A 281640-nucleotide genomic window follows, 5' to 3' on the forward strand; every position below is an offset into this window, starting at 1 on the left:
AAAAAATTGATTATTTATTACGTTATTATTTAGTTACTAAAATTAGCTTAACTTAGTTCACTATATATGTTATATATTTATCTATCTAATATATAAAAAAACATGAATAAACCAGACAAAAGTGTAATATTTTGTATACGAGATGAAAATCATGGTGAGTTAACTTCATAAGTATATTATTATTATTAATTTACAATAATTAATAACTTTAACATAGTTACAAAATATGTTATAGTTATTTGAATAAGAATCAAGAAACTTACTGACTACTGTAATATAACATAAGTATGTGCACTTTATAATGTTAAATAATCGCTAAAGCCATATAGAATGTATAAAAGTCGAAGTTGAAAGAAGAAACCTTAATACTCCAACCAATTTATTTGAATCAATTGGCCTCAAAAGTTTAATAGATGATCTAAAATCTTTCTTTAAATCTTTAGTGCCTAGACAATCAAATTAAGTGCAATTTTTATACTTCTTTTATTATATTATACATTCAACTAAATGTAAACATTTTGAATTAAGTATAAAGTGATGGCCAATATTGCTCAATCATAGTTCCAATTAATCAAATAGATACCAAATAATACTTTGAATATTGTAAATAATTCCATTTATACACTGTCATATTTAAACGTATTTATCTTGTAACTTTATAATCATTGGTCTAGTACCTAAATCATTTAAAATTGATAATTTGTTGTTAGTATTTGACAAATACACAGTCATGTTCAAAAAAATAAAAGTTCTTTTTAGAAAATATTATCTATATTCTCGTATTTTAATCTAATTTAAATTTACACAAAGTAATATACTAGATTAACAGTAAATAGTATTTAGTAATTAATTAATTATTTTTATGATAATGTTATAATAATATTATATCATTTCGATTAAAAGTTAAAACTTTTTTATTTGAAAATAATAGTTATGCATAAAATATATTTCTAAATAACAATAAAATTATAAAACAAATAATTCTTACTTATAAATTTATATTCGTACATCATTTGATTATTTTATTATGCTTGTAGAGAAAAATCTTCTTTTTTTATTTAATTTAATTAGAATATAAAAGTGAATTTACAGTTAAATAATTTCAACAAATTTAGAAAAAAGATGCCAATTACTACACTCGTGTGTTGTACCATACTATGCTTCGAGTGTCAATACTATATTTTTAGCATAGAAAATTATATTGCCAAATTACTACATTATATCTTGTGATATTATTGTGATTTTATGAAAAAGTGTAAATAAATAAACTAAAAATTATATGTATATAAGTTGGTATCGTATAAAGTCATCATTATTTTCAAATAAGATACAAAATTACAAATAGTGACTTTAAAAAAACAAATAAGCATTTGTTTATAATCTAAACTCAAACTCTATCTACTTGAAATAAATGACAATTTTAAAACTCTCAATAATTGTTAAGTACATAATTAACGTAGATAAGCTATAATTTAAACGTTTACATAAACGTATCTCTTTTTTAAATTATTTACCTACTGTAATACCCTATATAAGTAAATTATATATTCCATCTTCCAAACATCAAGAATACAAAGATATTTTTAAAATAAATTCTACCGCCATTTCCTGGATTAAATTAAAACATACCTGATTTAATGTTATCTTACTCCAAACCACCAGAGTGCACTAAACACTTCATACAACACGAGAGGAGGGTATGCTTTTGTCAAACCCCTTACACGTGCTCAACCACCAATGCTAGTATTCATCATTGGTCCCAACACAGTAGTCTGGCAGTGCTTTCGATTGCCATGAAACTTATAGCATGGTTGTTTCCGTTTTTTTTTCCATGTAAGTATATATAATTCTTAATATATTTTACATAATATTAACTAATATGTGGTAATAATAAATGCCATTTATTAGCAAAAACTCATTATATAAAAATGTAACTAGTAAATTAAATTATTAGAAATTAAGCAAATTACATACAACTTAAGCACCATAGATGTCCTTTGTAAATTTTAATTCAAATTTTAAGTTAACGTTAGTATTGGGATTGCAAAAAATAGTAACATAATTTATAATGTAAAACACAAATTAGATATTATGTATAGGTAAAAATTAAAATTGTTGAACTTCGTGTATTTTATATTTTACTAAAAATATAATAATAACAACTTTTTAATATTTAAAATTAAAATTATTGATATAATATTAATTATACCACAAAACTTGATTTTAAAATATGTATAAAATGTAACAATATAACTTTCAATTAAACATATATTATATGAAAAGTATATCAATTTTGACCAACACTTGTTAATATTTTTTTTATAAACAAGGTTGGTCTATCGTCATAAATATAATAAACATTATATATACTTGTTGATGTCAATAACATTTGTTATTGAAAATATAATCAAACGAATATTAATCTACAAAAATGTATTTCATAAAATTATATAAATAAGTACTTAATATCACTATTTTTTAAATGATTGATTTGACCTAATATAAATTAATGCACAAAAATAATAGCAGTTAAGAATAAAAAGAATACATAATAAGCAACACGAAGAATGTATTATTATTCACAAAGCAAATAGATACTTAAAATATAATTTCATCGTGTTCTCTATTTGAATACTACAATAATACTCGTATATATATATATGATTTTTATACTAAAAACCAATCGAAACCTTATATATAATGAATACAAGAAACATACAAAAACAATAATAATTCATACTACATAGAATTCTATTAGCATATTTTAATAAACAATGATAGGTACTACGCAGCATTAAATTATTGATATTATTATTCTAAAAACCTTTGTTAAATAATTGTTTTTTATTATATAATAATTTCAATAATAAAATATTTTAAAAAGCAATAAAAATATTAATAATAAAATTAAAATAATTTATATTACTTGATAATCTAAATTGCCGATTTCAGTAAATTACATACCTAATAATAATATGAATATTAATTGATTCTTATTTTATGGCTTTATAACTTGAAGAAAATACTAAACAATAAATATTTTAATTATAATATATTCTCAAATTAATTATTCATTTTTATAAATCAAAACAATTTAATTGGAAAAAAATATATTACATACAATTTTGAATTGAAAAATATTATGCAATTGTTTTTTTATTTAAATGTTCAATATTTAAACGGTATTACCTGTGTAGTTATATATTTTTAATAATTTAAAATGCTAATTTTATATAATTTATATATATATATATATCAAATATCATACAACTTCATTAATAATCTGCTCTGATACAATTCAATAATTGTACTTTAAAAAAAAATGGTTCACATATTTATTACAATACTTTAATATAATCAAAGTGGTTATAGTTCTATTTATTAATAAAGGGGTATTAATTTATTTTTAACAAAATAATATGCTATCGTTTGCTAAATTGCATTCTTTACTTTTAAAAATGTACCTAAATTGCCTATTCATCGCGCCGGGTTAGGATTTTACTAAAATAATAAAGGGTATATTATATAGATTCTAGAAACCAGGTCTTAAAAAAAGATGATAATTAAAACGGTCGGCTTCAACGGGGTTGATGTAATTATTTGCGGGTATTTGAAAGTTGAAACGTACAGACTTAATATTAAATTATAAAAAAATATTGATTTTCAATTTATAAAACATTTAGATCCTTTATCATTATGCTAAGAGTAATAAATCCTCTCGATAAAATGAATACACCACAACAAACGTGTAAACAATAAAAATAATAAAAAATAGAAAACAATTTCTTAGTATGATAGTTTATTTAAGATTTATTATAAACATATTATATTAGTATTGAAATAAATATAGTATGATAACACTACATAGTTCAATAAAATTATAATTGATATATTTATACAGTAAAAATCAAATATTTTTTCTTATTTAACATCATTTTATTGCATTATTTTGTAAAATTTGTTATTCGATATTTAATACTTCATATTGTGTTTAAAAAAAAGATGCTTCAATACTATATTACTATATTATATGGATTTTTAATAAGTCTTTAATAATTATTTACTTTTTTTAAATGTTATACTCTACATTTCCATTTCATTTATTAAATCACATTTCATATTTTGAACTAGTTAACATTTAAAAATTAATGTTTGAAAAATCTCATATAATTTTGTATATTTTTAAAGAAAACATTTTTATTAAAAGGTTAATTTAACTAGACAACATTAAAATACGCATTCTATAAACTTCCGCTACAATTTAAATATTATTTTTTGATACATTACATAATATGCATTTTTACACTAAATATATGTGTACTAACAAGTATATACAAACTCAATTTGGTGTTATTTTTAAGTACAATTTTCAAACAATTTCAACATTATCAGACATCTATACTTTGGTAAACATATAAAACATAAAAAAAAAAACACTATATTTTTTAACCTTTTTATGTATAACTAAAGTAAATCTAGACTCGGTAAAAACAAAACATTAATATTAATTACATCCAAAATATTTAATTAATAATGAAATCAATATTACAATTGAATCTTCTATAGTTTTTTTATACTGATAATATTCCAGTATACGTTCAGATTCATAATATTATTAAAAATGTGTATATAACAACATTTATGTATGTATATATTATAATAATAATACACACATAAATTATTTTCGTGTATGGTTTAGACATTTAAACGCTATATGTAACGTAATGATAATTTAAATGTTATACATATAATAATAACATTATAGGTACTATTCTAAGATTAATAGTTTCATTTAATTCTTTATTATTTGCTCACAACAGCTATACCTAAATGCTACTATGCTACTGTGCTAGTATTGTTATAATATTTTAAGTTTGTAGTCGTAGTCGGTTTCGATGTAAAATATTCTTGTGTATCAAAAGTTTCCTTCAACGTCCATTGAAATAATTGGTGTGGCACATGTGGGTGCTTTCAGTTTAGACTTTCAAGTATGTTTATTTTTTCATTTATAGATGGCCATGATGTACAATAGTACAATTGACAGAAAAGATATATTAATTTACCAAAATATATTATTATAGTATTTTAAACATATCAATGACAATGTGTCATACTCGTCACAATCTCATAAGCATTAATATAACAAATACCTACAAAATTCCATGATAAATTGATCATTTAATACAAAATATCCAACACAAAAAAGACATTTATATAGGAAAAAATTCAAAAAGAAGTTAATTCATTTAAACAAAATTTCAATTTATTCAAAATATGTATTTTATTATATATTTATATATAAAAAAAATATTTTCTTTGAAATCCAACCTCTAGAATAATGTTAAACTAAAAACTAAAAATACGAGATAACTAATAATGAACATAGAAAATATACCTAATATTATACAAAGATATTTACATAATATTGTATTTATGTACATAAATTATTGCTATACATTATACAATATGCTGTTAACTTGGCATCGCATTAAATATAGACAATAGTAAACAGGTATCTAAGCACTTATCTTATGATTAAATTTAAGCAAAAACTAAACGTAAAAAACATAAATCATTTTTGATCACTCATTACTTCAATATTCGGCTAATGGGATATTTTTTCTTGCTTTTAACACATAATAGTGTGACAAGCCGTTTAATAATGAAAAGGAAACGAGAAAAAGTACGTGTTTAATGTAAAAAATCTTTAGTACTCCATAAAGATGACTTTATTAAGCTCAGAGCTATTAACCTTTATATAAACACTACTTTATTTTCTGAATCATTTATATCCCGTATAAAGTTTGGTCAGAATGGGATTTTTTTGTAAGAAGTTGTTGTAATATTAAGCCAAGTCTTAAGTATTATTATTTATTTGCATATTCCCATGTGTATTATGAACTGAATAATAAATAAAGGTAATTTGACATGTATCTATTTCATTGTGTTTATTAGACTTATAAAAAACAAAATAATATAAATTATTTTTAAATATGCTATTTGCTAAAAGTGTACAGTATTTTTATAAGTGATCGTTATTTTGGAATAATATTATTCTAATACACTATTTTGACATAAGCATAAATTATAATATTAGACTATAATCTAGTGAAAATGATTATGTAGATACAGGTTATAATATTAGAATTTCCTGTTAAGAGATTTTTGTGAATTTTTTGTCTCCGATAATTAATACAATGGTTAACTAACAAGTTTAGCAGATGTAGTTATACAAATGTACAATTTCAATAAAAATTAGATGGGCTTACACTTATTCTTAAACGTTAATTTTTATAAATTAAATTTTTGGTAAAAACATGAATTGTGATTTTTAACAAATACAAACCATGTTATTTGGCTGTATTCATATTTATCTATTATATATATTTATGTCCTTTATTTAATTGTCTTAGGCTAATTTTTTTTTTTTTTTTTTTTTTTAATATATATTATGAATATACCATTTTATTAAGATATTTTAATATATCTATAGTTATACATTTATTGTTCATGTCACACGGCTGCACTAAAAATAAATCTTACACGAATTTCAATTGTATGATTTTTAATTTCTATCTACTGAACGTAATTTGGATGCACAAGATAGTATAAATATATAGCTTGGGTTAATGATTATAATTATCAAACTATCAAAGTACAGATTAAGTAATATAATTAAAATTCTATGAGTATATAATTAATATAAAATTGTATTTCAAACTTCTAAAATAATATGTACATTTCATATTCTACAAAAGTAATTTTTGTCAATACGATATAATAAAATACAACTCTTGACGATACTGTCTTATTAAGTTTTGTTCGTTGATATTTTATTGTCATACCAATTTAAAAATTTAAACTAACAAGTCTTAAAAGTTCTTACAAATTTTGGTTAGATTAATTTTCCATACATTAAAATATTATATAATTTTATGCATCGATTTAACTTAAACATAACTATTATAGCGATACCTGTGAATGTTTTAAGAAAATCCTTATTTAGTGTACACTTAAAATTATATATTGATACGATTTATAATTTATGAATATCATTTATAGCACAAATAATATTATATACTAGATATCTACATAGATAATATATTTTGATGTTAACATTTATATGTATACATAGATTAGATTCTAGCAGCTAGGACATCTGACATCTGGCAGACAATTACATTTAGTTAATTTTTTTCGATGTGTGAGGGGGTCTATAGTAAGTAATTTATAGTATTTTTCAAAATTATTAAAAGGTAAAATAAGAAATACGCATAAATGGTTTATTTTTTATTTTTATTTTTTTTTAATTTAAAAATGAATAATAGTAAAGAGATGAATTTTTACTAAATATTTATGTAATCAATTTATTTATACCTACGATCAAGGTGAATATATATCCACTTTTCCTACGACATATGTGTTATCAGTTTTATTTTATACCATATAAAGACATTTGAAATATTATCAACTAATTTCATTTTTTTTTCTATAAAAATAAAGAAATCAATTACAAGATTCTTGGTAAGTTGCTCATACCAGAATAAAAACAAATTTAAAACACAGTAATCATTTTTTTTTTTTTTTATGAGCGTACAAATGTCCAAAATACATACATTTTGTAGCTAAAAATTTATAGAAAATTTAATTTTGACACTTTAAAGTTAAGTAAAAGATTTTTCATGATTTTATTTTTATTTTACTATAAATTAAAATAAAAATTAAGTATAAAACCATATATATATATATTATGAACGATGAAATTTAAATTTTTATAAAATCAGATATTTTATTTGACAATAAGTATTGATATTAACAGCGCTAGTAGTACCTATATTATATTAAATAATAATTATTGTAGTGACATATAATAATGTACAAGCTGATCCAGGAAACGTTATTTTTAAAGTGTTTCAGAGTATTGTTGTCAGGAATATTCTACGTATATGTCAAATTTTAGCAAATATACCTTACTATGTTTGTGAGTTCATTCAAAAATTCCATTGAAAAAAGCTCTTTCAATTTTCACGAATTTTTAAATTTTCTAGACAATATTTTCAATTTTTCATTCCGTAAAACCCTTATTTAGACTATTAAAAACATTTAAAAATAAATGAGATGTGTTGATCTGTTTTAAAAATTTCAAATTATGTGCTGTGCAAACAGCATTTCATTTTTTTGTATGATATGATTTATTTTGTCAAATATTAGTTTAACTTACTGTATTACTAATAAAAAAAATAATACAAACAATAAGTAAATAATAACACATCTTTAAAAATATAAGCTAAGAAATCAGAAATCATCAGCTCAGAAATATTTTTACGTATATAATGATTACCATCTTATCAGCCTTAACAAATCCAGTAGAGCTATCTAATAATCAATAACGATGTACACAAAACATTAATAACAATATTAATATTTTTTTTTTTTTATTGTATTATTAATTAGTATCGGAAAAATTTTAGTTTATAAAATAATTAAATAGGTAATATTAATTTTCAGTGAATTAAAATTAAAATAAAATATAGTCACTTAATACAACTCCCTTTAGAGAGTTATTTATTATATGTGCATAGCGTTTCAATGAATATTTAGTATTTACAGAGCGTGGGTATAAAATGTATTTAGATTTGCAAAATTAAAAGTATCCGCATTTATTTCTAAAAATGTTCATTATATACACTTTGAACTACAGTTGCACGAATATACGTATTATCAACACGAATCTAGTGGCTATATTATTAAAATAAGATGTACTTGCAATCTTATAATATCAGAAATTTAAAGTTTAAGATGTAAAGCATGTTAATACAAGATCGTAAGTCATAAGACACTGAAATAATATCAGAATATATTATAAATACGTTTTACATATATTTTGTAAATATTTAATAAACATTAAAGTTTAAACAACTATGAAATTCATGATCCTATTATTTATATTTAATATGTTAAATTTGTAAAATTATGTTATTAAATTAAATTAATGTTTATGATTTTAATGATTGGATTTTTAATCTATTTACATCTTTACTATGATAATAACATAAAATGCATAATAAAATGATTTATGAGTAGACCATACACACATGTAATATACTGATATAAGTACAATAAAAAACCAATCAAAAAATATTTGTTTTAATTGCCTTTATATGTTAGAAAATAGATTTTTACTCAAAATGTTTTTCAAAATTAAAAAATTATAAATTATCAAGAAATTTAATTTTATAATATGGCAGTTTGTTTTGTTATTCTTAAAAAATAGATAATTTTGTAAGGTCACATTACTATTGTTAATTCATAAATACACATTTAATAATTATAATTTTTAACTAATCAATATAACATAACGTTTAACATACCTACTCGTACAATTAGTTCGATTACAAATATTCTCGTAAAAATGCCAAGAAAAGCGAAGTTCATTTTTATACATTTTTTTATATCTGATTATATACCTCACTACCAGTAAATTAGTATAATGTATGCTATATACTAATACCCAATATTAATGTTATTCTAATATTAAATTATAGGATGACAACTATCAGTATTTTTTAATGAAAATATCGTTTTCATTAAAATACCAATTATTATACAACTGATATAAAACATGAACATTTTACATTTCAATAACTTTCTTAATTATCATAATTATAGTTTTAATAAAATACCCTGTTTAATATTGTAAAATATTGATAAGATGATTATTATAAAATCACAGTTTTTGCAACATTTGATTTTTTTTATAAATTAATAGTTAGGGTTTTAATCATTTAAATAATGCAAAGACTTTTTTTATAGTTTATGAACAATGTATATTGTGTATATAAGTATATAACGATGGAGCTAATAATTCCCTTCTAATGATAATTTCTAGATTATATGTATTTACAAGGACTTGACCTTATTCAAAATGTGTGATTTGTCTTGTTGAAATTAAAGGACGGCAATGGGTATATTATGTTATTTATTTCTTTAACTTTTTCCATTCAGCTAAATCTAATGAGTAATCATTATAATATAATTAGTGAATCATTCGCATGTGTTAAAGTTTTTTTTTCTTTATTTTATATTTTTATTATTCAAATACTCTATAAATTATTCATCGAAATTAGTAATATCACTTCGATTTATATATTTATTTATGTGCTTAAAAACATAAAAATGAATAAAAAAGTTAATTAGAAAAATCCACGATGTAAATACACCCGGACGTCGAACAATTCTTTTTTTCTCCCAAGATGGTGAAATATTGTGATACATTTATTGCTTTTAAATGATAAACCAGGGTTTGCGATTTTGAACAGAATTCTGTTGAAACTACGCCTGCAGGTATTCCATCGAAATGGTTGCATGATGGTTGTTAGTAGATTTGCCTTATGCCTGAAGAAACCTCTGAGAAAATTGCAAAATTGCTTCTCAAAAATAAATATTAAATTCATTTGTCTTATTTAAAAATATGATATACATACTACTATTAGGAGAACTATAATAGTAACGTCTACCTAAAACAGTGTTAGAAGGAAAACATAATATACATTTAATAAAATGTTATTGTAAAACTTTAAAACAATAAATTCACAAATAATTTTTTAAAGAACCACATTAAGTGTATATATCAGTAAGTAATATACTCGTCTATTAAATTGCACATATGTATATTTGTATGGATAAAAAAAATATTAGCAGAACTCGAACAAAAAAAAAAAAAAAAAAATACATTTAATCAGAGAATATATTTAAATAACTCTATTTAGTAGTATTCTTCATAATATTCTATGCATAGATAGTTATAGAAGCTTAAAACTCTTAGAAAAAATGTTAACACATAAATAGCATATATAATATGTAACGGACCTATCTGTGTATCAGTAATTATCCATAATAATATTATATTAATTAAATTGATATTTTAATATATTGAGTCATCTTAAATTGATTATAATTGATAAATATTTGTTATGTATCCTAAAACACAATTGTCGACATTTTTATTAAATAAAATATGTACCCTTTAGCAAGTTTTGATTATAAAAAATTAACTACATGATATACATTCAATTTTGTTTAAATATAAAAGAAAAATTCTCATATAAAATATATTTTAATTTGACTTTTTAAATAAATAAGCATCCAGATACAAATTATTTTTGAATATTTTTTAAAGACACGTAATAAGGTGTACACGTCAAAAATATTTTAAAGGGCAAATATGATTATTAATCTAATCTTATACTTGAAATGATTTTTAAAAGCTATCCACTTAACAATGTGTGGATTATTATATATTGTAGTAGAAAATGTTCTTTAATATATTAATTAACTTACCTTAATAGTACTTCATAAATCATAAAGCTTGTAAACGCGATGTTAACCATACCTTGGGAATTACCGATCTACAAAAAGGGAAAACTTTGTGAAGTAAACATAAATAATTCATCATAAGTAAATTTATTAAATTTAAAAAGTCTCTAAAATGTACTGAAAATCATCACTCAATTTATTTTATACATACAACATATATTAACATTAAAAAATATGGTATTATAATTATAAAACAGCTATAATCATTATTTAACTTTAAATTTAATAATATGATATCGCTTAAAAATTATAAATTATTTAAATAAATCTATATGATTTAAAGAGTGGGCTTTACGTTGGTTCTATGAGATTAAGAAATTTGTTCAGATTCTCGAGTGATCGTACTATTAACGCTTAACTGAGAAAGCTTATTATTTCTCTAAATGTTAATCCAAATGCTTCCATCTGTTTCGGAAAATAAGGAATAATGACTTATTTAAAGAACTATTCAAAATCAATATACTATACTTTTAAAAATTACTTATACTAAAAAAATAAATAATAGTAAACTTTGTAAAAATCATTGTAAAAGTAATTGGTACGTTTTTGGTTTCACTCATTAAATGATTTCTTTTTATACATAAAGTCATAAATGTTAAAATAACTAAGAAAAAAGTAATAATATTTTTTATGTTTTTTTTTTTTAATAAATAAGAAAAAATTACAAAAATTTTTGATTTACAAGATATAACTTACTTACTTATACTTAATAAATTAACTTTTTATATAGGAAATAATTTTAAGTACAAAAACTATACTTCAAACTGTTGAAAATTGCATTAGTATAAATTAAAAATTAATTAAATCTTTTAACGTGCTGAAGCTTCTGGACGACATTCTAAAAGTTACTGTATACGTTTTTTCAAGCAATAAAAATTTAATGTGTAAGCTAGGACACAAAAATTTAAACTATAAATATGTAATTCATATAAATAGTTTCCAAAATTTCAATATTTATAAGAATAATTTAATATTATTCAGAATATTATGCTTTACATTAGATTCCTTATATGGTTTGCTTTAGTACTTTAATTAAATAATTTATTAAAATTCTTATTCCAGTTAGAATAGCGAGATATCTAACTATAAAATGTATTTATTTATTTATTTTTGTTACATACTAGTTATACTAGTTATGTACTCAATACTCGTAATTATTAATTAGTAATAGCAATGTCGATTCTACGAGGGTATTCATACTTTTTTTACAACTGTATTTCAGTATTTGAATTGAGTTTTTTTCTGAAACTTTCGCATATTAAATTTGGTCATTAAATATTTATTATTCGTAATTTTGTTGGAAAAAATGATCACAGCAGGCTGTAAAATCGAATCGACCTTTTTATTACCTGATACCAGTGAGACAATTTTGAAGAGGAAACGATGGTAGCCGTTCCAAGACTTTGTTAATTCTTTTACGTGGGTATGTAAATATTAAAAAAAATTATTTATGATAATATTATAAAAGTTTTAAAATGTAACAAGAATAAAATAAAAGTACGCTTGAACAGTCTTCGGTAAGTAGATGAAGCATATTTTTTTTTGTGCCATGCTCATAAATTTACCTACTTTTCCCTTTAAGCTTTGTAAAAACTGCTGATGCTTGTTATAATTTCCGGTCTAAGTTAACATTAGCTCATCCTAATATTTACTGAATTCATATAAAGTATTAAAACACTATAAAAAAATATTACAGACCACAATTAAAATAATAAATATTTCAAATATAGGAGCTTGAAAACTATATATGTTTTATGTTATAAACAACTATTTATACAAAACCCGTATGTTACAAATTATAACAACGACATAAATCTTCTGAAAAATCTAATAAACCACAGTTTTCAATCTTAATGTTTTTATACTAATTTAATCTCACTAAAACAAATAGACATACATTTAGTTATTGATCCAGTCTTTTTAAAAAAGAAAATATTATTAAAAGTAATACCATTGTAAATACACTTTTAAGTTTTAACGACTATCTATCGCTAAATTTTAGCAAACAAAACATTTATAATTGTATTTTTATAAAAATATGTATTTGTGTGTATAACAATGTATTTAAATCATTAATTTAAGTAATTACTTAGGTATTATATTATTTTAATACAAACGATGGATATACTACTAAACTTAAATTAACTTTTCAAAACTTATGTAGTTGGTATAAATGTATAATATTACAAATAGCTATAGTTAACATAGCCGTGTATTTATAGCTCTTCAGCTTCTTAAAGAGAACACCTCTTTTTTTGCTCTTCTTCTAGTTTTGAAAAAAAATATATATAGAATTTTTGATTATTTTTCTAATAGTTATATACTGGCTTTCCGCAGAGTTAATTATAGACATGCGTCATTTTCGTTATTAAAAAATGTCTACAAAATCAAGTCAATTACCGTTTCCTTAACCTGATACGATTAACTAAATTTGAATCATAATAATTTATCTTACGGCTTTTTCAAAAATTAGCTATAATACATCTTCGATGATAACACCCCACCTTCCCAGAATCACCACCACAAAAGTATCGTTTATATAAGTCATGTCACTATATACATATTACCGAATGCTGCACGTTTGTCAATAATTTTCGTGTGATTACAGACAAATGTGGTCCCCGAGTTACGTTGATTGTCGAGTCGTAGCAATTCTGCGACGTATATTATGTGCCTCTGTACCGCATTTTTGTTTAAAATAAAATTATGTCATTACCACGCACGCGCGAGCAAGCGGTGACAATATAGTAATTATTTGTCAGGCGATAAACTGCTTCGGTTTATCATATCAATGGATAATCAAAAGCAGGTATTCTATCTATCCATATATATATACACATACATGCTGTAATAGTATAATGCAATATACTAAACATACTAATCACCATATATTATGATATGCACTATCTACAGTATGTAAACCTTGTGTGTGTAGCATTATAATATTATAATTAATAACTCTACAGTCACCTATGTTTTTAACATTACCTATATAATACATCGGACCACCATTAATCATATAGTTGGTTTCGACATAATATTATTATAACATTATATGTGACCAAAAATAATTAAACGTATCAAATGCCCATGCTGCAATGATCTACGTGTTATATTGTTTTCACACCACAGCGCTATATATAACTACACAATATTAATACATTATTATATATATTTATATAATGAAGTAATAAATCTTGTACGTGTATTTAGCATGTATTTAATGGTGAAGTATATTATTTTTGGTATAATTATTACAGGTAAAAAGCTAAAATGTATTTTATATCGTGTCACCCACATCGCCATAACCATTAAATAACGAAATAGCGTTTTTCATTTGCTTAAACCTTTTGATAGTAGCCCGCGCTTTATCTGTCACGGCCATGCTAAATACTTTTATTATTAATTATAGAACGAAATAATATCATCTGTTTATTGTACAATATAAACAAAGTATAGTGTCAATCAATATTGGAAACATAGTAGTAGAATGGAACATTTCGATTTTCAGAAATATAATTTATCACTAATTTTTTTTTACGATATACGTCAAAAATAACTGAATTAAATGTAAAACTATTAATTTTACCATATTATACAAATGAAAATGAAGTTACGATTATAAACACGACAATGATGTACATATATACATATTTTATGATTGCGTATCATTATAAACTTGTAAACATAAATATACCTATAACAATTTCAATAATAATGAATTTATAATCGGTCTATAATCGCATTTAAAATATAATGCTCATTGGCTCTCCGTTCAGTACAAATTATAAGGTTATAAGCTTTTATTGCTCACATAGTTAAACTTCATCTTAAAAGTAAGATTTTTAATAGATAAATAATAGATGAATGGAAATTAAATTTTAACATGTTATATGTAATATTAATTTTCAATCTGAAACAGATTGAATAAATGCAACTGAAAACTAGTAAAACACAAATACTTTTAAATCATCTTAATGGTTCTCTAAAATCAATACATTAAGGTAATTTCTAAGATTATTTTGATTTTGATTCATTAATAATAGATATTAAGCATTTAAAAAAAATATAATCATGCCATATATTGTAGCCTGAAAACATGCTGTTTTAGGTTTCTAATTAAAACTGTAGCTGTATATTTTAATATGATTGCTTAACTAATATTCATTGATTTTAAAAAAAAGCTATTTTGAAACATAAATATTTATTAAATATATTATTCCAAATAGTTAATTTTATAAATTCTATAGTTTAAATTATTTCAGTAAAATCATTAAAGTAGGTATAATTAAAAATGTTTCAATGCAGCGCATTACTGAAAGCTAAATTTTTTGGTATTAACAATAAAAATACATGACACAGATTATAATCATTAATACCGTTTTTGAATATACTCATAATTTACCATAATTTAAAGGTATATGAAAAAAATCGATTATCACAGTACTCGGAATATTTAATAGTCAAAATTAATTAAACACACCGTACTTAATATTATGGAATGTTAATATGTTTTCCATAATCACTTTGTATTTTTAAAAACAACTTGTATTAAATAATAATATCTGAACTTAATTATTGTATTAAATAGATAGATCTAACTTTTGGAGCACCCATTTATTTGAAAAAAGTATTTAGACTATTGTTAAAATAAAAGTGCTCAGAATATAAGAAAATATTCATAATCATTTTCCGCGATTTCGATCAACTTATACCGTTATAGATTTTTGATTCGAAATGCAATACTACACAAATACTGAAATATTGTGATAGTAAAAAGAGGCCATAAGCTCTTTAAAAAAACCTTACAGGAAAGAGGAAGCATATTACAATATTTTTCATACGGTTTATGCACTTTCAATTTATTTAAGAGCCTGAAGCAACTATACTTGTAATAATATATTCTATATATTTATAAATTTCTACCAACATGTTAATGAAAATCGAAAATAGTGTATTATTTTACACGCAAAAATATTATTTTAGGCAAGCATTTTTTACTAAATTTAAAATCAATAACATGGTAACGCCCTGATATCCTGACGTACATACTAAATTTGATACAAATAATTATAAAGTTCAAAATTATATTACATAATTTAAATATTATTTTACAATCTCGCAGTTACAAAATTTAATAAAATATAACTATATAAGAAATGTAGATTATTTTAATTCATTGTAAAATATTATTAGTTTTATCATTTATATAATAATAATGTACTAATAATAACGATATGATCCTTGACATTTTGTAATTAAATTATTTATAGATACTTTTAGTAAGATGAAAGTAATAATGGATTTTATAAGATGATTTTTTTTTTATATATATATAAAACAATTCTACGTGTTAGTTTTTAACAAAAATAACGCAACAGATTCTTATTGATTGCAAATTAGTTCAAACCTACAGATAATACATTATTGTATTGATTGTTCGTTTTAAATAATCCTCAGTAGATATTATTGAACACGTGTTTATACATAATAGTGATGTAAAGCATTGCATTTCTTATAATTATATATATTTTTAGTAACTTAGCTGTTAAATACAATCTATTTAATATATTTGTTTAATATTTTTTAATAAAATTTAGATTTTTTAGATTTAACATCGAATAATTAGTTCAAAAATCGTACGTATGTATATAAATATTTTCCATCGAAAGATTAACATTTTGAATTTTATATATTAATAGATCATTTTTTTTATATACATAATTTATACTTTTAGATCAAAAGAATTAAACATAGTATTCGAGGTGATTATATTTTTATACTCGTACTTTTTATAAGTCTAAATTTTTGACACCTTCATAATTTTGTTTCATGATAAATTTTTTTTTTAAATTAACCCTATAGAAATGAAACTTTTTTTTGAATTGAGTTAGGTATTTATCATTGCTCCAAAATATGTAGTAATAAATAGTAATACTACACCAATATCCATCTACCCATTGGTAACAATATGATTGAAGTGTTCATCGCCTGTGTCTGTTTGTATATCCTATCTCGTTTATTTTTCATTAGTGAAACTTATTAGTGTTTATGTATGCTACACCTGCGTTAAACTATTTATTTGGAATTTATTTATCAAGTCAAAACTTTTTATAACTGTAATTAATATGCTATTGAAACATTTGTACAATATTTTTAATTTAGTTTAATTTTAAAAAAAAACTAAAAGAAAAATATTAGCTATTATACACATTACACATACAACTTTTATATTTTATTTATATATGAAATATTACAATAACTTATTGTTATAATACTTATAATTCAATTTTACTTTAATTTAAATTTAAAAAACTTAAGATATAATAATATACTTATATGATCTGGATATCTTCATAAATGCATTTTTTTTTTTTTTTTAAATAATAAATGGCTATAAAATGTAGTGTTTAATATTTTTAGATATCAGACAGTAATAAACTCGGCGTCGAGATAAATAAATAATTCGTATTCAGCAATATATTTCAGGGTATAATTATTATTAAGTGTTTGCAAATCGTAAAAGTTGTAAATAATGTAAATAAAGTACTCGATTTTGAAAAGACAAAATGAGTGGAGAGGAGAAGAGTTTTACAACTTGAATTTTATTTATATTATTTAATATTTATTTATTTATACACACAATAAAGGTAATATTATACTACCGTAATATCAAAATAATTTTTTTTTAAGTTTAATTTGACATATCAACTGTATATTATTCTATAAAGTAAAAAATGATTTATTAAGTGAAACTGTAAAATTAGTTGAATTTTAAATAAATAAAAATGTTTATGATAAACCTACGTATATATACAGTAATATTTTGTAATATCTGTTATACACTGCAATATGTACACCATCATTACAAAACTTACTTAAGTTCCTATAAGTATTTTAAATATACATATATACATATATATGTATATATAAGGTGAAATATTTAGTAGTTGGGTTGGCCGCTGGGGCGGTTGTATTTAAATTTGAAAGCCAAGATAAATCATCACATTTGGAAAATGATTCTGAACGGTACTCGGTTCACTATATATGTGTAGGACATATTTCAAACTTAAAACACTTATAAGAAAAAAAATGTTGGATATCGATTTTTATAAATTTTAAATTTAGAGTTTAAATTAAATAATAAAAATCTGATTAAAACTTCAAGTCTCTGTGTAAGTAATAATATACCAAACAATTAGTTATCCAATACTATATGGAAAACAAACTTCAAAAATATTTAATTTAAATTATATACGTACAGCGCTTGTGGATATGTTTAAACAAGAGAGTTCATTTTACTCGTTCATTTATCATAATATAATATATTATACTCCATTTATTGCAAAATGAAAAGAGGTCAATGTAGCTACGTCACAATCGATTTTGTATTTTTCACAATTGAGTACTTAAAATAATACGATATACTATAATAAGATACATATAAGATACAGACACTAAGCACTATTCTCGCTTCGTTTACTTCAGTGTAAGCTAGTATTGTACTAAATATTTTAAATTTGAAAGCGGTGATAAATTATTATATTCCAAAATTGATTCTAAGAGGATTTCAGCATATGCCATTTATTGTTATGTGAATTTTCGACTTTTAGATTCTGAGCCGAGCGGTTTATTCTAAAAAGTATTTTTTTTTTTTTTGTGTCTGTCAACAACTTTTCAAGCAATAAAAATGTTTTTATTTCGACTTAAAAAATTGTTTTATGTAGAAAACTTAATTTAGTAATTTATTTTTTTTTTTTTTGGGGGGGGGGAGATCAAAAGTAAGAAATTTTAAGTACTTTTAAAAATAATCAAATTTTTCGCAAAATCAGTTTTTCTTTTTATTGTAATTCAATAATAAATAACTGTAGAACCTTGAATGTTCATCGAATATTATTATATTATTATATAGTTTATTAGTATTTGCTGGATACGATATTATGTTCAAAATATTTTAGCTTTTGTTGTGTCATTTTTAAGTATTTGAAATGTTTAGTATTTATTTGATTACCTATACTCACTATAGGATTATCTATTACCTGAAAATTTTATTTTTTAATTTGCAAATATTCAAGGTTTTGATTAATTTTCTTAAAATTTAAATGCATATAAATAAATATGTACAAAAATAAATTTTAAAATTTAATACACAGCTCTTTATAAATTTTTGTAAAAATTAAAAAATATAAAATTAACACATTCGCATCATGTATTTAAATTTAAAAAAAAAGTAATCTTGAATATTTGCAAATTATAATTTATATATAAAAATAAATAAAATCATCAATTTTGACAATATATTAAAAATATAATACTAGATACAAGATTCACGAGATTATTATTTCTTTAAACGTATACTCATAAACCTATATACTAACTATTTATCCCCTTACTGCTTTTGTTATTTGGTGATTTTTCAAAAAATATCAATCGTAGAAACTTGAAATAATCCACTGTAACTTAAATTAAAATTGTATTTTTTTCTTAAAGTCCTATTCATTTATAACTCTGCTAACCGTTTTATACATTTGTTTGCTTGTAAAAACAAACATCTTTATGAAAAGATATATATATTTTTATAAATAGATTTTAACAAAGTCGATTTGTCGTTTGAATTTATTTTTATAGGTTTATTTGCATTAATAATTTGTAGTTCCTTGTTCAGCACTAAAAAACAACATCACTATTAATTGAAATATTACATCATACTGTATTATATGAAACAATATAAGTAGTCATAAAAAATTGAAATTACGTTATAACCATTTAAAATTTGACGTTTTCGGCATTTTGAATTAAACCTAAAAAAGCGTGGTATATAAAATTGAAATATGGAACCATTTCATACTTATCAATTCAATTAATTTTAATAGGTGGTGTCAAACTGTCAACTATCGAGCCGAGGACACTATTCCTGTTTTGGTAAAAATAATCATCACGTTACTGAATATATGAAATAAATGTATAATATTTCTAAATAATTATCTTGTTTTTAAATAATTATTGATGTTGACGAAAAATCCAATATTGAAACGAAACCACTTCAAACCTACACTAAAAACAAGATAAATATCTATAAACTAGCAAACAAGTTAAAATTAAACAAATATGGGAAAATATACAAAATTAAATTCATTATTTAAATACTTCAGAGTGTAGAGAGCATGAAACAATTTTCATCTTACTCCGCATTAATTTACTCATAAAAAAAATATTAAATATGCATAAATATCCGCTTCTTGTTTATAAACATTATTATAGCCATCTATGAAAATGCACCCAGTAATGTACATAATTTGCCTATATGAATCCTTTTTTTAATACAAAATGTGAAATTTAATAGTATTATTAAACAAAATACTAATTTTAAAAATAATTAAAACACAAAGTTTTAATAATAAAATATCTCATGTGTTTTTGGAAAATTAAAACAAAGGAATAATAATATTACAAGTAACAGTCATTATTTATAAAAATATATATTAAGTATTTTTAAATAATCCAAATAATGCTCGGTATTGGTATCTAATTTATCAATAATCTGCTGTTTCTTCTTCGCTTAATAATTATATATGTTTATAAGTTACGTCACCTTAAAACCTATAAGACTTTACTAGTAGATTCATAGTATTTTTTTAAAAATTTTAAATATAATAACAAATTATTAAGATTTTTTTTTATTTAAAACAAAAAAATATGTAAAATAATGTAATACAATATGCAATTACTAATTATGATGATACATAGTCGTAAAAAGTATAAGTGGCGTAAGAAGAAACAATTTATTATAATTTCATTTAGTTATTAATTTATAAGTTTAATAAATCGTGATTCCAGTTTCGTTTTAGTCGACGAAAAGACGTCAGGAATGGAAAGAGAAGCCATATTTTGTATTTGCTTATTAATGTTGAAGATTAATTTGGAATGAAAACGTTTATAATGAAGTTCGGAAAAGTCGTAATTTGTAGATCTTTATTTATTATTATATTATAGGTTACCACTCAGCACCAGTAATACTGAGTGATATATTCTCAGAAGCTTAAATAGGACCTACGTGTATTTGTGAATACTTTTAATAATCTAATTATTTAATTAACTTTATAATGGATTATTTTATTCAAAAAAAAGTTAAAATTAAATTTAAAACAACATACCTATATATACGCCTATATTTTCCTATATTTCTTAATATTAATATGTTTTACAATTTTTTAATTTTTAAACTGAAATATTGGTTTTTATATTTTGAATAAACTAAATTTTACATACAAAAATTATATACGTATCGTTTGTCGGTCAAAACTTTTGTACAGATACAATTTATGATCAAAAAGTTGTTGTCAAACCCTTTTTGTTTACAACAAACATCTGAAAATATGAATTTTAAATTCAGTTGATGTCGCAATTCTTGGTGCTAGTTCAAAACTTTCTAAATATCACAAGGTATTTCTCGATATATTTTTTTAAACTTATTAAATATTTATGATATAAATATATTTGTATATATGTATATATTTTTAAAACATAAGACACCTAAAATAAATTCAAACATCATCTATAATAATTCTAAAATATGGATAGATATTGACATAAAAAAAACATTTTTTATTTGAATAACAGAACTAATTAATTAAAATGTCTTTGAAATTAAAAATACAATTAGCTATGCGAAGATAAGTATTTTATTGATTTAGAAATTATTTTTATGTTATTTAATATTCTCTGGCTGTTTTTACTCGCTACATTACGAAATAAATTCTATGAACTAAAAAACACATTGAATGGATTAAACTTTAAAAATTGTATTTTTAAAAGTCATTAAAATGTTTTATATAATGACTAAACTATACAATATACATATTGAATATCTTTCCACAATCCTTTAAGTAATATAGACATTTAATTTAAAATCAAACATTCTTCGCACTTTGGATAAAATATCAAGGCAGTTGTTAATGACACATAAAGACAAGTATTTTAAGTGTAGACAGCATATAAAAAGCTTGACGTTAGCTACTTCTATCGTAGACCATTGATTCGTTTTAAATAAGACCATAATGATGGTACTTCAAAATATCGTCGTTAAAACATCCAGGAAAAAATATTTAGGTTGGAATAACTGCAATAAATACTGTTGAAAAAATATTCCAATCAAAATTTAATATATATAAGCAAAAACATTTATAAGTCATATACGTATAATGTGTATTCTCATACTTATATGACAGCTTCAAAGATAATACATATTATAATAGAAAAATCTAGTGACTTATGATAAAATTGTTGATCACCAAATTTAATACCTCTAATCAAATATATTATATTTTTATCTATCCGTAAGCTTACCAATATGTACTCGTTTATCCAAAAAATAGGAAATGATTCAAGATTGATTTAATTTCTAAAAACTTCGTAACTTTTCTTAGAATCCAAAAATAAACACTGTTTACAGATACAATAAAAGTTTATTTGACTTTTTTACTGTTTTTTCTATTGATAATTTAATGTAATAATAAAAAATGTATAATATTATTTTTAATTTCACTATTATCTAAGAAGAAATTTTTATGGGATATTTAAGGAATAGTTTTCTTTAAAGGTATGTATGTTAATAATTATTGAATAAACAAAAAAGTTACAATTTTGAAATCACACTTGATTTAACATATTGTCTTGTTGGTTTAAAAACAATGCCATAATAGTTAAATTGTTAAGATCGCCTATATTTTTACACAAACTTTTGTGAAATTTAAAAGTAAGAATAAATATAAAAACCATGTGTATTTATTTAAAAATGTTATTTTTTTTTTTTATATTAGGTATTATAAATTTAAATACTCTAATAAAAGAATATAATGTATGTTTATAGATACCAATCCATAATATAAAATTAAAACATATTTAATATCTTTCTTATGTATATCTGTAAATTTGAAGTGATAATAATTTATCAATTTATTTATATACATATATATATATATATATTATAAACTAGAAACTCGATTGTTATTTTAATCACTCCTAAATGACAATTTTTTTTTTTTTTAGCTAGTGTATAAATATAATATATGTGATATAAATCCTATATATTTATTTCCATTAATATTAACAGTGAAACTATCAAAACTATGTAAAATGAACAATACATTTTTCAAAAAGATATATTCTAATAACTGTATAAAGAAACACTTCAAAAAAATATAATTTATAAGAATTTAATATTCAACCAAAAAAATATGAATATAATATATTATGTATGCATACAAATTCTATTAAGTATAAATAAATAACAATAATTAATTGTTCGTACAATTGTAAATTGTATTCGTAAATGAAAAAGATCAATTAAGGATATTACTGAAAATGGATTAATAAATAATTTAAAAACAGGTACTCTTCAAATAATATAAAATAAACATCAAAGAAATATTAATACTATAAATAAAATATTTTCATAGTTGTGAAGTAAATAAGATCACTGAAATAATTAAACACTATTTAAAGGTTTTAAAATTTCTTACGGTAAGTTTAACTTGTCCAGCCATATCAGATAAATTTAACCCTGATTTAGACATCGCTTCTAATTAAGTATTGTAGCTTGAATTCTATTTAAACCAGGTTAAATAGATCAATAAATAAGATTAACTTAAGTCCTTATCCTTATGGTAACTTCTGTCTTGACAATTAAATTTATAGTTTTCGATTTGAATAAGACTTTTGAAAGTCCAATGTAAATTAAATAAATATTGTAATTTTTAATTAATAGGTATAATTATATACCTATTAATTAAAAAAAAATATAATTTCATTAATATTATTTATGTATGTGTAAAAAACAAGGTATTTTTTTTTAAATAAATCATATGTATTTTTAATCCATTCATCCGACTAATCTATTATATAGAATATAGATGACATGCAAATACATTTTTCTAAATAATATTTAATTTTATACGTAAGCACGTTAAGAGTTACTGTACTATTTAATTTTATATCGTTATTGTTTCTAAAACTTATGCTATACGAAGAAGTTTTACGCCGTATATTTAATAAGAAAATAAAATTATTAATTATTCAAAAATATAATATTATGTTGATGCATTTTTAAACTAAGCTAAGCTATATAATATAATATATTGTACAATACTGTAAGAACAACTGTCTTCATGTAAAAAAATATGAATTATTCAATGAATAACATAATATAATTTATACTTATAGATAGTTAACGTATTTATTTACTAAAATGTAAATATATTTATATTTTAAAATAAAATTAATAGGTTGTAATATAAAAGTATAATTTCTTTAGCTAATAATAAAAAACTGTCTATTTATTTTTATAAATAATTTTTAAAATATTAATGGCTTTATTTCACAAAGCTCGACTTTACAAAAATGCCATAAAGTAAATACTATACTATAAAACGCATTAGCCTTTATTTATTTTATTTATAATAAGAAAACTATTTTTGAAAAACACTCATATAATATTTCTAATTAGTTAAAAATAAAGTTTTGATATAATTGTGTCATACTAATGACGACATAGCTTTTAAAAAAAAAAAACTTTTCACAAATATACAAATAACGCCATGAATCTTAATTATTAGTTGATCAGTTATATATCATTAATTATAATTTATTCTACTTAAGCATATATAATATAAAGCGCATTAAAAACTGTATACGTAACCATGGGAACAGATGTGGCCGATGAACTATCAAATGAATTTTAGATAATACTGATTTTTAATTTCCTAAAAAATAAGTAAAATCCATTTTCGGATTCATTAATGGCAATTGGAATAAGGAACGTTGATTAAATTATTTTTGTCCAGTTTCATCATTTAAATTAAAATAAGCTTACAACAGAATAAGTAGTTTCAAAAATGTAGTATGAAATCATTATGTTCAACTTTAATTTTTATACGTTAGATATATTTAATACATAATCATAATAATATTTGCTATTAAAATGTCAACTATTCAAATGTTTAAGTATAATTATTATACTTATTTAATATGTGTGTAATGAGTTAATTTAAATTTAAATTATAAAACTGGATAAAAATAATAAATTGGTTCTTATATAAAATCATAAATTATAATAATATATTAATATTAGTATATTATTTCGAGGATATTGCATTATATATTTCATTATCGACATATTCAGATGAATATCTATTAAATCATAATAGAGTATAATGACTAGTTTTATACTTAAATAATGCACGAGTCTTGCCAGTAACTGGTCTTAGATATCATTAAATAAATAGGGGATGATCACAATTTGTTAATACATGTCGTTTAATATTAATAAATATTTTATCTTAAGTGTTCTTGTTTTACTTTATAAAAAAACAATTATACAGTAATCTAACACTTAAATTAGTTCATAACCAGTAAAACAAAAAACGAAAATGTTAAAGTTAATACTATTAATAGAGAAGTACATAGTGTAGACGGAAGAAAACTGGTTAAGACGATTCATAGAATATTTCATATACCCTTAGCTAAGTAGAATAAATCAGTATAGTGGACATAGCGTGAAAGTGTGAAGTATAACAGATATTCTATTAAAAATATATAATATGATATTTCTATGAATTTTGAAATTTAAACGGGAAATCTTATTCATTTTCACAATACACCTGTATGAATGATCTGATTTAGCAAAACAATTAATACTTCTATATTTCTTTGCTGATAGTAGAATAAAGCAGTTGATTTATATATTCATTCATACCTACATATATGATATATATATATATATGCATACATAATATACATTACACATTTATAAATATATGAAATATTGTTTAACCCAAACCCAACCATTATTTTTCAGGAAAATTAAGAGAGTTACTAAAACATTTTAATGGTATCTACTCCATCTTGCATCGGCCTCCTCCCAATTTAACCACTGAATTTGATCTATGGTCATTATAAAAGTATCTAAATAAGATCCTAATATAAACATTATACACATCACACATGTTATGAATACTTAGTTTACAAGAGATTTATAATTGTGTAAAAATTTTATGGTTATAACTACGGGTTACCTCTTAAATTCGTTTCACAAAAAGCAAAAAAGATTGGAAAGATTTATTTATTTCAGTAAGGCTTAGGATGATTTGTTGGAGAGATTTAATCTTGTCCCAACTCAATTTAATACAATATGTGTACTTAGCCGGTGCTTAAAATTCGTTTTCTTAGAACTCAGTACTATAGTTTTTTCTCCTGTTGCAGAGTATGATATTAAAGCCATTAAACTATTGTTTATTTATTCATATAATAACAATGGTATATTTTATAATTTTTTTAATATGTTAATTAACTCATTCGTGTACTTGATTTATTATAAGTATGCATATTTAATTTAATTTTTTTTTTTTGTACATTGAAATCAATACTTTATGTTCGACGCTATGCTTATTTTACCTTAGAAATGTCATTGTACATTCCATAGCATCAAATTAATGCACGATTAAAATTTTTACAACGTTATATTTTTAACAAATGTGTGTACCTATGTATAATGTGTATCGATAATGAATAATAAAAAAAAAAATGTTTGTATTTGTTTACATTATTTTTAATGACCAATAATGAAAAATTGACTATAACCTGGCTGTTTTTATGATTATTTTTTGGAGTATTTATTTCTAACCAATCCTGTATAATACCACTGACGTATATACACGATGACTACCATTTATAACTCAATACATCTGACCATTTTTTTCCTTCGGCATTGTCTTTAGTGAATAAAAAAATTATATATTTTCCATCTTTCTTATTACTTATTGTTCCGAAGTTAATGTTAGGGGACATTCATCAAAGTCACACTCAGGGCGCATTTCTTCAGAACTGCCCTCAAGCTAATCCACAAGTTACAACTGATCTTGAACAATAAATTATTTTTCTACGCTTTACTTAGAAATTTTTTTTTCTGATTTCTGTAGTTTATTTTAATTAAAACGTATTTATTATGTTATAATGGAATATTTGAATTACAAATAGGTATAAACGTAAAACTAATATATTTTTGATAACTTAGTTTTTACGTAAAAATTCACCATTTGTTTACTAGGTATTATACATACGTGACAAAAAATTTACCTATATAATATAAAAACAACCACTAACATAATGTCTTAATTTATATAAAAAATATGTAATTAGTTTATTTTTAACTACAAATAAGTACTAAAACCCAATATTATGTCAACGGTTATCAAAGTCAGGTAGTGGAATACTTTAGGGTTCTGCGAGAATCATCTGAAGGCTTTGGAGAACATCAAAATTCAATATTTTTATTTAAAATTTATATTCCTATATTTTTTGAGGGGTTTTTTTTAACAGCTCCGTGAACAAAAAAGTTTGAGAATCACTGCTATAATATATTCCTACATTAAAAAAAGATTGTATGGAATATACAATAAATTTACAATTTATTAAATATAGCCAAATATATTATCCGTAATCAATCAATAATCATCTATTATGTATTATTTTATATTTATACATAATATCATCACACAGAATTATATTTTTATAAAGGCTATACCTACATAAATCCATAATACAAATACAAAGTAATTATTTTGCAACCCCTATCAATATTTTATTGATAACTTACTAGACAGTGCTTTTTATTTTAAAATATTGCTATTGTAAATTGAATTTTAAATTTTATCAAGATAAACTTCTATTTTAGTTTATATTATACTAAACATAGTTATAGGGTATTTTAGGATAAAACAATCAGATCATTGAATTTTTAATTATATGAACTATAATAAACTTACAAAATAATTTAAAATAACTGTTAATAAATTGATGTTATTTGATTTTTATATATTATATAATATATTATTATTATTTAAAATCAGTTATATGTCAAAGGGAAAACAAGTATAACTATAGTTTATCTTTAAAGGTTATTCTACTTAACATAATGAAAGGATAATCATAAAAACAGTAATGTGTTTTATATTTATACTTGGATAACTTTTAAAAAAATGCTATATACTTATATTAATTTAATTATTAATATATTTGTAATTACTAATTTATTATTATTTAAAAATGTTTTCTATTATAATAGTTACCTTCTATAACTTTTTTAAAATATAAACATATAATGGTCAATAAGAAAAGATAAAACAGTAAGTTATTATGTCTTGTACATAATCTAGCAAAATTAAATTCTTAACAAGTCTTTAATTTATTCATTACAAAATATAATTTCTTATAATTTTAAGCTTAAGTTTATTGCGATGGTTAAGTATGTTTATTCGGTTATAAGCGGTCACTTGCGCAAGCGCGTATTTTTACGTGTGTATGCGAATATGTGTGAATGTATATGTGTAAAGTTTTACACAATGGCATGTCTCTATTCTATAGCAAACATAATTTGATATTCAGAATAGCTTTCCTTCCAGATCAGGGTTACTGGTAAGGACCTCATATGGATAGACCTCTCGATATATCATTCGGTTCTACAAAACCCACTATTATTCGGTATTCATTCTTAAACCCAATCACTATATATCATCCAAACTGTTCAATATAATAGCTATCCAGAAAAATGTCCAGGACCATATGTCTGATACGTATAAATAATTTGAAAATACTTGTATTACATTTTAATTAGAAAGTTATTAAATCATTTACCAACATGGCGTTTTTTTTTTATGCGGTTTCCTTAAATTAGTAACATTAAACATTTTAAAAATCATACATAATGTGAATATATTAATTAAATTAATTCATTACAAGTAAACAATAAAATAGTATTAAAAATATTAGGTATATTTGTATAATAAATGTTTCTATTTAAATGAAAATTATTTATTTATATAATATAATTAATGAATATTATATTAATTCTTAGTGACATTAGCGTTGAAAATAATCGACGTACTCGTGCCAAGGTACGCGGACTTAAAGCAGTCAGTTATACTCGGATGCAATTTCGACGTAGGCCATGACATACTATACTCCGTTAAGTGGTACAAAGATGATCATGAATTTTACAGGTTTGTCCCAGAGAATCGACCAACTATCCAAGTTTTTCATCTTCCGGGTATTATATTGGATGTAAGTATTTTTTTTTTTTTAATTTAAAATCACTTACCTAGATAATAATACAAATATAGTACTATGCGTGTATATTTTAATATTTATTACGACATAAAATTCTAATAAAAAATTAATAATTGAAAAGAAACGTAATATTAAATTAAACCTACTTCAACAACTTTATTACTTACTTGATAAATGAAAATCAGATACTGTAGTGCTATGAAAAATTCAATAAAAATATATTCAAAAAGAAGAGAAAAATTAAAAATGTTTATTTTTTTCTATAAAAATAAATAAATCATTTATATGATTTAAAAATAAATTACTCCATTCAACTTTTACACGTATTTATTGATAAATATATTCATTGAAAATTAAGTAAACATATCATAATTTAATTCACTAAAAATCGATTTAATTTGGCTGTAAAATTAACTATACATTTTAACAATTATTTAAAAAAAAAAACGAAAATAATTTATTTTCAGAGACTAAAAAACGAAAAATTAAATTAATTCAATTTTAGATAAATATTAGTTAAGACACGCTGTTAGGCAAATAAAAAAGGGCTACAACATCTAAATTTAATTAACATGGATAATTTATTTAAATAAAAACTAGCATGAAGGAATTAATATGTAAAATTAATCCAATTCTACATATAACAAATGCAATGTAAATTATTTTAAAAACTGTGAAGATAATAATAATATATCATATTATTTTGATACAATACTATTATTGTTTAAATACATATAATTTTTGTTGTAATTAAAATTATTAATAAATATAAAAGTCATATCTCATAATTAATCACTGAAATTTAAAACATTTAAATTATTTCTATTTAAAGTAATATAATATGTTTAAATTTAAAAATCTATCACAAATTTAATAATATAAATATATATGGATATACATTAATCTAATAACAAAAAATGGTAAAACTGAAAAATACAATATCATCATCAATATTTATTCATCTGTTTATCGTGACATAAGTATCGGCTTAGATATTCTACAGTGAAAACTCTTAATAACGAATCTAAAGGGACCAAGAGATTTCTTTTGTTACAGAGAGTTTAAGGGTTTTAGAAACAACAAAATTTAAATTATTTATGTATGAAGGTATGTATTATTATTTATCAAACACATTATTATTTTTACATAACATGAGTATTTAATTGCATATTTATTATTTTATTAAATTATATTATAATTATTATATTAAATTATTGTATGTTTTATATTTTATACAATTATTTAAAATACTCTGTCATCTTTGTTTGAACTTGTTTACTCTGCCAATATTTTTTTTGTATTTTTCTTTGAATTTGTCCCTTGTTTTAGGATAACTTTAGATCATCTTCATAAAACAATGGATTAATTTTTCAAAAATTGTATTACGAAACATGAAATATTGTTTTATTATTGAGAGTGACTAATACGCGTTATAGATAATGAATTGATTAATAAGTTATAAATCAAACCAACCATTATAATGTAATATTTACGTTCAATAGAGTTTTTCGTTATAGCAAGTTTTGTTGTAAAAAGTTTAATTTTATTAATGAAATAAAGAAATATTTCAACAATTTACTTTACTTATTTCTTTTAAATTGCACCTTTTTATATTGAAGTAACCCTTATTTTATATTATTTGTAACGATGATATAAATTTTAGTAAACTAACAATATAGGTTTCAAACGTTTATCTTTTAACCAAGAAATTCGTAAATTCCTTTATTACCTTTTTTTCTATAAAGAGGATAAGGGGTTATTTTACGTTCGTTCATAAGCTGTAAATCCCGTACTTCCTTCTCAAAAACAAATGTTTTAGAACCTAACTACAAATGTAATACCATTTTATTTAGACACCTAACTTATTTATTATTAAATGTTGTTACCTAGTTATTAATTGATAATATATTGATATATAAATATATAATTTTAATGTATTAATACAAATGTGGAATTTTATTTAGAAACACTTACCAATGCTAGGTAGGTAAATGCAATAGGTATCTAATTAAGTGGACCTACGCACGCATATGTTGTTTCCATCTATACATACAACTTAGCAAATTTGCATTCATTAGTACCGATTTTGTGTTGTTAACTTTAATATTAGATTAAATTGTCCTATTATCAAAGTTAAAGTACGAATATACTTAAGTGTTGACTTTTTTCGGTATTTTATTTTTTGAGCAAAATACTAGTATTGCAGATATTACAATTTTAAAATGCACATATCTATTATTGAAGAAATATAACACTAAAGTACCTATTTTTAATAATAAAACAATTCATTCTAATATTAGAGCTAATAACACAAAATTGGTTCTACTGAAAGCAAATTTGCTATATTATATATTTTATTAGACAGAGAAAACGCATTAAATTATACCATCCTCTTTGCTCTTATTTCATTAATATGTGACTTACACAGTTATAATAATTACTACTATTCCTTTATAAATAACTAGTGGTTAATCAAAGTTTACTAAGATTCTGATAACACCTTGTAGTTAATAAATCAATTTTAATGATAATTTTTACAATTTTCCAACATTTAATAACAATGAACTTAGTTTTATTTTTTGTCTTCTAGAAATAGACATGAAACACAGAAAAAATAAACACACTGACAAAAATTGAGAACTACAAAATACTAAAAACTCTTTAACTTTGAATAAATATGAATTATAACATGAGTTATGATAAATCATCGTAAAGATGATTTTCAAAATATTTAGTATACACTAAGCGTTAAAAAAAGGTATGACTTAATGAGTTAAATTTAGAAATAAAATAATATTAAACACCTACTTGCAGATTAAAAAAAAATAATTTTAAAAATATATTTAAAGTACGTCCATTCAAAAAGTATATAAAATAAATTTCAATTACTTTAAATAGAAAACACTTGGAAACAAATACAAATATTTGTCATGTTTTGAAATACTTTTTTAATTTTATTTATATAATTCAATAAATATAAGAAAAAACTTAAAATAAATCAAATGTGTTATACTTTAATTATTTTAATAGCGTATTAAAAATAATATTAGTTGCTAATTTATCTGAGTCATGTATGATTCTATAAAATATCACGAGATTTGTATAGTGTATCAATTTTTAATATATCCAGACAATGAAATATACTACGTTCCATACAATGTACATAAATATGATTGATTTTTTTTTTTAATTTTTCAAACAGTATATAAAAAGTAAGTTTATATTTAAATAATATAATATTTTTTATTTTATAGTTTTTGTCTAATAAAATAATAATAGCTTCAGCCATAATAATATGAGATATTGAAAAATAAAATTATAAAGAAATAAAGAAATCTAGAAATTTAAACAATGACTTGGCAGCGTAAACTAAAATGAAATAAAATAATTATATTAAATACATATTATTAAATTAATTATCAAGCTCGACGTTTGCGACCAAAAATTTAAACTTCAATTACCCTGTGATAATTGTTTATGTTAGATAATCAAGTAATAAGTTATTTTATAAATACATTATTTAACTCAGGATCACAAATTAAGAGAGAAAAAATACGGTATTTTTGATAATCAAAATTATTGAATTATAAAATAAAATTTCCCAGAATAAAAATCCTCAGAAAAAAAACACAAATGAAAAACCAGAATAAAATTCTTGAAATAAACTATTACTCCCAACCATATGAAAATAACTGAATAAAAATGTTTTAAATGCTTACATTCTTTAAAATATTATTTATATATAATTAAAAAAATACATATGTAACTTAACTAAAATAATTTTAATAATTTTAAAGTATAATTATTCAATTCATTTTTTTAACATAATAATTATTCGAATATTTATTGGTTATTTTATTTTTCCAAAGATTAAACATATTATAAGTAGTTTTAAACAAGCAAATATTAAAAACAATAGTTAATTTTGTATTTTAAGGCACATGATTATAACTTTTTTTTTATTCTGTATAAATGCAAAAATATTATAAACAAAGTATCAAATATATAACTATAGAAGAAAGTATATAATAAACTATAATATTGTTATAATAATTTCGTAATAAATAATTACGACAGTAATAAATAATAGTAAATATTAAATAATGAAAACAAAAATTAAAATAAATAATTATAACAAACATAAATATACATATTACAGAACTTTTTAAATTAGATTTCAAAATAACTCTTTCTTCAAAAATGTCATCTGATAATTTGTTACATTTCATTATAATTAATATAAACTATGCTATTATTCATTAGAATTAGAGTAATGCTTGGAAATTAATCAAATAATTAAAATTTAAAATTATTGAAATTGTTTTAATATACATTATCAAAGGTACACCGTACACTCAATAACATTTTAAGCTCTTAAATTATAATTAAAATATTAGCGAGCGTAATATTTTATTTCAGAGAGGGTTTTTTTTGAGGTTCTTCATTGTGGTTTTTTCAAAGTTCTTCGTCGGGTTTTTTCCCCTAGCGATTTTTATTCCGTTTACCAAATTATTCAAGGTGTTTTTTATTATTTTTACGAAATAAGCTATTTTACTGTTGAAATGTTTGTATTCGACCATTTTTTCGTGGAAATGTTTAGTATATAGCCATATTACAGAGTTTTTTATACCTTATATTTATTTATACAGTTAATAATTATAATAAACAAATATAATTTTAACAGCAAAATAACTGTTTATTTTTATTATAATAACAGTATTAAATAATTACTAAATTATATACTATACAGTTTATACTACGAAAATGAATATAAAGGTTAAATTGTTTTATTATTTGAATTCATATAAAAATAATAAAATGTTGATGAAGTTATATTTTAAAATAAAAACAATATTATTATTAAAAAAATACATTTTTTTTAATTCGTAAGTATAAAATAAGTTTAATTTTAATTAGATTCCAAAAGAAACATAATAAAAACATACGCTTGTTTAGTAATAAAAATATATTACATTTTTAAGAGATTTTTTTATACCTAGTACCTACTATTTTTAATTGTACTTATATTTTGCACTTTTACTTTATTGAGAAACTCGAAAATAAAATCTAAAAACGTTTTCTTTAAGTTACTTATGTAGACTATCATTGGAAAAAAGACATCACTTGGAATTTATATGTCTTTAATCAGTAAAAAACCATTTAATAGTTAATACCAATAGTTTTTTCACTTTATTTTGAATCTAAAATATATTAATGGTACAACATTTCATTAATATAGTTGACTTAAACCATAAGTCAAATTAAACATTTTCATTTTCTTTTTTTTTTCTTTTTGCTAATTAAAATATAGTACCTATACATTTTTATTTGTATGTATTTCTTTAAAGCATAATAATATAACCGCACACCATTAGGTTTTCATCTTATGTATAATAAATAATAATAATTATTAATCATAGTATAATTAATATGTTTGTGTAGTTATCTCATTGTAACATGCGAAAAATCACACTAAGTAATCTCACATTACAAACTAGTGGTATGTACCGATGTGAAGTCTCAACAGATGGACCAAAATTTGAAATGGTTTTTAAGTCCGCAAACATGAATGTTTTAGGTAAATATTAAAATATTTCGATAAAATTGCGTTTATGTAAATATAAATATTTTTATCGCTATATATATATATATATATACTATTAAATACTTAATTAATAAAAAGTGAAAAAATTTTAATTCAACTATATAAATTATTGCATACGAAAAACGATTCTGAGTGGAGAAAGACCGTCAGCCTATATTACCAAGTATTAAATTAATATTATAGTAATTTAATTTACCATTAGTAATGCAATCGGCGTTCTACAGTATAAATAGGTAAAGACCTAAAAATAAATTAAATATTTAAAAAAAATTATTCTGTATAATAAAATATAATAGTTCATATTCTAAAGTCACTCCCCACAAATATTTTAAACTAGAAAAAAACAATTATAATTTGTTATTATTTGATTAAATATAAACTCCCACCAATATGTAAAAAAAATATGTTTAAATAAATCATTAATATAAAAAAAAAACAATTTTTTAATTCTTTGCGTTTCAATAAATACCTACTTTAAAACCTTTAAATTCAATTATCAATTATCAAAATTGGACATTTTATAAATTCTTAACTATGAAATTGCCATATGTAGGATCTTGTATCATATTTTTTTCATTTTTCACTGAGACTAAAAATATTTATCAATACTTTAAAAGAAAAAATCAAATAATGCTCCAAAAGGTTATGGCGGACACAAATATAAAAAACACACATTATTGTAAAACGAAAACATTAATCCATTTGCTCAGAATCAAAAATTGTATGCATTTTTAACTACAAAATAGCTTGCAAATTTTTATGATTTTTTCAAACTTCCAATTTCAATTTATTCACAAATAGTTATCATTGTTTTTTGTGCAATTATTATATTCTTAATTTTATTAATTAAGCAATTCTTTTATATATGCTATAATATAATAATTTTATTCTATTTATTTCATCACTTTTGGATTATTCTACGATTTATAAATTTTTATCGACGTTCGTGTAACTTAATTTTTTAGGAATTTTAAATTTGAATTTTGGGACGCAACAATTGGGGTTAATTAATATTTGAGTAAAAATAATAAAAAAACCATTAAATATGCGTGCACCAGTTTTACAGTAAAAAATAAGGAAATTTGCTGTTAAAAATGTTCATAAAAAATCCAAGTATATGCAGAATTATGTAAAATAAATTCACAGTATAATGTTTAATTGCTAAAATATTCAAAAATCTATGAGTTAAAATTTCGTATTTAAAATAGTTATATATAAAATAAAAATTCAAATTTAAAATTTAAAAAAATTTTTTTTGAAAATCTTAAATATTTTTTTCAAGTATAATTATCTAATGAATTTTAAATAATAATAAATCAATCGTTAATAGTGTGTGGTTTACCCAAAAGCACATTACTCGTAAGTAATAACTATAATATTATGTACATTATACGTAAAAAATAAAAAACTTTTACGGTAATTTTCATTTAGAAATTTATAATTTAAAAAAAACATGGTATGTATCATGACATTAAGTTTTTAACATTAAACATTTTGAAGTGAGTGTAAGATTTTATTTTATTTATTTTTCTTTTTAGTTAAACCGTATCTAAAATATAATTATTTACACGAGACTATAATATACACCAAGAAATCGATATATAAAAATGATTAATGTAATAATATTATGTTATTGACAGCATATCCAGAAGAGAACCCTTTGATAGAGGGTGTGCTTAATCGTTATGCGGTTGGCGATCTCTTGTCGGGAAATTGCACTTCCTCCAAATCTTATCCGCAACCATTGATGACATGGTATGTCAATGGTGTTCAGGTGAGTTCATGAATATTAGTAGAAAATTAATATCTTAAACTTATATTAAATTAATTTTAATCAACACGTCATATGACCGCCAAACTACAGTTCTTGAATAATTCAAAGTGTATTGTTAATTTATAAAACAAATAGTCGTAGTTAAACCATTATAGGTCCAAAAAGTATATAGAAATGTATTCTAAAAGATGTGAAAGTCTATAATACATGAAAGTTTATACATTTTTTTATTTATCACAGCTTTTATTGCAAACTTTGTATATCTTAACACTGGTTAATATATTACTTTGTATAAAAATAGTTTATTAATTTTTTTATTAAAAATACATGAATGAGTATTCACAATCTAATTTTTGTACAATAAGTAAATTTAATAAACTTTAATAAATAACAATATGAAATAGCATGAGAAAGGAGGTCCACTAATATGAAAAACCTCAGACTTTCGGGGAAGTTTCTAATTTATTTAATAAAAATAAGGATTTGAGAGATCCGCAACAATGTCTTTTTAATCAACGGGGGTGATTTTCGGGAATGAATTCACTGACTAAGGTAAATACTAGTGGTTTTTGTGTTTGTTTAATTTGCTATAACATTTTTTGTAATAGTTTTTACTGTTTTTAGCTATGGCAGAAACTGTTACGAATAATCACAATGTGTCAATTATTGTACCAAACAAATTTAGATGGGAGAGCAATTTTATTAGGGTGTAAAAATATTTTTATACTTATTGAGTTATAGCTATCATAAATAACGATTCATTATTGTACAACTTATATGATGATATTAATTCAAGTGATAAATTTGTATTATATAAATATAATAAATATATTTTATCGATTTACTATAATATAGAAGTCAGCACATAGGTAACAAAACGCATGTTGTATCTTATATGTAATACAAAGAGTAGTAAAATAATACCATTATTTATTTAACAAATAAAGCTTAAATTGTTTGTGGGTAGCTTCAATATTGAACCTTATGGATAAAATGCCACTAAATGAGTGGTTTAGAAGAAAATATTGGGTTAAATAGTTAGAGTGGAGATAAGAGGAATATTTTTAATTTAAAGAATGGGAAATTTTATCAAAGCTGGTCAAATGCTTGAGAAACGTATAAGATTACTCGTACTCTAAGGCAATAGTTCTTATTTTCAAATGCGAAAATTATTTTATTGACAATTCGGTGGTCCAGTGGACAAGAAGTGGTTTGCTCTAAAACTAGATTTTTTTGGTATTTTTGATAATGTTTTAAGACTTAAAAATGGGTCTGATTTTTTTAAGAATAAAAATAATTATTAATTAATTATTTAAAAAAAAATGACAACAATTAAGTTGGTGTACTGATAAATAAAGTACCTGTAGCTATAGGCTTAGGCTTAAAACTATACTTTTATCAATTATACATATTGTTAGCAATAAAAATGTATCATACAATTGAAATATAAGCACTCTCTGCTTATGGCTTATAATATTATAAACAGAGAATACTAGTAAAATGCATTATAATTGATTGTAAATATGTAAAAATCAGTTAAATATTTTAATTTATTTTATACAGTTTTATAAAATAAAATACATTAAATTAACTGTACATATTCGATGTATTTCAAATTAATTATCACAATATTATTTATGTTAATTATATGCAATACATAAGAAAATGAATACATATGTTTTATATACACAAATATATTAAAAATTGGATTAATACATTTAATAAAATTTGAAAATAATGATATTTGAACGTGAAATACTTATTATTTCTTATAATTGTTATGTTTTAGTAAAAAAAGCTTTTTTATGATAGTTATATAATGTAGCTTTTGGATCCCTGAATAAATAAATTAATTATATGAATATATAAATATTAAATATAGATGGTATATTATTTTACCAATAATATATAAGATATATGAAGATAATAATATACCTATTATATTATACTAACAAATAAAATATCTGATATTAAATATTATGCTAAAAGAAAAAAATTTAAAATACTATTAACCAATAAAAACCTAATTTATTTAAGTTTTAATTAGGATAAAAATTAAAAATATGATTTTTATAGATTTAGTAAATATAGTACATGATATTAATATAAACTAATATTTAGTATTTACTACATCTTAAAATAAAGTAAATAGTTTAAAGATTATGTACATTTTAAATTTTTCTAAAATTTCAATGGAGAACTCAGAACTGAAGTAATTTTAAAAACATTCCTTCTTATACAAACAAATCCAAAACCTTACGTTTACGGAAATGCCAAAAAAATATATTATATCTGATATTATGTATCATGTTTAACTTTAAATCAAAATAAATGACAAATTATTTCAACCCGTTTAAAATTGCCGTACTTTGTTAAAAATACCTAAATCATATAACCTACCATAATCATAAATATACGTTAGTAATATTTAAAAAAAAAATGTAGTTGAAGATAAGGAAAATAAATATTAAATAATTAATTAGGTATTATAAGATGTTATTATGTTCTATTTCATCCAAGGATTTATTAGATTTTACATATTATTTATTTAACATAATATCATACAAATAATACTTTTACGGTAATTCTGTAACTCTATCCAATGACTTCTCTTGTAATACCAACAATCTCTACTCTAAATCGTGTTACATATAATTTACATTAAACCTTAATCATATTTATCCACCATAATACTAAATATTTAGGTATATCAAAAAATTTTAAAAATTTAAGAAAACTGAATACAGAGACATAAAATTGATAGCAAACAACTTATTTCATTAAAATAATAATTTAATAATTCTAAAATTTAAACTTTTATAAACAATAAAAATAAGAACTGTATATTATACATAATATCGAACACTGCTATAACATATACCTAAAAAAATCATTAACGTGTACTCAAATAATTGTAGTCAATTATTACAACATTATGTACAAGTATATAAGTTATTTTTTTCATGCAAAATATTTCAAGACGAGTAGTAAATATCTATAACATTTTATTTTTAAATAGATACCTTATATTTAAATATATTATAATTTATATTTATGAAAACAACAGTAGCAAGTGAATATTTATTTAATATTATGCTACACATACCATGTAAAATAAAATGTATGAGTTTTAACAGGAAATAAGTGGATGAAACTTAAACTTAATAACTATATTATGATAGACATTTATTGAGTTGAAAACTATTTTATGAATATAGAAATACGTTTGGCCACATATGTAAGTCAACTGAGAATATTATGATAGATTAACCACAAACTACATCAATCGTATTAAAGTGAAGAGTCTATAATGTAATAAAGAAAAAAAATGAAAATCGGATTAAAATATTATCCGTATTGTTATATTATTAGTGTTCGCTGAATTAATCACGATTCACGAGTCAAGTCTAAAAATTAATTACTTTATTATGTACTTAGGAAATTAAATAATTTATTGATTATTACACACGTATAACATGTTTACGTTTATTTTTTTCATTCGATACGCTTATTTTTAATGATTTTTAAATCACTTATTGATATTAATATTCTCAAATATTTTTCATTCACAATAAGTTCATTTATGGAATTTAAAACAATAAAAATAAAAAAGCGTTTAATATAGTTAATAATTTTAATAAATTTGCTAGAGTAAGTGTGCATGCGTGCATGTGTATAAATATGTTCGAAAAACATATTGAAAAATCTATTACCTTATGCCTTATGCGTAATTTAAAGAGAGGCCAAAGGGAGGTGTTAGCGATATATTTAAAAAAAAGTAATAACAGTTATATCAAAAATGATATTAATGAATAATGATTCAATTAAGTTTATGAGTGTTGCGAGTACCTATACATATTATCATATGGTATAAAATATATAATTAATACGAGTTCAAGAGGTAAGCACATACCAAACGTGTGCTGTAGGTTTCTTAGGAGAAGCATTGCATTTTTTAATAGTAAAGGGAGATCCAAAACCTCCATAAACAACTTACTTACATTTAGTAATGTGCTACAAGGTATATTCCCCAAGGAATACTCTCCGAATATTCCCTTAACTCTCGGGAAAATTACTTCAATATAAAAGTTAATGATACGAGTATAAGAACAGTGCTAAGGTATTGAGTTTATTAAAAGTTAAAAAATAAATATAATTTTACATATTATATACTATATAGGTAGTTTGAATAATTATTTAAAATAGAATCTTTACATTGATAACTGAATTTTAAATACAACTTGAATTAGATTTATTTATATATCATATCATACCATATCATATATGATACAAATTAAATACGTTTCTGGAATTACCAAAAGTTTCTTCAACAATATTGGGTAAAAATTGTTATCATTTGAATAATTTACAATTATAATTTTAATTAAATATTGAAAGATAAGATCAATATTTAAAAAATTATCGTATTCCCGATATATTTTCCGTAACTAAATTCCCGGATATTTGTACATCACTTCTCGCATTACATACCTATACATTTAAGAAAATAATGTTATTTGCTATTTATCAAAAACCAATCTCTCAATCACTTAAAGACTTTTATTATAATTTTCAATCCACCTCCTTCCACGAAATTGATTTCTATATACGCCATTGACTAAACGACGAAATAATAATCATAATTTTCTTATTCTAACTATCGAATTACAATTACGTATGATTAGTATAAATAATTTGTATGGTTATCTATTTAGTTAAATTTATATTTTAAATATGAGTATAAATAAATTTAATTCCATTAATAATAATATATAAATTTCGAGTTTGAGACTTATACATAAATACTAATAAACGTATAATACTAAAATTATAAAATTGTTGTAATTTTTACTTAATTATTAACAATATATGCATAAAAAATGTATAACTCAATTAAGATTTTTTATTAAATTATCTTATGACATGTAAAAGCGCCAAAATAATATTGTGAAAACCAACAAATTTGAATAAAAATATTTTTATTTTATATAGGCAAGCAACAATCAAATGGAAAATTACCCTGTGATGGTCAACCCTGAAGGCCCTTTATATTCAAAAGCCGTAGGAATTCGATTTAAGGTATGTACTTCAATATATTTACGAGTATACTGTTTTCAATTTATTATATTTTAGTGATTAATATTAAAAATATTATTAGTGTAAAGATATAAGTTTACAAATACGAAATAGCAACTGTAATTTAAGAGCATAAAATATATTATTATTTTATATTATATGATAATTATATTATGTATTAATTATATTCCATTATTATTCAAAAGTTTGTGTAACAAATATAAATTTGATTAAACTATGAAACACGTCTCATCAGTTAGATAAATTGTATTTTTTTTTTTTTTTATCATAATAGCTTTAAAATATACTTTTTAATGTATCAATTTAGTAATAAGAATTTCTATACCAAAAATTTTCACTACTAAAAATAATTTTTTTATTTTACACTCAAAACCTGTCCATCATGTATTCATGTGACTCAATGACTGGTTTGCAATCATTGTTTAAAACTAAAGATAATATGGAGAAACATTTCATATGAGAAAATGTTAAGTAATGATTTTTCAATCAAACTACAAACATAAGTAATAGCTATAATTTTGCTATTAAATATTTCAAATATCTTTTTAATATAACAGTAAAATTTGAAATTTGTTTTATGTAATTATATACATTTTTTTACCTATGCAGTAAAATGTTAACGATACAACAAATTTAATGGTTTTATTTTTATCCATATGCATCATCAATTTATCATATCTTATGAACTCCAAGTAGATATAGCAAATATACTTCAAATAAATATCATGAATTTACAAAATTAGTTACAATAAATAATTAAATAGGTTTATCAAAATTGTTAGCAATCAGCTCTTTGGAGCTTATTAAAACTTAAAATGTTTAACTTTTGACTTTCAGACATTCAAAAATTCTATATATACCATCAATATTATGAAGTATTAATCAAACATTTTTAATTCACTTTGAAAAGATGTACTGAATTTTAATTTTGATTATGTAAGATAAGAGTTGTATATTTTAGGTTCTGAGCGGAAATTCTAATTTTAATTCTAATATGATGGCGGGTTTTAAATTTCCTATTTGCCTTTCACCACTTTTTTGAGCTGTAAAATAAACAATAATTCATATATTGATTAAAAATATCAAAAATACATATGTACTTCCTATACTTACTTAAAAGCGTTTTAAATTTAATTTCTTACAACATATTTCAAAACTAGAATTATTTTGTTGTCAAAAATGCATTCATTTTTATTTTAAACTCCTAAAAAAAGTTGATGACACTGGTAATATTATACATATTTATTTTTACAATTAAAAAATGAATTCTCTTCATTACTTAAATTGTCATGTTCTATACATAATGACATTTTCATATTATTTAGACTAATTTTAAGCTATTATAGTCATTTGAAAAACTATAAATTAGTACTATAGCTGAAATTGTGTAACATTGATATACAATTTGTGACAGACGTTGATATAGTTTATGTGTTAATATGCAGTTGTAACATACTACAGTTATTTCTATACCTGTAATTTGATAAATCAGGAACTAGTTATATATCAGTATTTATTTTACTAAATCAAAACAACTCTCTGATGTGTCTAATGATTACATAATTTTAAACACCTCCTTAGATTAGCAAAAAAAAAGGGAGAAAAGATTAAAATAGGTATTCCTGGTTTTCTTAAAGTTGAGGTGGTCCGCAGCTTATAAAGTTATAAAATATTATCAAAGTTTACCGTGGCGGTAAAAAGGTTAGAAAACACTTGCATATAATAACTTTAAAAATATTATTATTAATACAAACGAATTTATATGATTTTATTATTCTTATAAATAAATTAGACACACCATCTTCGTGGCTTTTCATTCATTCCTGATAGTTCCTGCATCATAGTATGCATTTATATGTAAATATTAAGGTAACACTATACAGTATACACATAATTTTCAAAATGTATCATGATGTATTAATTAAATAGTTAGTTATTATGTATTACGCTGCGTCCCTACATATCTAAAACGTTGCTTATTAGAATTAGTCAAGTGGCCCGATGAACAACAAGAGGATCATTGATTTTCTATGAGGTATCCTAATATCCAACTCTCATTATTATGTGTTTAATATTTTAAATGACACTATTATGCCAACAGCATTGTATTAATGTATTAAATGTTATAATTTATAAATTTACCTATCAATAAGACTAGTAAAATTTAACAATATTTAACAATTGTGAATAATACTTTACTATAATATAATTTTATTAAATAATAATATTAAATTAGGTAGAAAAAGATCATTTTCAAGGACCCAATGAAGAGTTGGATTTAATTTGCGAAGCAAGTCTCATACAAGAACAGCTGAAATGGCGAAAAATGATCGTTATCCAATCACTCACGCAGTCATTTACAGAAAATATGTTCCTAGAGAAATACAGAAATAACATAAATACAATATATCCTGGTAGGTACATTATAGTTAAATCATTATTTATTATTAAATACTATTTATAATGAAAAGTGATTGGATTTTGTTAACAGGAAAACATATATCGACTCTGGTAGCTCTATTTGTCGCATCATTCACACATATGATTGTACACGAGACGTGACAGAACCCTGTTAATTGTATATTATGTACAGATGTGTAAATTTGAGTTTTTTCACAATATACTTATAAAATTGAATATTGAAGCACTTCATATTTTATTTTTTTCCTTGCATCAAAATAATTTTAAACATTTAGGTAGGTATATAATAATTGCTCGTATTAAAAGCAAATATACAAAAAAAAATCAATCAAACATCTATTGCATAAATAAATAGGTTGTAAGTACATGCAGTTATTATCGAATTTTAATTAAAAATTTATATTTTTCACTTCGTAATTCACCGAATGGCAATTTATATTTTTATTTTATTTTTTTATTGTTCTCACCAACTCAATTTAGTATGTAAAAATGGTTTCAATAAAATCACTAACATAAAAATACTTTTATGATATTTAATATATTTAAAAACTTTGATTACATTTTATAGGCCTTAGCATATAAATTTGAAATAGTTAAAATACAAAGTAAAATATCAATTTAAAATTATAAAGATTAAGGATATATAACAATTATTTGTTTATAATTAATAATCCAAGAATACATTTCAATTTTAAAACTCTGGTGGGCGATCGTATTAGAGAACATTTTCCCATTTTTGACACAATCGTAAACACACTTAACAAATTTTAGTTTTTTGTTATTTGCAAGAGAATAAACCCCTTTTTAATTTGTTTGTTTTTTTTTTGTATTCTGACTCAAGCTGTAACTTCCTCTCACCATCCTGTCATTAACATTTTCTCATTTATAACCATCGTTGGCCACCGAATGCTAAAATTCGGTCGAGAAGACAAAAACAACAGGACAAATCGCATTAAAAACATTTCTAACGAGCTACCGAGAATATCCCGTGATAAAGGACAAGGAGGAGAGGAAGATTCCTGTAGATCGGCTCAAACTCGATAGCGACCGCAATAACTTTATTTAATTATATTATATAGACGAGTTTTATACGCTCGGTTCGTCATATATTTTATATATCTTTGTAAACACTGAATACTATGTAAATTGTTTGAAAAATACAAATTTCGTTTAGAGCAACATTGTAATAGTAAATACCGAAACATCCCAGGTTATAATTTATCAAGAAAAGTGTTTAACAATGGTGGATAAAAATAATCTTTGTTATAATTAATTGTAATAATTAAAAATATAGTTTTCATTTTTATTCTTTAATACAACAAACTTTGTACAAATTATTTGAATTATGTACATATTTTAATCTCCAATAGTATCTAAGTATTATAAGTTTTCTTATTAAACTTATACAAAATAAATTAGGTATAATAATTTCGTAATTTTTCCAAGTGATGTGGTTGAAAATGTTTTTAAAAAAAAAATTGTTTAATTTATTTCTTATATTTTTCTTTATAATATGTTAATATGTACTACTCATAATTTAATATTTAACTTAAATTTCTCACTCATTATAGTCACCAAGCACAAAATTAAATAAATTATCGGTATAATTGGTAAGATGATATATACATATAATATGATATCATATTTTAGATAATTATTGTAATTCGTGTAGGACATAAATATATATGTTATACAGTTAAAACCATAAATCAGTCAAAACTAGTTTCCTTTAGTCAATTCTAGTTTTGACTAGTTCAAACTAGAAATAACTGATACCATCACCATTAAAATTAGTTTTAACTTACTTTTGTTTAATTAGAACTAGTTGTCTATAAAATATATTGGTTTAAGACTTTAAACTAAAATTGTTTAGTAAAAATCTGTAATTTTTAAATGGATACCTTAAACTATATAGTTTAAACTGGAGCAAAATAGAAATAAGTACATAATATTAGAATAATATTCTTATAGGCATTTATTATATCATTTATTTTGACAGGACAAACTAGTTAACGTAACATTTATAATTGTTAAATTGGATAGCATTATATTTTATATTCTTTCTACATAAAAAGTGATTTGTTCTACGGGATTTTTTGCACGTGTATGATATTGCCTATACCTAATGATTGTATTTTTTTCTCTCTACCACTTTCATAAGCTTCTTAAAAAACAGTTGTCGGTTACTTATTTCTCTCTCAGTGTCCAAAATGAAATCAAAGTATTCAACGACACAGTGACATTGATGACCAGTATTAAACGGCGAACGCAAACAAGAGCAAAAAAAATTAACTTAGAACCAATAGAAAACGAGAAAAACACATAGATTCAATGACTACATGCAACGGAGACCACGGCTATAACGTGGATACCAAAAAAGGCTATGACGGCTGAATTATTATTTTTATTAGGTAGTACGAGTTCGAATACATGTATTTCAGTTAAAACTAGATTCTACCGACTCATTTAAACCTGCAGTTAATTCTAGTTTTAACTAGTCAAAACCAGAATTGACTAAAGGGATTTGTGGAAACTAGTTTTGACGGATATCGGGTTTTAATTGTAACATAAGGTATAAACATGATAATATGATATATTAATGATTTTTTTTTTTTATATAAATAATAGTATTAAATCTTACCAATATGAAACTATAAGTTTCACTGTAACGACAACATACATTTTATTTGGAGTACCGTTATTATGACTATTAATATTGTTTCAATAATTATTAAAACTTATACCTGTTCTAAAATATTTAATGGCATGTATTATGTAGGATTATATTATAGGTATATCGGTACTTTATAAAATTGTTATTGTTATTTTAAACAATGATAGTGCTTTATGTTCTAAAAGTGTTTAAGATATGTATAACTAATTAGAATTAATTAATTGTATATTTCAAATATTTGTTTCAAAGGGCAATTAAGTATACATCGTCGATTTTGCATAAATGTGATATTTAGTTTGTAAATGTTTAGTTGGAAGAGAAACTAAACAAACATTCGATGTGACAAACATTAAATTTATGATAAAAGTTTCCTCATTGACTTAAGCAAATAAACTTCATTATAAAAAATGAAATAATAACTTTATGTATATACAATATTTGAGTAATGTGATTTTTTAAACCATAAACATGATATACAAATATCTTTTTTAATAGATTATTAAAATTGTTTTACCTACTTGTAACAGGCGATTTTTATTCCTGCATATGTTTACCCCCGATAAAAATGACCTAGGTTATTGAAATCCCTCCCCCAATAAAATTATTCTTTAGAGGGCAAAATTATTTACCAGGAGGGTAAAAATAAACTAAGATATAATAATAATTACCGATCAGTTTAAACTATATTAGGATATATTTATCTCCCAAGTAAATATATATTATATGATATTTTTACCTCCATAACGAATAACTTTACAGAGGGGTATAAATTACCTAGAATATTTTTACCGGGAAGTAAAAATATACTAAGTTAATTTTACCCTCGAGGGTAAAAACATTTGAGGGTATTAGAAACCTGTGGGTTGCGACATTTGATCTAAGTTTCAGAAGACCGGGATGCAACTACTAATATTGGAGACTTCTTATAAATAAAATTTATATGTATAAATATACATATTATGATGCATGATGCATTAATCATATTATATATTAAGGTGTCTATCAATAGATAATATAAATTAAAAATAATTTTAAAAAGCACTTTATTGTAAAATATCCTCAAACATGCAGACAGCATCAGCTCCACTCATCGTTTTTCGTATGCAATGTGCAATGATTTATCATATAACTAAAAATGAAACACTTATATTAGCAATGTATTCAACAACGTGAACAACGGTATCTACTATTTAGCAGAACGTCTTAACCAAGTTTTCGAATTGGAAGTTACATATCATCAAAAATATTGTCTAATTATTTTTTTTAATATTAATTTGTCTGTTTTTCATGCTGAATATATGATTAAACAAATTATGACCGTCATAAATGCGTAATAACTAATTACATTTTAAGTTTAATTTACACCTTATAACGCAATTTCGTTATTCATGCCATCAGAGGATTTTTTTAAACTGTATTAAATTGTCAAGCTATTTTACTTACAGACAAATATTTTATCATATAGTAATCGATAAAAAACTATAAGACTCGAAAATATTATTAACTCAAATCGCACAAAAAAATTTACGCTTTTTAAAAAATTATCTTAATTAGAAAATGCTTATATAAAAAAATTGATGAAAAAATCGATATCTACTAAAAAACCACCATCAAAGGTGATGAATATTAAAAAATATAAATAGATCTTTTTAATAACTTTTCTAACTTTTTAAAGTGCTCTTTAGTCTCTACTCTTTAATATTGTAACAAGTTATTTAACTTGAATACTTGATTCATAAGAAAAAGTGGTGTAAGATTTGTATTTAAGTATAATAATTAGTACATAAAAATTAATTTTCATATTTACAAATATGCATTACTTATTAAATATTAATTATTATTACAGTTACAAACTAAGTTAAAATGATATATAAAATATTGATTTACAATATTGATTGTGTTTTAGTCAAGTATAGTTATTTCCAGTGTTGGCTAATAATGAAACGAAGTAACACTTTACGTAATTTCATTAAAATTGTTTCCTAGTAACAAAAATGTAATGGAAATTACTTTTTATAAGTAATCATAATATAACGCGTTACTATTTGGATTTGTTTAAACTGTGTGGTTACAATTATTTTAAATAAAAAAAAATATTAATAATAAGATGAAAATCTTACTATATACAACGAAAAAAAGGTGGGTATTGACCTGCTGTATAGTAGACATGGAGAGTAAGTCACTATAATGGATATGTTAAATTTGAATGCAATAACAGGTATCATTGTATTCGAATAACGATTCTGAACGGAGATGATTTGTCAGTCGTCTAGGATAATTATTAGTAGGATATATTATGTTATCGGGGACGTACGCAGAAAAACGTTTTGGGGGTGTTTTTGAAAATCAGTTATAGAAAAGTAGAACTTTTTTTAATAAACATACGAAATTTTTTCATGAAAACTAGTTATACCTACTATATTTATACTTAAGTACAATACCTACTTTTTAAGTATAAACATTGATATAAAGAAAAAATTACAATACTAAATTTAATTTTCGCCAAGTTTTAGCCATTATGTTAAGAATATCTTCACTAAGAATGTTAAGTCTTTTGAAAGATCGTTTAAAAGTTTTATTATATATATTGAAAAAATAAATGATGTACATATGATTAAAAATTAAATAGTGTAGATCGAGTGACGAGTGTTTGATACACTCAAAACCATATATCGTTTTGGTACGTAAAATGTACGACCGCCCGACGACACCATTCGTCTAACGTCTTGGTGTGTAATTTGCATTGCCATCACATATATATATATATATATGAGTCAACCTCGTGTGTTATTGGTGACGCATCAGTTTCGTTATGAATACCAACGATCCGTCAAATTCACTATTACCGGACGACGCATCACGTCGAAATCGCGCGTCTTCGCCGGTGATGCAAACGCCGGCCGGTCACCTTGTATTTGTTATATTATTATTGTTATCAATGACGTATTGACGTAAATATCACATATAGTCCGTGACCCGATGTCAGTGATGTCACCACAGTATTTTGATTATACTTAATAAATGTATATATATTTATATTATCGTCACCATCACGGCTACAGTCGGGATGTATGTGTGTACATGGATCTCGTTCAGTACCACCCGTGTCGCTGCAATCAGACACTGTCACTGCATTCAAAGACATGTTGACCATTGGTCGTACCTATGTTCCCGTGGAAACGTACCAAGTCTCAACAGATATGAGATTGTTGGCCACGCAATATAAATTATACCGGTGCGGTGAACCTTATGGCGAGCAACAGTATATGTGTATAATAAAAAGACGAATGTCGGCGTGGGTGATAATAATAAATGATATTTTAAATAGCAACGGTTTGATGTAACAGGATAGTGATACTTAGAACACTAGTGTTAGTGCTCCCTCGTCATATAACAAATGACGACGATAATAATAACAAGGAATAAATAATATGGAATTTATAAAAACTAACGGTTATGATTTGGCATAAAGCCGACTCGCGTAACCAATGTATGCAGTATGCCTGGGTGGAGACGAAGATGGCGATGGGTTTGATGAGCAATGCGGCAGGTGGTAACACAACGGGAACAAACGGTATAGGTATATATAATATATAATATAATTTCGACGGATTAAGTGCTCATACGCGTATGGTGGCGCGAGCGTAAAAGTATGAACTATATTCGTTGATATGGATAGTATGTAATGTCACTAAATTGCGTGAAGTAACGCGAGCAACCTTTTTGCTTTCCGTGCCGTGTGCGTAACGTCGACTGCGGCCGCGACAACGCAAAGATAGCTCGGTAGGTCCGTTGTTACCGCGACCTTTGCGACAACCGCGTTAGCTTATATAACACGTATATATATATACGCGAAAAGAATACGCAACATCCCGCAATGCATGTCACACGAGATTTGTTTGTTTTTTTTTTTTTTTTAACTTTTACAATACGTTGTTGAGAAGTCATCGTATTTTTGTACGATCGCAAAACACCATTTGCGATTATGATCGGTTGCTTTATCGGTCGCCGTATTATTCTTATGCGTCTCCGATTGCGTTCGGCGGTTTGTCAGCCTCCGCCGGCCGTGTCGCGACAGGTAAACGTCGTACACCGGGACGTTTTTATTTTGGCACGCGTCCTAGTGCTCCACCGCTTCGTGGCAACTTACTCGACGTTAAACGCTTTAGTACGTTTTTAATGTTTTGATCGTTGTTGTCCGGCTGTTCCGTCGCCGCCCGCCAACTTTCATACCGTTTGTCGTTATACCTTTGTGCGCACGAATGCACAATGCAGTACATTCTCGCTCTAACTATACCGCTATCCGTGACGTTTCGTGTCCATCAAGCAGTCGGTTAGGCCTTGTTACGTAACGATTAATTGTCGATCTCTCGTAAATCAGTAACGATCGCTAAACTGCTATTGGCGCCGTTAATAAGGCAGCACCGTTGTCCACTCCCGTACCGCTTATAATACAGCCACCGTGTCGCCGTCGGGCCGCGCGATTGTAAAAGGCGGTTGCCGTTCGGCTGGCCGCCATGCACAGGGGGATCTAACGCGTCCATAACCGAGCTTGCGATACCCGTGAACTCGTCACACCACGGGATGCCGGAAAACGCGCGTTGGTGACTTATCGCCAAGCCCCGTGCCTCCTCTTTCTTGGGGGTACCTACTCTCTGTCGTCTTATCCGACGGCTTCGGCCTAAGAACTGCAATTTTACGTACGTCGTCGGTTCGTCGACTGCTGTACCTTCAATGCACGAAATCATTGTATAGCGATAATGAAAATATACGATTACCGGTGATTTCATTAATAACAACAGTGAGTCGGTGTATTCGATTTCGTTGATGTTGGCTGATTCGTAGACTGCAGCCATTGACTCTTGTGTGGTGTTTGACGTTTGAACTCTGAATTGCAAATGAACTAAATTATGGTTTCGTCCGATGCCTTCCAGACGACGAGTGCAACGTTTTTTTTATTACTAGCCAGCTATAGTGTGATACTGTGATGTTCATTATTCTTAACGGCCAGCAAATATTAGGAATTAACGCCTTTTTTATTTTCTATAGACGATTATTTTTATGTATAACATGTAGTACCTACGGTAAATGGAATATTATATTTAAATATCTTGACGAAGATTTACATAATTTTGTACTCGTTTTATACTTTTAAGAGGGGGTCTTTTTATATTTAATTTTTTTCTTTCAATTTAAGTCTACAGACATATTTTTCCAATGAAACTAGGTAATTTGAAAAAAATCAGTGCTCGATTAAATGACTGGAAATCGTCATCGTTTACAATGAGATATTATTACTTTTACTTAAATTGTAATATATCATCAATTTACTTGACTTCGTAAAAAAATAAATTTCATACGCTTATAAATTTTTTTCTATATTGACGCTGAAGTTTTTTTTACAGTTATTTGAAGAAAAAGTTATGGAGGACCTTGTGTTGGGTTTTTTAACCTACGATATAAATTACAAAAATTTTATGAATTTTCAACTTCAAAATTCCTTGCAAATTTTTGCGATTTTGACATATTTTATAAACATTTGAATTTTTATGCTTGTAAACAAAAAATTGTGTCTAAGGATTTTTTTTTTTTTTACTACAATAAGAACAATTTATAATAAACATTGTATTAAATTTTAAAAAATTTTTGGAAAAGCCAAATTTTTTTGTCAGCATTTCAAGAAAAAAAATTTAGAAAAATCGAAAATTGCAATGGTCTATAAATAGTTTTAAAAAATTCTAAATATTTTGAAAATTTAATCGTAAACAGATAACGCTAATATAAACATTTTGTGAACATTTCAAGGATTTACAATGATTTGTTTTTGAGTAACAGCAAAATCGAAACAATTTTTACTTTTGACCCCACAAAGTACCAACTAGAGTCAATTTCCTTTTCAAAGAGGGGATAAAGTCAAAAATCAAAGCACTATTACTACTCCAAAACGTGATAACACACAAAAATAAAAAAACACACATCATTGTAAAATCAATACATTCATCACTCCGTTCAGAATCTAAAATGTTGTAAAAATATAAAATAATAATATGTTTATAATGCGGATATTGGGTATACCGCAAGTATACGTCATATATTTAATTTTAACTCTTCGCAACAATTCAGTTTTCAATAGTTTTGACATGTAAACTTGTGCTGTAAATAACGATGAAAGTTAATCACATTTATTATTTAATTAACTTATCTTTAAATACACAGAATGTTTTCAAATAGCTCACGTAGAAATGTATAATAGTATTATTAAATTTTTATGTGTAACTATAAACTATTAGGTATAATTATTAATTATATAAACATTAAGCACTATAAACTGAAGTCAAAACATAAATTCAATATATTATGCAATTTGTTTTCCTATTTAAATAATAAATATAACTGTTTTAAAACCCCCTGTATAGCCACCATCAGTGGTGTTTATAGAAATTAATTTCAGGAAGGGGTTAAAAAAAATTTTATTCTTAAATTCCAATTATTATACAATCAAAATCATTGCCCGTACCAACCATACATTTCAGGGGAGGTTTTAAACCCCTAAGACCTCCTTATATACGCCACTGATAGCCATTCCGACTTGACAACGAAAGTTAAAAATTAAAAATTATTTTATTTTATTAAACAGATACCTAACACATATAATAGAGTTGCCTACTGATTTAATCAATATTGTTATGCGTCTATTAATAGATTTTTTATAATGAAAAGTAACCAAATCACTTCTAAGATTGAAAAGTAAAGTAATTTCAATACTTTCTAAAATTAACTTACCCAACTGATTATTTTACATCATTTTTTATAAGTAAATTAATTTTTTGATGATTTATAGTGTTGTTTTAACTGTTAAAATATTGTTTTTATTATGCATTTCACTGTTTCATGTTTTATTGAAAAAGCAGAATTTTAGAATTTTTAATTTTTTTTTTTGATTTGCTGCATTTTAACTTAAAAGGCTATATTATAATCCTTAATATAAAAGCTTTCAACCATATTTTAAATACTCATTACCTTCAAAAAAAATGTTAACATTTTTCTCATTCACTTCAATAATAATGGTAACAAATCATTTCATATTTCATTTCACGAATACGTCTTTATTAAATTTAAAAAATATGTTGTATAATCACAATATTAATAATATGTCAAAATATTTATTTTACTTTAATACTTTGACAATTAATTAAAAACATAAGTTAACAGTTTTATGATGAAAAAAAATGTTGGCTAGCATACAAAAATGTATAGGTACTGCCTCAGTTATCATTATTGTTAAAATAATAAATGATTTCCAATATTTACAAATTTGCAGTACAAGTTGTTAAATATTTTAATATTTTTAAATATAAAATAATGCTAGACAAGACATGATAAATAAAATAAAAAAGTAGACTTAATAATAAAAAATTACAATAAGACCTATTGATGGTTTATGTTGATAATATTACTTTTTTTTTAATCAACTATAAAAAGAAACAATTTCGATATACATTAAGATAAAGTATAAATTAAGATAAAACAACATTTAAATTAAACTAATTACTGTATTACTAAAATATGAGCAATACTGTAATTATTGAAAAAACATTATACAAGCTCAAGGATTAATCAATTGTCATTATATCTATTATTATCTAAAATCTTAAGCTTGGTTTACACTTCAATATATGTCTGAAAAAAAAACATAAACAATTACACATACTTTGATCTAAAAACAATGAATAAATAGTAAAAATTTTAAAATCATATATAATAGTTTTAAATTAATATTACTAGAGTAGGGGCCAAACATATGTACTATTGGTGACTCCACCTACCTCGAGGCGATATTACACACAATAATCTTCAAACATAAACAGTTGTTGGCGGAATATTTGAAAAGAAATATTTTTATTTATAGTTTTACCATCTTTTTTATTATACAAGGTAGTACTCACTCATATGAAGTCAGAAAAAAATTAATTAATTTAATCATATACATTTGAAATGTGTGTGGCATTTGGATGCCATTTTGATTACATTTTGAATGTTACTTAAAATATCAAGTTTCAAATTTCTGGCTATGATAAGAGGCAGTCACAAAGTGCACATAAGTTTGGCCCCTACTATAGGCATTATACTAAATGGAATTTCATCATTCTGATACATTTTACAAGATAACTAAACCAACATTTAATTGTTGTATTTTTTTATAATGTAACTTGATTATATGAGATTAATGTATAATTTGTCTTATCTCAATAAATTATAGAAAATTAAATGTAATACATTAATACAGAAGATATTTTTATAATAATGTGCAATAATAAAAACTTGATTTTTAAAAAAATATCACTTTGTATTTTATAAATGATTGATCTACATTTTATTGATTAAAATATTTTAAATCTATTAATATTGTAATATAATGATTTAGTTTGAGTTACTACAAAATTGAAAAAAATAATAATAACTATTATTTTATTTATTTTATTTTAAGTAAAACTGAAAATTAGGTTTTCATACTACTATATATCTATTATATGATTTATTATTATTATTTGTTAAAATAATATAATATAAGGTGGAAATTATTCAAAGCATCAATTATGTGGATTAGCAGTTGATTAAATTATTTGCATTAATTTACAATTATCTATTAATAATTAAATTTTTTATATTTATATGCCAGTTTATATGTTAAATTATATTCATACAACATACTTGTCTAATTTTTCCCAGAATACCATAAGGGTTGCTCTGTCCAAATGACGTCTGGTCCTTGATATTTGCAAAACATTAACAGCCCATTTGGCCACATTAGTATCCAATTTCATTTCATCGAATTTTAAATGAAATGCACATACTGAAAATTATACAACAATTTTGATTTGTAAATTATTATTATTATTATTATTATTTTTATGTATATATTATATTATATTATATTATGAATAAATATATTTTTTTCTAAATTCAAAATAAAAGTAAAATAAAACATTGGCATTAAAAAAAAAAAAAAATATTAAATAGTATTTACTTTTAGAAAAAATTTCTACAGGATTGCCATCCCATGGCCATCCTTTAAATTGCCACGCAGGTCCCATAACAAACACAGCAACCACTCTATCCCATTCCCCTTGTGTCAGTCTTTGAGGATTGTCAACCACACGGTAAGGCACTGTCATGCCCCCATCTTTACGACGTTGCAAAAGTAATTCATTATCACGTTTTGATCCACTTTGTTTTTTTTCTTCAGTTGAAACAAATCTTTAAAAAATTAATTAATTGTTTAATCAGAATTTGTTACTAAATACATTTTTAATATAATATATTAATCTTGAAAATGAAAATGAAAATGAAAATTTGTATGTACAAATAAAAATAAACAATAACAATTACCTTTACCTTTATAAAATATCATAAATTTAAAAATATTTTTAAGTGTTAAAAAAAATAAATATTTACTTCAGATCTTGTAAAATTTCTCGAGCGTTATGCATGGATATCAATGAAGATTGTCCAGCAGGGATGACAATAATTGGGGTCCTTGATATTCTTTGTTTAGCTTGTTGAGAAGCAGTTAATTTGGCCTGTATATTATTACAATAAAATTATTACATTGAATAATACAGACAAATTGTCCATCAATAATTTCCCTTCCTCCCTTTATAAAAAAATATACCTATTAAACAATGCATCAATACTATTATTATTATTTTTTTTTTAATTAACAAACATTATACATAGTTGCATAGTTGTTTGGCCTACATATAGTCATAACATCAACCTAATAGTAAAATATAAGAAAATATAAGAAAAATTGAGAAAAAGTAACAATTTTTATTTTCATTATTCAATGTAACCTTCAGTACAAGCAGACTATACCCTGTGCGCCAAGAGAGCTCAAGTCGTTGTGACTCGTGTAAATAGTAGCCCTGCCTTGCGATAACACTCAGTGGTTTACGACAACGTATGACAAATTCACTTGGTGGGATAAAATTAGACCTCAAAACCACAGAACGACTTCATTTAGATGCACAGCTGAGTTGTGCCCTCTCGGCGCACTCGGTAAAGAGAAGCAAAAAATAACAATATTATAAGCAATGCATTGAAAAACTTTTTCAACTATAGATAATTAGTAATTACATACTACAAAAACACAACTAATTTTAAATAACTAATTATTATAAAGCTTTTTATTTGATTTTTCATATTTTTTTATAAGCAATATTTTGGTAAGTAGAAATGATTAAGTTTCGTCATCATAATTATCAATTTAAAATTGAATCTAATTGATATTTTAAAAACTTTTAAAATTTTTTAATAGTTTCTAGTATTTCTACTTTAACTAGCAAATCAAGCACCTTTCAGAATCATTTTTTGATTATAATGATTTATTATATTTACCCCACTTTGTGTTTAACGCTACTACTTTTACCTAAAGTATTTATTTTAAACATTTAAATTCTATTTTGTTTTACATGCTATACAAAAAAATAGAAATTTTATATTTTTTATATAATAATAAACACAATAAATATAATATATCAGGATATAAAACCAATTAATTGTACCAAATTCTAATAGTTATTATATTAATTGAAATTTTTTTTAAACTCACCAAAATTTCGTTTTCCGTAAACTTTTAAAAACAATTAAAAATTTAATATTATTTAAAATAAATAAATAAAATTAAAGTTCAACTGCCAATGGTACCTAATTTATTATTATTATTACAAGTAGCTGACTTACATGTGGCCCAGGCCGAGAAGATTGTTGTACAGGAGTGACAGTAGCTACTGGTTTTTTTGGAACTGTTCCTTCAGTAACAGATTTCAATGTCATACCGTGATATGTACCCATAGTATCAATTTTAAAGCCTTCCGTATCTAAACATCAAAATGTTTAAGTTAAATACAATTTAAAATTGGTATCAAAATTAATGAAACAAATATTTAAGAAATTGACCAACCTTCTCTTGATTTAATAAATCTTTCTTGATCATAACGATTATAAACAGTTGGCTGTGGTATAGTTGGTTTAGGAGGAGCTACACGTGGTGTGGCTGACATACTATGTGATGGACGTGATCTCCCATCTTCGCGGTTTTTTATTGATTGAAGTATTGCAAAAATATTTTTTCCAAAAACCTTGTACACAAATTAATACATAAATGTATCTATAGTTTCTTTTAAAATAATTTTCAAATTAACTATGTTTGTTATTTACTTTTCCATTGCTTTGTAGAATAGTAGTACGAGTTCTCCATTGTCTTTCTCGCTTAATGATGTCCTTTGTTATATCTACATCAAAATCCAACATAACTCTAAGATCTGGACCAAGACCAATATCATCATGTCCTTTAATGGTAGTCCGTTTTTTTGCCAAACGTTTGGCTTTAATTGCAGCAATTTTTTCAACAGACATAGCTTCCGAAAGTGATCTATTAAAAATAGTTAAAATCTGTATTATTATGTATTATAAGTATATACATTTTTTTCAGTTTATTCAAGACCATTTCAGACTCGGGATTAAAAGTCTAAATAATTGCTCAGTACCACGACTGAAAACATATATTGACTAAAATTATTTAATTTAATAAATTTAACTTAAATAAGGACTTTTAAGAATAATTATACAAAATCAATTTTATTTTTCTAAGCCTAACATGTTGTATTAATTTTATATAATGTGAATAAATTCAGACTAGTAGATTATACTTGACAACATTTTTTTAAATATTGTATTTATTCAGTATGTACTTGATATTATCAACATTAACAGCAGACTCTTTAGGAGCATCCAAACGTGCAGCCAACTGCTGCTTAACCCTTTGAACTTGTAAAGTATCTTCCATACGAGGTTTTTTTGCAACTGATTCTTGTACATCTTCGACAGCACTTCGTTTAACCTATTCAAAATATTAAACATACAAATCTAATTGTAAAAAACATAAAATGTAAAAATAAAAAGTATAAATTTAAATTTAACCTGAGTTGGAATTTCAAGAGGTGCACTGCGATCAATACTGGCAGATGTAGATAATTCTCCATTTAAATAAGCAAGAAGTTCCCTTCGATCTGGTCTTCTTACAACTGGTATATTTTCAGCCTAATAATCCAAAACATTGTTATAAAATCAAATCAAACCAAATAATTGGTACTTAAACAATGTTAAATTACTTACAGCTGCTTGTCGCACATATACTGGATGCGTGAGAGTAACATTCTTTAATAGAAATAATAGACATTCTAATGTGTAATACTCTTTTGGTGCGCCATCTTTACCAGAACTATAACACCATACAAGAAATAGGTAAGTACATTCATAAGATAAATATATTAATGTAAGGTGCTCTTATATTGGTGATAATGATCAAACTAAATATTATATAATACTTGCTTTAAGCATAAACTGTTGTTTATATACACAATGGTACATGAATTGTATTCCCGTTTACTTACCCATACATCAAGAAGTTTGTATTAACAGTTTTTGACCAAGATAAGTCACCAAATAATATGTGATTGTCTTTAATTATGATTTCTTTTTTGTTAATATTGTATGTTCGTAAGAAAGTTAGCGGGTCTGCCATTTTGGTATAAATTTACAAAAAAATAGAAACAATGTTTAAAATATTAAATAATAAAAACTTCACAAAAATATTTTTAATTTTGTGTACGTACTACAGTGTACTACACGACAGACTGAACTACGTACATTGATTTGATTTAACTAAGTCTAAAGTGACTGATCTTGTATTTTTATCAAAATTATTATCAATTAAAACCTAAACAAAAAATACTAATGCGTTATCATTAATTCACTTATCACTAAAGACATACAGTGTAGCATCAAGCATTAATATTTTTATCCAAATGAGTACTAACTACTAAGTATTCATTAAGAAATGACGTAAAAAAATAACAGAAAAATCCACAACAAAAAATTCACCCCTAAGACAAAAAACCGCACAGTTATTGATTTAATGATTGACCTTAATTGGCATTTCATATTTTACAAATTTCTAATGAAGTTACGGTAATAAAAATTTAAAAAATCTCGTTACTGTCCTTGAACTTGATATGTATATTTTTTAAGACATATTATAGTTATTACTACTAGTAGGTACAATTTCTTAGATTAAATTAAATTTACATCAAGTCACTACTTAAGAGGACGCCATACCTGCAGGCTGCATGTGTTGTCTCTGTCTTACTAACGTACATCATAACAAATTTTTGTTCAGTAGAATACATTTTGTGATGTTAGCTTTAATATTAGAGTAAATTTACCTATTAACAAATTTAAAGTTAAGAATATTATCTAGACAATGACATATGATTTTATTGCCTATTGGTATTATCATTTTAAAATGGACATTTTAAAGTTGTAATATTTTGCATAGCTGTAACTCACTTTAAAATAATAATATCATTAAAAGCATATATCATTGCCTAGATAATATTCTTACCTTTAAATTTGATAATAGGTAAATTTACTCTAATATTAAAGTTGACGTCACAAAATGTATTTTGCTGAACGAAAATTTGTTATGATATACGTTAGTAAGACAGAGACAACACATGCGGGTATGGCGTATGTCATTTAATGAACTTTTAAGATGCGTACTTAAAATGATTTTGATTAATCAACTATTAAGTAGCGGAATAGTCATAGGTGCAATTTGACAAGGCTGGGCAGTGGACATTAACGAATTAAAAAGTTAAAGTTAAGTTACTTAACGAGTTTCTTTTTTTAGTAACTTCCAAGCCCCCTCAAATTGCGCTTATGGGAACAGTATATAAATATATATATATATATCATATTATCAATTTGATATTTTAATCGGCAGGTGAATAAATAAAATATTGTTAGGAACCCTTGCACACACACTTAGATTAGTAAGCATATTATACAATAATATAGTAGTGTAAGCAATATGATTATTTTTTTTTGCAAGCGACTGCGTCGCCAAGACAAAAACGTAGAATAAGTAAGAGTAGTCGTGAATAAGTAGCCGATTCGTATAATACTGTGTTGTTAAAATATTCCTATAATAAAATAATTAATAAAATATTTTCTTAAAGTTAAACAGATTTTGTGTAGTGTTTTGAATACAACCCGTAAGTGAACGGACTCTTTTACAACATATAAATATATACCTTTGGGCCTTAGCCGAAAGAGTATATAACAATATATAATATTTATTATTTTATTGTCAGTTAGAAGTTTTATATAGGGCCCATAAAAAATATTTAGTACAGAGGCTTCGTTGAGGAAACGTTTGAAGCCTTGGACTTTGGAGGTATATAGAGGTCTTAACACCACTCACTGCTTAAAATTTTGACTTTTTGTAATTATTGAATGTAGCTATTGAATTGAATAAATATAATATACTAGCTGAACACCCGGTTTCGCCCGTGTGTAGTTTTTGCTTTCTCAAAATTAAATTCAACACATAATACACATTTTTGTGTTTTACTTTAAAGACGAAAAAAATTTATTTTATAATTTACATATAATGTACCGAAAATACTTAGTTTTAAGGAAAAGAAATTACAATCATATTCTACAGAATTTAAATATAATGATGATAATGACATTTTATACTATTTAAAAAAAATAATTCAGTTGACCTAAAAATAATTATATAATTTATCTTAATACTAAAGTATTTAATTTTAATTTATTCATTTTTAAGACATTTTGTGTTGACTTAATATAATTGTGATTTATTTGTCATAAACATAAAATTTTTCATTTAAAATTAATGTATTTAGATTATCAAAGTATGCAGGGGACGAAACGTCCGTTTACCAATAAATTGAGCAAGTCAGTGACTGGTGTTGTACGCATTGACCATAGCTCTATTACGCCTCAGAACAATTCATATCTATACGCCGAAAAAATACACACACAAAAAAAAGGTCAGGTTACAGGTAGCTGGAAACCCTCGGGCCGCCGTGCTGTACCGTATTCGGGTATTCCCATTATCGGCCGATTGCTATTGTTATTATTATATGAATATAGATATACAAATTACACGTAAAAATGTATTTTCACCGATTTCAACTTTTTAGAATCAACATTTTGAAAATCGAGTGACGTGGCGACACTCAGTCAAGTATTTGGAACAACTCAGTGAAAAAAAATTGGAAAAAAGTTAAATAGCGTCGTCACAAAATGGGTACATAAAAATGGCCTGTTCTTTTATATAAATTATAAGGATAACAATATGGATTACATTATTCTGGATGAACAAAAAAATTTTCATATTGGCCAAAGTAGCAAAATACTATATCCTACGAAGTTATTTCATATAATATAATACATTTACTATAATGATTATTATTTATTAATTAATATACTATAGATCTAAATATATTGTTACTTTTAAATACATATTAATTATGTATCCTCCATACACACGTAGTGTTGGATCATAGCAATATACAATATACCTATAGTGCTAGACTTCACGTAGTATAATTAATAATTATTATAAATTAATTATATTATATTTTAATTTTTGTATAATTTTTAGTACAATAGCTAGTGGGTTGTAGATGGGTGCAGGTAGCTGTTATTAAGTTATTTTTAACTTAGTGTATAAGACGTATCGCAGATCGATGTGAATAGGTTTTTCGGTTAGTGGTATAAATAGCTTAAAATGAATCTGCAGTTTTTAAAAATGGCATCGTGTTTATACCTAACTGTAGTTAATAAAATATAAAATTATGAAAAGTTTCAAGTAGATAGGTACTAGGTACCTACGAATTTGGATCCTACGGTATTAAGGGTTGCCATAATTTCATCGAGCAAATCCGGGACAGACAGCAAAAATAGTAGACCATTGGTATTAGAAAATATCACGAATCAAGATATACTTGAAAGTGGAAATTTATATCTTAAATCATGCCAATCATGGAGATATTTTAACAGACAGTGCCCACAATTATCGTGTATCAGCATTATTATAGTAACGTGTTGCGGCATTGCTTACAACACGATGTAGAGAAAATAATAACTACATTATGTATTCTCTACAAAGCGGTTTACAACTTACTGCCGTGTTGTGTCGTTGTGTTGTATACCGTGATAATCTTACTTATCAATTATTATCAGTAATCACTGGTCGGTTATTATCGTCAAATATCGCAAAACATCGCCGGCGACCGGACAATTTTTGAATTTCGTCCACTTTCCAGTTTATACATACCTATTATTATTATACTACTTAGGTGTGGAATTCATTGTGTGTTGTAAAATAACACGAACATATTTTCTTAATAGATAATATAGTCAATTATTAAATACTATAGTTTATAAGCGATATTACTGGACAGTCAGTATAGTATAGATCTATAAAAAGATTTAAAAAAAAGGTGACATACGATTTGTCATGATTTCTTTACAAGATCTCCAAGACTAATTTACTATATATTCTGGTCGTTGGTTAAAAGTATTTCATATTATTTCAATTACTAATCTTTTCTGACTACTGTTAATTTATGCTGAAGTTATAAATTGTTTATATTTTAGATGTCTGGCCAAATCAAGCCAATAAATAAATTGGACGTTCATAAAATATGTTCTGGTCAGGTAAATTATACACAAAGAATATGTGTATTTAAATATTATGTTATTATTATGATGTACCTACTACAATATGCAATGTCTATACATTTTTTTAAAGGTGGTATTGAACTTGGCTACAGCAGTAAAGGAGTTAATAGAAAACAGTTTAGATGCTGGAGCCACTTCAGTTGGAATAAAACTAAAAGAATTTGGTAAAGATTTGGTAGAAGTAACAGATAATGGAGCTGGAGTTCATCCAGACAATTTTGAAGGACTTGGTATGATGATAATGATATTTAATGATACGGATATTTAAACTAAGTACAATTTTTATGCATGGATAGCTTTAAAACACCATACATCCAAAATTCAAGAATTTGCTGACTTGACTTCAGTAGAAACATTTGGTTTTCGAGGAGAAGCATTGAGCTCATTATGTGCTTTAAGTGATGTAACAGTGAACACTAGACATTCATCACAAGAATGTGGAATTAAGTTAGTGTTTGATCATTCAGGAAACATTAAACTGAAAGTCCCTATTGCTAAACAAGTATGTTTCTATGTAAATATATTAGTGATGTCAAATATTCAGATTATTGGATATCCAAATCTAAAGTTTAAAACCTGAATTATCTGAATAATCAGAATAATTCAAATTTTCACATATAAATAAGATTAAACAAATTGCAAAAACAAATTTAAGTCAAATTTTTTGAAATAATATAATATTATTATCGATAAATAATTGCATATTGTGATAAAATGGTATAATTTTACTATCATTTTTGAGCTAAACAATTATTTTTAAATCTTAAGTCTTACCGTCTTAAATAAAACAGAGCCTAAAATCTATAAATTAAATAATAAGTAATAAGTTTCAAATATCTGATTTATTTGGATTTTATCCATATTATGATTTGGATTTGGATAACCAGTTTATCCGAATAGTATTGGATTCCAGATATTAATGATACCACATATAAATATATATATAATAATAATAATGTATAAGACAATAAAATAAATTCTTCTTGATACGTGTGTAATGAAATTATATGTTAATTAGATTGGAACAACTGTTACCTTATCAAATTTATTTTCTTCATTACCTGTAAGACATAAAGAGTTTCATCGAAATTTAAAAAAAGAATTTGGAAAAATGATCCAAGTTGTGACTGGTTACTGTTTAGTTGCTACTCAAGTGAAGTAAAATAATTTTTTAATACATTTAGTTAAATCTATATGAATAATCTTTTTTTTTCATAGATTATCGTGTGTTAATCAAACAAAATCTTCGAACAATGTTCTTCTATCAACACATGGTAGCAACACAGTATTAGAAAACATATCATGCATTTATGGTTCTAAACAAGTAAATTACTTACAATCTGTTTCGTATGATTTTGTTTTTTATTGATTTAAATATTTCAGGCCAATAGCTTATTAGTTTTTAAAAAAGTCATTCCTGCAGATGAAGAAGATGATATATCAAATATTTTTGAACTAGATGGTTATATATCTAGTTGTGATCATAGTGGAGGGAGAAGTTCTAAGGATAGACAATTTTATTTCATTAATTCAAGACCATGTGAACCTTTAAAAGTACTTACATATTTTATTTGTTAAATATTTTTAGAATATTTTCATATGGAATTTGGATATTACTTTTAATATTGACGATTAATTTGAATCAAAAATCAATATCTACAAGTTGGCTGATATTAATTATAATTTTACAATTTTAATAAAAATAAATAACACTAAATTTAGAACTGTTTAAAATTAAAATAATTAATACATAATGTGATATTTTTTATAAGGTTATAAAAACAGTTAATGAAGTTTACCATCAATACAATCAAAATCAATATCCATTTGTCTACTTAAATATAACAATTGCAAGAACTGAAGTAGATATTAATGTGACACCTGATAAAAGACAAATATTTTTGTCAAATGAAAATTGCTTAGTCTCAATAATTAAAGTGAGTATTCATATTTATTATTCAGCCATTATAATTTATAATATCTTACTTTAAATACATAACTGTCATTATAATCTGTATTTAAATATTAATTTTATTAAAGGCCAGTTTAAATAGATTGTTTGAAAATATTCCATCTACTTACAAGATTAATACATTGTTGTATGAATCAATCTCAACTAAAAGACCTTATGAATCAACTACAGAAAGTAAAAATTGTAAATGTAAGAAAAAAACCATTTATATTTAATAGAGAAATCATATTTTATTTATTTGATAGTGTACTTAAAATAAGTAAAAGAACAATACAAATAGATTATTATCAAATTTTGAAAAAACAACTATGAATTTTATATTATATTTTTAATTTTAAATATATTCAAACGTATATCCATATTTTATATTTTTCATGTCATTAACACTAGTTTTATTATTTATTACAAAATTGTATAATGCAAAAACTGTATTGTGTATAATAATGGAATTCAATAAATATTTATATTAGAAAAAACATAAAACCTCCAAATGCTTACAAATTAATTTTATTATACTATAAAATAAATAAATACCTTAGAACATTAAATAGTTCACATCTATTAATGTTATAACTTTGATAATTGATTGCTTATACTACATTATCTTAATTATTGAAAAATTATTTCAGTACTGAAGTTGGATGCAAGTAATGATTATGAATGTAAAGAAGCACCTAGTCATTCAGAACAAATTAAAGCTAAACTTAATAGATGGAAATCTGATAAATCTAAAATAACAGCAGTTCCTGAAACTATAGATATATATTTTAAATCAAAAGTTGAACATATTGATGATGTTCAAAAAAATAGTACTGAGGAACTAATAGAAAACAAAGTATCCAATAGTCCATTAAAGTGTACTGACACTATTGAAATCAATGACAAAAATGAAAATACTGATAAACAGAAACAAGAAAAGATTAAAAATGATGAAAAAAATTTCACATGTATAAATAATTCAATTAGTGAAAATATAAATGATAATAAATTTTGTTTAAATAATGTTGCTGAAAAATCAAATACTGAAATAGACATTAAGTACAATTCAATAAAGATGAGTGAAATAAAAAATGTATCTGTTGAAGATATTAATACTTATGAATTGTCAAAAATAAAAACTAATTCTAGCATAGAAATAGACACTTCTATAGCACCCGAGAAAAGAAAATTTGCAGTAGTTGAAACTAACCTTGAACAAATTAAACAAAGGCTGAGAAATTTAAGATTTCAAACATCTGAAAAACAGAAAACAAAAACAAGATTTTATGCAACTATTGATCCAAGTAAAAATCAGCAAGCTGAAGGTGAATTAAGTAGAGAAATTTCTAAAGATATGTTTTCTAAAGTAAGTAGTTGTATTATTATTTTTTTTTAATAAATGCAGTACATTCATTATTTCTTTACAGATGAATATAATTGGTCAATTTAATTTGGGTTTCATCATTACCAAACTTGATGCTGATTTATTTATAGTTGATCAGCATGCCACTGATGAAAAATATAACTTTGAAACATTACAAAATAAAACTAAAATCACAAGCCAAAAATTAGTGGTGTTAGTAATTATTTTGAGTAAAAACTAACGCTTACCAAATCAGAATTTTTTTAAATTGTACTTAAAATACTCTTTATGAAAAATTAGAATACATTTAGATCAGTGGTTCTTAACCTTTTTTGGTTCAGCGCCCCTTTACTGATATAACTGAAAACTTACGCCCTCCCTCCTTTCAATCAATCAAAAAATGTGCATAAGATGGACTAATATTCTAAATTACAATAAAAACTATTAATTTAATGTTTAGTAAATAAATGTTTTACTCCAATTTAAACTTTTCTATAACTATTCTGGTTTTTCGTGTGATAATACGTGATACTGGAGTTTTTTTTTTGCATTATTCCACATTTGAGAGCTTACCGCCCCCAGAAGGACCAAAAGGCCCCCTTGGTTAAGAACTACTAATTTAGATATTTAAATAACAATTAAAAATCTTTTTTATAAAACTAAGTGTATTTATTGTATTTTTTTTTTTTTTTTTGTAGACCTCAGCAGTTAGAATTAACTGCTGTTAATGAAATGATATTAATGGAAAATATACATATTTTTCAAATTAATGGATTTGAATTTCAGTTTCAGCATGATGGTAAGTTTTATTTATTCTTATTTTGAATCATGTTCAGTTATAAAATGTGTTATTTATTATGTTTAAGCTGAACCAACAAAAAAAGTTAAGTTAACTAAGATCCCAATGAGTAATAATTGGAGTTTTGGTAAAGAGGATGTTGATGAACTTTTGTTCATGTTACAAGTAAGTAATAATTTTAATATGTCATAACGCAAACTTTGTATAAAATAATTTTTCTTCTTTTTAATAACTAATAACACATTATTTAGGATGCACCAAATACTCTCTGTAGACCTTCAAGAGTTCGTTCAATGTTTGCTTCTCGTGCTTGTCGTAAGTCAGTTATGATTGGTACAGTATTAAACTTGAGTGATATGAGAAAACTTATTGACCACATGGGAGATATTGAACAACCTTGGGTAAGATAAACACAAATAAAAATAAACTATAGACTTTTTGTTTATATGTCCAATGTTTAATTATAATATAATTTGAATTTATTTATGACTTAATTGTTTTTGTTTTAGAATTGCCCTCATGGAAGACCAACAATGAGACACTTAGTTAACCTTTCATTACTAAATGTTAATTGAGAATGAATACATACTTTGAGAATAATATTTATTTACTAGTACATAAAAAATATGATAACACAATAGATCATAAAAATTTATAAAATCAAATTGACAATAATATATTTTTATTCAAAGATTTTAAAATAAAATGGTTGTTAAATTAATTTTATTAAAAAAAATATAAACGCCATACAAAAATTAATAATTATACACCAATAAATGATAATTAATTAATTTAAATACAATTTGTAGTTTATGATTTTACTTTAACCTTATACTGGCTTAAACCATTTAGGTGTCTTCCCACTACTTACTGTGGTTTTATTTGGTTTAATAAAAACAGCTGTTTTAGTATTTTGATTTTCCGATTGTTTACTTGTTCCCGGCTCTTCATTATATAAAATATCATTATTTGAAGTATTTGGAATTCTTTCTTTTCTGTAATTATTTATTTTTAATTAGTTTATTAATGCAAACATATTTGAGTCCATAAGGGAAATATAAAATATTTGATATTTCAAACAATTTAATATTTTTTATAAAATATTACAATACCATTTTTGAGTTTTGATCACTATGGTATTTTATTTCTTATAACAATTAATTTCAGTGGTCTTTAAAAAAAAATGTACAATATACAGGGAGTGAAGATACTAATGAATATTTTAAATTAAGAACTATCTTTTGGTATTTCATGAACACATGTAACTGATCAATTGTGTAATAGTTTTTAACTCTAGAACCTATTTTATATTAAATGTAACACCATGCGTACAATGTTATGATGATTTTCAAGTGTACAAACTACAAGTTGTAGTAAGTGTGACATGAATTTCTATAAATTATAATTATATTGTATGTTGAGGTATACAATGTTAAATTATTAAGTTATAAATGCTAATATATTAAATAACTTATATGAGGGTATTATTTTATACCTTTCCTTGAAATATTAGTTTTTTTATTAACCTCATATACATACACAATATACATAGTATGAACTACGAACCTCACAAGATAAGCAGCTATTGAAGCTTGACACCCAGATACAATTTTTTGTTTGAGCTCTGGTTTTAATTGATCAGTTTCCATATTACAAGAAAAATGAATCATTGCCGATGGTACACATCCGCATTCCAATAAAGTTTCTTCAGGTTTCAAAATAGTCTTAGGAGGTGTTGTAACTGAAATCATTGGTAGATAAATTATTTTTAAATTAAATATTGTATAATTATTGTTAATTTAATAAATGTTAAAATTAAATTGACTCTTACATAAACAAAATTCTAAAGACTCATCAATGAGATATTTTCGAATAAAATTTATTATATCTAAAACAGTTTCAGTTGATTTGAATATGGTTTGCAACACTAATCTGTTAGGAAAATGTATTCTAATAATGCACTTTTTGTATTTATGCAATAAATTTAATTGAATTTGAGTTTTTTCTAACTCCCGCATTGCACTTGTACACAGTTGACCATCTTCTAATTGAGCCCTAAAATAAAAATCAATATAGTTATAGATTCTTAAGTACAACTTGTCTATCTTTAAATTGTGGTATGTAATTTTTAAAACTTATTTTTCATTAATTTTGTAATGTCAATTGATTTTGATCGGGACATTTGATAATACACACTATTCATATTATTTAATTATTGAATAGTTATAATAAATATAATGAACTATCAAATATTTGTATACAAACCAAATAGTATGAACATTTTTAAATTAACAGAATATTATTAGAATAGCTTTTTACTAGCTTTATTTTACTATTTTACTATCTATTAAACAGATAAGTGTAACTATTGAATAAACTAAATACTATATGTATTCAAACAGTTAATTATTTTAATATTTAATACTATAAACTATTGATTAATGTGTCTATAGATAGTATCTCAACAATTGAACAGTTCTGTTGACAAAACTATCAAACATTTGAATAATCATTAAAAAAGGACTTAACTGTATTTAAAAGTTAAGTATAATAAGTGGTATACATACCAAATAACAGATTAAAATCTATATTATATAGGACATTTAAGAATAAGGTCTAGTTTATAATATAGTTTTATTATTTATACATTTATGTGTATCATAAGTGATATAATTAAATTTGCACATTCTACTTGATTAAAACATAATTAAAAAGAAAAAATAATGTATTTTATTCAAATATACAATTTAAAAATGTGAATTAAATGTCTCCCACATATAATATTCTATTACGTGAAAAATGCCTTAGTCTGATCAAATTCCTAATTTAAAAATAAACATTTTATTAGGACTAAAGATTCTAAAATAAATATCTTTTAGTATTTAGTCTTATTAAAAGGACATTATATCCACATGTGTTATCTTCATCTTATTAATGCATAACATGGAAATGTTAACGTTAACAAGAATCCGTTTCACTCGTTAAGCATAATAAGATTGAGAAAACACGGTGGTATAATCGCCTTTTATTATTATTAATATAAAATTTACCGTGAATTTTTCAAATCTCTTAGTACAAGAGTAACATCTTTTATAGTTGGTTGAAAGAAATCATCACCTTCATCTTGATATAACACTGAAGTACCATCCATAATATCAAATAACAATGTGTCACGTTCATCTAACTAAAATACATTTTAAATATTATTAACTTTTATTTATAATTTATAACTATTACATACAATTGTATTGTATTTTACTATAAAAATGAAAATTAATTTTTTTTATTTTTGTATTTTGTTACTCTTGTAATACAGTTAATGATTCAAATACTAAGAGATGGCAAAAAAGAAATGGATAATGTTTGTTTTGAGCAGTGTAACTTGGATATAACTTATAAACTTTAAGGGACAAGAAAAGATTTAAGTTATTGAATCTTGACTGTGATATAAAAATAATATTTAATACACTTAATGTTACACTAATAAAACTTTTATAGTATATACAAATAAATATTTGCTAAAATAGGTATATAGACGGTTTAAAATAATGATAGTAAAAATACAAAAAAATATAAATAAAAGAGAGAAAAATGACTGGAATCTTACTAACATAAGATATAGACTTCTTGAAATTATTGAGATCTTCATCACTAAGAGTAGGCTTTTTATTGCTGTCTTTTGCTTTAGGGTCATTATCAAGATTTTTTTGATTTGATGACATATTTATAAGCTCAGATTTTTCAACTGTCTCATCAGTAGTTGGTTCAATATCCATGGTCTCTTGTGGACTTGTAGTCGTAACATTTGCAGATTTGACACTTGGTGATGCATTTGTTTTTGTCTCTTTATGACTTAAAACTCTGGGAGCTTCTTCAAGTTTTGGTTTTCTTGCTGCAGGTACGTATACATGAGCTTGGTCTTCAGATTCTTTTTTGTTAAGTAATCTAGTTAATTAAAAATTGACATTAAAAAAAATATATACAATCATATTAATTTGAATAATCAATAAATAATATAGGTCAATATAAATAAATTTAAAAAATACAGTTGCAACAATCACCTAAGAGTTGATATTATGTAATTAACTATAGAAATAATTATTACTTAACATATTCACTGTATTTTAATATTTCTAATAATTAACAATAATAAATGGTCAGCTAGCAAGTGATGAATGTTTAAATAATATTAGACAATTATTATAAAAATTAGAATACAGTGAATATATAAAATAATTGATTCTTAACTAACCTTAACAAGGCTTTGCCACCAACAAGACCAATGTCTTTTAATGTTTTTTGCTGTAATTGTTCTTTACCAATTATTTCCATTCTTGTATAAATTATAGCTGGACTTTTGTAACTAGAAAATTTGTCCTTCAATAATGTCTGTATGATTTCCCATAGATTTTCTAATCAAAAATAATATAATTATTGAGTACATATTTAAATTGTAATAAATAAGATAATTATATTATAACATTTTTAATATAGCTTACGGCTAGATGGAAATTCGCCAGACAATCTAGTTCCATCTTCTATTTGTAACCATACACCAACTGAGCTATTTTCCCTAGATCTTTTAGCAGGTACTAATTCTAATAAGGCATTATTGGCAATATTTGTAAACCTGATTAGACTTGTTGTATCTAATATTTTGTTGTGATATCTATTGAATTAAAAGACAATGAAACGTTTTACAAAGTGTTATGGTTTATTAAAAACAAAGAAAATTGCTTACTTTAAATCAAAATCATTGCTGTTTGCTTTCATTTTTGTGCAGGCTAATTCTATTACCTAAAACAATAAAATATATTTATAAAGAGGAGTGCTTAAAGACCGTGTAATGTGAGATACTTGCTTTAAGTACAGTCATATTCGGATTGACTTTTACGTTAATTCTAGCAGCATTTTCACCTAATACAACTAAATTTGTGGCCATATTTATATTAGGAGTAGTAATGTAGTTAAATTGTATTGAGAGCTATTGAATAATAAAAAAAAAACACAGTATAAATATGTAGAAAATGTATATATTAATATTTCTGATTTTAAAACAATATATTATTGATTATTATAATGAATTATTAAATAGTAATTTCATTTTTTTTTTACCGTTCAAAAATAATCTATATTTTCTATGTAGTAAGTACTAGGTCGAAGATACTAAAGTCTAATAGTTGGCTTTTAGTAGTTCTAAACGTCTTGTATCTTGTAACATAAAAGTACGCGTAGAAAATTAGGAATAATAGTTATAAATTTTTTAATTTTATTAAACTACAAACCACTAACGACTCGACCACTGTGATAACTGATAAGATAATATCCTTCGTCATTCAAATTTCAATTCAAAATATATAAAAAGAAAACAAAAATGACAACTGTTATCACTTATAAGTTATAAATTCAAGGTACATATATATATATAATATAAATTTAAAATTATGTATAAATTATTCACATCAAGTCATCAATGTGTATAGATTATAGAAGATCTTTTATACATCATGATTCGTAATTCACATTTATTTACATAGTATAGTCGTCCGAGCATATTATAATTTATTATTTTGGACTTTGGTAGTGGTGCTGTTGTGACGGTGTAGACATCTGTCGGCCAAGTCTTATAGCACTTATAGATATTATTATATGCCACAGATATGTATAATAAACTAGATTGCTAACTGATGATAATATGCGAAGTTATTATCCGCCATTTTAATCGAGGCCGATGTAGATTTTGCCTTATCAATTGTTGTTGTTGTCTGTTGACTTGTGTACTGTACTACTGTGAAAACTCAAAACTGAGTAGTTGACACTGTTGACAGTATTGTTGTGTTCTGTTTTTTGCAATAGGTATATTGTTTTGAGACTTAATATTTTTATGCTATTTTTCCAATTATGCCATATAAGTGCTGTGCTGATGGATGCAGTAGCAAGGACGGGGTTGTTGGTTCAACTACAAAATTATTTAGGTAACTAAATACTTTACAAAAAAGTTATCAAAAATAATTAGCTCTACTGAAATACACTTTTAATAATGTGTTTGATATTTTGTTTTTAATTATAGATTTCCAATCGATGAGTTAAGGAGACAAAAATGGGTGCACTCTATCCAAAGAGATAACTTCATTCCAACAAAATTTTCACGCTTATGCAGTCTCCATTTTAATAAAAGTGAATTTGTTGAAGCCCCCGAAAAACTTATATTAAAAAATACAGCTATACCATCCAATTTCGATTGTTCCAAAAAAGCAATAAAATGTTTAAGCAGCAACAAATTTGATCACAATTATAGTTCTTCAGGTAAAATTAAATTCTTCTTTACATTCAATGTTGTATTTGTACTACTTACCTATTACTACTACTTACCTATATTAAGTAAATTACATTTTTATCTACAGTTTCTTCTTCATCAAATATAATTAATATAATAACTACTTCTCCTAATTTACCTATTGATTCTGGTGTTGAAAATGCTGGGTGTAATTATGAAGTTGTCGATCTGACTTTTATTGGACCTAGTAAGTTAAATATGTTAACAATTTTAATTTATATACAATAATGCTTTGTCATGTATTAAATTTGTTGCAGATTCCAGCCAGTCACCTCATACCCCTACATATACACCAACACTTAAAAGAAAATTTAAAAAAAAATTGTTTGATACACCAAAAAAAGCCAACCTCAAAAAGCGAATTAAACTTTTACAACAAACGGTTAGAAGGCAGAACACAAAAATAAATTCACTTGAGGTATTTACGTAAATGCTAACTGAGAAAGATTGGCTTAGTCTTAGTACACACTTAATAAGTTATTATAATATGTGAAATGCCTCTAGTGATTAGTGATGACTGATTACCGGATGAGTGAAACTTAACTGTATATTTATATATTAATAAACTATATTGTAATTTTTATTAATAAAAATTATTCTTATCAGCAATTGATGTCTACTATTGGATCCTGTACTGATAGAGAAACTACTAATATAATTGAAAAAAATTTTACTGAGGTTTTTTTAAAAGATATTATAAATAATGGTAATGTGGCTCCTACTGCAAGGCGATACAGCGAAGAAGTAAAAAAGTTTGCAACTACACTTTATTTTTATTCTCCAAAAGCATATAACTATGTTAGGTAGGTATATATCCTCAATAACTGAAACAATTATATATTTGAGTTACAGAAATTGTAATTTTGAAAAATAAATTGTAATTTAAAGGACTTCAATTTCTTTGCCTAATCCAAGTGCTATACGAAATTGGGTATCAAATATAAATGCTGAAACTGGTATTTTACAAGATGTCCTATTAGAAATAGGTAAATTTCCCAAAGAAGACAAATTTTGTTGTTTGATATTAGACTCCATGAGTATTAAAAAATCAGTTCAGTGGGATAAAGTTAGTCATATGTATGTATTATTAGAAAATATTATTCATAGTTGAATATATTATAACTAGATATAAATTTATAAATTAAAATTTTTTAAGGTTTGTTGGTTATTGTGACTATGGTAATAGTTTGACAGTTGAAGACTGTGAAAAAGAGTCAACGGAGGTTTTAGTTTTTATGTTGTCTAGCTTAAAACAAAAATGGAAATGGCCAATTGGGTATTGGTTTGTAGATAAAATTAAATCAAATGTACAAGCTCAATTAATTAGGATTGCTATTACCCAATGTGATAAATTTGGGATTAATGTTGTGGCAGTCACCTGTGATGGAGCATATGCTAATTCTTCAACTTTTAAAACTCTAGGATGTGATCTAGACCAACCTTTTGATTTTATCAAGTCTGATTTTTCGATAACTTCAACTAAAGCTAATGTTTATTTCACACCTGATGCATGCCATAATGTTAAATTAGCTAGGAATGCTTTGGGAACACTAGGAGTATTTAAAGATTCAAACAACAGTCTTATTGAATGGAGATATATTCATAAATTATTTGAACTGCAAAACGACATGGGCTTTAAATTGGCAAACAAGATAAACTCTTCACATATAAATTGGAAAAGCAATAGTATGAAGGTAAAGTTAGCAGTTCAAACACTTAGCAGTTCCGTCGCAGACTCTCTACAATTTCTATCCAAGACCTCAAAAGATTTTGAAAATTGTGATGCAACAATAAGATTCATCAGGGTTGTAGATGAGATTTTTGATTTCTTGAATTCCAGAAACCCATATGCAAAAGGCTTTAAACAACCAATTAATAAACAAAATATTCAATACTTAGAAACAAAAATGAAAAATAATATTGACTATTTGTATTCACTGAAGACAGCTACTGGGCAAGATCTGTGGAAAAGTAAAAGAAAAACATTCATATTAGGTTTTGCTGCATCCATAAAATCTACTATAGCTATAGCAAAGGATTTGTTAATAAATCAACATTTTAAATTTATTCTGACATACAAATTAAGCCAAGATGCAATAGAAATTTTTTTTGGATTTATGAGAGGTCGATTGGGTCATAATAATAATCCTACCTGTTTGCAATTCAAACATGCTCTAAAAAGTACTTTATTGCACACTTCAATAAGACTTAGCTCAGGAAACTGTACACTGATGTCACCTCATGAAGATTCTCTTTTTTCAATCAAATGGAAATATAAAGCACCAGAACAAAATTTAGAAAATGAATTTGATATTTCATTGTTAGCAGAACAGTACAATAAATTAGATTTTAATAGCATCACTATTGAAAATATATTATATTACATAAGTGGATATATTGTTAAAAAACTAATCCCAACTTTGAAATGTGATGGTTGTATTGAAGCTATTACAGATCCATACATTGAAAATGATCACGTTTATCAAAATAATACCACACCAAAATATTTTACAATTATGAAAAACAGAGGCGGTTTGAAGTATGCTTCTTATGGGGTATACAAAATTGTTAAATTGACAGAAACATTATTTAAAACCATTATGGTGGATAAAAAACAAATGTTTATTAAAAATATGGATTTAAAAATTATGATAAATGTCCAAAACTCACTGGCGACAGACACCACGCTATTTCCAAAATGTGATGCTTGCTGGAATTCAACAGATTTATTGGCAAGACCTCACAAAATCGATATTATAAACAAAGTAACCAGAACCTATCTTAACGTGAGATTATATTCTTACAGTAAAATAATAACATCCTCGATTATGAAAACTGCTAGTAAACGACAGAAACTCAGTAAAACCATTTTATTTTATAACATGTAAAAATTGTTAACCTATCTGAATAAACTATGTTAAAAATTGTTATTGATATTTAGATACAAAATTTGTTTAAATAAGAAAAATAACGTGCAATAAAAATTTGTTTTATAATTTAATTATTTATTTTTTTTATCGGCTTCCTTATCAAACAAATCTAAGGCCGTGATAAAGCCCATAGGCCTCGAATTAAATGGCTGCTGTCTGCTTCAACTAAACACATTGATAGGATGCAGCAGTTAGCAATCTAGTTTATTATACATATCTGTGTTATATGCATTGGTCATAATTCTGGTGCTTTGGTGCTTATCAAATCAGTTAAACAACTGATATGAGTAACCACCTTGCCCCATCCCAAAACATTAAATAATGAGTAGTATTTTTAGTCAACACCAAATTAGTAAAACACACCATTGCTAATTTACCATTACAGAATAAAAATGTGAACATTAGTACCGGTTTTAAAAAGTGATACAGCCTTAAAACGATTTATTGTTATGTTATTGTTTATTGTTTAGTTAACAGTTATTAATTGATATATTTATTAAAATAAATTATTTAATGACATATTTATTCATACTTTAAAAACTAGTATCTAAATTTAAGTTAAATTTGTCAAAAGTTTTTTTTATTGCTAATTTTTTCTTGTTCACGCCTTTAAGTTTATATTCACATTGGAATTTGCTGCATACTGAGTAATATATTATTTGAAGACAATTTATTATTAATTATTGAAAAATTAATACTTATATAATATTTAGACTAAAATTTAATGGTATTTTAGTATGTTGATCATCCTGTCGTTAATAATATATAATATGACCATTGATCATGTTATTCGTTTGAGCATTTGGATCAACATATTTTTACATTAGTTTTAACTTTAGATCTATGACGTCATTGATTATGTTCTGAATGCATTATGTTGCAATCAGTTTTGTGCAACCACTTAATTTAAATGTAAATCATGGTATATCAACAGAAAATTTTAAACAATGCCTAACTTAGGTAAATCATTTAATATCTTGCTGAATTAAATTTTACAAAGCTATTTTGTACCAGGATTTTAATACCACCTTATGTATCAATAAATTTATAAGATTCATATTGAAACAATAGAAATCTAAATAGCATAAAAAAATAAATAATTTTATTATCTAAAAGTTAAGGTTATTTAAATGTTAAATCAGTGACATATTTTTTTCTTTTTTTTCTTTTGGAAAGGACCAGTGAACCCCAGTAATATTTAATTTAAAAAAATTGAATGAGAATATTATTTATTTTGAAAAATATATTTCTTAGGTAATATGTACTTTGCATAGGAAATATGTAATTTAATATTTGAACTAAAAATGTTTGAAAATAATTCATAATTATTATCTATAGGTATTTATTAAAATTAATTTACACTAATCAAATAAATAATTTTAAAATTTTTATACTTAAAGTAATTATTCTTATTAATATTAATTAACGAGTTAATTAAGTAACTACCTAATACTATTTATTGCTGCATTAAATTATTGACCTATATGTTTTCTTGATATGTACCCAATCAATTTAGTTTTGAAATATTTATTACCTAAATAAACTCGTAAATAAATTAATATAAATATTACAATTATTATCATTTACCATTAAATTTGAGTAAAAGTGATAAATGTTCCAATGACTTTCCAAAGCCGATTTTAGGCTTATTAGATACAAGTTTATTTTATAATTAAACACCTTATTAGATATTGGGTTATATTATACAATATTTTTACATATAAGTAATGAGATTAGAAGTTAAGTTAGGTTGTGAATGTACCATTCAGTGAAGTAGTTGATTGTTTCAATAAAAAATTAGATGGGTTGGAATGGATAATTAAGAATCGTTTATTGTGGAATTAGAGGAATACGGAAAGATATTAATAAATCTTTGGCATCAAGGGTGCCATTAATTATAGAGGAGATGAATGCCTGATTCACAGCATCATGGCAAAAAGTTAGTTTGGAAATATCAAGAATTGAGCAGATATGGGTATGTGGTGAATGTCTGATTTTAAATTTAAAAGTAAGATAGCCTTTTTTGAACTAAATTGATGCACAGTTGATCACCATAACAAACAGAAATAGAGAAGGTAGTGACAGTTGTAAATATTCTATCACATACCTAAACAAATCATGTTCATGGGTGAAAATAGTTTTGATTTAGAAATAAAATTATAATTCGTATTGAATAAAATATAATATATATACAAATTTAGTATTTATAACAATAAAATATAATTTTTTTTATATATAAATAAACATGAATCAATTTAAAATGTCTTATATTTTTGATTAAAGTATTTGTTTTTCCTTACTATTTTCGATGCTTTTCAGAGCTATTTCAAGTTCAAATAAATGTTTATCATCTTCCTCAGGAGCTATCCGCCTCATTTCTGCTGCTAATTTATGTACATATTCCGGATTTGATCCACTGGTTCCACTACATATTGCTATTCTGGAAGCTATTTGTTGAATAGATGCTTCACCAGCAAACCACTCATTGTTTTCGTCTGCTATATACACTGTGACTTCAGATGGTATTTGATTTTCATTTGTTCTTGTATGAAATTGGACAACCTTCTTAGTATAACCGGCACGTTCACGTAGATCCAACCCCGCACATACATTATCTATATCTCGATTTTCAATCGCATACGCTATACCCCATACTCGACTCTAAAATTATATTAAATCGCAAATTTTAGATTTTCTATGAAGTATCTCTAAGTGAGATACCATTTTTTTAATCAATAATATAATAACATTATACTTAGGTATACAATATATGTAGTATTTGTTTGTTATGCAACCTAGTTATATAAAATATATAACCTTGTTACTAAGTGACCTTACGTCAGTAGTTATTAAGAAGAAATTACACTCCCATGCATGTCTCCGTCTTACAAATGCATATAACTCCAATTATGTTAAATGTTAGAGCAAATTGATCTATTATAAAATTTAAAATTTAAAATATTATTTAGCAAATTTCTTAAGTTTTATTCTATATTTTAATTTTAAAACAAATTATGAGCTTTTTTAAATTGTACAAATGTGCACTTAGGAGTATAATCCTCTTAATCTAAAAATTTATTATTATATTATATTAATCTGTATCTTGATATTATATATTGTGTCTTTAGATCTTGGTAACTTTACAACAAACAATTGTCTTGTGATCATTTTTATATAGCGTGGTAGCAATAACATATTACTTACATATACCATATTATATTGAAATATATATTATATATAATATTAAATATACTATAAATATTATACATACATAAATTAATTAGTAAAATAATCCAAGAGCATTATTCAACTTACTTCATTAGTTGATGGTAAAAGAGTCACTACTCGTCCAGGCTGAAATTTATCAAAAAAATTTTAGAAGTGTTGGTATTAATATGATATTATAAAGTGATGATACAAACTGATTGATTTTCTATCGAATCAGTGAAATAAAAATTTTAATTCAGTTTGTTGAAAAACTATAAAAACTACTTTTAATAGATATCAATAATAATATCATAGTATTGTTTTATAGAGAACTGAATTCATTAATTTATTTTAAATAATGAAAAAAAATTCCCCATAAAAAAAGTGAGCTTAATTGGATTTAACAAAAATTAATACTGTAATTTGGGTTTTGATCGACCTCAAAATGTATGGTTTGTAACATCACTAGGTTAACACAGGGCAAGTGCATATTGTAAAATCACCATATAAATAATTAAAAAATGACATATTATTTTAATCTTACCAAGTCATTGGTTCCTCTGTGGTCTGGGCTAAACTGATAAAATCGCCTGGTGTATCCTTTTATGTATCCAGGGTATTTTTTTATGAATGGAAAATTAGTTTTCCATATTAATGATCCGTAACCAAATATCCAAAACATATGGTTTTTTAACTCATTGCTCAATTCATTGTCGTTAATGTGGCTGTTTTCAGATTTATCTGGTTTCATTATTAAAATACTTTAATTTTTTTTTTTTAAAGAATAAAATTTACTATGTCTACATCTATTGTTTATAAATGAATAATTTAATATGATAACATTTTGATAGGGTTTCTAAGGATTGGTTGGAAAATAGAATGAAAATAATCAATACCTATTATTTTGCCATTACACTTTTCGACAAATAGATGGCGTTGTTGAACTTTAAGTAACAACTTACTAGACATTTTATTTAAAAAGCTCCAACATTTAAACCATTTTGAAATAAATTAGTTTAATATGTGTAATCTTAAAGCATAAGTGACTAGTAATTACTATACTATGCTAAACTAAAGTATTTATTTTATATAATATGTATACATTATGTGATTTAGAATTAATATGATGTCAATTTAATTTAGATAAATAAAACTAATAATTACATAGTTAATAATTTGTCATTAATAGTTAATTATTATTAACATATAAAATATAAAATCAGAAAATCATTGATATAGTTTTTATTTTTATAACTTAATAATTAAAATGTATAATTATTTAATAACTCATTGTAAAACAATGTTATAATATAATCCTTATAAATTTTTTGAAAAAATTTTTATACCTAACTATTACCTAGTTAATTTTTTTCGATTGTCAACATTAAAATTATTCATGTTGGGTATTTTTTGTAAAAAAATAGTGAACAAGTGATTGTTCGGAGTAAAGTTTAATACATTTTTTCCTGTGCATTCTATTTTCATTGTATTAATTTTTATTAGCAATTACTTTATACACTTTTAAAAATGATAATGTTCCTAAAATATTATTTTTTTACCAAATAAATAAACTAATATTTTTCATTTTAAAAATTATTATTTTTAATTATAATAAAGACTATACAATTATGAATTAAGTCAATATGAGTTGTAAGTATTTTCATATTTGTTTGCTTTTCAGAAATATTTATTGTATAATATTGAGCTTTCTGATATTAAAACATAATATAGTATCAACATTAAAGAATGTTCAGAATGTAAAATATTTTTTTTCAACAAACCTGTAGTTCTGTCTTCTGTGTGGAGTATTTTTATTTAAACCAAATTGGTAATAATTACTGCTCTTATGTTTTAATTAAGTATATTATAATATATTTAATTAATGGAATTTGCTTATGAGTCTTGTCATCGTTAATGAACTAAATAAAAGTTCTAATATTACTCTGCAATCTACATAAATAACATAATATTATACAGATAAGTTAATACCATAGGCGTGTTTACGGGTCTTGCCTGTCCTGCACAGGCATGACCTGCAAAATTTTATCTTACTTACATTATAAATTGTAGTGCATAATATAAAATTAATTATTTTCAGTTTCTGATTTCATATAAATTTTTTTTAATTTTCGTCATGTGGACTTGTAACGTTTATAAGACTATAAAAATTGATAATTCTAGTGCAGTAATCCCATATTCCCATCCTCCTGGATATATCACAGTTGTTCACGACCTGCGAACGAGGCTTAGACACACCTATGGTTAATACTATACTATTACATTTAGGACACAATGTTTTAATTTTGACTTATTTTCTATAAAGAAATCAAAATTATTTAAGTTGTTAGAGTTTAAGATTCTATACATTTAGTACAAAAATGTTTGCCTATCGTTTATTAAAAAACAACTAAACTACAAGTATTGATTTGTGGTATATTAAAAATTACTCTTTGCAATAAATTTGGATTATCCATATAGTCATTTTATAGCTTATACACAAAAAACATCAATAAAATAAAATTGCTTCTAGATTTATATTGCCTTAATTTCATGATTAATACATTATAGTATGATTATTATTTATTTTAAATAAGTTGATTTATAAATAATTAATTTTTTTGTTTGGATATCAAAATGTAGTGTTATACGGTAACATTTTTACAGGTACAGTTATTTTTAAATTTATATTAGAACGGTGACATGGAACGATTTGAAGTATTTCCATTACACCGATATAAACATCTCACCAAACAATGTTGTGCTGTAATTAATTCTGAATGGCCACGCAGTGAAATGGCTAGGTATTTATTGAATTCACTAATAACTAACCAAGTTTCTCATACATCTTTTATTGTTTTGAAATTAGGGCATGGCGATATTTTATATTTATTGCAATTTCAAGTTGGTATAACACTTAAAAAAATTGAAAATAAAAATAAGTTATAAGCAATTTCACAAAATGTATTAGGTTTGTCTATCAATAAATATTATTTAATAATAATAATTAAAAGTTATTAAAAATATTTATGTCATAATATAATTTAATTAGGAGTTATTAATAAAAAAATGTCAAATTGATCATAAATTTGTGAAAAGCAGATAAATGTAATGTAATGAATATTATTAATGCTTAAATTATCAATTACTGTTTGTCTGTTTAATTAGATCATAATAATATTCAAAGTCTCAACTACTGCAAAATGTTTATTATCTTACATTCAACTAATTAAACTACAATTTTATTTTTATTATTATATTTGAAAATAATTTATTAATCATGTTATACACTAATAATAATTGATTTATGTATTTCTTATATAAGGTAACAAGATTTATATAATAATTTGTCCTATTTATTTATATTTGATATTTTGCTCTCAATTTTATTGCTATTTTGTATTCATAATTGACAAATAACATCAATATTTAAGTTATAAGTTAATTTTAGAGAAATTATCATAATATAATAATAACAATAGTAATATTATTTCAATATATAGATGTTTATGATGTGTATGTGTTATTTAGGTTACATAGTTTAGAGGCGTCTTGTGATACCTTGCCAACGTCTTTGGTTCTGGCTAAAGAAGAAGAAAAAGATAATTTCAAAACAGTTTTAGGACATGCAAAAATTACACCAATACCTTCTATTCCTGATAGTGGTTTTATCGAAACAGGTAATTAATATTCTGTTTATTTCTCAACTAGTATTAACGATAGTAATTAATAAATCACATTATGATATATTTAAAAAATAAAATACTCTCATAAAGAAGATGTGTAGATAATCTATTATAACTATAATAATTTTTTTTTAAAGCTTTTGATTACTTAGATTTTTTAGGTTTTTATGTAATACTAGAGCTAATATATATTATAATGCCTTAAATATTGTGCTTGTTGTTTTGATTATATATAATGTACCATCAAGTTAGTATTTTCCCAATTGTATTGGTCTGAAGTATAACTTTCAACAAATTTCCGATATATGATATTAAGCTGTAGTTTGTATTCACTTTTTCCACACTAAAATAAAAAAAAATAATTCGTTTAATTGATAATAAAAATTTGTATTATTTTTAGTGGTAATAGTTAATAATCACAGAGGACAAGGACTAGGAAAATATCTTATGCACAAGACTGAAGAATACATGAAAACGTAATAATTATATAAACATAATTTAAATTATATTTAAATGTTTTTAATTGTTGAATTATTTTCATAGGTTGGGTTTAAACGTTGCATATTTGTCCACGATTGACAAACAAGAGTTTTACTCAAAACTCGGTTATATTCAATGTCAGCCAATTTCAATTTATGGTGGCCGTTTGAGTATTAATAATTCAAAAATGGTTTCTGTGATTGTACCATCAAGAAAAACATTCATGAAAAAACAACTGACATGAACTATATTTTTAAAATTATTTTTGTTTATATTTTAAATTACAAACAAGGAATAAATATCACTGATATAAACGTGTGTCTATTGCACATTTCAGTTAACACCTACTAACAGCATTAACTTCATAGTAGTAATAATAATAATAGTAATAATAATAATAATAATAATAATAATAATAATAATAGGTAATATTAATATATATATATATATATATATATTATACATATATGTGTAAAAAATTACATTATGTACAAATTAATTGAGCCAACGTAAAATAATAATAATAATAAAAATAATAAAATAATTAACTACCTAACATGTTTTTAAGGGAAAGAAACAAATTTGAATTGTAAAAAATAATAATATATAGTATTTACTGAATCATAACGATAGTGTAATAAAAAAACACCTCGTAACTTATTACTAACAATACAGATGAGTGCAAGACTGAAATATTGTGGTGTCTTCAGCACTTAGTTTTAAAATAAATTTGATATGATGTTTTATACGTATAACTTATAGACCTATTAAATAATAATAATAATAATAAAAGTCTACAATATTTTTATCTCGTATGTATAAAATAATATTATGTACAAACATGTAGCGCCATTTTGATGGGATATAAATTTAAGATAAGTATTTTTAATACATAAAGTTGTGCAATGTCATTGAGTTTATAATTGGAAATATTTTATTAAAGTTAACTATTCTTGATAAGTTTTCATAATTACATTTCCAACCAAAAATAAACACCAGACGTCGAAATTGTCAATTTTTTAAAATGTAAAAACATTAAAACTAGGTATATTTACACACCTGCAGTGGTACATCATTAATTGATAAAAAAAATTGGTAGGCACGCAGTTTAAAAATTCGACACTAAAATACAATCTTTGGTTAAAATATGTATGTATAAAAAAAAAGGATATAGTCTTAACAAAATATATAGTTTGTTCATAGTATTTATGTGCATAATATATATATGTAGGTAGGTATTACGTATTTTATACAACCTTTGGTAGGTTTTTACAAAGTTGGTATAATACATATATTTAATAAGTCTAAATAAGTATAACGACAATATTACAGTCTCAAACGAATACAGCAGCAGTAAATAAAATAATTAAAAAACTAAGTATACCAATCGCACATATTAGCGTTGCTATTCTACATGCGAAACCCGTATTTTCTTGGACATCTACTGAGTTCTATAAAATAAAAATAAAACGCACACACTGGAGTAGGTGGAGCAGGTAATACACGGGTTATTAAAGTGTAAGGTATACTTTGGTACTTAAAACTTACATTACCTTTTGACTATTTTTTGATAATGGTAAGTTTAAGATTTAATGATATTTCTCAATAGTTATTTATAACTATTCGTGGTTTGTTATTTATAAACGTTCTAGTTTAGAAGAGCGAGTTGGGGCAGTAAATGTCACGCGTGGCGAGTGGGGCAGAATATATCATCCGAATAAGTACCTATTTCATCGAACTACGCATTCTATGGATTTGTTTACATTTTATATAGATACCTATTTAATGTATTATAATATTACACTACAACATCGTTGACCTCAGTTTATATCCAACAACTCAATAGGTACTTTCTGTATATATAGTACTCATGATGTATTTTCTAGTAGATATATATATTACATCTCTTCCGACCTTCATCGATGCGATATATTAAATCATTTATAATTGTAATCTAGGATCAAATTATGTTTAAACTATTCCATTATTTTAGTCTTTTCTTTATCAGTCCAATAATAACAAACGTGGACATGATCTACGTTTAAAAAAAAAAAAAGGAATAATATCAAAAATATCAAGAGAAAATAGTGCAAATTTTTAGGTACCCGCCAACTAACAAATCGCTGTGCCGCATAATAAAAAAAAAAATATTATACCAGCAGCTTTGTTTGGTTACTTTGAAAAATAAGATATGTCCGAGGAAATACGAGCGAGCGTCGCGCTTAAAAATTAACTCCTCCACAATATTTACGTATTATAATATTATGCTTTCGCGGGGATGATGGCGTAAGGGGTGAAATGTACACACGATATTGTTGTCATCGTTATTGTAAATCTAATTCGACTGAGCACCCCATTAAGTGGGTGTGGAGTACCAGTTGTGGTGGTTCTTAAGCGGGTCGGCGGCGTACACGGACGACGGCGGCGGAGGCGGCAGCGGCGGACCAGTAGCCATCGTCGACTTGGATGGGTGGTAAAGATGGAAGCCGGCGGCCGAGTGATAAAACGCTGCGGCCGCAGCTGCAGCGGCCGCGGACGTCTGGTCGTAATGATCGAGTGGCACGGCGGGCGGCGGCGGCGGCGGTGCGGGGTTGTACGGCTGCGGTTTCAGCGGCAGCGCGGGCGCAGCGGACGACGTCACCTCCGCGTGATGTCCGTACTGCTGGTGCAAGTGCTGTTGCCGTAACTGCAGCAACGCGTCCGCGGACGTCGGCGGCGGCGGTGGTCCGTACAAATCGTACTGGTGTTGTTGCTGGTGCTGGTGCTGGTGCTGCTGTTGCTGGTGCTGCTGCTGGTGCTGGTGCTGGTGTTTGTCACGCGGCGACACCGACGACGGCGGAGTCATTGCCGTATGGTAATCCGCATAGCTGTACGGTGGTGGTACGGCCAACGCGCCGCTGCCGTTTCCAAATTCATTTTTCTGCGGTCCGAACTGTTGCTGTTCCGAATAACCACCCTCGCTGCCCGGCGGCGTCGGCAACGTGCTCATTTCGCCCGCGTAATACGAGACAGAATTGGCACCGGGTGAACGGGGAGCGTGCACGTTGGCGCGGATTACCGACTCGCGGTTGGCGTATATCTGCCGGAGCAACGCTGAAGCGGGCAGCGTGGTACCCGGTGCACCGCCGGACGGCTGTTGGCCGTGCTGCGACGCGCCCTGGTGGTGGTGGTGGTGGTGCTGCTGTTGCTGTTGGTGGTGATGTAGGTGATGGTGGTGAGGTGGCCCGGCAGGGTGATGGTGATGCTGTTGCTGTAGGTGTAAGCCGCCGTTCTGCTGCTGCTGTTGTTGCTGCTGCTGGTGATGAAGGTGGTGGTGATGTCCCAAGTGGTGCGCTCCGATCCACTGGATCGTACTCTTCTGTTGTTGTTGCTTGAGCAGCGCATCCGTGCTAAAGTCGGTCGGTTGGTGCGCTGCCGTCGCTGCCGATGACGCGGACGTCTTTTCTGTGGCCGGCGGCAGGTGCTTGGACATGGCGTGCTCGAGCTCTTTCACGGCGTTCGGATCGCTTGTGGCCGGCCTCTTGTCACCGCCGCCGTTCGTCTTCGGTGGACTGGGTGGCAACGTGGATTGACACGACGACGAGGCGGGGCTCAGGCTGGCGAAGTGCTGTTTCCTGTTCACCAACACGTCCTCTTCTGAACTGCTACAGCAGCTGTCCGCTGCCGCCGCCGCAGCCGCCTCGTCCCGGTCGGCGATTTTCCTTTTGTGCGCTTTCCGTTTTTCGTTGCCCGACTTCTTAGGTTGTATTCCTATACTATTGTTGTTATTGTTGTTGTTGTTGTTGTTGTTGTTGTTGTTGTTCAACTGAAACGATAACGAATAAAATATATTAATATAAATATATACCTAACCGATAGAAGTATATTATATTATCATTGATGTGTACCTAACACATAAGTACCGAATAAAAAATAACAATTTTCGTGCAAGTAAAATACTAGAAAAGAGTTTGATTAATTTTATATAGCTTTTCAGGATAATTTTGCTTATTGCTATCCAAAAAATTATATTATTTCATAACTCATAACAGAATAGGTAATTTCATAATTACAATGATTACGCAAAAATCAAACAGGTCAATTGGCATATTATTTATACCAGTAGTAAAATAGGTAATACAAGTCGGACTGTAAAAATATCTTGTAAAAACTTAAATTATTGCCTTAAAGATAAGATATAAAATGAAAACTGAGTAAATGGTCTAATCTATATGGAAATGTATAAATCCAAATTTAGTTTACTTAGCCGGGAACAATAAATTATTTATTTAAACATGGTGGTCTTAGAATTTTATATTATCTACTTAATATTTATTTTTGTATCAATTGCATTGTGTCATCATAATAAAATATGTTGATCTCATTATTCCTTGTAATACCTAAGTAGTTTAAATTACGACATTGTTCAATTTAACTCACTTGTAATCGTTCGGATGGTGCGTTATTCAATTGGGTTATGTCCACATGATTTCTGCCTCTCGTCGGATCGCCCTGTCCGTCCGCCGAATGACCATCGTCTAAGTCGGCCGGTGTCAGGTGATCTCTTCTAGGATTTCCTCCTCGTCCATCTAAAAATAGCCGATATACAGTTTATATTTCATACCATTGCTATATTAGACTCATATAAGTCATAGAATCTGTATGATGACCACACTTACCACCACCACCGCCATCGGGTGAACCATTCTCAGGGTCGTTGCCTCCGGTTTCTTCTCTTTTCACCACCCTTTGTCTAATGTGCTCTTCCATTTGGCAACAATCCATTATCAAATTGTCGAATTCTCTGGCACTAAAATCATCATATATAGGTATACATTAATACATCATACATAATATTATACACCACGATCAATATTCCGCAGAGGTTCGGATAATGTAACGCACATTTATTTTTTATTTTTATTATAGCTGGCGAATGTTCTGAATACAAAACGAGGGGACACACCTAATTGGCGCGGGGTTAAAATTTAAAATAATATACAACTTACCTAACTACGTAGTTGACGCAAATGATGTTCTGTTCTTCGGCGTTTTTCGAGTTACAGACGACCGTACCGCACGTCTGCATCCAAGTGTAACCACCATTTTTATTCATCACTCTATAGTAGTGCGTCATCATTTGTCCTTTGTTAATCACTAAAATAAAAAATATAAATGTTAATTAAATTATAGTGATAAATAGAAATTTTTAAACAGGTATTAGGTATACATTATATTTTTAAGATCCAACTACAATACTACATTAAATTATTATAAGATTAATATTGTTAGTTAGTTTTAAAATTTGTAAATAAACATAAAATAGATTTATTATTAATATTTAAATAATAAAATTAAACATTTATATTTAATAGCTGTTTAAAAAAAAATAGCTAATTTCAATAAAATATTACTAGATAAGTTGTTACATTTATAGTTATATGTATAATACATAATATATTTGGAACCTACATAACATATCCAGCTATTGTTATAGTGGAGTGCATAAGTAGGTAGAAAATTCACAGTTTAAAATGTACAAATGGAAATAGTTTTATATAAAATATAATGTATACAGACACACGACGAATAATTCATATCATAACAATATAACATCCGATTTTTATTATTGTCCTAAAGCCTCTTGCACGCGACTCGAGTGGAATATTTACGAATTAATTTTGGGAAGACGGATCTATGGCGGCGCTACAATAATGTTTAAGCATTCAACTCATTCGATCTGACTATGACGAAATGGACATTGTTTTTCCGTCTATTGCTGTAGTATTACCGACCTACCTATACGGTATTTTATAGCAGTAGAGACTGCAAGGGGTCGGCGAACATATTGTACATATTGTTTTTTTTTTAGTTAAATTTCTTTTTCGTATCCTGCAAGGCTGCAATGATACTTATTTAATTATATCCAATGACAAATTTTTAACATTTTTCTTAGTGGCGGGATTCACAAAAATAATATGTATTTCAAAAGAATTATCTATATCTTAAAAAGATAGAAAATAGTTATCGACTGTAATTGTATTCATACGTTTGTAATACTACATTAATTAAAATTTCTTTTATGTATTTTACAAAATAAAATAATTAAAAATTTTATGCGACATATTATTTTGACGTTTGGGGTCCACCCACATAAATCCGCTACTTCCATAAAATAAATTCCAGGCGCTCATTGCACGAAGACGAGTAAAACGTACTTATAGGTCGTACTTACAGTCCTACGCACCAACTACGTATATAATATTATACATATACAATAAAACGTACACAAAAATGGTCGGTTTCTCCTTTACAGATTTGTCATTACATAGTACTATACCCATACGGCCATGCGTTAGTACCTTTCTATGTCTATATGTACTGAAGATGACAACGACAGTGACGATGATGATAATGATGATAATACACACGCGCGGCTACAGAGGCACTTGCGCCTGTTGAAATATGCCGGGCAGGTATCGCACCGGAAGCTCCGCCCTCCCCCTATTCCGAACCATATAGCCATTACCTCGATGGCCACACGTTAGATGTTATCGTCGTCCACCAACAAGAGTCATCGTCTCGTGTATGATGTATTCGGTGAAGACAAAATAGGTAAGTACATATTATAATATTATACTCGGTGCGTATTACTGTTCTGAATACTGATGACGCTCTTCCGGTCGTTATTCAATTACGATCGCGTATAAATATAAATGGCCACCATTTATATGCCCGTTAACGCGGGATATTATAATATATATCATAGGTAGGAGGTATATCTAGTTGAAGTTTACCTACCTACTTAGTCACCACATAATATACGATACTCTAACCAGTCTAACCATTGCCCAGAGACCCGTATTATATTATTTTACATTTTTATCTGTATCTGCAGCGCGTGTACTATTACAATGCGCACCATCGTACCATTCAAAACTATAGTAACGACCGTATTGTGTTATAATATAATATTATAAAGTTGATGGCCGTAACATTATAAAGTGCGTGCATGTCGTAGTATATATACTTACGGTCAAGGTGACATTTTCGGAGTTTCCCCACGTCCTCGCCGTGACACAGGGTATACATGTTCATACCAGTCAGTTCGTCGGCCGTATAATCTAGTATTTCCGCCACCCTGTGATTATAATAATAATAAATCATCGTTATATATTTGCGTATCTATGCGTATTACGTATATGTAAGAACTCAAAGTAAAGTTATCTTTAACAACAAAAGGTCTCACGGTTTTTGTATGTTTTAAAATTATATAGTTCATAATATCTTATATATGAATACATAATATAATGAATATAATGTTCCAATACATAAACTATATTATAAAATAGTGTTGTAGGTAATAAATATATTTTTTTCATATTATTATAGTTATTAGTCGGTGTTGTATTTTGAACATTTTTTGTATTATTTTGTAAATTGAAACTAAAATGTTTTTTATAAATATCTAGATCCTAGAGAAATATGAACATCTCAATCAGTGGCGTATCCAGGGGAGGGGCCACAGTGACCATGCTCCCCTCGTTGGTCGTATTTACTATTTTTGTTTTAAAAATTTATATTTATTTGTATACATGAACGCATACTACAATATGTCTTATAAAATTTTAGACAGTGTGTGCCCCCCCTAAAAAAAAATTCTGGATACGCCACTAATCTCAATCGATATAATTACCTTGGTTCGCAATGAGCTATTCGGAAGTCGAAGTATAGTCTAGTAACGAACATGTCGGTTTCCAGTCGGATTTCATGTACGCTGGGTGGGGGTAGAGCGATAGCCAAAGACACTGCGCCCAAAAGCGGTGGTGCACATTTCCGATTGTGCGAAAACGTGTACTGTGGCCTCAGTCTGCAAATCAACAGCACCACCTGAGACATAAAGCAAGATCGTGAGTTTTCGATAACAAAAAATTAATTTCCTAAGAAATAAAAATTTAATGGTTTGTGTAATTGTGTGATGGCTGGTGTGTATAATGTGTATATATTACTATATGGTGTATATTATTATATAGTATAAGGTTGTCGACGAGTTTTATCGCCTTAATAATATCATATGATAAACATCATACATAATGTACGGCTGTTGTGGCGTGTGAAAAAAAAACAGTGGTTAACGCGACATCAACAGTTCTGACACGTAAATGACATAAAAAAGAGGTAAAAAAAAAACAACCTCTCGGAACCAGAGGCGTTCTTCTCTTGTATACTCATCACGATCACTGGATATGATTTGTACATCCTAACAACGGTCTTAAGTCGGCCGCCTATTTCGGTCATTCAATTTTCGTTTTACTATACTCTAAACGTTTACACGTTATGAAATACACTTTTATTATTATATTATTGTTTTGTTTTTTTTTTTTTTTTAGACGCTTCCGACTATATAGTCATTGTTTTTTCGTGTTTATGTGAATCGAATTTTGTATATTATTGTTGAATACTAAAGTGTCATCTGCCTTTTGTCTCTAATTCTATCGGGCTATAATGAAATCGGAATAAAATGATCAAACGCATGACACGCACAATTATTGTTATTAAATTGTTTTCTATTGTTCTTTTCATGCAAACTTGTTAAGGGAGTTGTTTTTAAAACAAAACGTTCACGGATCTATGGCGACTTAATTAATTAGGCTCATTCAGAGTAGACGTTAACAAAATTATCAGAGTTGTTCGTCCATAAAACCCAAATCATTCAAACACACACATACGTGTATATTATATACATATAGTATACAATATATATATATATAAATATATGAGTATATGAGTATGAAAAAAACCATTAGGATTTTTCTCTCGCCCACCGTCTACGGACCCAAGTATAAAAATTATCCATGGTTATTTAACCGATATCTTGTTTTTGTATTAGAGTATTAGAAGCAGACCAAAAATCAAGGTGAAAAAAAAATACCACCTAGGGATGATAATACCGTGATGTAATAGATAGCTATAATGGTTATTTTCTTTCATTTATCGAATATTTAATTGTTTTTATTCATGTAAAATATAAAACTCTTATGTAACCATTGGGGAACACCAATTGTGCATTATTATAATTATTTATGTTACAATATCAGTGTTAATGTTGTTTTATCATCGTTTGAATAGCTTTCTCTTTACCATTGTCACCACATATGTAAACATATATATGCGCATTATACTATATTATATCTATGTATACATTTAAGCAGTGGTCAATTTTGTGGTGACAGATTGCTAAAGTATGGAATTTGTAAACGCATCACTGACCATGTCCATGTGTTATTTATACTAGTTTATCTATTACATTATGTGTTACTTATACACAAACTGATGGTAATTCTGTATACACAATACCGCTGTGTAAATAAATAACAATAAGAAAAAAATAAATATTCTAAGGTATTTGATAATTTAATTTTATTCTCCCTTGTTGTTAAAGTTAGACCAAAAACTATGGTTTGGATGCTCGAGGAGATATCCAATTAAAATGGTATAAGTATTTCGAACAAAAGTACTAATTTTTAGTGGTTTCAATGAATCATCATTTATGTTAGGGGTAGAATTTTCCTTCAACCCTTGTATTTTCCCCGTCTTTATTTCGCAGCCTCCTGTTTCATTAGGTCAACACAATCATTCGTATTTTATACAACTTAATATGATTGTTCAAGTATTAATGTGCACAGAAAAATATTTTATTTTGAAATATTATTTAAATATAGATACTATAAATTTTAATGCTTGTCGGAGTTTAAGTAATTAAAGTAATTTTATATAAAAATATATAGTTATATCAATACAATTTTGTAGAATGGCAAAATTAGTAATTTCTAAAGATTATTAGAATCGAAATATTTTCAAACTATAGGTACTTAGTATGACGCACTCATTTTCGGTTGTTTTAAGCTTAATAATCACATAACCATCAACCCTTTACTACTTTTGGTTTGAAAATTACACTTTTCCCCTTCAAATGAAAGAATTCATATATTACTGAGAAAATGGGATGAAGTATATAATTCTACACCCTATACGTTGGTAATAATATCCGTATTAGAAAAGTATATATATATATATATATATATGTAAGCTCACCCTATATCCGGAGGATTTGAAATGGCAACCACGTTTAGTCAGCGTCGACTTCATTCTAATGCAAAACGCTCTGTCTAAGCCTTTATATGCATTTGTGCTGGATAGAGACATCACTGACGAAACTGAAAATAATATTACAAAGTAATAATTGTAGTAAATATTTATAAATGTTTATATTATTCAATTTTTTATTGGATATAACTATTTGTTTTACTATTATTATAAATTAATTTATTGTTTTCTATTAAAAGTAAAAATTATTGATTAACTAATTACCTATAAGTGATGCAAAGTTTTTATTATTTAATTATTATGAAAAATGTAAAATTATTTTTATAATACCCTTTTATTATTTATATTATTATGTATATCAGCATAATAATATTATTTGTCACACATTAATGGAATATAATCTTATATAATTATGTGTTCGAAGTCACGACCATTTGTGGCCAGAGTAATGATCCGTGCTTCCTATTATATACTTCAGAAAATCTATAGGATATTATAATGTTCCAAACTATAAGCACATGATCGGTGGTCAGTGTGTGAAAAACGATTATATTTTTATATATTCATAACTCAAACATATTATGAACAATTTACATTAAGTTACAGATTTCATATAAAATAAAATAAGGCCTATGATTAAAGTCTAAGAATAATTTCGACAGAATTAAAACGATTTCAATAAGTATATCTTTTTTAAATTTAGTATTTGAGCAAAATAATATTGTATGAACTCATATTAGGTTTAAAATCATAGCCCCTTGCGTCAATTCGTAAAAATACTTCGTCACGCACTATCGGATCGAGCGTATTGTAACTGAAAAAGGACCAAACTAATTTTTCCCTCGGACTAGATGTTTTTTTTATTTTTATTTTTTGGTTATAAATTGGATTGCATTTCAGTGTTCTATACGGCGTGACGGGGCAATAAAAAACACTCAGGGTGAGCGTGTGGCTAATCACGTGAAACGTCGTAGAGTGTGGCCACCGTTGTCTGAAGGGATGAAAACTCACCGTCGGGATTGGCCGTGCCTACATTAGAACTTCCTTCTTCGGAGCCAGCACTACTGGGTGACGGTGATGCCATCCCCTGGCCTTGAGTCAGTCCTAGGCCTAACTGTTCGGCCAACTCAGAATGATCAGCTTGGTGAATGTAGTCGAAGACACTACTACCGGTCATCTCTACCTGAAAAACATAACACCGATAAGTAAAGAGACTATAACATAACAGTTTGACATTTGAAAGCCTCTTGAGATATTGGTTGTACGTTACTAGGGGAATTAAACTATTTGGACTTAGTGAAAAATCTTCCCGAATCGTCCATCATTGTTACAGTCCGTAACGTTAATTTAGTCTATATATAGGGCTATGCGCATGGTCTACAAACACTCCCCCTCATCACCCTTTCACCGAGAAAGGTAAGGGAGGATTGACGGGTTTTAAAGGTTGCGCGGGTGGGTTTCGGCTCGACTCGAATTCGACTCACGTACACTTGAGCCGTGCGAGCGTGTTCCTCATTCGTAATTCCGAACCATACTCTCTCTCGCCCGCCTGACACAATCAATAGCTATGCTGCAAAGGCCGACACGGGGGAGACCCAGGGTTTTTGCGCTTTTGACGTGGCCAGTACACAGGACTATGGTGTACAGGGTTGGTTTCTAGAACTGACGATTGTTTCTACATCACATTTTGCCCAACAAACTAAACAACACCGGTATTTTGGAATATGGATGTATACTATTATACGCGTACTGGTTATAAGTTATATTATAAAAAAACTAACACACTTATGAAAATTTAAAATAAAGTATAGTTATAGTTCATCCTTACGAGAACACATAAACTAAGGACATAATATTAACTAATTAATGAAAGTAAATAAAATAATACTAAAAATGTTAATTTTATGTAAGTAATACTATAAAAATATATATAATCAAATGTATATAAAATATATTCTTTTGAGGAATTCAAAATTAATATATTATATTATGCTTATTTGAAATCTTATTATAAATTATATTTATATATAACCTTTATCACTTATGCACATCTAATAGTATATTAATTACTTATAATTGTATATAATAATTTGGATTTAACAAGAGAAATATAAAAAATTTGTGAACCAAACTATTTTTTTTTTGTTTTAAATTATTATGACCAGTAAAAAAAACCGTTCTAAAGTTCCAATATAATATTAAAGAATCATATAGTTATATCTGTATATATACATAGTAATATCGCATAAATATTTTTTTACTAATATAATTTTTTCGGGAGATACAAATAATAATTTTAAGTCATTTTAATTACGAAATATTAAAAGTTAAAACATTATATTGTGTTTGAATAATTCTATGAAAAAATAACGTATATTTCCAGAAAGAGCATGGTCTATCACTTAAAAGAAATAGCAGTTATACACAACTGAGTGAATAAAGGAAATAAAATAGATTTTGAAACAATAGATAACGGTTTACTTTAAAAAGTATTTAAACAACAATGTACAAATCAGAAACAATTTAATTTTAAACAAGTGAATTTATTTTAATGCCATTATAACGTTAATTTAATATATTTAAAAGAAGCGTGAAAATAAATTATACCAATTATGTAGGTATAGGGTTAATTATTCAAGTAATAGATAAAAAAAAAACTATCATTAACAATATTGTATTGAGTTTTTAGTTAGTAGTAAGGTCAAATTTGAATTATTACCAAAGTCAACAAAGAGTGAAATCGGCATTGTTTGGTGTAAATTATACTTTGATATTGTTTCACATGTACATTATCAAGTTTCCCCATGTGATATTGTGTATTTAAATAATTATGCAATCATACATTGTTATTTAGTTAAAACTGGATTAATATATTATACATAGTGGTTTACGAGGGAGCTAAGTGTTTCCCCGTTGTTACAAGTAGAACGGTGTTAAGGGCAATTATTAACATTGTTCGACTCAAATTATATATATGTCTTTTTCGAAGGGGAGTTTGTTGTACGGGAGTGAAGACTTCAACAATGTATGGCTTGGCGTTTATATTATTTTATAGTGAACCTATACATACTTCTGTACATAATATTGAGTAATAAATAAGGTTTAATATTGTACGGTATTTCAAAATACTCACTTGAGAAAGACCTAGGTAGATGGACACGGTTTCTGATATGTATAAAAATCGTCCGTCGGAAGCTAATGCAAATGCAAAACCGTCTAACGACTGTAAAAATAATAAGACATTTTAATATTGTCGAGGTGATTTAAAGTTGTATTTTTTAATTTCTTACTTGAAGTATATGTGTGCCTTGGTGCTGTTCAAACAATTCCAAGGCTACGGTACTAGGAGATCTGTTTCGAGCTGAGGTTCCTGAAACATGTATAAACATTCTATATTTTCTAGTTAATGTTCATCGCACATAGTATACATTATTATATGGTATCCAGTTTGTGTATTTTTTTCATTAAATGCGTGAAATCATATCGTTTCCCTCAAATAAGAACTGTTTCCATAGCCCCTATATAAATACGTCCAGTTTAATCAAAAAAGTCTATCCTAATCCTCAACTGAGTAAACATTTTCGTCCCCTAAGCACCCTCGCGACTTTCATTTGGCAACTTGGTCGTTTACTTTGCACAAACAGTTTGGCGTAATAATATGTATTAGTATTAATAACATATCTCCCTTATTTATTAATCGGTATAATAATCGAGCCAATCGCAATAAGTCTAAAAACAATTAATATGGACATTTATTTTTAAAAATGTACCTATTTTAAATGTGATATGAATTTATTTGTTTAGTTACAGATACATTGTTGTTTTCAAAAATGTTTATGACACCGTGATAGGTATGCCTATCATATTCCAAATACTAATATCGTCTATATCACCACTACCAGGGACCATAAGTATTGCAGCAGGAGAATCGTCCCTTGAGACAACTACCACATGTGTTCCTGGCGGTGTCAACAATTATTTATTGTTCTTTTTACTAAGGGGAAAATTCCCAACTTATGGAATATATGCTATATGAGTATCAAATACAATATGAAATTAGTTTTTGTAAATTGTACTTTTAGATATTATTTTATATTTTAGGCTGAGAAAAATGTATAACTTTTTATTACCGGATTTATTTTTTGATCTATTATTTTTTGTATAGTAGTTCGAAATTGATCGGCACTCAGATTTAATGATAATAATGGCAATAACTTATACAAATATATGAATCAAGAATATAAATCATGAGATATTATTCATAATAATAGTAAAAGTATCACGATTAAATGCTTAATTACAAATTTTTATCTTGTTAAAAAAATTGTAAATGTCATACAACGAGTAATGTTTTACATCGATTTGTGATTGTGATTTTGTTATATTTCTATATAGTATTATAGTCAAGTGTATATAACATATATTATCATATTTTATTATTGTTATTTTTTCATTTATATTATTATATGATACATAAACAATATATCTTTTATACATATAAAATACTTTTTTTTTTATTAAAATATATATCAATATAACTTATAACTAAAAATACTCTTATAATTAATAATTTTTAAATACCAACATTATCACTTTACATAATATACCAAATATATATTTCAAAGGTTTAGCAAATATAATAAATTGACCCATGTTAAACTAATGAAAATTTGTAATTCAATCTCTCTCGCTTGTTATTAAATAAGTTTTTTAAATTTACTCTTTTTTTTGCTCGACTGTAAACACAAATAAATATATACACATAGGGTGGAGAAATGCACCTTTGTTATCCAAATTAACTTAAGTCGGTGGCGTGCGTGTGTGTTTAACAAATCCCGTCCCCCTATTTTGCGGGTGGCTGATTGAAACCACAAAAATAAAAAGAGAAAGGGGGGAATGTTTAAAGCCCTCCCCTTACATTTAACTCAGTTAGCTCGAGGTTTATTCATGGGTTCCAGCAATCAGTCGGGTAGTGTTTTAAACTCTTCTCGCCCCAAGTTCCTCTTTGTGATGATAACAAGCCCCCAGGCACTCTTAATTCGCTTTAAAGCGATGTCGGTTGGATTTGTTTGACGAAAATATTATTACAATTATTATACCCACAAATTATAATCAAATTTGACGGTTATTGAGATATTGTCAACACGGAATTATTATTAATTTAAAATTACAGGGTAGTGACAATTTCACCGCATAATACAAAAAGTACAATGCCACTGTAAGAGCCAAATATATATTTTTACATAAATTTATATTACCTTATAGTATATATTAACCCAATAATACAATATCGATGATTTAAACTTCGATTAAAATCAAATAAATATATTATTATGATTGAACAAATAAGATGCATATAATATCAAACAATATTAATTTTTTAGTAGAAATCTTCTAGAAATAATAAATTATAGATGATGAGGAAATTTTATTGAAAAATCTATTATATAAAATATAATGTGCCTAATGTTTTAATAGATTTATATTAGACGTACCATTTTAGAATTAGATTTATCTATTTTTATTCTGAAAATAAAAAAATTGAAATAGTTACAATGAAATTATCGTGTTTTGAACCAGACAAGATGTAACGGAGCAAAGCGTATTTCAGTGTATGATAGCAATCTAAGTACGCTATACAATAGTGATGATGATGTTGATGTCGATAGCATGTATAGAATTTTTGCTGGCAAGAGGTGTAATCAAAATAATTGCCGTGACGGTGGTACGACATAAATATTGATCGGATGATTGACCGTGGAGAGAGATGAGTTTGGCGGCTTAGGTATTGGACAATGGGCATGTGCTCTCGAGTCTCGTGCTGATAGCCGTGGAAAGAATTGTCATTTTTTTTCCAAGACACGAGTCACAAATTACTAACTGTCTCTTGTTCTTTTAGCTTCTTCGTCCTTGTCCCTCTATTTTTTTTATTTTTTACACGCCAGTCTTCTATTGTGTCACCGAACAAGAAAGCTCTGAATTATTTTATATATTATATAGGCACTGCGTTTTGTCATTATCATTAGAAATCATTACCGAGAATTTTTCACGATATTTGCCGGTATAATTTAAGTATGTTATATGAAAATAACAATAATCAATAAAAATCAAAAAAATCTAGTAGACAGTAGAAAAAATATATATATATCAAATGTATACGGTATTTTAAATGAACTGATTAACTGACATGGACAATTCAATTAAGTATATAAACACAATTTATATTCGTTATGTATGTTATATGTATTATGACGACTTTTGAATAGTTACCATTTTTTTTGTGTCGTAAAATCATTACAGAAAGTTCAATATAACCTGACCAAAATATTATATAATATATTATTCTATCTTTGTATTTCGTTAGCAAAATTCATATTATTTTAAAGACTATTATTATTTAAGTAATTTAAATGCACTTGTAATTAAAAATTTCAGTCTATTGTTTTATTAGATCGAAGTGTAATTTTTTCTTATTTCACGTGCAAAAAATAATTCTATGCTATACCTAAAAATGTATATAAGTATACAACATAATACAAAAATCATATTAGATATTATTTTTGGAAGTGACCATATGAAATAATTTTATAATGCCAACTGCTATAATAAGGTGTTTTATATAATATACTTTGAGAAAAAAAATAAAAAATGAAATTTATATAAACAACATAGCACATAAAACGGAATACTACAATATCTATGAATCAAAAATTCAAAACATATACTTTATGGCTAATGGCTAAGACAATGTGACCATATAAGATAAACAATACGTGACATTAGAAATTGTCCTGGTATAACAGTTTGGTGCGTGGAGCAGCAATGACGTTAACAATTGATAGTTTGTTATTAAAGTTTTATACAAATTTTTGGGATACTCATTTTGTAAGGTCAAATTGAACAAAAATTAAGTAATTTCATCGGATCAATTTTACGAGATGGTACTCGGCTGAGTTCCGCAGGGCCACTTCGGCAAAGTTATTTTATGATATAATAATATACAGCGATGATGTCAACTAAAATATAATAATATATTGACTTTGGAAAAAAAAAATGCATAATTTTATACTTTGTCGGTGTAGGAAAATCGGTGCAGTCGTGTGTCGCTGGCTATTCGTCATGATTTGAATGTACGTGGGGGCGCCTAAGACTTCGGCAGCACGCTAACGGGCGCGGATGGATGGGCATCGCGACGAGCAATACAATAATAATTAAACCATGAATATAAATCATTATTATTATTACAATTATTATTAATAACGTTGAGATATGCTCAATGATTTTCGAGTATTGACCACGCCCATCGCCCTCTTCTGTCCTAAAACCTATTACGCGTTCGCGCCTCTTACGTATGCAAATTGGCTCGTGACAAAGTGTTCGTTTATAATGTACGCAAATTTCATCGTATGCGCGCGTGTAGTATGGTTTTTGTATGGGTGTGCGTGCGCGTGTGTATAAGTTGCGCACGCTGTCACGGGGATGTCGGCTGTGGGTGCCTCCTTGTTAATCTAATAACACTACTGCCGCGCTGCCGTTAACTAAATCGGCCGCCGTCACCCTCTTTTATACGCGTAATATTGGCGATGCAACGTTTAAGCTAGTTAGATCCGTATTGTGTGCGCGCGCACCCACGACTTAGGTATACACCAATGTTATCATTATTATTATTATTGTTACTGTTACTATTATTATCATCATTATCGGAAGTCGGGACAAGTATAATATTATGTACGCCGTACGCGGAGTCAATCGTTCGTGCAGCGCCGGCGGCCGCGATCAATCAAACGAACCGGAAAATATTACAATATAATATTATATTATGTTATCACTATTCACTATATTATGATTATTATTGCTCTTGTATCCATCTATACATTATACAATAACCCATACTCATCTCTCTATAAAATTGCGTTGGACTTACGCATACCAATTACTATAAGATATAACTAATATCCTTGTAATTATTATTGTATCTTTTTCGTAAAAAATATACACCTGGGTAGTCTTATTTGAATTTTGAAGGAATAGAAAATAACTATTGAATTAAAAACGTAGATATTTTTAAAAAGTGGTAAAATTGTAGAATTAGTAATATTGTTCGGGGTACCTACAATATATTTTGTGTGCAAAACCACATAATGTATAACACGCACAATCTACACTGCCGAAAAGACTGCTGTCACCCGCGGGCTTCATAGTCCCGACGGACACTCGATAACGGGTAATTCGATAAACGTTGGGTAAAATAAACGAATTTACTTGACCGTTCGACGAGTGCATTTAAACGCGAAATCGAATTACACCAGGCTGGTAATGTTTTGATTGACATTTGTACGGTGGTCATAGTGTGGTCATCGTCCCATATAAAAATTAAAGAGGTGTATTTCCAAAACGAAGTTTGTCATGGTAGACTGTAGGATCATTAAACGTAGAACGTGTCGAAAAAGTATTCTCAAGTACTCAAGAATGTGATTTAGAAGTTTTAGGAATCGGAGGAATTTAAAAAGACCTGAAAAAATAATGTTGATTACCGAAAGTTTAAAAACATAATTTATTATGTGCCAATATTATACGAGTGTATCACTAATTATCAAAAATAAAGTACATTTAGAAAAATAAATATAAAATATTTGTTAATAATATTTTAAAAGAATATAATGATTGCTTATTTTACTTATACATGTTTCATTTATATTGATATAAATATGGGAAACATAACATCTTATTTTCCCTAGATCTTTTGGATTTAAATCATATATTATGTATCTACTTAAATTATCAGGGCAGTACGAGTATGTAAGTCCTTCTATAGAAGTAATAATTTGATTAGACGATTATTTCTTGTAGCGTAACAAAACGTATAATAAGATAAAATGTGCATGTTTTTGTTCATGGTTTGAATTTATTTACTCAAATACAGCAGCATAATTTGCATCGGTAATGATAAATCTAATATATTAAATTTCAATTTAATATATTAGATTTTTAGAAGGTAATTTTTCTCAATATTTGTATAAATTAGGGATGCCCTTAATAATTAATTATTATACGCAGAAATAAGAATATTTTGTGAATTACATAGTATAATATAAAACTGTAAAGAACACATTATTATACTTTTATGGAATAACGAAAATGCTGAAAATTATATATGTTTAGTCCCTTTTTTTAAATTTCAAACAGATCTGCCCTTTAATTGAATGCCGGTCAAGTGTAAAAGTTATTTTTGTCTTCCTTAATCCAACCCCCCAAAAAACTGTACTCGCGCACCCGGAAGAAAAAACGCGATATTACAATACAATCGTTGGTGTAGTTTAACTGAATTCGTCAAATTAGTGATTGTCAAAAGCAATGTCCACGACAAGTGCAGACATCTGCCCTACGAAAAATAAACTGTATTAAAAAGAAACTTACTTTTTAGTCTGTAATATAGAACGTTTTAATTTTATAAAAAATCTTCAATTATACATCAAAGACATTATGAGTAATCATTTGTTTAGACTTAAATAAGTTACATAATTTTAATGTAGTAATATAATATCTAACTAATCGTACTAATTTATGTCATCAATCCCACATCTGACATTTACTATTTAGTATAATACAAACATGTGTGTTACTTTACCTTTTAAATTTTTGGATGCGGATTGTGGGCCATCCCTAGTCCACGGTGGGTCGCCGTGGCCTGAGAAGTCCCTCAGTTTCAGGTACGATATTGTCAACCGTATGATGGACGCTTTGTCCAACTGCGACGTAATTGCTGCTGGTAGCGGAAGCATTTTGGCCAGCTCGTAGAACTCGTAGTTCTCTTTGCCCCGTCTTGACCTAGCTGCGTCTCGACTTTTTTCTTTTCTCAACTCGAGTATTCTAAAAAAAAAAAAATAATAATAATAATAATGAATAAAAAACAAATTAAAATTAAAAACCATAGATAGCCGATAAGCCTTATAAGAAGTTTATTCACACATAATATCGATTAATGGGAATAATAAATTTAATGGAACTTGTTGCTGAAACATATTGTAAATCTGACGATTAAAATGCACGAGTTGTCGAGAGTTCGTTTTTAATTATTAAACCATACACACGTAGTCGTCTTCGTCAATAATATTGATCAAGTAACCGGACGAGTCCATGTACGGAATAGACGGACAAACCCCCGAGCGTTATATTCGAGTCACATGCGTTGATGAACATCATATCGCACACACTGTGCGCCGGCTAACTATTATTACTCTTCTCCGGATTTGTCAACAATTCAAATTTACCGGTTTTTTTGATCGTATATGTTGTATAGTTATACTTATAAATACCTATTATTATTTCGTCGACGTTGTTGCACATAGGCAATCGTTGTGTATATCGTTTATATTGTATAGTAACTATAAGTATAACGTCTGAGTGCAAGAGAGCGTAATGTTATGTTTAAAAATCTGACCTTCACAAATTTTTTAATTGCCAACTCGTATGGATAATACACCTTTTAATCAATTGTTTTTCGAGTTTAAATAGTTAAATGAACTTAAGTACATTATTTAAAATCGATTGAAAGTTTTTACATTTTTAATACATATACTCTTAAAAAACATAAATGTATAATGTTGAATTTGTAATCGATTTTTTTTACCATTTCTAAATGTGGTTGGCTGATACTGAAATATTATAAGTACATAACTGACGCAATAGACGATCTAAATACGATAGTAGGCAGTCAATACTCAATATTTATGAGCAATGCGTGTTAACCGAAGATCATTTTACTGCGTAGACGACAATAGGCGGGTATGCATTTTTTTATTATTGTGATCATTCATATCATATTCTGACACGACCATTTTCGGTATTATGAATCGTTTATTGTTAAATTATATAAGCTATATTTTTTTTTACACCGATCGTATCATTTTTCTCACTAACAACCTGGTCAGAAAAGCAATAAATTTCCCGCTCAGTATATTGTGTCATGAGCGATCAAGAAAAAAATACTGTCAACGTAACATTAAAAAATAATAATAAATAATAAACTAACGATACGATATATACATTTTTTTATGTCACAACAACCGGACAATGTGTGTGATGGGAAAATAACTTAAGTAAAATATAATTATAACGTCGGTTACCAATTAAATATATAACATATAAGACCCCAGAAGTTATTAGAAGAAAACGGATTTAAATTAATAAGACTGTTTGTTTTTAAGGGGAAAATAATGTCCACCGATATCTGCCGATTTCCCTTGGGAGTGACTTGACCCACACTACCCTCTCCACACAATCAATTGCATCCGAGTCATATATTACATATATACTATACGTTTAATCAAAAATATACCTTAGGATATCATCCTCCAATATTAAACTTATAAACTTATATATTGTATACATTTAACAATAAATATAAGTTATTATTGTTGTAAAATATATACATTATACACAGAATTTAATTTTTTTATCTATTATTATCGATACACACGTATACCAGAAAGTTTTAATCATGATTTAAATAAATTACATTTAATATGTACCAATAAAAACTTCTTGACAATAGTCAATAAGTAAAAAATTGTACAACTATAAACTATTTTATATAGTAGAAATTTAAACATAAAACATTTTTACGCAATGTATTCGAGTTAATGTGATACAATTAAATTATTGAAATAAAATGCATCGTTACATTAGATATTTACAATAAAAAATTTTATATTTAGTGACATCAGAATGAGTTTTTTTTTTATTTTAGTTCGTACCTATGACTATATCCATATAATACAATGATAAAATAATTGTCCAATTTAAATATTATGTTAGCTTTGTTAGTTTCACATAATATGATGTGCTTTAAGATAAACTAAATATTATAATATTATATTGATATTAAGTTTTCATAATTGTATATATAAGATCAATGATAATTAGTTTTAAATAAGAAATTTAACATGACTTATATATTTATTTATGTGGGTGTATATCTATATTTTAAATGACGAAATTATACATTTAAGCTTACGGTTACCGGCGATATTCAAGAGTTACGATAAGCTTTACAGTTGATAATGATTTAAGGCCTCGGTGTATTTTGAGATTTTGACAGGCACAGATAATCAAATACATATAAGTATATTGTTACAGCGCTACCGTTGATTACTGCAGCGTCCGAGAAATTACGTGATAATTTCGCTGTCGTATTGGCAGCCCTTGAACGCGTTTCAAAGGCAAACGAAGTTAACGTTCATACAATATATATACACCCACACATCCGAGCTGATGTACCCGCAGTGCACATTGATTGGCGGTGGAGGAAATAAAAACGTTAGCGTTTCGGTGTACACGAGGGGACAAGGTGTAGTGAGAAAATAGAAGAGAGGAAAAAAAGGAGGAATTATCAATGACAACGGTTTCCCCTTGGCGCGCGCCAGCCACTTGTGTTCTTCTTCTCTTCTTTTACGAAGCAAATTGACCAAATTGCCCGACCAGAGGCGGCGGTGGAAGTTCCCGCGGGACCGTACGAGCTGTGTCGGCCACTCGGCACTTTGGACCCCGCGCCAACGTACACACCGTGTTTATTAGGTTACCGGTTCTCTTTCGAAAAACATTTTCGCTTTTACAGACGGACTTATATATATATATATATGATTGTGAGCGTGTGTGTGTGTGTGTCTGTAAGTGGTTGCATACTACACATGCGCGAGTGTAAAAACATTTTAAGTATCGAATGATCGTCAGTCACATTTCATTTAAATACTAGCCCTTTCACAAATTTACCAATTCAACTCACCAAAACGATATGAGTAATATGACAGATGAAAACCGAAAAAAAAATCCATCTACTTAATGGCTTTAATTCAACATATTATAATTTAAGACACAATAATACATACGCAGTAGTATGATAAAACTGAATAAAAACGATTATTATAACGTATCTAATGTAACACTTACTTAACTCAATCAAATCAAATTTTAAATAATAATAATTAATATTGTATAAAAAAAAATGCCAATTACTTAGTAGTAATCTCATTGTAAATTTAGCGTATTCAAATACACTATTATTTTCGTGGTTTCAACGTGGTTTTGAATAATTTTTTTGTTTTTAATTTCTAAAATATAAAACTTCTATTTCTAAACAATTATAAATAAAATTAAAATACTTATTAAGAACTAAGAAGCTAATTTAATATTATTATACATAACCAGATTAATACTTATTCATGTATACCTAATTTAAGTAATAGTATGTGCAATGTTATTTTTTCAAATAGGCAGATTATTAAACTATATATTAAACTAAACTCAGTGCAAATATGTTTAAATTAAAAATAATCTCGATGATTTTCTCGTTTTCTAGTTATTCAATCATAAGCATACAATGTTTTTCTTAGTATTTATATACTTGAACGATTGTATAGTTCATCGAATAAGTCAGATATTTTAGGTTTTATTTAAATTTGATTTCTAGTTTAATTCTAGAGTCGTTTATATTAGAATAATATATACAAAAAAAAAATATGCAAAAACTATTTAGAATTTTTAAATTATATTATAGTGAATGTTAGTAATTTGAAAATGTTTTTTTTGTTATTGTTCTTTTTTTAGAATACAAAGTAAAATACAAATGGCTGTTGATCTCATTTTATATTAATAACATTCCGTTACGGATCACGTGAAACGTTGTTTTTTATATTCGTAGACATTAATTTTTTTCTTCTTTCATTTCTATTGTTTGTTCGACATTTTTAAGAGAGTGCGAGAAACACCGTGTTAATCCAGAACAGCTACCGGGTCTTGTCGCCTTTGACCTGGACTGAAAGCCGCCGCCCGAGTGTTTGATTAAATAATCCATCATTAATCTCTTCTGAACAATAACAGAAGAAAGAGAATGATCGACATAGAAAGACAAGAAAAATATTAGAATTATCTTCTATTCATTCATTATTATACATATTATTATTATTATTATAAATTCTTTGGATTTATAGTGGTGTTGTTATAGAGCTATAGGATCGATTCCTAGGCGAAAAATTGTGTACGTGATTTTAGTTATTTTTACTGGAAATGCATTTTTCTCCCTTTCAAGTTTTTATGACGAGAAAGCAGTAAAAGCCAGCAAGAAGGTCTATTACCTGCAATTCATCGGAGACCTATGAAAACTGGACATCCTCGAAAATCGAACTTCCCGTGGGACTGTGTTTGCAACTTTTACAAACCCTCTACAGTGTAGATTATCCCACTGGACAATTTTATGTTGTCACTCTTCGTCTATACAACACCCGACTTATATTATAATACTAGATTTCTTACATTAGTTATCTTAATTTAAGTACAGGTATAAAATATTACAATCAAATTTACTTTAATGCTATATAATATAATATGTATCTTATAAATTGATTAATTATAATAACAATATAATAAAGCAATTAGACAAGTTCTCAAACTAAGCATGGTTCCCGTTAGTTAGAAACCACCTAAAATAATAGTTATTTTTTTTAAAAATCAATGGAGAGAAATTATAACACCCAAAATTCCCATGGCTATGAATGCCACTACGCAGCTACTTAAAAATAAACCAATGCTATGATAAATAATATTACTTAATAAATGTATCTGCTATAATACCATATATTGTGATGAGTAGGTTTTCATTTCATATACTTAAAAACTATATTACACAGTTTAATACAGAAATACATCAATGTTATAATATACATTTATGACAAAGTGAAGGTAATGAATGGATACTTGGCTCACCTTATACATAATATAACCGATATATGATATTATAGATCTATACAAGATTGAAATACTGGTAATTTAACAGTACACCTATACCTATAAACAAATAATATCAACAATTTATAAATTTGTCCGGTATAGTCGACACAATATACAGTGGTCCGAAGATGAAAACAGGACATATCTCTCTACATTTATTTTATGTGTACCTAGTATAATATAATGTAGACTATTTGTAGTCCTAGGTACGCGCATCGTATAATATAATAATAATATGTGATCGCGATGGAGGACGGACTTAACAATAATATAATAATAGATTGTAATCAAAACGACATGAAAAGAAAACGGTGAGCAACCAATTACCCAGTATGCATATATATAAATTATATACCGTTAAAGCCAGACAGACGTGTTTGTGTGTTATTATTATTATCTTCGTCGTCATGTCATCGCACGTTTCGTATATTATGTGCAAGGATTGGCACGCGGCACAGCTGATGACGGACGGACTCGCGGATGGTCGTTCGAAGCTGGTATCACGTGCGTGCGTGTACCACCAGCGGTCACGTCCGACGCGCGTATATATAGGTACGCGTAATATAGTATTGGTCGGGCGGCGAAATCATAGGTACGTGCGGACGCACTATCACGTGTATTTGTGGACGATATAGTACGGTGGCGTGACGCGCGTCCTACCACACCCCTGACCGGCGGCCGACCCACCATCATCACCGGAGGGTCGGCCGCGACCTGACCGCGCTGCTGCAGGTGCCGAGTCCGCACGGTCACCGCGGAATCACGTATCCGTCCGATAACTGACCTCCTGAATAACGTATCGTATTATACGCGCGATAATGGCCGGCCGGTACCGCAGTATATAAGTACCCGAAGGTTTCGCCGTGGTTTAGACGAAAGTAATCGATTCGGCTATTTTTTTCTTTCTCATATTATTATTTACTCTATTCGGAAATCGTGATGTTTACGTAACCGTAACGGAGGTGTTTGTTGTTGTTGTTGTTGTTGTAAACAGTTTTTGCGCACTGATGACATATATGCCGTAAGTACGTGTATACCTATGGCCATTATAATAATAATATATTTTGTGGCATAAATAGGACTGTGCAAATGCACCACATGTGTCATCACCATAATATGTTGGATATCTGACGGTAGCAAAATTATCGTTTTGCACCACCAAAAAACTTCGAATATTCGATTTCCATACAACTATGCAAGTGAAGTTAAGATAGTCTATAGCTGCAGCGTTTTTTAATATAAATATGATTTAATTTAGATACCCACTGTTATTAAATAACGATAATTTTTAGAACAGTTAAAGTTACTAATACTACAACTTTTCAAAAAACGACTTATAAACTCAACTAACATAAACTAATAATAATTTATGAGTATTGAGTTTAAGTATATTTAATACTCAGCTAGTCTTTCAACTAATAGTTTAATATAATAATTAAACCAATTATTTTTTTTTAGTTTGTATAGTCAATAAAATATTAAGATGTATTTCTATTAATGCATTATGAATATACTGCAGATTTTAAGTAAAAAATTAAGTAATTATTATCCTATTTTATAAAAAATTAGTTTTAACTTTTAAGTGGATTATTCGTATTAAAAAAAGAAAATTATAAAAACATATCTCTGCATATCGACAAATTAAGTAAAAGTATACTAACTGTATATATCAGTTGTAGCTTATGTGGTTGCAGAATATATTATTTTTTCCTCGGATGCACCATTTATTATTGCCTATAAAACCTATAAGACGGATGCGTCGTTGTGGCGATTTCCGATGCATTTCGATTTTGTGCCAATATGAACCCGACCCATCCTCTTATTTCTAGAACCATAAAAAGATCTGTAGTTGCTGAACATAGATTTATTTTGCGAACAAATACTAGGGTTTTTTTTTATCATTTGTTTACGTATAACGCATAAAATATGTTTAAGACCATATTTCTAGCACGTGTTAATATACTCGTGTATATACTACACATAAAAAATATTTCCACAAATTACAATTGTTGAGCAAAAGAAAGGGGAATAACACTCGTAAAAAATGAACTTTAAAGTGGGTACATTTTTAATCAGCCGTTCCATAGTCGTTTGTATTGTATCTCTAGAGGGAGGAAAAATCGCTGAATTTAAAAGGGTAGTTTTCCTTGTTTCAGTCAACTCGATTTCAAGTTTGAAACTTATGTCGTTTCACGTTTCGATGATTATAAACATAAATATTATTAAGTTATAAAATTTAAATGTTGTTGAAATTAATGATTTAATTGTTGCATTGGTTTAATTTCTCGACATATATATAATACCAGTTGTATAATGTAATAAAAGGCGTGGTGAATTGGAAGTTGTCACTCGTGAATAACTCGTCACAAAAATGGATACAGATATTTATATTTGATTTCTAATTGCAAAATGTTGCAATGAAAACAAGAAATACATTTTTGGCATCACACATTATATAAAAAAAAAACTAGACTGTCCAATTATTTGAATTGATGTTTTTACAGATGGTATAAGTATTTCTTATATTTAATGGAGCACACGTATAGGTACTTTTATGTATTACATATATCAATATATCAAACTATCAGGTACTCAATATCCATTTAAATCTCCCTATGTATATAGTTATAATGATAATGTCGTAGGCCATATGGAAAATTAGCTTTTTTTCAAAAAGACTAGGCTCTTTGCAATGGAGTAGCCCGTTTCCGAACTACTTATTATTTTTCCAAACAGCCTGCTGTTTTTCAGGCTCATTGCATGCAGACTAATAGCAGTTAGGCCTTTTAAGAACTACAATCATTTTATGGTAAAAACCATTTTAATTATTTTATTTAAAGGGTTATTGATAATAACACAGTACAATATATGTAATATGTAACATAAATGTAACATGTAACATTATTATTCATTACTTATTAATTTTGTAAAATAGTTATTTCTATCTCATAGACATACTAATTTTAAGATTTTCATTTAACTTTAAATTTTTAATCATTTTAAGACTTTTGTAAGTGACTTGACATTAATGACACAAACAATATTTGACTTAACACCTTTTGCACATGTTACTTAGCTGTAATAACACCCACTAATTTGGTTTTAAAAAAGTCAGGGCTATCAGCAACAGCTATCATACTATGTTGATCAATACATAATATTTTTTTTAACTAGTTAGGTACCTAGTATCTACTTGGTTCATTAACAACTTTAAAAACAACAGTTTTATAAAATATTACCTATGTAATAAAATCAATAAATAAGTCTATAATAAATTAAAATCTGTAACTATTTCAATATTTTAGTAATAGAGGTATTATAATTATAATATAATATCAAAAATTATTATAACTTACTATGTGTACTAATTAGGGAATACTAAGTCAAGTATTGATGTTTTAAAATTTAAATATGATTATTAATTATGACTGAATAATAATATACTGCAATATTATACCTACTGCAATAAATGCGACGATAACAATATAAATCCCTATTGACCCTACTGTGAGTATGATATTAATATTCACTTACTCTTACATAATCTACTCGTATATTTTGACAATCATATTTTTCATGATTTGAAGTTTTATAAAAGAATGTGTTCAAATTTCTACAACAGGATGACTTAGTACTGCTAGTAGAGATGAGATCTTACAAAAGTTTATACAAAAATAGAATTTTATATAATGGTAATTGAATGTAATAATATTTATAATACATTTTGCACTTCGATATAATATGATAAAAATCAAACAACTAGTCAAATAGTCAACAACTGTACAAAATTAATAAGTAATAAGTAATGAATAATAATGTTACATATTACATTTACGTTACATACATTGTACTGTGTTATTATCAATAACCCTTAAAATAAAATAATTAAAATGATTTTTACCATAAAATTATTGTAATTCTTAAAAGGCCTAACTGCTATTAGTCTGTATGCAATGAGCCTGAAAAATAGCAGGCTGTTTGGAAAAATAATAAGTAGTTCGCAAACGGACTACCCCATTACAAAGAGCCTAGTTTTTTTGCAAAAAAACTAATTTTCCATATGGCCTACGACAATAATACCAATAAAATTAAGTTAGTATAACTACCTATAATAGTATAATAGTACGAATTATAAAATTGTCGTATTTTAAGTATTAACTAACTAGATTAGCGACTATATACATTATATACATAATGTGATATTAAGTTATTTAGTTATTATACTAATTATAATAATATTTAAAAATACAATTCTAATGATACTCGAATTAACTTTAATTAAATATACAGCTATAATAGTTTACGGAAAAATATTTCATTCATTGCACTCAGATAATATTGACATGGTCTCAGGTAATGGGTCGGTCGTTAAAGAAAAAAAATACGACTTGTATACGGCTACGTAAGAAAAAGGGGAATTTACGAGTGTTTTTCGGCCACACAACCATAAAACTCGGAAATAAAGACATTTGGTCAGCAGCAATGCAACAGTATTGAAGTCCCATAGGAATATAATGTGTAGACTAGGCAAACGGAAATGAGCTGCTAAAATACGGGTGCAACCGATACGATCATAGGCGCTCTGACTTTAGTTCTGTGCTAGACCGAAAGGTTCAGTATGTGTAATACCTATTATCAACATGCGATAATAAATAGCAATTCAGGAAATTAAAAAGAAAACACCAAAGGAGCCTTATTATATTCTACTATATACCCCTTTATTTTGGTGTGTCTAACTACAATACGTTACAGTCGTTTTAGATAAAAAAAAAAAAAGACTTAGTTAATACATATATACGCGTTGTTTATTATTTTATAAGTACTTTCACAGCGTCGATAGAATAGCTTATAAGTTATAAATCTTGAAAAAAAGATTTAATAATTATAACATAATGAATTCGACATATTATTATGATATAATATGGTATTAGACCAGAGAGAATAAATATCATAGGGGCGAGGATTATAGCTAATAATGAAAATTTAGCGATATTTTTAAATTATAATTATAAATAATCATACATATTCTAGTATACCTTATAATAATTTGTAGATAAATAATGAATTAGAGATTTTAGTTAATGTATAATACAATTATACAAAGTATAGAGTACATAGCATACATAGTATACAAGTATACAAATATTTGTCCCAATAATATAGATTTAATGCGGCTAGTAAAATAAATAGCCGTTACAGGGTGGACAATTTTTATCTAGACTAATTAATATAAATAAAATTAGTATTAATTAAACATAGAAAAGCATATTATTCTTTTTTTTTGTGTATTTTTTTTAAATCTACATTATTTATTATACGCTGGTATTTTAGGAAATATATTTTTATTCAATAATGTTTCCTATTTTAATTTTAGGGTTTATATATTTACGGTTATATCATGGACGATGAAACATTTTCTTTGCTTTTTCATTATTATTATTATTATTATTATTTTTTTTTTTTTAGTAAATGATTTGAGAATAATTGACTATTTGTGCAGATTATTGACTAATTTTCACATCGTACCCACATAATTTTTTATAGAAATGGTTACAGCCATCATTAGAAGTATTGAGGAACTTCAATGATTGTCAGTCATATTATATCTGTTTAAAATAATTATATTCCAGAAAATACATTATGTCTTTAAACATTTACATATGAATGGTAAAAATTCGACTAAGGATGACAAAAGTTGCGTGGAGCGGCAATTAAGTAAATCCGACTATCGTCTACCAAAAAAAAAAAAAAAAATGAATAATAATAATAATATATATTAAGTTTTTCGATTAAGTACGTAACAATATGTTTTTTTTAAATAGTTTCACATTCAAATGACAAAATATTATTGGTTCTCTGAATAGAACAAAAGATTAAATGAAAAGATAACCAAATCGTGGGACGATTATCATTTTGTAATGTGGCGTCCCTGGGATGCACCCGTTCTGCACCACCAGCGATTAATATAAACACTTGTTATAATATGAACGGTGCACGTCAACTTGGGGGAGAAGGCCTAAGAATAGTCATAGCTATTATAAACGATTGGATTTGTAAAAGAAATCTTAAAAAAAAATAATAATAGTAAGGTATAGTTTTGATGAATCTACAGCTTTGTGACTATAAACAACAAACAAACGCGCTAAGTCATCCTGAGATATTAACAGAACTCGATAGTCGATGATCAGTAGCAGTAGTTATTATCGAGACCGTGAAACGTATATAGGTACTACACACTATGTACAGTCGTAGGATGGGCGCTAATGAAAAGTACATGGCCGTCCGGAGGCCACCCGCATCCAATTAACGTTAACAATGACAACCGTAGTCGTTGTGTTCAGGAATTCCGAACAGTTTTCGGCACGCGTCTTATCTTCGCTCCTTCAGTAAAATTTGAATCGGAACAGAATACTGTTTCCGGAGTAATTAAATTATTTTTTATTTCTCTAAATTAAAAAAAAAATGAATCTGAATATAAAAATTCATGGATAATATCAAACGATTCATTTTTTTATGATAGACGTTGCATCATATACTCAGAGAAATAAATATAGGTAGGCAGGTAAATTATAGAATACAATCGATCATATTCCTTTCTTATGTCTAAATATACATACCTATATATTTTTTTTTCGAGAAAATACAAATATTATGACAGTATGGCATATACAACTAGAAATATGTGTAACATAATATTTACAGAAGTAAGACTAAAAAAGTTGACACACGTAAAATAAAATGGTATATGTAGTTGTATAATATGCACTCAATCTATCGTGAGCAAGTACCAATACTAACCAACAATAAAACAAATATTTGTAAATCATAAAAAATAAACCATATTCTATAATAAATAATTAAAAATAACAGAGTTATTATGTTACATGTGAATAATATTATTTAATATAGGTAATTATTTTTTGTCAAATAGAAAGTTTTATAGATATTTTACGAAATAAATTTATATAAATTAAATAATATTTAACTATTTTTATTGGAGAGTTTTGATGATATCGAATTTAAACAGATATAGGTTTCACCATAGAGTTGTGTTTTAAAATTCATAGTATAATAGATATAGTTAAGAACTAAGAAGGACCTGTTGGTTTTACTATGTGTATTGCGTTCATATGAAAAACCTCGAAAATCTGTATGTAGTACCTACCTCTTTACATTGCAAATCAGACACATTTTATGACATATTCGTAGGTAAGTATTTTATTTTCATTATATTATACCTAAAGCTAGTTTTGGACATTTAAATGTTAGAGTGATTTTTTGAATGCTATCAGTTTTCAAATATATCTAATTGTGCCGCAGCTAGTGGGCTTATGTGCCATACTCGAAAACAGGCAATTCTTAAGTTTCCTATGTGTACTATTTAAGCGCAGTATGAAATTATGATACGCAAAGAATATTAAATATCAATCATTACATAATACATTATATTTATAGATATAATGTGCATCGTGTACGAGCTAGTGTATAGCGTAGCAGGTAACATATTATTACAGTACCAACAATACTAGAATATTATAATGTGCATTTTAAGTAAATAGCATAAGTTGATCTTTAATATGTTCCCATAGAAAAAAATCCTGTGATAAATATACAACGAAACGATATAAATAGGTATACACTATACAACTACCTAATTTATAATTTACCGGTAGCCCGTTGAGCTACTACAACTGGATCTTGGGAAAGATACACTTTTGGAAAATGTCGGATTATCGTGTTATATGAGCACGTATACAGTTACATTAATGCATAATATAAACCTAAACCATAACGACCGATGTATACCTAGTCATGTAGACTGTATTGCGGTATATATACCTAATTCTCGGTAGTCATAGAACACAATATAATGTGCACTAACAGAAGTTACCGACAAACTCAAAATAATAATAATATTGGATCATAAAAATATAAGAGACTGACCCGGGTTCGACGAGCGGCTGATTTTGTTTGGCGAATGGCATGCACAAGTCAGCCGGCACGAACCACGACGGGCTGAACGCGGCGGCGGCCGATCCTGGGCCACCGCCGCCGGGTCCACCAGCCGCGTGGTGATGATGTCCCACGTTGGCGGCGGCCGGATGTCGCTGGAACGACGCGGACGCGTAGTCCATGGCCATCGCCTGGTACGGCAACATGATGTGCGTGTGTGAAAAATCCAGCGTACGTGAGCGCGCGCGTCAGATGTTAGCTGCGGCAGCGCATCGCGTACGAAGCTTATAAAAATATATTATCCGACGACAAACACCTGCGACACTGGCACCGACGACGACAATAAAAACTGAACACACGCGACGGTGGCACTGCCGAACGGTCTATACAACCGGTATAATACTATAGAATAGTGCACACGAGTGACGTATAATATTACAATTTTGTTGAACGTAAGTTACACCCTGTACGCGCGCGTAGGGTACACAAACACGTGGACGAAAGATCAGAGTCGGACGAATAGAAAACGTCTCGTTTTGTCACTAGAAATCTTCATGGCGCGCCGTAATAATTATTATCAACGTATATAATTATGATAATGCTATTACCTATTATACCGGCGGTGGCGGTGACGCGGAGCAATCGCGTAAACGTACGACGGTGCGTATTATTTTAACTATTATATTATATTAATATTATTATGTGCGCGTGTTGCGTAATAATATACATTATATTGAGAGGTGTAATCGTAACAGCAGCAATCGCACGTCGTCGTATCGGCGGTACCTATGTATATATTAGCGCGCGCGCGACGTTACGAGAAAATCCAAGACGACACGTCCGGGACGGGCTGATTGCGGTCCGCACTGAGACGACGTCGGTCGTTCGTGCCGGCGCGCGGAGGGTTCGATGCGGCGCGACACAACCGAGACGCTGCAGACGGCGGCGGAGCGCGCGCGCTCTTCGCCGGACACGCCCAGGCACGTACACCATTGGTCCTCCACACGCTCCACCCACGTACGCGCGCGCGAACGTCACGTCACCACCGCCGCCGCTTACCTGTTACTATTTTTGTTACACCGTACGACGCGCATATTATATTATGCTATACCGTTTTGCCGAACTATATTCATTAACGGCGGAAACGGCCGTCACGTGCGTCTCCTCCTCGCCCCTAACGAATACCTATATGGCTATACAGTATATACGTATATATGTACATCAATACACGAGTGGGTGTGTTTGTGTGCAGTGTATGTGTGTCTGGGTGGGTGGATGGGTGTAGGTGCGAGGCGCTCTTCCCCAAAGCTGCAGAATCTTGTGGGTTTTAGAACCTCAGCACGATCCATTTTCTCGCCCCGTTTCCGATGCTGATTTTCCTTATTATTATTATTATTACTATTATTTTTGTAGACTACCATGCGTGTGATGTGTATACTGCGTGTAACGCGTCATTGTGTCAATATAGTTATAGGTACCTATACTGTCATTTGATCGATTCATATGTAAGTATTTTTAATTATTATCATTTCTGGCGCAGATGTTTACCAACAGTACTTTTTCTATAATACTATTTATAAGTAATGTAAAATATAAATAACATTATGTTATTACCTATACCTATATATAACCTCGCCACATATATATACTATATATAGATTATAGGAATTTATATGTACTGGTTATATAAACTATGTACAATATAGGTACTTTATTTAAACCCAAACAGTTATAAATTTGAAAAAATACTTTAAACGGTATGTTAATATTTAATACACTCTGTATGTCTATAAATGCATAGCCTATAATATATCTATATCAAATATAGGTTATAAGTACCTACAAATCACAGTGTATACTAAACTGTTATGCTGCCTGTAATATAAATACAAATGTTAGTTATTTATATGATATCAATTACATCATACGCTTAATGTTGTATTCAGTGACGCCAAACTCAAGACTTTTTTTGTGAAGCAAAATCTAAAATTTTTGTCTATTTGACTTTTAACTTCTATATTTCACGCTATCAAGTATCAATTATATAGTATATGTAACACCTATTTAATTTTATTAACTCATTAACCCCTATAATTTACATGTACCAACCAACCAGGACCAACCAATCCATTTAAGAAGTGAAACGATCGTTTCACATGATATACGAGTTCGGAGTCACTGATTGTATTGATGACCCATAAAATATTATAATATTAATTATATAATACATTTATAGTATTAATAATTTTTATTTATTTATTTGCGGCGGAGAAATAATACTTTGTTTGCAAAAATTGTTTACAAACAGTTTTAGGTAGATACACTATATAAATCAATAAAAAAATGAGCATACATCTTAAAAATAAATTTGGATATATATACGTACCTAGCTATATAAGAAAAAATAATCATAATATACAAGAATATTTGTGAAACTAAATATTCAAATATGTAATTGACTATATATAAGTATAGGTACTAAAAAAAATATTACTGTTATAGTAAAAAAGTACGGATAATTTATAAATACAAAGTGTTCAAGATTATATATATATAACGAGTTGGTAAAAATTATTATATATGTTTTCACCATCATTTGTCACACTTCAGTGAATCATCTATTAATTTTTAAATAGAATAAACATAAATTTATATTTTATTCGTTTCATAAACCACCGAGAAACGTGTAAAGGTCATCTACTAACCAGTTAAAAAAAATACTCTATTACTCTACGTTAATTTTGTGGTATATAATACGACCCATTTTAAAATAAAGATACACCAACTATCACAATAATTTTATCATTATAGGTATATGTTAATATAGCTTGTAAATTAAAGTCAATTAATAATATTGAAACTGTGTATTAAATATATATAAACGAGTATATATTATTAAAATAATAACTATAAACATAATTATTTACCAATGAACTAAAATCAAGATCCCCATCTCATTCCCATGAAAAGAATTGTCGGTTAGCAAATAATATAGATAGTCACTTATACCTTCAAATCACGTCCAATAATTTTCAATGAATTAAACGTGTTACGCGAGAGCTCATTTTCGAAATTTGACAGTGTACACACGATACAACATATATATATATATATAGTATATAACGAACTAATTTCATTTAGGTGCACATAATTGCATAATATCGTATTATGTAAATGTCAGTGATACATAAATGATTCGATCAACGAATCATACAAACATTACAAACTGGGTCAAATCGAACAAAAAATAAAAATTCAAATAAAACCGTGCGCTATACGGGTGCAAGAAATAATATTTTCAGACATATCTATGGGTATACATCGTGGATGAGATGCCGTTCTCGTAAAATAGCGAGTGCCCTGTATAAATTTATGTATATCTATAAAGTGGGGGGCGCGTATATAAAGGGGGTCTCTACCCAAATCAATATTCAGGACGTTACTCGCTTGCGGACCTCCGCCACCGCCACCGACGTCGGTGTTTGGCAAATGGCCGGCTCGACATTCCATCACAGTCCTATATCTGTTCCTGCAGTACACTAAAATATAATGGAATATTTATATTATTTATGGGGCTTGATCGACGTGATCTACCGATGAACAATCGTTCGTCACGTGGAATTTATAATGAACAGTTTGACATTAAAAACAAAGTTGAGTTTATATATGAGTAAATTATTATGATCATTTATAGATATTTCTATGGCACATGTGGATAACGTGCCAAAATTGACGTTATGGACTTAGCAACTATGGCAACCAGCAAGAGTTGTATAATATTAGCTTTAATTTGGCACTATTTTTTTTTTTTTGATATGCTATGTTACCAAATCATTATTATATTAACTATAGCAATAAATAATTATTATATTAATTAAGTATTATTATTAATTAAAATTATAATAGAATAGTATATTATTACAGTGAAACCTCTATATAGTGGACAGCCACGGGGAATTAAAAAATGTCCTCTATAGGGAGTTGTCCACTATTGAGAAAACCTCTACTTAGTGGACATTTGCGAGAAATTACTAAATGTCCACTATACGGAGACACTATAAGAAATTGGTTATATACTGTATATGAACTTATACATTGGAATATTAATTTATTATTTATTATACTATAATATAAGTATGTATATGTATATTGTATGTATGTATTAAAAAATTAGTATAAAAATGATTATAAAAATGTTTAATGATTATGTACAATTAAAAAAATCTGTAATTTTTAATAAATTTAAAATTTAAATATTTAAATTTACCTGTAACTTACTTATGCAAACCCGTTCTGCTATTACACGAACACTTAGATTTTCCATTTCCTTAGTTTTAATAATATTTATTTTTTCTTCTAAGTTCAATCTTTTTTTTCTATTATTGTTCGTTTTAACGCAGGTACGTGTTCACACAATGTGCTGCACCCTGCACACAACTAACGACCGAACATATAACCGAAACATTTGTCATTTTTCGAATGGGAAAACCATTAAGATAAGATAAAATATGGACGAATGTATAACAGATAAAAATACTATATTTATTAGGTATTAAACGTTTTCGATATTTACATGTATTGTGTCCATTTATGAGAGGAAATTTTTGATTTGGTACCAGTTTATTGTGTCCACGTCCACTATTATGGAGTATCCACTATTGGGAAGGGTCCACTATTTAGATGTGTCCATTAATAGAGGTTTCACTGTATATACATTTAAATAGATAAATTAAAATTGTGTTTAATGTATAAAATAATGTAACAGGATTAGCAGTGTATTTATTAATGAAATTAACTTTTCAAGACAATCAATTACTAAATATCAACTATCGACAATATTATTTTTAACATATAGTGATAAAATAAAATGTATAATGCATATCATATTTTATCAAATATTTTTATGTAAATTGGTAAAACAATAATTTAATGAAATATTATTAACCATGGTTTAAAATTTTAAGTTGGACATAGAACCTAGGACACAATTATTAGCAACTTGGTAAATTAATATAACTGTCTAATAAAAAAAAATAACAATAATAATAACAATATAATATGATATAGTTTTACAGAAAGCACATCACCAATTTATTTGCTGCGCAGTGCGCAAAATCCTTTAAATGCAGCGGGGGCATACATATAATGTAACTTAAAAAGGCGGCGACATAAAGGGACATTATTTACGACGACGAGAAAAAAGAATAAGCCTATATATTATACTCCTTAAGGCTGACAAATGATGCTATTATGACCAACCGCATTTGCCTAAGCTATGGTCCGTGATATTTTCTGTCTGAAGTATTTCTGCAAAATGTCCACGTCAAAATACTACTATAGCCTGCATTTGTCTATAAGAATAGCGGCGATATAGTGCGGTACCTATATTTCTTTACGGAGGACCTATCTGTAATAGAATCAACTTTTTATAAATCTGTCAAAACAGATTGTATTTATGAAATGTGGAGAAGGCTAATAAAACGTAATCCGACCAAAATAATTATGTCCATCAACAATATAATATTATTGTGAAAATTAAATATATATTCCAATATAATATGTAATAGCTATAAATAAACAAATTAGAAAAATTTTACATTATAAAGTGTTATTATCGACAGATTAAGTATAATATTTATACAAATAACTATTCCATAAAAACATTATTTTATAGTATTATAAGTAGAATACTAGAATACATGTAAATTATGGTCATAGGCAGTGATGAAAGGGGATTACCTGGGCTGAGTCCAATATATAATATTTTAAATTTATTTTTCTTAATAATTATATTTATACTTCAATTTTTATTTTAAAACGATATATTTATATACAATAAATTTTGATTACTGATTATTAAAATAATATTTACGTATAGCTTCAATCTCAAAACAAAACTAGAAAACTGTAGGATACAATTGGAGAGAATAGCCATCTTATAAAATAATACTTTATTATAATCTCTTAATTACAAAAATAGATGTTATCTTAAAGTTGTATAAATGTATTGCGTAAGATATAATATTATACCTAATAATAAATAATACATTAAATAGTATTAATATTTATTATTAAATAAATGTTTTATAATATTTGTTTATAATGATTAGATAAGTATATAGTTTTCTGTTAAAATGTTTGCATTAATAAATTGTTTGGTGGTATGGGGGAAAAATAAATATTTAAGCTCTCTCTAATATTAAGGATCTCCTATTGTGATAACGATTGATCGTCGAGCGTGAAATCATTAAATATTAAATAAATATTAACTAGAATCTTCTATACAGTTATATTTATGTGTTAAGTAGTGTCCAAAATAATATCGTTAAGTGTCTAGTAAGAAGTGACAATACAACGCAGGTACCGTATTTTAAAGACTTACTATATTGAACTTGTTGAAGACCTTGGAGACTTTTTTTTTATATATAACGCTGTGCGTGTAGAAACCGATATTATTGTTCCATTTGAATTGAATTTGGTTTAGTGTAGTAGGTATTATATTATATACTTGTATATATACATTCAATATATGCGTATATATCGACACATGTATCATATGCATTGGAGGAGAAAAATTACTGTAACTCAAAGGCGTGAATAGGGGATGAATAAAAAAAGGAAAAAACATTATTTTGGCATTTCATTCAGACATTGTTTCCGCATAAAAGGACTCCGGAGGGTTGATATGTGTCTGTTGGGTCAAAAGGGGTCAAAATCTTGATTTTCTTTGCATGGACTCTGAGACGTGACCACTGATTATATAGAGACCAAAACTCTTCCCGGGGGTGAACTTACGTTTCATGAAAAACTTTAACATTTTTCATTTTCAAATCAATAAATATTATTTAAATATACCTAATTCAAAAATACTAAACGATTGTTACGAAGAAAATTTTAAGCTTGTAAATAATAAAGTTTATTTAAAAAATAAATAAATTAGATTATAATTATCTACATATTTATAAAAAAAAAGTAGGTATGTACGTTATTAAGCAAAATACACTTTTATAAGCTCAAAAATGATATATACGTATACAATTACGTATATTTGAAAATTTAAGTTTATGATGTGTAAAGCGAATTTATACAATACGAGTATATATTTGATCTTATTTATTATTAATTGCCGTATCAATTAAAGTGTTCTCTATCGTTATTTTTAGAATATAGATTTATTTTAAGGTTTGAAATGTTGGTATCGGGTGTTTAGGTGAAAAGAAAACTCAACTGCTGACCAGTAAATACGGTGCAATCAAGCGGCCACAGACGCTTCATTAGCCCTCTCTCCCTTTCTGATCCAGTTACATCACCCCTGCAGTTTTAGCCTCATATTATTCCAAACTGAAGGGTAGCTGTACCTAATATACACACGCTATCCCATATCAGTCAGTTTTATCTTCCTAACTTACTCCCTCCTAAATTGGATTTATGAAGAACAATTCCATCGGGCCCTAACAGGTGAAAGAATAAAGTAATTGTAATAATCTTAATATGCTTGAAATTAATTAATGTATGATATACCAGCATATTAATACGGTAGGAAACAATAATTAAAATTTGTGAAATTTATTATTAAGAGGACGCTATATCTGCGTGTGTTATCTCTGTCTTACCCACGCGTAACATAGTTAAAAACTGTTTTGCGCGGGACAACTTTACTTTCTCGATATTTTAATCAAAACAACCAAAATTATAAATCCCATTGGAAAGAACTTTACCTGTGTCGTAGCGTTTTAATTTTTTTGATAACATGAATGCAATTCAAGGTATCGGTTTGCAAACTTTAGGTTTTTTTCATTTAATTATTAAAAATTATTGGTTATATCACTTTCAAAAAAATTAAAACGCTACAATATAGGTAAAGTTCTTCTCAATGCGATTTAAAATTTTAGTAATTTTGATATAAATATCGAGGGAGTAAAGTTGCCCCGTGCAAAACAGTTTTTAACTATGTTACGCGTGTATAAGACAGAGACAACACATGCGGGTATAGCGTCCTCTTAAATGTTTAAAAAAAAAACAACTAATACTTGTTTTAAGAATGTACCAAGTTTTTAGTCTTATTAATTAAGTGGTAAATACATTTTTTTGTTAAAAATATAGGTTTAATTTTAAAATAATTTTTCTATAAGCAATGGAAAAAAATATTACATTATAATAAAAAAAAATTGATATATACTTCGAAATTGACAATTATCGACTGTAAATATTAAAACACATGGTTGTGACTTACGTTTTTTTACTGAATAAACTAATAAACTCTTTGCAATACACTTATTAGTAATGACAGTAACTAATCCAAAAAAGAGAAAGTATATAACATACATTTTTTTTATATTCATAATTCATGTTAAATTATGACTATTACTATCTACCTATAGCATTTGACACATATATCAAAATTCAAATTTGCATTTAATGTAGTAAATAGAAAAAAAAACTATGATGTGGTATTTATAGGAAATAGTATAATATTTTTGTAATGTAATTTTTCTTATGACAACCACATAAGTATTATATAATCGTATAATCGATATTTGATTCCTGAAAATGCACAATGTGTCATATTTCTACCATATAATACAAATATAATATGCACATTATAATATTATATATGTAAGTATATTCTATATACTATATTCATATTACTACGTATATGTACTAAAAATTGAATCAATACATTTAATTCAACAGCAATAATAGAAATATGTTGTTTCGAAATAAATATTAGTCATTGTAAAATAAAGAGGTCACCGAAATTGATTAAAATAAAATGTGAAAGCGAAAAACATTTTTAAATTAATTCATAATAAAATATTATTTTGGTACTCTCAAACATTCATTTAAAATCATTAAATATAATGTTATTATTTTATCGTGATTAAAAATTTTCTTATTTTTTTTTATTAATCTTCATCGAATATAATAAACGACTTTTATAATATTTTTCAACTATTCTCGATTGCTATATCTGATTAGGTTATCTAAAGGGTATGATATCTAATAATTAGGTATATATAGTAAATTTGTTTCGGGCAATATCGTAAAATTAATAGATACAATATTTATTGACGATAACTTAAAATATAGATTGTAAGCTTATACGAAACAGAACGCGCGAAATACTTAATTAATTGCATAACTTTAGTGAAATTAAAAAAAAATCCCATTATTATACACCAATAATTTGTGTATAAATGTTAAATGTATATTATGCTAATAACAAAAAAAAAAAAAAAAAACAAATAATTGTGTCTACCACAATTTAATAGATAGTAATTACTAATTAGTATATGCGTTTTTTTTTTTAGTTGACTACACACTAGGTGTAATATAGAATCCATGGGAATGATGGTACCGGGCTGTAAATAATATAATATACCTATATATAATAAATATAATACTATACAAGTAAAGCGTGCATTATCGAGAACTTTGCATAATACCAAATATAATATAACATTATTATCTATATTCTATATACTATTATAATATAATAGTATATTATTATTGGTTATAAATATAATGTTATATATCTATATATTGCACGTATATTTAATCAATTATATACGCACGTATATACCTGCAGCTGTAGGTGTAAACGATTAATAACAACAATAATGCGCTAACTTCACTGATAAAATGTACGCATGCAAAACTACAAGCTAGTATTTAAATTATCCATAGTATATTGTTATATTGGACATTAGTGTAATAAATTATTGTGGTTTTACAATAACAATATAGGTTATAGCTGGTAAGAATTTATTATGGTTAATGTGTTTTCTATATGACTAAACTACTTAACTAACTTAGTATTTTTTAACGTACTTAATAAAGGTTCTTGGAATAAATACTTTTTGTTTTATAGACATTCATACTGCAGTATAAATTACAGAGTGATTTATAAACACAATCATTCAGTATTTATGCTTAAATTATACTTTATATGATACTATATACCTACTAAAATCGGTGAATAGTGCATAATGCGAATATTTGACCCGGGGTTACTCGGATTTTACAAACTCATTTAGGTAAACATACATTTTATAATATGTAAATAAACATAATTTTAAATAATACCAATAATGGTCATACATTATATAGCGTATACATTTGAACAAGTAACTTGTGAATAATAGAGGTAACATGAGGTGCGCGTCTTACCTTGATGCACCGCTCTTGGATCGCAATGTTTGGGAAACAAGTGACGCGTAACGTCGGACCGGAAATGATGAGGCTCGCAAATTTACGCACAAGACGCGTTCCACTAGAATTTCGTCGTGTTGCACACCACTAAGAAATACGCATTCACGGACAAAATCGTGAAAATAAACCGGTCAAGAATTGAACGACACGAAGGACGCAAAAGAAAATGCTAACTAGTGGTAACGACCGCGTTTTTTTTTATAAGATCAACTGACTGACAATTAAAAATGCATCGCGGTTAGTGGTTGTTCGTTTACGAATAGGTATATCATGGCGTATACGGTTTATACAACTTGGATAGTGGTTACTAAATTTATACTGCGGTCTAGGTAACCGCTGTATATAAGGTTTACCGTATAACTTGCGAGCTGGTAAACAAGATATTTTCTGTTGGTTATTATGTTAAATTCCGAATGCAGTTCACAGCGCCATATATGATTATTGAAAAATCAAACCTTTTGCGCGTTGCCATTAATGAGTGTATAAAGTTTCGTTCAGTGTGGTGGCATTCTGTGCGTACCAAGTCTTGTATATTATATTTACTCGTTCTATTTATAAATGTATTCCGAGCCTCGTTATGTTCGGTCTGATGAAACGTATATAATCCTTTTTCAGATGATAACGATCCCAAGGTGGCGCATCAAGGAAGACACACATTATAAGTCATTTAGGTACCTATATTTGTATTATTCACAAGTTTCTTGTAGCATAGAAAGCCATTACAACCGTTATTAAGAATTTATTATTTTTGCACATAATTTGGTGCGAATACCACCTATACTATATTATTATAACAATATGTAGGTATAAGTATATTGGTAAAATCCAAATCAAGCGTCGATAAAATGTAAACGCCGTTTTTTTTAATGTTTTAAAAAAATACCTCAATCAAGACTTGTATAAGTATACTCGTGTATATTAAAAAACATAATTTGAATAAATATATTATATTTAATCATAAAAATAGTTTGAGAATGATCAAAAACAATATTGTAAATATATAAATTTAGCGGGGACTAGTGACGTATTTATGGTTCTAAGGAAGAAACGTTCGTTCGTATAACTGTTTGTAAAAAATATTTTTGTTGGAGAATTGAGTATGTGATGAACTAAAAATCAATGTGTTCGCTTGTGATCGTGTTATTTTTCTTTATTTAATTTGTTTTCATATATTAGTACGTTGCGTGTAAATAGTAAACAATTTACATTTTCAAGGAGGAGTAGGTGGAAGGTAAAAAGAAAATTAGCAATGCAGCGCGAAAATTCTGAATACGTATATTTGTGGTGTATATATAGTCCCACGAAAGTACGAAACTAAACAAATTAGAACAACTACTGTAATATTTCATTACGTGTATAGTAAATCCCGTGCGACCAATTAGTGTCGTTGTACTTCCTGGCAGGGCCAAAATGGTTCCATATTGCATATCGATAAGATCGTATCTGTTCAGGGCGTATTTTAACTTATGATGCAAGTTCAAGGATCGTCCGGGATCCCGGGGCTGGGATTTAATCGCCATTTAATTACGCGTATATCGGTCCCAGTGGGCCGCCACTAATTCATTTAGATACGCGCGCGTTTCTCTACAATCTCAACACGAACCGACAAAAAGGGTTTGTACTTGCCGGGACGAGGAGTAAAAGATAATAAAATGGAATGAAAACAACAGTAATAATATTATTATGGTACACAAATTCTAAAAAATAAAAAATAAAATAATTATATAATTCGACCCAAACGGACGTAACGCGCGTGCAGTGCAGTCCTCCCTCGTGAAAAACCAAACGCGTGTAGGTATATATACTTACCTACATTACAGTATATACACTAACATTATATATATAAATATATATATATATCTACACAACAGTCGGAGTCATTCCGACTACATCTCGACCCGAGCCCGTGTCCGATTTTTCACGGCCATTGTGATTCGTTTCCAGAATATGGTGCTTGTGCCACTATTTTTTCGTTTATTGTACCTACAGAGTATAATATAATATTTATATTATATATATATATACACACACACACACACACACACACACATAGACTATATTATATACGTAACGCGCGCGCGATAGTACAAAATTATATATATAACAAGTAATATAAGGTATACAAATATAATATCACGGGCGCACGCTTTTCCATATATATCTATATATATATAAATAATATATATAAACCCGTGGACTGTTGTGTTGTACTACCTTTAACTATACGTATACGTATTCACACATACGATAATATACTAGACCAGTCTTAATATAACATATAACAATGGGTTGTACACGTGCATAATGGACATCAAAAAATTCGATACGTATATATTATGCGCTTATACTATTATTATATATGTGTGAGGAAGAACTAGGCGAAGGAGAAGAGAAAAAAAAGGTATTTGACCACAGGCCCGTGACACATTATGTGCATCACAGCTAGTGTGTGTGTGTGTGTGTGTGTGTGTGTGTGTGTGGTTGTTGCGGAGATGGTAGTCACTATATAGTCACTGTAGAATACGCCGGTCGCGTCCATATACATCCGCGGAGAATGGAAACCAATAATAACACCGTCCGTTGTCGATGGGCGCTGAAAAAACCAATTTTATCCGTACGTCACGTACGTATACACATTATATACCATGTGCCTGCGCGCGCGCTCACGGTGACAGCGGCATTCGTTACGGCTTTGTTTACATTGAACCGCCGGCCGGACGCCCACGGGCTGATGGGCCACCAAACCGAATTTGATAGACACCCGTCCGCTGCCGCCCGGGGACACCCCGAGTTTGTATTATTATATACGACGACTTTGCTGCAAAGCATGATCTGTTATTGTGTTTACCGCCGGTTCGATAAAACGAAATAAAAAAATAATAATAATGATAATAAACGTTTTTATTTCACTATTATTAAATCTTTTCTTCTATTATTATTATTAAGAAGTTTCAGATGGATTTATTATCCACGATAGCGATTTTAATGCTCAACCAATACCTTCAACGCCTATTTTGTGTACCTACTTAGTTGCTTTGCCACTGGACGTTGGCGACAGCATGTCTCTGTATACCGACGATGTCTCTGTATATACATAGATTTCTGAAGCTTTTACACGTACGAACAACGTTTGGTTAGCAATTATACAAGTTTCTTTCTCGTTTGACTATATATATCGTTTAAATTTAAGAATATATAATTTAAGAGGTATCGGCTATGTATGTCAAGTTATAGGTTACAATAAACCCAAGGGAAATGGTTCGTTAGAGGAATAATATTTTAAAACGATAATTCAAATGCAAAATGTACCAGCACGCTATATAGATAAAGCTATAAACTTCCAAATTCATTTTATGAAAGACTCTGAAATGCATTTTTGAATGATTACCTATATGGCTATATAAATCAGAAAATCATATTTTGTATGCAATTTTTACAATAACACTTACTTGTTTTAAGTTTTAACACGTTGTTTTGCACTATAATTTTAAATAACACGATAAAAACACGCGATTTATTTTGAATTAACAGAAGTTTAATGTACCTATAGGCATAATATATCTGTGTGAGTTTGTGTTATGATATTCCCTTACAAAAAACCTATAACTGAACACTTTGGGGTTGAATTGTATACAGAAGCATACGATATTACGATATATACACAGTAGTAGTGTGTTATAAAAATACAGTTATATTAATGTAAAATATTCACGTTCGAATCGGTATGGGGATTCAGATTTCTGTGGTGCATTAAATTTTTACAACCGTGATAAATCCAGCCCCTATATATATATATATATATATACGCACTTGCACACATATACACACATATTTATATAGACTTCGATGTGTTGGTTGCTCATAAAACGTCTTTGGATATTGTGCTTTCCAACCCCCCAGACTTTTTACCGTTCCTTAACATTAGCCCTGAAACCACGACAAACTCCTGAACGGTGGATAAAACGTTTCACCTCATAAAGTTTGTCCCCCTTTTTTTCTTATGCGTACAACATTAACAAAATAACAAGACCCTATCGCACCTTTTCCTTGATGTAAATTGGTTTTAAATTCAAACCTGATTCTAATAAAACGAAAAAATGTACGCATTTAAGTAAATAATAGGTAATAGTTTTATAGGTGGAAAATACTCGCTTATACGAATATACAACACTTTTAAATTCGTCTATCACAGTTTAAAATATATAAATTTAGAAAAATACCTATTAATTTTAATGATACATAATGCAAATGCATTATACAAATTATATAATTGTTATTATTACGTTTTATAATTTTTCGGTATTATATAAAGAATTTGAAGTATTCTAAATAAATATTAAAATAATATTTTTAATTAAATAGAAGTTTGAATGTAAGCATATAGTACGATAAAATGTTCAAAAAATATACTTAGTTTCTAACATAATATAATTTATCTCGATGACCTTAGCGTGAACAATGCAACGTTTGATCGATCTGTTTTTCTTTTGTCTGCTTGCTACGTGATGACTGATAAAGACTAAATATCTATCGTTTTTGTAAGAATGCCGTTATCTGCATATAACTCTTTAGATATCTATAATCTGTTCCACCACAATATATAAATTACAAAATCAAACTATTCATGTTTATTTTTAGATAATGTCTACCTAGAATAATATTAGTATATTAATATTACAGAATGCTACTTTTTAAGTCTAATATTTTGAAAATAAAATAACAATTATACAGTCTAAAATATAATATTATTATACGAAATAGGTATTTTAATCATTCACACCTTGATTAGTTAGATTTCTTTAATTTAATACTATTTTATCATTAGATTCTACAATTTTGTGACTGTATTTTATTACATGTATTACTACCTTCATTAATAACCTTAGATTATAGTTGTAATTTTTTAAGATGTATTAAAAATATAGCTTGTAATTTTTACAGAAGTAAACTAAATCAAATATCTGTGTCGATAATAAATTTAAATGTTGTTGTATAGTAAATATTTATATAAATACAATCATAATATCAAAATAATTTAAATATTTAAATTTATATAATATAGGTAGTTTGTAATTATACAATACAAGTTAGTTGATTATAAACGAAATGTGAATAGAGAATTAATTGTATAAACTTCAATCAAAGATATTTTATTTCGATGTACACTTGTTCGTAATAATAGACCCTTTATTTGTAACCATGATTACTAACTTTCAAGTAAATAAACCTAAAATAAACTTACATTTAAAATGTAAATCTAATATTATATATTAATATTTTGAATTAAAATATCAGAAATAATAAAAGTTTTTACTTGTTGAAAGTATTATTGTTATTCATTTAAATATTTAGTTTCTAATTAAAAATTGAATTTAATCAATTTGTTTAACTTTAATAATCTTAAAACACTTGTTTTTGAATTCCAATAAAGCCAATATAGGTATAGGTACTTAAATATATTGCATTTAAATGATAAGCTTGCATATGAAAAGTTTTATCATACTGCAAATACTTAAACATTATTTTTATAAATTAGTAATATTAGTTAATAATTTAGAACTTTCTTTGTATATTTAAACTTATATTTCAAAGAATATGAAAAACATATGTGAAATTAAAATACAAAAATAATTAAATCGACTTAGAAAACTAATTTTATAATGAATTATGATTAAATAACTACTCGTAAATATTTCTCAACTATATTGGTCTTTAAACGATCTCAAAAGTCCATCGAACTAAATTTAGTTACCAATGGCGAATAGTGTTTTAATAAGTTTATTATTAGGTATATACAAAATTATTTTTATATAATTAGAATTTTCCAGAAAAATATAATTAAATTCAGTATAGATTTTTATTTGGTATTTATTTATGAGAATGATTGCATTTGAAAGATATTTATGTAAAATCATGGAAGTATTTATATTTTATTAATATTATTATTTATTATAACGATAGTAATTTTGTCTGTAGAATGATGAAGATTGGTATAGGCAACTCAATTGACTAAAGCGTTGCATTAGTACACAGAAGAATAGCCGGTGAGGCGTTATCGTACAAATTGGCAACGAAGAATTTAAATAAGAGAGGGGGGTCATCTAATGCCATGCAATTTCAATGAGAAACTTATGAAAAATATGTATCAAAATGAAGTCGGGCCACCCTATTCAGATTTCCATCTTAAACGAATCTCGTTATTGTTATTACAGTTATTATTAAAGGGGGAGAACTCAGAGCTGGCAACAATTCTCAGCAAACATTTCCTCAGGCTTGTTTTATAAATATATATGATAAAAATACATATTTTTTGTGTTTTAAAATGAAGAGGGTATTTGTTTAGAAACATGGGAGGGGTAGAAGTGTTTGCAAAAAGTTATGGTTGGTAAATCGCTAAAAACTGCGGCACTTGACGACTTAACAACGGGCCATTTGCTCCTCTCTTTAAAACGATCTTTACAATCTGTGTACCGATTAACTCGACCCTCATCTTCTGAAGCACTTATAATTTTTTTTTAAATCACCTCTAACGTAATATTCCATTAACACCCGTGAATCTAACACTAATGTTGACACTTCGACAGCCCATAAAACATTTAATTTAAATAAAAAAATATCTATTTATACAATAAATCTGTAAAGCCAAATTCATTATATCTACATGGAAATTTAGTATTTGATTGTATAAACCATCAACAATATTTATTTTAATTTTAAACTATGATATTCTTTATAATTAACTTTTTGTTTGATTCATTTATTTACAATATTCCGAAATCAATATGTTTCTATAATTATTTTATTCAACACTTTAATGTATCTATTGATGGTTGAATTATTTATTCTTCAATTATAACATACTTTTTCGAATAATTTTTAAGTTATTTAATATTGTAGTGTGCATTTTTTTATAAACTGATATGACGAAACATATTTTTTTCGTTGATTATGAATGGTTCGGCTTTGATAACATAGCATTAAAAGTCTACACAATATATAAACATTTTCTCGAAACAAATATTTGTATTATTAATTAAAATTTAATTTAATCAACATACTATTTTTTAAATACTTAATTTAAGCACAAAATTTATAATAAGTAGTTTTTTCATTTAAATCGATTTATTAAATGGTTTAAATTTTTTCGAATGTTTCGCAAATAAAATTAATTTATACTTCTTTTGTACTTTTATATAGAAATATAAAAAATTTTATCGTACATAAATATGGAATACATAAGCACGATGTTACCAAAATATTGCGTCTATACAATTTTTTAGAATCGAATAAGCTCTAATTTGTATCAGCAAATAGCCTCTAAAAGTAATAACTAAATATAAATGATAGATGACAATTTACATTCTCAGTATTAAAACTACTATTGTAAAACGTACGTTTTTTTTTTACTGTTCATTTTTATGAGCTACTGTATTTTTAAATCGCTCAGTAAATGCTTCAAATAGAGAGAGGGTTGTTTTTGTGCTTCAACATTAATATATATATTTTTTTTTAAAAGGGAGAAAGAGTACGATAGGAATATTAATTTTGGGCAGAGTCGGCGTTAAAATATTCCCCCACGAATTTTTAATAATAATTTTTCTCTACCCTTAAAAAAATATATAACAAATATATATATATGTACATGCTCTATCCCTGAAAAAATCTCGAGCTTTTTATCAAAAGAGTTAAAGAAACGAGTGGAGGAAATGAAAGCATATCAAGGGCTGGTTGGGAAGATGTAATAAATAAAACAGCCGTCCTAAGGTGATAATAAAAATAAATTAATAGCGGGGAGGAGAAATATAAGAAAAATATGAAATTTTAATTTTTTATACGCTCAGGACTCTTACAAATATCAGATGATTTAAGACCGGTGAGTACGGTGATATTATTTCTGTAGCATTTTGCTTTCATTATAATTCATAAAGACTGAAAAAAAAAATTAAAACACTTAGGAGAAGCAGTTTATTAGACCCAAGGGACAACGATGACGATGACGACCTGCGCGTTTATCTGATCTTTGGATGACAAGATGAAGTAATATTTTCCCCCTCACTAAATTATTATAGTAGTACACAATATGATTTAACTTCTAGAACACAAGATCAGGTGACATATTTGTGTATGTATCATTATGTATACAGGTATATGAACCGTGAGTGTAGAACAAATAATATATCTTCTTCTAGTGACCCGCACCATACTATTTTTTTAGTTTTGTATACTATTATAGAGCACAGTTTATCAGTTTTGGCGTATGTTTATATTATTATTGTTATTACTATTGTAGCATAACCTATTGGCTATGGCCGGTGTAAAACAAGTTGGTTGTATTTTTTTCCATTGCAACATCCGACAATAGTCTATAATATATTTCCAAACTGGTGTCGGGCAAACTGCGGGATCGAACGAAGAAGAAAAAAAGTCATAGGGCGAAAAAAACGTCTTGTTTCTCCTCCCTCCACCACCTCTTTGTTGGTGCGTAAATCGCACCCTAATAATGGATTGTCTTGGGCATTATTGCAGGACCCTTTCCGTGTTGATCTGGTTACATTTATCATACAGAGACCAATATACGACGAGGCGAGCCGATCATTTTTCACACCCAGCTATAGTCAGTAGTGTGGCACATTCGATACGAAGGAAAACTTCGTAGAAAAAAAATATTGTATTAATATATATATATATAAATTATATTGTTTCCGGCAACAAGCAGCTAAATTCAAGGGCGGTGTGTTGTATATGACCAAGTAGAATCCACGACCAGATTGGAAAATGATATATACCTAATATATATTATATAAATATATATTCCGTTATGGAAAAAATCGGTCGTAGATTTATAGTCATGTACGGATTATATAGCACGCCGACCCCGGGATTCATTTTCCATCTATATTTATAAGTGAAGCCAAATTGGTTTAGGATACCACAATGATGATATGTACTTGGACCACCCTATTTTTATTATATTTGTTTTTTTTACATGAAACAAAAATAATTTATTTAATATAATATATTAAACAAATAACTATATACATTTATAGTTTTTTTTTGAAAAAAATTTGAAATAAATTGAATTTTACTGACATGTCAATTTGTTTTTGATATGATTAAAAATACGTTTAATACATATTAATTAGTATTTATTATAAACTGTGTATTTAATAATCATTTTAATTATAAAATTATTTTTAGGATTTGTTTAATTTACCGGATAACAATTTGTTGTGAATGTAAATTTAGATGTTTAAGTGTTTTATATAATATATTAAAATCATTTTAGAAAATAATCATATCATTTGAAACACGTGACTCACAAAAAGGTCAAGAAGGGTGTATTTAAATACATAAGGATTTCGCATGCATAATACGGGATACAATAAATATTATATTGTTCAATCAGGATTTTAGAGCTTCATCATAATTGCTCTGTTTTGTTTGTAAACTTATATAAAGTCAGCTGTAAGATTTAAATTGTAGTTAGCCGGGGTAGATAGACTTTTATGGACAGCTCAAAAAAAAACTTTTTCAAGAATTCCCAGAAAAACGGACTGCTAATCCAATAAGGGTCAGAAAAACATTCCCTCTCCTCGCCCATGACAAGACGCACGGTGAATGACAATTTATTTGGTCCTAATTACGTTTCTTTCACCCCTACTCTTTATCGTATAATATCTGAAACGTCAGTGAACTTCGTCAACACGGTCATATAATATCAGTACTGTGTGTGGTGAATTTGAAAGCACGTTTCAAGTCTTGGAAAACAATGTGAAAAGAGTTTTATCGTCCGAAAAATATGAAATAGTGGTTGTGGTAAATAATCGATTTCAGACTTTTTTTTAGAAATATAACGAATACTGTGTATGGTAGAGTAAAACCAGCGAATACGAAAAAAGGGGAAAATTCATATTTTCGCGTTTTTGTATAGCCGGAACTTAGTATTCAAAGCACAGACAGCGTTTGGAAAACTGGAGTAGACGACGAATGAACACAGTCGCAGATGCACGTCACCCCTGACAATTTTTCTACTATAATATTGTGCAATCTATTTTATCCTTATTTATTTATGTTTATTTTTAAAGAGTAACTTAAAAATACTAAAAACTTAGTAGTAGTAACAGCGTTAGTAGCAATAGTGATTATATAAACCATAAAAAGTATGTTGATCCAAATTTTTAAATCATATATATAGTTATACAAATATTCTTAATTGACTTAATTTAATACCATAATTTTTAAGAATTTTATAAATGTACAAGTTGTGTAATAATAACTATTTAAAATTTGAATTATTAGCAAAATAGTTATACATTTAGTTAAAAATAAAATAATTAGTAAATATGTTTTATAATGATAATGTAATTTCAATTAATTGAATAAATGTTTTTTTCTCAAATAAAAATATAAGATGTGCCATTTACGTTCGGCAAGTTATAACATAATATAAAAATAAAATCGTATCAACAATTACTATATTATAATATTCTTGATACAAACTATTCTATAGTAATATATTTAAATAGGTACCAATGTTACTATATTGAGTATTAACTAATGTTTGGAAATGTAGATCGATCCTTATAATTTTCTCAGAAACATTAGTATTGATTTAAATAAGTGACATAAACGGAAAAAATATAAGTAGTGTGAAAATATTGAAAGAAGATATCTACTTTACCTATGTAGTTCAAAAAATTAATTTTTTGGCTTCGATGTCACAAAATCATTGAAAACTATATAAAGTTAAATAAACTGTAGAAATAAAGAAAAAGGTAAAATATTTTAATTGTTAAGTATATTAATTCCCATTCATATTTGTCTTTAACTTAATTTAACAATCGTCAATTATAACAATACATAACGAATATAATATCTTTAGTTGATAGAAATGAAACAAATAGACAAACTCTCAGATTAAATACGATTTTATTTGGCTTAACTATATTATTAAAAATTATAGATTTTAATTTGACAATAGATATCTATTGTATACGTGATACTATAAATAGTATTAATGGTATCACCTTACGTTGATGTTGGATAATATATTCAATAATCACGTATTAAAAAAGAAATAAACTTTTATGAACAAAAAAAATAATTTCTTGAATAAAATAACAATACAAATTAATAAATTACTTAAATAAATATTATTTAAATATTTATGTACTTATACTCTCAAATATTTAAATTCTTATTAAGTATATACCTAAGTATTACAATTTTATTTTAATGAAGTATTTTTTCACTCAAAAACTGATATTTGGTTAATGCACGAATATTTGTATCTCAACCATCGATTCGCAAAATTAGACTAATGTAAACAATATACCGAATAACGATGAGATATAACATGATTCCAACTGTGTATATTCTGTTGGTTATCTTGTTAATCAAAAATTTAAATAACGCATATCCTTTTACTTTGTATTATAATTATTATATATACATATGCGTTTTGTTTCCATACCGGTGGTTCCACAGAGTGTCCCCATTAAGTTTAATGACTGTTTAAAGTGGGACGGATGACGGAGGTTTCTTAAATGGAAAACCGTGAAACTGGGGTGGAGGTTAAATCTAATCTAGACAAGCGCCAGGAAATTATACAAGATATTATAAAGGGAGCAAGTAACGGTTTCGAACGTCTTAGGGAAACACGCTGCAGTTATTATTATATAATATTATGTATATACGTTTGTTTAAGTATAAACACACACATACCATTTATATATGGCAAAACTTGTATAATGAAACTGTAAAATTATGCGGATTCGACGTTATCCATTCAGTGGTGGATTGGATTTCGTTTTGCTCGCATATCTGAGTCACGTTCGAAATGATGTATTTTTATTAGTATAATACGATAAGTGTTGTATAGGTATGTAAGAGACTTATCTGATATATTAAGTAGCTTATTATTGATTTATAATCGAATAAAAACTCAATGTGAACGTAGTTGTTAAAGTTTGTACGGTTTAAACATAATATTAAAAATTATAATGCTGTTATATATTCATGTGCACAAGGTGTTTATATTTATTATAAACTATTTCTATTAAAACGTTTATTTTAAATTTAAATACATTTATTATCTAAGATTAATACAGAACTTAATAAATGTAAAACAAATCATAATAAAATAAAAAAACTTTAGAGTTAACTATGTAATATGTATAATATACTCTAAATTGATTAATAAGTATACAGAAAATACGCATTATTGGCGTTACTACAATATTTATTACCTACCTGCATTTACAGATACCACAATACACAAAATTATTATCAAAGTTATACTATAAACTGTAATATAAAGTGATCGCATATTGCACAAACAAAAATCTTCATTTTGGATTGTAATAATATAGCTGTGTTATTTACAATAATGTTTTATCTGTAACCTTAAAAAATGTCCTTAAACGACTTAAGTTAACACGATGCACTCTCGTCGTGAAATATTTACCAGAATTATTACAATGTATGTGACTGTGTAGTTTTAGGGTCGGTATGACCGGAGGGTAGGTAAAGAGATCCCTGACCGGAGGGTCCCTGTTGCTGTCGTGTTCCAATATGTTAACATTCATAAATCATCGTTTAAAGGGCTACTCCCTTCTGCCTTTTTACCTTGCCCGCAAAAATCGTGTCATCTATATGGAAATCAAACGTCATTCAAAGATATAAATGAAAAATTACGCGACGGAAACATCTATCCTCGTTCCTCGTTCTCCCTATTCCATTCTCTGGTAAGTATCGACTTCATAAAAAAAATAAAAATACTCCTTGACGTTATCTTACGCACAAATAACTTTTGTTCTGTCAGACATATTGGTCTGATTATAATAATATATTTTATTGGTAAACAAGTAAATTATTATCTCTAAAATAACAGACAAACATATTATTATTATATATTTATGTTAAGCGTTGTGGTTGTGGTTAGGTCAAAAAGTTCAACATTATTAGCAACACAACATTTAAACGGAATTCAGTACATAACAGTATATAGTCATATTAAAATATAAAGTAATAAATATATTTATGATTTAATAAACCCATTTTTCAATGCATAACTATAAATGAATATTTAATTTTATAATATCTAACTATAAATTGCATTCAATATCTATGTAATTAAATATTTTATGTTTCAAACAGATTTTAACGTTTTTAAACATAAAAAAAAAAATATTAAATCCATTTTTTAATTTTTTTTTTTTTTTTTTTGATTTTTTAATTTAATAACATTGATAGTAAGTGTAGGTTTTCTAGAAAGGTTGTAAATATTGTTAGGCCCTAGGGTAAATATAGATACCTACGCGTGTATTTTTGGTAGGAATTTATGAGCTAAATTCAATTTCTTTAGATATAAAAAAAAGGGGAATGCCACCCTTGGTCAGTAAAATAAAAAAAATACTCGTTGAAAATGGATCTATGAATTATTGGCGACTTTTATTTTTTTTTATTAGCGATAACACTGGCGTCCGTGAGCTCGCATCATATCCAACGGATAAAAAGACAAAAGCTCTAGAAGTGGGAAGAAAAAAACCGTTTGAACGACTAAAGAAATGTGCAGTCTTAAGCCGAACCGTTGTCATTTTATGACTTTTTTGATAATTCCATTAAATATAACTCGTGCGAATGAAGTGACAAAAAAAAATTAATTTTCGGAAAAGAAATGTGAATGGATTGTATTTATTATACCTAAGTACACTTTACAAAACCATTTTGAGTTTACATGGTTAACTAAATATTTTACATTATTATAGGATCACAATTATAACATTTTAACATCAACATTTAAAATACTAATGCAATAATAAATAAAATAGTTGTACTTATATATGTTTTGCACAATAATAAATATAATAACTTAAGTAGGTATTTCAGTTCTATAACAAAATTATATTTTGGAACTTTTGTTTTATCCTATACGGATAATAAATTAAAAAGACATTAACTATTCTATAAAAATTTAACATTACCTAATTAATAGCTTATCATCAAACACTTTTTTACACAATAAACTAGTGTAAATAAAAATATAATTTAATTTTTTAACTATAAATAATTACTATATAAGTATAATATTTCTAAATAAATAGGTTAGTTAACTGACTAGATGTAAACTGAACACTTGTAATTTCAAAAATGATTTTAATTAATATTAATAATTAACGCTAATACAAGTATAGTTAATATAAATTTATAAATAATTTTTATAATGTATTAGGAAGTAAATTGCTATAGAGAATATAAGTTTCAAATATTTATTATTTACTTTCAGATAATACAGATTATGGTATAATACTATGTACGTATTTTATAAATACTTTGTCATTTAACCATATGGTTTTAATATTGGAAGTGTAAATTATAATTACTATAATAGCATTACAAAATACAAATTAGTTAATTTTTAACATTAAATTATTAAAATATTAAGATTATAGTTTATAAATTGTAATTGAGTAATACAATTTATTATTGTGAAATGTATTCTGCAAGAATGAATAAATGTGTATAATCTAAAAACTTCAAATGTATAAATATTTAAAAAAAATCAAAAATAATAATAACTGATACTTATGAAAATATAAGCTTAATATTTTTTATAATAGTTCAATCATATTAGAAATTCATGAATAATATTTGGTCACATAATTTTCAGTGCTATTTGTATATTATACACTAATTAAGACTGTATATTAGGCTCAGTATTGTCGCAAAATACCTTGGTCAGAGGTCATCCATCCAAGCATATTAGCAACGTTTCTACAAATTTTACAATAATGAATAACATACATTGTACAACTTATCATGACTTTATTTTCCTTTATTAATCCATACATGGTGAATAATATTTATGTTTAATACGGTACATTATTTATAATATCGATAAAAATAAACCAAAGCTTGATATTAATAGTTAAAACCACTCATTGGTAAAAAAAATGAACAATTAGATATGTTTCATATTATGTTAAAACCAATGTTTTATTTTAAATTTTGTTGATAAAAATGAAAATTGTTTTTTGTCTTAGAAATTTTTTTTTTAAATTTTAAAATAATAAAAGGCAAAATAATAGTACACAACTGTGCAAAAGCTCGGTTGTTTGTAAAGCTCACTAGTAGGGTTGGAGAATTTCTAGGGGCGGAGAGGTGGAGCTTCGAGTAGCACAATAACGACGCCGGCGAACTACGTGCCTTGCATATACAAACCAATAGTGCCGAGCGCTTACTCTCTGTCCGTTTCTCTTTCTCATTTTAACTTTTCTCTCTTTCTTCCTCTCTTTATCTTTCTCGCTCTGTATTCTCTCTTTCTTCCTATAAGTGTATATATATTGACTTAACACAACGCCTATTTATACTTAGAAGTAGACAGTATATTGTGATGGATAACAAAAGACAATTTTTATCTGAAAACATAATAAATATAAAATACAAATTATTCTATTTAATTACCCGAATTTTAAAATAAAAGCACTTATCATAATTTTTTTAATTTTTGATGGTACGTAATAATACTTTATGAATTAGGTATTAAATATTTTAAGAAAATTGAAGACTATTATATTACATTATATGAGCCAATCGTCTTTTTGTCATTATATCGTTATTGTGCACAAATTAATAAATTATTTATTATAGTTGTAGTCTTATAGGCGTTATATATATTTGTGTGAAAAAATGTTGATATTAAAAGGACATCCCAATTTCTTAAATCATTTTTAGTGTATAACTTATAATTTATAATAGTCAGTATTCTACAATAGACCAGTATTTAATTTATATTATATTTATTTTAATATAAATCATTATTTTATAGTACTAAAATATGAATATATTATTATTATGATAACATAAATGGCAATAATTTGTTAAACGACTGTAAATTATAATATACAACATTAATATACCTACACATAATAGTATAATATACATTCTATAATTTAAAACAATGTAAAATGTCGATAATAACATAGAATTAATATTTAACCTATAATGGCAGAATTGTTTAGATTTCGTACACATGGATAAGAAAATATTTGTGTAAAGATTAATCGTAATTTACACTTACAAACATTATTACGTAAGTACCTCCTTACTTCTGATATAAAAATTATCAATTATAACCAATAAAACTGTTTCATTAAAAATGTATCGTTATTTCGAATTTTATCATTTTTAGATTTGGAACGCTATTGGTCTTACGCCGATAGTTGTTTTTTTTCTGTCGTACAGATAAAAACTTTTGCAGTTGGAAAAACTGTTAAAAAGTTTCATGTATATCAATCGTGTAAACATTTTAGTTCATGATAAATGTTACGATATTTGTACATATATATATGTATATATTTGCTTTTACGTATAGCCGGAACATAAAGTAGGGGAATTTCCTTATCCATGTAAATTCCGTATGACGTATATACACGTAGTCACATAAACTGCCTAGACAAAAATTTCAAAAGTAGTTTTATTGGAAAATAAACCTTTACTTACAGCCAATAATTTAATGCTTTCAATTATTGTATATATATATATATATATATATTAGGTACTCAAAATTATTCTTGGATTGTTATTATACGATTAATAGAGTGCACAAGAATGGTTTATAATGTTTTGTTACGTTTTAAAAGTTTATCTCGACTTTTAACTATTATTATCTAAAATAAGTTGTACCTATCGATTTATTTTTGTTTTTTTATTGAAATTGTATTGTACTCCGTATGACAGTACTCCAATCGATGTGTCCCTTAAGCGATATAACTTTAAATTTTAAAATTGAACATACTAAATTAAAATAAGTAATTCTTATATTATAATATGAAATAAACATTTATTTTTAATTATAATTGAAAAATACTAAACATTGAACAGTATATTAAAATATCAAAAATCAGGATATCGTATTTGAAACTCGTGTTGATGTATTTGTTTCTAATATCAATTCATGTCAACTGGACTACATAATTGATCGTGTTGTACAACAAACAGCTGTTTTGTTAACGCGTGACCAATCGCTTGTGGCTGGACGAATTCGCGTCACGTCTATAATATAAAGACGACCGTTTTAATATGCACCATGACCATGCACCGCCCTAAGTACCACGTGAGATATCGATGATGATGACGACTACCGCGGTTACGTGTGGGTTAGTAGTGAAACGACCCAGTTTCACACTCACCCCTCTAAAAGATTGGCGACTGAGGAACAAAGAAAAAACCAGTATAAGAAATGTCTCCCCAGAGACCGTAACAATGAAAGATCATCGTTTTATAATTGAATCAGATTATATTATAGAAATGTTAACGTCTTAACTAACTGCATTATTTCATTGATACCTATGGTATTTATGTAGTATTTTATATGGGTACATTATGAAATTAATCCTATCTGTAAGTCAATGAATTATATAGTAGGTAGATATTATACTTATTTACAAGATATATTAAATACAGACATGCCAAATAAATGGTATACAATCAAGTGCAATAAGATATTAAAACAACAAAAGGGGTTTTCATATTTTCTCTTAAAGTGATTATTAAGAACATCTTACCTACATTTACAAACTCTCGTATGGTTTGTTGTTTGCCTATCTTTCTTTAAAAAGGCGTTTTGTCATACAATAATAATATTACACGGTATTCGATATCCATCGTATATAAGGAGTTGAATATAGGCAATTTTTTAAAACTTTTCTATATTATAATATTATAATGTTTATTATCAAACTTACAAGTTATAACCTACCTAATAACGATAATAAAAATAATTTAAAAAATATCAAATTTGTTATTTAATATTTTTTTAAATAATGAAATTTTGTTAACTTAACATAACTGAAATTAAAATACTTATTAAAAATATAATTTTATCATATTATTTCAGTATATTTATGGGTATATCTAATCATTTTAAGTCAAACTAAAATTAATTTTAATATTGTAATATGCAGTAGCATGACTGTGATACCAATTCAAAGCCATTGATTTTATAGCTATAAGGACATCTAAAATAATTTATATTTTTTATATTAAAATTAAAATACTTGGAAAAATTATTATTTTATTTTTATAACTATAATTTTATACTTAAAAAATAAACCAATATAAGTTGCATTCACGAAAGTTGTCACTAAAACTTTCATTCAAATTACTTGTAAAATCACTATTATCAAATTAAATGTCAGATATTTAATGTTTTTATAGGTACATTATACATATTAATTAAATAATAGATACTAATAAAATATCTATTAGTTATCTAATATTAGTAATTATTATACCTAAACACAATTATTTACTTCTCAGTATAAATTTATAATTTAAATTTGGAACAACAGAAAAAAGAATTATGTATTAATATAGTGCAGTTTAAAATACTATAATATGTGAAAAAAATCAATTAATCCTATTATCGAATTTTTAAAAAGAACTATGTTCATTTGACATTTTAAAACCTTTGAAATAGTTATTCAATATTATTTGCTTGTGGCTGAGTGCCAAAAAACTTCGTATACCTACACTACAGTACAATAATAATATGTAAGTGATTGCTCAGCAACAAGTGCACTGTATTATATTATACTCTGTATACATAAGGTAGATTATGATATAATACCGAATGAGATAAATATCTCGGGGTGTTTACTTTTAATAAGTAGCTTACGGAGCCAGCCATGAAGGTGCGAAAATTAAAGTTACTTCTCTTTCACCCCTTCGGCAAGGTTTAAATGTGAGGGAACTTTCATTTCAAGAACAGCCAGGAAAAATATGAAGAGTGAATATTATAACTAAACTTACAATCTACACACGAAATCCCACAAAAAGTAAGATTGAATAAAATAAAAAATAAAAATTGATCATGATAATAAAACAAACAAAAACCCGAGAAGTTGCTTCTGCTGTATAGCGGATTTCGAATTTATCTTGTAATTTAAATTAGTCACTTTAAGATTTTAATTTGATAGTAAAACATTGCATATTCGAAAAAAAAAATTTGAGCAGGATTACATATAAGTCTCTGTGAATAATGAATAGTGACTTTACTGAGTACTCAGTCTAAAAAGACGAAAAAGAAAAAGATTTTTTTTAAATTTATTTGTACGTATTACTATCATTAACAAGATGTCTAACTGATTATTTTTCTTCTAAACATGGCATTTGTTATTTATTATTAGATGGAGTTATTTTAATAAATAGGTACTGACAATTTATTTAATTTTTCCTTTCCACCGCCACATTAAGTATAAATTATCGAATGACTACCAAATATTACCTTCAATATTAAAAATCGTAGCATTTTTTCTGCAGTATAAAGTAAATATCATAAAAGGTATTTATGCAAACACAAATTATAAAACTAATACTTACATTTCTATTACTACCTATGCTTAAAATCTAATATAACACTGTGATTTAATTACTACAGTATTATAAAATGGACTGTGCATCATTCGTACAGATATACGAAAACGAAACTAACTGATAATTATGTAACATTGATATTGATATAACTACTAGTATATTATTTTACAGAAAAAATTTACAGGAATGTAGGATATGGTCATTATACTGCAATACATTATGATTCATGACAATACTTAAAACAGTCATAATAATAATAATAATAAAAATGAAAGAAAGTTAAAAGAAAAAAATTCATCAAATATAGAAATTAAATTAAATATAGAAATACCAGTGGGTCTCAACCTTTTTTTTTTACTAAAATCGAACACTGCGTCAAAACAATATACAATTTTAACTAAATATTATTTTAGAATTATTCTTTTATTAAAAAAAAAAACACGGTACGCAGAAAAATAATCTACTTACTGTATATACTTATGCAAATATTCAATAATCCAGTTTCAAAATAGTTATTTTAAACTTTAAATTGTCAAATAACCCTTGTACCTAGGTCACGTCACCACGGTTGAGAACCATTGATCTATACCATCATTTAAATAAACACTTAAATTTTGTTAACTATTAATAATTTGTTATACACATTCTATAAAATATGTAAGTATATGTTCATTGCACTTTTTTTGTATATGATGCATTGACATCGACATAAATAATTATATAAACTATTTTTAACATAATGTTATTATACATTTATACAGAATGTTACATGATAATTTTAATAGTAAACCATATAATGATATAATATCGCATATTGTCATCGAGCACCAGCATATAATATAAGATTTTGATTTGATTTTTTTTTTAATTCTTAGAATAAAATTTTATGATTTAATACCTATTTTTTCTTTTTAAGTTAAAAATATTAAATGAATGTTAATAAAATCAACATGCATATTATAGTGCTTACTGCTTATCTATAAAGAAATATTAGATTTAATTATTTAATTTATAATTGCATGTTTAATAAAAATTATATAATATGAAATACCCGGAACTATAATATTACATTATAATGTGCTATGAAATTTGATTTTTAACTATTCTTGTAAGTGCCTACTAATTAATCTAATATTTTTATCAGAACAAGGTATCTACATTTTTAAAAGGTAAGCATTTTAGATATATAATCTAAAATGCTTTGAAAGTTGAAAAAATGATAAACTACACCATTAATACTATGACTAATAACTGTTTTAAACATATGGGAGTAGGTATGCCTAAATCATTATTCTGTATATTGAGCTATTAAGTATACTGAACGTCGTAAAGCCATCAAATAAACCCAAACCCTATTTAAATAATAACCACCATATTATATAAGCCATTAGCTATCTAATACTTTGGTAACAAACCGGGTGCTGACAATAATGTTTAATATACTAGGTAAATAATCGTTAAATTTAAAATTAGATCAGGAAGTAAATAAAGAAATAATGAAATGATCAAAAACGTATCAAAAATATAATACGATTGTAAGCAATAATATAAGCGCAGTTTGCAATGTGCAATAGAGGCGTTTTGATAGGTAGAAACGATTGATAACAAATTATATTTCTTTTTTTTTTTCTATACGCATTTTGTGGATATTTTATGATTTAGCATTAATAAACCAAGAAAACGGCACATCGGAAGCGTAAATATATATATATATATATATAGTTACATCTATAATAGCACGAACGTTGGCACACCTGTCGCCGTGGTCGTTGAATCGTTATCGTGCACACACGGTCATCTGTCATGACCTTTTGAACTTCACCACACACACATACGCACACATACACGTTACGTCATTACATGTACCTATATGATATTAAATTCATTATTTCCAATTCGTTTGGATTTATAGGGCAACGGTCGAACGGACATTAAAAAAAAAATAAAATAAACCACAGCGGGTGTGTGGACGGATAATTGAAAAGAGAATATTTTGAAGAAAAAAAAAAAAACACAATTCATAAAGCGAATATAATATCATTATATTATAGGCAGGTATACAGGTATCTAAATATAATGCCGGAAAACAAATAAATATCTCGTCGGACGCGCAGCTAGTAATAATAATAATATGTACAGCATCACAGCGTAAAATATGACGATGATAATAATAATATTATAATACGTCGACGATGGGTCGTTACTCGTTTGTGCTGTCGTATCGGTCGGCGGTGGCGGCAGCTTTTTGTCGCGGTCAACGCGATATTAATTGAAGGTAAAAAAAAAAAATACGTGCGATGACGAGACGGGTGATAAATGGGGCCCCGTCGTTAGGGCAAGTCCTCCGCTATAATAGTTGTAGTTTTGCTCTTCCCACGACGCCGCGGCAGATTGTTTTGATAACGGACGAGCGGTCCGACCGATACGCGATTGCCATTATCACGCATACCGTACGCCGGTACGGTCACATTTTACATAGGAATCGTATATCAGCTGATTCTTTTAATGCGAGAACGTTATTGTAGGCGTTGTGTTGAGAAATATTGATATTTAAATGATTCGAAGTAATTCCGGAAAAACGTTATTTTTTTTTTAATGGCAACATAACAATTTAAAGTCCGAGCGCTCCGATGAATGCATTCATTTTACTATCATTGATTAGATCTTTAAGTTTCGGGATTGTTTTTGGTAGAAAATTCGATCTAGTTGGTACCAAGGAAAAACGGGAACTTTAACACAAAACCAGTTTTTGACAAAATCGATTTTTACTTAGTGTAAGCAAATGAAAGACGTAGTTTCAAAAATGTTTAAAAATGTATAAAATTAATAAATACGTACAAATGTGTATGTCAAATTGTAGTTATACTTGTCATTTTATTGAATAGATTTCTAGGTTGATCCGTTGTAAAAATGTAAAATATGAAGAATTCAAAAACTGCAACTCTTAAAATTTCTGAGCTCAATTAGTCCATGAATTTAAGGGTTCTAAAGCACATCGGCAGATAGTTTTATATCATTATGAAATATATTTTAGTTAGGTACTTCTTACCACCACAAGAACAATATAATTTGGGTTTTTGGATTTTATTTTGAAACTGTTAAACACACATAAAAAATATTGCTTTCATAATTATCCAAAACATAATAAGTGATGGAAATTTCGATTATAGTTTATTGTTTTCTACAGACAAGTTGCATAAAAAATTAATATATTTTAATATATATAAAGTACAAATAACTAATAAATAATAACTCTATAGTTAATGCTTAATTAAAATTGTTCACGAATGACAAGGACGTTAAATGTAATTAATAAAATATTTCCATCCAAGCCATAACATTTTATTAAGGAACTTTTAACCAAATATTCATATGAATTCATAAGAGGAATGTACAAGATAATGGTCGATCGTATAGGATTTATTAGACTGGCAAAAAAATATACACATACCAATTCGCATGAAATAAACACTATTGGATACGTAAATATTTATAAATTAAAATAAAAACAAAATTAAATTTGGGCTTTTATTAAAAACACAAATAAATTATTGCTTTTGCAATCAATATTTTACAACTATGTTTAATTTAAATAACCAAATTTTTGAAACGAATAGGTATAGGTGATTACAAGATTAATTGAAGAATTAATTTTTTTCTGTACCCGCATTTACAATTAAATACAGATATTTTAATATTATATAAAAATGAAGTATATTTTATGAATAACTAGAAAATAAAATAAAAATATTTTTAATTCAAGTGGTTTAGTTTTAAATTTAGTTTATTTGGGGTAAAATTAAAATACAACTGAGAAGACTGTAATAGAGTGTATTTACTCAACCATTATTTTTTTATTTGTTACAGGCGATAATTCATTTTAGTTTTTACGCCTTATGATTTATGCTGCGTTAATTGCGTGAGCATAAATCACCCGGTTTAATTTTGTCTTGAGCTCCATGCACAACTGGACGATTTAACGTGTAATAGGATATTGAACAAATACGATCCAACAAAACATAACATATTTCAGTAATTTATCAAATTTACATATATCTTAACCATGGTATTTTGAAAGTGTATAATGCACATTAAAACAATGAAACACTTCATAGTTCATATAAACGAATAAAGTTTCTTTGGACACTAAAACTATTCATTTATAATAATGATGGATAATGTAGCACTCGTTGTTGTATATAAATGTAAATACTACATAATATAGGTATAATTTTTAAAATAATAAATATTTTCGTACATACATGTATAATTTTATGTCTTTCAAATTATTTTTCACTCAAATCAGCAGGCATTTAATATTGTAAAAGTCCAAATAAATATTTAGCAAAAATTAATTTTTAATTTTTGATATTTGAGTCGTACTGATTGCTTATTAGGTATACTTTGTAATAATAAAATTAAAAATATATTCATTGATTATATAAAAAATAACACTTAAAGATCATGGCATCTTCTAAGTAGTATCTTTGAGTATCTGTAGTCCTGTAGATACTCAATATCCGTAAAACATAAAAAATATTTCTTAAATTGCGTGTTTTAATAGAATAACTATTTATAACAGAGTATAGGTGTTTATAAAATATATAGGTACTAAAGGTACCGACTTATGTGTCATATTAAATATACACAAAAAAAATTATTGAATATTCGAAATGTAAACAATTGATATTATGAAACCAGTGTTTATTTCAAACCTTCTATCCCTGGATAGGGGGAGGGGGGTACGTAAATTTTCGAGGGGGTATGCCATAGGACTAAATAATAATAAAGGGAATCACAAATATCGTATACATTTTATGAGGTTATTCCGAACTATATTAATATTATACTAAGAAATGTATTTTACTTGCGCACGAGTTATAATAATTGAAGTCTTTACTCCTTAGTCCTAAATATTATTATATACAATAATATAATATCATTAGGATTTAATATGAAAATATATTGTTTTGTACATAGGTACCTACACTGCTTAAACTGCAATCCTGATTTATTTCATAAGAATTTATAGCGCATCGATTTATTCATTCGTCGGCTATCATTTCGTCGCGTGGACCGCTTTTATAATATTATGTTTAAGTTACTTACACTTACAGTAAGTGCAACTTTCGTGGCATGTAACATTGTAATAACGATTGTAAACTGCTGAGTATTACGAACGTGCAATAATGACGTGTCAATTAGTAGAGGTAAAGATATACGTTCTCGGCGAGGGGCCACAGCGGGAGAATGTATGTTTGCCGACAATAAAACAAATGCGGGTTTCAAATATATTATATTATGTTAATAATATATATAATATGTAAAGATACACACATAAACATGTAGATACTCGAAATTATGCATTGCGTAGGAAAGAGAAATATTATTCCGATTTTCGACGTCACGGGTCTTTTTTTTTTTAAAAAGCATTTAATTAAAATTATTAAAATAAAAATAATAAAATCCTATTGTTTCAACGAGGCCCTTGAGGCGAGATGTCCTCGGCGGCGCGGCGACGTTGGTGACGTCACAGAGTCTACTGTATATTTGTGCGCGGCGATCGTATCCTTAAAGGATGACGGACATCGCCTGCTGTTCAGTGTACCTACATGTATATAAAAAACAGATATACCAGTTTCATTCAACAACCGGCGTTCACTGCCACACCTCTTTTGTTACTCATTCTTAAAAGAAAAAAAATAATATCGTAACGAGAGACGGAAAACGTTGCACGTAATATTTTCTGTCCCGTTTACCAAAAAAAACCACCGCCGCAGCCGCCAATGATGATAACATCTAAACACGATATTTTAATTTAACAACGCGCGCGCAACTCGTTTTATCATTATCATTATCATATTTTTGTTTTTACCGCCGAAAGCCACAGGTTTCGCCACTTCAGAATCATATCATGCTGTTAGAAATATACACATTTCTGTAATAGTTTTTGTGATTCGAAATGTTAATACTGTCACGACTGAGAAATGTAAAGCATTTACAATACCTGTGTATTGTAATTATATATACTTATTGTTTAATTTATTTAAAAATTATATAATGTTTGCAATGTAAGGTCCTAATAAGTAGGTATGTAAATTTGCAATTTTTGAACAATTAAAATAAATTTTGTAATAATCCATTATAGATTTTTATTTGGAGCGCTTGTACAGAGCCAGTATCTATATTATGTTATTATTGAAAAAAAACTGAGAGTGAATATTAATAAAATAAAATTAACTCAGTAAAAGAAGAATAATACTGACAAAGAAGTATATCACATATAGTGATTTATGTAGTTTGTCCTCGATTGTCATGTTACTAATAATAAAGTTTACGTATGTTCTTTTTTATCTAACAACGTTCCCGTCATAAAATTCGTATAAATCTTAAAAGACTAGTCAATATCACGGTTGAGACAAAAAAAAAAAAAAAAAACATTTATCATTAGTATTATTTTTTTTATTTTAATTTTAAATTTAATTTCTTTAAAAGATATAACCTTGTTGTAAAAAAATACAACTGAAGATTTTTACACTCGAGGTGTATTGAAGAACCGGACAATGATCTGCTTATGTATATTTATTATTATGTACTCCAAATATCACTTCAAAGTTGCACATAGAAACGAATTGCATAAAAGGGTTCGCGGTTGGATTATCATTTATTTACTTAAATAAAAAGAAAACCAACACACAAAGAGTAGAAAGCATCCTCACGGATAACATCTATTTTAATATGTATAACTCATACATATCAATAGATACAAATCTATTTACGTTGTGAGCTTTACATGGTGTATTGTTATTTACACTGCTATTTATGAGTAATATCAAAAGTATATAAACTAATAGGCTTTATTAGTATTTTATTTTTATATATATAGCATGAGCTCATTTGTGAACAATAGCCATTAAATTAGATCAATCTAGAGCTTCTAATTTACTTAAGTAAATTTCTCCAAATATGTGAATTGTAAAACTATTTAGTAGGTATCTTAACGTAAACAAATACATTGGCAACAAGATTATTTCAACATTGCGGTGAATGAATAAAATACCTTATTATAGACGCTAAAAATAAAACAGAGAGATAGTATTGCAAACGAAGGGACGACCTGAGGGATGAAAAACGTTTTAATAAGAAACAGAGAAGGGCTAGCAATGTAAAGGGACAATAATGATAAAAACTGCCAGTGCAGCCGGCGCGGTCATTATGTAAACGAGAGTCATCAAAATAGTAGTGACCGCTGTTTGCCCCTACATAAGTTTATATCTGTTTCCCCGATGGGTCAAGGGTTGTTTTTATATCCACGTTCAGCGCCCTAGCCATACAATTTCTGACCAAAAGCTGTAGGGTCAGCCAGCTAAATCGACCAATAAAAGTGTATATATGTATATCGTACGATAAATTTGAAAAAAAATAGGCCTGGCTCGATGGGGTTTTATCCAATATACATATTGATTTAACCTAATCTATGACTAAAAACAAAATTACATTGGTATGTTGAATGATTTTTGAAATACACCTCTGTAATGGGCTACTCGTTTCAATGAAATTTGTATTTAAATGGAGGATGAAAAATGAGTACTATATATTAATATATATGTATATACATATTGCATGAATATAAATAAAAAAAAGTCATACAATGGTTTATGTGACATTTTTATTTTAATAATAACTGTAATACGATATAGACATCATACATGACTGCTTATTTGTGGTTATCCATCTACTATCGTAGAATCGTCTAAAAAGAATAAAACTTTTTTTACATGAAATAGGTTAGATTATAGGTAGAGCATGGAAATGTAGTCGTCTTGATATAACATATAACTACGTTTTAACGATTCATTATGGAAATACAATAAATATATATATATATATATATATATATCAAACAATATGAGCTTTTATATTTCTCGACTTAAATTATTCTGATAATGTCCGTATATAATTAAAATTAAGAAAAAAAATTCGATTTACCAGCTGTGTCCTGATTAGCCCTAACTATTTATTTACTATACATTATACTTTACAAATATATGGTCACTCAATTATCCTGTTTTCACTGAGACATAAAAAATTAGTCTAAGTCACTGCGATGGCCAATAGCTAGGGTTAGGTTTAAAGTTCATATTATCATAAACATATATATATATATATATATATATATATCTACCTACTTAATTTTCGACAAAAATGCAATTCTCAAACATATGTACTTACATACGGTATACATTTATGGAATATATATATATACATAAATACATACGCATATTTAATTATTTAAAAATATACCTAGTTGAATTTTGTTTTTATTATTTTTAATATCTTAAGGAATAAAAATAAACGTAAAACAAGTATTAATTCATCGTCAACTTATGACAACTTTGAATGTGCATTTTTGACTATACTTTTCTTATTTATATATTAGTCACAAATTTATACATTTAATTTAAATACTTTTAAAGAACTAAAACAAAATTATAATCCAATAATTATTTTAAAGCCGGTAACTACACTCAATTTATTATTGTATACTTATAGATATATAAAGTTATATAAGATATATAGGTATTTCATATTAATACTACCATTGCATTGAATAGAGTCTCCGAAGTTGTAAGAGTACTTATTGATCTTTGATAACCATTTGCTAATGATTACTATACTAATTTATTAGTATTTATATTGTTTTCTTCGTCAATTAAAGCACATTAATTCTATATGATTGATTCAAATTATTTATAATAAAATAAATAAAATACGTTTTTCAATATCAACTGTTATTACCACCGATAACATCATAACATTCATAACAATATTATAATGTCTGATATCGAATCACCATTTTAATAATTTAACGTCTAGGGGGTTTCGAATATTTGCTTACAATCCGTTGCATTGCACTGATTTTCTTCGAAATTACATTTTGTCGAAAATGATTACTTTTTGGTTTTACGCGTCTCGATGAACTGTACGGCCGCATCATCCGAACGGGCATCACCCATTCGTGCACGGGACGTGCCGACAAACTTCTCAACAGCGGTGGTGGTACTTGATTAAAATAAGACGTCATCGTCACAGTTCGATGTATAAATGACAGCCCATTAACGGGCACGACGGCGGCGGCCCCCGGAGGATCCATCTCCTCTCTTATTTGCATCCAGATTGATAATATCTCTGTACCGTTCTTGCCACTACCGCCACTCGTACTCCACTACACCTTTATCTTATTGTGTGTGTATATGTGTGTGTGTGTACGTGTATGCATATATATAATGTGTATACTACATTATAATATTATGCTGCCCCTGCACCAAGCTAATTTTCTCTCCCTGTCCTATTTTCACAAAGTCATTTGTTACACGATTCTCTTGTTGACGGCGACGGTATGATTACGGCCGGTATATATACGTACTATAGTAACTGTCGTTACTTATAAGGACCCTTCATGTATAAAACCTGTTGGACCCGAGTGCGTATTAGTGAGCATACACGCCGTAGATGTGACTCATTTCGATCGTCCGTTTTAAAATGATCTCTAATAATTAAAGTGTCCTTGTTAAAGACCGTTTAAATATCACGTTATCATGACATTTAATTACATCCGTTATCAATCATTTAATAAAGTATAAATGCATATTAATATCACATTTAAATTATTTTCAAATGTTTAAATCAACTTATAGGAGAATCTATAAAGTTAAGATTTAATTTGAGTAATGAAAATATTCTTGTATATTTATTGATCTACATTATATATCTAAGATAATAAGTACTTATACCATTTTATTGTCAATATTTTTGATTATTTATACGTATTTTAATAAACTTAATGACTGTATAAAAATTATTGATTTTAGAAACTGATTAAATAAAGTAATTAAAGATTTCACAAAAATTACATCATGAATAATACAAATAAAAAACTAAAATACTATTGAGTTTGATATTGAATACAGAAAAGTAATTATTGATATTATTGTGGTATATTACGTATATCCGTAACGACCAACGTTCTCGTGTATTTTTGTTTAAACGCAGTAAATAATAGAGTTTGTAAATTCGACAATTTGACAACACCTATATATATATATATATGTGTGTGTGTGTGTGTGTGTGTGTGTGTGTGTGTGTGTGTGCGTGTGTGTTTCGAACTGTAAATTACATTTATAAGATACACAGTAATATTATAATATACAAGAGTAATTGATAACATATTTTGATGTATTGAAAAATGAATGTTATACCGTTGTTTCTTATGAAAATGATCGGAATGTTCAGTTAACAGAAGTCATGGTGTGTTCGTATTATTTCGGCCCATTAAGTAAAACAGAAAAACAAATGAAACGAACATTTTTTCAGCTATTTGCGTCTTGGTGTTCGGCGAAAGAAAGAGGAGAAGGGTTCCTCCGGTGACCGGTGACAAATGGGCATAAGAGGCCGATGGTAGAAAGAGCGTATATACCGATTGCCGAATTCTTAAGGGAACAGTTCGTTTTTATTGGATTATCTTAGGGCGTCAGGGCGAGGAGGGTATTAAAATTTTAGACGGAAATGAACCCCTGGAGGTAATTTCCTTCCGACTTTTATTCTACTACCCTTCACACGAAAACAGCTATTTCTTTTATGTTATGTTAATTTCTTTTTCGGTCCGCCACCGTCGAGGGGTCAAATACGCGCATTTTTATATATACGAAGTGCAAAATGGTAACAAAAAAAAAAAAAAAAGAAGCTCTGTAATTGTAATTATTGTATTTTTTCTCTTTACGTTTTTCCTTAGACTTTTTCATTATTTCGACTATAAAACATGGGCTGGCAATAAAAAAAAAAGCTAGAGGGAGTTTTAATCAAATCGACATGGGATTCGACAGCGGTGGCGTTTGCTGTTTTGTGGCTGCGCTTTTTTCTCGTTAAAACTTTTTGGTTTTACGATAATCATACCACCTCGAAATAAGTCGTAAATGTTCGAATCGCTTGAAATCAACATTTGTAAATATAAATTTTAACAATGGTATGAAAACAGTGACTTACTATAGGGTTTAAAAATTGTATTTTGACAATTTTTTAGTTAAAAATCAAGATATTCGATCAAAAGTGAGTGATCAGTTGAATTAATATTTTATAACTTACATAACGCATTTAAAAATAGCTTCATAACATAAAATAAAAAAATCCTCGGTTAATTTTAATATTTTATACTTCAATTCGATTTGCATACAAATTTAATAATATTTTTTACATGATTGAGTTACAAAACTGCAAATACATTGAAAATTACACGATGGAATATTATTAACTATAATAATATTCAGAAACTGCTTTAAAAATGTTTGAATGACAATTATTATGTTTTATTTATTCATCTCTTGCAAAACTATCCAACGCTGCCAGACGCTGACTCTACGTAGGAAAAAACGCATTTATTATATAATGTACATTAAAATAAAATCTTAAAAAATAAGAGAATCCCTTGGAAAATAAAACATCGTCGTCGGCAATCGAAATAAAATATTTACAAGGTCAGCCGCGGGGGCCAATGCATTAGCTGCTGGTACGCGAGCGGCCAAGAAATGAAGTATCTGTCCCCGCGGACCTTGTACCACTGCGGTCTGACTAAATGGATACGAATGGCCCATAAAAAAGATGTTTGGGACGACCATAAAAATGAATCATTTACTACTCTATGTGCACAAATACAACTGCAGTAGCCCGTTCAATCATAGTGATTGCCCGCAGTAAATTTACGTTTTTAATCTCACCGCAATTGTGAAGAGGATTCAGATCCCAAAAATATAGAAAAGAAATCGATAAAATATCCGATAACCGTCTGCAGGCGAGTTTCTCTCAGGAAATTCACTTTATTGTTATATAGACAAATACACTTAAATATAAGTTCACTAATTAGTTCTTAATATTGTTATCAATCGATAATAAAAATAAAAAATACATCTTGCCGTTAAAACTGATAATGTTATATAACCATATTATATATTTACTATAATATTATACTGCAGCGACAAGGCGAAGCCTTTAGATAAAAAAAAAATATATATCATATATCATATATTATATAACATGGTTATTATTTTTTGATAATTTATAGTTAAATTTACAATTCAATTCAGAACCACGATTTTAGACTTTGAGTTAACTCCCACCTGCCAACACTCAGCTAGTGTGCTTGACTCCCTATAACATGTATTCCGTTAAATGCATATTTTATATAATATTAATTTCTATAGTTCATCGAAATCTGTGTTCTAGCTGAAATGTGTTCTTTTCCGATCAAATTCTTACTAAGCATTAAAATATTTATAAATACGTTGAAACTTTCAATCGGGAAATCCAGCAACTTAAAATCGGTATCAATTTATTACGTACATTATATAAATCAAAGAAAGTTTGGTCTCCATAAACATAATATTTTTGAATCATACTATGATATATATATATGTGTGTGTGTGTATCTATATGTTTTGGAATAAAACTGTTTAAATTAAATTCTTTTTTGATTTACAGTATGTAATGAGTAATTACTAATTTATATAATTATGAATAAAAGTTGTTTTCAAAAAAGTGATTCACGGTAAATAAAAATACATATTTCTTAGTTCCTATTGATGACTACAAAAAACCGTTTAGAATTTTTAGTGGATATAATATGCTATCAAACAAATTTTTATATTACGGCTGTAGGTATATAAGTAAATACAATTTTCAGCATAAGAACAATATGTATTTAATCATAATGGAGATCGGATATCCGCATAGAAGATGGATTAGTGTGGGTGGTCCGAGTTTATTGAAATAAGACAGAGCTTATCTGATTAAATGCTTTCAATTTTAATTAATATTTATGATTTTTTTTTTTTTTTGTTAAAGACAACAATTATAATAATTATAAAATATTTTCGATCAAAATAAAATGAATATATTATTAAAAATACTTATTATTTATACGTGATATTAATTTAACATACAGCTATTTTAACAATTTTATTGCACGTACTATTAACATAGCAGGTAATTATTTTAAAATATTTAAAATAAACATAATTTTTATTTTATACTTAAACTTATTTAAAAAAATGTTATTTTGTTAATTGAAAAAATGCGGAATTTTAATTATTTTTCGAGTTGAAGGAACGCTTGATTAAATGAAACATAATTCCAATGTTTATTTTAATTTTTTTTTCCATTCTTATTTTTATTCAAAGCCTGTAACTGTTTTCTGGAGCGATATTTTATAGCTGAATATAGTGAATTTTTAACTCCCCAGTTTAATTTACAGTCATTAAAATAATTCTTTACTTTTCAACTAAATTCTGTAAAAAGCATTTAATACATACTCGTAAATAAAAAAAAAATGTCCTAAAAATATCTAATCTAAACAGTTAAGTATTCAGTTATATATAATGTATAAATCTGAGATCATGATAGGCACACTCCATTTAAGCTTTGTTGAACCTTCTCACCAAAAATAATCCAAAATTTAATTAATATATAATCCTGTGGTCACTATTGATTTTAATGTCCAGTAATCCGAATGGGAACCCCCAAACTCAACCCTTTCTCACATTTGATCCATCAGCTGATGCGCGTAATTCCATATAGACTGGTCCAGTCGTGTGCCATGTATAATTAGAGGATAATACGAAATTAGCCTTGTTCACCTACATAATGCACAAAATGTGTCTATGTACAATAATAATAATAATAATATTCAATATGTATAGTGCATACATATTTTTTAATTAATTGCGATTTTTTATTTGTTAGTAATGTATATCAAATGAGAATTTATTAAAATGAACAGATTTGAGAAGTTAGTCACTTTTAATGATTTTGGTGATACGTTAAAATTGTTTATAATATTTCAAGAACCTATGTACATTTTATTATACATTGATATAATTAATAAATAATTATTTTTATATCATTTTATATATTTTATTATATAATAATATTAATATATATAATTAAAGTCTTACATGTATAGTCGAATGTTAACGTGTAAATATTTAAAAATTCACATTACTCATATTATTTTTAATTAAATTTATCAATTTTTCATGCCGATAATGGTATAATAATTAAAAAAAAATATAAAACAAGTACATAATATGTGTGAATTATTATCATTTAAATTGTTTTAATAATTAATATCATAAGTCATATAATGACTCTTTTAAAAGATAACTATATGCTTAAAGATAATATAATAATATATATATATAAGGCTATAATAGAACTATAGAAGAGAGATTAAATATTTCATATCATCTATTTTCTAATGTATAACATCTACATAGAACCTATTGAACAACGATCAACATTATAAGCACGACATATTACCGATAAAATTTGGCACCCTTAGTTCTTTTTTTTCGCACCCCTCAGACACACACACACACACACAAACACACACATCCATATATATATACATACATACAGTCAGACACACAACACACAATCACCCTTGAAGACGATTTTATGACGACGAGAGAGAAAGAAGGGAAGGTCTTGTACGTAGGATTAACCTACACACTGTTGGAGGGGTGCAACCTACAGCGATAATAATAATAATAATAATAATAATAATAATATCAAGACAACGAAAGAAATAACGGAGTACAATAGGGAAAGGTTAATAATTACATTCTTTAGCCCTCTAAAAGGATTACGACGTATGTGTCACCCAGAACCTGAGTGACAAAAATTTAATACAACTTCCATTTTACCATTCAAAAAATGCAATTTTTTAATAATTTAACCTATAATAGAAACGAAAAAAAAAGATTTTAAAAAAATAAGAAAATTATTGTGTTGCTGTTATTATAAATTATAGAATCATACTTAAGCATAGATTAAAAGAATCTGCTGTATCTATTATCGATATATATCTATATATATATATTATATTATGATTATAATAATCTCATAATCGTAAATAAATACTGTAAAACGATACGATTATATAGAATATGATATATATTATTTAAGTTCGTCTTATGTTTGAAATTTAGTTAATCAGTGTGAGTATATAATATAGGTGTCTATTTTTGTTTTTAAATACATTTTTGTTATATTATATTTGTATAAAAGAAATATTTTTTCTTTACATTAAATCCAGTAAGCACAAAATGATTTTCAGTCGAAAGTAATGTTTGTCGACCTTTGTCGATATTTCAGATTAGAGTCTCAAAAATGATAAATTATGCATGTAAATTGCACTTAGGTTTGTGTGTTAAAAATTAATACTTAATAAAATTGATTCTGGTAACAAGAATAATGCCAACAAAATATTATACTCGTTCGTGTCCCAACCAGTTTGTTGTGACGGAATGCTAAGAACCTTATAAATCGTGAGCTGTTGTGGGTGTTACCCAATTAAGTGAGACCTGCGATTACATACGAGTATGTCTATAATGTGCAATAGGAAGGGTAGGGTCCTAGAAAGACTCGATATCTCTGAAAATAATTAAAAATACACATTCAAAGCAGAGGGAGTCATAGTAGTGTATTATGATCATATTTTAGTAGGAGAAAAGTTATTTGTGAATATACATATGTAATATATGTATAAAAAAACCTTCTACATGCATAATGATTTTACCGACTTAGTTAGGTCTGTTGTGGCGGCTAATAATTCCATGGTCCACTAATTACATGGTGGACGTTGTTTTTTCCTTGTAGGTACCTACCTTCATTGTTATTACATCCAACGTTATTAGTTATATGATTATGGTACGACAACGACGAGTTTGATTGAACTTGATGGCGGTTTAAATAAAATTAAAAAAAAAAAAAATAGAATAATATATATTTATATATATAAATGCATTCAAGAGAAAACTAATTAGTTTTATATAGATTATAAAACCAATAAATTATTTTTTTTTACTTCCTATGTAATATTTAAACTTATTTTGCAGTTAAGCGTTTAGCTTTAACCACTGAGTAAATATAGAGTATGAAATCACGGTAAGTTAATATCCATAATATGCGTTTAACAGTTTTATATAAATAAAAATTGTAACCGTTTTTTTTTTATGATTCTTTAAATTTATTATATTTTATAAATATGATATATATCATAGAAAATTCATCTTAATGAATTTAAATTAATTTTGTTTTACTTGTAACCAAGAAATTTTTTTTACGTAAAAGTAACATTTACTTTAAGTTACTTTTATTATAAAACGAATTATTACAATTTTAATTAATAACTCAGAGAAATCCTAAAGGGTTAAAGAACTCTTTATAGAAGAAAATAACCGTTAGTATGTCAATTTTATGTGATGAAGAAATGTTTACGATTTCTCTGAACGATTGCCCATTAACCAAGTTGATTATGTTACACATAATTATAGTTTTATTTATTTTAACAATAAATTGCACAACTATTAACTGTCAATAAATAAATAATAACTATGACCAAGTGCAATTCTATAAATAATTCCTTATTGATATAGTTAATTTTTGAAATAGTTTATTAAAATATGGAACTTAAAAATGTTCATTACATAGGTTCAGGTATTCTTATTTGAAAGAATAATAATTAATTCATCAACGTTTTCATAGTCAGAAACTAAGTCATTAGTTATAACTAAAATTACTGATTTTTAATCATTGTTGTCAATTTAATAATTTTGATTAAAAAGTATTTTAAATATAGAATAGACATTTTTAAATTCTTAAAAATTTTTAGCTGAATAATTTTTACTTTAAAATTTACATTCAAATTTGGAAACAATTTACAGGCTAGGGCAGTAGTATCTAAAAATAAAAATAATGTAACCTTTTATTTTTTGTTAGAATATTTGACAATCAAAAATGTCGTTATCAATACTACCAATACTTAAGAATTTCTTGTATGAGAAATTGTTAGAATATAAAATTGGCTAAAGAAGATATATGATAATATTACAATAACCGTATACGAGTGGTATTAACTGCAGAATGGGCTTCCGAATGTCCTTTTCAACAAATTATACAAATTATAATCGTATTTATACACCCTCCCATGTACTCGTATACATTAGAAGCTGTCTTAATGAAAGGGTGTGCAGTGTGCCAGTGCACACTCGAGGGAAATAACCGGCGGCGGTCGTGGCTATAATAGGTGGCTATGATGGTTGTTGGTTGTGAGTGCGTCGCTGTGTACTAAAGGTGTGCGAACGTGTGTGTTAGTAATGTATAGATGGATTATGAGTGTGTGCGTGTATGTGTGTATGTGTGTCTTTTTAAATTTTTACGTAAACATTTTAAACTCGGTAAGTATAATATTGTATATACACATATTATATACACGAGAGTAGGAACCTTGGCGGTTTTTACCCGTGTCGCCGGTAATGGCGTTTATCTGTTATGCAAATGAAACGGTCGAATGACTGGTGGCTGCGGACAACGGTAACAAATCAAGTGGCTTTGTGATGATATATTGTGTGAATAGGATGGCACATAAGAGTACCTACAGATTCTCGAAATAGATTTTTTTTTTTTTTTTGATGACGACAACGAAGGAAATTTTTCGATTCCACTCTTAACCTTCTATACGTTAAGGGGTCGTAAAATTTTATTCCCCTACTCTAGTTTTATTGTCTTCTATCGGAATACGTTTAATGACCTCTGCGACACGGTGTTAACCGTTAAGAAGGGGAACAAAAGTCAACAAGATTTAAGTAAACACAATAGCTGTGCGCGTTTATCCGAACCGTTAGAGGTAGTTGTTGTTTTTTTTTCACTTCAAAGAAATTGCCGCACGTTTTTCGACCATTCTAAAGTGTCATCCATACCTCTCTCCCCCGTATATAAAAGCCCGTGGAAAGTTAATCGAAAGGCTGCCGGATTAGACCACATTTGAACGGTAGTATTAAACGATTCGAAAGAATCCTCGCATTTAAAATTGATTTTTTTTTTGTTGTCTTTACATTTTATCCTTGGTATAATATTTGTATGAAATGTAATGAATTTATTTCAAACACAATATTTGTTCAACATTAATGTTCTGTACATGTATTACGGTAATTAATAATCATTACGATTGTATTGATGTACCTATGATATTAGAACGGTTATAAAAACGAGTTTACTAGTTTAATCTGTATTAGGTATTACTGTATTAGGTACCTTGCTGCTGCAGTAATATAATAATTATAATGATGTATAACGAATAATCGCAACGAACTGATACAGTTATACTAACGTTACGAAGGCATATTATATTTTCTACGTAATCTCATTTGGAGTCTCTAAAGAGTATAAAGACTAAATATAGATTTATTAGCAAATGCACAAATTAAACAATAATTATCATTTATAAATTACGTTTTTCTTATACAATACATGCAGTATTTATGTACGATTCTTACTTTGTGATACATTCATTATTGGTACAAATAGATTGTCAAATAGCTATTTTTTTTTGCTCACAGTAGCCAGTGATATAACTGGTTTATAAATCATGAATAGGTCACAGGTGACGCATTTAAGTCTGGTGTAGGTTCATGACAAACCGTTGAGAAAACCTAAGTTCGATAATATTATATTCGTAATATTACATTTATTCCGCCGCCGAAAGCTTGTCATGATTCGCATTATACAGAGTGTTTATTGAATATAGACAATTATACATTCTGTATAATATATAATCACGCACGGCATTCAGTTCAGTTGTATGAGCCGTAATCATCATAGCAATATTTATATTTGATTGAAAGGACATCACACAACCACTATTTAAGGGACTTAGTATAGGCAATGTGAATTGAAATGTTGAAAAGAATTAAAATTTTAGATATTAAAATAAATATTTAAATGTTTATACTAATTCAAAGTAATTGTATGGTTGTTGCGTAATCACGCGATTATAATAATATAGATAAACGATTTCATATGGTACCTCTAAACTTACGAGTACAATATTTACAGCAAATTTATCAATTTTTCACACTATATAAAAGATAACATTATCTGTATCGAAGCATTTTTATTTGTTTGATATCAATACTCACTAACTTATAATTAATTAATTAAACAAACGATTTTTACCAGTGAATGGTTTAGATTATCGTAATAAAACTGTTCTATGCATATTGTTAGAATTTAGTACAGCTACTGATACGTCCCTCGCCAAATCATAATTTCCATAAATTAACTAGAGTTGGTGTTGTGGCGTTCTATTGATATAATAATTTTTATGTTTATTACGTCAGTTAAAAATAGGTCTGGTTAAATATCGATTTCGATAATAAATATAAAATATCATAAAGTTTGTCATATCGATTCTACCATTTTATAGATCACGGGCTTAAACAACTATCGTCTATCGTTAATATTAAAACGTCATAAGACGAGTGGACTAGGTGGAGCTGTGAAAGATTAAGACACGACGCATACAATGATGTACAACGAACGAATGCTGCGAGTGCAGCAACAACGACGACGACGACGACGACAAGTGCAGCAGCAGCAGCAGCAGCAGCAGCAGCAGCAGAAACAACAACAACAACAACAACACAACGACACAACGACAGCAACAACAGACCAAACGTACGTGACGTAGGACGTTCGTCTCCGGTTATGGGTCACGTAGTCCGCGCGGGTGTATGCGTTTCGTACGCGCGCGTGTGTCCGTCGTCGCAGTGTACAGCAGTCGCAGCGCCGATCGGCATGCTAAATGCCCCTGACCTAGGCTGCGCACGCCGATCGCGGGCCGGCGATGACGTCGGACGTGAAAATAATGTATAAAAAAAAAAATAATAATAATAATAAAATAAATAAAAAGAAAGAGACCGACCGCCGCCGACGCCGATACACCCGCGCGCGGTACGGGTTACGTGGCCCGGGACCTGCACCGGCCCAATTAACATTCAACTCGGTCGCAGCCTTCGTCGCGTGCGAGCGACGTGTTCGACCGGCCGATCACGTCGTCGTCGTCGCTCTACGGCCGCCGCCGCCGCCGCCGCCGCCGCCGCTGGGACGACAAATCTTCGGCGGCGGCGATGCCCGTTAAAGACGAGACGCGCAACATTATCGCTGCACGCGCGCGTTACACATTATACCTATATCGCTGCACACACAACTGTTGTACAAAACACCTTTCGTCCGCCGCCGCCGCCGATTGTGGCGTTACAATACCGCTACGCGGGGACGGCGTGCCCGACTGCGAATCGCGCCACCACATCACGACGTGTGTGTGTGCGTGTGCGTGCGGATAATAATAATATCGTACACTACGGATTCGATGGCTGTGTTTTTGTTTTAGTGATCTCACTCGGTCGTCTGGGTATAAGCCGCACTGGCCGATCGACGTCCATCGATTTTCATCGCGCGAGTCACGTATGGTCTGGGAAATCCGTTTGCGAGTCTCCGTATACGATACTCGCCGCGATGCCGCGGTGGCGCGTTAACTACGTTATGTACCGTAACACTCGGCGTGTCAGGCATATGCACACGAACGCGATTGCCGTGTTTTGTTTACTCGCCTAAACGCGTAATCGCGATATCGCGTTACTGCTGTAAGCGCAATATTGTATTATACGTGAATAATATTATCCGTTTAATAATATGATACATAAATGACGTGTTCCATTACGCAGTTTTGTACTTGACGCACAGCGTGTAGTGCGACTATAACTTTATTTATTTTTCACCTGAAAATTATCGATCCTCGAAGTATTATGTATCGAGTGTAACGACGGCTGAAGAAATATTCGACGTGCGCCTGAGCGCGAATCGTCGTTACCCACGATGATAATAATGTTGTGTTGCGCGTTTGAATTTCGAATGCAATTTCTGACGAAGACGACTCTGTCAAAATTAATTTGTATGCGCAGAACACTGTGAATTGTGTTCTACTTTGTTCGCCAAAGAAGACGAACCCGCAGTGTGCATAACAACACAATTTTCTATTGAATCGCTTCCGCTATTTGATTGCATACGTAACGCAGTCAATGTAACGGATATATTATTATATGTATCCAAGCGACTTAGCCCGGCCGAACATACAGAACGACACCGGACGCCAACGGTTTTGTATACGATGGTACTATATTACATCATATACCGCACGTTTATCAATATCATCAGCGTAATGTTATTTGCTTACAGACATTACGGTGAATTCAATTATTTAACTCGATGAAACCTAAACCCATGTATACCGGTGAACGCCATCCGAGATGAACACCAATAGATTTGGTAGGTATTAAATAGATGATGGAATGCGGAATATGTATACGGGACACATAATAGGTACACGCAAGGTGTGAAAATGCATCAGTAATAAGCACCAGAGTGTTGTTTTTTTTGTGCTTTACAAAACGTCAGTAATTATGTCGGTCGGATTAGCATTTTTATAATATATGTATAATGTATATACACACACACATATATATATATATATATATTAGTATTAGTGTATCTTTTTCTCTCATCATTCTCTGCATCATATATATATTTACACGGAGAAGCCGGTTTAACACGAAGACATATTACCAAACAATGGCCTACATAATTACAGAGTGTTTCCTCGTGTCCTTCGTGCGGTGTGAAGTACAATATTATAAAAGAATAAGAATCGAAGGAAAAAATATATATATTTGTGGGTGGGTGTGCGCGCGCACGCGCGCACCTGAAAAAATTCCAGAGGAATTTAACATTTTGTTGCTTTTAACTGATATTACGCGCATCTTATTTTTGCTTAAGTAAGGGGAAAACAATTTAGTAAGATATTTTTAAGGTTTCATGTATGAACAATATATAGAATATAATAATATAAGCCATAGTTAAAGAGATTACGTACAGTACGTACACTATATTGTATTTATCAATGATTAGTATGCCTTGGTGTTATTTTAAATCCAGTATCCAAAACTTGACTTTTTCTCTCACATAAATGCCTTATCATTATTATAATTGTATTTGTTTTAAAACATTTAGAGTTTGACTTAAAAATACAAACATTTTTTTTTATCTAGCTACATATTATATGTCAACAAAACAATTTATTATACAGTTTATACTCAAAAAAATGTACGTCAAATATTTGCAATAAATTAATTTTAAACTACCTGCTTACTTTTCTAGTTTTATATTTTAATCAGGAAAAATAATCTTTGTCATTATTATTTAAAGGAATAAATTAAAAATATAAAACGACTTTTTGAATTCAAATAAACGACTAATTAGCTAAAATTTAAGATTTAAAATATCTAACATTAAACATACAATTTAAACAACTTTTTTGCGTAAGTAAAGTTACATAATATACCTATAAGTAATTAACCATAGTTAATTATGCATTTTAATCTAGCATTTAAACTACTTAACTAAGTATTAATTAACATATAAATACAATTTGTAACCATTTTACTATTAGAATCTATCAACAACTGACTATTCCCTTAAAATGTTAATTTTTTATTACTATACGTTGATGTTGAGTTGATGAATAAATGACAACTAAAACAACAATCTACAAATTAAAAATATATATGCATATAAAAATAATATATATACACAATACACATATTAAATTTTTAATGCTCCAGTTACCTCAAAATAAAAATATAATGTACTTGCGAGTTATTTTTTTGAATATTTAAATTATTCTATTTTAAAAAGATACCGAACGGGGCAAAGTTTAGCTGACAGTGTTCAATAATTTTGTTTTAAATCTTATAATAATTTTAAAAAACTCAAGAATAATTATTTAATATCTCATTTTGTTTTCAAATTCTTATTCCAGGAAATCTCGAACTAAATATTCGAAGTCTTTAGACTGTTCAAGTAAAAAATATATCTACAGGATATAACGAGAACGAACCTTATTGAAATCAAGTCTTCCCTTGTAAATCGCTTCGTTAATCACAAATGCTTAAAATCTAAAACTAATAATAATAATACGTATTATGGTATGGATATGATATTATATTGTATTTATATTATTTAATACGATTTAGATTTATTAGATTAATACATTTAATATTTAAAACTTATAAAATGTGATAAAATTAGTATCATGAAGATAAATATAGTTTTATTTTAGATTAATTTATAAATAATTTAGCTACAATTGAGTCATATCAGCTAGTATTTAAAACAGCTTTACCCACCGCTTCATTTTTTGAATACTTGTTTAAAAAAAGATTGACTTTCAGCGAAAGTTTTTAATAGTGCAATAGTGAAATGTTGATTTATTTTTCATCACAAAATGTTTTAGAGTGAGTTTCACACTGGACAAATACAAACTAACAATTATGGAAAGCTATTAAATATAATATTTGACTTGTAGGGAAACGAGTTTTCTAGTACCTATTATCATTGTTTATTTGTGCCAAGTTTCTTTATGTAAAGCGGAAACATATTTTTAATTTAATTGACGTATTTTTGTATTAAAATAATAAATTAAAATAATCAAAATAAAATAATAATTTAAAAATATCTGTACGTTACATATCAAAATTTTTTGAAAATGATTAACTGATCAATAACCTGTAAACCGTTGTTTTCTCACTGATTTATTTTTATCCCACACTCTATAGCAGCAATCAAGTAATTCATAGCAATTTGGTTATATTCACGTTATTAGGTTAACTATACTAAGAGACGATTAAAATCATATCAATTTTCCGTGGTGGATTTATTAGGATTGAGGCGCCGAGAATCGATTACCTCAGGCCCCGCCAGTGAATATATATATATATATACATATTATGTTGTATACCTAGCGTTAATAATCACCCGATCGATTTTGTCCGCTCGGGCTTCATCAGAAAATTAAAACCATGGGATGCTTATTTGTCAATTAATGGTTTTATCGTCATTTTTTTTTAACCCCAATACAGCCGAGATTTATACTGGCGATCATCACGATTGAACACTGTCTGAAACCGGTCCGACTGGAACACTGTTAACGTTTTGATAGGGTAAAAAAACAAATAATAACCGGTAAGACAATGGTACTCGTATTACTATAGCAAACGAAAAACCCGATCAATGGAAGGTGAACGAGCACGTAAAATAGCGAAAACTAGGCTACATACTCCAGCCGATTGCGTCTTGTATTGTATAATGTTTGTCTGTCTGCAGTGTTCTCGTCACTGAGGATATAATATTACGAATAAGTGAAGAACACGTCTTTCTATGTAGTGTACTAGTATTATGCACGTCATATAATAATTCGCATTGCAACTGTGATATCGAAATAGTATTGTTTTTACTTAAAATCTATTTGCACCGATAAACATTGATTGTTTAGATTGTGTTTTTTAAAGCATTTACAATAACATATAATACGTATCAGCCAAAAGTCGTTTGTAAGAGTACTTATTACTAAATATTAGGTTAATGATATTAGTTTTTATATTTTATTTATATAGTAATTACAAAGGGAAAACTTATTTACTGTCCTAGTAGCAAAGGAGAAAGAAGAAAAGTTCAAATTTGTTGTATATAACTATATAAGTAATAAATGTATAGTATAAATATTTTGGGAATTTTTAGATTTGTAATGTTACACTAAATATAGTTGTATTGCCTTCTTTATTTATTATTACACAACATTGGTTATCAATGATTGATCGACTGTGTAATTTTTTATTTTAATATAACCCCCTCACTGTGTTTCTCAGTGACTTTTTATTCGATTTTCAACGTTTTATTTCATCACTTAAGATAAAAAACATTACAAAATATATACTACATTATAATTTCTTAATAATTAATGGAATAAATTATTTGTCGTGCATTTTTGGAGACAACCAATTTAAGTTGATCTCTTTGATATCCTTAGTACATATTTCACTAAACTAAAATGATATTAAAAAGCACATTCAAAAGTACATATATATGCACAAAGTTATTAGAATATAAATTTTATGACGTAAAGTCGTATAGATTGTTTGTATTTTAACGTCTAATAATAATAAAATTGTCTTTTGTCGATTATTTTAAACCTATTTTCATTTTGATTCGGTATAGTCGCCAGTCGGATAACAATATAATAATGCCTATGTTCTGTTTAAATATTTGAATAGTTCGTCCATGCCAGCGAAGAGAATCGTTTATGGTCAACGGACGGACTATACGGGGCCTCGTGCGTGAAATTTCCACCGACGAAATTAAGACATCCCCTAGGTATATTAGCCTTTAACAATGAAATCAGAAGATGATAAAAAAAAAAAAATGTGAGTAGGTATTTCCCATTAGTGTGTGATGTGTGCATACAGAAATCGGCCGTGAAGCGAACCTAACTGACGGCACTTGTCCGGAACAATGCCATATTTCAATAAAGTGTGGTTTTTGGATCTCTCTGTGTATTTATATTATAGTGCACATCCTTGGAAAATTGATTGTTTTTATTGCTTATGTACAAGTAAACAACGATGGGAAACTGAAATCAGCCATTTAGTATAATGCTATTATACAATATAGACGGATGTACGAATATATTATATATACGTACCCGTTTACCGATATTAGTCACAATAGTTCTTCAGAACTCAAAAGCAAACCGTTTCAATAACAAATCATACTTTCAACTAATTTGAAAACGGCATAAATAGTTCCTACTTGTCTGCTATCACCCAAACAAGAGGCCATCCAAAATTGTATAGGTACTCAAATAAATGTAAATAATTACAATAAAAAAATATTGTGGCATAGGTATTAATAGTTAATATACTTCATAATTACACGCAAATAAACACACTAATAAATTGGCAATAATAATACGATTTTATAAAAATCTTTTATCTACTAAATTTTAATTGTAAACAATTATTAATTAATAACAATGCTAAATTCTACTGCGAATAATGTGGAAATAAATTTTCGAAACGATATTTTAAATGAATGTTTGTATATTAGACACTGAAAACTATACATGAAAATATAAAATAGTAACATCAACTAATACGTAATGATAACATTAAAGAAAAATTGAATTCAACTTTTTAATTTTTAACTAAGAAGTGTTTCCCTCTTTTCTGTGAATAGATCATGTATATGTCCAAGATATAAAATATCATTGAAATGCAGAAAAATATCGGTAATAAATTTAGTTTTTATATTAAAGACTACCAACGGTCGGTTGGCCTATGTTTGTGGTGTAACAATAACAAATAAGTAGATTCCAACATACAAAAAACACACTATAGTATATCACTACTATATTATTATATAGTTTCTCATCATTTTTTATTGACAATCATGAAAGATGCATTAATGCTAATTTACTTTTACTATTATGAGATATTCTTTTCCTTTTCAAAACACTTTTTCGAACAGTATCGAAGCGACAAATGTAGGACATGTACCACAATACGTTTATTGTTCAAAAATCTCATATCGCATTAATTATTAGGTATTTTTACTAAGTTTATACAATATACAAGAGTAAGTGAAAACTTCTAATATCAAATTATTTAATTGATCTAAACACATCAACGAATATTGCAGATCAATAATTTAGATTTTATTTATTTATTTTTAATTCAAACACTTATTTTTAGAACGCAGATTTAATTTTTGAACATATTAATAGCTTATGTATGGTGCGCAATGCAAGTTATCGTACAAAAATAAAATATATTAAATTATTAAAGCTTGAAACTACAAAATTTACCTAGAATTTCAATTGTTGTTGATGGACAAGGCTATCGAATTAAAAATTGCATACAGATAACTTAAATCACATAAACGATAGTTGATTAAACAATAAACCAACGGTAAATATTAATAGTACACTTTATTTGAATGTTACCAATTACATAACATTAGATTCATTAAAAATGTGTTCTGCCCACAATTAATATTATGGTGCTTTTAATAAACATCAAATAGTGCTTAACATACTGTGTAGACTGTACACCGTAAATGTAGTTCATATAATGTCTTCCAACAGAGTCCGTTGACCGTTGTTTTTATATTTTTTTTACTTTTCTAATTAATTATCATCATCTCCAGTCGTAGGCGTATCTCAGACTTATTGCGTTAACCTCCAAAGTCCTCGGCTGCAAACAGCTATGGATTTTATCCTCACGAAACCAGTATAGGTACGCTCTGTCGTATAATATATACATATGTGTATAGATATACTGTACATGAAATTAAACGCATATTTGTATTAATGTTCTTGTACACGTTATTAGTTAGTGGGCAATAAATTTTAGCAGTCAAACCGGACATTTGGGTGCCTCCTGATAATAATTGATTTGTACACCGGGAAAACTATCTATTCTATCGAAACACCTATATAGATACGCATATCGTTTGCCCGTTTCCGACATTACATCATGTTATAAAATACATATATAATATATTACCTGGCATTCACCGATGGGGAATGGCCATCTTCAGACAACGGTTTCCTATGTAAAAAAAAAAAAACAACAAATTAGAAAAACAGTAAAAAATACATATTGCTGTAAAGTTATTGTATTTTGTACATTTTTACAATATTGTAAAATGTATTAAAAATAGGCACAGTTTTTTTATTTTATAATAATTATTACCTACTCAACATAACAATTCATTCATGACATCATTCATAATCATAATAAATAACAACACATATATTATAATATGTGTCAATGTACCCGTAGCATGTAGGTACTTTTATCTAAAAATGTAAGTACCGCAGATTTATTTTAGAAGTTTTAAACATTACGATTTCAAGGCTAACTTGTTAAATTTAATGTAATTTATTCGCAATATAAACCTTAAGTTAAATAGATAATTAAAAATATGTGTAATATGAATACTGTTTTAATTAAATGTTTTAAATTGTTTTAATTTTTTCGACTATATAAATAAAATATTATTAAATTGATAAATGAAGAATGATCATCCATTTTTAAATAATATTTTAAATAGTTATTACGTTTATATTTTTTGGAATGAAACATTAAGAATATTAAGAATTATAGTTTGTCAAAAATTGTGTTTGTATATCTCCTCTCTTCAACCCTTCACGGGTAATTACTTTGTATTTATTTAGCACATTATAATATTTGAAATCAATTATTATAATTCACATTAAATAATAAATTATGATTCTAATTAATACTCTTAAATTTTATACTGTAGTTTTGTATTTTTTTTCGTGTTTTTGAAACTTATTCCATACAAATAAACATAAATTTTTTTTAGGAATATTTCAGATTTTTTGAATTTATTTTTAAACTTAATTGTAGGCTATGGCTTACCATGTTATTTAATTCTCTTGTGATCACCCATCCGAGAAGAAGCAACTGGAGGAGCGGCTTAACCCCAATGTAGAATTGCAACTGGTGCGTTCTCTTTGCTATGCCATGCCCCAAAATATTTAATTAAAGTCTTTAAAATTGTATTTTTTTTGTATATTTACAAACATAGAATAAAAATAGAGGGCAAAAAGTTTATAAATAGTTAATTTATGATAATTTTAATGTTTTTTAACGATTTTACAATTTTAAATAAAATTTAAAATATAAAACTTTTCAAAAAATTTATTACATAAGTAATTATTTCCTAAAAAATATCTCTTTGTAATAATATATATAATATATATCTTATTATTACACGTTACGAGTATATTACCCACAGACATCAACTACTATTTATTAAGGTACACTTCATCTATACAAATTTTACAAGAATGATCATGTATGATAATTATCTAATCTTTATTTATATTAATTTATGTATTGCTGTTGGGTAGTTTCTTTTGTCAAGATACGCATGTCAAAAAATTATCTTACATGCTTAATGTAAAAAAAATGCATAAATATATTTACAGATCATAAATTAAAAAATGATGATTGTAAAAAAAAATCTTAATTCATTATTTTAATAATCTACATTGCATAATTATTCTATAACAAACTATACAATAAATTGTACAAAATATTTTATTTTATTTATAATTTAGCTAGGTACACAAATTATTATGGAAGCAACAAATAAATAATAATAAATTTATGGTAAAACCATTTTGAAGCTTTATATACTTTTATATCAGCTATTTTTTATGATTTATTTAAGCGATGTAAGCTGTCTATCGAAATAATTTTGCTTAAAAATAATCTATAATTTATAAGTAAATTTCGTTTTTACGATGAATATTCATTGGTCTTTGCGTGTGTGTACTCTGTATTTTTTTTTTATCAAGGAAAGTAATATTTTATACACAGATATTGTGTTACCTCCAGATAAATGGACATTTAATTATTTTAAGATGTTTTATTAGTAATTCATATAATTACTTCATACAGTAATAATCAGTAAAAAAAAGTGCTTTCGAGAAAATAATAAATTCTTTATTACACATAATATTGTTTGTTTATATATTTTGTTATAAGATAGTATTTGACTACCGTCCAGCAGCTTTTTTAAAAAAGTATTTACCAGTCAATTGGTACCACGCGTAACTATCGTAATTAATAACAAGACATTTGTAATTTTTTTAAGACGTGTAATCTGTATAGGTTTAGTTTAAGTACCCTGGATACTTTCTAAACGTCACACGGATGAAGATCACGTTACTAATGGATAATAATTAACCACAGATACGGTCACGGTATATATATATTCACATATTTGTGAGGACACGCGAGCTCTAAACCAAACATTACACTCTCGTAAACATTTATTATAGACGCGAGGTTGATTTTTTTTCTTTGAAGTTCCTCCCATTAGATCGTCAATATAACTGTCTACAAAAATGGCCACGCTTATTTAGTATCTGACGACTCCTTATGCCTAGTTAAATAAACGCATATTGCTTAAACATCTATATATTGGTGAGAATAAGGAATTAACATCAGATTTAATGTTAAAGATCTAATATACTTATGCATATTCAAATCATATGATTAAAAATGATGAGATATGTTTTTTAAATTATTTAAATAGTTATACTCATAAGAACTAATGCATGTATTTAATTCGATTTTTTTAAATTATACTAAAAAACGGAATTATTTAAAAAAATAATATTAAATATAATATGAAAACAGTTGTTTAATTGTATAATAACAGTCTTAAGCTTTATTCGAAAATATTTTCATTTAAATCATAATATTATATAAATTCCCAATGTTTACAAATTAAATCGTCGTAAAAAACCACCAACGTTTACGGATAATTTTATTATCATTAAATTTGGTAACATGTTAAACATTCGTTCTAATATATTCAAGATAGTACCTAGCCCAATTCAGAAATATAATATAATATATTAACCAAAGGTACACTGAAAACGCACACTACCGCTGCTGTAATAATACCTATATATACAACAACAGAGGCGCGTTCGTGAACTGTATTCCTCGATTAATATAACTGTTATAAAAGTGACATTATTGACATCGGTGTTACCTGACAGTGTAACAGAATTAAAACATAATATTTTTTTTCAAATCACGTTAATAACATTGTCAATAGTCGGTTATTATAACCGAATGCAATATAAATAATATATACTGCACTATTGACTATTTTGTACTTGCAATTCATTATTATTAAATATACTAAAGTATTGTTTTGAAATCGCGTCATACACGACTATAATATATAAATGCCGTAGATATTATTATATTATTGTATGCGTGTGAGCGTTTGTGTATGTGTATGTATCTCGTGCCGTCATTACTCTTACACATTAGCCGACAGTGGTCGGTGGTGTGTCCGACAATATCGGATGACCCAGAACACAATGCACAAGACGCACGTGCCTGGGCTCATTTGTACGCTAAGTCACGTATTTACTGGCAGCTGCCATGCCGCGGTACGTGTGCATGCGTGTGTGTATATTCTCGCAGCTCCCGGTGAAACTTCGACCCTGAACGTTATATTTTGCATTAAACTTTCTGTCCGATGTACCACCGCGTAAACTGACTCGTGCAACACAACTTTTACCTTCTCCCGCTGGATGTAACAACAATAACAATTGTTGTTGGTGCCCGCTAATTTTGATGGCGCACAATTGATTAGAATCTAGGAAAACGCGTAATCTCCGAAACGATAAAATATTATGTGATAACTGCAGCTATATATATAGTGTTTATGAAACAATTAACTTAAAACCAATGCTAAAGTGAAAGGGAGGAAGAGCGCGAAGGGATTCAGTATAGGGTTATCTGCAGGTATAATGTATGACCTCTAAGAATAAATTAAAAAAACATCACACCCTTTGCGATTTTATTCGCTGAAAAGTTCAAATTTAAATGATTGCATTATATGATTTAATTTTTTTTTCAAATGTCCTCACCTGCTTGTATACATGCATTTAATCATGTAAGTCAGTGGTTCTTAAACTGTGGTCTGTGGCCCCCTGGGGGTTTGCGACACTCGTGTTGGGGATCTACGCGGGCTCTGCTGGTGTTCCGACCTTGACCCATAACGTAGGATATTTTGTAAAAAAAAAAAAGGTATTCAAAAGAAAATTGGTAATGGAGGGTCTGTGATTTTAAAAAGTCTTTCATTAGTGATCCGCAATATAAAATTTTAAGAAACGTTTATGTAAGTCGTATAATATATATTTAATTGTAACGGTAAAAATGATATAGAGGTCTCAGTCCTAATAACTATTAATTTTTATATTTAGACTGTCTAAAATCGATTGTTAAATTAGTTTAATTCGACTTACGCTTGTGTGTAATGTTTTTATCATAAGATCGATAACGTAAACGTGTTATACTATGCATTTATTAAAAAAGTTGATTACAGAATTAGGACCTTTTTTAGAATACATTTGACTTAAAAAATCGTTCCCAGAAAAATACACTAATAAAAATAAATAAATAAATAACATTGTAAAACAAATAATATACTCTTCCAAAACATTATTAATATAAAAACCATATTTAGAAATTAGAAGACGTGATTAAGATAATATTTGAATAAACAATATAATATGATAACTTTAATAATGGTTTAGTTTAATAATAGTATTTTTATTTCATGAAGTTTATATAAAAAAAACACTTTTAATGAGAGTTCATAGTGTTTAACTATAATAATGTTTTTAAATTTAATAGGTGCATTGATCTAAGTCATCTCAATATCTCAAACAAATATTATTAGGTCCTACATATTAATAATAACTGCCTTTCACTTATCAGTGTTTAAAATAGATATTTTTTTATCACCTGCAAGATCATATTATTGAGAGTAAACTTTCCGGTCTTAGACATGTTATTGGCCTTTTCAATAACAAAAGTCTGTAAGAATAAACAGTCGTAATAAATATTATTAGATAAACTTATACGCATATAGTGCATACCCCCCATAAACTGACATGGTATACTTTAGCCGGTATCTTTATTACTATAAGTAAAATTAATGTGCCAATTATTTTTCCTCTTGTATATTTTAAAGTGTTAAGTTAAAACCACACTATTTTTAAGTGAACATTTCTATTTTTATAAATATATTACGCATAGTAAAATATATTCATTCGTCAATTTAAAAAATATTATTTAATTACATATGACTGTAAGAAAATGAAAACTATTAAAAAAAAAAAAATTAGAGTTAATACATAACAAATATTTTAATTTCGGTTATTGGTTACTGACATAATAAAGCGAAATAAAAATTAAATTTTGTTTTGTCACAATTTAAAAGATAATAATTAGGTTTTATCAGAACGAATATCATAAGTTAATAGCTGCCTATGCTCTATAATAAATGATGAACAACATCAAAAGTTTTTTGTATTATTATTTACATCAGTAGACAGTATTTAGAAGACCACGGCTTGTTCGCACTGTTAAAAATAGTGTAATTCTGATCATAAAAACAAATATATTCAAAATGTTTATCCTTACAGATTTTTATTTTATGTATTTTCCATACAGATATTTGCAATAAACTCGCACACCATACATACGCGCGCGTGCGCGCACGCACACATACACAAATCCGGACATACAATTATTTCATTCCGTAAAAGGCTTCACCAGGTTGACGTTCTAACTACGTCCCTCTCCTCTATCATTATACAGTAGTTGACGGTCGTTGTTTTATGCGATTATTTATTATTATTTTTTTTTTCATTCGTATTTTCCCCTCTTTTTCTATTTTCTGTCTCTTTTTCATACCTTCCATTTACTGTTTTAATTTGAACGATTGTATTCCAATGTCGCCCTCAGACTACATGCCCACGTTTGGTCGTCTCTTTCCGCTGGCCATTACTCTCGTCAAACCAACACTAACCCATCATCTGTCCATCGACGACCGTTGCACGAACAGTAGGTATTTCCATTTTGTTAGTACACACACCATCATAACATATCTATACGGTGTATTCGCGATAGCCGTTTTTGAAAATATTTTGTCTGTGCTATTTAATTTGTACTACATGGTTAATTCTTATTTTTATAATAGGTACTATTGTAGTATTGTAATACATTAACCATACAAATGTGATACAGATCTATTAGCTAACTGTACACTCATCATATTATATAAAAAAAAAAACATGAAATTTTTACGTGAAAAAAATATTTGTAGATCACTAAACACATTTCCAACGGCATATTCAATAATATTAAGCACAAATTATATATATATATATATACTACAAAACATCTACTTCCTACTACATTATATTATAATATGATAAATGGAAAACGCTCAACACATTATTTTAAACCAAAAAAGTATGTTCGATTTCTTACCTGGTTGAATTCTAAGATTTAATACCAAGACGTTTCTAGATATATATGAAATATATGTTCATATATTAACGGTCTTTATGTGACAAATGTGTGATGGAATATACTGACTTGAAAAGAATAAACAAAATTACCATAAAGTACAAAAGTAACGGTTCGGCGAAATGTCCAATGCATTGCACTAATGACTGTAGGTAAAAAATGGTTTCAGATGTATGTACTTAAATTTCTTTTTTAACATAATAATGAAGATTATGAAAACCCTAGTGAAGTCTATTTGCATAACTGATTTTTGTTTTGTTTTTTGCTCTGGACAAGATGTTTAGTTCATTAGATGTTTTCCTATATGTATATAGTATATTATATTATAATATTATTATAATACGAGTAGTATAATATACATCATTACATCACTATACAGTATACATCTTTAAATTTTGTTACCTACATGAAATTAAATATCAACGATCGGTGGAGTAAAAATTTTATTTTCTACTATCAATGCTTCTGTCAATGCGACAATAGAAGAGGAGTTAAAATACGCATCGGATAGCATATAAATCATTGATCCTGGGAGTTGGGACCATTGTACTGGTCTCTCTATAAAAACAACATTATCTCGTAATGTTTATTTAAGACTGTCAAAACATAAATATTACTCACGATTGGCAACGGACAATAGAAATTACCTGTAGAAACGATTGTTTATATAAAGGGACCAAAAGATTCTGCAGTAGTACCTAGTATTCATTTCGGGATTATTTATTGAATACGGTTAACGGTGTATAAATGGGGGACACTAAGGGATACCATGGGAAATTGTAAATGAAAATGATATTGGACATAAATTTTATTTTCTTATTTTAACCATTGCCAACTCGATGCTTGATATTACTATAATACTGTAAATATTAAATATCGAAAGATACTTAAATGTAAACTAACAGAATTAACGCAGCTATTGGCTATGGCATATTTTCAAAAATTTAAAATTCTATTTATGTTATGTAATCAAATTATATTTAACTAGTGTAATATTATCATTGAGTTCGTTTACTTTTTTTATAGATGTTATTGTCGTATTATATTTTATATAACATTCGGAAAAAATAATAATTATCTTATTTATTATGTTCTTTTCTAATGATTCTTAAGTAATGAAAGAACTTCCTAACTCCTAACTATATTGATCTATCTATATTTTATTAACTCAATCAATAACTTAATAAATAGACTAAATCATATTTATTTAATTATATTTTGTTAATACTAAGTAAAATAATATAGGATATAAACTAAAAAATACTCAGTAACTAATTGCTTTATGCATCTTAAGTATTAAATACGATAAACGATTTCAAATACAAAGAAATAACTACGATTTATTTGCTATGAAGAATTCATTTTAGTAATGATATGCTCAATGAATGTTATAAGAACAAGATAAAAAGAATAATTAAACTGTGATTTTATAATTATTTTATTGATCAAACAAATTTAAATAATGAAACCTAAACATAGAACATTTTATTCTTATAATATATCAAATTTTGATTGAATCATTAAATATAAATAATAAATATAGAAATAACATTTTTAAGATCTAAATAACCACAATTTGTCCATATTATTAATTAATGTGTGACATATTATGTACTATATTACCGATATAGATAAATGGTTATTATAATTTGTGAATTTAATTTAATTTAAAATCATTATTTAAAGAAATAACTATACGTCTTTATAATTATTTTAATTTTTAGTCAGCGATTTATAAACATTAAAATATTTTAAAACTTCAATCAGTGGTATCATAAAAATATATATGATGTGCAATATTAAAAATTTAATAAGTAGAAAAAGGTGGTTTAAATAAGTTATAAATATATCAATACATTATAAATACATCGGATAAAAATGAATTATAAACACGGGACAAAAATCATGTTTGTGTCATTTATCACCGGTAAATATGAGAAAATGTAGTACATACAAGTTAAATCGTTCAATTTTCCAATCGATTTCATGCGATTATTTGTATACAAAGAATTAGTTACAGGGAACAAGGGTAAAAAAGTTGTGAATAGTTTTTGAAAAATAAAAATAATTGTATTAACGTGTAACGAAAAACCGATGTCTCATTATACTCTGTTATTACGGATGGCTTAATCATTTGTCATCTTACACCACCGGTTGAAACTCCCATCAACAACGATTATAAATCTGTATTATAATCGCGCAAAAGAATTTTCTATCTGTCGATTATTTTTGAACGCCGTGCGTGACACTGATAAATATGTGATGAATCGTTACGAAAATTATTTTCAAAACCAGATGTTTGTTTAAAATGCTACTGTTCTTCAAAAAAAAAACGTACCTACAGTTTTGGTCAAAAAAACTGTAAACGGTTAGACTTGGTGATTCCGCAGTAATAATGATAAAATAATATATAAGACTCGTATACAAGAGAGCAAGAGGCATAATGATCATATTGTATAATTCTAATTTAAACGCGCGTTTGATAACTGCTCAAATAATAGCGAAAAAAAATTACCCGTAACCAACATTTCCCACGCGTTTCGTGTTAATAATGTAATATATGTGGTAAATGTTATACTACACCATACTCATATTATACGCAATAATATTATTATGACGTATCCGTTTTAATGCAGATGCCTTATAGATGTGTTCCTATGCGGTACAATAGTTTTCGACGTCGTCGCCGTCGTCTATTGGACGGAATTTTCAAGTACATATAGGTATACTACCTACATGTAGCATAATATTATTGTGTAATTATTGTTCGAAAACAACGCCGCCTGTATTATATGCGATAGTAATCTTCGATATGCACACATTTCGTACAAATAAATAAATAATAATATAAGAAAAGAAAAAAAAAACCGTTGCTCCAAAACGGGGCGTTTCGTTTTGGAAAATCATATTTAACCATCCGTCATTACAGGTGTTTGTTTTCTATTAATTTCATTACGTGACCAGTGTTCCGATGGCATAATATTATCTCATGCACGCGTATAATGTATACATATATATATGTGTGTGTATATTATATTATATACAATAGATTATAATATAAATATACGCGCACGCCCGCCCGCGCCCGAACGATCCCATCGCGTTTTCGACATAATTATTCTATTGGTTGAACCAGAACCCGACAGAAACCGATGCGTTGTTCAAAAAACGAAATGCATATTAAAATGTAATAGCGATATTAGGTACTATCGTCGAATGGATTTTATTTTTATTTCTTATAGTTGGCTGTTTACCGGGTGAAAATAATACGAGTTTCACGATCCTGATCCCGTGCAGGTCGCATATTATACACCTATAATATATTAATGAATGAACTCGAACTGCAAAGAATAATAATTATCAAAATCTATATAAATATCTATATAAATCAATTAAGTCTCGACTGAAACTCGTCTTTCATAATGAATAACCAAAGTCATACATAAATAATATTATAAATCATTGCTTTAACGATGAAAATTATCAAAATTAATGATGAAAAAATAATATGCAAATATTTACGAATTTACCTATACATAATATACATATTTAATTTAAATCGAAATGTAATAAATAAAACATTTAAAAGTTGTGTTGAGATTGATTTGACGTTTGAAGACCATAAAGATCATTCCAGTTATATTTAAAATTTAAATTATAGAAGTTTTTATACACAATATATTTAGTAACGAAGTATACATTTTCAACTTTTTATTAAATCATTAAGTCCTATATACCTATCTATCTATGAATATTGATTAGGGTCAATTTTAAATTTCGAAAAAAGTATCATCAAGTACATATTATTAGTAAAACTAACAAATATATAATTAATTATAATATAATATATTAGGTAGAGGTATACCTATGTATGACGTTCAATAACATATCAATATTTTATATTAACGGTTTTAAATATACTTGATGGGGACACATTACAATAAACCGAATAAACTTAAACACATACACGTCATAAACTATTAACTTATATATCCAACAGTAAAAAAAAATAAAAATGATTTCGAAATTAATAAAATAAATTACCGTTTACTATCGGGTTGTATTAAGTTAAATTGGTATAGTGGATGATTTAATAAAGTGGATCCAGATTAAACCATATTGACATATTGTAGACGATTATGAAACGATAATATAAGTGAATCGTGTTATTTCTATAAAGCGTTAGATGCCTACAGGAGGTTTCTTGACAAAATGAAATTCCGGTCGTTGTGAATAAAGGGCAAATATTTCCATAATAAACGATAGGGAAGGAAAAAAAATCACGAAATTCCATATTATTATGATTGAGTTCGTAATTTTTATTAAAACGTTCAATTCCTTTGTGCTTATATTATTATATAATATTATAATATGCAATCGTTTTCAATGGAAGACTTAGCATAACATTTAAGTTAAAAAAAATTATGCATACCTCTCGGGCCAACACAGCGATTCATCGCTATACCTGAAATAAATAAAATAATAATTATTATTGGTGTTTTAATGTGAGTTCACGTAATAAAATATGAAAACAAATTTTCTTAAACTTATAAATACATTTACGTATGTTAAATAGAATTTTCCACATAACAAACTAAATAAATTCAATATTTTCATTAAATTCATTGATTATATTTGATAGATTATCATTTGTACCGAAATGTAATAATAATTTTTAAATACAAAATATAAGTACACAATTAAAACCAAGAGAGGATTAATATGTATTCAAAAGTAATTAGTCTTACGCTTTAAAGAAAATTACCGTGGAGGTCGTATATTATTCATTAAATACACGGTGTAATTTTATTTTTGTATTACGTTCAATCGATAAAACCGGTTCCATTTTTCAATAACTAATATTTTAATAATAATAATAATAATAAATGTAAATTTCTATGATGAGTTTATTCTTTGCAGCAATTCATTTTGACTGACTTAAATAATATAGTGAAAACCTTTTTGAACGAGACTCCGATCAGAACGAATTGTTTCACACGGTTGGGCAGTCCGGACAGAATTCCTTTATGTTTTAGTAATGAACTATATATATATAAATAGATCGAACACAATCAAATCTTCACTATATATCCTCTCGAATTTATCGCAAACTATTTTCACCTGGTTTTTTTTTTTATTCCGTGTTCTGCATAGGTAGTAATATCGTGTTGAGAAATTTGTCAGAACGGCCGATATTGTTACGATATCAATCAATATCGTATATTATGTTCATGATATATAGATATATTGCATACGGCGTATACGGTTTTTAGCGTCACATACAACGCGCATACGCGTATTGTTCTCTTTACCATAGTAGTATACTCGTATAATGTTATACTTCACACTGGATAAGTAACGAGAGTTTAAAGCCAAGAGAAATATTGCAAATATTTATACTTTATAGGTAGGTACATTTCAATAGGGATGAAATTGAAATTGTAATTCACTTTTGGCCCATTTTCTCGTGCACACATGTAATGTATGGAAAAAATCGCAGATACTTTAAAACACTTGCCACCGCTGTAAACACGTGTCGCCGAGAAAATACTGAGTATAATATTTCCTATCTGTTTATGTGCATACATTTTGGGGTGGGTTATAGGCGATATTACACACACCCTGGCGCGCACACATATGTAGTGCGTTATCTCTTGAAAATCTCACGGGTGTCCAAACCAACGATTTATTTTTATTGCTCATCGATTACAATCTGCCGGCACCAACCGTAACAGGTTGCGCGATAACTCATATAATACACGATATTATTATACACCTACTATATCGATGTTAATCTCCACGACATCTTAATTCTTAATATTATTGCTGTTACCCGAAACATGTGTCAAACGCAACTTATATGGTAGGGTGAGGAAAATTCGACGCGACTTTGGAAATTAATTAGTAACATACCCGGGTCCACCACGTGTGCGTTATGGACCTTAACGATTGTTTTAATCGTTGTTTGAATGTCAGAGGGAGTTATTCCCCGTCGCTATTTCAACCACAAACACTATACGTATGTATTGAATGCAATAATCAAAAAAACAAAATAATAATAATAATAATAAAAATGGACACATGATGCGCTTTACACGAGGGACACAATATATATTACCATATTTTGAGTAAACCACAACAGTAAAAAAGGTTTGTTGACATTTAAGATTTAAATGTAATGATTAATGTTTGATGAACACTAAAACCATAAGATTCAAAAAGCAATAGTATTATATTGATTTGTAATAAAAATATTTAGAAATACAATCTTTAAACAAAATGTATCTCAATATCGAACCGATAAAAAAGAAATATGTCACAAAATGTAATTATAGATGATAGGTAAAATAGACTTAAATTTAGTTTGCACATTGGGTATACCATGGTAAGACGGTTAATGAATTACACAAAAAATATAGTTTCAAAAATAGAATTTTATTTAAATTTAATTACGATATACTTCCTGTTGAAAGGTAGGTAATACTCAGACTTTTTTAAATTATGAGAAGCGACGTATTTATTATTAGTATTAAATCTTGAAAGTCTTAATTTAAATTCTAATTTTGTAAACATAAATACTAACTTTAAACTTTAACGCAACCTAAAGTTTATTATAGTACTACATAGCACATACATAAAAAAAGCTGTAGAGTAACAGCACTCGACAATTATTACAATATCCTGTCCGTACTTATAACCATTTATGTTTGACAAATAAATACTACTTCGAACCAACATCGATAAAGTCGATTTTTCTTTATACTTTTACAACTATTTTCTCATCAAGTTAATTACCTGTGGGACTAATGTTGTATTATATAGTGGTATAAGCCTAATAAGGTTTTATAACTTTCCCAATAGCGAATAAGGATATTGGTGGTATGCATGTATAAAATCGGTAGGTACCACAGTTTATTCTCAATTCCTTAGAGGCTTTTCGACGAGTGTAAAAAAACCCTCAAGTCATTTTTTTTCAGCTTTAAAAATTAATCCCATTAAAGTGAAGACTTCGTTCTTATTGCACGGTAGGGTAAGTAGAGTGACGTCTTTTCTGTGCAGCCTGCGGTGTATATAATATATTCATGCGGTTTTCTCTTTCATAAGCACCTCTGATATTTTCGAAATATGCACTCCGCCGTCGCCCCCGGAGTGATTTGCATTACAGAAGAAAAACAATCTCAAGTAAATCCGATATGAGGGGTGTTAGATGAGCACACTGTTACTACCAACGAGTTTTAAAGCTCCAGCAAAGTGCAATTTCAGTGGAACAAGACAAAGCTACACATGTTTTGAATTTTCTTTGATTTATGGATATGTGTGTATAATATAAGGTGACACAAGAGTTATGTATATAGTTATTCATAAATACATAAATAATATTATAAAACAGCGTGACGTATCGATAATAAAACGTATTATTTAGAATTAAATGACAAACGTCCATATAAATATTATTGCGATGAACCTCACGACGTAGTAATGATCTATTTGTGAATCATTTTAAAACTAAGTGCACATACGACATATCATATATATATAATGTTAGTCAAGAAATAATAAAGATCGAAATATTTTTTTATCATTAATATATTTTTAAAAATATAAAATTATATTTTAAATTTTTTAGTTATATTATAAAATAAATTACTATAATTTAATTTAACAAAATAACTGAATCAAAATACTTGTTTTTTTCGAACCTATTTATATTTTTGTATGTTTTTTTTTTCATTTATGGACTTTTACCATTATATTTTAAAACTATATTTTGCAGAGGGTAGAAATAAAAGTAACGTTATTTTTTTTCACATGCTAATTTTATGTTCAATTTTATTATCTAATATTACCTTGTCTCGCACAAAACTTAAATCATAATACGTCCATTGGTTTATTTATTCGAATAAATCACGATGGAAAATGACAAAACATTTCGACCCTAAACCATCTGTTTGACTGTTTATTTATATACTATAAATACACGTACAGTATACATGATACACGATATTGGACATTGTATTAGCTACATTTTTTATTTATTTTTTTGAGTACAATAGAATCGGAGAAGAAAAATAAATGAAAAAAATATTTGATAATGTGTATCATGCGTGTATGGGTGTATAGTATAATGACAGCGATGTGTACGCGGCGTTTTGGTGGAGGTGGGTCCAAACACCTTCGTCGGAAACCACTGCAGCAGCGTCCAGCAGTCTGAAGCCAAAAATATGAAAGGAACAAAATGTAATTATCGGTTGTGGAGGACCGCAAATTACCCAGGACAGACGTATAGAAGTACTCACACATCGCACAATGGTGTAAATAATTATTACCGTACGTACAATCCGAATTTCCCACCTCTAGAATCGTGGATTATTGTAATCATTCGGACGAAGTCATTGTTTTTTTTTTTCGTTTTTTTTTCTTCCCTCCTCGGTCCGACATACGTGACGGTTCCCTTCATTACTCGTCGTGACCGATACGCAGGTGTACGATACGGAATTACCGATGTACGTTTTGGAGATAATAAATGCTCTTCTCTATTATACTTGCAGGTATTATAGGTGTACGTACATATAATATGCGCATATGTTTATACGATCGAACCAAATAATAGATGTGAGTGCCGTGAAAACAGTTTTCAAACATATTCCTACCATATTATATATTAATGACGATCAACGATCAGATATGCGTTTGCCCTTAAATATAAACTACAATTCTCTCTGTGGACAAATTTGATAATTTATATTTTTATACCCCGGGATGAATTTAATTGTATAACTATATTTTTTAAATATTCTTGAAATTGTTTTCCATCTAACTAAAAATATGCGGGAAATTATGCCTTTATTATGGAAATATTATATACAAATAATTTTTATACTCGGTAAGTTTTAGGTATCACATAAAATATCAGATAATAGAATATACCACCTATATAGGTTGTATAATATTAAAAAATAAGTTTGAAAATATTATCCTTTTAGAAGAAAAATACAAGCAATAAATAGTAAATCCATTATTGATCGCCAAAATCGATAATCTGAATAAGTCTTGAACTCTTAAAATTTATTTAAAAATTTAGTAATTTTATAGATACTATTAACCTGTAAATCAGTTTTATAATTTTCAATATTTATTATTTTCTATTACAATTAATTCATTGGCATTCTACTTTTTATAAGCTTTCGGTGGTATAACAAATACATCTAAAATGTTGATCGACACTTACTGAAATATTCTCACTTACATCGATAGTTGATAAGATATAACATAAGAATTCCTTAAAACTAACTACGGTCACTAATAGCGTATTAAAAAAATAATAACTGGTTTCGTAATTAATGTTTATACTTAAATAAACACAGACACTATAAATACCATAGGTATGAAATTTATTGTATGTCTAGAATTCGCGAAAAATACACTCCGATTTTCTAACTGCATATTGTATACTTTAGTTATTAAGAATCGTTCTGCGTAAAGTTACACGTTGTTTTAGGTCCTTAAAAACGTTATTTGGTCAATGGTCATCAAGAAAATTGATTTAATATTATCCTCAGAATTGAACCGTCAAGTCAGTTGTAAAAACGAAAATAAACGTATAAACATATAAACTTATAAGTACAAACTTCATAGAAACTAATTCACTTCGAAATGGTTAAAATGGTTAAACGATTATGTTGTTCTCTTCAGAAAATTATTATAATTTTTATAAATCATATTGTTACAAAAATTGTATTTAAGAACTTATCAAATGATATTTTTTACCGTAAGGAAATCGACCGTATACATTTATAAGTATTTCAAAACTAACAGCCTAGATGTCTATATATAATACATACTCATACGCGCGTACCTACATATATTTACACATATTAAGTTTTATTATAGCACTACAATAATACATTGTATAGAACTATAGCTATAGAATATGTTAAAATTATGTTAACTTAATGATTCTGTCACGCATCAACATAATATATCAGTATCAAAAATATTTTACACTATGTTTGTTCACTGCGAATTCGTATATCGTGATTATAATATTAATACATTATTACTATGCCATTGACAAACTATGGTACCTATTATAATACACGGTATGTATTACGCGCAAGCTTCAGTTAAATAACAAACATGACACATCACATATCAGTCAAGCAGTTGCACGCACGCGACCCGATGAATTGCATGTAGAATGCAAATTAGTATGCACACGGCACAGGTTTCAACTGTTTCAAGTTTCTATTTTGATTGGCTACCTATAGTATTGTTTTCATTATTAATATTTATGAATTAAAATACCGTCACATTATTGTAATATTTTCATAGTGTGCAAAACTTGGATTTCAATTTACATACATTTAAGATGACTTGTATCTGAAAGGAAGTCTTGTACAGAATTGAGGTTATAATTTTACTTTTATAAAATCAGCTCTTATAAATTAAGTAGATATATAATCATAATTGTGTATAGATTTATACGTGGACTGTTACTTATATTTAAATTAATTTTGACATTAAGAGGACTCTTCACCCGCATGTGTTTCTCCGTCTTATAAACGTACAACATGGTAAAAATCGTTTCACGTGGACAATGATCACTTATACTGTAGTCCAAGTTAAGCAAACAAATGGTAACAATACAAACAGGAGGTTTTAGTCTGTGCAACATCGTTTTTGTTTTTTCGATATCAAAACTACAAAAAAATTATTCAATTTTAAAAAACGAAATAATAATACATTTTGAAACGATAAAAATTCTTTTTCGTATTGGTGATATCAAAAAATTAAATTAAAAACGATGCTCCATTGTCCTTGCTCGCGTGAAACTGTTTTAACTATGTTGTAGGTTTATAAGAAGGAGACAACACATGCGGATGAAGCATCCTCTTCAGCAAAAGTTTATTATTAAAAACCCAATGGCTTAATTTTATAATTTAAAATCAAAACATTGAAATTACTCACGTAATCCTTAAAATATTTTCAAACTATTATTCGATATGTTTTATGTTATTCTGAATCATCAAAATATATAATATACTAATACTACCCATATGTAATTTATATATTATAATATATATGAATATATCTGTACCTACGTATAAATTCTATTTTGATGATTGCTTAAAAACAAATAGAAAATATTACGTTTAAATTATAAATCCAATTATATAATAATATCTTATATCACACACTGTCAGTAAATTAGTGTTATAAATCGAAAATATTTTATATTCAGAGTTATACATAATTGCGAATAGTAAAAGTTGTGTCCTCAGAAACGTAATTGTGGTGTACTTATATACCTATTTACAATTTACTACACTTATACATTTATTAACATAAATATTGAATATTATGATATATAAATTATTAGATTGTATTTAAATTATTTTTTATGTTACGACTAATGAGCGAACATTTTAAACATTGAGCAAATTTATTTTTAGTTGTGTATTAGCATATTTTATAGACTATACATTTTGGAATTGCAATAATTTTCATATAAAACTTTATACCGCCATAATTAATAAATTATTATCATCGAGTGTGTTATAGTTATTTTGAAATATTTTGTATTCGTATACGATGTACAACATACTGTATTTAATTTTTTTTATATTAGTCTTTACGTATAATATGCCATATTAATAAAACATATACACCGAATGCTGCTTATAAAAATTGGATTCAACAAAAGTTACGATGATTTGAAAAAGGTCATCGGACACAACTATTTTTTTCTATTTTACCTCTAATTTGTGTAACACAAATTTTTTAGTCACCCCGTATAATGTAACATCACGTTGTTACACGGGGTGATGGGAACATATTATTTTATTATATTAATATATTATACGTTATACACAATATACATAAAATGTAATATAAATTTGTCTGCCGTACATACATAATACGTATAACCTACGTTCTCCGGAGGACAATAATAATTACATGTAAGTCTTTCACTCGGTCATATATATTATGATAATATGATGTATACACCGCGGCAGAGGAGTCGAGAATTTGCAATAGCACTGATATTATACGGGACTGTCGACAACGGACGGACAAGCCCTATAAACAGACGCGTCTGCTTGGGACCAGTTTTCGAGTCTCGTTTTTCCGTAATGGTCTATTCGCTTCGCGTCTGGATAAAAAACCGTCGTGGTTACAATATGGCTATACATATATGTATACGAAACGCTATAAAACGCTACTTATCTTTTTTTTCTTTCTTATATTCTCTTATTTACCTCGAATTTTTCTTGCCTATTTTTTTCCCCCGGCTTACGACATCCCAAATAGGGCCTGATCGTGTTAATTATCTATATCTGAGGTACGGCCGGGAGTAATTAAAAATCCGTGACGCGACATAATTGAAATTGAATCGGATTAACAATGGCCAGACAACAGTCATCATACGCATTAGACACGAGTCCAATAAAGAATCGGCTGATAATCCTCAATTTTTTTTTATTTTTTTTTTTATTTAGTCTTTCGACGTCAGAAAAAAAAACGGAAAGAAGTATGCAATTTATGTAACATTACCATTTGTGGGACCCAAAAGCCTGTAGGCAATCGACATGTTAAAATAGTATTCAGAAAGAAATGTGAATGTTTTTTTTGTACTTTAAAATTTTTGAGGTCACCTAGTTCGACCATACAATGGGCTGAGACATATTTGTGTCTTCCTGACGCTTTGACGAACTGATATAGTGACAATAGTTTAAGATTAAAAATATATAGGACGAGTTTATTCGGTTCATAAACAGTCGTTAAAACTAACGCTTACAAATCCAGACAAATATTTCATTAAAATCGGAATTTGTAATTTTACACACTAAAACAACCTATACAGTAGGTAGGTATATATAGGTATGCCATTAAATTGTCATTTGTAAATGCGTAATAAAAAAAATAATTAGCCAATGTTATATGGCCATATAGTTATATAGGTACTGGTGGGTACTTCCATAAAATTTGTGTAGGAGTATAGACTTCTTTTTCTGATGGATAATATTTTTAAATATATACATATATCATTATATCAATAGTAAGTACCAATATAATTATTAGTTTATGTTAATGTTAATGTTAGTAAAAAAATATGATTTTTAAAATTGAAATTCAATGATAGCCATTTATTTATTTTATTATATTGTGATTGAATACAATTACAGTTGTTTTATATAAATGCTAATTTGTGTCCAAAAATAGATGTTAGGTGTGGTTTGACCCCTATGTTATTTTAATAAAAATGTGTTGTGCAAATGTTTGGAGGTAAATAATAACTGTATAAATGTGTAAACATTTTTAAAAACTTCTTCGTTTCATATATATATATATAGGTATATTCTAGAAATAATGTCAAATAAAATATGTTAATATTCGGCCGTCTTTTATTTTATTGCTATATTCTTTACAATTACATATTTATTCTGAAAACTAGACAAAGTTAGATAACAGTTAAAATAAAAAACCGATAGCGTGGAATCCGGAGGATAAGTTTGTACATTTCCAATGGCCATTCATAGGTTGAAAATATCAGGTAATGGTTTACGGTGTGTTAAACTGCATGTTAACGGTTCTTTCTAAGCCCTTATATGGGGTGTCTAATGTATCCGAGCAAAGGCCATTTTTGTTTTTAAGTATGGGATAAAATTTTAAGACCAAAAAGCTACTTCTTTGATATACAGTGGTTATCTTTTACATTACGTCTATGCCTGTAAATAGTTGCTTATTGTGTGTCCATTCGTTTAAATGTAAATATAATAGTATTAAAAAACGCGATTACGCGTAAATCAATATTTGAATCCCATAAAATGTTATCAAAAATCCTAGAACCATCAATGCACTATTTTTTTAGAAAAAATTTTGTTATTATTTTTTTTGTATAAATAAAAAATCATGAATTATTAAAAAAAAGACTTAAATGAATGTCCTTGATTAAAAAAGAAAAAAACGTTACTCTGTATATAGCCTGGCGAATTTGCCTGCGTAATTTAATAGCTACTAGTGTGAAGTAATTTATCGGCATTCGAAGACAATATTTTTATATTTTTAACATATGCCATTACGCGTACACGACTACTATGAAAGAATTAACCAACAAAACACGATAGTTACGTCTGGACACAAGATTTCAATTAAAACGAACATGATGCCTACTGCATCAGTCTGTATATATGTGCCATTTATGTTTGTGATAATGAGTTAGATTTATGATATATACATATCCAAGAAACATTTTGTTTCATATGTACTTACTTATTATATTGAACAACGAGTCAGTTTTTTAACAATTTATTCTTGAAGGTAATATATATTTTATATCTATTTATTTATTTTTTACATTCGTCAGCAACTAAAATAAAAAATGTCTACGATTTTATTTTAATAAGACGTTTTTTTCACCTATCTACATTATATGATCACAGTTCAAGGTATAATTGTCATACATAGATCCAATAAAAACGAATAAAAAATACTATTTTTGAACAACTGTTTCTTAAGAAGCTATGTACAAATCATTCTCTACAATTATTTAAGTAAATATACCTTCTTCGTTATGTAATAAAAGCTTAAGCTTGTCACGAACTGTACTTAACCGTATACCGTAAAAGCTATCAAATGGCAATCAATAAAAAAAAAATAGACAGATATTTGAGTGGTAAAATATATCAAAATTAAAAATTATACCTATTACCTGCCTGTTTTAGATTGTATGTTAATTTATTTTAGAATTTGATCTAAATTTTATTAACAATAATTATAATATTAATTAATCATTGAGATTTAGTTTTTGTAATGTATTCGATTATAATGTAAAATATATTATAAATACCTATTTATTAGAACTGGTTTTAAATATAATTTTCAATAATTTATTCATAATACTATGTAAGATAATCGTTTTATTATTCACTAATAGAATCATTATAACTAATTATTATTATTATGAAAAAAGAATTTAATTTATCTTCCGGTTTATATTTTAAGTAAAACAAAAAAGTTGTTTTTGCGTATTATAAACTATTATGTCACAAGTGTGATTCGAGTTTTTTTTTAATGAACGCTCAAGTACTATCTTTTGTTACAAGATGTATAAATGATTTATTTGGCATATTATAATTAGGTAGGTACAATAGGTGCATACACATTTTAAATTATAGTAGGTACCTAACTAAATATTTAAAACTAATAATCCTCATTATTGTTATTAAAATAAATAATTATCGTATCAAAAAAATGTAATGATATTTATTTTCATAGATGCATATCTATTATTATTTTTTTTATATTTTTAATTATTGTAATTTTATTAATATAATTACTAATTTGTATTACTGTTACTCAAAATAAATTATTATGTTTTTTTGACATTGGAAATCAGTAATGGACATTTAATTATTTTATTTTATTATTATTGAGTACATGGTAGCAGTTAAATTTTTATAAAATGTATAATAGTTATGTAAAATAATGGTATACTATAATATGAGTGGCTACATACATTTATATTCTGATATCGCCAAACCCACAACCGTTTTAGATGAGTGTGACGTAAATATTACGTGTTGCTCTACGATAAGCCACAAATTGATAACTTTAACATATTATATAGGTATGTATATAATCATGAAAAGAAAAAAAATAATATACTAATAATTGAAAAAAATTGTCAATATTATGGCGATGCACACACATCTTTGGTGGGTTCCATCACCAACCGTTTTATTATTGAAATGTCGACGGGGACTTTGAAGAATTTGAAGTGGCAATGGTCGTTGTTCATTTCGCTTCAATAAATCAAAGACTTTTGTCCATATAACACTCATATATATGCGCATCGAAGGGCGTAAGTCCGTCTAGTATCGGGTGACAATACGGCTTTCGGTCGTATCTCCCCCCCCCGCACAGCGCCATTCCATCCACCACCGTCGTTTCATACGTTTATATATATATATTTAAAAAGCTTTTCGTTGTAATGCCCGCGCGGAAAAGCTGCGGATGATTTGTGTGGAATTCGTGTCGGGTTTATTAGAGTCGACCGTCCCCTTTAACCCGGCGCTGGGCCGACTGTGTTCCAGCTGACTTTCGACAATCACCCGTGCACCATACACGCACATTCATCCCCACGCCGTCGTCGCCGTCGCTCAAATATTATTTACGACGTCTAATAATAATCCCCACGACGACGCTCCCGCACGTCTCTTGTGTGTCCTGTATTCCTTTTCCCGACGCCCAAATTGCTCCGGATTAATAAAACACTATACCGCACTAATAGTCCTAACGAAAACTATAGGTACACCACTGCATATATATATATATATATATTATATTATCTGCGGTCGTGTGTAGGGTTGTGCGTCGTATACAGAATATAACGCTATGTCGAAAAATACAACGATGTCCAATACTTTTGAGAATATATTGTATAATATTGTAAAATATATGAGATATTTTGATTATGATAATAAATTGTCATGTTTATATTGAAACGAATTAATATTCATGCTTTTAATACGTCTCGTTTCATTATAATGCAATAGACACTGACGATGAGATGTATTATTTTGTTTGTATGAACATTATAACATTATATTATGACAAAATATAATAATGTGATCGAAGTAATATAAATGTAATAACAATTTCATAAAGATCTTATATTTAATTTGTATTTGCACTGAGGTGATGTCCCGTCGTGTCCACGATGAGTTATAGTAAAATTAGATATTTAATTTTATTGAAAAATTAATAAATAGTAATATTATAATATTTCAATATTATCGTGTATAGGTAAGTACTTGCATATAAAGTTACAAAATGATAATGTTTATTTTTATCAAAAATTTGTTAAATAGCTTAATAAAATAGGTACATTGTAATTTTGAATCGTGTTTTGTTCATTGTTTTTTTTTTTTCTGAATTTGAGTAAAAGTATATTACATTGCAGAAAGCGTTACGATAAAAATTACAAGGTTATTATGTTACTTCTAAATTATAGTACGGACGTTATATATCCGCAGTAGCTGAACCGGTAATCGAGTGCCTATACTTACCACTGAATAAAACGTACCTATATGTGGTATATTCGTATTTATTTTGTTTTTATCAGATACATCATAATAGTGACTTACTATTTCTCTCTTTCTCTCTCTCTCTCTCTCTTTTAAAAAAAATATTACCAGATATATAATATTCGGCATTTCTCTTTCTGTTTTAATGTGAATCTCATGATAATTATTTTGTCACACGATATCTACAGGATAGGCCAGTCTATAATAATTCATACCACTCAATGTACCCCCATCGTTTCAAAAAACGTCAAGTATACCTATTTTAAGTCTAAAGGAAAATAAAAAAACAAAACTGTGACACTTTATTCTCAACAGGTACCGAGTACCGGTGCAATATAAATTTTCAGTTTATACCGAAAAAAAGAAAAGACTAAGCGATAACTGGTGGTAATAATAATATCATCATTGTTATTACCTTACCAGCCACGGTTGATCATCAGATAAAGACAAAAGGGGAAAAAGTCCACGATTTTAACCGATTATAGGTTTATTTATTTATATGTTATAGATTATATCTAGATTCTAAGCTCAATGAATATGTCAACACGAGTTGCGTTATATAAAAAAAAGCATTTAAAAATATAGTTATATACTATAGTGTAGATATTACACGTGTTTGATCTCAGACTATAGAGTCGTTAAATTATATCCCAAATCTAGTGGCTATAACAATAATTGCCATTTTATTCAAATATACAGTTAGACATATAGTACTTATGTGTAATGTTTATGTGTAAATACATGTTATATACAATATACATATTATTATATTTATATATTTAAAAAAAAAATAGGGTTGCCGGATTGAGAAGATTGAAGCTCGTAATTAGTTGCGAATCACTATGGGATTTAGACGAACAATATTAATGTATAAAGCATTTTCATACTTATTATACAATAATATATTATTTACACAATACAAGTATGTAATACACCTAACCTTATGAAGAATTTTGCCATATTTTAATATTGTGATAGTACACGGACACGGAGCTCATTATACACTAAGCGTATTATATTATAAGCTTACCTACTTATTAACCTAAGATTACATATTTTTTTTAAAGAAATATCTAAATTTATTTTTTATTGGTTAAATAAGAATTAAATAAAAAAAATTTTTATTTAAGATGAATGATATGTGTTAATGAAATCTAACGATTGAAAAATAAAACCATACCATTATTATCTATTATATTATTAGTATTTTTCTTTCTATATATTTTTGGAAACAAATATCGTAAAAATTTGCAGCTATATAGTATATATATATACATTATAGTGCCAAAATGGTATTACATACCAATTATGTTTACTAATATATAATGTGTGCCGTAAAAATGATCAAGTGTGTTTTCGAGTTTATACTTGCTTTTAAAGTTATTAAATTTATTTCAGAATATCTATAATTTTAATTAACTAAAAAAAATTTATTATTGAGATGTATTATAATATAATATATACATAAATAATGTACAAGATAAATTTAATCGAATAATTTCGTTAATAACTATCATAGATGGAACATCCTAACCAAAATAATATACGCAACCATCATGATGTTAATGGTTGGTGATTTCTACAAACTGTGTTTGGAAAAAGTACTCATTATAATATTATCCATTTGTGCACCCTGTATAGACCGCACTACGCGTTACACGTCTTATAGACTATACACCCACAGACAACGGCCCCATATGAACGAATGAACGATTTACGACGAACGCAATGTCTCTACATTTTCAGTCGATCTAACATATTATTCATATAACCGAGTTTATTGAATCGGTTTTCATTGAACAATGACCGTTTCCAATACGGAGAGGAACCTCGAGTTTTGACTCTAATGTAGTCAATTATTGGTATTTGTAAAGACATCGGATCTATGTGTGTGTGTGTATATATTTTTTATGTTTCTTTTTTGTTTTTGTTTTTGTTTTTTCATTCTTATTCCTTTAGCTGCGTTTCCGTTTGTGAATGAGAGTGCTCGGCTCGCTGCTGCAGGAACAAAGAGCACATAAATATGCTGGAATGTGGAGCGACTACCTGTCAACGAGCAAAGCTTGTCAATCTTTAGCGTGTATATAGCGACAGTGGTAGCACGAGTCCAAAAATAATAATTTTTCTCTGCGCCTAGACAAGATAGAATAAACATAGAAGGAAATACTTTTTAGACATTTTTAGACGCGTAAACTGTGAAGAAATAGCCATTCAGATAATTATACCAATACGGCTTTTACATAAATTTAATAATTTATAATACGTGCTGTTTTACTTTATAGTATATGCCTACTTACGTAAAAAAAAAAATAATATAATTAAAAAAAATTATCATCGATTATAATACTAAAAATTCACGCTAAAATATTATCTATACCATTACAAATTAAATATACATATCTAATAAATTGTTATCCTAAATCATCAACTGACTTGTGACTTGTCTACTTATTCGGGTAAAATATTTGATTATTGTTTAGCGATTTTAATTACAATAAATCTTAATTATTCCAAATTTACCGACGTTAAATTTAATTGAGGTTGTATTCATAGTCAATGATGGATTATAAATTATATATACATATTTATATCGAATGAAGAAGAAAAGATTATTACCTTTTCACAATTATACAATCAAGTACATTGTATTATCAGATATAACCTCATATTCTGCTATAGTTTAATTCATAGACATATAATATGTCTATGGTTTAATTAAACATTTTCATTGACGTATTTTAAAGGAGAAGGCGCTTTTTCTTTAAAATATGGTATAATCATTATTGGTAATTAAATATAATTAGATAAGTGTCAGTCCATATATTAACACTATAATATTTTCATATTTATTATTAAAAACTATATATTTACACTATCATATCATTTCCAAATGTATTTAATCAAATCGCTGACTGTTCATTACTTCAATTTATACATTATATAATATGTGCATGGTTGAAGATATAAATTAATTGTTTGATTCATTTTTATAATTGACACATTTATTATATAATATTATTGAATAATTTTAATAATTTACAATTGTGTCCATGTGCAGTATTATATATACATTATTTAATACTTACATTGAAAAAAATCTATGATTTTGATAGAGGTTACATAAATCTCATATAACAAACCCAAATCCCCTATTTTATTTTTATTTTATAACGAATTTGGTATACTTTAACTTTCAGTAAATACACCCTAAACCCATATTACAAACCACAATGACATATGTATCATATACATATATATTTATTTAAAAAAAAAACATAATAACTTCGATTCGAATAAGAAAAGCATATTCCAATATCCCTTCGAAGGTCATCAAGGACATTAGAGCGACCGCAACCCAATAATTTTGATACTTTTTTATGTTCCTTTGCTCCCACATTGGTTTGTAATGAGAAAATACTCACCAGCCCTATTACCTAGTAGGCGGTTCCTTGTATATCGTCTACATATTGCTTTTAGGTGATATTATGATTATAAAAAAATAATTATTAGTTTTTTCCTATCTATTATTATGTGATATGACGTTTTTACGGTGCAGTGTATGTAATATTTTGAAGTTATGATATAAAAATAAACCGGTTTACGTTTAAATTAAATACATATGTAGACAAATTAACTAGACAGCGTCTAATAAGTGTTCTACATGAACTATGGTGTAGTATGTACGAGGCAAATAATTCTTGTAATTTTTATATAAATCTTCAATTTATTTTATTTTTAGTCAATTTTTTTAGTTATATGCTATTATGTATTTCTCGAAATTTTTTATTAATTAATTTAAACTTAATTTCTCTTATCTCATTTTCCGTTCCTAGTGTTCCTATGTAAGTGGTATGTACGTCATACCATAATATCTGATGTGCATCAATTGAATGTAAACATTTTCGTGAACACAAATTTAACAGAAATACGTATTGATATAAAGTTAACAAAAATTAAATAAAAACAGTGATTAAACATTAAAACCATATTTATAATAACACAAAAAACACTATTGTTATATACTCTTGCAATAATTAGAAACTGTCGACAATATTATTATACTTTAGAAATGATCATCTGTTACATTTTGATTAAATCAACTAAACATATTTTTTTGTTTTAAATTACCACAATTTATTTTATTTCAATTACAATCAATTACATTAATGTGTTATTAATTTATAATATTGCTTGATATATAGCTTATATTTTAATATTTAATTATTGTCATATCATTTTTATACATGTTCGGTCTGAAGATCCGTACACTTTCAATAAACTATTTACCAACATATGAGAGGCTTAAGTGGCTATAGGTATATTATAATATAATACATCGTGGCCGTTGTATTCGATCGTTCAATTTATGTAATTTTTTTCATGTGAATAATTTTCAATTCCGTTATTAATTTTATAAACAATATAATATGATTGACATAGGAAAATGTATTATTTATAATATTTTAGCATCAGTTATTGTTGATAGTTAATAAGATATACAATTCTGTGATTATAGAGCCGTTAATATTTTTTTTTTTTATGAGAATTCCAAGTCATCATTATCAATAGGTATTTAGATTTCTTATTCACAGTGATTTTATTAACTATCATTTCATATATGAATGTTAAGACGTGTTTACTTATTAGTAATGTCTATTTGAACGTCATACAATATTACAATATGATTATGGGCAACGTATATAACCAGTATTAAATATACAATAAACAAGAGGCGTAACTATAGACTATATTATAGTAGCTATTAAGCAACAAAGGACAATTTAAGGGTTGAATGAATTTAAAAGGCTTAGGTATATAAAAAAAAGAACGTCGTGTTTTATATAGGTAACAAAAAAATGTTAAACAAAATTAAGTCAAATAATATAATATGATATACGTACACAATGTGTACTGCACATATAATACAATCTATAAATTACCAACAATATACACGGGAACCACAATAAAATTAATTTTTGTTTGAATTGCAATATATTTATGCACGCGATTATTTTTTTTAAATATTAAACTAATTATGACTGAGCACTTTCTCTACTAATTACCTATACATTCTATCAATTGCATATGTAGGTAATATGCCAATTACACAATTTAAACAGAGAATTGTTTAAACCGTGGATTTGAAGAATGTTTAAGGATATAGAAATATGTATTAAGTAAAATTCAATATAATAGACTAAAACTAAACGCATTGTTATAAAGTATAATATTATTACATAAAACTAATAACATTTTCGTTCTAACCAAAATCTAAAACAAACAATTAACTTTTCTCTGAACATAGTTTTAAATTATTTTATCTGCTTATTAACTGTATATCTAATGTTACTAATCAGAACACTGTTTTTGGATTCTAAAGAAACAACACGAATCAAAAAAGTTTGTATTTCACATCGTATAATCGATAGGAATAATAAATAGGTACCTAAAGTTAAATCGGATGAATTTTATACCATTTCTTTGCAAAAATCTGGAATAATATATAATCGTATTCATATTTAATCATTGGTTTGTTATTGTTAAGTAATTATTAATATTTAAATAATGTCTATCTAATATTATGATATAGATTTATAAAATCCAACTTATAAACGTACGTAATATTAAGTATAAGTAATAAATAGATTTAATATTATGCCTATAATAATTTGACGGTTATTCCGAATTTTTTGACGAACAAGGTTTATTTAATTTAAAATAGAATAGTATTACAAATCAATCGTTTTTGCCTAAATGCTTCAGTGAAAGACAATCAAAAACGGTCACTTAAATACTTATTACCCGTATCGTTATAGTATGTTATATAATAATATGTAGTGTGGATGCCGGTAATTTTATTATATTTTTGTTCATTTGTTGGCTTGTTACAAGCTGATACGAACTATGTATTGTTAACGTTTTACGGAAGAGTTTTATTTGTTAATATTAAGCAGAGAAGGAGGCTTATTATTTTTAACTTTGGGTTTGCAGGACTCTATTCTATGTAACAACTAAATCCTAGTGATGCCCTATAAAACCATGTCAAATTAAATTCCCGTCATTATAAAAATATTTATACTCGTCACACATACAAAAATGTGTAATTTAATTTCTAGATCAGAGGTTCCCAAACAGTAGTACGCAAAGATACTACTATTATAGTGGTACGCGAAAGGCCACTTAATGCCCTGCGTGGTATGGATTTTACTACCTATCTCAGGGGAGTAAAAAATTATAGTGAAATGAGTACTCATCTTTTAGTTTTACCTTTAGTCTTGAAAAATATATTTTTGTCCAATACATTTAAATCGATATACCTAAATGTATTTATTTATTATTTACAGAACACGTACATAATCTCGTGTATTCGAATAATTGAAAATTAAAAACTATTACAATTTAATATAGGTGATTATACTATTATACTCAGAGATGGTTAAATATTTGGTGCTAACAAAAAATATATACATCCTTGCATTTAAAATATTAATTACTGACTTTCAACTAATATCTGGGACTTTTATGAAACGTTAACCATCATACAAAAGTATGTATTTAAGTGAAACCAATTATAGGCAAAATCGAGTTTTCATTATTAGTAATCAATTGTTGTAGCGTGAAACTTGATGGCCCTAGAATCTATATGAGGCGGAGGCAACTTTAAACACAGAAATTAGTGTTATTGGAAAGTAACTTTTCGAGCCTTTATCTGATTAATGCAAAATCATTATTATTATTTTTTATTTTCTTAGTGTAATAAAACTCTTTTGGCTTCTCCGACTTGGACATACCTGAAGACCTCTGCCTAAATTCGTCACTGCCGTTAGTTATAAATACATCTATCGGTCTAATCGACATGTTAAAATGCACAATATTGTTTGGAATAATTTTGGATAACACAATGATGACACTACTAGATACTTATTAAAATTATAATAAATAGTTCTTTATTATTAAATTAATGTATCTACATACATTTTCATTTTTTTTTTATTAAATGTATAACAATCGATATATATTCATTATTGTATATTTTTATACAATTTAAGTAGTCACTATAGTTGTATACTTGTACTAAATAAAATTGATTTTAAACAATTTAAATTAAATTACCCACAGCTATTATTTAACGCAGTTGATCTATCAACGCTGGAAATTACCAAGTGCAACTGGTGTATCATCGAATTAAACATTTTTAACACAATCGATTTACTAATTTAGTATGAAAATGTAATTTTAAGCGTAAATGTTAAACTTCCTTACAGCTTTTTTACACTTAACTTACTAAATTTTATAGTTGTAAGTATCTTTTTTAGTAGGTACCTATATAAACTACATTTTAATTTTTATTATTTAGAGTAGGTAAATAATCGTTTTGTACGTATATTTTGTGTATAAATATAGCTGAAAATATAAAATATTACAGCCCAATTTCAGGTTTACCTAACATTTTAATATTCTAGATAATATTTATTTTTAATATTTTTTGCATTTTGCTTATTATTTGTCTAATAATGTTAGTTTATTTCTTGTATTTTTACCGTTTAATTATTTATTTTTTGAAAAAATATTACAAAATACTCAATTAAACTTATTCTCACATTATAAACGTACCTATATATATATTTGTAAAACTTTATTTTCGATAGCCAACCATAAAAATGAAATAATCATGGAAATAAAACGGTCATAGAATGTTTTTTATAGTAATTACTAATTTGTATATAAATATTTATAATAATATACAAACTAATTATTGTAAATCTGATTTAGTAAACACAGTGTGTAATATTATATATTTCACGTGCTTTGTAAGTTTAATATATTATAATTGAAGTATGAATTATTAATGCAAACATCATATAATACAACGATAATCAATAGCTAATAGTATGATATTTGATACTGTGTACCTAGTCGAAATATAACAGACTACGATATTATGAACCTACCTATTTGTAGGATAGTATATATATATATATATATATATAAGAATCGTTAACAGATACGTTTATTACCGCAATTTGTATTATGACCGCAGCAGTACCTACTACTATATAGATTATACCGTGATTATAATACCAGTGAGACTCGCTGTCGGAGGTCGGAAAAGTGGTACACCTAAACCAAAGTTTATGGGTTTCGGAACCCGAGAGCCTTATTTAAATAACTATTTTAGAAACCTGCAAATCCTAAACTGGAACCCACGTTATTGTTATTCTAGGAACCGAAACGTTAATATTGCGGAATACCGTATAAAGCGGTGTAACGATAATATAAACTGCAGTATATGGACCTACCTATAGTACGGAAAGGGCTGTGGCACGTGCAGATCCATCGGCGTGTGGGTGGGATGAGCAGGGTGAAAACCGTTGGCGGCGGCGGCGGCGGCTACCGCGGCGGCGGGGTGCAGATGATTGTGGTGGTGGTGGAGGTGGTGGTGATCTGCGTCGGCGGGACGATGATGATGGTGATGATGGTGGTGGTGCCCGAGTACCGCGGCGGCAGCCCACGGAGACGCACCGCCGCCACCTCCGCCACCGTCGAGCTCGACGTGCATGGTGGTGCCCCGCGCGGAATAATATTATTCGAACGATATACTATTATTGTGATGTATGGTAATATCGTACCGGTCGAGGAAAAATATGCAAAAATAAATGACGACACTCGTCGATAGTCGCGATGTACGTAATATTATATCACCAAACACGATGACATCGACGGCGGGCCATAGCGTTTTGCCTCGCGAAGACGGTGCACGGCAACCGATAATGTACGGACATTAAAACACTGAAAAAAATAAATGCGACAATAACGGGACGCGAACAAATATCAAACCCGAAAACGCACTGTGCCGTACGATGTGATGGTCGTCTTGTGACGCATTCGAACACGGGTGTGCAGTGCTTGGAAAAGGCCGATCGGGATGCGAGCGCACCGGCGGCGGAAAAACCGACGTGACTGGGGATCACGGCAATAGAAATAATATTATTATTTAATCACGACGACGACGACGACGGCGCGAGAAACGAACGCGCGTACGGACGGACCACGGGCGGACAGACAGACGGACCGGTGCAGCTGGTACACGGTCGGCAGCGACGCGTCATTGATAAACGGCCGTGTGCCGGTGGCCGGCTCGCGTATAGTACGTACCGCGTATCTGCGACCCGATGGGCGTTCACCGACGGTCCACCACCACCGCGTACCGTCGCTCCGCCTTCATTGCCGAACGCCCAGCACGTAACAATAATAATAATATAATAATAGCGTTATTACATTACGTAATGTTATTATTATTACTATTCCTAGGTATACCGATTATATTATTTTACTGTGCCCACGAGTCGCGAGTGTCTGTTGCAGTTTACCTGTTGTGCATCGTCGTCGTCTGCACTCCGCACACTCGTCGTCATCGTCGTTTTGGGCATAACGTTTTTCGAGCGGACGGCATAATAACATATTTATGATTTTGTGATGACAATATTAATTTATCACAGTCTTTTTGGTGGGTGGCTCGTGTGGCGGAGACGCGCAAGACGAATAAAATATGTATCGCATTAACGTTATCGTTACCGTGTTTATCTGCACACGCCAACTGCCACGGCGTTTTTACTCGCCGACCATTAATTGCATTAAATTGGTTACATAGGTAATATCACTATATGCTCTTACAATAATTACACCTGCACGCCGTAATGCGCGTGCGCGGTACGATTTGCATTGGGCTTAAGCTGTATCCACCCGGCGGGCGGGACCAAATGAATATTATAATATATCTACACGTCACGTTGGTAGGTACCGACAACAGATAAGCCATTTAATTGTTTATGAAAATAATATTATTAACACATACCTAAATAATATTATATTATTACTATCATTGCGTACGGCCAACACGGCGCGGAAACCTCAAGTATGCTTTCGAGACCGCACTGCCCATTACCATAAAATGAAAAAAAAACTATGTACACTGTACACGAGTTTGGACCGTTTGGTCTTAATTTGTCAAATAATAGTGTTAAAACGATATCATAATAATATAATGGTATACGTGCTGAAAAATTAATTGCTTTTAATCGGTAAGTAACCGAAACCGTCTACTGAAATAATGTTATTCCATGTACTATAGGTACTTATAAATCATTCGAAAATATACTAGTAGGCATTATGAAACATAATATATATTGAATAAATAGACGTACTAATACTTTGTCTATTGATCGTTCCGTCAATTTACTAAAAATGCCGCGTAGCATCGTTCAAAATTCACATATACCTGTTGTTATAATTTTAGTACATATGTAACTTGAATAAAATTCAAATGCATAGATGATGGATAAATAGGTCAATGCAATTTAAATATTCTGTACGTTATTTTTTTTTTTTAACAAGCTAAAAGAATAATAATAAAATATGATTCGTATGATTTACATTTTAATTACCTAATCATCTATTACCATAATGTTATTTAAAAATACCTTTTTTTTATTTTACTAAAAATACATTAATCACGTTAATTTTATGTGATAATATGTATATATAAGAATTACATAATAATATGTAGATGTATAATCATTTATCAGGAAATAAAATGATATTACTTAAGCTTCATATCAAAAAATGTCTAATTGATGATGATTTTATGTTAGCTTAAGGATCCTATTGAAAACATCTATTATACAATATAGAGTGTAGACTATGATAGTTGTCTATCCAAGTTGTATTTAATAAATAAACTTTACCAAGTCTATATTAATTATCAATTATTATATAACTCCATAAAAGTTTACGGGCACTACTCTATAGTGTTCATTAGGAATGGTTCTCGATTTATTGAAGTTCAACTAAACAATATACACAATTATTACTACTTACAAATTATTATAGGACATAGTATAGGTTCTTTTTGAAATATTATTTACATGTAGGTTTATTGTATTATTTACATATGAGTAACCCTAGCAAATGTAAAAATGTACCAAAAGTAATATAAAAAGAATCGGTAATAACTAAATATTATAGAATTTATTGTATCTATTTCCATTATATTTTTTCTATTCATTAGTTTATCAGTGAATGGTTGTGTTTAATATATAACTGATGCAGTTATACTATTACTGTCTAAAACAACAATCAATCAATCCCACTTAAATATTAATAGAATTGACCGGCTATAATATTTTATACTAATACATTGTATCAACATAAGAAGTGTATACACGGCTAGGAGCTTAGCCAATCAATGAAGCAAAAAAGAAATAATATGATAAGCATCTATGACCCAGGCACGATAAGAAGAAGTAATGGTTATGAATTATGATCTATATAATATAATATATTTTATCATAATTAAACACTCGATGTAAATATGCAACAACCACTTAGTCAGAAAAAATAATACTAAAACATAAAAACAATGAAATTCACCATCTCGTCGAGATTATAATATAGATTTTCACCCAGCCCTGAAGGTTAAGTATGAGTGAAGTGTCATGATTTTATTTTTTATTACCTAGTTTATTCGCCATAAACTAAAATTCAATAATGTTCAATTCTCAAGTTTTATTCTTTTAAAAAAAAAAACATTAAGAAATTGTAGATAATATGCAATAATATTGTATATAGTTATAGTATTTACATTTTACTCAAAATTGTTTGTTTATCTATATATTGGCTACACACACTATAAAGACACTATACATCGGGGTCAAATTCTACCGAGGTGGTCGTAAAAACAAGCAATTAGTGTGTATCATGTGGTCAAAATCGTTCCATAAAATATATACACCCCTCGATTGTTATAGACATTAATGTTCTGTATACGACGTATAAATTGTAGGAACTGCTAACTCTAATAATATAATTTGAACCACGAGACATTGAGTTATATTATTTACAAATGTTATTTGAAAATTGATAATTCCATTATAAATTATATTCCATAGACAATAAAGTAATAATCAGATATTTAAATTAATAAAATATCTATACTTAGGTTTTTTTTTAATTAATACTAATCTTTACAAAATAGCCTTGTATTAGAAATATTAATAGTGTAAAGAAACAAGAGTGTTGAAAAGTATCATCCAACAAACTAAAAATATATAAAAAGTATAAATAGTTACAAACTCACTGTATTAAATTATAATAACTAATAAGTAATTATGTTAAAACATATAAATTAAAGTGGGTAAAGTTTATGTATATACAGTATAATATGTACATTTTTTGATTACCTATTAATTTGATTTTTATTCTTGACATTTTATATAATTAACCTTTGTTTAATAATGATTAATAATTATATTTGTCTTGACATTTGTAATTTTCAAAACAAATAATCCATGTAAGATGCAACAACAAATCTCTAATAATAACAATTATTATTATTATTATATGGGCATATAGTTATAATTTAGAAAACACCATGATAAGTCATAATCTTTTTAACACACCATTATGGTCGATGTAATAATAATTTATAATTTGTTTAAAGTGTTATTGTAATGTATCTTGAATACTAATTTTTAAATTACTACGCCCCTCAAATTTATGCTGAACGATGGGGGTTACATTTTTTATTACTAAAATAATTCGATGAATTGCAAACATTTCCTTTTTTTTTTTTGCATTATAACGTGAATAAATATATTATCTATTTTATTTATTATGTGTATAGTTATCAAACACACGCGAGTCAAGTAAATTGGTTTGATTTACTAAATAATCATATACGTTACACTAGTTCAGTGTTCATGTTGTTATTACTATGTATAGTTAACTACATACATATGCCTTTATTCAATTATATCTATTGCTAACCATCCCCCAAATTTATTACTATGAAAAGTTTTTCAAAACACATCAAAAGGTTTCATGCGGATTTCTTCACAATAAATTCTTACCTAGGTATATGATGATGACCAATGAAGTGGAAATTGTTGCTTATGTGAGTAAACCCCAACTACAGTAGACTATAGCAAGGATTAAAAAACATTACGCAAAGGGTTCTTCAATATTATAATCCTACTTAACAATAGATACCCATGCCCGCCATCCAGATGTAAAAGACGACGGACGTTTATTCGTACCCAGATTACATGATTTTATGAAATAATGTTGTTCAGTATCGAAAAATGATAAAGTTATATGATGTTATATATATTTTTTACGGATCTATGTGGGCATATGGCTATATGGTATGTCTAATATTTTCACCAAGAAACTGTTATAAAACGTAAATTTTAAAATATTAGCAATCAACTTGTATTTTTTCTTTTGGCATAATATTATATTAACTAGAAAATATTTAAAACGTATAACAATAAATTACAATATAAACCTATAGTATTAATAAATTAAGTGTAGGTATTTATATATAATAAACGTATAAACGTATTGACAATGTTAAAAAAAAATAAGTTACTTAATACTTTACTCGTCAGTGCTTAGTAGCAACACTATAAAGAGAAAATATTTTAAAAATACAAATTTAACTTTTACTTATCAGTAAAATAAAATTTCAAGGTAATAACAATTTTTTAACCAAAAATGTAACATGACAAAAAAACAGTTCACGAGTAATTCACTAATTCTTAAACATCATCATTTGACTAGCAACCTAAGTTAAACGTCAGTATAAGGTTATTTTAAGATACCGAAAAACAATGAAAACAATTATAAATAGTTAATACATCACAATTCATTATTAGTTATAAACTATACAAATATATTTAGTCAGTACTCTCAACATATTTCTGAGAGTTCATCAAATATTTTAATTATCTAAATTTTCTTGTAATTTATATAATGCAAGCATATGTTGTTCAAAGTTCAAACGACTAAATTACAATCAAACATGATATGTATATTACTTGCATTATACACATTTATATACTTAGTATTGTATTTTCATTTATTTTTGTTTTATTTTGTAATTAAATTAAAGTATTGTCGAAAAAATCCGAAACGACAATATGTTATAAATTATAGAAAAAAAATTACAGATCAAAAATAATTTCCTTTTCGTTTACTACTTGGAATCTACTTAGAAACAGTTTTAATTACCTACGTTTAACGCGTTACAAACAAAGTATCGTCGTTATAGACTTGCATATAGCATCGTTAATCTGCAATAGTGTTACTACTCAACGCGTTTCAACGCTATGTATTATCGATATGAACTTTAGGTAAATACTAAATATATTATATCAAAGTCATATTCTTACAAAGAGCGTAAATAATTAATAGATATAGGTTATCTATTAGATAGCTTATGGTGATAACTTATTATATTAATATCTATAATAATATATACTATGAAGTTAAAAATGTAGTTTATAGCGTTTTATCGTTGTAATACAAAAAATAATACAATTTATCTACACTGTTTATATAATTGTTAGTTATTATTTTTAAAACATTTACTTTGGATAACATATCAAAATATATTTTTTATAAAATAAGGCGTAAAGTAGGTATACGAATATAAATATACTAACTATTATTCAACTATTATAATTAATGAGAATAATTCATCGTTATTTGTCTAATTAATACTCATATTTCTGCGTGACATTTCTACTTAAAACTTTTAAACATTTATAAAATCAAATGTTGACTAATGATTTTCAAATCATATGCATTACATGTACGTAAAATAGCTATACTATTGTCTATTGAAGTACATATTTAGATGTTCAAAAGTTAAAAGTTAATTATATATTACCGCATTACCTTAAAAATTACACATACAAATGTATAATATTATACATAGAACCAAAAAAAAAAAGTGAAAATTATGTCCGTATAATATACTGAAAATTAAAATACAAAGCAGTTTTTTTGCACGTAGTAAGTCTTAAAATATTTTGATATTTTAACATGTTGAATAAAAGAAAATCAGTAGGTCGACTTTGTATTGTATTTTACTTTAAATAAACAAAAAGCATAATATTATGAAACTCACGGTATTTATAACACAAATATTACAAGCTAAATAATATTAATTGTATATTAGGCATTTAGGTGACGTATAATGTATTATAATATGAATTAATATACATATTTATTATTTAATTGTTAAACTTACCTAATAATCTCACCTGAATGTATCGATCTGGATTGATATATAAATACCTAATAAATATATAATAATATAAAAATGGAGTAAGTACGTATAGTTAAAATATTTAGCTGTGAATTAGTACGTACCGTAATAGGATTGAATTTGGGTATAAGGACCTTTTTGTACGTTTTAAACGTATTTCCTTCCGGTAGCGGTGAATTATATACATATACATAAAAGAATTTCAGTAACAATAACTAAAGTGTTTTTAGGGGTAAAAAAGTGTACAAAAAATCTAGTCTTGTGAATAAAAAAATGCTTTGGGGTAGCTCGATTCGCTTCAACGCTAAACCACAAAACATTTGAAAATTTTTTTTATCATTTCACGGCTGTTAATGTAACGAAATGTGTTAGCCTCACGGTTTGCCATTCTTTCGTTATTATCCTGTTATATAATGCAGTCATTCAAGTATAAAATGTACCCAACGCATACTCCCTCCAGGAGGGTTAAAGGATCACTGTCAACATTGAGTACATCAAATCGTAACATCTATAATTATGATGCTTATAGCCAATAATATGTGACTATAATTATTAATAAAAGATATCGGTGCTTAAAAAAATCTCTGTTTATTATTTCTTAAATAATAATTATTAATAGTACTTATTAGTTAATTAGCATTTCGTGTTTAAATGTAAATGTCGTAAACACATAATAAAATCAGGTATTTTACTATCCGCCTAGACATTTAGATAAATACCTAGTCATTCAATTAAATTGCTAGGCATTTAACTAAATTATATTGCTATTCTATACAAAAGAAACTATACGTATTATTTATTAATATATAAAATTCGTAGGTAGGTATAATATATATATATATGAAATATACTTAATTTTGTGCCCTTCAGGCCTATTGTTTTAAAACTTAAATTACAAATTAATATTGATAAAATTATTAATTTTATGTATAGTACGACTGTACGAGTAAAAAAAATAATAAAAAAGTTATATTATAATTATTAACTTTTATTAATTTTTAGTTATTACTTATTGTTACATGTTATTGTTTGGTCGCATTTGCTGGAACATATTATAACATTATTTTTAAAACAAAAACACCGACTGGTTAAATTTTTTAAATAATATAAAATGATGTGTCATTTTTATTATTTGCCTGTCTTGAAATCAGTATTTTATTAAATGCCTAGCCATTTAATGATTAGGCATTTAACTAAATGTCTTAGCGGATAGTAAAATGGCATAAAAATTAAATTATTTGACTATTTGTCTAGGTATTTAGTAAAATGTTTGATTTGGCTATATGCCTATACGGCATATACACTGTTCACCATAAATTCAAAAAATAAATAATCAAATATAGGTAATATAATTATAATATAAATAAATATATATATATATATATATACTCTTAAAATATGTGTAATGAAAAAATGGTATTAACTTGTATTAATTAATAATTTTATACACAATATTCTAAAATTTAGAATCTAAAAAATGTAGTATATGCCATCAATTCATATTCAAAATATAGACTCATAGTTAATAATTATATTTGAATTTAAAATGTTAAAACTAAAACGATCTATTAAGTATACTTTATTTCAATACCAAATATCTACTCTAATTAAATGTTTAGTATGCATATATTTTAAGAAAATATTATCTTAGAGAACATTTCATGTGCATTTATACATTTCAATATTAATTGAAATATATATACAACAATTTATATCAACACATAAATCACAATTACCCAAACCTAAATAGTTAGAAATTTAACTTCCAAAATTCGAGTAAACAATTTTCTAGATTGAACTCGATTATAGTTTATTTATTTTATTGAACCCGAATGTAAATATTGTATTAATTATAAAATAACAAATAATGGAATACTTAATTATATTTGTAATCCAAAATTAAAATATGTTATACCTCCCTCGTTGAGTCTTATTAGGACAGATTATTTCTTAGGGCCATATATGAAAGAGGTAGGTTTCTGCAATTTTCCAATCGTATAAAAGCCAAAAAAAAAAAAATACAGAACAAATTTACATTAGACATGTTTTTGTTGGCTCATTGATTTTTGTCGAAGCAGTTAATACATGGAATTGGCGACGATATTGTCCCTAGGGTGCGTTAAAAAAGACAAATTACCGATATTTTCATCATTTCAAAATAAGTGATTTCACGGGTAATTCGTTCGAATTTTGCATATGTCAAACAGACATGTCCATATATTATTTTGTGTGTATGGGGATGATAAACAGGAAACAAGAACATACGCAATTCAATATATTTCCTCATTTTACTCACGGTCTGGAATTTCCTTGTGCATCTGTGGATGTACAGTCTGATCTTATCCCTTTTCCATTCAGAAGGGGACTACTACTAATGATAAAATAAAGACTGTGTGAAGGACAGTTACAAAATTACGTACGTATTATTATTTTTAATAAAAAAACCTAAAAAAGCAACACACACACTGTCCAGCAAGAGTGAAATGATTAATGAGCAACTATACGAGGGCTCTGGTGACGACACAGGTGAAATATAAATCGCCAGAGGGTCGTTCGTTATATATTATATGAGAAATAACTGGCAAAATATGGTCCATTGAGGATCGTCCGTGACGCGCTGCAGTTGCCAGTTTTCCTAACTTATAAAAACGTAACACATGTTTCATATATAACTTTAATGGAACATTTATTGTTAAAAAAGAACTACACATTTTTTTTTCGTTTAGATTTTTACAGTTATGTTTCAGTGCATGAAACTATATTGTAATTTACTAATATCCAAGACTAAAGTATAAAAATTACCATAAATATAAAAACTAATAAACGATTGCACAATATTACTATTCAATAAATTGATAGATTCATTTACGTCAATATTCAGAATATTGACTAAAAAGGATGCTTACTTATATTGATTTTAAAATAATTAAGTAGGTATGTGTTTTTTTATAGGAAAAAAACTCTTTTGAAGTAGAACATGTTATAAGATTATAACTCAAAATAATTTAAATATCCTATAATGACAATTAAAAAAATCAAACTAGAATGATAGTTTAGAGTGCAAATTGAGTATCTTGAAAATATAGTGATAATAACCAAGTAGGTTATACTTAATATGCGTTATACTGATAATTCACAATATACGTAATTGATATATTTTTTTTTTCAATAATTGTTAACGAAACTTTTTTTAGTTGAAGTTTTTATAATTGTCATAGAACGCCGATAACTAATTTTTAATATATCTTGTTATGCAGCTAAACACAAAAACTGTAAAATAAATACTTTATAATATATAAATTCAGGTTCATTTATTGAATTAAGCCACTTAATTGTTGTCTGTATGACTTATCGGCGTTATTTATTTATTTGGTAGGTACTACTGTACTAGAATTGTATAATAGTTTAATGGCAATTATTAAGTAAAAGTGTGAAAAAAGTTTCAAATTATTATAATGTTCGAAAAACAAAAAGCATTTTATATTAAGTTATAACGTATCAATCTGCGATGCTTGTCGATTTTTATTTCAATAGCAAAACGCAATCGTGTGTGAAAATTCATCGGCTGCTCAGCGCCCCTACTTATTCTGTTATGAACGCACCATAATTTCAAAAGGCACATTATTATATTATATTATATACTATAATATACATATATAATAATAAAAGTAAAACACCCTTTAACCAAACTATAATATTATTAAGACGTGCTGAACTTGTGTAGTTGTGTGTATAAATAATTGTACATAAGACTAATATTTTAGTTGTCTTATTAAAAAGCTACATCAATTAAATGCAGTTGCGTACCGCATGGAAATTATAAATTTATTGTCAAGTACATATTTGTTCGTGTTTGCTTATATATAACTGTCGTTTTAATGATACCATAAAGAACGAAAAATACTGAATATTCTGTTGTTGTTTTTTTTTTTTTTTTATGTACCTACTATTATTATGACGGTACAAAAGTGAGTGTTGTCGAGGTGGTTCCTAACAGAAGGGCTGAGAGCGTATATACCCGTTATCAGATTGAACGGGTTTTTCTTCTTCCAACATCGTCGTTATCATCACCGCGTGGTAAGATTTATAGGGTTTCCGTTTTTGTTTTTTAATCTTTTTGAACTCTGACCGACATCGGTGTGTATATAATACAAGACCGGAGATGAAGATAGATGAAAAATCATAATAGAGTCACAATACGCACATATTATTATATAACTGGTATTATAACACAGCTGATATACCAATCTAACTTCGTAAATGGAAGATAACGAGATAATTTGTTTACCTGTGTCATTTTGTGTAAATGCTGGTATACACAATTAATTTAATAATGCTTTCTATTTTTATCAGGATGAATGGTTGTGTACAGTATACGTATGCACGAATAAATGAGTGACAAGTCGATTATTCACTACTACTACAACAGAGGGTAACTTTTATTGGTTTATTGATGTGTATCCTACATAATACATTTTATTATATTGTTTTTAGTTAATTCTACATGCTTTTATTTTTAAACGATATTAATTACATGCTTTGTGAGATAAAAAAAAACACATGTAATCATAACTATACCTACATATATCTATTAGTGTAGATGTTGTGTATTGTAAATGTTAATATTGTATTCTCTCACGTTGCACATAGCACATTCAACAACAATAAACAATTGAGTTATAGTATACAATATCGTGAATGCATGATTCTATGATGTTACTTGTATAGTAAAATAAAAGTTATAGGTTTAATATAAATTTAAATTATTTTATTTTATTTTACTGAAACCAAAAATTATGATGGTGCTTTGTTATTATTTTTCAGATATATTATATTACATTTTCGTGGAAAGATTTTTAAAGGTTTGTTAAACAAAAATTTTATATATTTGAAATTTTCAGTTAATGTCCATTGACACAGATTATTTAAATAATTATGTTAATGGATCTTTCAAGAGGCATTAAGAATACCTTTTCATTTTTTAAAACTCTTCTCATAAGTTCTGAGACTTTAAGGAGTTACTTATATATATTTAATTATTTGAGCTATAATAATACTATTATCTATTTCTTTACTATTATACTATCTCTTTTCAACACAATTATCACAGATATTTTTTCCTCGTTTAAATTATAATTAATTAATAAAATTGTATTTATAAAATATTTTAAATACCGACAAAAGCAATATTTATAATCTAATTGATATAATATACTGTATTGCAATATATATCAGAAGATAATATTTTATCGTCGAACTGTTCTTATTAAATTTACGATGGAGAGGCTGATAAAGCTTTTACTATTGAGGTAATTAATAAGTTTTTAAAATAGTGTTTGAAGTAGAATAGAATTTATGTTGAAATTTCAATGCAGAATTAATAATTATTAATAAACTATTACATCTAAAACAAATTACAAATTTATTTTATTATTCGTATTGAATTACCTATTATAATAAATAATAATATATATTTACACCATAAAATATCAAATTATAGAGCTCAAAATTAACAACAACTTTCTATAAATACCGTAAAATTCATAGTTCTTATTAATAGATAATATTTTAAAATAAATAAAATATGTTATTGCAAATAGTAAAATTTATAATAATATAAATTAGATAAAAGTTTAAGTTCCAACGAATAATGTTTTTAAAATATTATAACGAAATTGATTTTTTAATATATCGTTATTAATCGTTTATTTCGTCCAAATTTGAACTGAAATGTCTACAAACCTTTTTTTATTTTTTATAGTTTCAGTATGAATTACTCATGAATAATATTGTATTACATTTATACAAATATAAAAAGAAAAGTTGTTATGAATATTAAGCTACAAAATAGCTTTGCTATTTTTTGTAGTTTTTAAGTATTTCATCAAAATTTTAACTACACATAAAAAAAATATTTGGTAGAAAACACTGCTATTTTCAAATTAATATCTTTTATAATAGGAAAGTAAATTTTAGTATTTTTTTTAAATATTAAAATTCTCAGTAAGGACTTATAAAGTTATAAAAATAATCGAGAAAAAAAAAACTAGTTTTTGTCAAAATTAATTTTATTTTTATTATAGATAAAAGATTTTGTACAGCTAATAGCGTTTTTTATATGGTTTAATTTTCAATATATCGACTCTCTGTGAACTCATAACATAAATTCGAAATTGTTTGCTTTTTTCTTTTTTATATAAATGTCGATTTAAAAATGATCGCTCTGTCAAAAACTTTGAATTTAATACAAGGTTTTTCATAGTTTGTTACTATTGTCATCAAAATATTAATGATACATAATATTATCTAAGCATGATTTTTTTTTTATGAGCATTTGATATTAAAATTTTTACAAAACTAGATACTTTAATGAAAAAGAATAATTTTAGTTATTTTGTTGTAATTTAAAAATTATATTCATAGATACTTTACACGTATTAATATATTATATTTATATACATTTACAATGATATTTTTTTATAGCTATGTTCATAAGACGAAATGAACACATTCTGATTCGGCGTCATCTTAAAATGTATAATAACATTTTTAATTTTCGACAATTTATTATGCAGATTTCTAAATAATTTATTGAAGATAGAACATTTAAATATTTAATAATAAATTTACAAATTTTTAAATGTATTTAATACTTGTCAAAGTGGTAAATTGGATTTAATAAAACGTTTGCTTATTGTATTTAATATTTACATATAAATCCGAGTTATACTTACAAACACCGATAACTATATTTTATTCATGCTTATATACATATAATACGGATTATATATTTATATCCTCTTCGCAATAAATAGTTCAGTTCTTAAAAATAATCTGTGAGTAGGTAATTATTTCGGGCACGGGTCATGCGCTATTTGTGCATCATCCAAGAGTAAGTAGTAAATAATATATTATTATATATTGTTATACAATGAGCCAACGAAATAACGATAACTGTAACCCTGAAATGTGTTAGTAACAATTATATAATGAAATGAAATATAATTTGTATTTTTAATAATATTATAATGAAAGTTCCATGATTTGATTAGTTAATATAATACGTACAGTGCGCTCTAGTAACCCATACAATGAAAACGGTTTGAATTGCATAGTACCTCAATACCGACCGTTTTTTAAGGAGTTAAATATAGGCAATTTTTTATCAGAGTGTATGCGGACCATATTATTACAAATGTATAATATGTAATAAATGATCATTATTATATGCGACAATGTGACATGCACGAGGCAATCACTACACGTACAGAGTACAGCGAACAGGTATTAATTATTTTGTTTTTTTTTATACTAAGGTATTAATATGTTACCAATTGTATTAACTATTAATTAACCTATTCATCTGTCATTCAAATGTTTTAAAGAGTTTTATTTATTATTAGGTGATTTTCGGTGGAAAATACAGACGGGATCAAATCCCCTCAATCATAATATGAATACGACATTCATATTTTCACTAAAAAAATTAAACGATGTCAACATTGGTATTAGACATGTTGGCTTACAGATTTTTATCAGCTGCATCCATAAGCTTAATACGTAGGTACATATAGAACACACATCGGCTAATATATTATAATTTATATAATGGACTAGTATCGTCTGGGCATGAGTGGTAAAGAAAGGATGGTTCGTAAATATCTGTTTCTCTTCCATCAAAATGTCCATGGTTCTTGTGTAATCCGAACTATACAAGTACATTGCACGCGGTGGTCTAATTTTGAAGTACAGACTGCATCTGTTGTAGTATATTTAAAAACAACAATCGTTAGATGGCGTTAATGTACTCCAATAGTGCCCATCAAACGTCATTCCCACACTTGTTTCTTGAACAGCATTTTGAGTTTCACTGGAAACGTTTCGATGCTAGTCCATTGTTATCTATAATAGTATTCTAATCCGTAATACCATTGGTTATATTTTATAATCAATAGTCCACAGTGGCGCAGTATGTACGGAACAATCACTAAACCATAGTTCCCTAATAAACAACGGGTACCCGTTATTTCGGTTACAATTTGCAATGTTCTGTCGTGTTTCATATATTTAATCAGTCCTTATTTTTGTGTGCAGTAGCAAATGACAAATAGACGAAAAAAAGTATATATTTACTAGTTACAACCCTTAAAGGATGTTTGTATAGATATGCTAAAAAAAAAATGGTAAAGTGTGTAGTAGACAAATGTACAACAAATAGAGACTGTATTTAATATTTAAGTCACATATATTATGATATAATTAATATATATTGAAAGATAACTAATAATTGGTCTATACTTAAATCAATACGATACTGTGGTAAGTACAAGAGTTAAGACTTTATAGACTTTACAGGTACTTTTTTCGTTGACTTAGTATAGCGTGCTGGACGTCAATATTATTAGGTATCTATTAAATACTAGCTGAGTAGTGTAACTATGGCTTATAATTAGTTATTATGAACACTTAACGTGAATTCTGAACAATAATATATTAGAAAATGTATCACATAATATAGTTTTGTAATAGAAATTCAAACTGGTGTGAAAATACATTGTGGTCATTGTACCATAATATCGTTGATATGTTAATCGTAAACTACTGCACCACTAGAGCGCATCGTATTAATTTTACCTAACCTAACCGGTCGTGACTCGTTAACGTGAGTATAGATAATAAATAAATAAATAAGTATAAATTATCTATAGTCACACTCACGAGTCGTCGAGGATCTAAAGCAGAGGACTGCGAAGTGAATGTGACTCCACATATCACACTAATTTCGTTATCTATGTAAATATATATTTATATGCCAATCCACTATAACACATCAATCACTGATCATCATAAGATATATTTTAATAGTATTGTAACACATAACGGATTTGTGACACAGTGACACCATTATAAATCATAAATATGCCTTAAACTGAGTACCTAGATAATAAGTATAACTAATTATCCGTAATAATCTGTTACGTTAACCTGCCTCCTAAAAATATATATTTTTTTTAATTAAATGAATAGCTCTTGTTTATAAAATAGGTAAAAATAAAAAAAATACTCATGCAAACCAAATGTTAATAAGTAATAATAACAATATAGAAACTGACAAACATTTTATTTATCGAAAAAACTCATTTCAAAAACTATTATCTAACGTTAAAAAAACAAATTTCTTATCGTTCTAGCTTATAGTTATAAATTTAATTTTTGTACATCCAAATTCTCCAAATAATATTTTGTTTAGGAATTTGAAATTAAAGATTCATGTTGTCATTAAAAATAGTAAAAACATATAAATAAAAATGACAAATATAGGTATGTGAAAAAAAATATTAACATAAATAAAAGTTGTTTTTGAAATAGGTAATGACAGTTTCACGTAAAATAAATCACCTATAGCATATATATAATATATTAATATAAATTAGATTATTTATAAATTTTCAATAACAAATTAATCGATCTGGAAATCAAACATGATAACATAAATAACAAGAATCAAAGGATCCAATAGAATTAATTGGTACTTATAAAAACTGTATAAAAAAAATGATCGGCCTATTAATAAAGAAATGTTATATACAATAGTGTTTGTTTTTTTTTTTTTTATATAAATATTATATATTTGTATTGCATTTAATATCGAAATATAATGCACAATTCTGATATAATATCCTTAACAAAAAAAATGAAAATATACCTAAAGATACGTTTTAGTTACAGACAAAAATTAAGCATTTTTCGAGTAGCGAAATTATTTCGGTGGATTATAATAATACGACATGATGAATAAATCAGTAAACAATCTGCGGACGGCAGCCACACATTTAGTAGATAAATGAATATGGTCAGCGATCGAACAATAATTCAGACATCTCTAATTTCGAAAAAATAAATCAACAACAAACAAAATGTCCTCTATATTGATGCAAATTATGAAGGTTAAAGCTGATGATGAATATTATAGATATAATAATTTAGTTGTAAAAAAAAAATGCCAATAAGCATGTAAACAATTTTTTTCATTATTGCTCATTCAAAATATATTATTGTGCAATTTTTTTGATATTAAATTTAAATTTTTACGTCTCATGTATTTCAAAAAAAAATTATTTTTCACAGGGGTAACAGATTACGGCGGATGCGCCTGACACCGTTAAACAAACCATAAACACACACGATACTCACTATAGATAATAATTAATAGGTAATAATAATAATATACATACTGAACATATTATTAAATATGGATTTATATAAATTTATCGAAAATAATTGATCGCACGACAATAATGGCTTGAAAACTTTTGATCGAAAAGCAATTACTCACAAACAACAATTGATCAAAGAACAAATGTTTACAAATTACAAACATTTTTTTAATAATAAGATAAGATTTAACAACAACAAATAATTCCGTTGAAGGTTGGTATAACTGTTTTATGTCGATCTTAAGTGAGAAACATATTATCCATCAATATGGCGTTTTATTGAGCGTTATAGAAAAAAGAAGGTATAAATCGACTCAAAATTGAGCGATATGTATCTGACATTAAAATTTAAAAAAATAAACACCAAGATAGAGTTAAGAGAATTAAAAACATTTGCTCTAATAATTATAATGTTCTGAACATTATTAATTATCTACGTGGAATAGCCTACAATTTTAACCTGTATTATATGTATACTGTATAGTCATCCGTATACACATATTTTATTCATCATATATACACTAATGCTAATACTATAAAAAAAAAAATACATATGTCAACTTCAATATAATTTTAGACCAACCAAATAACATAGTTAACTTGAATTCGAAAAGTATACAAAACAATTTTTATTTGTATTCTTGAGATGCTTAGGTTTCTGATTTCTGGCGAGAAGTGTGATATTAAATTTTAAATATTTTACTCAAAAATAAAAATGTCCATTATAGATAAATAAAAAAAAATTTAAAATAACAAAATGAAAAGCATAAAAAAAGAAGAAATATATTAAAATGATATCAATGGCTTAAAAATAAATATGTTGAAATGTTGTCAAAAACTAATAGATTTTCATAAAAATTCATATTTTTCGCTGATTTTTTTTCCTAATTATTTTTAACAGTACTATAAACATTTCACAAAATATTTCTGTTAGCATTTTATAGGTATGATATATTTAATGAATATATTTTGACATTGTTTGAGATACCTATTTAAATGTGAATAATTTTTTTTATTTTTAGTTTTGGTCAAAAGTTTGAACATGTGATATCGTTCCCTATATAAAGTTGTTCATTCTTACAGCAGTTAAAACATATCAAAAGTAGAGACACAATTTTTTTTTTATACCTAATATTTTAAAATACACATTCTCAACACGAAATTTGAAGCTTTAATTTATAATGTTGGTTATCATATTTAGGTATCAATATCTAATAATTAATGTAAAATTACAAAAATTTAAAATACGATAATTAAAATCGTGTGATAGAAGGTAATATAATATGACGATACAATAAAACCGATAAATGGAAAAAAACATAGATATAGAATATTGAATGTACCCAGGGACAAACTCCGTCAATATTATTATGATTTTTTTCTTTAGAAAAAAAAAATTAAAGCAATCAATAGAGGAATAGGTAAAAAACCTAGGTATTTTAAATACTTTATTTATTTTTTATGTATAATTTGACGATGTTAAAAAACTGGATAAACCCGTCCATGAATGAACAATTATAAATAATGTACCTAATATTGTTTGTATAATTCCATTACCACATGTGTTGACTGTGAAAAATGAATTTGACATGAACCTATCGTGTAAGTGGTAAATAATATTTTATCGTTGTAATATTGTTATCTAAACCGTCATATTATCATCTCTCTATACGTATTATACCCTATCGACTGGGTAAAAAAAAAAAAAAAAAAAAACTACGCATTATCGTTGACCACGTTGGCCGACGCGGTGTTTTAAAACTGCTGGCGCTGGATCCCGACGACGGAATCGAGCTTGTCAAGTCTGACCAAGAATAGGGTCCGAAAAAAACGTGTGCGCGTACCTACGGCAAATTTCCGTTTGGTAAATGCATACCCTGCAGAGTTTCTACACGCGTGGAAGCCACATTGACTGTGCCTACGCGTATTGTGTTCCGCCTCAAATAATATTATAACCTCATCGGAGTGTACAGCGTAATATATTATATATGATATATACGCGTAGCTCATGCCATATTGGCAGTAAACCTACAGCTACCGCTATAGCGGATCGCGCCGGGACTACCCCCACCACGCGTCCGAACGCCGGAAATAGGGTCACAGATTCATTCCGTGGCGCGCACTCAGCACCACCATCACCCCACGGCGTCACACAGGCACTCACACACGCGCGCGCGCACACACAACTACACGCGTTTTTGTGTTTTACGAGAACGTATTTTAACACTTGGGTCCGTGAACTGCTCCGACATCGTCCATTTTACACTGGTCGTCCAATGCACTCGTACACTATCTACTATTGCCTATAACATTGCCGTAAACGCCTGTACTATACACCACTGGTTTACATTGGACTTGCTCGCTAGTCGCTACACCGACTTTGGTTTTTGCCCACACCGGTTTACAGTACACCTATACCGTTGGTACCAGAAAACGTAATATTTCTTGTACCACCGTGCGTCCAATCGTCAGATTCATCTCACGATATTATTTCATTTTTATCTAAACACGTCCACGAACGATATAAACGACCGTCATAATGAGGGGCGAAATTCTCGAAGAAATGCCCGAATCAGTCATGGAATACTTCTGTGAACAAGTATTGAAACGCGATTGGCCGAACTGTATTCACGTGAGTATAATATAATATTTTTATTTTTAATCATTAGAATATTATTGTACAACCTTTAAATATATTTTTACAATAAGCGCAAAATGGCGTTTATAAGCTCAATATATAGAATAAGATCGATCAGTTATACTCATATATAGGTACTAAGCATCCGTTGTTGGGATTTCACGACGAGGAAAAGTGTTTAGTATTTAGTCAAACAGCAGGTAGGTCATAACGCCATGTTAGGATGTAGAGAGTGTTTGATGTGAAGTGATGTTGCGTTTATAATAAATATATTATATTGTATATATCTATATAAGTGTATATTTTTGCATAGATAGGTAAACGAATGAACGCTATAACTTAATACAGAATTAAAATCAAAATTGATTAAGTCGATAAATCTGATAGTGTAGTGATAGAGATTCGAATTTTTTATAATAAAATATAGGTTCTTAAATCAAAGTATAACTATTTAAGTATGGACAAGCATATTCGTGTTAAATTACAAGTTATACATTTCGGTTATATAATTAAATATATACTCTTCTATACATTATACCAGATAATTAATTAAAAGTATAAAAAATAAAACGATAAATGTATTCCATAATAAATTATTTAGTTAGAGTTTGAAAAAAAATACATAAATATGTTAAAACACATATATTTATAATATATCTTTGGTGTGTAATAAAATAATACCGACGAGCATAAATATTATGTGAATAAGTAATTTTCGAGTAAGTAAATTATGATGACTTAAGGGTTCATTGAATTTAATATTGCGAGCTCATCATTCAGTAGTTTGTATTTATAGTCGGGCCTAATACAAAATATATAATTATTACCTAGTCTAGATATATGATTATGGTTTAACGTTTTTTTATTGTTTAGATAATCAGCCACATACACGCGGCACACGTGTACAGTGTACACAGGCAGCTTCAAATAAACTTCATAAATCATCAAAAAATAAAAACATTCTATTTTTTGTTTTGAATTAAAATTAAAGTAGTATTTAATTACTTACCTTTATTTTATTATTAAAGGAAATAATATATAATATATTCTAATTATTATTAGGTACTTCATTAGAACAATTAAATGATAAATGTGTACAAACGGATAGTGACAAAGTTCAAAAGCTACCTAAATTTATATGATTACGTAATAGATAGTTGTCACTATATGGTGTTTTGATATAGCTACATATTATAACATATACCTAAGTATATTATCTGTATAAATTTAATAATTAAATTGATTTTTATTTAAATTAAATTAAATTAGGTAATATTAATACATTAAATTATTGTAACGATAATTTTACATTAAATTAGTTAAGTAGTATTTAATATTATTTAAATATCTTTATAGTCGTATAATACATTTCATATTTTTATTATTTTTTAATCATCTAGACATCATATTATAGTCGTACAATTTACTAATGTAAACACAGTGTATAGTTTACATACATATATTCACAGATATTTATAGATCAACATTTGAGCCACTTTATTTATAACCTGAAAAATGTCATTTAAAAAAATAAATATAATAATGTTAGTTGCAATTAGATTGTTATAAATTACAGGTCCAATAAATTGCACGTCATATATACATACATACCTACTCATACTATACACAAATCGTATGGCTATATTTAATTTGAGTAGTACTTCCTTGTAACAAATTAGCAAAACACAAATAATAATAAGTAACAAAAAAAGAAAACACTAACCTAATTAAATTATAAACCTAATTAATTAATAAAATTTTTATTTCAAGGAATATAGAATATATATCAATTTTGAATATATAACAAAATCTAGTGTTTTGCACCCATCTCTATTCATTTTCTTCACTAAAGTGGTGTACTTTTATAATTATAATTTTAAACGTAATAACAAAAATAATTGCGTTGAAAAAATATTATGAAAGATCTATGGTAAAATGTGATTCTGGTTGAGATATCTTCTATATTTTAAACAGGTTTGCATGTTGATTTTAGGTAATTTTTATCGCTATTTACGTCTTCAATATGTCGGTAAATGCCAACTAGACACATAAACGTACAAGGTTATATAAAACATTTATAGCTTATTTAATGCATGGAAAAAAACATAATTGTTAAAACAAAACTCAGTAAATAAAATTATTTTTAAATAGTAGGTACATTCAAAAATAATAGGTACATTCTAATATATTAATTATTTAATTCTTTGGGCACCTATTCGTTACATGTTACCGTATGGCGCACATATATACATTATATATATACTTTAATGAATAACTTAAATAAAAAAAATTAATTAATTTTACAAAAACGCACCTATTTCAATTCATAATACTAAAAGTTATAGGTTATAACTTAAAATTATATGTATAATTTAAGAAACAATAGGCTCTTTTCAAAATTTTTTTTTTAATTTTGGAATATTTATATAATGCTAAGTATACTATTATTTTAAATTATAAGTACCTATTTAAGTATTTGACTATTCTATTTATTAGTTTATTGAATGTTTAAATGTGTTTTTTTTTATCTTGACTAATCACCTAAACATTGATGGTTTGGTAAAAACATTTACCTATTTGTTCATAAAATTAATAGAATGATTATTTTATTCTACGGCGGTATACGTGTATAATAATATTCTAAACATTATATTTGACTCTGCACCTCATAATTGTTGTATTGAAATAACTATATATATATAATTTGATCTCATATTATATAGTTTATATATATTATATAGTTTTAAAACACAGACATGTCAGACATAATATGCATTTTAGTAAAAAATCTAAGTATACATATAAATAAAATATGTATATAACATACTATAGTAATACAATTTTACAAACCTTATCTAAAGAATATTTAGCATATTTATTAGAACGTTGTATTTAAAAAATAATTTCTATGTTATTGAAATTATTTTACGATTGTAACAGGTACAAAGGTCATAGTGAAATGTTTTTCATCCAGTTAAATTATTTTTATCTATATTTTTTTTGAAAAAACACAAAACTTATAACTTCCCAAATTCCCATTAAATTACACAGTTAGTATAGTAACTAGTAAGCTTAATATTGTATAATAATATATAATATACAATATACATAATCATAAGAAGGTTATTTATTATTAAGCACTACAGTTCGGCACTTGTTAATTTATATTTTTTAACTTTTCAGGCATATTATTTCATTAAAAATGCGTTTCAATGGATGCGTAAAAATTCGGCTTCGAGCTATAAATTATACTATATTTCTAACGACGTTGAAAATGGAACATTTATTGGGATTTTATCAAGACCTGTAAGTAATAATAGTAAATGAACTCGTTGAATTTTAATAAAAAAAATTTCAATGTGATGACCATTTTATTTTCATACAGCAAAACTTATAAGTACTTATTGGTTACAAATGTTTGTTTTATAAGCTGTAAAAATTGTTATGATTGTTTAATGTGATCAGCACTGAAGGTTCGAATGTTTTAGATAGTTACACCGCCAAACATCTAATTGATGATGTATATTTTTAAGAATATTTTTTTAATTCTAGGATTTTTTTCATTCATGACGCTGGAAGATACATTATACGAATTGCAAAGTAATATTAATTTCAGGAAGAAGAATATCCGGACGTCGTAGTTACATACACTTCCCCAGGAAACGAAGAACAATTCCGAAGGACGCTGTTTAGTACTGAGTACATCAATTGGCAGAAGAAACCGCTGTTCCAAGCTATACCGTTCAGGATGAAGGCCATCGTGGAAACAATGATTGAAGAAAAGGGATTGAGGAGTAAACTGTACTCAAATGCTGTACTTAAGTGGATGCCAGCCGATGTAGCTGCCAGATTAGATTATGAGTAAGATATTCTATTTAATTACATATTACGTCAATTAAAACATTTAAATTTTATAATGATCTTTGACTTAAAAACTTATTGCTAATTACGTTTTATATTATTATAAAAGGCAAAGTTCAGGTTTTAACGTGTAGGTATAAAAATTATGTTATACATAATTGCGTATTTAGAATCTAAACACAATACTAATGCATAGTAAAATTTGGCTCGTGATTTTAATTTTTTGCACGCGGCTTTTAATTTTTTTTAATTTTTTTTTTTTTGAACTTTCGATTATTCGTTATAAATGTTTAACCTAATAGAATTAAGATAATGATTAAATGGTTTGCATAACAATAATGTGAGTAACTTCATTGATGCCACTGATAAGGTGATTATGTTATTATGAAATATACTTATTTCTACGCGATAGTCAATATTGTCGATTTTTATTAAAATTAGATAAAACATTACAACATTAACAAGTTAATGAGGCAATAAATATAACAAAACAGATTTTAATTTGGCGTAAGTGCACATGATATTTACCAGACTATTTATTTTTATTTCACTTCGAAAATTAATTTGATATTGAAAAAACTTTTCTAATCAATCCCACGCTGAATTTAAGATATATTTATAAATTATAATAATTATGAACTCAATACACCAATCATACTGATGGACCTGAAGGCTGAAATAGATAATTTTTATTGTGGTACATGTGTAAGAGACGGAGACAAGAAACATCGGTATTCAATCATTCAATCCCGCAAAGTAAAAACTTTCGTGTAGAATTATTAATTCCACTGATCTATCTGGGTCTAATAACTTTTTAAATATTAAGTTGAAAATATATCTATAATTTATACTTTTCTACAAAATTGTAGTTTTTTATTTGGTTAAAAATATATTTTAATCGCTGTTACCATACATTTATAATAATACGAGTATTAGCGCAGTAAAATACACGAATAATAAATACATAAATATTTAATATTCTTAATACACCTAGCGTGCAAAAATAGCAATCAGTTTTACCCTTATTTTGCAATGGTATACCTATTTCAATAAAGTGTGAAACATTATTTATAACAATATTTATACTTGAAAATCGTGTAATGAAAAATAGTAAAATGTAATAATACGAATGGATAAAAAAGATTAAATAATAAAGTGAAATTGAATATTTCTTAAGTTATATTAACATTTAATAATCTGTGATATAAATTCTAAGATTCTGACATTAATAGTTTATGATTATAATAAATTAATAATAAATTTTCTATAAATTATACTAAAAGTATTAACCAGTTAGAGCTCGGGACTTGTACGCATAAATTCACTAAAATATGAATTTATATTTCGATTTACATGGTTAAATGTATGTGAAAAAAATCACGAGATGCGGGCGATTAATTTATACAAAGGTCCAATGTTAATTTAAATCATATTTTAAATGTATATAAGATTAGGTTTACAGTTGAGATGGTACGCATATTAAAACGTGTGTGTGTGTGATTAATATAATTATTAATGTACCTAATTTAATATAATATAAATTATCGAATTTCATAGGTCAATGATTAAAAGTCTGTAATAGATTATGTCTGTATAAAAGGTTATATGATAATATTATTCGAATTACTATTTTTAATGAGATTATATTCTATTGTATGTAATTAAACATGCAATAGGTATATAATTATATAAAATACAAATAAATGGTTTGAAAAATCTCAAAATATATTATAGAAATGATTAATTTAAATTAAAATCAGTTCTTTTACAAAACATAAAATAAATAATATCATATTAAAAAGAGGAAACATCAGTTTTTTTTTTAAATAACAAATGTACATTATTAAAAAACTAATTATGATTTTTTAGTTCAAATTCATTTATCTATTAATTGTTTTTGTTTCTAGAATTCCAGAAGATGTATTTATTGACCAATTGAGCGTGGATCATATAGACTTTATTTATTCACTATGGACACATAGTGACGTTTACCCCAAATCTGACCTTTGGGACACAGTAAGACTTAACATTGGCTTAGGTGTATTCAGCCGGCATAATGGTGAGCTATTGGCATGGGCCATGTGTGGAAGTTACGGAGGTCTAAGTACTTTGATAGTTCAGCCAGATTATAGAAAACGTGGATTTGGTAAGCTGATTGTGTTGGCAGTAACCAAGGTAATGGGCGAGAACGGCGTCTCTCCTCATGCACTTATTAATGAAAAGAACAAAGTGTCGTTGGGTTTGTTCAAGAACGTTGGTTATATTAAACATTCAACGCCATTACCATACGTAGTAGTCGAAGACCCGGATACTTCTGGGCCATAAATGCCACGGGATAATTACCCTGGCATTTAACTCAACAATTGGATTCAAAAATTTATATTATTCATTTTAATGAAATGTTCGAATTCCGCAAAGCAAGATGAGACCATAGCGGAAACAAAACAATGACGACTTACATAGAAACTGCTAAAAATAAAAAACAAAATAAAGAATAATGAAAATTGGATTTGTTTTTTTGATTTTTTTTTCTTTTTTAATTATAATTTAATTTATTATTAAAACTGTAAATATCCTATGTATGGATATATCTAATAAATTAGGAATAAATACAATTTAAAATTGTTAAATGCTATCCTTGCAGGTGTTTCGTGGAAAATATTCAAAACAAAAATATTTGTACTTAATCATTATTTTTTAGACTATTAATAGAATGTATCTAAAGTATATATTTTTAATTTTTATTATTCATATTTAATTGGACTAGTTTATTGAAAACTTTTTCGGGGTTATTGTGGTGATTACGGTTTGAAGAATAAATAAAAATAAACATTATTATGTGATAGTCCCCATTATTTCATTGTGTAATAATTATTTATAACCTAACCTTAAAATAAAATTTGCATGATAAATTTTATCAAGCAAAAATTCAATCTCTTCGTCAAACTGAATATTTTTAAAAATAAATTAACGAAGTACAAAATCTAAAAAATCCTAAACATACAAAATACAATTCTGGTAAATGTGCATATGTACAGAGTTGTTTTACTTTAAATACCATAACTTCATGAAACATATTTTGGTATAAACTAGGTATTTTTTACATCAAATAATAAAAATGATTCAAAACCACATAAATATTAGTCGTGATTATTGTATATTGGAGCAATTTCTATAAAATACAAGGATTTATACTTTGATGATTTTTATTATTATTTAACACAGAAAGTTGACATCAACACAGGATTACCATGAATTCTAGTTTCATCTAGTCTATACAAGTTTTTTTAATAAAGTGTCCTAATAAAATGTTATGTTAATATTTCAAGAGACATTTTATATCTTTTATTAAACATTAATTGTAAAAATAAAAAATAATAAAGTTGTAATAAACGATAAAATTAACAAACTAATTACTTGATTAACTCATGAAATGTATTATTTTTTATTACCTATTGTTATTTTTATCTAAAAATAATTTAGGTACAATTGGTATAGAATTCTATTTTCTAGTCTATATTGTATTGAATGAAACTTTTCTTAAATTGGAACTGTAAATATCATTGAAAAAATTAAAACAAAAGTTCTCATAATATTTACTATAAACTTTTTTTGTCGTAAATTAATGCCCACTATATGTATATAATTACCTGACCATTCCTTTGGCATCAATGTTTCTGTACGACCAACCTAAAGAGTTGTATAAAAAGTATTGGGTTCTATGTAGTACTATAATGTATTATCTACAGTTTACTAATTGCGTTAAAAACTTATAATAGCTAAGGAGAAAGCTTATTAATTAGTTACAATTATATAATAAATTAATATACTAGCCAATTTTTTACGGGTATAAATACATAAAAGTATAATATAAATAAATAAATAAATAAATATTTTTTTCTTCACATTTATAACAATTTAATTTTTGTTCGTCAACAATTTAAAATTAAAGTTATACCAGTTACATTATAAATCACATTTAAACTTTTTTACAATAATAAAAACACACTGCGATTTTTCCTATTTATAGTATATTGTGTGCAACGAAACAATTAGGTTGATAAATATCCGATGATAATGAAAATTTGTTTCCATCTATCTGACTAATTGAGTATTCATACTAGCGCGATTAAATGTGCGTAATTATAATAACGTTTCATAAAATTACCGATACTGTTAAAAAATAATATATTATAACCAGTTATCAATTGAACAATAAATACATATTTTTTAATTTTTAAGCATTTTAATGTGAGATCTAGTTGTCTGAGTTGGATAATATTAATAGGAGAGCTTTCCTGTTTAGAAACGTTCGAAAACATCTAATAATTCAATGCGATCACAGAGGTAAGAATTGTATAGGCAACAACACATTTATAGTAAATATTTACCAATATTAAATAATATATATATTTCGAACATTCAAAAACCAATTTTTAAAAAACTTTGTTTATACATTTATAATAAATAATATTAAAATGTCCAATGATAATAACAAATTGTTTTTTATATCTAATAGATCCTTTTTGTTAATTTTTTTTCATTTTTAGTGCATATTTTCAAGCTTATTAATGGGTCATACATAAATATAAGCGCATATTTTAGTGTTTTTAGCACTATAAGTTCCAAATCTAATAATAATCATTTGAAATTTAAAGAACTTTGATATTCTGACAAGTGATAAATACAGTTATTATTGTTTAATAAATTATAATTTTTTTATTGGCACAATCTATAATTTTAATTAAACGCACTTAAATTGATATTAATTCTTTTTTTATTATTATAATATGTGTAATTCTGGAAACAACTCTTTTACAAAACTTCAGTCATTTACAGCCACATAATATAATAATCCTAATTATAATATGGATTTATTATTATTCCACCCTGATTGTAAGGGAAATGATGAATCCGAAGACCACCAACCCGATTTCGGTGCCGATTGTATTGCTCTTTCTGATTCATTCGCTTCTTCAATGTCTTCTTGTTTTATTTGAGGTAAATTATCTTGAAAAGACCCTATCATATTTCCTCTAGGATCATAGTTGGCCACAACATTGTACATGCCATTTGGGGTTTTTGAAATACCAACACCCAATTTAGTTGATGATTTCCATAATAATTGTGTCATGTGATCTAAAATTAAAAAATAATATCAAAGGTATACATTATATTCTATTTGTTAAAGACCTTATCAACTGAAACATTTTAACACAATTAAATTTGTAATAAAATAAAATAAACATAGTTAATATAAAGGTAAGTACTAGATATTTTAAACTACATTAATCAATTAGCTGGTTATAGCAGTAAACATAACAAAATGCTGATTTGAACTTAAATAATATCTCGTGGCTCTTGTGTAACTTTTACATTCTGAGCGCACCGCTTATTCGAACCGATGAATGTATTGATTTTACAATTATGTGTTTTATTTTTATCATTATTATTTTTCAATCATCGCCCTTTAGGATAGTAAAAAATAAAAATACTTTGATTTCCAATTTAATGGTGGTTTCTAGTAAAAAATTGGATATAGGTAGTATATATTTGGATGGGGATTAGGAGTCAGAAAATAGTCATTACTTTTTATAATAATTGGGAAAATTGAAAAAAAAATTTAAAGAAAAACGGGAATTTTTCCGGTAAAACCAGTTTTTTACAAAACTGATGTCATTATTTAGTCATAGTTCAAAAATGGATAATCGTATGAACTTTAAATTTTCAGTGAGTGTTTATATTATTGTTTTCTATATACGATATAATTAATAAATCAAAATATTTTGATTCATTATGAGTTTCAAAAACTTTGCAAAATTAATACAAGGTTCCTTCTAATAAAAATTAATTAACGAAAATAAAAAAAAAAGTTAAGAGTAAATAAACGAAAAATGTTCATAAGCGTTTGAAGTCAAAGTAACGAAAATAAGTAAATTATTTTTTAGTTAAAATTCTAATATTTTTTAATATTCATACTTAATATTTGAATATTTAATACAAGGTTTACAAACTATATTTAAAAAAAATATCTATCAGAAAATCAATATATTTTTTTTAAGTTCCTAATTCTGTAATCTATTAATTAAAGTCAATATTGTCGAAAAACATTTACATCATTTTTAAATAATATTACTTACGTGTAGCACTATTGCTACCCAATTCAGATTCTTTGTCATCGATGTTAAACTTAGTTATTTCATTATACCATGCATCGACCGCTTTTTTGCCTAAATTATTCAAATCTGAATCTGCGTACAAATTTTCTCCGTAAACATTATTGTCTCTATGTTGAAATATTCCTTGTTTCGCAATCTTATTAGCCCAGTCTTGAGCGCAATTAGTCAACTAAAAAAAAAAAAAAAAAATACACGATAAAGAAAAGTTTTTAGTTGTGACGCATGCAGTATTTTATGAAAATGTCAGTGGGTTTAGTATCATATTGGTGATAACATACTTACAGATTAGAAACATATCTATGTTTATGTATTGGCTCATAAGATATTTTATTTTTTTGTTCATAATTTAATATACCCTATAGAACTAATCTAGGTAGTTATTATTTGAATGACTAATTATTATTTCTAGCCAATATGATACCATTCAATTAGATAATTAGTATCTGTATAATAAGTAATAATTGTACACTTTACTCAAAAAGTTGATGAATGAACATAAAAAATAAATCACATCAACAAATTATATTAATAGAATAACAACTGTTTTCATGAATGTAGATTAGTTATTTTAATTTAAAAATAAAAAATAGTTAATTCAATCAGGTAAGGGAAACATCTTTCTAAATATTTAATACATAGTAGGTTGATATTACACAAGTGGCCTCTTACTGTAACCAAATCTGTTGTACATTAAATAAAATTCTGAGATTACAATAATATTATGAGATACCCATTTGAAAACTGAGCTCACAAAAATGGTGTATTTAAATGGCATATACATAACGCCGTGTTGTAATTATTAATTTATTTTATTAAAATGCATAATATCAGAAAACAAACATCATACTATAAGTACGATAGGCACTAGAAAAATAAAATAAACGAAATATTGGTGCAATACAAATTTAACAGGATCTACAGTATTAAAATAAAATTAATTCGCACTAACCAAAATGTCCAAAATAATTAACATAATCTATAAATATATAAATTGAGTGATGTATCTATTATATTATGTTTTCATATATGGATTACAACAGCTGCACTAATTTTGATAAAATATCGAAAGGTACACGTGAGGTTGAAATTTCTTACTAATGCATCGGAAAATGTATATCGCTTATTATATTTTTGTACCTTTTTTTTATTATTTTATTTTATTGAGATTTACAATAATATACTTAACAATTATTAAGAACATATCAAGCAACGTTATTTTTGTACCTATACTACAATATACGAGTGTAAATATACACAATACATTACAAACGCACTATATTATACATTATGGTAACAATAAATGTCCGTAACGACAGTTACATATTATTATATTAATTATCCTACAATAGCTCAAAAAAAAAAAAATCTAAAATAGCTATTTATGAGCATCCTGTAATATTTTTTGTTTCCTAAAAATTATATAACCAATAACCTCATGATAACCGATAATTTTTCACTCTTTAACATACCAAAAAAAAATATATATACATAAGATATACATCAAAGCACCAAGCAATCATGGGCACCGACATAACAAAACATATTTGCTCCTTATATAGTTATATATAATTTATGTTTAATCAGAATTATGCGTTAAAAAGTTATTTTTTAAAAATATCTAGTTAATTAAACTAGAATTTTGATTAACAACGTATGTACTAAGTAAGTATATACTAAATTCATTTTATTTTCCAATACCTATTTTAATTTATAAATCTATGCTTACATGTATTTAATTCATAATTCACCTATGCAATAAATACATTAAGTCAATATTGTTAATTTACCTGATCATCCAAAGTAAATGGTACGAGGTTATATTTTTTTCTATACAAATTAGATTGCTGAAGGACTTTATTTCGGATTTCATCAACTTCGTCTTCACTCAAACCCATAGGTTCTGAATACGGGTAATTTATTGGTTTTGTTCTTTGTGGCATGTTAACGAACGAACCCATACCATTACTTATATCATTATTCGAATCAAAAGAAGGAATGCTTGTCGGGTATCTCATTGAACCTAATCGCATATTTGTCGGTTTTCCTATTTTCTGGATATTGCTGTGTTCATCGAAACTATTTCCAAACCTATTGAACGAGTTTAATCTAAAAGATTTAAATCTTTCATCCATTAATTTTGACATCACATCTTGGAAACCATCATCTCCATTACTGGAAGTTGCAAACATAGGATTTTTTAGTTGTTGTGTATTTTTTATATTTCTCTGTAATTTCATAAATTTATAAATTTCGGAAATTATTATAATGGTTAAATTTACATAATTATATTTAATGTGTTATACATCATACATAATTTTAATCACCTAACTCGTAGACTTCTTTAGAAATTAAAAGTACTTAAAATTTATGACTTGGGCTTTACGTTCTAAATATACAAAATATTATTTTTGGGGGTAAATGAGTACATTAAATTAAATTTAAAAAAGTTTTTATAAATAAACATAATCTGTGGTCCATTTAATTGTATTTACTCAAGAAAAATACTAGCAGTCTACCCGAGTTTTTAATCGTGCTCTTTTATTGAATAGTATTTAGTTGTAGTTATAACAATAATCATAATAATATTACTATTACAATAACAGCATAAAATATTATTAAACTTTTAAACATAATGTATCTTTGTAATTGATCTAAATTACTTACAAAATAGTCTTCAATACCACAATCTTCTCCGTCTTTTAGTATACGGCAATTACCATTAATACAACATTTCCTAATTGACATGCTAAACCTCTGTCCAATTATATCACGATCATTAAATGGGTTTTTATTAAAATTCACCATACCCGAGTTCTCAACATTATCATTGGTTTGTTGACTATTATCTTCATTCAATGACGGGGGTAAAGGTTTTTGTCGTAACCTTTCTGTATGCTTAGCTGAAGGATTCATTTTAATTTGTGTTAAATTTGGAAAATTTTGAAAATCTGAAGTTACTGTATTTTGTCGTTTTCTGGTGTTTTGATTTTCTGAAATACTATCAATTTGCTTATTTCTATTATTTAGATCACTTTGAGGTCTCATGTTTAGACCTTCAGAAATCATACTATTTTGTCTTTGTCCATTATGTAGATCACCTAAGTCCATATTATATGGTTTTTGTCTAATAGACTGCGTACCACGCCGAGATTTATTATCTAAACCTAATCCACGATTTCCGTCATATCCTAAGGAATCATTTGAACTAAACGATTCTAAAAAATAATAAATTTTTAGAAAATATATGTGTTTAATAAAAATGTTTAAGTTGCGAGTTACTCCTCAAAGGGCGTGGTGACGGTAATGCTGCTGCTGATTCTGATGTTGTTGTATCTTCTGCTGCTCCATCTGCTTCTGCTGCTGTTAATGACGATGATGAATCATATGGACCAATATTGTTAGAAATAACACGCGAAGGCGTTCTTATACTTTTAACTCTATGATGATTTCCATATCTAAACATTAAATTTAAATAATTTAATATGCGTTAATTCATATCATATTTTAATCAAACAGTAATTAAATACTAACGCTTCATATATTAAACACGAAACTAGTAAAAATAAAAAGCAATAAGCTGTTTTAAACATTTTATAAATTATAAAGTGTTAGTAAGTAAAGATATTATCAATATACAAGCATTTCAAAAACACCACTAACTTAAAATCTTAACACGTATTGACTTAAATTTATAACTCCTAAACAATTAAAAAAATTTTTAGCTCAAATATTGTATGTAATTATCGTTGTTCACAATAAAACAATACTGTAAACAATTTTTCATTTAGCTAAACAGCAAATAGTTTAAAATAATTAGTTTTTATTTGTGTAGTAAACATTTTACCAATTAGGACATACGTATATTTACTAATAAATAAGTACTGCTAATATCTCTAATATTTATAGTATTTTTTTTTTTTAAAAATACAATATTTTTGTAGAACAATTAATTGTATTATTTTTACATAACTAAAAATTGTCGTTTTCAATAATGACTCATAAAACCCAATCATTGCAGATACCACATGTCAACATATATATATATATATATAAACGGAAAAGTCAACTATATAAAAATACCTGTTATAGTGTTATAACTGGTATAGCTTTATTTTATCATATGAGTTATAATCAATAAAATTAACTATGAAATACATAATTGTACGATAAATGCTTATGCATATATATATATATACTTTAAATTATATTTAATATTAATTGAGTAACATGTGAACAATTACGTATTATTGATAGCCGATAGGTATATCGATGTAAAATATTTGTTTGTATTAGTAGCTAGATTTCAATTTTATATATGTATACACTATACCTACTTCTTGATAGTGTGTTGTCTAATTACATTATTTTTCAATTAATTAAAATAAACAAAATTATATAAATTTATTTTTAGTAAAATTATGTTTTGTACTTAAATAAATAAACATAAGCTTTTAACTTTTCTACATAAATAGGATTTAATATTTATTTTAATTAATGATACAAATATAATACATAATGATCACATGATTTATAAGAAAATAAGAAAACAACTTTTAAATAAATTTAGCTTTTATTAAAATTAATTATTTTTAAATTATATTTACTAGAGAATTGAAAAATAATCATTTTTATGAAATTGGTTTATAATTATTAGCAAAATACTTTTAATAATTAAACTTAAATTGTGTAAAATAAATAGTTTCGATCTATTATCAATTATACCTACAGTTTGTAATATTTAATATATTAATGATTAAAAATATAGTTCGTAACTCTAATAAGTTATAAACTTATAACTTATAACCTTTTTATTTTAAAAATTTATACTTATAGATTCTGAACAGAGCTATGAATAATTTTTTTTTCATAAACACTTAAAGTTATAATGTTAAAATTTAACGAAGTTCATTAGAATTACAAAAATAAAATGTAATACAAAATTGAAGATTTCTAATAAGTTTTTTACAGAAACCTGCGTAAAAATTAATTAATAAAATTAAGTACTTATTATTTTGTCTATAGACGTTATAACTTTCAAATTAAAATTTTAATAGAATTTGATATACAAATACAAAATAACAATTTTAATTATTTTATTTATAGTACACAATATAATTTTAAACTATAATTATACGACGAAAATATTCACACCATTCTACGGTACCTACTGTTTAAGTTATAAAACAGCTGTGTATCTGAATAAAATAAAATATGTGTTTTGTTTTTGGAAGTAATTAGTTGAACCTATTCATGGACGTGAGTGCCATTTGGTGGTAACAAGAAGATCATACCTCGCCAGTATTAAAAATAAACAATTTGTTTTCCTTTGGATAATATTTATTTATTTTAATAACGATAATACTAGTAATATAGTAATATTACGCGTCACATAACGCGTGACTGCAGGTGTATAATATAAGAGATTAAAAATTATATAACTATCGAAATCAGAAAACCAAACTGTTTTACGTTTGGGTATCTATACCTATTTCCACCTATACTTGCTAGTTGCTATTGACTACTATTGATTGTAATTTATGATAGTTATTAGTACTATAGTACCGATAGATCGTACTAGATTATTTCATCAGCTTTCATTATTTATGCGTATTCCTTAGGTATATGACACATTATGATTGTCATTTATTTATTAGTGAAATTCATATTACTCAGTAGTTTTTAATAAAGCAATTTTATTGGTCCTTATTTAGTGATTAAAAATTATTCGTTGGATAAAATGCTTGAAAAACTAATTCAAAAGTTCTCAAAAGTTATTTATTTCTCAATTAAAAAATTATAAAAATCTATACTCACAAAATGTTTATAAAGCGTTTGAAGTTAGTATTTTGATAAAATTCTTTTTTTATTATTTATAAACTTATTTTCAACCTCCTCCTCTCTATATTTTGACAAATAAACACCCTTAAACTTACCGTATTATTTATATCTAAAATAAAAATAAATATTTAATAGCAATTTAAATGTAGGTACAGTAAAATATCTAAAAATATAGGCTGATGACCATCTACACACATAATCGTTTTTCGTATGCAATGACTTATCATTGAATTCAAATTTATCATATCTGCTGTGACCTTCTCAATGATGAGGTATATTTGAAACTTTCTATATACAACGGCAAAGCGATTTTCCGGTTTTTTTTTTTTTATTGACAGTCCCGTTATCTGTGATTTTTTTTAATTTTATAATTTTACTAAAAATATAAATATATAGGTATCTTACAAGAGTACCGACAATTCATTAGAAATTATTCCAAATAAACATAAGTGTTAAAATGAATTAGGACCATGTAAATATGAATTAATTTTAATCATTTTTTAAAATTATAGTATGTATATTGTGTATGTAATTATGCAAACTTATTACTGAAGTTACTTTTTCTCCGCATTCAAAGGATATTAAAATGCCAACCTTTCTCTTCATTTTTGAAGCATAATATTTTTGACTGTCCTTTTAGATTTATTATGAATGGATGTTAAATTAATCTCATATTAACCGTATTAATCTATGTCATGAACACTACTACATCAGTTATATTGGTACACCCAATACTACATTACTGTCCCTTTCCACTATGTTCCAAAATATAAACAAAAATTAAGCAACGATTTTGACACAAAAAAAAAAACACGAAAATATATTCAGTATTCAACGAGAAAATCAATACATCAAAATTACGTACCTAATCGGATAAATCATTGAATTTTACTTAATTGTAGAATAATTTCGCTTAAATAAAAAAAAAAATTGAAAAAAATTAAAAAGGACGAAAAACAAGAATCTGTGTACATTATCAATATTTAAACACAAGTCCATTTCGCCAGTATTACCACTTTCGGATTTCAATACAAAACCTTGACAGTATTATAACTTTTATCTACTTAAGAATAGATTCTGAACAGAACAACGAATGTATTGATTTTACTATGAGGCGTGTTTTTTTTATGTGTGTGTGTGTGTGTGTGTGTGTGTGTGTGTGTGTGTGTGTGTGTGTGTGTGAATAACATTTTAGAGCAGTAAAAATGCTTTGATTTTTAAAAATGAACGTAGTTTTTGGTAGAAAATTGAATCTAGTTGATACTTTAAGGTTCAAAGGTAAATAATTTATAGAATTAAATTTTACAATCAGGAAAAAAACAAAATTTATGATGTATTCTTACTAACTTATAAAGGTGTTATAACATTTTGGTAAATAATTTTCTGTTTAAACTTATTAAAGCAATGATAAATAGAACTACATATAAAAAAAGATTATAAACAAAAATAATAAGAGTAAGATTTATCCAAAGACCAAAAGTGGTAAATAATTATTTAAAATGTTTTCTTTTCACATTATCTCAGCGTTATGTTACTATTATTTCTAAAATAAATAAAAAATGTAAAAACAAAAAATCATTCAAATCCCCCTTTTTTAGATTTCTATAAATCTATAATAAAAGTTCAAATTAACACAAAACTTGTTGAGCTTCTTCGCTGTTACTAAAAGTACTCTCCAACATAGAAAAAAATAATAGAAATTAATTATTACTGCTCTTCGATCTAATTATTTTAAATACTGTTTTTATACAAGGTACCTACATAAATTATTTTTATTTTAGATGTGTAGTACTGTAGTATCAATATTATATTTTGTTTACACTTCATATTTGCATACAAATTCAAATTATTCTGTTAACAATCCCATTATAAATGTACCCAAAATAAAAGCCGTACATAACCGTATATTATACTGAATAGTTCGTGATGTACAACTGGCTTGGACAGTAGTAATCCAAACCTAAACGAGTAGGTAACGTCTGCTATAATATAGTCACTCTGTCCTGTCTTGCATACGGAAGTATATTTTTTACTTTTTAGATTACATAAATAATATATTATTATGTAGATATAAGAAATATTTTATACGTATACTATTATCATTTATTAACTGTTTAGTACTTATGAATGTAACACATTTAAAATAATAGTTTTATACGTAACCCTGCATTAATAATCAATGGACTAATTAAGTAATACATAATATTGTAAATAAATTAACAATGTTATGATACGTAGTGGCATTATGTTTTATGAATACAAAATAAATAATTAGTTAGCGAGTAGTTACCTAAGATTTGTTTAAATTACTTTTCCGTAGTTCAAATAATTAAGTTAAGGTAAACACAAAATATATATTTCGAAATAAGATAGTTAATTTTTAATAATATAGGTGGTAGTGTCAGTAATAAGTAAATTGTGATAAATATGAAGCATAAGTAGTTCAATTATTACTGTAATATATTTTATAAATTTCATTTAATTTCCATTTATAATATTTTAATATAATTTCATCACACATACACAATATATTTTTATTGATTTAAATGCATAATAATAATAATATCCCTGAAACTTATATATTATATTAAATAGTATTTATATTTTATATAACCGATGGTTATGTAGGTACTAGGTACATGTTAGCTATAGCTACTTAGGTACTTACGTTCTATATCACATAAGCACATTACACATGTTATTAGATGATTAATAAATAATCAGTAGAAACAAAGAATACTTTTTTTCGTGGTTAGAATACTGAAGTGTTTAATAAATTTAATTATGTAGAAGATTTATAAAAAAATTAAAATTGCTCACTTTGAGATTTATAACAAAATTTACTTAAAAATTTAATACGATTGATAAAATTCTGAAATAAAAAATATTTTATTTCTATTTTAATTTGCTAAACGGGCATTTAAGTCTCTTAAAATAATAAAGCCAGTTTGATTCTTAATCTTGGTCCTTGAACACCAAAATATGAGACTGAAAAACATCGTAGGTACCATAATATTATTATTATGAAAATCCAAAAAACATAATGGAATTTAAAGAACACAATTATTATTTAATACTATCTATATGGCAGTAAAAGAAAATCATATAATTTATACAAGACAATTTTTGTGATAAACTATAATATAATTTAAATAGGTGTATATTATAATCATTATGATTAACCTTAATATGATTTTTTAATCGTTATGTAAACAAATGTACCATATACCAGATACCCATGCTTGGATATCAACAGACAACAGTTTATGTAAATACATTTTCCTTATTCAAAGGCATAAAAAATTAATTTATATTTTGTAGAAGTGTTATTACACAATTCAATGAAAGCTCTGATTATTTAACATAACACTAGGGCCAAAACCGTAATTTGGGGTAAGAGCCTGTTTGTATAGTATTACATAAAAATATTTTAAAAAGGAGTATTATTTCCCCCCCCCACATTTGCAATGGTTAACGTGATGACATGCGCGTCTTACCTACTTATTGCCATTCACAAAACTACATATAATATATCGATGAACCACGGTGGGGCCGAGTATAAAATCAGTGTGTCGGAAGTGAGTGAAAGTGAAATCTCTTCCACAGCTCTTAGTTAACAAGTGAACTCCAAGTACCAGGTAATTTTGAATTTATTAAATATATAAACTTAAATAAAATTATTATTTTTTTATATACAAATAGTAAATTTAGTACTATTTTTAAAAAAATGTTATCATTACGGTTTTTAAGATAAATTTTAAAGCCATTATTACTATTCAAAAAATAGTATTTTGAAATAAACAAAAATTCAAATATAATACATATAAAATACAATTTTAAATAGATACTATTAAAATACATTCATATTAATAGGTAATAAGAATCTAAAAATTGCGTTTAAAATATATATGTATTTCTATTATCTACTTTAGAGTATACAAACAAAAAATATAACTCGTAAGAAAGATATTGATTTAATCCATAGTTAGCTATATATTTAACCATCATATAGTAACTAATATGTATTAGCATATACAATCTATATATTAGCCATTTGAGGATTATTAGGATATTCGGTTATTATATTTTATAGATGATAAAATAGCATTAAAAATAGATTTAACATTGTTTTTTCTACATATTTTTTTATAACTAACTACATAACTACACAATGTTGTAAACAATCTTAACTAAATTCAAAAAACCAATTTTTGTTTTTGCTATTGTTTTAAACAGAAGATATTAAAAAACACTATAACTTTTTTATAATTATATCGAGGTAGGTACAAAAAAAAACTTATTGATACATTATTACTTGTTATTTTAATTTTTATTTGGCGGTATATTAACATCGTGATATTATAATAATAAATAAAAATACAATCGCTAACATTTTCTTGAAGTTGAATCAATTATTTTTAATTAATATTTTCTTATCAACAAAATTATTGAAACATAATATATTTTGAAATAATTTAAGTGCAATAATAATTGACCTCAACATTATGATTTTTCATTATTTAATCGTTTATTAGATACATAATTATTATACTCAGATATTTGAAAGAATTCCAAAACACAAAAAAATAATGTTTATTTTTATTGGATAAATATTTTAGCAAAATGTAATTTAAATCGGGAAGTAAATAAGTGCATAGATTATTTAAGAAGGAGATGTTAACTGAACATGATATAATGTTGGTATTACACAATGTTTACGAACAGACCAGTTTTAAATCTTGTGAGAGAATAATATAAGAAAAGGAAAGCGAATGACCGGTTCTGTCCGCTTCCGACGGGCGAAAGTACTAGACAATTTAAATTCCACCTCGCGTATAGCTTACTTATATAACACATTAATTGACATACGTAATCGTTATATAGCTATATAATATTATTAGCTATTGAGGTCATCACATATTTTACTTCTCAGTATTTTTTCACGGTCAAACTTTACATGTGCATTTATTAAATAATAATAGTCAGCAGTCACTACTATTACATCATTGATAATATATTTATGTATATAGGATGTGGATACTCGTGCTAGTACTATTCAGCGTCGTAGTAGCGCTTCTGTCATATTTGGACATGAGAAAACCAAAAAACTATCCACCAGGTAATTATGATGATATTAATCATCATTTTTTTTTATCTATATATTATATTATTAATTAAAGCTAATTTAAAAAATTAAAAATGTGTTTGAACTAGGTCCAAAATGGTTACCAGTTTTGGGAAGTGCTCTAACCGTAAATTCACTTAGAAAACAAACTGGGTATTTATATCGTGCTACTATTTGTCTAGCAGAATCGTATGGACCAATTGTTGGTCTAAAAGTAGGAAAAGATAGACAAGTAGTTTGCTGTGGATATAATGCAATTAAAGAAATGTTAACTAAAGAAGAATTTGATGGACGACCACAGGGGCCATTCTATGAGACTAGAACATGGGGCACACGAAGAGGTAACTATAAGAATTAATAATTTTATGTTTAAAAAATGTAATACTTGCAAAATTTTAATCGTTATTTCAGGTCTTCTACTGACAGACGAAGAATTTTGGGTAGAACAACGAAGATTTGTATTGCGTCATTTGCGAGAATTTGGTTTTGGAAAAAGAACAATGGCTGAACTTGTACAAGAAGAAGCCGTTCAATTAGTCGACGATTTCAAAAACAAAATCGCTAAGTCTAAAAATGGTACTGGTGAAGTGTTTGAAATGAGAGACGCTTTCAGTGTGGGAGTTTTAAACACATTATGGTCAATGATGGCAAGCAAAAGATACAATGAAGATGACATAGAATTAAAAAATCTACAAGCTTTGTTAACTGAACTTTTTGCTAACATCGATATGGTAGGTGCTTTGTTCAGTCAATTTCCGTTTTTAAGATTTATTGCTCCCGAAGCATCTGGATATAAATCTTTCGTCAATATTCATCAACAAGTATGGAAATTCCTTAAGGCAGAACTCGATGATCATAAGGAAACATTTATTTTAAACCAACCAAGAGATTTAATGGACGTGTATTTACAAATGTTACATTCACAAGACAAAAAAGAGAGTTATTCAGGTATATGCATATTATTATTTTTGTTTGTGTATACAATAAAACATTTTTTTTTTTTGTTTCAATATTTTCAGAATCTCAGCTCTTAGCTATCTGTATGGATATGTTTATGGCTGGATCTGAGACTACTAGCAAATCTTTAGGATTCGGCTTCCTGTACCTACTTCTAAACCCAGAAGTTCAGAAGAAGGCCCAAGAAGAAATCGATAGAGTGGTTGGTCGAGACAGACTTCCCACCCTAAATGATAGGCCTAAGTACATACATAACTATAGTTAGATTATAACATATTTTAATAATTATAATTTTACTAGTTATAATTTGTTCTTCGTAAACATTAATTTATTGACACACATAACGTCTGTATTTTAGTATGCCTTATTTAGAAGCCCTCGTATTGGAGTCGGTTAGAGTGTTTATGGGACGAACTTTCAGTATTCCACATAGAGCTTTGAAAGATACCACATTGCAAGGTTATCATATTCCTAAGGTATAACGATGGTAGATTTTTAACTAACTAAATCAGAAATAATATATGTTTACTTTTTTTTATTAGGATACAATGGTGATTGCAAATTTTGCTGCATTACTTAATGATGATGACGTTTGGGACCACCCAGATAGATTTTGGCCAGAACGATTTATTGGTTGCGATGGAAAATTAATTGTTCCAGATGAATACTTGCCATTCGGATACGGTAATAATCGCAATCATGCGTTTTAACTCCCCCCCCCCCAAAAAAAATAGTATATTAAAATTAAATGTGGTATTTTTTTAGGTAAACATCGTTGTATGGGACAAACACTCGCTAGATCAAATATATTTTTATTTTCTGCTTGTCTATTACAAAATTTTGATTTCTCAGTACCAGAGGGCCAAGCACCACCAAGCACATTAGGCGTTGACGGAGTAACCCCTTCACCTGGAGAATTCAGTGCTTACGTCAGTGTCCGTTCGTGATAATTATCTAAATTTATATTTAGAATTTACGAATTTTAGTCTTCATTCTTTGACCTTAAATCAAAGACAGATTGAAATTTTTAATTAAATTTTAAATAATATTATTTTTATATTTTTTTATAATAATATTATATTATAATACTAATGTAGTATAAATATTAACGTATACTATTGTATGGTTAAATGACTGAATGATTTTACAACCAAACAGTATATAGTATTGTATGGTCTATACTACGTTTTCTGAATCCAAAAATGTATTAATAATTTTAGTTATAAGATGTGTAATAATAAATTGAACTATTTTCTAGTATAGTATGTGCATCATGTGTATTTTTTTTATAAAATGTGATTAATTTATATTTATAGATATATAAACTATATCTATTCAATAACTATTTCTTTATAGCAGTTAATTACGTACTTAAACATGGAATACGATAAACCATTTATATGTATTATATATATATATATATATGTTTATATTAAATATTATTGATAGGTACCATGTATATTAGATTTAGATACTAGTACCATTAAAATATATTTATGAGACAAAAATATGGTAAAATAAACCAAATACATAATTCATATATTCTTAACTAAGGATGGAGGTTTGGACTCCCCAATTCCCCTTCGATGCTTCGAACCATATATTATTTTTCATATCAAGCGATAACATTTGGTTGGTGTTATTGAAAATTGTAAAGATAATATTTAACAATTCTATAACAATATATATATATTATTTACAATATGATGTATTATTATATTTATATTATGAATTCCTCCCTCCAAATTAGAAAATTCCTAATTGTGGTATTGAAAAAATTATGCACATTAAATATTCTACGCTATGTGCCAAACAATTTGATTTTGTTTATGATAATATATAATTGTAAAAGAACTATAAGATCTGTCCTTTTAAATTGCATTGAAAACTATTTTGAAATGAGCAAGGAAATAAATATATGTATTCATTAATCATTAGTCTAGTCATTACTAAATACTTACTTGATTATAAGTTATATCAACATGGTGTATAACCTTATTAGGGTTTTCATTACACTGTTTCGTGTCGTATTCCGTATATTTAATACGTAAGTGCCTATCTAACATGTTGCCTATATATATATTATATTCAACTATACACGATACGATAGACTCATAATGATGGAAAAATAATTTAGTGTAATATACATTTATATTACAGTGATTTTGAAGTCTGTGACGTTTACTCAAAAAAAATGACCACAATCACAATGGTATATTTTTATAATGCGACCATTGTGACCACACTACAAAACAGCGTATGTTCGAAAACTTGGTACACTATAGTTGTATCTACTTAATTTCTTACTCATGCCTTCAGTATATCATTAAAAATGTTACTAGGAGTTGCAATTATATACACCTATATGGCTATATTGTTATAGAAAGTAGTGTAGAAAATAATATACGCTACTTCGATATGGATTTTGATACTGTTATTACTCATGCCTACGGTTTTATATTTTAAATAATAACTAGAGCATGCAATACATTAGGGAGGGGACTATAAAATAATATTATTTAATTTTGCTTCTCACAGATTATATTAGCTTAAATATTTTACACAATGATGTATTTTTTTAAATTTTTTTATTATTGTTATATTTTCTGGCCTCTGGGTTGATTGTTTAGACACGATGTTTGTGCGCTACTCCTACCTACCTATACTAAATATATTGATTAGAAATCGAGTACCTATATTGGTGATATTTTGTTTTCAATTTTCTCAGTACTTTCTCTAACTCTAAGTTTAAGAAAAACTACCGACAATCTTCGAAAACGTTTAGACATTTATCAGCAATAATCACATGATAGTATTCTAAAAAGTACGCATGCGTGTATTATATTTTATTTTCTATACGCTGTATGGTTGCTTATTTATTTTGAAATGGACGACTCATTTTAGATGGCGTCCATTAATTTCAAATGTAGAGTAGATAATACAGGCCATGGCTCTAGAATATAGTCAATATAGAGATTAGTATTTATATTATACCGTGATGTGATAATTGTGATATAGACATAATTATACTTATAATCTATAAGGATAAATCTATTATAATATGGCACTATTAGAAGAGTAGAAACCAAGTAAATCGAAGCAAAGCATTAGTGTAATGTTTATTTTAAAATTAATAATTCGATTGTTAATAACCAACTTATAGAATAGAAAATAGTTGAAACCTTCTCCACTCGGACTTATACACGGTGCTACATCGTTATATATTTCGGTTTTAGTGTAGGTACCGATTAGTTCCCAGACAAATTGTTAAATTTTTAATAGATTTTTATAATATTAACAATTTCCTAGCTGTATTAATCTCAAATTCGAATTTATGTACATTTGTATAAACATATATACTAGAGATGTGTCACTGACGACTGACCGTATTATCAACAATATCATTATAACTACTTTTTGTAGGTACAGTGGTAATCACTGAGTGGTTGATAATGTTTAATACCATACTTTCAAGTAGATATTTATTATAAAACTTCGTTGATATTGTATATATTTTATTGTGATTTGTTAGCGCGTGGTGTGTGTAAGACAATTTACTTTGCTTAGACTCTGAATTGTCAATAGGTAAACTCAAATAAAATATCGTCCCAATTCCATGGCCGGAAATCTCCCAGACGAATGACGATGGATACAACGCTGTTCATATTACTATAGTCAGCAAGTTCAACACACGTTCATAATTTTAATCAGTCGGTATTAGGATTTTGCGGACCCGTTTATTTTTCCAAACACCATTATTGTAGATGATTATTGATATATTATTTACGTATAGTGTATAGGACTAAAATTATATATTATAACTAGGGCTCGAATTTATATATAAATACATATTTTTACTGTGACTTGATAAATTAATTTAAGTGAGTAATAAATTCGTTTCAAAGGATTTCCAATTAAATTAAATTTATTTTATTTTACATATTTTTACATATTTTTCCATAAGTACATGTTTTTAGATATTTTTCAATAATTCCATTTTTTCCTACATACTTTGATAATTTGTTCATTTAAGATTTTTTAATAACTTTTAATTATGTACGATTGTATTTTTCAATACAAACAATTTCCCAAATGTCCAAAAGTACAACATAGTAACAAAATAATACCAATTATTGAACTTAATCTACGATAGATATAACTTACTCCTTCAGACATAGTCAAAATGCAATACAGTCCAATAACATCAGTGGAAGCCGAAGATCATTTAGTCAGTATAAGGCAATTTTACGACCAAATCGAAGATCTTTTGAATTTCAAAATGGCTGTTATCATAAATTGTAATCAAGATAATTAAAATTTTTATTTTATTTTAGCTTTTTTTATTTCTATTTTATAATTTGTAACACCTTTTTTTAAATAATTTTACTATTTAAAATATAATTTTGTTTTATTAGAAACTCTCAAACTCATATGGATATATTATATAATTAAATATTAATAAATAAATCATATTAGTAAAATACATATTTATGTACATATTTTGCTAACGTAAATACATATTTTGGTTTCATAAATACATATAAATCCGAGCCCTAATTATAACGAGTATTTCGAGAATATTTCGATTTGTGTTGTACCCGTTTTATACTTTTATATATATTAGGTGGTCTTTTTTTTTTATATACATTATTTTAATTCCTTCAATTGAATTCAAAACACTTTTGCTTAACAATTTAATATTTAAATTTGACAATAACAAGGTACACATATTATCACCATTATAATGTTATATTTTAATTTAAATGATATTACTATTGTACAATACGTAATAATATTATGTTTATGTATATTATATTACCATACCATAGCCAAAAAATTTTTTTTCGTATAGTTATTCATCATAAAACCACTTTTTCAATACATATTAAAATAAGAGTACGTGCGTGAAGTTAGCAATTGACCCAAATTTATGAGGAAGTCCTTCTTCATATCGGCAATAGCTGATTCGTACGATGAGTTGCCTATGGTATGCCCCTTTTACAAATTATATTAAATCTTGTTCAAACTATCAAATGAATACTCTGAGGACTAGCATTTAGACAACATTAAGGTAGTACCCTGAAATAAAAATTTTTTTATATAAATAATTTATGCATGTTATTTTATCTATAGTCAGTTAATTTTTAAATTATCTGTATACAAATTAATATTAACAAATTATTAAGTATTTATTATTATTTTTTTGATTAAATAAATAGTTTTATTGAAAATAAAATAAGTGGTGTATACAGTGGGAAAATTCACTAAATTGATCATTTAGGTGGTATGGAATGTTGTTAATGTAAAGTGTTATTTCATCTCGTTAAAATAAATATTGATGACATTTCTGTGAAATATGAGGTGTTTTATTAATTATTATAATAGATGATGAATATAGCTATGTTATATAAATAAGTACACTATGTTTCCTATGCTTGCTAATTCATTGTGATTTAATTGATATAGGTATTAAAGATCATACAAGAATTTGAAATATTTGCAATGTATAATATTGGTTTATAAGTTGATAATTTATCATAATTTTTAGAGGAACTAAAACAATTAATTATTTAAATGCATTGCCTAAGGAATTTAAAAAATGATCATCATATTATATAATGATATTTTGTTTACCACTTTTTCTCTTTATTTAATTGTATTAGCCCATAAAGTATTAATCAATTAATTGTATATTTGTATACAATCTAAAGTACTTATGGAATACTTACTCGTTGGTATTAAATATATTATGGATATGGTATTCCTATGTTCCCAATAGAAAATAGAACAATAGAAAAAAATGGTATCAGTTGTGTTGGCTTATAAATACTTATACATTGATGCATCAATAAGTTTAATATAAATGGGTATACATTACGTCATAATATATTACAAATTATTATCATAATCAACATTAACATGGGCAACACTATTATTATAGATATTTTGATAATTGAATAATTTAATATTTATACAATGATTAAATTATATGGTTTAATTATTTCCTGGTACATGATAATATACGCATTGAAATTAAACATTCTATATTATTTTAATTAATAAAGATTTTAATTTTATATTAATATTTACACCACAAACAATTTGATATATTAAATATTATAATATACTTACATACATAAACATACTAGGTAACATTTTCGTTGTTTTTTTTACACTAATAACAAACGATTGAGTTGCTGTTTTAAAATTGTTAATGTTGTTATAATTATTTATAATTGGCTCTTCAATCTTAATCAAATCTTTGAACTTCTAAACTCCTAATCTATAAATATATAATTATTTTTATATCTTAAATTTTAAATATACTTTCACTTATGTAATACATGTTTTACAATTAAAATACCAAATTGTTGTTGTTACCTCAGATATGAACTACTAATATAAAATGCAGCAAATTTAAAATATGTACTTTAATATGATTTTGTTAAGTGAATATCTATAGATTAATAAAATATATTATATTATACTACTATGACAAGAATATAAAATGTTTGATTATTAACAAGATGTTTTGTAACTGTCAAGCAAATAAAAATTAAAAATGTTTTATATTTGTAATTTGATTTATATTATTTTTTATGGTTAAATTTATATAATTTAAATAAAAAAGTTCATTTAAGTAAAACATTATGTCAATAAGATTCTTTGTCAGATATTATAAAATCTATTAGGTAGGTACATTAATCAATTAACTAACTCTGAATTTAATTTTAGAGATAATAAAGCCTTTCAAATTTTCTTACCCCTGTTTATACAATTCTTGCATAGCACTTACTATAGTTCCACTAAAAAACTAAATGTGTCAGAATACTCGTAAGTATCTATGTTTTAAAAGTTAAAATTAAATTTTAACTTTACCGCCATTGCCTTTTTGTAAAGTCCAATTGTACATAGTTGTTTTGTAGCATAGTTTAATTTTGTTTTTTTTTCATTAAATTCTACTAAATACATCTATAGCGTTTAAGAGTAAAAAACAAGACAAATAAAATAATTTTATCACTATAAGATATAAAGATCTGTATACATAAATATAATTAAAATGATAAATTGTTTAGTAACAATAACTAGTAAAATAAATGTAAAATACAACTACAAGTCTGTATATTTTTCACTAAATTCAAGAAGTTTAAGGCAAACTAAAGATTTCTCTTTTGGTCAATAGGATGTTCATAATCTAAGTCATCATCAATGCCAAATAATTTAACATTCCAGGATTTCAAGCTCCCCATCAGTTACAACTGTGAGTGTGAGAACATGTAAACCAACATTTTCTAAAAAATATGTAGTTAGATTCTAGGATTTTAAAATTAATTTTTGTAAGACATTTCCTTTGATCAGGTATAGGTATTTTGAACTTTAAAATTGTTGGTAAATGTTAGGTATATGAATACTAATCCATAATCATTGTCCATTGATCACCTATTTAAATTAATTTCAATTGTTTGACAAAACTGTACAATCATTGATCAAATTGTCTATTTGTTTTTAATGTTGATTTATTTAATGAAATTTCTTAAGATAATGCAATTTTTTTCAAATTGATAATAAACCAGAATAAAAAACATAAATTTAAAAACAACACATTAAGATATTAAGATTAAAGTGATTTTTTTTATTATGCTTATCATTAAAATTTAATTGTTTAACTTTTTTTTCAATAGGTTTGCTAAATTTATAAGCTAGCGCCTAGTTTTAAATACTTACTTATCTAAATTATTTTGTTAAAATGTGGCTGAAGACAAAAACAGGGTATTATCAGAGCACATATTTTCAATATAGAGGAGAGCCTTAAAAATACATTGATATAATAGTGTTATTCATTATTCATTAGAATATCCCATTATAACTACTACTTCGAAACGTTTTCACTAATACTGGAAAAGTGGAAACTAATGATTAATGAAACATTATAATAAAATACACAGACCCGCTGTGTTCGTATAGCGTTATCTTAAAAGTTCTAAAAGATAAATTATAAAGCAGTGCTTGATTTAGTTAAAATTAGGTACCTACCTAGGTAGAGAAGCTCAATCCAATGATTTCAAAACTGTGTTCCAAGTGTACAATTACTTAACGCAAAGTGCAAACCCGTGGGTATATGTAAAAACAAAATAAAATTAGAAGAGGAACTCTGTCCCTCTATTTAACCCCCCCCTCCGACAATTCAAGCACTGTAATAAAGTAATAAAAATAACCGTATACCTATATACTGCTATAAATAATTTGGACAAACCACGCACTTCAAATTTTTACACATATTTTCTATTATTTTATCTAATAATTATTAATTTGATCGTTATTTATAGTGTCCGCTATATAGAATATCATATAGTGACATATACTATTATATGAGCAAAACCTGGCAAATATATTTTTCTCTCTACAGTTATATAATAAAATAATATGATGCACGTATAGTAATAATAACACCGCTATAAACCTGAGTTATACCTAGCATAGACTGCAGTTTCTCAATCAAAAACTAAAAAATAACAAATTTTCCAAAATAAATTACTGAGATTTGCATTAAAAGAATATGGTTAGTGCCAAATTAATTAACAGCTTCCACAATAATATAATCTAAGTAAAATCATAGAGGCTTTCCATTTTTCAAAAACAGTTAAAATACTACATGCTCACTAATAAGTCACTTATTACTTAAAGTAAAATTACGCGCCTAGTGCCAACCACAAGAGTACAAAATATATTCCTATGTAAGATCAATCGATAGCTTAAAAATTATAAGCAATTGTCTTTCGCTATAACTATTAAAAATCAATTAATATAATATAAATGTTTAATGTACAAGTTACAACTTTAATGATCACGATCTAATCGGTCTATAACTACTAAACTACCTTTCTATGCATTACCACTAACACCTATTATAGTAACATTATTGTAGAAACATAAACATTAAGTATCTATGTGCCATGTGGTCAATGGTTATGTACTCATGTTGATTGTTGACTCTTGACATAATTAATTAAATAAATAATATAAAAATGTTTTGTATGGCTATACTGCATCTATAGTATAGTTTAGATTATACTATTGATTATCGACCCTGGATAATATTTATCTATGTATAATATATACATTACATAATGTCATAATATAAGAAAAATCATAAATGTAATAATTATCTACTAATTAAAAAAAATATTTGTTTGATTTGATATATAATACCATCTATATATGATAACCCGTGTAAGTGGTGTATTATTATTGTTTTTAACTATTCTTGAGCCATCAACTGAAAAATTTCTAACCGCCTCTGGTTTTAGCCACGGTTTAATATATAATATATTCTATATACATATATACATTCCTTGTAGTCTAAGGAGGTCCTAAATATATAATATCATGTACTTGTGTACAATGGTAGTATGCATTCATGCTAAGTCTGCAGTGGCGAAGTTAATTTTTTTTTTTTTTTTGACACACGCTGACTCATCCCGCTACCATATCGTGACCATGATAAAAAAAAGAGAACAATATTAACATAGGTTAGGTGTACGTACGAATAATGAATATTTTACTACCGACTTTTATCTTCCTAAACTTCTACTATACCCATTTTCAAGTTCTCAACTAAGTACAATTTTATTTAAGAGTCCCGCGTCTCCCTATAATAATCTTCGCGTCACCATTATGCATCTTTGCCAGACCACAGACATGATTATAACTGTACGTCAGACGTAATGTCAAATTGTCACATTGACATACTCACATAAGCTATAATCTGTCTATTCTATAATTAATGACGTCATTTCGTGTCGAGCGATAGACGCGATAGGTACCTTCACTCTTCTCGATACAGTCATATAGACATGATAATTGATATTGGTTTATTAGGTAATAACTAGGGCTAGGATTTTAATGACCCAAAAAACCTAAAAAAATGACCTTAAAATAACCTAAAAATGACCTTAAAAAATGCCCAAAAGATAAAAAATGATTTTAAAATATTATAAAAATGAATTATAACTATTAATTATTATTATTTATTAATTAATATTTCGGTACAAAATTATTTAAATTATAATATTATAGAAAAATAGTAAAAAAAAATGTTAATTTAGTATATTCTTGATATGAATACTAAAGTTTGAAGTTTGGACTTATCATGCAATGACCAGATTGAAATTTTCTAAAATAAACAACAAAAATACTATAAAATAAAATATATAAACATGTATTTTTTTTATTCTGAAAATTACGTAAATTAATATATTTATTAATTAAAATATTACCTCGATTTCAAAAAAGTATAGAAAATGCACGTAAAATTGAAAAAATGATCTACAAAATGTCCCTAAATCCATAAAACTACAAAAAAATGCAAAAAAAGCAAAATAAAAACTATATATTTCGACTCGTATATGACCGAATCACATTTTGTGCTTAAAAAGCTATTTCATGTAAATCCTAAAAAAAAATGCAAAATCCTATACTATCCTAGCCCTAGTAATAACGAATGAAAATTATTATAGGTTGAATTTGGTGATTTGGTCTTAGACAAAGAGTAGATTTATTTTGTCATGAGTCATGGGTTAAACGTTAAGCACTTTTTTAACGTTATTATTTTCAGCGACCCACAGAAAGCGCCTAAACAAACAACGAACGTGATGTCGTGAGTCGTGACCTTTTAAATAATTAACCCCCTTTACATGCATGTCAGAAAGTTCCATCATAATAGAATAGCCAAATAGCTTCTTCCCTTAAGTCCTCAGTCTTTGATAAAATTTTAACTTAATATAGATGATATTATTTTGTTATAGATATATTTATTTTTTGTTAACTTTACATAATTTGATCTTATTGTAAATATTGAAATGTACAGATTGTTCAATTACAAATAAAAACGAAAAAAATATTTTTTACTTAATAATATAATTATATATCACATAATTTATCACGCAGTGTTGCCTACCGCGTAATATAGCATCGGGGCCGAATGCTCAGCCGCCCGTCCGTTGGCAACACCGTAACCTTTGTGCGCCGTCCACGCTCCGACCTCTTTTGTTTCCTGGTCGCGACGACCCGTCGACCGTCGACCACTCGACCGAGTGCCGTTCGCCGTCGTTCATCTCTTTGCAAAGCGTCTTGTGTGTTCGTCGTCTCCCGCAGTTCGTACTTGTGATAATACCGACGGAACGCTGCGGCAGCACAGCAATAATCGTCGCCGCGACAACAACAGCAGTCATCCACCCAGGTACCTGTAGGCTATACCAATAAAGACGATTACACGACCCTAGTGTGCCTGGTTAACTCGGCGGTGCTGCTGTTGTTGTTGTTGTTGTTGTTATGCCCCACTGCCACACACAGTTTCGACGCAATTGTCAACGGATTGCCTTCGCCTGATACAAATCCGCAGTGCACGTAAGTGTTGTCTTTCGTAGCTAGTGTGTTCGTCACACGTTTGACGTTACTTCAACTAATAGTATATATATAGTAATTACATGCCCAGTGCTCGAAAACTACACCTCTGTTATATATATATATATAATTACTACACTGCTAAAACAGTACTTTATATTGTGTTACTATTACACTACCAGTCGAGCCTAAAACGATTAAAAAATATTATATTATTCTATTATCTTTCGGACCGAACAAGCGTCTGCACGCAATAATATTGTCAGTATTGTACCGACAACGACGATGACAAGATATTGTTGTTGTTTTTGTTGTTATTCGCCGTTGAACTGTTATCGTGAGCGTGTACGTATTTCGATATCTGCTGCGTGTCGGTCCGGTTCGTCTGGCCGTCAGTTCGAGTGTATTTAATAATATTATTTAGAAATCAACAATTAGGTATAATCGTAAAACGTAAACCGCAATGTGATTGCAATTGATACAACAGTGGAAGCGTGAATTGCCAAATCGTGTGATGAATATGACCTTGGAGTTTGGAATTTTAGACGGTTTGTTTTTGGTATTTGCACGTTATGCGCGTTCATACTTCTTTGTATGCTCTATGGGTTTAGAAGAAGGGGGTAGGGGAAACATCAATCTTGATACGGCCGTATCAGGTTTTCTTTTCGCCGTTTTTCTTTCAACCATCCGATCTCATAGGTCTAGGAGATTAGGGGGGAGGCTAGTCGATGTCGGAAATCACTGTGAACCAGTCGGCATTTGGGCAGTTGCACGACAGTGCGAGACACCTGCTTCCACCATCGACGGTCGTGTTTTTTTAATTACACAATCATCTTTGTTTAGTGTAGCAATCGCTCGACGTAATGGTGACAGATAACAATAACGTTATAGACACATTATAAACGATTCTAATTTACATTGTTTGTACTTACATCCATTACGCCGTATTGTTTTGTTCGGCTATTTTACGCACACATAATTGTAATAAAATTATAACAGGCACAATTTCTGTGTTTTAGATCATCGTCATTATTAGTATTATTATTATGATTAGTAGTAGTACTAATACTGCGACGCTATTGCCATTATAATAATATAGTAACACTCTATCCCCGTCATGGCCTCGCATGACTATTAAAAAAAAAAATTTTCTTGTATTTTAATCATTATTTTTCTATTGACCGTGTATGCTTATCGACACTGTGATAACGACCGTTCACCAAATGAAAATAATAATATTTTCTGCATTTTTGTGTTTTTATATTTTACATAATAGGTATTGTACTTGTCTATGATTTTGGCTCACAAGGTTAAACTATTATGAACTCGAGTTTTGTTTTCTCCAACACGTGTATTGCAAAAATATCATGCTTGCAACAGTGAACCTAATAAAACTCTTACCTAGTTTTTTAATACAATGGTTTTAACAGATTTACCCGTTGTTCAGGTGAAAATCATTATGTTTGTCGTTGTGTGTTTTAAAATCGTACTTTTATCAAGTCTAGTTTTTGTTTATTTTTTATCTACATTGACAGTGACACTTGAACTTTTATCAATCTCTTGCTCTGAACACTTTAAAATTAAATTAGGTTTAAAAATAAAACATTCTAAACGTGTTGTTGAATTGTATTGTAGGAATTTTCAAGGTATTTCAAATCTGGCATTTCTATACAAAGCAGATTTTTTACTAACCCATCCCATACACTGTCGTTTCTTTCAATGATTTTCTAATTGTACCTTTTAATTCTTCAAGACTTTTTTTTTTTATAATTATCCAATTTTAATGCAATCAATAATAATAATACTCGTGTAGTTATTAAAAAGTCTTCAAATTGGATCATCTTTAAGTTTGTTTAGTTCTGAGTCCACTTGGATTTATATAAATTTAAACTCAATAAGTAAAATTTGAGCAAATAATTAAGAACTGCTTATAATTATAGTTAAATATAATTTGAAAACTAACATTATTTTGCCAAATTGTCTATAATATCAGATAGGTAAAAGCTTGTTTAAATTGTCTAAATATAACAGATATCATTATATAATTTTATTAATATTCTGCCTCATATTCTGATATTAGGCTTGAATTAAAATTGTGATTAAATAATTCAGAACACGAGTATCTAACACACCAATTTTAAAGTTTTTATGTATTGGAAAATGTATTAATTATCAGAAGTAATTAAAAATAAAAATACCTATTTAATATATACATCGGTACTCACTCGCTTAACCATGAAATTAGTCTTGTTGTCTTATTTATTATACACAATAGGTACTTCTTTCTAATTTTTTTTACAGTTTGACGATTTGTTCTATATTTTCTTTGTGAATTTTAGATAGTTGATATCTACATTATGTATTAACTTGTCTATTTTTAAATTTAATTGATAATACTACATTTAATAAATGTTTGCATTTATATTATTAACCTTTGTAATTTCCCTATTAGTACTAATATCTGTGTATAGAATTCATCTTTAAAATGAATGATTTATTACATAATTTATCAACTAATAAGCATTAGAGATATATGTATAAGTTATTTACTATGGTAAATATTTTGTTGGTTCAATCAAAGGTTATCTGATGTTGGAATGCACAATACCTAGTACCTGCTAAAAAGGTGCCAACTTTGATAGAAACCTTAAAGTTTTGTTATTAAATAGCCTTTTGAAATAGAAACTTGTGCAGTTTAATATACCTTACCATTAGTTTTATTTGTAATACTTATTTAATATAACCTATTAAGTATTTAAGAGAGGCTTCTTTAGTTTGCATTTGCATCTATTGCTTGATTTTTTTTTAAGATTATTTTTCAACCTTTTGGTTTTATTTATTTACTTTATATTTTTATCATTAGTTTTTTTTTTATTATTGTATATTTTATATGTTGATATTCATTTGTTATATAATATGTGTCATTATTTTATTAAATAGCTATCAGGCTATCACCATTAATCAGTGAAAGTATGTGTGCACATTTTTTTTTTTAACTCAACACACAAATTCAGAAACACAAATCCTGTGGACCCCGTCATTTTAGGTTAGTACGGATCTTATATTATAAATTAATGTTAAAAAAAAAAATTTAGGAGTTATCTATTTTTCATAGCATACTAGGTAGGTACATAATACAATTAAAAGCCATAATTTGCTTACAATTATATTTTTAATATTTAATTTCACTAAATTATTTATTAAATACAATTCAAATAACTTAGTACATTGTCGTATCTTATGTTAAGTGATATACTTATATATCTTAGGTATAGATCCTTAATTACCACATGCCATTAATCAAGTAACAACCAAATTATTTACAAATGTTTTTATATTAGGTAGGTACTTCAGTAAAACCATCATTTTTTTTACAAATACTCTTAAAATTATCTATTGTAGTAATTCCTTTTCTAGTAGTTAATTTATTATGTAGGTACCTATTTAATTTTGTTTACAAAATAGCCTTATGGGATTAACCATATAAGTTGACTTATTTATATTTTTTTCTTAAAATAAAATTTAAATTATTACAATATCTGTTTCTAAATGTAATAATTAATAACAATTTAAAACTAAAAATGAAGAAATAGGTACCTATAGTTTATAACTTGTGAATTATTTAAAGAACGTTCTTGAAAATATGAAGATATCTAATACAATTTATACTTTTTACTAGGTTTTTAAATTCTTGATTAAACTAAGTACTTAATACTAGTTAATATATTTGTTTATTTTATATTCTAGTAGTAGTTGCATAATAATTGTTATGATAAATTATGTAGGTTATTATAAACATAGGTAGATATATTGAGTTATGATTTATAACATATTATATTTTATTATTGTATTTAAAAAGTAACCATAAGTATAACTTAAGTGTTCCAATAATTAATTTATTCTACAAGTATATTATTAGTTAATATCCACAAGTTACATTAATAAACATATTTTGGTAAAATTATAACTAACTAGTGACAAATTATAGTTTCTCCACAACAAGTAATTACAAATAATAATTATTTTTCAAATGTACTATCTAATTGTAGTATCAAAAGTTTATGACGTTAACTAATAATGATCACTTATCAAAATAAATAATATTGGGGTTAAAATTCATTAAAAAAATACATAGTTTTTAACCTATTTAAGTATTTTAAAATAATGGTCCAATTAGGAGGTATACACTTGATTATAAGTTTAGGAACAATTATATACATTGTTTGTCCATTTTTACTTATATTTTAAAATAAATAAGTTTAAACAAATATAGGATACTTATTTAGATCTATTTTTACATTATTGATTGGTTTGTTGAGATTAAATTTTGTTAATTATACAGTATATAAAGTCAAGTAATAATAAATATGATTGTAAGTATCTATTTTTATAGTTAGTTACCTTCCTATTGCTTTTCATTTGTAAATTAAATACAACTGGGTGGTACCTTTTAACAATATGCAATATATAGTTTTTTGTAATTCTTAAACTGCATTGAATTAGATATAGGTTTGAAAATTTAAATTATATGTTTATTATTATTTATAATTCTTTTGCATGAAGATTTTAGTCATTACATACCTAGTTAGATTAAAAGTAAAAAAAATTATTAATATTTTATTCAATATTGCTTGCTGTCTTATATTTTAATTGTATGGAGTCATAGCAAACATGTTTTATTAACCATAATTTTTAGATAATATTGTCTTATAAATTATTTTAATTCAAGAATACAATTGTAGATAGATTTATGATGTTTGATGATTTAAACCTATTTAAACAAATGTTATATTGGATATTAAATTCTAATTATGATTTTTTACATTTAAATACATTTAGCTATCAGGTTTTAGGTACTTACAAAATTCTCAATTTCTTTTCTTTCTTTCTTTCTTTATTTGTCGATTATTGTTAAATATTCTTGGTGGTATATTCTTAACCTTACAGCGGGTGTGTTATTGTAAATAAAATAGTCTTGTATTTATGAATTTTTATTTTATTTATATATTATTTTATCAATAGTTGTAGGTATTCCTTTAGAATTTAATTATATCTTATGGATTAATCTTTAAATGTTTCAATAATTTTTTTGTTGAAGTTGTCATTTTATCACATGCAAGTTAAGTGTGTTATCACAAAATACTATACACACTGTTTTTTCTACCTAATTTATTATTTTTATTATTTGTAAACAACAGTCTGTATGGCTATAATAATAAATAATATTAGTATTATTCTTTATCGCTAGTACATATTATTAGGTAATTTGCTTATAAATTTATAATAATTCCCTATTTTTTTATTATTATTAATATTATTATATTCATAGGTATTATACTATTATTTATATATTTTAGTACATAATAATTTTTATATTTAACTTCAGGCCAAATTCTGTAACAGTTGATCAAATTAAAATTTTATTTAATTAATTAGATCTAAAGTAGTTAATATAATAATATTTTATGTTTATTTTATGGATGTACAATTATGACTGCATATTTAAATTATTGTAAATTTTATAACCCATGACTACTTGTGTTATAATAAATAATGCACTCGCTGGAAGATGAAATCGATACTTAATTTATATTAATTTTTTCATTATTTTTTTACGTGGGTACTACTAGTACTATTTGATTTTGATTCATTGACATATACTGTAATATTTTGAGTTAAGGTTTAAAATCACTTTTAATCTCTTGTATAAGAAAAGCAATTTAGTCAGTTTTTTTTATTGTGATATGTAATTACATCACATTAGTAATATCTATATAAATACAAATATTGATACTATTAGAATAATAATATTTATAATATGTATTGTTACAGTTTTGTATGCAGTGTGTATGCTGCTTTTCTACAATCTTTGCACAAAAGAAATGATCAAATCGCATCTTCAAAATGAATGCACGTTCCCACTGCCTTGAGTTAAGCGTTGAAGGTTTTCAAGTAGATGAAGCTGTCTCCTGTCTTTTTCATACTGTACTTCTACATCGATCACTTGGAAAATTTTGCTTTGCTCCTGATGGCACTTATACCATGGGCACTGTAGGCTTACAAGATGTTGACTGCGATTTCATTGACTTTACATATATTTGTTGTTCATCACCACATTTAGATCGCAAACTTCGAAATGACATTTCAGAATTTTCTGAATGTCTCAGGCGTGATAATCACACGTTTGGACAGATCACATTGGAGTTTTTTCAAAAAAAAAAAGCTAGGTGGCCATTTCAATCAGAGTGTACACCTTGGGAAGTGTGGAACGTGCGCGTTGATTTGTTGAAAATTTGTAATGAAACTAATAGACAAATATCTAAGGAAAAAATAAGTGACTCTTTGAGTGAAAAAATAATTTATATAGCAGAAATAATGAATAGGCATGAGTACTTGCCAAGTATACCACCACAGTCTGAATTGGATTTAGTGTTTGATACATCATTTGCTGATATTCAACCATACTTATTTAAGACAAATTATCTAACCAGTGGTGCAAATAGTCCATCAGTTGGATCAGCTGTTCAAAAACTCATACGAGATACATTGTCATTGTCTTAACTATAATTTCTATTATAATCGTTATTTTTCTGTGTCTACCAATCACCTATTAGTGGTAACTTAAAATTAGTACAAAGTAGAATTTATTCATAAGGTTAGAATTGTGACATTTAATATTATTAATAAGATGTAGTTTTTGGCTTTTATTATTTTAATTTTTGATGAATTCATTTTATTTTTATTAACAAATAAATAAAAATTATGTTTAAATAATACTGATAAACATTAAAAAAAAAAAAAAGCATAAATAGTTGTTTTATTTACAACTTTTTCTTGTTAAAGAAGTACTTCAAATTCCTTAGTCTTTTGTTATCAATAATAATAATAGCAAACCACGATATATATATATATATTTTTTTTTTTAATAATCAATGTTATTCACTTAAGTTTTGTCTTCTTTAACTTTCATAATATCCATTTCTTATTTTCAATATGATGATTAAAAATTTTAATATATCCACTAACTAACATTTAAATGTTATGACCAAGACTGTAATTTAATTTAATTTAAATATTATATTGGTAGTCAACTCAAAATATATTAGTGGTTGTCTATCATTTAATAAATGGGTAATATTTCAGTATTTTTTTTGGACAGCTACTTTTATTTTTATTCCATGTACACATTTTTGTTCTTGTTAAATTTGTTTTGTTGTCCAAAAAGTATAACTGAGTGTCAATTGTTCATTTTATTTGTATGTTGCATAAACTGACAATTATCAGCAATAATTTAATGTGCTTTGTCATAAAAAAAATATTAACGTGAAAATAATTTAAAATATAACTGAATGAATATTTCATTTTTTTTTGGAAATTGGTTATTTTATATAGAATGCCTAATTATATGATTTGTAAGTTTCCATTTTACTTAAATAGATGTATATATTTTTCATTTGTATATATAATTTTTTTAATTGGTGATAATTTTTATTACATTTACTGTTTTTTTATTATTATTATCATTATTATTAATATTAATGTTGTATATTATGTGAGTAAAATATTAAAATATTTTACTGTTAAAAAATAGGCTTACTGACAATTCAAAAATTATTTTAGATACTTATATACATTTGCTATGTTAATTATATATATATATAAATATATATATATTTTTTTTCATGAATGATCAATTTGTTTAATTTGTATGCTATTTAATTTCATTGTAAATCAAAAAAAAAAAAAAAATGTATATTTTTTTTGTTTTTGTTGTAGAAACTTGAATCACTGTATTATAATTTTCATATTGATTTTAATGTTTAATAAAAAAATATAATAATAACAATATTTATTGTACCCATTTTATAATTGTTTAAACCTTCCTATAATATTAGGTTATTTTTTTTTATTGATTGGTATTAGTTTAATGCAGTTCTATGATTTATAGTTGTGATTATAAAAAATACTTTTAATATGCAACAAAGTTGAAACTAGCAAATGATTTGTTTTTTATTTCCTCTTGGGATTAATAAGTATATTTCTAAAAACAGAAATGTATGTAGTATTATATACTATGATCAGTAGTAGGTACTGGAGTTGATCAGTTTTATACATAGATGAATGTATACAGTATGAGTACTGTATACATTTATTAAATGTAGTTAGAAATGATAATTATTTTAAACAAATGATTATTTTGAATCAATTAAAAAAAAAAATCATCAATATCTCAAATTTTAAGTCATAACTTATTATTATAATTTGAGTTCAAATGTAACTTATAAATAACTGAAATTGTTATTCTACATCCTATTTGACTGTTTTACAAAATAATAAAATTACCGTATTATCTATTAAAAATATGAATTTAAATGTACATCTGTACCCTAATCTTTTTACATTACGTAAAATTTGAATATCGTAAATAACTGGAGTGTTTTATATGGATAAAAATGTTTTATAACATATATTAAAACTCTGTAACTCAAATTTTAATAGCGTACCCGCTGCAGACAACTGAATGATATTGTGCGGCGTCAAAATTTTTTCCATTAACGATTATACGTTTGACTTATCCCTTCGTGTTCAGTGGACCGCAATGTCTGTATAATTTACGACGAAATCCGTTTATTAGGCAAATTTACCTAGGTGTGTGTTTTATATTGTTCGAATATAATGTTAATAATAACAATATAATCATCTGTGCGTGTACAGCATCCGCCGGTGGTTTGTTCGACGACAACGCCGTAACAACAAAGCGTGCGTTTGTCGCTATTTTAAATTTATTCCCATGTTATGTTAGATAAGTACCCAACGATATTATTATTACTTACTCGCAATGTAGTGCACTTAAACATTTTGGACGTTTGAATGTGTATTACTGTGATACTACGTGACCACATAAACACTACAATAAACCCGATTTTTGCGTACAATTAATTGCCAGTTGCATTAAATATGATATTGTAATTTTGATTTTTACCGATTTGTTTCTTTCCAATTTTACAGAATTTTTTACGCGTGTGATGTCCAATAATGAGTTCGCCGAGAAGTAAGCCAATCGCATACCGTTCATACTCGACCAAAACACAGTCAACAAAAGGTAAATAATTAGTAACCACTCCACAGTTCGACTAAAAGTTGACTGTAACATTGAATATAGAATCGTTAAAACTTATTATAAAAATGTGTGGTTGTTTTATATTCTTCTAAAACGTAGTTATACAGATGTCTCCAATGCGTTACATTACTATCTATAGATAGTTGACTTGACCTCTGTACATTGAACAATTTTGTTAATAACGAAATATTTATGTACTTACGTAATTTTTTTTTAATAAGTGGTTTGAAAATCAAACGTTGACATGATAAAAAATATATCACCAAAACAATAAACTAATAACTAACCATGTATCATTAAAAACATTTAGTTGATTGAAAATTAGCTGGTTTGATAGCTTCAATTTCCTATCAGTCTTATTTTATTTATTTTAAAAAATAATATAAGCTGCAGTCTTGTAAAGAATAGTTAAAAATTAAATTAAATTGCATAATAATTTCAATGAATAAAAGACAAAATAGTAGTGAATGCTTTTTTTTTAAATTTAAATTAAATATTATTATAATTACTGAATTAGGCATTAAAGTTTTTAATAAGCTCAGATCTACCGTTATATTTTTCTTCTCTAGGAAAAGAATAATAATTATTTTCTAACTAAAAGAATTGTGACACGCTAATATTTTAGCGTATTTTAAATATTTTACTTAGCCAACGTTTTCAAAAACTAATAATAGGTAGTGGCTTTGAACAATCAACAGTTTTCAAACTTCCTGAACACTCAACATATATGCGTTATATAATATTATATGCGCTGCCAATGATTTTGTAATATTATAGAACATTTATATTACCTATAACAAAAAATAAATCAACTGCAATGTTAAATATTCATAATAGATAAACTACTCGAATGCGCGGAATAACCTTGATATCCATACGAGTTTTACTGCTATATCGTATTGTATTTTATAATAAGTATTATATTTTTTGTGGACCTCAAAACCAATTAAACTATAGTATGAATAATTAAAATCAAACTACTGAACTTTTCAAATAATAATGTATACATTATATAGGTATACAATCCTGAACAGAAAATTGGATCACATTTTTTTGTTCTTAATAATATTTCACTAAAGATAGGTACTAGTATAGTGCCAATAATAAAAAGTATATTATTTACTACTCATATTAGATAGGTGTGTCTAGATAAAATCTTATTCAAGTATAAAAGTATTTAATTTCAAGTACAGAAAAGTAATTAAAATATGTATTTGGATACCAGAAATTGAATACTTAGCAAAACTTTACTTATAATATAACTTAAGAAATATTGTAAAAGGTGTTAAGTAGTTAATTTGTTTAATTAACACTAATTAGTGTTGTATAATATAATTAACCATTTATGCCATTAATTGCTAATTTAATTTAAATAATAATTATTTATTTAAGTTGATTATTTCATAATTTATTTAATTATTTAATATAAATCATGTTTTGTGTTTATTTATTATTGTGTAAAAAATACTTAATGATTATTGAAAAACTAATAATAATAATAATAATAATAATAATAAAATAAAAATTTCTTTAATATAGTGTTGAGTGGTGAATATAGCGGCAGTGAGAGTGAATCATTTGATGACACTAACGATGGACGTAGAACAGCAATTAGACAAGAACCGCAGGGACAAGAAACACATAAAGACTTTAGTTTATCATCACCTTCCGCTTATGACACACTTATCATTCACAACGATGATGGGACTAGGTTCAGTTCTGGAATACCTAAATATCGTTATGGAAATAGGGAAGAAGTAAAAAATCAAGGACATAAAAATGGCGTACGACAGAATGTTGACATGGGTGTTAGGGAAATAACTAATATACCAGATGATTATCTTAATCAATCTCATGTATGATTTGATCTTATATCGTTACATAATTTATTAATATGGTTTATATTCAAGTATTCATGTTTTAGGTCTTAAAACATCTCGCTAAAGAAGTCAAAGTGGATCCATCAAAACGTGATACTAATTTGTCTAGATGGCATGATACTGATAAGAATATATGGTTACCTGAGTATCGACCAGTTCCTATTAGAAATTTGGTTAAATCAAAGTCTCAACCAAATTTGGGTACAGGTTTGTTAAAAATTGAACGTTCTGAAACGGATCCCATGAGACACACACTAGGAAATACTAGGTATTACCAATATATTTAAAATTAAAATCTATGTAATATTAATCCTATATCTTAAATGGTTCTAGAAAAGATCAAAAAATGTTGTCCATAGTGGACTGTTTGATGATGGAAAACAAAAGTCTGAAAATAGAACTGGAATCGTGCCATCAAAAAGTTGCCAAATCGTACAGGGTAAACATTACTTGTTTATATTTAATTACTCACGTGTTTGTAATTGTTATGACACAAAATGTACTTAAAATTGATCAATTGGTTCTCAAAATTTTTATATTTATTAGCTTGAACAAGAAGTGTCCAAGGTGTATCGTTCTCATCAAGAACTTGTGGAATCAAGCGAACGACGGGAAAGACTTGAACGAACAGCTCGATTGAAACTTCAAGCAGAAGTTAGGCGTTTACAAGAAGCAAACCGTGCTTTACGTGATCAATCATTGTCTTCCTCAAACATAGTAGATTCTAATCAAATGGTAAAACGTGAGAACATGATAGCTCAATTGATAACCCAGAGTATGTCGTTTATTATTTTTATACAATAAATATTTAATTAATGATTTATTTTTAGATAAAGACTTATTAGCAGCTAAAGACCGCCAAGAAATTGAATTAGCTGCTCAACGTGCTACATTAGAAGAGCAACGCACTCATATTGATATTTTGGATACTGCGTTAACTAATGCTCAGTCTAATGTAGTTCGATTAGAAGAAGAATGTCGTAAGAAGCAAGTTCACGTGGAAAGAGTTGCTCAGCTTCAACGAGCATTGTCTTCTCTTCAATTAGCAAGTGATCGCCGTGAACAGACTGAGCGTAAACTTCGACTCCAGTTGGAGCGAGAACTGAGGAATGAACGTGCACGCAATAATAATGCTTCTCAAGATGGTTCAACAGGTGAGTTAAAATCATAATATGACTCTCTTATGTTGTATAAATTATAAATAGTGATAAAAAATTATAGAAAATGAACCGGGTGAAAGCTTACCTGAATTAAAACGTATGTTACGTGAAAAAGATGAAAAAATAATGCGGCTTGAAGGTGAAGTTGCAAAATGGGAACAACGATACCTAGAAGAAAGTGAACTACGGCAAGCTGCTATAGATGCAGCAAGTGTACCAAAGTAAGTAATATACTTCTAAAATCTATTTTCATGTTACTTAATGAATTATTTTAGGGATGCAAAAATAGCAGCATTAGAAAAGACGGGTCAAGAAAGTGAAAAACTAATCGCAGAAGCACGTTCAGACAAGTTAAAACAAATGGAAGAAGTTCATGCAGCACAAAAAAAAGTCAGCGAATTAGAATCGCGGTATTTAAATTTAAATTTCTTCAATTATTGTACCTATATTATTTTTATTGTTTTACAATAATTATATTTTTTGTTTTATCAATAATTAATCTCAGGATGAAAGAGTTAGAATCTAGATTGGCAGAACGTGATGCAATGATAAGGGTGTTACAAAAAAAACATAGTTTTGAAAAAGACGTGTCTGGGTCATACCCAAGTATATGTCTTAGTCATCATACTCCACATTCAAGTCTTAATACTACAGACTTAACTTCTGATGACCTCGGTAAATATATTATTATAATTTATAATAATGCTATTGTGGTATAATTTAATGACAATATGATATGTATATTCTGTACATATTTTATGTAGGTATTAAATATCTCCAAAAATCCATTGATACGGTAAAATCCAGTATTATTTTCACATATGGTTCCAACATTTTTATCTATTTCAACAATTTTATTTGATTCTTTAATTTTTTCTATTTTTCTACATATTTTACATAATATAAACATCTCTCAACTGATTATTCCAATTATTAAATTTTGATTTATTACATAGTTCATTAAAAAAGAAAATTGTACTCCTTAATTGATATTTGTTATTGAAATTATACTCTGTCCAGCGAGAGAATGCGCCGCAGACCAATCAAAATCAGTTTTTCTGCGCATTCCCCAATAATACCCAGCCATAAGCGAACCAGTTAGGCGCGTTCTCTTGCTGGACAAACTATAATAATAAAATGGCAAAATTCCGAATCTTATTCGTTTTTTGGCAATGACCATAAATCATATTAATAAATTAAATTAATAATATTTGAATAAAAACTAATAGAACTTTTTAGGACAATATATTTGAGTTAACAATTAATTAAAGGCATACAAATTGAAAAATGGTAATTTATGGAGTTTTAATTTAAGTGTCTACCATCTCATGTTTATTGTCTTGAGTTTTTATGTTGATTCTTCCCTAGACTAGATAATAGAAAATTCTTTGTGTTGGAATCCAGGCAATATTTTTACTTTGTTTTTGAAAAAATATGTTTAAATTATAACTAAATACATTTTACTTAATATAAAATCAATGTTGAAATATAAGTTTAATTTGTTATCACCTAGCTTTAATTTTTTAATTTTTCAGGTTTTGGCTCAAACAATTCATATACAAGTAGTGTGGACAGTACTTATCATCACCACCACGGTAATAAATATTCATCTACAAATCAAAGTTTTGACCATAAATCATTAGATGACCAATTAAAAGAATTGGACTCGCAGCTATTGAACAAGGTAAACACTGTTGCAGAATCATCTTACTCTGATTCAGTTTCCGATGTTGTCTATTTGTTTTGATTGTTGAATATTGTCTTGTTTGTATTAATATATAACAAACGTTTTTCGTTTTGTCTATTTAGTTTGTAATCGCTCTATTATATTTTTATCTGTGTGGGTATTAATTTTATAAATTATCATCGTTTAAATGCCATTAATTGGTATAGCCTGAAAGGTAACGTAACTAACACGTTCTCCCCTACTTGAGAATTTGATCTTGAACTAAATTGTATGTGTATATTTGAAAAAAAAAAAGTATAACCAAAAACAAAACAAAACAATTAATAATTTTCATTTGCTATGGAAAAAAAAATACAGCTGTGTGTTATTTCTAATTTTTAAAACATCTTAATGTATTTGAACATTTTTAATTTCTTTTAGTTTAATGTTTTTTTGAGTGAATTAATCAGGCATGAGTTTTATTTCATTCTAATTTCGGTTTGATTAAACAAAAAAAAAAAAAATTATGCAAGAGAATTGGACGTTTACTGGGTGCCTGGATGGGGGGACGTGTTTGTTTTTGTTTTCAGAGAGGTCTTTGCTGTTTTCCAGGCTTCTCTCATACGGGCTCTTTGTCGCGAAAAGCGAAAACACCCCAACCACTACTGGAGGGTGTAACTGGAAATTTCCTTGGCCACCGGGCTGATGACATCATGCTTTTGGAGAAACAAGGTTTGTGTTCACAAGCACAACGCCAAACACAAGAAAGCCGTTGTGGAAGTTTACCTCCTAGCTCACTTCCTCGGCCAAAACGACACAGGAAATCTAGCAGCAAAGTTGGAGAGTATGGTCGACTCAGTGATTCGGATGTCAAGTCTAAAGATGTGAAAAAATTAGGTGAATACAATCATTTCAACGACAGCCGTAAGAATTCCTTGAATTCCCTGGATACATCTAGTGATGCTAGCACAGCTCCAAATACTCCTACCGAATGTCCTTCTTCTGTTAAATTTGAACCATTAGAACGATCACTCAGACAATCACCTTTGCCACCAGATGGACGTTATCGTAGATCTAGCCATGAATCAGATGTTACTACCTCTAGAGAATCGTCTTGGACTGGGCCTAGGGAGTCTTCATCTAGAAATAGTGTCAATCGAGAATCAAGATCTAGTATCACCAGAGAATCTCCAACTAGGGCAATAATGGTTGGTCCTAGAGATTCTCCAGGAAAGAGTATACTTGATCCGCCCAGAGTAATGGCTAGAGAATCTCCAGGCCGTTCTTTTTACAAAGATACACAACGAAGTTTTATTCCACCACCTAGAAAAATTGATTTTGGAAGTTTGGGCACACCAGATTCAAATAAAATATCAAACATTGAATCTAAATTGAGAATATTCTCTCCAGGGGGAATTCAAGGAAGAAGAGGATCATTGCAAAGAGATGGGATTTATAAGGGAGATTCGAATAATAAGAATGGTGTTCGGTCACTGCCTACTCCAAACAAATATAGAATTCAGTTTTAATTTAATGTGCTATTAAAGTTAATTAATAAATCATTAAATTTTATTTTATATGTTCTTAGCAAGTTCAGATCTAACACTACTTATATTTTATAAAACCTAGTCATGTTGCTTGTCAGTAAAATAGCTGCAGTCTTTTGGCGTTACAAGTTTAACGTATATTGAAAATGATCTGCTGTATTTTACTCTACTTACAGTTTATTTAATATGTATACACATATTAAACAATGAAAAACAAATTGTTTTTGTTTTAGTTTAATTTGATAACAATTCAACAAAATGTGTAACCAAAATCATTAATCTAGTCCTGCTTATTATTTTATTAAATTAATAAAAAAATAAATAATATATAACTGTTTGGTTCAATTACATTTTTTAATTCTTTGCTTCCTAAAAACTTAATTTATGATCCTCTAATCTGTGAAATTGTTCTCTATTTTTTTTTTTTTATTAGCTACCTAAAATGTCAAGTAAAATAACAATAGTTACAGTGGTAATGCATAATAGGTTATAGGTAGTAGTAATCTATGTATTTGTAATCTTCAAAGTTTGTTTATAGTCTTACCACCGTCTTAACTATTTATTAATATAAGACATAAGTACTATAAGTATAAATGATCTTTTAAGTACTTATATACTTTAATTTTTAAGTATTTTGTTAAATCATAGTGTCTTTTTTCTTTTTACAAATTTATTTTAAATATTTATTATAAAAGTTAAATACAGTATTACAATAAGCCATAGTTCATTGAATAGTACCCACAATAACATACATGAATGGTATACAACATGATAAATATATATATGATTTTATGGAGGAATTTATGTATATAATATAGTAATGAAAACTTCATCATATTTGTACTATTATACGGTTCAAAAGTTGTCAATTGTTACACAATTTTAATGTACAACGTATAGGACCATGTACTATACAATTATGGAACATATTCATCCTACTTTTATCCCTGAATAATATTAATATTTGTAATTTATTTTATGAAAAATTTAAATCACAAATAATAAAATATTTTTAAAAATAACGAATGTTGTATACAAATTTAATATTTTGAAAAAGAATATTTTTTCTCATAAGTTGTAAGTATTAGATATCTTTTAAGAAAACTAAAGAAATCAACTAGACAAAAAATATTTATATCATAAAAAGGTAGTGTTTTTAGAGCTTTAAATTGTACAAGAAAAACTCAAATTCTATGCATGGTGAGGTGAGCATGCTTAAAACACAATAGATTCACTGATTCACACTTTATATTATTTTATAAAGGGCTATTTAAAAAAAAAAAAAACTATCATAAATATTTAAATAGGAACATAAATTGTATTTTTTTTAATAAATGTTTACTTTAGCATTAAGTAACATGAATTCGTAAACAATAAAAACTTATAAGATTTAATCTCAATGGAATTCTAAAATGTATTGACTAATATTTGAATATAATTGTTTCGTACCTTACGAATAATTTGTTAAAGGGGATGATGCCTTTTAATCACCATTAGAGGTTGGGGAACTGAGTGTCCCTGCGTCCCCCTCACTTTAATGCCTGTTTAACCGTTTAGGCATAAAAGCAAAGTATAAAAAGCTATGTTGATAAGTGATAACCATATGACACGTGTATAATAATATTTAATTGGGGTACAATGACAAGTATTAACAAAATAAAATATAGGTACCGATGAGATTGATCAACATCCTAAACTTATCTGACTGTGTCCCTCAAAGATTAAGATATTGAAAATTGGTAGGTAATTTGAAATATTGACACCTAAATTGTTAGATACTAATAGTCAAATTATTACTAACATATATGTTAATGTTTAACTGTTTAACGACAAATGAGAAATGGTGTGATATCAACTTCCGTAAAAAAATTGACCATTTCAAGTTCAATCATTGTAGTCTGCAGTGTCCCCCAAATAAAGTTTGGATTTTGGAAACCAATATCTAATGGTTTTAATTTATAAGCGATATAGTATATGTCAAATATATTGCTTACATTATACTATTGTCTATTATAGGTTGTCCCTTGAAATTAGTGCATACCTAATCGCGAAGACAGCACAATATATTAATTATAATATAGGTACATATAAATTATAACACCATCAATAATGAATAATTGCTCGGAACTTGCAGGTAAATGGTAATCTAAAATTATATAAAATTAAAAATGCATAGAATGACTCGAAAAGAAGAAATTAAAAATGTATAATATTTTACTGTCAAGTTAATAACAATAGACATTGTTTTATGATAAAAATCGTACAAAAGTAATTAAATACTCCAATCAATATTTTTTTTTACACTTAAAAAAAACATTTTAGTATATCTGCCTACACTATTATTTAGTAAAATTTCTTCCTTTGTGAAATTTCTTGTTTTTTAAACTAAGAATTGTGTAACAAAAAAATCGTTCTAATTTAATTAAAGTAAAAATATTTACATAGTCATTTTTAATATTTTTGTTTAAACTTCAAGTTTGTTACAATGCACAATCTAAGTGTTCTTTATATTTAAGTGTTGTAGATCGAAAAATTTCTCTCTGCCTCAAAAGATTATGTGATGTGGGCGTATTTAAAAAAACGTGATATTGTTAATATTCATATTATCTGGTAAACCATTTCAATCGTTTGAATTATATTATCCGTCTAATATTTTTGAAATTGTTTGAATTGTATTATTGTAATCCTTTTTTTTTTTTAAGCTGTATTATATTTATTTCGAATTTTACGATTAATATTATTGATAACATAACCTGTTGAATATTAATTTTTTCTACTTCTATAATTTTTATAGGGCCTGTTAAACTAATTTTAGAGACTATAATTATTGAATCTGGTAAAGTATCAACATTTGATTTTATATAAATTAAATTTAATTACAACTTTCAAGTCTATAACCCTGAATCAGATATTAAATCCAAAACGTTTCCAATTGATGTTGCATCGTTTTTATCTAATTTTCTGACGACATTTTTGATGGTATAAAAATGTAGTAATAAAATGCTGCGATTAGCCATGTTAACAAGCTATAAAGTAGTAAATAAGTATACTACACGGTTGTGGTGGTAAAGGTATAATAATATTAGCAGGCACATTTATATTTTTAAAGAGGCATTTAAAATTTTAAAAATAGGTTTTTCTATTCAAATTGTATTGATCAATTTTCGAAAAATGTTTTCTGATTTACATAAATTATTGAAGGCTATACGAATATCATGTTACATTTTTACAATATTTATTTTAATAATTTAATAATTTATTACAATAAAATGTACCAAAAATACTAAAAATTATTTGTAAAGAATAATCTTCTAGTAATGCAAAATAAAAATTGTACTATTAGATTCCACGAATCAAATTTTTGTTTTGAAGATGAGCAACGTACCTATTAAACTATTAAAGCAACAAAAAAAATCTAAATTTATCGATTTTTTTAATTTTTCAAAAACTACAATTTATTTGGGGATATTATAACATTTAAAATTTTACAAAGAATGTAGGTTACACGTTACACTTATAAAATGTTCATAATTTGCTTTAAAATTAAAGTATGAAAAATTCTGTTGATGCTCCTTGAATCAATATTCTTATCTTTAAATCTTATAATAAGTAAATAGCGCTATGGAATTATCCTCCAATATTAAAAAAATAACATATAAAATGCATTATTCCTACCGTTAGGTTTACTGTTATGTGTTAAAAAGACAGCAACAATACACGAGGACACGACGTCCAATTAAAGTGCATCCACCAAGGTACTTAATTCTTATAAAATATTTAATTATTCATTTTATAATAAACTATTTAAAATGATATGCAAAGGCCAAAGACTGAGTGTATAAGCCAAGGATATTTTTAATTATACAGCATAAGCGCATAAATTTTGTTAAGTCATATTAAAATATTTGTTAAAGTGTAACATTTACATTTTTTTAAACGGATACTGTATTGCCATATTAATAATTGGTATTAAAAATTAAATTCTATTACAAAAAATGTAAATTTAATTAATACCATAGAGCACCTACGTAAAGATTGTAAGCTGCTACTAAGTATTAACCCTTGTAATTGAAGCTTATGGACCTACGCACAAAAACATTGAACATATTTGTAAATTATAAGTGAGAAGGAATCTGAGGTAGTGACTATAGAAGGCCAGACGGGAAAATAGTTATCGTTTTAATATATAATTTATTTTTTTCTGTGTAAGATAGTAGGTATCTAAATACTATACAGCATATTATAGTTGGAAATTGATAATAAATTATTAATAATAATTATTAGGGCGTGAAATTTAATATATTTTTTAAAAAACAACAAAAAAATGCCGTAAGAACAATATGACTTAATAATGCATAAATATATACCTACATTATGATAAAACTTTAAAAAATTCCCTTTAAAATTGTTTTTAATTTAATATTAAATAGAAATATTTTTGTATTATTCAAATTTATCCAATTCAGCGTTATCATGATTGATGGAAGTCGTAATTAAATCGACCTATCTTTACATGTATACAAAAGTACTCACGCTAACATGTAAGTACCTCTAAATATTTTAACAGGATAACCTCAGATCAAAATGTGGTTTTTGAGAGCTTAAACAGAGCATCGAATTAGGTACATATTTTTAGAACATTTTAATATTCTAATCCTTTTTGGTACGCGTATGTGCTGCACAACTTACTTTTTTGTTAAATAAAAACGCCAATTTTTTTGCGAAATCGGATAGACTATTTTTTTTGAACAATTTTCGTGTAGAAAGTATCTTTTTATTATCAAAATTTATAAAATTAGAGTAAGTTAAAATTTACAATGAATTTTATCGATATTTTAACCATAATATTCATTTTATACTCGATATATCTTCTAAATTATTAAATTACTATTTGCACACAGATAAAATTGACATTGACATTTAGAAAAAAGTATATTGTATTGTGCATGCGCGTACAAAAATAATTAAGGTGTTTACATTTTTTTAAACGCGTACTTGGTATAGCCGGTATAGGTACTCCATCTATGACCTCCTAAAATTCGCATTTAGGTCTATGGTAATCCAGCTGAAATATATGGTATAGTTTCTTTTACAGAACACATACTGTAGATTCGTGTACATATTATATATCTGCATCCACGTGATGAATATTTTGTTTCTCAGACCGCTGTGCAGCGGCCGCCGCATTTATCTATAGCTCAGTCTGTATATAGGTAAAAACATAGGTAATAAAAATAGTATTGGGATGAAGTAAAATTAATAACATTATTTAATTTGCTTTTTTTTATTGGTGACGTTAACTACATCAAACATTTTTTTTATAAATGTGTATACAATTTACCCATTCTCACATAACATATAAAAAAATGTACTCAGTTTAATAAAAAAAAGTTACAAAATTCAAAATAATAATTTAAAATCTGAATTTATTTGAAATATGAAACCAATTTTATGTTTGGAAAGCATAGTGTTTAGGAACATTCAGAAAAAAAATGCAATTTGCATTTAAATCCGCTTCCTAATATTATTATTATCTCTGTTATAAATAAAATTTATACCGTACATTTTAATACTAAAATGCCTATATATCTAAACTTTATACAGTGCTGCCATAAGTATACGCATACGTAAAGCGTATTTTGGATTATATAAATAAATTTACATTACATTTGTGGCAGAGAATTGTCAAATACTATTCCTATTGGATATTCTCACTTTCTATATTCTTTTTTTAAATTCTATTTATAGCTAAATATATCACATATATAAATCGGATTTATATTTTTGATTGATGAAATTACCACGCTGGATATGTCTTTTGGTAAAGTGTTGATCGCTATATATAATGCTAATATAATCACTGGTGTGAGCCACGATTTGTGTTCCCTACTTATAATACGATTTGTATCTATACGCAGGGTCCGTCACATAAAAAGTCATTTAAATATTTAAATAAGTAATATTTACAATCCAAAACGAAAAACCATAGTTATTACTCATTGTAATCTCCACCTGTGAAGAAATATAATTAGTAATTAGTAATTGGTAATTACTCATAAATTACAAACCAATATAGCCGTCTTGCACCGTCTTAGTATTTATAGTAAGTAGTGCTAATATATATCTTTTATTTATTATAGTAGGTATATTTATTTTATCTTATGAAATAATTTACGTCAGACGGTTTTGAACAATAAAATTTGGTAATCTTACAACTAATAATTTATAGTATTTACCAAAACCAAGACTGAGAAAGTTAACTAATTTTCTTAATTTAAATTTGTTAAGTTAATATAATATTGAAAAATGTAAATTAAGTTTAATATAATCTTCTTTTTTTTTACTTTTAAAACTGACAAGTTAAAATGGAAAAAAGTAATTTAATATAGTAAAAAATCAGTTACATTTTTTTACCAAATTGTTATGCTTATGCCATAATTAAATAATAAAATATTATGATGAAAATACCTACCTATAAAGTATATATACTTAAAAATAAAAATACTTACCTAGTTAGTAAAAATCATACATATTGGCACGTAAATTATAAGAGATATTGATAGAAAATTCAATAGACGATAAGATAAATTATCAGAAAAATAACTGAATGGAAAGCAATCCAATTAAAGAACTCTAGTCTGACTAGTCTCTACGAGCCGACGTTATGAGTTATTTATGTTGAATTTTAGTTAGTCAATTTTTTAGAGATCATCGCGGCAATGTTTCTGTAAACGTCAAATTAATATAAATGTTTGGGTGAAATTATGATTTTCTATGAAAATATATATACATATATATTTTATATAATAGTTAATAGTTATGTTATTTTAATCCCTTTTAAAATCTATAGAATCACCTGGTTATTAGCGATTTGATCTGAATACTAATATTTTTTATAAGGACTTGGATTATTAATTGCACGTTTGATTAATTTAACAATATCCTTGCTTAGATCATCTATATAGATGATTTTAAGAAAGATAGATTTACCATTTAGGATATTAATTAATGAAGGATACGGTTTGTAGTTACATTGCTATGTACACATTATACTCTCTAGTCGACACTTAAGTCGATATGAGTAATAAACTGCAATATTTTAGTTCTAAAGGTATAACCGATACTCGACTACTGATATAACTGATTTTAAGAAAGATAGATTTAGGATATTAATTACTGAAATAGGTATACAGTTTGCAGTTACATTACAGTTTACATTTTATTGTCTAGTCAATACTACAGTCGGTATATGAATAATAAATAATAATCAACTAA

The 281640-nt window shown here is 26.8% G+C and overlaps 13 protein-coding genes across 19 annotated transcripts; 8 read left to right on the forward strand and 5 right to left on the reverse strand.

The window, feature by feature from the left end:
- The first annotated feature begins 1763 nt into the window (after window positions 1-1763).
- LOC113554455 lies at window positions 1764-44611 on the forward strand. The gene is made up of 7 exons (XM_026958324.1): window positions 1764-1833; window positions 29285-29490; window positions 34939-35074; window positions 36742-36875; window positions 41868-41954; window positions 44209-44386; window positions 44464-44611. The coding sequence occupies exons 1-7, from the start codon at window positions 1794-1796 to the stop codon at window positions 44532-44534; spliced, it is 852 nt and encodes a 283-aa protein (XP_026814125.1). The 5' UTR covers window positions 1764-1793; the 3' UTR covers window positions 44535-44611.
- Window positions 44612-54584: 9973 nt separating this feature from the next.
- On the reverse strand, window positions 54585-59818 carry LOC113552158 (parafibromin). Of its 2 annotated transcripts, XM_026954880.1 has the most exons (12): window positions 59523-59818; window positions 59245-59350; window positions 59050-59169; window positions 58821-58969; window positions 58288-58501; window positions 58031-58208; window positions 57811-57947; window positions 57680-57700; window positions 56524-56648; window positions 56096-56325; window positions 55780-55921; window positions 54585-54747 (listed from the first exon to the last, which is right to left on the reverse strand). In XM_026954880.1, exons 1-12 carry the CDS (start codon window positions 59651-59653, stop codon window positions 54711-54713), a joined length of 1590 nt encoding a protein of 529 aa, XP_026810681.1. In that variant the 5' UTR covers window positions 59654-59818; the 3' UTR covers window positions 54585-54710. The 2 variants fall into 2 exon arrangements, with proteins under 2 accessions (XP_026810681.1, XP_026810682.1); XM_026954881.1 differs by lacking the exon at window positions 57680-57700 and having other exon boundaries at window positions 54588-54747.
- A 3407-nt stretch (window positions 59819-63225) lies between these two features.
- LOC113554823 (mismatch repair endonuclease PMS2) lies at window positions 63226-68500 on the forward strand. Its single transcript, XM_026958875.1, has 15 exons — window positions 63226-63523; window positions 63604-63663; window positions 63758-63917; window positions 63984-64189; window positions 64706-64845; window positions 64906-65011; window positions 65071-65241; window positions 65460-65624; window positions 65728-65848; window positions 66289-67004; window positions 67066-67214; window positions 67700-67800; window positions 67868-67965; window positions 68052-68201; window positions 68310-68500. Exons 2-15 carry the CDS (start codon window positions 63604-63606, stop codon window positions 68373-68375), a joined length of 2409 nt encoding a protein of 802 aa, XP_026814676.1. The 5' UTR covers window positions 63226-63523; the 3' UTR covers window positions 68376-68500.
- Window positions 68488-73138, reverse strand: LOC113554824 (tether containing UBX domain for GLUT4). 2 transcript variants are annotated; one of them, XM_026958876.1, is made up of 11 exons: window positions 73086-73138; window positions 72916-73011; window positions 72662-72784; window positions 72542-72597; window positions 72300-72469; window positions 72053-72212; window positions 71412-71745; window positions 70851-70984; window positions 69632-69855; window positions 69367-69541; window positions 68630-68795 (listed from the first exon to the last, which is right to left on the reverse strand). In XM_026958876.1, exons 3-11 carry the CDS (start codon window positions 72740-72742, stop codon window positions 68630-68632), a joined length of 1500 nt encoding a protein of 499 aa, XP_026814677.1. In that variant the 5' UTR covers window positions 72743-72784; window positions 72916-73011; window positions 73086-73138. The 2 variants fall into 2 exon arrangements, with proteins under 2 accessions (XP_026814678.1, XP_026814677.1); XM_026958877.1 differs by having other exon boundaries at window positions 68488-68795; window positions 72916-73119.
- A 319-nt stretch (window positions 73139-73457) lies between these two features.
- LOC113554826 (THAP domain-containing protein 2-like) lies at window positions 73458-74746 on the forward strand. The gene is made up of 4 exons (XM_026958879.1): window positions 73458-73775; window positions 73871-74106; window positions 74205-74324; window positions 74395-74746. Exons 1-4 carry the CDS (start codon window positions 73702-73704, stop codon window positions 74565-74567), a joined length of 603 nt encoding a protein of 200 aa, XP_026814680.1. The 5' UTR covers window positions 73458-73701; the 3' UTR covers window positions 74568-74746.
- Window positions 74747-77406: 2660 nt separating this feature from the next.
- LOC113551988 (N-alpha-acetyltransferase 80) lies at window positions 77407-84751 on the forward strand. 2 transcript variants are annotated; one of them, XM_026954619.1, is made up of 6 exons: window positions 77407-77714; window positions 79387-79589; window positions 82939-83075; window positions 83803-83951; window positions 84358-84433; window positions 84501-84751. In XM_026954619.1, exons 3-6 carry the CDS (start codon window positions 82975-82977, stop codon window positions 84679-84681), a joined length of 507 nt encoding a protein of 168 aa, XP_026810420.1. In that variant the 5' UTR covers window positions 77407-77714; window positions 79387-79589; window positions 82939-82974; the 3' UTR covers window positions 84682-84751. The 2 variants fall into 2 exon arrangements, with proteins under 2 accessions (XP_026810420.1, XP_026810419.1); XM_026954618.1 differs by lacking the exon at window positions 79387-79589 and having other exon boundaries at window positions 77408-77714.
- On the reverse strand, window positions 79305-81108 carry LOC113551987 (putative glutathione-specific gamma-glutamylcyclotransferase 2). Its single transcript, XM_026954617.1, has 3 exons — window positions 80819-81108; window positions 80383-80421; window positions 79305-79728 (listed from the first exon to the last, which is right to left on the reverse strand). Exons 1-3 carry the CDS (start codon window positions 81023-81025, stop codon window positions 79345-79347), a joined length of 630 nt encoding a protein of 209 aa, XP_026810418.1. The 5' UTR covers window positions 81026-81108; the 3' UTR covers window positions 79305-79344.
- Window positions 84752-86482: 1731 nt separating the features above from the next.
- On the reverse strand, window positions 86483-206221 carry LOC113551464 (protein trachealess). Of its 2 annotated transcripts, XM_026953716.1 has the most exons (14): window positions 205962-206221; window positions 185004-185036; window positions 174194-174238; window positions 104152-104393; window positions 97814-97893; window positions 97657-97746; window positions 95535-95706; window positions 94512-94633; window positions 92113-92306; window positions 91451-91557; window positions 89426-89573; window positions 89096-89226; window positions 88857-89005; window positions 86483-88242 (listed from the first exon to the last, which is right to left on the reverse strand). In XM_026953716.1, the coding sequence occupies exons 1-14, from the start codon at window positions 206219-206221 to the stop codon at window positions 86794-86796; spliced, it is 3222 nt and encodes a 1073-aa protein (XP_026809517.1). In that variant the 3' UTR covers window positions 86483-86793. The 2 variants fall into 2 exon arrangements, with proteins under 2 accessions (XP_026809517.1, XP_026809518.1); XM_026953717.1 differs by lacking the exons at window positions 174194-174238; window positions 185004-185036; window positions 205962-206221 and adding an exon at window positions 117252-118148.
- Window positions 206222-225105: 18884 nt separating this feature from the next.
- LOC113554453 lies at window positions 225106-232218 on the forward strand. The gene is made up of 4 exons (XM_026958322.1): window positions 225106-225622; window positions 228812-228934; window positions 229245-229489; window positions 231397-232218. Exons 1-4 carry the CDS (start codon window positions 225530-225532, stop codon window positions 231812-231814), a joined length of 879 nt encoding a protein of 292 aa, XP_026814123.1. The 5' UTR covers window positions 225106-225529; the 3' UTR covers window positions 231815-232218.
- A 2030-nt stretch (window positions 232219-234248) lies between these two features.
- Window positions 234249-239334, reverse strand: LOC113553133. 3 transcript variants are annotated; one of them, XM_026956305.1, is made up of 7 exons: window positions 239200-239334; window positions 238948-239123; window positions 238737-238883; window positions 238333-238658; window positions 237456-237893; window positions 235630-235837; window positions 234249-234628 (listed from the first exon to the last, which is right to left on the reverse strand). In XM_026956305.1, exons 1-7 carry the CDS (start codon window positions 239256-239258, stop codon window positions 234351-234353), a joined length of 1632 nt encoding a protein of 543 aa, XP_026812106.1. In that variant the 5' UTR covers window positions 239259-239334; the 3' UTR covers window positions 234249-234350. The 3 variants fall into 3 exon arrangements, with proteins under 3 accessions (XP_026812106.1, XP_026812104.1, XP_026812103.1); XM_026956303.1 differs by having other exon boundaries at window positions 238722-238883; XM_026956302.1 differs by having other exon boundaries at window positions 238333-238883.
- Window positions 239335-245071: 5737 nt separating this feature from the next.
- Window positions 245072-248835, forward strand: LOC113551040 (probable cytochrome P450 303a1). Its single transcript, XM_026953047.1, has 8 exons — window positions 245072-245144; window positions 246537-246625; window positions 246721-246972; window positions 247043-247579; window positions 247651-247831; window positions 247947-248064; window positions 248131-248272; window positions 248354-248835. The coding sequence occupies exons 2-8, from the start codon at window positions 246538-246540 to the stop codon at window positions 248533-248535; spliced, it is 1500 nt and encodes a 499-aa protein (XP_026808848.1). The 5' UTR covers window positions 245072-245144; window position 246537; the 3' UTR covers window positions 248536-248835.
- Window positions 248836-258647: 9812 nt separating this feature from the next.
- LOC113555080 lies at window positions 258648-274669 on the forward strand. Its single transcript, XM_026959402.1, has 12 exons — window positions 258648-258994; window positions 268001-268094; window positions 269652-269968; window positions 270037-270260; window positions 270326-270431; window positions 270539-270767; window positions 270823-271146; window positions 271214-271373; window positions 271428-271562; window positions 271658-271827; window positions 272688-272836; window positions 273409-274669. The coding sequence occupies exons 2-12, from the start codon at window positions 268028-268030 to the stop codon at window positions 274345-274347; spliced, it is 2820 nt and encodes a 939-aa protein (XP_026815203.1). The 5' UTR covers window positions 258648-258994; window positions 268001-268027; the 3' UTR covers window positions 274348-274669.
- LOC113555081 (autophagy-related protein 101) lies at window positions 261864-266330 on the forward strand. Its single transcript, XM_026959403.1, has 2 exons — window positions 261864-262037; window positions 264824-266330. Exon 2 carries the CDS (start codon window positions 264896-264898, stop codon window positions 265550-265552), a length of 657 nt encoding a protein of 218 aa, XP_026815204.1. The 5' UTR covers window positions 261864-262037; window positions 264824-264895; the 3' UTR covers window positions 265553-266330.
- Window positions 274670-281640: the final 6971 nt, after the last annotated feature.

This window comes from Rhopalosiphum maidis, chromosome 2 (genome assembly GCF_003676215.2).
Source record: "Rhopalosiphum maidis isolate BTI-1 chromosome 2, ASM367621v3, whole genome shotgun sequence".
In the NCBI taxonomy this organism is placed as follows: Eukaryota; Metazoa; Arthropoda; class Insecta; order Hemiptera; family Aphididae; genus Rhopalosiphum; species Rhopalosiphum maidis.

Bases quoted from the DNA above. Each gene is read 5' to 3' on its own strand.
- LOC113554455 (XM_026958324.1), top strand. From the start codon at position 1,794: ATGAAACTTATAGCATGGTTGTTTCCGTTTTTTTTTCCAT. The intron at 1,834-29,284 runs GTAAGTATATAT...ATTAATTCTTAG, and splicing joins GTTTCCGTTTTTTTTTCCAT to TGACATTAGCGTTGAAAATA. The intron at 44,387-44,463 runs GTAGGTACATTA...TTTTGTTAACAG, and splicing joins CATAAATACAATATATCCTG to GAAAACATATATCGACTCTG.
- LOC113552158 (XM_026954880.1), bottom strand. From the start codon at position 59,653: ATGGCAGACCCGCTAACTTTCTTACGAACATACAATATTAACAAAAAA. The intron at 59,351-59,522 runs GTAAGTAAACGG...ATGGTGTTATAG, and splicing joins ACAAACTTCTTGATGTATGG to TTCTGGTAAAGATGGCGCAC. The intron at 54,748-55,779 runs GTATGTTGTATG...TTTTTTTTTCAG, and splicing joins TTCTGGGAAAAATTAGACAA to ACATATATTGAAGTGTAAAC.
- LOC113554823 (XM_026958875.1), top strand. From the start codon at position 63,604: ATGTCTGGCCAAATCAAGCCAATAAATAAATTGGACGTTCATAAAATA. The intron at 63,664-63,757 runs GTAAATTATACA...ATTTTTTTAAAG, and splicing joins ATAAAATATGTTCTGGTCAG to GTGGTATTGAACTTGGCTAC. The intron at 64,846-64,905 runs GTAAAATAATTT...TTTTTTTCATAG, and splicing joins TTAGTTGCTACTCAAGTGAA to ATTATCGTGTGTTAATCAAA.
- LOC113554824 (XM_026958877.1), bottom strand. From the start codon at position 72,742: ATGGCCACAAATTTAGTTGTATTAGGTGAAAATGCTGCTAGAATTAAC. The intron at 72,598-72,661 runs GCAAGTATCTCA...TTATTGTTTTAG, and splicing joins CGAATATGACTGTACTTAAA to GTAATAGAATTAGCCTGCAC. The intron at 70,985-71,411 runs GTTAGTAAGATT...AATGTATTTTAG, and splicing joins TCAAGAAGTCTATATCTTAT to TTAGATGAACGTGACACATT.
- LOC113554826 (XM_026958879.1), top strand. From the start codon at position 73,702: ATGCCATATAAGTGCTGTGCTGATGGATGCAGTAGCAAGGACGGGGTT. The intron at 73,776-73,870 runs GTAACTAAATAC...TTTTAATTATAG, and splicing joins TCAACTACAAAATTATTTAG to ATTTCCAATCGATGAGTTAA. The intron at 74,325-74,394 runs GTAAGTTAAATA...AATTTGTTGCAG, and splicing joins TCTGACTTTTATTGGACCTA to ATTCCAGCCAGTCACCTCAT.
- LOC113551987 (XM_026954617.1), bottom strand. From the start codon at position 81,025: ATGAAACCAGATAAATCTGAAAACAGCCACATTAACGACAATGAATTG. The intron at 80,422-80,818 runs GTAAGATTAAAA...GATAAATTTCAG, and splicing joins ACAGAGGAACCAATGACTTG to CCTGGACGAGTAGTGACTCT. The intron at 79,729-80,382 runs GTAAGTTGAATA...ATATAATTTTAG, and splicing joins TTTTACCATCAACTAATGAA to AGTCGAGTATGGGGTATAGC.
- LOC113551988 (XM_026954619.1), top strand. From the start codon at position 82,975: ATGGAACGATTTGAAGTATTTCCATTACACCGATATAAACATCTCACC. The intron at 83,952-84,357 runs GTAATTAATATT...TATTATTTTTAG, and splicing joins TAGTGGTTTTATCGAAACAG to TGGTAATAGTTAATAATCAC. The intron at 84,434-84,500 runs GTAATAATTATA...TTATTTTCATAG, and splicing joins ACTGAAGAATACATGAAAAC to GTTGGGTTTAAACGTTGCAT.
- LOC113551464 (XM_026953716.1), bottom strand. From the start codon at position 206,221: ATGCACGTCGAGCTCGACGGTGGCGGAGGTGGCGGCGGTGCGTCTCCG. The intron at 97,894-104,151 runs GTAAAGTAACAC...TACATGTTTCAG, and splicing joins CGCATCCAAAAATTTAAAAG to GAACCTCAGCTCGAAACAGA. The intron at 92,307-94,511 runs GTGAGCTTACAT...TTTATGTCTCAG, and splicing joins TCAAATCCTCCGGATATAGG to GTGGTGCTGTTGATTTGCAG.
- LOC113554453 (XM_026958322.1), top strand. From the start codon at position 225,530: ATGAGGGGCGAAATTCTCGAAGAAATGCCCGAATCAGTCATGGAATAC. The intron at 225,623-228,811 runs GTGAGTATAATA...TTAACTTTTCAG, and splicing joins ATTGGCCGAACTGTATTCAC to GCATATTATTTCATTAAAAA. The intron at 228,935-229,244 runs GTAAGTAATAAT...TATTAATTTCAG, and splicing joins TTGGGATTTTATCAAGACCT to GAAGAAGAATATCCGGACGT.
- LOC113553133 (XM_026956302.1), bottom strand. From the start codon at position 239,258: ATGTTTAAAACAGCTTATTGCTTTTTATTTTTACTAGTTTCGTGTTTA. The intron at 237,894-238,332 runs GTAAGTAATTTA...ATGAAATTACAG, and splicing joins GTGGTATTGAAGACTATTTT to AGAAATATAAAAAATACACA. The intron at 235,838-237,455 runs GTAAATTAACAA...TTTTTTTTTTAG, and splicing joins CATTTACTTTGGATGATCAG to TTGACTAATTGCGCTCAAGA.
- LOC113551040 (XM_026953047.1), top strand. From the start codon at position 246,538: ATGTGGATACTCGTGCTAGTACTATTCAGCGTCGTAGTAGCGCTTCTG. The intron at 246,626-246,720 runs GTAATTATGATG...TGTTTGAACTAG, and splicing joins ACCAAAAAACTATCCACCAG to GTCCAAAATGGTTACCAGTT. The intron at 248,065-248,130 runs GTATAACGATGG...TTTTTTTATTAG, and splicing joins AAGGTTATCATATTCCTAAG to GATACAATGGTGATTGCAAA.
- LOC113555081 (XM_026959403.1), top strand. From the start codon at position 264,896: ATGAATGCACGTTCCCACTGCCTTGAGTTAAGCGTTGAAGGTTTTCAA.
- LOC113555080 (XM_026959402.1), top strand. From the start codon at position 268,028: ATGAGTTCGCCGAGAAGTAAGCCAATCGCATACCGTTCATACTCGACC. The intron at 270,768-270,822 runs GTATGTCGTTTA...ATTTATTTTTAG, and splicing joins AGCTCAATTGATAACCCAGA to ATAAAGACTTATTAGCAGCT. The intron at 271,828-272,687 runs GTAAATATATTA...TTAATTTTTCAG, and splicing joins CTTAACTTCTGATGACCTCG to GTTTTGGCTCAAACAATTCA.